Source organism: Triturus cristatus, chromosome 6 (genome assembly GCF_964204655.1).
Source record: "Triturus cristatus chromosome 6, aTriCri1.1, whole genome shotgun sequence".
NCBI classification, from domain to species: domain Eukaryota; kingdom Metazoa; phylum Chordata; class Amphibia; order Caudata; family Salamandridae; genus Triturus; species Triturus cristatus.
The window spans coordinates 1,512,200,871-1,512,489,228 of NC_140589.1; the positions used below are offsets into that span (position 1 = coordinate 1,512,200,871).

At 43.6% G+C, this 288,358-nt stretch overlaps 1 long non-coding RNA gene and 1 pseudogene across 3 annotated transcripts; one reads left to right on the plus strand and one right to left on the minus strand.

Moving 5' to 3' along the window:
* Positions 1 to 14,200: 14,200 nt before the first annotated feature.
* Positions 14,201 to 193,815, minus strand: LOC146821615 (uncharacterized). 3 transcript variants are annotated; one of them, XR_014962743.1, is made up of 6 exons: positions 193,701 to 193,815; positions 192,123 to 192,166; positions 171,061 to 171,112; positions 126,218 to 126,304; positions 125,743 to 126,119; positions 14,201 to 15,172 (listed from the first exon to the last, which is right to left on the minus strand). It is a non-coding gene; the product is annotated as an uncharacterized LOC146821615 (long non-coding RNA). The 3 variants fall into 3 exon arrangements; XR_014962745.1 differs by lacking the exon at positions 171,061 to 171,112; XR_014962744.1 differs by lacking the exon at positions 14,201 to 15,172 and having other exon boundaries at positions 124,926 to 126,119.
* On the plus strand, positions 97,684 to 124,416 carry LOC146821616 (uncharacterized; annotated as a pseudogene).
* Positions 193,816 to 288,358: the final 94,543 nt, after the last annotated feature.

Consider the following 288,358-nt stretch of genomic DNA (forward strand, 5'->3'; position numbering starts at 1 on the left):
GTTGGAGAACTTCTAAAATGTGCAATAAAAATAAAATATTTATAATAATAATTCCAGTGTTTCTAAAGCGCGCAGTTACCTCAGGCGAGGTGTCCCGGCACTGGGGGACGTCTGGAAGATTAAGCGAGCTATTGCCCAGAGGCGCAGGGCGCTGGGCTATCCTGCCTCCAGCGCCGGGGATCGGACCGTGAGCCCCTGTGTTCCAGAGTCAGCCGCCCTGGCCGCTGCACCACACCTCTTCCCAAAAAATGGCAAAATTATGTTCCCATTATAACAAACAAAAAAGGCATCTTGTGCCCAGTTGGTTGCAAAGCCTAGCCCTAGGCCACGCCAGGGGGGCAACTATTGATCCAAAGCAAGGGTGGTAATGAAGTGAATTATTACAAAATCTAGAAGTTTACTAGAATACCGACAGATACAACTAAATTCACTGTTCTAAAAACCCAGAGCTAGAGGTAGACTTCAGGCTCAAACGTGCACTACCGAAATTCAATAGTTATTAGTAATAATGTACAAAGCCATGCCATAACTAATGCCGACCTAGACTAGTTAGCAAAGAAACATGGCAGGTGACTGGATTTATGGTATGAATTGTGTGCATTGCTAAAAATGGCTGGTGAATTTTATTGGTTTGGGCCGTTTTAGCTGCTGTAACACACAACGTTCCTAAAAGAAGGCTTTCAAATCCACCAAAAGACAAATGCAGTCAGAAAATCTCTCGAATCTGGCCTGGATTTAATGCCATCCACAGGCCCCTGAATATCTTCAACAGAGAACCAATGACAACGGAAAAAAATCCATTAAAATAAACTGAGAAACACATCACTGGCAAACAGCAGAATAGGCCAGAGGCAGTAAAACGCCACATTTAATCAAAAGTTGGGACACAAAATGGGAAAGGAGAGCATTTCCCTAGGCTTCCACCAGCCTAAAATGTTAATTTTCCTTATGCTTATTTTCCCTTATTCCCCCTATGGGCCTGCTCAGCATCCCTTAGTCTAGACCTTAAGGTCATCCAAAAAATAAACATATAAATACAAAAAAAGGAAAGAAATGGTTGTGTCTGCTATCTATCAAATATAAGAATATTTTTCAAAGAACTGTATTTATTTGATAGTCCCATAAAGTGCAAAAAAACAAAGGGTGGGCAAAGCAGCAGACAAAAGTTAAGTGATATTTTCACTTTAGTGTCCAAATACAAAAAGGCCAAAGAATAAACAAAGAGCTATAAAAAAGTATGATTGGAGAAAAGGAAGGGGAAGTTGCTACTCTATGTACATTAGCTTCACTCTTTATGGCACTTCCACTGTAAAACAAAAGAGGATTTTGAATTACACAATGTGGTGTAGTGACGTAATGACACAATCTCAGGAATTACACATCATAAGGGCAGTATGAAATACCTGATATTATGCAAGATCCTAGGATCCTTGTAAAATTTATTATGCCCAGAATAACTCATAGCCCCCACTGATACTGCAGGTGGCCGAGATAGCACCACTATCCATAAACATCATTTCCACTATCCTAAATAAGCATTGGCAATGCCAATAGGTCTGGCTTTAAATGAATGTTGCAAAGGAATGTGAACCATTACCAATAAATAGCATGGGAATGGATCTGCATTTGTGTGGAAGCAAAGAACTGTAGAATAATATTGGTGAATGTCAAAAGTTCAGGTGACAGCTGTACTGTCAAACCAGATCGAAACATCCATGTAGGTTAATGAGTGCCCTTCTCTCATCTGTGTTGCTGCCAGAGAAAAACACCATAAGCTAGCCAGGTATCTAAGAAACATTAATAGCATTACAGTGAAATGTCTCTGTCCCTGAATGTTGACGCTCAAGAAGCTGGATAAATAAACAAAATGATCACAGCTGTATGGAGACAAAGTACTTTTTTTGTGGAAGCACACAACTTCTCCTCAATTGAAACATGTACTCCTGCTCTCAACATGTGGGCAGAGCCAGCCAAAGCCCCTCTCTAGTCATGCTCACATAATAGTCTTGTGACAGGTGTGCTGTTAAACCAGACCATAAAAATGAATACTCACAGAGTACCGGAATACATGAGAGTCCCCTAAATGAATTGGAGTGTAGAGTAGGCCAAGGTAATAGAAGCAGGAAGAGTCAAAACAATGGAAGTTTGGACAATCTCATACAACACTTTGAAAATAATTTCCCCGCTAAGACCTTTTATTGTTTTTTTTTTTAAACATTTTAATTTCACTCCACAATCAATTTATGTGAATGTAATTCGAGTGCCAGCCTCAAATATATTTTTATACTTAAGCAATGGTTTTCTGAGGATCAAGCACCATGAATAAGGAAGAAGCAAAATTTCCTTGCACATTAGGACCTAGTGATGACATAAATAGAAAGACAAGTATTGAAACACACCACTATATTACTATATCACTTACGTTCTCTCTTTCTCTATCTCTTGCTTTCTGTTTCTTTCTCTCTCTCGCACTAACAGAGCAAATGTTCCCTAATAAACAGACAGACCTCCTTTGGTAGGGTGACCACAAGGCAAGCAATGTTGAATAAGCCTCAGATAAGGGGGCTGGGGTCATTTGCATCTACAAACTGGGACAAGTACAACCTTTTCAGCACCTGACTCTCAGTGGTATGGTAGTGATGATGAGCACTGACAGGCTTCTCATGGAAGTAATGCAAAGGTGTGAAACGCAGACCACAACAATCACCCAGTAGGACAAAAACTGTATTTCCAACGTATGCTTTATTGTCGGTAAAAGAAAAAGTACTTTAATCTACACATTTAAAACATCATTCTTCACAGCACATGAAACAGTCAACATTCTCCATTTGCACTCTGTCCATTGTGCCTTGTATGAAGCGCCACCCCAACCCTCTCTTGGGTGTTCCTCCCCTTAGTTAGGTTTAGGTAGGTCTCAGCTTGGGATTAAGCATTGCTTGGGAATGTCAGGATTTAGGAGCAGAATACTCCGGAGTTCAGTTGTACCACTAATTTCTCAAGCAAGTCTCTGCTAATGTACAGTCTCATCACAGCACCAGCTTTAGAGTCAGGATCTGGCATCTGCTGGTGACCTGCAGCACATATCCCACTTCACTCCCACATCTGGGAGGAGACGTGTGAACTGGAGGCTTGACCCACAAGGGTGGTACCAAGGCCCCAAACCGATGTCCAAAGATAACAGGGGCCTCTAGCAATGGAGGGCCCTCTACTGGGTCACTGGTAATGAGCAGTAGGTGAGTTGCCAAGCTGCCACTCACTCCCAGTGGCATTAGTGCAGCTGCAGCAAGGTCACAGCTGCAGCCTCTCAGCACACCTTGGACACATGTTTGGACACTGGAGGTACAGTCAGTCTAGGCATAACTTCCGAGTAATGATGCACTCTGCCTTGGGCACAAACTTCTTGCCGACATATCCTGCCTCAGTCACAATCTTCTCGGTGGTCCGCTTCACGTTTTGCTGGTGGCATGCTCCTCCTCAGGCACGAACTTCTCAATGGTATTTGCTATGACTGCTTGCTGCCCACAAGATGCTTGGCATGCAGATAGTACGCACACACACACAGACACACACCATCTTTGCAGTTACTATGTAAACAAACGGACCATTTCACATGCTTGAGCAGTCCAGTGAACTAAAGCTCTGACACCATCTTCATTGTGCACGCAAACCTCACTTATGGCCACAAAGGTGAAGCTGAATCTTGGTTATCTCAGATGATGAAAGAAGATCAAAAAGAAAGGATTGAGCCTCCAAAATAATCACTTACCTTACTGAAATTATAAGGCCACAGAGACTTCATCACTTTCTCCAATCCAAGCAATAATAACTGATAAGCTGTTCTGCCCAACTTAAGCCATACCTGAAGTTTACAAGTCACATGCTAATGCTGACTACACAAGATTTATACTGTTGAAGAAATCTGGGCACAGAGCACTCAAGAATGGCTTTCTTCAAAACAGTGTCAACCAATGTTTAGGCATACTGTGATGTCTTTACAAAAGATGCCCGAGTGTGCCTAGAATTATAAAAAATTAGATCTGCTGACACAGTTGTGGCCTTTATTATGGTCCAAGTACAACAAGAACCTGTAGAAAGGGCTAACCAACTGGGTGAGAAGGCAAACCAACACCAGAAATCCAGAACGCCAAAGCACACATGGTTACTGTGGAGGAACGGCTCAACTTCACAGCCACAACATGACATTGATCCATGTGAGGCAGAAAAAAACAATTTGCGAAAGTTTTTCTGTTGAAAACAACCAGGACAGAGGTGCTGTAATTTGATACATGAAAAAGAAGAACAATATCTCAACTGGTATCAATCTGAAGGACAAATAGACATGTATGTATAAAACATTACGTGCAAAGAAAACGGGAGACTCTGAATTGTTTTTTAGAATGTGCACATTGCATCATATAATTGTTGATGAAGATTCAAAAAACAAGAAGATACAGTTGCAGCAGCACTGTAGGCAAATTAAATGCGAAAACAACCAGAATTGAACTTGGTGCTCGACGCAAGTGACAATTGTGAAGTCAAAGGCCGTTGAACTTCCAGGCTTTAAGATCTCTCCGGTTCCTAGGGGTTCTCTTCAGCAGAATAAGTTGATATTTCACAGTAAATATTGGCATGCCACAAAGATAAAAAAAAAGGCCTTGGCAATCACAGCCTGGAATGGAACAAATGTGATCTTTTGGCCGTGTCGAAAGAAGGATGGCCTACCTCTCTAGTCCAGCCATGCTGTTACCCAGATATCTGTGCACCCTGGACTCCTCTAATGAGCTTCTTTGCACCACACTTTCTCACATCCAGAATGTGCACCTTTATCATTATATATTGAAACCTGTAGTTTGTATCAGAATGCAGAGCTGCGTTTTTAAAAGACTGTGCCCGGAGTCGACTCACTGACAAGTCAGGTAAAGTCATAAAGTGCCCAATCGGGGAGCCTGACCACTACCAGAAGAAGTAGAAGAATAGCAATCAAATTCTTTACTGAGGCATCCTAACCAATGAACATGTAGGAAATGCTACAACAGCCAATCGGAACTTGTAATACTCCACAGCCCTATGAGCCTGAGAACTACTAACCAATTCCACATGTATGCGTTACTATATTGTTTGCTTTTGATTTGCAGTTGTAGAATTCTGTACCCATAGCATTGGTCCTCGTACTGTTTTGGAATACGTTCTAGTTTATAAATGCCCTCAGTACGAGTTCAGTTGAGTGGCCTGCAGCAAACGTTGCCCTTCTGACTCATAGAGTCATGGATGAGTAGACTCAAAGCAGCCGCCAATGATTGGGCCAGTGTAAGCTTTCTTCTTGACTATTTGCACACCGTATAACAGCCCACTGTTGTGGCACTGCATATCAGTCATTGCTCACACTGTCTTTCTTATCTATCGCAAACTGCGCTGCACCTTATAAAGACAAGGCATCTCTACATTTTTAATTTTCATGTTTTCAGGATTTTAAAGTGCCCTAAGTCTTCCCGGACCAGGTCCTCCTGCTGCTCATCATAAAAGAATCACTCATCTTCACGGAACTTCTCATTTACACAGAAGTAGCACTTGTGTTCCTGTAGTGCACTCTGGTGCTGAGCACTACCTGGCGCTTATGTAATCACCCATGACATGCGACCTCCTTGGTCACTGTACTTTAATTGTAAATGCTGGTGAGGAGAGGTGTGAGTGATGGGTGGAAGTCACCTGCTGAGCCTTGGTACTCGTCTTACAAAAGTGTTTGCACCAATTTCATAATAATCAGTGATACCATTGGGCACACGACCTACAATCATAATTTTTAGGGGTGGGCCCCGGTAAACTCCACTATGCGGCGGTTGGTGGAGTTTTTGCTCTGCTTGGAGCACGGAGTGGCAAAACTCTGCGAACTCCGCTGGTGGAGCTAAGTGTGCCACCATTCCTAGATAAAATATTGTGAGACCAGTGGACTCAGCAATCAACATTGGTGTGAGATAGGACTTCTTCCAATTCAGCTCGGAACCATGAGCATGAAGTCATTCACAGATCACTTATATGTACTTTTCTTTGCCTGTGTGAAGGAGCATGGAAAGGCCAACCATACCAGGAGTGGAAACTTGTTAGGTTTTGTTATGCCGAATGACGACAAGTCAAACAGTGACCTTTGTATTATTAAAAGTGATAACTCGAAATCAAAGTTGTACAAATTGTAATATAGCTCCTTCTGAAGTAAACTGAGGAAACCTCTGAAGTATTTCTAATGAATATGAATAAATGTTATTCTCTGAAGTCTTTACATCTTGACTTTTAGGATTTTGTGGATCCTTTGGTCATCCTCTTCGAAGTCAGAACAATAACCAGAATTTAACAAAATCCTTTGCCATCTTCTATATCAGTATCCTGAATCATGGCTCAATTGTACAACAGCTTCTGGGTTTTAAAATACAAATGAGATCCTTTTGGACCTTAACCACAACTACAGCTACATCATTTAAATAGCGCATGCTATCAGGCTGGGCAACTTGGTACTGATCTTGTAAGCCTTGCACACTGAAAAGGCATGATTTCAGCATTTGCTTGATGAGAGAGACTGAGGTTGACAGCCTGATGTTCAAGGGAAGCTTATTCCAAAATCAATGGGCTTGTCTTGTAAAGGCCATACTGCACCAAGAGACACTGTAGATTACCTATCAGAGCTCTGCCTTGGCTCTTCAGATTGTGGCATGGTGAATGTAGTTGTTACTTGGAAATTAGGTAGTGGATGACTTGAAGGTGGGTTCTTTTTAAGGACAGGCAAGCTGTTTAAAGGTGGATCCAATTGAGAGGAGATCCCTTGTAAATTCATGAAGACTAAATGGTCTAGGATCTAACATAGGGAACTTATATAGCACAGCTATCACCAAAGCATCTTGGTTCTAAAGCTTTCCACATTAATGCATCTACTGCCTGTTATCTTGTTAAAAACAAAGGCAAGTTTTTAATAACTTTTTCACCCTTAATAGGTTCATCTCATTGTTTAAATACAGAAAGAGAGAATTTCATAATTTAGCTGCAGCCACTGAGAAAACTCTGCCACCCACCATGACAGTCCTGGCTTTGAGGACACTTACTAAAACAAGCTGCCTAGATGTTAGATTTCAGACTGGGAGTTACTAATATTTATTATTTACAAATTCAGTAAAGGATATATAAAGGGTTTTATGAACAAGAAGCAGAAATTTAAACATGATTCTCTGTTTCATCAGGAGCCGGTACAGTCTGAGTAAAATAGGAGTAATATTAGCCCCTATTCATTCCTTCGTAATCGGGTGTGCTTGAGTATTTTGTACTAATTGTAGTTATTGAATAAATGAGTTAGATGTAGCAAGGTTAGTAGAGTTGTCATAATTGAGTCTTGATTATATTAATGTATTTATTACTGGTATATGAAAATGATCCTCTAAAGAGGGTAACAAAGTTTTTAATTATTTTAGTTGACAAAAACATGATTTAACAGCAGAGGCTACTTGATCTTTCAAAGACAAATTGGAGTCAATGATGATGCGTAGATTGCAAACTAATGTTGGCAGAGATGGTCAGACTTCAATTTTGTGTGACCAGTTCAATAAAGTAGACTATTGTGAACCACTATGGACTAATAAGATCTTCGGTTTAGACAGATTAAATTTCAAGATGTATTTGACATCCATCACCTAGCATAGCAAAGGCTAGTCTTTAGATCACTGCAAGAGGTGTAAGTTAGATGTTCTGCTTACCTCAGACTAAACTCAAATTGTATATCATCAGCGTGCATATAAATAGCAACTACCATGTTATAGACGGCTGATGCCAGAAGGCACAAGTAGATAATAAACAAGAAAGGAGATATAATCATCACTTGGGGAATGTTATACTTTATTGTTTTAGGGTTGGATCGGAATGGTGGGAGAGCTACTAACAGACTTCTATTGCCCAGAAAGGACTGTCTCCGTGTATTAGTTGTGTCACTGATTCCAAATGGTATCAAAAGTGGAAGAGAGGTCAAAAACAATTAAAGTTAAAACATCCCCATTATCTACTGCCAATCTGAGGTTTTCAAGGGTGAAAACCATGGCAAGCTCGGTACTTCTGCCTTGAGGGAACATGGCCTGGTTACTGATGATCTACAATTGAACAACTGAATTTCAACCCATTTTCTCATATTTTCCCAAAATGTTAAGAGGGAAAAGACCTATAGTTACTCATGACATTTTTGTCTAGATTAGGGGTTTTTAGAATAGCTAAAGCCACAGCTTATTTCCAGATTATAGGTACTATGCAATACTTTACACTGCTCTTAAATATGGACAAAATAATTTCGAAGAATTAAGGCATTTGAGCAGTTCAACCTGGACAGGATCATTGAGAGAGCCCTATGGGTGCATAATAGGTAATACCTCATTTACAGAAGAGTGGAATACTGAGCTAAAAAGCTCAGGAAAGTATTTTTCTGATAATAAATGGCTTTGTATATAAGCTTATATTATACTGAGGAAAATCAATGGGGTCTGTGAGTAACTCAATATGAATTTTCATTATTTTCTCTCCAAAAAGTTGCAGGTTCATTACATAGATTCGCTGTGGCAAGCAGGGCAACTGTATATGATTGTGGATGATGACATTAATCAACAATTCTAAACAGTTTTTTGTATGTATGTATATGTGTATGTATGTATGTATGTATGTATGTATGTATATAATACAGGTAGCTAGGTTGTAGACGGTTAATACATTGTGATGCAGTATTCTCTAAAATGGTGAGTCTTCAACTCTTCCCTGAATTGAAATAGCATTGGGGCAGTCTGGATGGATACAGCAATATTGTTCCAGATCCTGGTGCGTGGATGGAAAGTGCCCTCTGCCTTGGTTCATTTTTATTCTTCTTAGCCTACAGTCTGCTAGTTTCCTGACTGCAGGTGTGCTGAGAACCACCAGAGATGGTGAGCTTGTCTGCAAAATAAGCTAGCGGTGCTGGTCATGATGTCTTTGCAATGGGAAACATTGTTTACACCTCACACAACACAACGCATGCCATTACAATGTGGTCATCAGAATGACCACATTGTAATAACGCATGCCATTACAACGCAAGTCAGAACAACGACTTGCTCTAGGGGTCAGAAGGTGTTGGATTTAAAATCCAACACCTTCCCTCCTGTGGCGCAGGCTGGAGTTGGAATAGTAAATTATACTATTCCAACATCCAGCGCCCCCCCTAGAGCAAGTTGTTGTCTGACTTGCTTTGTAATGGCATGCGTTGTTACACCATGATCGTTGTAATGACTGTGTTGTAATGGCATGCGTTAAAAAAGCATGCAATGTAACGTGGCATATTGCTTCGTAATCGATGCTGCTGGTTTGGAAGATTTGTATTTGCATAAGTTAATTGAATTGGCTATTCTATCTAGAAAATCTTTATTTTTTGTCTGTAGATACATGATCGCTCATCTTTGGAACAGAAATAACTCTTTATGCATTATGAGCTCACTAGAGTTTAGTCAACAGGGAGTTGTGCAATCTTGAGTTTAAGGCATTACAACATTCAAGCAGAGAATTAATTGATGCCTCAACTATTGTGGCATGATGTATAATAGACAGAGGTTGTGGGGCCTCCTTACTAACCTATAGGTGGAGACCTCTGTCTCTGCAAGGTTCTCTGTGCGGAGATCTCCTCTACAGTGGTGGAGTCCTCCACACATATAAGACTATGGGCATGATTTAGATCTTGGCAGAATCGGTCCCACCATCATTTTTCTATCGGATTCCCTGCCCTCCTACTAGGAGGTCTGCCCGCTCAATTTAGATGCTGGCGGGCCGATGGACGAAAGACCGTCAGAGTGCCGCTGACTCCACCACATTTGTTCGCCCATGTCGACGGTGCCATGGGCAAAATTGGCTGTCAGAGGGAGCACAGCCAATTTGCCAACAGGGCCAATCACAATGTGCCTTCCCACCAATGTGACTGTGGCGGGAGAATCTCAACACCAGAGTTGGTGGTTTGGAATGGATATAAGGCCGAAACTTACCTTCTTTCTGTTTCACACTTCCTTTACCATCATGGAGCCGATCCTGCCTTGCTGCTGCTACTCGACCATGAAGGAAATCAACACCGTTGTCTCCAGAATCAAAGGTAAGCTTCTATTATAACTTGTCATCTTTTAACTTGTCTGTTTACATTTTATCTGGACTCATACATGTTGAAAGCGCTCTAACAAGCAATAACATAACAATGTGTAATGCATATGTGGGTAATGTTGTCAATTAACACATCTAAACTAACACACCTATATTCATGCCTTCATGTTCATGGACACTTACACAAAAATGGACATCAATCCAAAAATCAAAAACGGACCATACATGTCTGTTATGAAATCATAAACATAGGCATCACACACGTTAGTGGGGTGATAGAAATTTAATATAATGTGGAAATTGAAGTAGACAAGGTGAAACGTTTGTTCTAAAATAACTGTAAATGCAATGTCAGTTCCAAACTTTAATCAATTCATATATTTATATAACAGGTCTACTGCATTTCCTGTATTTAATTAAATAATATTTGTGGCATTATTACTTTAAGGAGCAATGTATATGTGTTTATTTTCATCACCTCATCAAGTACAAACACATCTGTATTAACACTTAAAATAAAAATATGACAAATCCATTTATTGGTGTAAGTGTCCATCATCATGATGAATGCTTGCACCAAATTTTAAATGTCCATCACATACATTTATTACTAGTGTACGGACTCTACAAATTAGAGAATTTAAAAAAATGTTACATTATCTGTCATAATTTAAGTTAAAATATTTAAATCACATTTTAATCATTAACAGTTCTGGGAATCAAAGAATGGTAAATGAAAATCTCAGGGCAAACTTAGTGGGAACAAAATTAATTTAGAAATGAGATACGTCTCTCAAATCAAGAAAATGTTATTTTCAGACATAAATAAGTATCAATCTCACAAAAACATTGGAGTGTTGCCACAAACTTGCCTTCTAAACAGAATGCCAAAGAGGAACCTTCTCAGGAAGGAGCATCTAGCGGGGACAGAGCAGGCATCTCAAGGATCTTTCTTGGGAGGGTTGGGTTTGGGGATGACAGGGGTAATGGCTAGGTAAGACATGAATTCAGGAGGAGATGTTTGGGTAGGAGGGATGGGAGAGAATTGGGTTTGAGAGGTAGAGGGAGCTGCAGTGTGTGATGTGCATGTGTCTATTGGTTTTGCGTTTGCATGTAGGCCAGGGGTATGTTGTGTATATTTGTGTGTTTGTTTTCTGGCAGGTGTATGTTGTTCGGATGATAAAGGAAAACGGGATGCATTCAAACAAGAAAAATAAAACGTTTCAGTTTAATTTTTTTTAGGGCAGGCAGTGGTCCCTGTGACCACTGCCTGCTCCTAAAGAATATTTCCTCACATACTCACAAAGGGGAAGGGGTCTCCTGGGTAAACTGTGAGTGTTTTGCGGCCACAAATGCAGTCGCAAAACAATTTTACATGGCATGGTGACTCGCTATAAGGTAGGGACGCCCCTTCCTAATAGCGGGAGTCGCAAATGCTATTTTGTGAGTCTGTGACTCGCACAATTGCATTAGTACATGCATTTACCCCTTTTTGCTGTCACAAAACGGGAGGATCTCCAGTTTGTGGCCTCAAAAACGGGTCATACATCTGGCTCTAAATATTTACACAAGTAAAAAATGTCATTTAAAAAAATATTTATATATTGATGGTCTGTATAAGTATGTTTTAAAAGTTTATATCTATTGAAAACTTGATGAAATGTGTGTTTCCATTTTAAAATATGTTAGCAAACATTTACAACATGTTTACTGTTTTAAATGCAGATATATGAACCCAGGGAGAGCAAAGAGGTGACAGCCTCAAGTATTCAGACCATTTACAGACCTTGCTACCATGGAAGAACAAGATAGAATCAAAAGATTTATGTCATCAGGTGGAGCCAGATCTTCTGCCTCACAATAGGAATACTGCAGCAATTACACCAATGGTCAAATTAATGGCAGTACTCTATTTTGTGGCCATAGGATTATTCTAATACACTGTGGCAGTATCTGGTAGAATGACAGAACCAACTTTCAGTGGTGTGCTACAAGAAGTTCTTTCTTCATTGATGAGACATATCAACAGCTTCTTTCAGTTTCCTACAAGCCAGGATTTTGTCAGTGTGAAGGGAGATTGTTATGCTTTGTCTCACCTACCACATGTGTGTGGAGCAATTGATGGCACACATATTGCCGTAGTGCCACCACACACCAGAAACAAACGTCTACTGCAATCGAAAGAAGTTCCATTCAATCAATGCGCAAGTTGTCTGCTTACCAGATTTGTACATCACAAGAGAGTGTGTACATTTTCCAGGATCAGCCCATGATTGATTTGTTCTAAGGAACAGCACCATACCCCTGCAAATGTCACAACTTGGACATTAGAGTGCCTGGCTTTTTGGTAAGCACAATCTGTCAATATGTTGTTTGGTTAATTTCAGGTTTAAGGATCCGAAATATAGTAAAACAAAATGTTGTCTTATAGGAGACTCAGCTTATTCTAACTGACCACGGTTGTTGGCAACTCTGAGGAATCGGACAACGCCATGGGTAGTTCGCTTCAATAAGGCATATGGAAGAACATGGAGGCTCGTGGAGCGGGCTTTTGGGCTCCTAAAGTCCAGATTTTGATATCTGGATAAGACTGGTGAGCCCTCTTCTACTCACCCGATGAGGTGCGCCACATTAACATGGCCTGCTGCAGGTTACACAACATAGCTCTGTTATGGAATATCCCACATATTGCAGAGGCTGGAGACCACGAAGAGCCACCAAATGAAGATGCCAAATGAAGATGATAGTGGTGAGGAGGAAGGAATTGGCTTATATAAGATGTTATTGACAACTTCTTCACATGAGTGTGTATTTACAGTTTCTTACATTACGTGTTACACCAACTATTAACCTAATGAGGATGACAACTATTAACCTAATGAGGATGACGGTCTGTGCTGGAAATGTTTGAAAAGGGCAACTTAAGGAAAATACTGTGCAACGATGTTTGTTGATCAAAGATTTAACACACTGAGTACCCTGTTCATCTACATTGTTTATCTTTGATTATTCTTAGAAAAGATGTCCTCACAATTAATCAATTGTTATGTGAAGATTTTGTAATGTAATCAACTAATTGCTTTTGTTTTTAATCTGTTTTAGGTTCCTTGCTCATGGCATCTACTTTGGACTTTTCCAAGTTGTAACATTTGCAGTTGTATGCTGTTGTTGCGAAGTACAAAGGGAACATGGATTTATCCTGTGAAAGACGCACACAGACTTTGAGTGTACATATCTATTACAAAGACAACTTTCGCAGGGATTGAATTGAAGTTTTAGAAGTGTTAGACTTCTTTTGTGTGGAATGGGAGCACCAAGACTATATGTGCTGCTTAAATAGCTCTAATCACATGTAGTAATCGACACAAATCACACTAATCTCCCTTCACATTTGCGAAATCCTCATTTTGTTTTATGTGTCTGAGGCTGTTGATGTGTGTAATCATTGTCGAAATAACTTTTTGTGGCACAACACTTAGAGAGTTTTTTTGTGACATTGCAACAGAAGCTGCAACCCTATATTGGAATGACACTTTGGCCACTAAACAGAGTACTGTCATGATTCAGACTATTGGTGTTATTGATGTGGGATTCCTATTGTGGGTCAGAAGATCAGGTTCCAGCTGATGACATAAATCAATATTAGTTAGCCTATTTAATCTGATATATTTGAATATATTCCTTTTTTCCATAGCGGCAAGGTCTGGAACTGTAAATGCGAAAAATGCATAAAGTATTTGGGTAATGCATGGGTTGTAATGGTTACAAAAATAATGAAAACAATGTATTTTTTACAATTTAATAAATTACTAGTTAATTGGCTGTTGCTTTTGTTCTTTTTCCTAATTGTTATAAGATTTGAGACACATTGCCTACTTGAAAATTAGTTATGACTAAATAATAGTTTTATTGTGTACATTATTCAATGTATGATACAAAAGAAAACATTAACCAATTGAGAAATAAAATACAACAACAGTTCTTGATCTTGTCAGTTTTGTTTTATTCAACATACCCAAAAACCAAAAAACACAGGATAAAATAAAAAAATAAAAAAAACAGTCAATCATGGTGAATGGAACTATTATTGCAGAGCCAAAATTGTTTATAGTGCAATATCCAAATTACAGCTGGCAGCAGAAAGTTATATGTGTCCAGATAATAGTTAACATAGTGAATGGTAGTTACACACAGAGGAATTATGTTCTGCAGCTCTCTCTGGTGTTGGTGGTGGAGGTCTTGCCATATTCTCCTGCTAGTCCACCTGAAAGTCCTCTCCTGAGGGGGGTGGTGGATCCACAGTTGCAGGAACTGAGGTGGGTGCAGTTGGTTCTTTCAAAGGCAGGGCCTTCCTTTCTGTAGTTGAGGTAGATGAAGTTGGAACATATATAGTTGGACCACAGAAAGGGGAAGATGTTGCTGGACAAGCCCTGCACATTTGGGTGGAAATATCATGCAGCACCCCAGTCAGGGAGCCCATATTGGAAGTCAGATTCTCCATCTGTACATTATGCTACCTCTGCAACTGCTTCAACTCCCAGAGCTCTTTCTGCACCTGGCCCATCACATCTTGGGACTGAGGAATGGATCCCAATACTTGGTTGATGGTGACCTGGGTGACAGTGAACCCTTTGGCCTAACTTTGTTGGCACACAAGATTCCCTCCCATGACACCTACCCCCACTACCCTGTGTCCTTGAACCAGTGTGCCCAATCCTACTGGTTCTTGGCTGAACTGGAGGTGGTGGTTTGACATAAGCCAGGACTGTGGGGGAAGGGGGGACAAGATGGGTGTGATGTTGGTTTGGACACAGAAAGTGGAGGTGTTCATTTGCTGAAGTGTGGTAACACCTGGGGTAGGGGGTAGGTGTGAGCTGAATGAGAATCCCTTGAGCTGTCTGCCCAGACAGACCAGATGGACCAGATTGCTCCCCATCAACCAGAATTTCAGGAGTGTTGTCCTCAGTGAAGGCTTGATCCTGGTCTGGAGCGGAGGTCTCCTCAGTGGTAGATGGTTGCCGACGTACTCTGGCTGTTGGACCTATTATGATTTAATGAAAGATACAAATTTTAAAAATCTGTATTATACATCAATTTATTTTAAAATGAAAATCTGAAGCAACCTAAAAGTAAAAAGTTAAATATTATGATTGTACCTTTCAGTGGTACCATAGTGGGTTACACAAAAGGTTTGATTGACACTTCAAAAAGCAGGTGAAAAGATGTCCTGAAATGTAGTAAAATGATTTGAAAGTATACATAGAATTTACCAACCATTTAACACAACACAGTAGAGAGGTTAGATATGAAATTAACCATTCCAAGCCCTAGTAGCAAATATTCTGACCTTTATACAACTTAGAAGGATATATAGCATTAGTCATCATGGGAACATTGAAAAATACATTTTCACAAAAATAACCACTTATATTCAGCATAACAAATGACATGCCTTACAATTCTTTAGTAAATAAACTTTGATTTGTGAAACAAATAACATCAATTTCATCAAATTACAGGGATGGGACTGTGGTAAATAAAATAAATATTACCTGACTGAATTTCGTACGGAGTCTTAAAATAAAGTAAAATAGCTCAAAATAACAAGAGGCAGAATCCGTGGTATAAGAGGTTTTCTAATGGGCTTTATTCCATTCAAAATGGCCGACTCGAGTGGCGGCCTTCAGGTTCCGTCACCACGAGGGTTCAGGAAGTGAAGTACAATAACTTATTAACAGACATACATTTTTATAATAAGTGCATTACAATGAAACGAATGTAGAAGGCGTAACATTTGATAAGAAAAATGACGTGACAGTGACATAATCGAAACTAGGCGTAATAAGGAATAAAAGAAACATAATTGGCTTGCATTATCAGACATAGGTGGATCTATAAGATAATACTTGGCATAGATGCGCGCGCGGCAGCATGACGTGTAATCGACGTGTAACTAGGGGGTGAAGGGGACTTGACATTTAGCTCTACATGTGGAGACGAGAAGTCTGGGGTCGAGTCATCCTAATCCCAAATCATATCTAACATCCTATGTTTAAAGAACTATGTTATCCACAAGGAAGAGACTCTCGGACAGAATCTATTCTATACTGACTATGTGCGTGTACAAGCGTCTAAGTGTCTATATGAGATGCGAGGGGCAGAAAACTTTCCATAGCAACAGGGCTATGAATCACTTGCATGAAGACAGAGAAGCCTGGCCTTTTGCTTGGTAACTGGAGGAATGTTTACTTAAACTACTAGGCAAGAATGCATCGGCTGAAGAGCAAAATAGATAATTCGAAGGTGAAATACAACTTCTTGGCAGACAGGCGAAAACTAGCCGAGGCAGGCACCGTTAGCTGCACAGGGAGTAGGACAAAGTTCATGGATACAGATGCGAGCTCAAGCTGAAGCTGTCAGAGACAGAGAGCAGGGAAAGGCTTTGAGGACAGAATCGGGCCTACTCGCCTGAACTGTAAAAATGGAGTAACTTGGCCATATAAAGTCGGTGGCCTTTTATACTTAGGAATCGAATATCCAGCCCATTGATGGCGGATCTGACAGAGAACATGTTGACGGTAGACACACATATGTTTGCGTCTTAGAAACTGGAACTGGAGGGAACATACATGTACTTGTAACATGCATATAGAACCGTTGGGGTCCAAGATAGGGGACATAACTGACCAGGAAAATCCACATTTCCACATTCCCTCCTTGTCCCCTTCTTGCCCTTCACGAGACATCAATCTTCATCATTCCATCGATTTGCTCATGGAGCATCATTTCTTCTTCCTTCTTCTTCCGGGATCTTGAGCGAAAACCTTGATGTGGAATACACGATGTGGCACACAGACCACAAATCGCTGGTCCACATTGCAAACATATGCAACAACTGAAAAGCATAAGAAGGCCAATACCTAGGAAGGATAGAACTCTCCATCCCCAGGCTGATATCACACTCCAAAACCACCCGGACCACGTCCAAGTGCCTGGATTCTCGTGTATCTGGCTTACAATCTTATGAAGGCGTGTTATAGCTTTATATACAGATGGCGAATTTTCTGGTATGAGAATGCAGCAGCTGGATCCGATGACCCTGCAAGCTCCGCCCCTATCGGCCAGGATGACGTCAAGGACAAGACGATTCTGGAGAACAACAATTCTCATCACTGATTGTTCCTCTGTCAGATTGCCTAGGGCGGCTATAGTCTCGTTTACTACAGCTTCAAGAGTCTTGGTGAGTCTGCGTATCAGCTTACTATTTGATATTGTACCTATATAGGGAAAGATACCTTTATTGAAATCTACATACTTGTCCCATGCCGTCTCAGTATAATCGACAACTGGGAGATCTCTTCGCTCTCTATTGTGTACTAAATGAACATTTCGATAATAATCAGGAGGAGCTAGGAAAACAGGTGGCAAAAGGAATGCTATGTAACAGGTACCATCCCAATCTAGAGGCAGACGCATATATGCCGTCTGACCACATATAAAGTAAGAATGGCGAGAAGCTCTAAATGAAGATTTGCCTTGATCACTATATTCTACTGTAGTAACGCATTGGCTATGGCCCATATGTATGGAACCAACTTTTCTCACACATAATTCACCCTTTACTGGAAATACTGACATAGTGGGCAGAATTAGTTCAACTTCGGATTTGACATTCAAAATCATAAGATTAGGCGTAAAATTACCTAATTTATACACTTCATTTTCTAAATCAGTTCCTGTTCTACTGGGGTGACCCTCCTTATTAGGGTGACAGACTTTGAATAAAACTAGATTTAGATTTCCCCATATCCAATGTTGTTGATAAACTGCTGTGTCTGGGTCTATGGAATTTAATAAACTAAACCATGCTCCACAGGAGCCATTGCGTGTAAACGGATGTGGAAAGAAAGGCAGAACTCCTTTGTTATTCTGATAGGGAGGGAGTCGGCCACACACCCAACAATTTGTCGCATTACTAGTCTGATGGGAATGATGTAACATACTAATGAATGTGTTATTGCGCAGCGCAAGTCTATAGGACAACTCATGTGGCGGTAGGTCACTAAAAGAATGTTCATCAGTTATATTGAAAACACGTTTAGAAACAGGATGATATATGTGCAAAATCATACTCGTAATAATTACTAAAATACTCAATAAAAACAAAATTAATAATGTCACAATACAGTGGTTACGCAGTAATTTACAATAAGCATGTCGTTTCATTATGATTCTGGACTCTGCATCATTCAGACCTAAGGGATACATGTCGGGACAGATTCAACCGCTTCACCTTGGAGAGGACTTAAACAATCAAATCGTCCGACAGTTTAGATCTGGACCTGAGTTTCTGTTTATAGCACTGAGAGTCATTTTGTTCAACAAAAGGAAGTTTTGAATCAGTCTGTGAGGGAGTGCAGGGCACAGTGTCTATATCTGAAGGTAGTCCATGAAATTTTTTTATATGGGTGGAATGCACCCATCCTTTCCGTCCTTCGATCTTCACAGCTGTTCTGGTCGTCAGCAGGACCTGCTTAGGCAACTTCCACCTAGGATCCAATTGGCTTTTCCTATCAAAATTCCGAACCAGGACAAAGTCCCCGGGGACCACGTCATGGGGTTTCACCTCAGTGTTGTCAGGAAAAGCTGCGACCACCTGTGAACGAGAAGATTGTAGTGCAGACATCAAGGAAGCCAGGTAATCTGTCAGCATATTACAGTCAACATCAGTTATTTTACGGGGTATAGGCGTCCCCCACATATTCGGTGGTCTACCAAAGATCACCTCATACGGGGATAGCCCTGTTCGAGAGTGTGCTACCATTCTCATGTAGAATAGCGCAACTGGTAAGGCTACTATCCAGTCCACACCTTTTTCCTGACATATTTTGGACAATCTGATTTTTAAAAGTTGATTATGTCGTTCCACGAGACCTGCTGCCTCGGGGTGTCGGACACAGTGGAATTTCCACTGATATCCCAACAAAAGTGAGACATGTTTCATTAATTCGGATGAGAAAGGCTGGCCGTTATCTGAATATACAACACGTGGTAAACCGTACCGTGGGAAGAATTCTCGAACTAGCTGCTTGGCAGTAGTCGGGGCAGTGTAATCTGATACGGGATACGCCTCTGTCCAACGGGAGAGAGCGCAGACAACTACGAGGACATATTTGAATCCTCGACAACGTTCCATCTGAATATAATCCATCTGGAGGACTTCAAAAGGATGGTCAGGAGGCTGAAATCCACCCTGCTCTACGGGAACACTCTTTCCTGGATTAAACTGACAACATATCATACAGGTACGAACTTTTTGTTTAGCTGCTGCTCGTAAATGTTTATTGAACCAAATGTGCTGAATGCTGTCTAGCATAGCCTTCTCTCCTAAATGTGCTGGACTGTGAACTGTAGCTATAATGGCTTGAACCATGGAATCAGGGAGAAACCATACAGATTTCTCTTTCGTCATCCATCCTTGATCTGTCTGGATCCCTCCTAGTTCAGTCCACTTCTTTATTTCTTCTGCTGTGGCATGTGTCTGTATGTCAATTACATCAAGTGTGGGATCCTTAATTGTCATACACTGTGTTGGTGTCTGAACTATTGGCTTTGTCATGTCGGATGTGCGATTCTGAGCAGTCTGTTTGGCTGTTCTGTCAGCTAAATCATTGCCTTGAGAAATGATATCAGTAACCTTCGTGTGTGCTTTACATTTCATAATTGATATTGCAGTCGGTAAATGAATCGCGTCTAACAGAGCATGAATGAGGGACCCGTGTTGAATATGTGTTCCATGAGAAGTTAAATAACCCCTCTCCCGCCAAAGCACTCCGAAGTCATGTACGACTCCAAATGCATAACGTGAATCAGTATATATGTTGACTTTCTTGTCCGCGGCTTGAATACAGGCTTGTGTTAGAGCAACAAGTTCTGCTGCTTGGGCTGACAAAGTATCTATACAATTTGTCTCAATAACTTCAGTGTCTGTTGTGACTGCATATGCGGCAACTAAATTTCCTGTACTTGTCCTCATACACGAACCATCTACATATAACGTCAGGTCTGGATCTAGCAATGGAACGTCTGTCAAGTCTTGTCTAGGTTTCGTCTTTATTTCAATGATTTCAACACAATCATGAGCTAGTGGGTCTGTTCCAATTACAGGTAATAGTGTAGCAGGATTCAATGTATTACACCGTCGGATCTCTATGTGTGGTTGAAACAATGTCAGTTCATAACCAGTAAGTCTTGCTATGGTCAAGTGTTGTGTTTGTGTTCGGTTCACAAGAACCTCTACTGCATGTGGTACTTGTACTGTCAATGGGTGTCCTAATACTATGGCATCGCTTTGTCTAATTGCTAAAGCTGTCGCTGCCACTGATTTCAGGCATGCAGGCAAAGCCTGAGCTACGGGATCTAATGTACTGGAAAAATAAGCACATGGCTTGCGTGATCCTGCTTGATCCTGAGTGAGTACTGATAAGGCAGTACCTTCGCGTTCTGTAACAAAGAGTGTAAAATGTTTGCTATAACATGGTGTTGCTAAAACAGGTGCTTGACATAAAGCTTCCTTTAGGCTTTCAAAAGCTTGTGTATGTTCCTGAGTCCAAGGGAGAACAGTCGATGTGGCTGCCTCCTGTGTGGTTAACTGAATGAGTGGTTTTGCTAGAAATGCGTACTGAGGGATCCACTGTCTACAATATGAAGTGAGGCCTATAAAAGCCCGCACCTCCTTTTGTGTCTGGGGTATTGACATGTTAGCAATTAACTGGATGCGATCTGGTGTAAGCTGCCTTCCCTCCTTGGACAGCGAGTGACCAAGATAAATAACTCGCTGAACACAGAATTGCAGCTTAGAAGGGGACACCTTGTGCCCCTTGTCGGCTAGGAAATGTAAAACTGTCAGAGAAGCTTTTTCACATTCTGGCTCGCTTCTCGCGGTGATCAGCAGATCATCGACATATTGAAGCAGTGCTGTATTGACTGGCATGTGGATACTGTCAAGTTCTCGTTTCAGTGCTTGGCTGTAGATGCTGGGGCTTTCTGTAAATCCTTGGGGAGCGCGTGAGAATTTAAAGCTGCGCCCATTTAAACTGAATCCGAACAAGTATTGGCTTTCCGGATCTATTGGGACGCTGAAAAAGGCATTCTTGAGATCAATTACAGTAAAGAATGTTGCTTCGGAATCAATTGCTGTCAATAACGATGATATATCAGGGACCACAGGGAATTGTGGTACAATACACTTGTTTAGTTCACGCAAATCAATAACCAATCGGTACACTGGTGGAGCAGTAGGATCAGTTCGTTTAAGAATCGGAATTATCGGTGAATTACATACATTGGAGTCTGTTTCTACAACTACTCCCTGGGCAATTAGCTCATCAATGATTTTCAGCAAAGCCACTACAGCATCATGCGGTAACTTGTATTGTCGCATTCGTGGTAGTACCACTCCTGCTTTCAGTGTGACTCGATAGGGTGTAATGTTCATGCAGCCAACATCCGTAGGGCCTTGTGCCCATAGATGTACTGGTAAAGTCTGTAGTCGGGGATCCATGTCTCTAGACACATAGTGACCTTTAAAATCACGTAAAAACAACCTTACTCCTTCCGGAGAACAACATATTATGGCTCCTAGTGCTTTCAGAGTTTTAATTCCTAACAGATTTTCTGGGCATGATTTAGTAAGCAATAAATCTGTAGTTCGTGTCAAAGGTCCTATCGTAAGTGGTAGAGGCTTTGATACTTCATTAACAATAGGTTTTCCCGAAAAACCAAGGGAAACATTTTGAGAGCCTGAGAGGGGTGCCCCTGGAACTTCACTACGTTTTATAGTTGTTCGACTTGCCCCTGTATCGAGTAAGAATTTTCTATCTTGACCTAATAATTCACTATGTACATAAGGTCCTTCTTGATCTACAGGAATCTCGATAAGTGGTAAGTCAACTTCCCTCTCTAGGCTGGTTCATGCGTATCGCTGGTATTCAGGGTATTCATACTGTGCAGTCTGATACAGTTGTCGTGTTGCGGTTTGTGTGGCAGTAGCAGGCAACGATGGTGCAGCTGGCACAAACTGTATGGGTTGCTGTGAGGCTGGCATGGACTGTTGCTGAACTGGCACGGACTGTCCATGCAGCATAGCTCCTTGTTCATTCTGATCTTGTCTAACTAATCGTGGTCTCTCCTTTGTAATGCCTGTAGCTATATTACGTTTCAGGACTGGACAATCGTGTACATGATGGCCCAGTTGTTTACAGTAATTGCAGGTTCCTTTTACAGGAACTGCAGAATCACCAGAATGTGTCACACTCTTTTTGTGACCATCTGCTGGTACTGTCTGAGAAACTAGCATTTTCATTTTTGTATCCTTCATGCGTCTATGCTCGTGTTCTTGTTCATCCCTAATTCTATTGTGATGATACTGTAACATTTGTAGCATTTGCGACGGAGTGTTACTTTGCCAGGTACTCTCGAATTTCAATATTCTATTCTTTACTGGAGGTAATGCATTTTCCACTAATTTTGTCACAAATAAATGTGGATATGAGTCACTACTTGCTTTTATACCACTATTTATACCAAAACATTTTTCAAATCGAGCATAATAATCGCTTGTGTCTTCATCTTGCTTTTGTTTGCAGGCAGTGATTGCACCCCAATCTTCCTTTTTTGTAGTTAATAAACGTGGCAGTACCTGTACTAGTAAACCTGGTAATAGTTTAACTTTATCCCCGAGCCCCGAACCTGCAGTTCGGCCCCTTTCTTCCTCTGCTAATGCTGTCCAGTCTATCTTTTGGTCTCCCACTTCCCACTCTTTTTCTTTCAGTTTTTCATAAATGCCAGCAGGCAAAAGCACCTTTAATATCGTCATAATATCAGGAAAGGTGTACTCTCCCATCAGTAACATGTCTTTAATTTCTCGGTGGAAACCCGCTGGGTCTTTATCATGGCTAGGTACTACTTTCTTCATTTCTAATAATTCCATTTTTGATATGGGTGTGTAAACAAATACACGGTGAAACTCATTGTCTTCGCCTTTTATTGGGTGCACTTCTCGTAAAGGATTTTGTCTATCCATGTAGTACGGTGCTCTTTCTCTGGGGGGCAGGGAGAGAGAATCTGGATTTACAAAAAGGACGTACTGCTTACGTGACACTAATATCTCTTTAATTAGCTTGTTACTAGAACCTCTCCATCTGTACGTAAGTAGTTCCGTTAATATATCAGGTAAAGGACCAGGGTCAGCATGTTGGCTCTTATATAATATGAGGAGTTGCTGAATCATATAGATTCCAGCTAAACGTTGTTCATCTGTACTGAGATTGAGAAACGTGTGTGCTACGGTCTCATCACCATATTTTTCAGGACTAACGATCCAGTGAACGGCTGATCTGGCTAATTCTTGCTCATCCATGGAATCGAGGAGGTGGTAACCCCTTCGTTCTCGTAGTATTTTATCTGCGGCTTGAAACGAATGTTCAGGAGACTTCAGATTTATTACAGGCGTTGGATACGTTCTGCTATTATTTGGACATACAGAATGTATGGGATCAGAAAAACATCTAGTATTTTCACAGGATCTTCCTCTGCCTACATAGGCTATGGTCTCTGACTGTCTTGCAGAGTCCCCTGATTCGGACACTTCATCTTGCTCAAACTCGTCTGTTCCCAATCTTTCTGCATGAATACGTTCTATTTCTTTACGGATTTTTCGGCACATGGCTATTATACAATTTTGCTTATCGTGTCTCCCTTCTGATATATTCTGACTCCATCTTGTAAGAGTAAGCATTACGTTCATGTCTACCCCCGGACGATCTTGATTTCTGATCACACAGTTTATGAGGAAACGTAACAGTTCCCCCTGTATTTCTACTTTCTGGAATTCCATAGCTCTGTTAATACATCCTGGATCTCGTCCTGTTTGAACAAAATGATATATGTTATCCAGATGCGTAGTCATCCCTGGTAACCTTGCTAAATACTCTGCGGCTCGCCTAATACGTAATGATGCCAGGACCATTTCATCCTCTTTACCAACCACCGGGTCATATCTACAATTTACAAGGAGTTCCTTAAGCGTACGTTCATTTACGAACTTAGGTGTACGTGAATGTGCTGACTCTTGAAAGACAAGTTTATTTATTCTAGGTGGTGTAAAAGTACTGCTAGCACCTCCCGTGGCCCCATCTGGGGCGTCGGGTGTGAAAGGGTTCGTTGAACGTGACACAGCAACTATGGGTGTCGATACCCCTGTAGAGTCGACTGCGGAAACAGATGCGGAAACAGATGTGCTTGCCGAAACTTGCGTCGGGACTTGCTGTTGCACGGGGACAGATACCTGATCCTGACGTTGAACCCCTCCGCCAGACGGTCTATGTGGTGTGGCGTTAGCATACTCGGGGGCTGCATCATCTAGATATGAGGAAAGGAAAACGTCTTCTGCGGTTCTGGGACGCCCTTTTGGATGTACCTTAATTGGAAATAATGGGGGTGGCAAGTCTTTTGGTATCTCTGGAGCAGCCTTAGGTAATCCTTCGGCTAGAAGGGGATACATACCATTCATAAGAGCATTACTTTGTCTATTTACTTGTTCTGATTTCACTCGGATACCTTCCTCAATTAATAGATTTTCTTGAACTTTATTTGAACTTTCTTTACTCCTCTCTTCTTGTCTACGTGCTTTTTCTGTTCGTCTATGAGATTCTTTACGCCATAACTCGATAGCGTCTTTCTGTGACTGTCTGACCTTTCTTTTCCATAACTCTTCCTCCACTTTCATGATGCACTCTGCATCCCAGGTTCCCGCTATGGGCCACCTTTGACTTTCCGGTAATCCCTTGGTATAATCTACCCATAGATCAAGAAACAATATGGCATCTATGCCATGTTTATGGTACATGAAATGTCCTGGAGTGTCTCTAGGAGGAATAGGAACTGCTTCTTCAAGCACCCCTTTTCTGGTGGTAATCTGTCTTAACTTCGAGAAGAGCGGCATATTAACAACTGATCTGATACTTACTCTTGAACTTACTTAATACGAGAAACACAATAATGAACAGTGAACAATGAACAGTCATTCATACCACAATATGCAAGACATTTTCTGAATACTTTAAACATTAAACATTAAACATTTAATAATGGTCGACAATGATGACAGTCTGCTTAACTAATCACCACGCTGAATTCTTGACAATAACTGAATACTTCGGAATACTTGATATACTGCTAAACAGTACATATACACTGCTAAACAGTGCAGACCGGATTTGTGTACCCAAATCCGTCTTGACCGGCACAACCTATGTGCACGTCAACATGCCTCCCCGGCGATGGTACTCACCGAGTAGCTCCTTGAAACGGAAGGCCTCAGAGAAAGGACAGGACTCGATAACTGCGGACATCGGACCCTCTGGACGTCGGAATTTCGGAAAACCTGGTGGGCCTCTGTATACCTCGGATCTTGCTCTCTCAGCTAGGCTCTGGTCGGGATACTTCGCACTTCTCACCGCCTCGTCTGGGTTGATCGCAGCCTCAGTCGCCCCCGCTTGACCGGAGGGAGCTTACAGGAAATCCTGCTGGTACGCGTTTATGGTCCGTCCAGCTGTGGCAGGAGACCGGGCCTGCAACGCACCGCCGGCGCGTGAGATGAGAAAGTGTCCCTGTTCGGGCGCCATTATGTGGTAAATAAAATAAATATTACCTGACTGAATTTCGTACGGAGTCTTAAAATAAAGTAAAATAGCTCAAAATAACAAGAGGCAGAATCCGTGGTATAAGAGGTTTTCTAATGGGCTTTATTCCATTCAAAATGGCCGACTCGAGTGGCGGCCTTCAGGTTCCGTCACCACGAGGGTTCAGGAAGTGAAGTACAATAACTTATTAACAGACATACATTTTTATAATAAGTGCATTACAATGAAACGAATGTAGAAGGCGTAACATTTGATAAGAAAAATGACGTGACAGTGACATAATCGAAACTAGGCGTAATAAGGAATAAAAGAAACATAATTGGCTTGCATTATCAGACATAGGTGGATCTATAAGATAATACTTGGCATAGATGCGCGCGCGGCAGCATGACGTGTAATCGACGTGTAACTAGGGGGTGAAGGGGACTTGACATTTAGCTCTACATGTGGAGACGAGAAGTCTGGGGTCGAGTCATCCTAATCCCAAATCATATCTAACATCCTATGTTTAAAGAACTATGTTATCCACAAGGAAGAGACTCTCGGACAGAATCTATTCTATACTGACTATGTGCGTGTACAAGCGTCTAAGTGTCTATATGAGATGCGAGGGGCAGAAAACTTTCCATAGCAACAGGGCTATGAATCACTTGCATGAAGACAGAGAAGCCTGGCCTTTTGCTTGGTAACTGGAGGAATGTTTACTTAAACTACTAGGCAAGAATGCATCGGCTGAAGAGCAAAATAGATAATTCGAAGGTGAAATACAACTTCTTGGCAGACAGGCGAAAACTAGCCGAGGCAGGCACCGTTAGCTGCACAGGGAGTAGGACAAAGTTCATGGATACAGATGCGAGCTCAAGCTGAAGCTGTCAGAGACAGAGAGCAGGGAAAGGCTTTGAGGACAGAATCGGGCCTACTCGCCTGAACTGTAAAAATGGAGTAACTTGGCCATATAAAGTCGGTGGCCTTTTATACTTAGGAATCGAATATCCAGCCCATTGATGGCGGATCTGACAGAGAACATGTTGACGGTAGACACACATATGTTTGCGTCTTAGAAACTGGAACTGGAGGGAACATACATGTACTTGTAACATGCATATAGAACCGTTGGGGTCCAAGATAGGGGACATAACTGACCAGGAAAATCCACATTTCCACAGGACAACATACTAAATTAAACACAAAAGCATTTTGAAACATAGCATGATCTAGAAATTGATCTGTGGATAGCAAAGAGAGAATGACAAAGATAACATTGCAATCAGATTTTCACAAACTTTAAACAAGACATCATGGTACTGTGGCCAAAACGGTGTGTGATGCTAGCATCCATCCTACAGCCTCAGGAATAGTACAATGTTGACTGTGTCATGTGACAGAATCACTCCGTCGGCAGCCGCCCCTAGAACACCGCCAGCTCAACTGTAGCATCTAAATAGGCTCAGTGCAGTCAGTCAGCAGAGAAGACCGCCGCGTCGACAGCGGTGAAACGTTTATATGACGGAAAACACTCTTTCAACACAGACAGCAATTCAGCCAGCACACATCTAAATAGGCTGGGCAGAATTCCATCAGCTTCGCGGATTACTTGTAAACTCCGCCGCGGAGGGACGACGGGAATCCCGTCAAGATCTAAATGAGGCCCTATGTCTTAATAGTAAATCTGAAAAGGGGTAGTGGCTACAAAATGGGGAATACTAATAACAAAATAGGGAGACTTTAGGGAAAATTAGAGAGGGGTTTTTAGAGAGAGACAGGATGCTAGAAACACCCACCGCAAATAGTAAGCCCATTATTATTCATAAAGCACACTTCCAAAGTACAGCCTTAAGGCAATAAAACAGTAATAAATGTACTCTAGCCCAGAAATGGAATAGGTCAACCACCACACATTGCCACTCCCAGGCACTGCAATACACTCCCAAAGAAAATGGTATTAGGCAGAAAGTAAAAAATAACATCCCATAAAAATAATGATAAACAAATAAGATTATTTTAAAATAAGTAAATAAAAACCTACAATCTTGCTTAATGTTAAAAGTATAACTATTAAATAACTATTTTATTATTTTAAAATGCAATTTAAAAATAAAATTAGATTAAACTTTTAAACTTTTGTTAAATATGTAAAAAAAAATTAAATTATACTACACATGAGTTGTAACAAACTATAATGCACATTAAATAAAAATAAAAATGTTACTATGGGGGCGTGGCTTAGGAGCCGAACATGGCGGACGGGTCTTCCTAGAGCTCCGCTGTGTGCTCCTTCTCAGGGCCAATATCCTGCGGTATCCTTGATCCCAGCGACTGTCACAATGGGTCACCTGCTGCAGAACATGCCGTGATCCTGCTGATGAGTTGCGGTGGTGGTGGAGGGCTGGGAAAACCCTGATACATGCCTGACCGGTGGTGGCCGCGTGTGCAGCCGTGAGCGGAGGAGGCTTGCCACGGCCGCCATTCGCCTTTCTCACTGGCGGGACAGCTATGGAGACATTGGCCCTGTTCAGTGCGGCCCCTGAGGTGCGTGAACTGCGGACCAGCTCCTGAGAGGGGCTGATGTGTGCAGATTGAGCGAGCGGCCTTCATCGTCGCCGTGGCACCATTGTGGTGCCCATGCCCCCGCCTCCCTGTGCATTGGCGCCTGCGGGGGAGCCGCTCCAGACCTGGCAGGGCCCACACGGGGACCGGTGTTCTTAGACCACCGCTCAGCCAGGATTGCCCCGAATGCCACCTGGGACTGATCAGCGTGCCCGGAGCTGCGGAGTCTGCGACTGTGGGGGAGGCTGCGCCGGGGCTCGCTACGAGATCCAGTTTGCCGACGCCTGATATCTGTGCCTGGCCTGAGTCGAGTGTACTGAGGCGGCTGCCTCATTGCAGTAGAGTTGGCGTAACCTGTGGCCCTGTGCCTTGCCAGTGAGTGGCTAGACCGGTGGCCGGTTCCCGCTGTGTGGCGCCCCGTGGCTGCCCTCCGCGCCGGCTTCACGGTAACGAGGAGTGCGACGCGTGGCCTGTGCTCCTGAGGCTGCCTGACTGACGATGTGTGTGTGTGCAGCTGGACTGTTTCACCTGCGGTCACCTCTCTCCCTGAGGTGGGAGCCTCCCTGCGGCGCCTGGGCTGTGCTGGTGGTGGTTCCTTCTCAGCCCCCTGGGACACTGAGAAGCTGGTCCCGGACATCCACCGGTGGCCTTGGGAGTGTGACTGCTGGGGAAGCTGGGGCGGAGCCCTACGATTGGACCCGGGGCGGTAGGACACGTACCGCTGATTGTCGCCCACCTGTCTCCTGCTGCCTTCCCTGCTGTTTCTGTCTGTGGTTGGGGCCGACCTGGCGCGGGCCCCTGCGGTCTGCACCCTCAGCAGCCATGGGCAAAGATAAGCATGGTGGGGCGGCTCCCAAGCAGAACACCATGGATCACTACACCACCACCCCCGCAGGGAAGAAAGCTGCAGAGGGTCTGTCCTCCGACACGGCGATGCTGCTGGCGGCGATTAAACAGTCGCAGACAGCTCTAGAGGCCCAGATCGGGGCCGTGGGCTCAGAGGTGTCGTTTCTCCACCAGGATCTTAGGAAGGCTGTGGACCGGATCACTGAAGTGGAGACAAGGGTCTCAACTGTGGAAGACACTGTATCCACCCTCCAGCAGAAAGTGGACAAACTTGCCATGGTCTCCCGGGAGCTGGCGGCACAGGTAGAAGACACAGAGGGTAGGGCCAGTCGCAACATTATTCGCTTGGTGGGTTTCCAGAAGGCTGCGAGGGGACGTCGATGGACAACTTCCTCTCGGGCTAGCTTAAGGCACTGCTACTGCCTGCGGACATGTCCTCCTGCTTTGTGGGTGGCGTCCCAGGCCAGTTATCACCCGGCTCCTCAATTATGCTGATCGGGAAGCCATCCTTCGATATGCCCGGCTCAATAAGGACAAAATGATTTTTGAATCTCATCACATCATGGTCTTCCCGGACTATACTAGGTTGGTCCAGCAGCAGCGCCAGTCCTTCGTGGCAGCCAAGCGGCGACTACGAGAATTGAACTTATCCTATGCGCTTCTGTTACCCGCCTGGATGAAAGTGATCTACAACGCAAAGACATTCTTCTTTGACTCCCCGGAGGAGGTCTTCATGTGGACTGATGAGAGACGCAACCTCAAGCCTCAATCGCCACCTCATATAGACTCGGACTCCACCCAGGGCTCACACCGGAGCGGTTGGCAAGGCTGGGACACGGCTACGAGGCGCAATAGATCTCTATCCAACTGGCGTGCCCAGAGCCAGACAGGTCTCGGAGACTGAGGTAGCTTGGACATAACGACTTATCGCATCCTGTTCTTCGTCCATAGATGGGCGAAGACGCTGGTGGTAGCCCCACGCTGGGTTGCTCCTGATCCTATGGTTGGGGTCTTTCTTACCTGCCCTGGAAGGTGTCGGACATAGCATGCCCTGATTGTTTTGGGTAATGTTGGGTAATGTTGGGTAATGTTGGGTGGGGGGGGGATCCATTGGAAGAACCGCTTGGGTCATCATGTTTGGGGCCTTGGACGGGATTCCACTGCGACAGATACTCCTTGTTCCTGGAAGTATGGGGGTGGGGGAGGCAGGAGGGTCTGGGGGGGTTGTTTGTTGTTAGTTCTAAGTTTTATGCACCATGCACACAATTCCTTGCTCCGTCACCATCACATCGTCTAACACTACACGCTATAAGAACTAGGAATGGCCCACACCAGGGCTAACTCTCTGCTGGGGGAACTCAACATTTTAGCCTGGAATGTGCAGGGTTCACTGAATAAGGTTAAGCAGGGGGCAGTGATCCATTTGGCAAAGCGCTACTTGGCCAACGTCCTACTCTTAAAGGAGACACATCTTCTAGGCACTAAATCCACTTGCCTCTCCCGTTATGGGTTCGCCACGGTGTATCACTCCGGCTTTACTAGGGAAGTGTGAGGTACGGCAGTTCTCATTCACCGCAGAGTGCCGCTCCAGGTTACACATCACTGGTCAGACCCCGGTGGCCATTTCACGGTCATCTCAGGCATTATAGCTGGAGAACAGCTCACAATTGGGAGTGTCTACGCCCCTCCACCGCTCGGTCAGACATTCATAGATAAACTGACACAACTCTGGGGGTATCTCCCGGGCGGGCTGTCGATACTGGGTGGAGACTGGAATGATGTTATGAATCCCGTAGAGAGGTGTTGAGCTAGGCCGCCAGATGTACCCCCCTCTAGATTCAAATTGCACACACTAGCACATACACTGGGCTGGGCGGACTCATGGCGGGCCTTTCACCCCTCGGAAGCCGGGTTCACATATGCATCATCAGTTCACCCACCCTTTCATGCCTGGACTATATGTTCCTCCCACACAGCCATATACACAGAGTGACACACACATCCATCCTACTTCGGGGTCTCTCCAATCATTTGCCGGTTCAACTCAAGCTGCGCCTGCAGACTCGTCGAGCCCCCTATCGGTGGCGTATGTCTCCATGACTGCTCCGTGGCACCGAGTATCAGGAGATGCTACATAAGGCAGTTGTCGACTATCTTACCTTCAATGCCGTAACTTCCCCGTCCACGAGCACTCTCTGGGAGGCTCTTAAGCCCACGATTAGGGGGGCAGACATTAGCTATCGCACGGGGAGAAGCAGCACTGCATGACACAGATATGGGACCAGGAGGACCGTCGGGTCCACCTGCAATCCCAAGTGGTGGAGGGTTCTGACTCCAGCACCTGATGCAAAATGCTGCATGTTCAGCAGCAGCTCCATCAGCTGCATACAGATAGCGCTAAAGAGGCCTGGTTGGCAACCCAATATAGGATACATCAATGGGGCGATAAGTCCAGCCAGATGCTCCATAGGCTTTGACAGGCCTGAGTGTCCCGACGCAGGTCCTCCTACTGAGGTCCCCGGATGGGGACGTGTGCACCTCCTGAGGCTGTGGTTCAGGCCTTTGCTGATTTTTATGCTGCACTTTATGAGGAACGCGAGGTCATGGCTGAATCCCATATAGATGATTTTTTTACAGATATCCCTCCTCGTCGACTCTCAGACGAGCAGCACAACGGCCTGGACACACCCATATCCCTTGACGAGTTGCAGGCACCATTATCCAATACCCACCCGGGATGCGTGCCAGGCCCAAACCTGTTCCCGTGCGACTTCCTGCACCCTCACATTGGGATTCTTGGACCTTATCTGCTTAAGGCTCTACATGAGGCCTCCGAGCAGTGCATTCTGCCCCCAGACTGGTGACACGCCAAAATTGCAGTCTTCCTCAAGTCGGGTCATCCTCCTGACGACCTGGTTTCGCATTGCCCCATCTCCTTGTTGAATTTTGAGCCTAAACTGCTAGGGAAGGTTCTATCCGACCGCCTCCGCACGTGTATCCAGGATCTGGTACATCCAGATCAGTCTGGTGTCATGCCACAACGCTCCACCAGACAATATCAGACGGGCCCACAACGCTGTGGCGGAAGCTCACCGTCTGGTTCGCCCTGCGGCGGTCCTGCTGGCAGACATAGATAAGACGTTCGACTCGCTGAGCCGGACCTATCTTTTTAAACTCTTGGAGGCTGTCAACCTGGGACCTCGCTTCCGGGCCTATGTGAAATTATTATATACGGACCTAACTGCATCGGTTCGTGCGGCCGGACACTTTGCGTGGCCCCCTTCCCCATTCGCAGGGAACGAGACAGGGGTGCCCCCTTTCCCCTTTTTTATTTGCCCTAACGAGGCTTGGCCATGCAATATCACCCCGCTGTTCCCTGCAGTCTGTGATGAAACAACAGTGTGTCCCCACCTGCCCCTTTCGCTATACGGCAGGTCCGCCATTTACAAAATGGTGTCTTTACCGCATACTGTATCGACTGCAGAATTATCTGTATCCTATCCCCCCCGTCGTGGTTTCTCCAAATGAATGCCTTCCTGAATAGATTTCTCTGGCAGGGTGGTGCAGTCCAGGTGGAGCTTACAACGTGTATCCAGTCTACGTACTGCGGTGGGTTTGCGGCGGCTGATGTACGGGCGTATTACTGGGCTTTGCAGCTCCTGGTAATCAATGAATGGTGGTATGGTTCTCAGGTGGACCCGCCCTATGCCGTGGAAAGGCTCTTCATGGCGGATACCCTGCTGCTCCACCTCTTTTACAGCTGCTTGTCCTTGGAGGCATTTCCCCCAGCCTGCCCGACAGTTATTCAGATATGGAGGCGGGTGGTCGGGTCTATGGGTTGGTGGGGTATGCTGACCGGGGCTACTCCCTTCTGGCAGGGATCTCACCTCTGGCCTGTCTCATCACTAGAGGGGTTTCGTAGGTGGGACGATATTGGGATATCGACTCTTGGAGATATTATGCAGGGGTCCACGCTTAAGTCCTTCCAGAGGTTGCAGGAAGATTTCGACCTTCACAAATTACAGTTCCATAGGTACTTACAGCTCCGCCATGCCCTGTTCCCCCCGATACGGCATCTCACGTCTCTACCCGAGATTCACCCGTTAGAGGGTCGGTTGTTGATGGGGGATCTAGGGGCCCACAAAATCCAGCAAATCTATCAAACGCTCACTACACACTCAAAAACCACTATACATCGGACCCGAGCGGCATGGGAGGCAGTCTTGCCCGCTCTGACAGATGACGATTGGGCCGAGGCGCTGGCTAGCCCTAGGTACTCCGCAGTTTCCACTAGATACAGGCTGATCCAATTTAAATATCTCCACAGGATATATTACACACGCCTCCGCCTCTGGAAGATGGGGGCTATTCAGTCCCCCGCCTGTCTCCGCTGTGACTCGGATGAGGGGTTGTTTCTTCATATGGTGTGAAGTTGTGGGGCGCTGCAACACTTCTGGTCGAGCGTCCATTCTTGCATGGGGCGGGTATTGGTATGGGACATTCCAGCAGACCCTAGATTTACACTCCTTCACAGCACGGAAGACATTGGGGGGAACAGATATAAAATACACCTTCTGTTCTTGAGCCCTACATTGGCAAAGTGAGACATTGCACAGCACTGGAAGGCTACGTCCCCACTATGTGTAGTGAATTGAAAAAAGGCCATGGATAGGTGCATGTCTGCGCAGATTGTGGTGTTTCAGTCGAGGGGCTGTCCACAGAAACACGGGAAGATCTGGGCCAGATGGGCCAAATATCGGGATATCGATTTGTCCTCAATGACGCAGCCTGTGAACCGAGATCCTCTTGAACGTCTAGTGGTAAATGACTTGCCGGTTTAATGTGATAGAATCATACAGATGTGGACGGAAACTCATTCGATGCGTTTGTCCTACATTTTTGATGGTATGTATGGTGCGTGGTTGGGGGAGGGGGGTGAGGTGCTGTTGCAGGTCTGATGTTCTGCAGACCTTCTGGGTTAAACATTTTCAGCACCTAGTGTTTTTACAATATGCCTTTCAACTGTATGTTGCTTGCTGGGCTTGGCCCATCTGGTACCACAGAAAATCAATAAAATCTGTTGTTAAAAAACATTTTTTACTATGGCTGGGATTTTCTTAATGATTCTTTAAGATATATTATCTTACTAAATATATCAAATGATTTTACATCTATATTTCAAATTGATAATTTTTAAAGAAGAATATACTTTATTAATTTCCCCTCTACTTTTACACAGGCACATTTACACCTACTAATAACTTTATCCCATGAGCCATTGTATATGAGGGGGGAAACACATGTATGTCTACACTCAGGATTAAATACACATTTGGAAATGGTGAGTCGGAAAAAGTGTAGATAAAACACGTGAGTGCAGTAGTCGATTTACATGTGAGCAAATCTACATGTGTTTTAAATTTACGTTACGTTAATTGAGTCCTATGCTTATGTTTTTGAAGTGGCAGTAACAGGTGCTGAAACTGCACTGACCTGAGAGAGAGGAATCGGAACTAGAAGGACCTTGACATGCAGGGATGGTAGTCTGGTGCAAGTTTACATTTGGTGTGCGGTTAGGTCACAGCTTTCAAAGATGAGGAAGTGTGTTAAAGGCAAGGAAACCTGTGCTGATGTGGATTGGTGGTTTGGTTGCCCAGCTACTGTGCTGTGTTACACTAAAAATAATAGATCTGCTCATAACGCTGTCCCAGAGATAAATTGTACAATGGGCAGACACATGGGCAGGTACATTATTTTTTAGTGCACCACTGTATATCACACATACCTGCTGTGCTGTGTTGCACATGGGGAGAAAGTAATGCAAAGCCATATTTAATAAAAATTGCCAGCTGTTGTTTCTACCCCTGCATAGGTGCATAAATCGGCTGCTCGGCACCATGAATAACCTTTGCACTATAATGCAGAGGTGTGTGTGTGTTATTTACTATAGAATTTGTACTGGGAGCAATCCCTTCAAGTATTAAACCCTATGCCTAGACTAATACTTACATTTTTGACCCATTGTATGTGTAATGCGCAGTGCATCACACATGCAATCTGTGGAATGCTTGGAGAAATTTCTCCTTTTTAGCGCCTGCTTTAAGGAGGTGTTATTTTTTATGCAAAACTTGAGTTGGCTATTTTAGTAGACTTGGCTTCGCTTAAAAAAATATGGATGTTTGCACTTATCCATCCAACTTACTCCCAAATAATGCGCCCTTGACAAAAAGTGTTGTCAAGCAGTGCAAAGTGCTATTTGCGCTGAAGTGAGAGCAGCTTTCCAGCATAAAATACCTTCTGCACTGAAAAGTAAATACCCTTCCAAGAGATTGTGATGCTTTGTGTGATTATGTATCACATTGTCCCAGTGCAATAAGTCAGAAAATCTGCCCCTAATTATGGCGGATTTTGGGCTGTATCTCAAAGTCTCTTTAGCACTATGTAGATCAACCTTTTGCAAGGTCGGCTTTATGAGCGTGGTTGTTAGTTCCACAATTAAGGTGGGATTAGTCCACAGTTCACAGCACAAGATCAATTTCAATGCGTTTTTCATGTGGCCTAGCCAAAGCCATTTCTTAAAGTTGTCCAGGGCCATTTGCTTCTTTCAGCAATTTCAGGCACACGCTTTGCATGCATTCTTAAGGATCCTAACCCCCCAAAAAACAGGGCATAATAATATCTTGTCTGATAGACAGGTGAGCTACATCTCAAACATAAGCAAATGTAGTGGTGTGCCCAGGGTTAACAGACCTGCCAACTCACATGGTGCCACGGCATGTCACACAATTTCGGGCCCCTTCACATGGTCACCCGGTGAAGAGACAAAATGATATGGTTTCAGGAAAGATAAGCTCAAAACGAATGGATGCAGCCAACGTCCATTAAGGGGTGCAAAAACACCCCAGAACTACAGCACTAACCTAGGCAATCTTTTTTTTCTTGAATGGGGTAGACGGATTATTGAGGGTCAGAGGGCCTCTTAGGTAGCTCTCTCTGCATGAGATCCATTAATATATTTCATTTTGAAAGCCTCTAATTGCGAGTCACAAAACAATTGCAATTAGAGACTCGCAAAATGAAATGGTCGTACATATGGCCTCGTCCTTGCTAAGAGGTGTCTCTATTTATATACTTTTCTATTACAAATGTGGGACTACACGTTGCACCTTTTTTAAGGGCTAAAAAGCCAAGATCAGCTGGTTCTATACCCAAGTCATGGGTGCTCATGATAAAATGGTCAGATAAAAAGGAAACTGACTCAGTAAAGGGTGTTAATGTGCTATGTACAACAAGATAAAACAGTTTGCAAACTTTCCAGCAGATGTGCTTTTGGTAACCATTTCACAAGCAGTACATTTGAATCTTAGGTCTCCTCCTATCGCCTAACTGAACAGTGAGAATTGTGAATGAATCATGAGATAATACGGTGGGGTTGGTGGGTTTAGTCCTCACTGGTAATATCAATGTTTAATTTACAAGGTACAGGTTGGAATCAAAGAATGTACAGCACGTGATTTAGAGCTGTGCATTCACATTTGTTTGACATAAAATTAACTGAATGGAAAGTGCATTCTTTAACGCAATGAGGGTAAGACTGCATGATGTGCATTGATTTCCAATTAGAGTCAATAAAAAACCCATTTTGTGGTGGGGCAGTGTAATGAAACTCCAATAGATGCCAAAGTAATTTTTGTCACGTCTATGAAGATTGTAACAAAAGTAAGGAATTAGCTGATTGTGTAGTGTAGCCTTACATTTTTATGGCCTTACTAAAAATAGCCATTTTTAGAAACCTAGAAAAAGGTCTCAAATGTAACTCCTCCCATGTCATTTTTTGGGCTTCCTCAATATTTTGTTTTTGGATATTTAATGACAAACCACACCATGCTATACAATGACAGGTCATACAATACCATAGCATGCCATACAAAAACATACCATGTTATGCAATGCATGCGATGTCAGGCCATACCATATTATATGACAGGTCATACCATTCTATACCATCCCTTCTCAGGCCATACCATACCATACCATACCATACCATACCATACTATGCATACCATAGAGCATCACTAAGAAAAAGGTTGACAGAGCCAATAGATCTCGCAAAGGTGAGACCTACTGGCTATGTCCATGCTTGTCTGCTTTACATCCTTTATTTCTTCACATCAGCTCCTGCAGCTGAACACTTTGTGGCACTTTCAGCTTCAGCATGCTCTTAAAAAAGGTTTGTGCCAGAGTCACAACAGCAAAGTATCAAATGCTAAATGCAATAACAAAAATATCTACCCTTTCACTCGGCCAATGGCTTATTCAATGATGATGGGCAAACTTCATTACTGCAAGAATTTAGACTCTTTATTGGCCAACCAAATATGCTTTTGACCTGTCTTTCTTTTATCTGTTCCAAACCCCTTTGATTGTCTCCATTTGCCGAAACAGAGAGCTGACTCGGTGGATATGTACAAAAACAGAACGATGTGCGAACTCCAGACCCTCATCTTTAAGTGCATCCATGGAGCTGAACCCTCAGACCCTACAAACATGGTCTTGTGATACACCCTGGCACAAATCTGAAACTGCAATCTACTTCACACCTACAAACCTGCAGGCTCATCCACGAACTTTCTCGTACTCACAGGTGGTTTGAAATTAATCCCATTCCTCCCAACTTTCAAGGTTGTTCTAAACGTCAACTCCCCCGCTCCCTTTCACGTCCCCCACTTCTGATCCCCACGCATTACAAATGTGAGGCCACTGACACCTGACTACATTCTGAAAACAACGTCCAGTATGTAACATGTTCTATGTTTTGTACCTTCCGTCACTCACCTTTCACTCTGCACCATGTGTCTCTGATCATGATCTCATGCACCGATTCTGTGACTTTAGACTTCATTTCTGTGAGAAAGACTACGGTTTTCCTGCTGGAACTTAAACAAATAAATAAATGGTATTTACCAGCACCCCAGAGGCGCAGCTAACATTGGGGTCAATACACAGGGGGAGGAGGACGGGTCAGGCTGCCATACGTGCCAGTGCTGTAATAATATAAACAAGAGCGCAAGAGTTAAAACGAAAGGGCAGCCTTTGAAAATGTGCCGAAAGCTTAGTATTAGACATAAAAGTTTCAGAAATACGAACTTGTCAGGCACTAATTATTTTGAAGTTGAAATGGCACGTAAATTATGCTGCAGCAGTCTAAATGTTGACCTTGCATTTTCTCACAAGGGTTTCAAGGACAAACATACCACCTCCTGCCTCATCCACCAGACCAATGACGGCAAGCTATTTTTGGCACCCACCGAGGCCCAGGTGGCCCATCTGGCCTCATTCACTTGGCCAGCGTTCCTGTGCATCTGAGAATTCTGACCCCACTGCTTCCAACTAATTGTATCACGTTATTTGCTTTTTGTTCGTGATTTCCCTTGCAGCAAAAGGTTGCGCAAATCTCATGCGCTGTGTTAGAAAGTCTCAATTAACCTCTAACCCTCCTTCAGTGCATGCGGCTTGGGTTACTCCTCACACCCAACCGTGGGCCCATTAACACGTTGTCGTAAAACAAAAACTGTTTTGACGGGCTGTAATTGCTGCTAAGTGACAGCGAACAAAGGGCCTCTGTACCACCGCTAAATGGGCAGCGTGGTGAGCGAAGGAGGCTGTCCCCCCTCGCCCCCCCCCACCCCGCGCTTCAGTCACGGGGAGTTTATCCCACATAAATTGGAGCACCCTCTCGTATCTCTTTAAGCACTTAAGCAACCGAGCTTCCTGGGGCTATGAGCTGATGAGGGGAAAGTCACATTTTGAATTACAAGCTGCAAGTCTAACAGTGCTGAACGAAGCATGAGTGACAACTCCCAGGGAGAGCCGCGTACGAATTCCCTTCCTCTCTCGCAAACATAATTAGTTTATGTTCGCTGGAAAAGGTCACTAGTGGCGAAAGGGCAGGGCCTCTTTTTGTTTTCAGGCAAGATAGTGGAAGAATTGCTTGACGCTCAGATGTGCAGGTGCTTTAAGAACCTCATTTAGACTTGGCAGCCTGCAGTGAAAGCTGATTTCCCTTCAAGACTTTGAATTCCATATGACAGGGCCGATTTGCTGTGCCAGGAATGATTTTCCATTCATGCCACTGAGCATTGCAATATCTGTTAGAGTCAACACGTACAGTGGCCATTTGTGTGAACAATTCCCTGCTTGAACACTTTTTCTCTCCTAATTTGTGAAGGGAAAGTTTGTTCCAGGGCCCTGGCATCTTATTAACCATTACTACGTGCATTGAAACCTGCAAAGTAAATAATTTCAAACCATGGTAATTTTAAACGTTTATTTCCCTTTAGTAAATAATATTATGGTTTGACACTGTGGTCCAATCTTCATTGTTCAACTTAATTTGTCAGTAACGTGGTTGTCTTGTTAAACATATTGTCAGATGCCGTATAATTTGCTCATGAGGCTATAATGAAGGAATTTCAATGCAAAAAGAAAAGTAAAACATGGAGGAACGTGTGATGTATGAATCTATAAGTGGTGCATGCTTCACAAAGTACTTTAAATGTACAATAGTTTTGAGATTTTGTGTTGCTACTAACTCATAGTTATGAAAATCTATACTTCTACCTTGATTCGACTATAAAGCCTTTATTTAGTACTTATTTGACTTTTTGTTTAATGTTGGCTGCTCAGTGCATGCTTCATAGCGATTTCAGGAAGAAAGGGGGGTGATCCCATTGTCCATTTGTGGATGAAAGTTCTTCACAGCTTTATAGTATCCATCAGCGACGGCCCGTATAGGGCGTGTTACCGGGACGGTGATGTGGGGCAGAGGAGGGGCAGGGTGGGGGGTTGCAAAATGCGGCATACGGCCGATTGCAGGTAAGTTCCGAAAAAAAAAAAGAACGAATTTCGTTGCACGCGCAGCATCGCCAAATGCGTAGCAGTGCGCGCAACAAAATTTGTTTTCTTTATTTTTTTTGTAACTTACCTGCAATCGTCCGTATGCCGCATTTTGCAACCCCCCACCCTGCCCCACGTCACCGCCCTGGTAACACGCCCTATACGGGCCGTCGCTGGTATCCATGAGTCACAGGCCATGCTTAATAAGGCATTATCCACTGCTTTGTGGAAATTCATAAAGTCTGCTTAAAGTATGATGTGAATATGGGTGGAAAGGTTAATCCTTGTGCACAGAGGAACTCCATGTAGAATTGGATGAATATACCTGGGTGGACAGTTCAAGGAGGTCAGTCTTAGCGGCCGTGTAAACATGTAGGGCCAATTAATTTGATAATGTAATCTGGACCTCTTCCATGCAATGTCTTTTCTTACTAGACACATTACCATGAAGTGAAATCACCTTTGATCAGATTATATATTACATGCTTAATGTATATTAGAACATTGGAATGTTGGAAGCTCCATTGAAAACAATGGAGTGCTCCGGGCTTATAATGGTTGGTATAAGCCCGGAGCTCCAACATTCCAATGTTTCTTTGTTCACACCACTGAGTACACGATCCTCCGAGGAGGCCACTACAGCTGCAAATGTAGCACTCAGGATTCAGGAACATGAGTACCCCTTGCCAACCTGTACGACTGATACTAAGGGAACCAGGCCTAATATGATATCGTGGAACGAGGCAGGTTTAGCTTTCAAAATAGCCAATCCCGAATGGATAAATAAATGGCAATCTATGGAGTTAGCATTTTTTTCAAGAGACCTGGGCTATAGATCCAATTTTCTTCTCTGGTTTTCGCACCTTCTATTCACCAGCTGTTCCGTCAGTCTATGGAGGGGCGATGGGGGGTTGCTCTATTCTCAAATACTATACCCCTTCAAATCAAAGAAGTTGGTCCTAGGCATACTCACTTTCAGATCTTTGAGTTGGGTAGTAGGAAACAGGGCATCTGGGCAATTGTTAATTTTTACAATAATGAGTTTGGGAGGAACTCCAGGTAAGTGGCAGACACACTAGCATTAGAGATTGATAAATTGTACCACGGGAAAATAGGGGTAATCTTGTATGGGTGGGGGATTTTTATGTTTTTATGTTCATCTTTGTAAGTTTAATGGCACTAGGGTATGTGTGGAGTAGAGGATTCCTACAATAACCTCTTTTCACACTTAACACACAATGAGTATGGTGAGGTTTTGAATAGTTTGTTATAGAAGTGGAACTTGTCCTTAATAAATATATCAGAAGAGGGAGGGCAAGGGACCGTTTTTAGATGGGGTACCTATGATCGCGATTACTTCCGCTTGTTTGTTATGCTTTGAACAAATGTAACTACCATGCTACACTTTGCCTTGCTTTCTGTAGTGGGCAAACTTGTTCTAAAGTACATAGCAGGGGTGTACAATATAATGTCTGTGTGTCAGTTAAGCTCCCTCCCCGCTCCCATTTCTTAACCCCTGTAAACTTGTATAATCTTTTTGCTTTTAGCAGTGGCCACTCCTTATACTAAACCTCCCCCCTTCCCACGTGTCCAAGCATGTTTGCTGCTGCTCACAGGCATTGGTTCTCCCCATCTTCTGAGTCCATTCACCAGGACATTCTCCTCCGACCCGGCCAAGTTTATCCGCTTTCTGCAATGTAGTTATCCTCCAGTGGAGATTGTGCATGATCGCTTGCTCTGCAAGCCTCCTTGAAACTAATCATGCACCGAGGCAGTCATCGGGGGAAGATGACTCTGTTCCCTAATCAAAACAGTTGGGAAAAACAGGCCACTAGCATCGTGTTCTTTGGAGCACAGCAAAGAGTGCATTACTGCAATTGTGTCTGAATTGACAATTCACTCTCCTGGGTATTTAAGGCTTGGCTGTGAATGTGGAAAGCAACAGACTACATGGAATCAAGAGAATGGTTTGCTGCCATACTAAAGGGTCAAAGTTTCACTTAGGACAAGGAAACCCATCACACTAAATGGCCCAGGAGTTTACTATTTTGAGTTCTAACTAAATGTTTCCTCAGAACCTGAGCATATTTTCAACTCCATGTTCTGTTTGCAGTGCATTATTCTCCCTGAAAGGAAAATAGTTGACTGGAAAACTACTTACCAACCACTCACGTAACCACACAGTCACTCACACCCACAAAACCACTCACACCCACTCCTAGACCCACAAAACCACTCACACCCACTCCTAGACCCACAAAATCACTCACACCCATTCACACACTCGCGCACACACCCATGCACAGAACCACACACCTTACTCACAGACATACCCACACACACACCAACTTATACACCCACACAACCACTCACAAACCCATACAGCTACTCACACAGCCACTCACAAAACCATGCACACAGCCACTCACACACCGATATAGCCACTCACACACCCACACAGTCACTCACACACCCAGGCACTGATATGCTAATAACAAGCATTGGCATAGCCAATAGATCTCGCCTTTGGGACCTTATAAGTGTTTTGCCATGCAACAGTTGTTGTTGCACCAAGGATATTGTGCTGCATAACTAAATACTTATAAGGTCCCAAAAGCGAGACCTATTGGCTATGCCAATGCTTGTTCTATCTATATGAAGGGGTAGAGTCCTCACTGTCTGCTCTACCAGTGGATGTGCCTAAATTTGATCGTATCCCCTTCCGATTCTGGCGTACACTGACGACGCGGTATTGATGACCAAATCGGCTTAGCCCTAAAAATGCTAATCACAGCCTACTCCGCCTTTATGGCCTCCTTGACCTAAAGGTCAACAAATCGCAATCATTTATAATTGTGTCTGGAGCCGCAAGAGATGAGAAACATCCCCATTTCCAGTTGTTAGGCAAGAACATCGAGACAGTTGACTCCTTTTCATACCTTGGAGTGTTTTTTGATAAAGACCACTCATGGTCTAATTTAGTGGCAGCAAGAGCCCAGGGCATGCAAAGGAGTGTTAACGCTGTTAAAAGCTTTGTTAAGAAGTTGGGAGGCAGTTCACTGGATGCAATTAAGAATATATATTCAGCTAAAACAAAGTCTGCTGCAATATATGGGGCAGGAGTGTGGGGATGGCTAACGTTACACTGCTACAACAAATAGAAGACTCCTTTTTTAAAAACCGTGTGTCCTTACCACAATCAGCCCCAAATTGTATTTTACACTGTGAATTGGGGCTTCCTTATTTGAGCGACAACATAAGACTGGCTCCAGTCTTGTTGTGGCTATCAGTATGGCGGAGGTCTACGGTGGATTTGACTCAAACCAATATCAAGGACTGTTGTAAATTAGATTATTATAAAATAATTGGATTGTTAAATTACGTAGAGGCCCATCTGAAAGCGTTAGGGATGGGACATTATTTCAGGACCCGAGTCCTGCAAATGGGTTTCAAAGGGAAGAAGAACTGATTTATTCATTAAGAGATCAAAGTATGCCCAAAGAGAAAAGAAACGTATTCATCATTCCTCCATTCAAAATCCTAAACTTACTACCATTTTGGTATTCACAGAAGGCACTTACTCATTTTGGTATTCACAGAAGGCACTTACTCATTTTGGTATTCACAGAAGTTAGGAGTCCTAACTTTAGGACTCCTAAATGCCTTCTGTGAATACCGAAAGTCTTAAAATTAAGATTTTTCGCAGTTTAGTAGTAGTATAGTTAGGACTCCTAACTTTAGGACTCCTAAATGCCTTCTGTGAATACCTAAAGTCGTAAAGATAGGATTTTTCTCAGTTCAGGAGTCCTAAAGTTAGGAGTCCTAACTTTACTACTACTAAAATGAGAAAAATCCTAATTTTAAGACTTTCTGTATTCACAGAAGGCATTTAGGAGTCCTAAAGTTAAGAGTCCTAACTTTACTACTCCTAAACTGAGAAAAATCCTAATTTTAAGATTTTCGGTATTCACAGAAGGCATTTAGGAGTCCTAAAGTTAGGACTCCTAACTTCTGTGAATACCGAAATGAGTAAGTGCCTTCTGTGAATACCAAAATGAGTAAGTGCCTTCTGTGAATACCAAAATGGTAGTAAGTTTAGGATTTTGTCTTAAGTTAGTTCTGTGAATCGGGCCCTTTATGATTTGGTACCACCAAGAACGGGGGAAGGTTTTCAGAATTTATAACGCATCAATAATGTGCAGCATAGATTTATCCTTTTGCGTTTCCGCATGAACATGATCCCGCTACTCCTGGGATACCCCCAAAATAAGTACAAATTAGCAGTTACCTCTCACCCTGTCCCTGTAACAAGTATGCAGTACAGTCAGATCTACACATTGTATTATTTTGCAAGACCTATACAGAGGAAAGGAAAACATTCAAACTCCCAATCCTGAGGTACCACAATTTTAGGCAGTTTTGGGTGGCCATGTACTTTTTAAAAAATCTACGGGACCCATTTGTATGCTGTTCTGTTACCTCATTTCTGTGGGCTTGTTTTAGGAAGAGGAAAAAGGTGGGACGACATTTTAGTAGCAACAACTAATTAATTAATTGTAAATTCTGAACTGCTTTTTTCATAAACGTTTTTATATGAATTTACCTGGATCGCCGCAACTGTTTAATTCCTATTTTAAATGTGTATATATGTTTATATATTGTGTTGGAATTTTTAGATAACTTGTGCTTTTAAAAAGATTGAATAAATCTGTGTGACTATGAAAACTTATTTTCATCTCCAATCTAGTATCACCACACCTCAAGGCCATGTGAATGCTGTGGCATTGATAGACATTGAATCTTCAGGTGGCTTCATTGGCAAAGAGTTTGGTGAAGCGCAGTTTCACTCATTCAAAAGACTTTAGCAGAAATGATACTTTCAATAGGCAGAAGTCCTTTTGTCTCCGGAGATGTACAGTGGGACAACAAACCCTTACTGATAAACATGGAGAATTCGCATAAAAGTCCTTAACTTTGGATGTAATATCATCTTCTATGTTCCCATTCAATTCAGAATCTTTTGGTTATCATTGATAAGCATTGCACAAACGGGAGGCCAACTGGCATGAAGAATATACCACCATGAGATCAGAACACAGCAAGCAAATATGCAGTCTTTGACGTGCTTCACTCTGTAGGAACAAACAGAATATACATATCTACCTGGTGAATACCAAGACAGCGATATGTTTAGCAAGAAGGGAGTGAATACTTGTCAGGATTGGATAAGGTGTAATGCTTGCAAAAATGGAATATAGCCAACAGTCCTAAATATCCGTCTAAACCTACCGAAGTGTAATGGAAAAATACTTTCACTAAAAACCTGGGGAAAATAATGCTGTTTAGGGATGGCACCAACAAAAACCAAATCTTCATGGAACCACTGCTCAGCAATCTTGACAAACACACAGAAGAAATAGAAGTTAATATTTTGACAATCTATGTATGAAAAGATGTTACAATCAATTATGGAATACATTTTACCTCTCTCTTATGATTGTTGACGCAGCTAAAAGGGAAATATTTTGGCAAATTGTGCAAAGCAATAAAATGCAAACTTACCCAGATGTTGCTTCATGAAATGGTGGCCTTCAGACATATCTTGGCTAGTTGATTTGATAACATCTAGTGCTGCACATATCTATAAGCATTTCGATTGCCAGATGCCACATTACAAGCTCAATGGCATTTATAGCTCAATCTCACAAGATGTCTACTGATGCTCCAGTCCAGATACCTTTTTTATTGTTGCAAGCTTAAAGTGGCACAGTTTGTTATTGACCTTCATAAAAAAAGGACCTTCTCCACGTAAAACGTACCTGGAGGTGTCCCTATGTGACCTAGAAGCCGAAGAGCTTTGTTATATGTCTCTCTTCAGTAAGCTAACAAGTGAACTGTTGAGCAGGGAAGCTAAACTGCTATCAAACATGCTGGACAGGAAAAACCTCATCAATAAATGTAATCCAAATTGGCACTTGCACTTTATAACGCTACCAATGCAACACCATACTTGAAGCAACCATGGTCGCATGAGCTAAAGAGGCAATTGATGTGCTACAAATTTTGTTTGATATCACTACAGGCCTACTGGAATGACTGAATAAAGAAAGGCCTGGCCCATGAAGATCAGCGCTCCAATCATTAACTCATATTGTTTGCATCAGCCCTAAACGTTTGGTGCTGTATAGACTTTGGGCTAAGACGTTATCCATATGGCTTAATATTCACACCTGTGACCTGGCAGTGGAAACATGTTTGACGGGTGACTCAGGCCAGCTGACAGCACGGTTCCTAAGGTTTATGAAGCAGGCAATTAAAGAACTGAATAGCAGAGAACAGGGAGTTAGGATGATGCACTGCACTGAACGAGGTATATACAGATATTAAATTAATTGCACAGTTTTTGAATGATGGTTTTAATTATTTGTTTTAAATTACATGGTATTGTTGACAGCGCCTTGATTATTTTATTGCCCTATGGATTTATAGGCTGTGGAAAATACGCTAGACGATTGCAATAAATTAGCTTGAAGTACAGTTTTCTTCAAGGTGCACATTAGAGAGTGAGGATGAAGAACTGCACTAATAATGATATATTCAGATATTAGATTAGTTGCAGTTTTTAATGATGATCATAATTAGTTGTTTTTAAATTTATTGTATTTTTTTCCTCCCTTCATTTTTCCCTATTGACCAATGGCTTTAACTGACGTGGAAACACTGAATGGCCAGGGCCCGATGTAAAGCTTAATGGCTCTTGGCTTTGGAAGTGACAACTGCATTTTACATGCTATGCGCATGTGTTAGATTAATTACACAATCCTGCTCACTGTTTTTAGAATATTGTTCTTTTTTAAAAATTATTCTGCACTATTTGATTGCTCTTGGTACTTCTTTATTGATTCATATTTTTGTTTGTGAGTCTGTAATGATTTTAATTAATCATACAATAATTTGAAATTCAAATTCAATTTACCTCACACTCAGAGGAAGTGTGCTTTGACTAACGCTGGTCCTACTATGATCTAGGGCTAGGGCCATATACGAGTTGATAGATAGTGAATCAGCAAGTAGAAGACTTGCTGATGGGTGACAAGATTGGGAGAGAAGCACAAATAATTTTGGTTAGACTGAAAGTGAAAATAACCAAGGAGGGAAGTTATTGGTTGGGAAATAAATGAGGAGGGAAATAGAGAACACAAAATCTATGAGGGAAGAAAATAATAAAATGCAAGGGTGCAATAATAGCTGAAGAACTTGACTATGTAAAGGTTTTTCTTAAATAGTGGCTCTGCCACTGATGCCCTGGAAATCTCTACCCTTAACCTGGAAGTGACGATGTGAGTTTCCAAGCTTGACCCCTTGTGATCTTATATTGTGGGTGAAAACGAAGACAATTACCTGTACATACCCTAACTTCCTTCCTATTCCAGATTATTCCATACCTCCTCATCGTGGCATGACTTTTCTAGAAACCTTTAACCTGGGGCCAAATTCAATATGGGATAATTTATCCATTAACACACAAGGAAGATTTGGTAATGACCGAATGTTTAGAAAAGGATTTAGCAAAAGATTGCATTCATTATTCTGTTTGTCGTACAGGGATTACAATATTGTTCATAATCAAGCCAAATAGTGAATTTAGACCATGTAATGTCTATAGAGAGTTGAACAGGAGTATCATCTGCAATTAATGAAGCCTGTGCATAGTGGGCGGAGTGGGCGGAGTGGGTCTACGCGGAGCACCACGGAGTTGAAAACAAACTCAGTGAAACTCTGCGTAGCTCCGCTACACCGCCCGTCTACCACCCGCCCTATTAACAATTGGTAAAAACTTTAAAAAACGAGTTAAAAGTAAATTTAAACGCCTTACCTTAGCTGCAGCGTCCCTGGGCTGCCCTCTTCCTCTTCATTGTGTTCTTGGTCAAAACTGCGCATACGGCAGGTGGGTGGCGGGGACTGGCCAACTTTGCCCCACTGCGGAGTGTGTGGAGCTTTGCCTACTCCGTGTTCTCCGCGGAACGCAGAGTAGGCTAAACTCCGCACACTCCGCGGGCGGAGCAGAGTTCTCTGGCCACGGTTACAATTAATATCCCCTACCCCTAACCTCTATATATTGGATCAAGTGAAAATAGCTCTGATCTTCTCTAAATTAAGTCTCAGGGGAGCCTGTCTGTTTTCTGTTTCAATAAGCCATTTACTCAATGGGCATTCAGTCAACAGGTCTACTTAACATATTGGAGAGCAGAGAACTCAAGAGGGTCTTTTACCTTCTACTCTTTCACAACCCACTTCTGATGCAAGGTGGCTGCTCCCCTAAGAGTCTACATTATATAAGCATTTGTTATGACTGTGAGTGTGGCAGGAAGTTTTGAAACATTAGAGCAGTGATGGGAGCAGTTAGCTTAGGGCTCCAGAGCATTCATGTAGGTATTTAGAACCTGAACACAGTCCTAATGTGATATGGCCTGGTATTGCCGAGTCCCCTCCCTTGACATGGTCAGTAAAACACTATTATTAATAAACATCCAACACTAGTTCTTTGGATTAGGGGTTGAAAAACCCCGGCCTTGTGTATTACAAATTAATAAAACACATTAATAACTCATAATCAAAACAATTTTTTTTAAATATACGCAGAAAACATCAAAACATATCCAATTATATTTGTCAATACAGAGATTGATACATTGTATGGCTAACCTTAACAAGAGTCTAATAAAAAGCCATACCTAACCTAAAACTGGAATATGTACATTTTTGTTTTCTGCTTATCCTGGATGAGCCTACGTGCAAGGTCATGTCTGTTCCCAACTAGTTACCAGGTCCCCTTCTACTTTAACTGCTTCTGGGGCAAAACCGCCTTCCAGCTAATGGGGCAAGGGTGGGGAAGGAGGGCCCCCGCGCGTCATCAGCACGGGACCCGACTCCCCCACCCCCCGCCGGAACAATACACCGGGGACCGGCACAACCGCCATATTGGCAGCGAAACCGAATTCCCAGTGTCACCTAGGGAATGTTAGCCTTAACAATGCAAAACATTACATTGTGGTACATTACAATATGTTTTCTTTTACCATGCATGCCTTTACAATGTATTGTAATGTACAACTATGTACAAAGAGGGTAGGCTCTATTAGTGAGGCAGACCCTACTTTCTACCATTTAGAGTGAATTCTGAAAAAAGTGCATAGTTTCCAAGAAATGAGTGATAGAAGTATTTTAAAAGCCTTCCAACACCACTCATTACTATTGAAAATCAAAACCTTAGAAACCCCCCAAATCACTCCAAAAAAGCCGAATATAAACTGAATACTTGTTTTAAGTTTAGTTTATGAAGTTTATCAAGAAACCAAACTTTTTTAGACTGTATGAATAAAACACCTACATTCCAACATTACACAATTCCAACAGATACCCTTGATAAACCTGAAAACAGTAGTAGCTACTAAAACTACTTTTAGAAAAAGCAACCAATACAAAATTGGAAAAGGATATTAGAAAGGGAAAACTCTGATTTGTTTCTTGTTTTTAATGAAAAGTCATAGTAAAAACCTGAAAAATAATTACCCTAGAAAAAATAACGTATGGAGAAAAACATACACTCTGTTACTACTCTTATTAAAAAAACAAAAGAAAAGAAAAAAATGCTCCCAAAGCAGAAGTCCCAGTATGCACAATCTTTGGTAACCTGCATGGGGGTGGTAGTGGGGAAGGAGTTATAAAACAACATATAAAGCACACAGTACATCAATAAACTAACCTCACTTAGACTCTTCTAAACACAAAAGATACCGTTACTATGGAGTATAAGTAAAACAAGCATTTACAATGCAATGGTCTCTACATTGTTAAAGTTAGTGCTATTGGCATTGCTCATGACATTATTTTTGTTTATGTTTATAGATTATGGGTAAGAGTTGTTAAGTTAAGGCACTAGGGGCACCAAGGGATTGCAAAAATGAAGGCTTGTCTCAGAGAAAAGGTGTGGTTCCCAGCGATGAACAAATGGGTCGATGAACGGGTCCCCGACTGCCACTCCTGTTCCATCACAAATGGAGACCTGCCAAGTGCAGTAGTGATCACCGAAGAGGCCTGCACAACACTTTGGTCATGTGTTAGCATGGACTATGGTAGTCTCCCCGGCGGCAGGCTGACTACTGTAATGCTAGACAGTTACACCAAATACCCTCTGGTAGAACTGGTATGCTCCACAAGATTCAAGAATGTCAAGCCCATGCTTGAAAAAATATTTGCAAAACTAGGGATCCTAGAAGAAATAAAAACAGAGAATGGGGCCCCCTTTCAAGGGCAAGAGTTTCAAGCCTGCAGAGTTTGGACATACAATCACTGTAAGATAACCCGACAGTGGCTTTAGGCTGTCGTATGGAAGAGTGCTTCATGCGCACCTTGCAAAGAGCACTCTGAATCAGGGTAGAGTGCGGAGAAGACGCTGAGTGCTGCTTAACCCGGTTCATGAGAGCCAAATGCCAAACACAACACAGTGCCACAGGGTGTGCCCCAAGCGACCTGCTCATGAGAAGATGTCCCAGGACTTTATTCCAGCAGGTCCTAGATGGAGCCCAGCAGTAATAGATATACAACCCTTGCAGGAGAAAACCCAAGCCACAAATGACCAGGCCAGCAGAGATCGAAAGGCCATAATCTCAGACCTCTACATCAGCTACAGGGTAATCTTGAAGGATGGAAACTCAGGCTGGGAATACCACACTCCCCTCGAAAGGGGGTGTGGGAAGTCACCAACATACAAGGGTCAATGATAACAGCTCGACATGACCCACCCAATGGTGTCAGAAAATTGTGGGGAATAAAATAATTCAAATGAGAAGGAGATAATATCACGCACTCCTTCTGAAAGAATGAACCCATGTAATAATAAAAATAATCCAAAATGGTCGCAATCTCATAGCTTTATATGAGAACGTTGCACAGTGCAGCAAGAAGGAAATTTTAAATGTGCAGAAAATTATGTTTCAAAAACATTTCCACATCAAGCTGTTCGGCCTCCCCCTGTCCAATATCTTCTATCAAAGCGTGCAAACTTTAAAGGCTCGGAGGATATATTTATTCCCACACATGCTGCTTACTTTTGAAATCAAAGAAAATAATTAGGCTCTCCAACCACCAATCGAGATAAGTGGTCGCAGTTGGCCGGATGGCTCAAGTAAACTCAAGATTACTCGGGGCTTAATCTGTTTAAAAAACCCTGCATACAGCGGAACGCCTGATTTCAGCTATCACAGCTTATGTGCTTAGAAGTCCTGAGTATAGCGTCTTGGCGCCACTAATGAATGTCTCTATGGGAACTGCGGCTCACACACCTATTACCGAGTCAGTTGGCTAGTTGGACTGTCTCTTGAACAATTGTCAGATATCTTTTTACATTAACACCCTAAACTCTCTGTAAAGCTTTCCTTGCTTAAATAGAGACGTTTGCTTTACTCACAATGCGGGCACTATATTCGCGCTTTATGCTGCCGAACTATTTTCACTGCCACTTGCACATTAATACTTAATAAGGAGATATATCTCCGTTTGTATTACTTTTGATTTCTGAAAGTGATTGTCAGTTGGTGGTGCATAGCAACGGAATAACTAATTTGCCGGGGGAAACTGTCCCACGAGCGCCTCTGACGCCTGCCACCTCTGGGAGCTGTGGAATCAATCTCACAGCATGAGCCAATCAGATGCAACTGTTTCAAAAAGGAAAGCGTCGAAAGGTCAGCAAAAGGAAGTTCAACTAATAAAACTAATGAATGCAGAAGCATGAGCGGGAAGACGCGGGTAATGGCCCAAGTAAGAACAACATATCCCTGCCAAGGGGGTTGCCTCCTTGGCTGAACTGTAAGTCTGCATTGTGAAGCAAGGATTTATTTAACTGCCATCTTCCCCCCATCCCCCACCTCTCACCGCCACCGAGCTGTCAGTAATCTGGCTGTGCAGAAGCGGCTCTAGTGGAGAGCAGCAACGAATCCCGAGTTCTGCTGAGTGAGACACAGAGGTAATATAAAGCATGCAGGAGCTCAGGGACTCCATATGGCCATGCCTCGGGCACTGTAAACAGGGGAGACGCCTCGGGTGCTGTAAACACGGTGCCGGTGTGAAGGGGACGACACTTAGGGGTTGGCAGCAGCAGCTCAGGGCGCCACATGGCTCCGCCTCGGGCATTGTAAACAGGGGGAGGTGCCAGTATAGGCGTGGCGCCCTGCGAACAATGTACTTGTCAGTGGTGCTCTGCAGAGCTTCAATGCCTAGAGGGGAGGAGGGGCCATCTCTACCTGAACAGTGAGAGGGGGTGGGTGAGAGGAAAAAAGATGGAGGAGAGCGAGTGAGGATGTAGTGAAAGTTGCGCAGTGAGAAGTAACAACAACAAATGTCTGTTAGAAGCAGAATAGTTACCGATCGGTAAGGAAATCTATCAGGTGAGCGGCAGAGGGAGCAGAGAGCAGGGGGAGAGGACAAGCACACCACTGTCTTTCTCCGAGGTGAAGCAGAAATGCCTCGGAGAAACGCAGTGGCGGTTTCGGATTCGGGGGCGTGTTTTTCTTTATCTCTCCTCTTGCCATTGGCTGGAGGAGAGAAAAACACGAGTAACACAAATCAATGTGGGGGGAGGTCCAAGGGAAAGTCACTTTTATAGACCTGCAGGTTGTGTTTCCCCTAATACTCAATATAATAAACACTGTGACAAGTATACGATGCAGGTTTACAACAAGAGTAGGCTTCTTCTGCCATTGTTAGCTCCTTTACTTTTTCCTCATGTTTAGGGGCTCACATTGATTTTTACAAACTGGCACTTGTAAATGAGATACTCTCCTCATATTAGTGAGTCTTTGCACGTTCTTTCTTTTACATTCACTGACAGCTAGCGATTGCTTTTTAAATTAAGCAAATCGTATCTTTAGACTACCACTGAGCCATGATTAAGTTAATGCTCAGACCATGACCATTTTGCCTTTCATTTGTTCACAGTATATGGGCTAGTTTTCCTTTTAGCTATGCTTAATGAGGAGACAATATTCAGGCATGACAACCAGCGACCTGTATTTTCTCTTCATTTTTAACCAGAGTGGGGCCCCTTTCCCTGAGTCAGGACCAGGTTGAGGTGAGGGCATCACCCAATTCTTATGGGTAAGTGCAATTTGATTTATTAATTAAATGCTTAACAGCATCATTATATGCTTTTCTTAGTGTCATTGAAAAGTGATGACCTATTGCTGAGTCTTTTCTATATACCAGGTTGTTTGTATTTCTCAATCACTTTTTTTGTCCCTAGGTACCCGGTTTCGATATCTCTTGAATTGACCGGTGCGGTAGGATTATTTTATTCACAACTAAAGTTTTTTTCAATTACTTTGTCACATTTTGTCACTGAACCACAGCAGTTTCAAAGGTCCTGAAGAAAGCCCCGATACTTTTGATCAGAATGGGCAGAAACATGTCGACCACATTGCTATGGACATTAGCATAATGACAAATTATTTGTGCTAGATTGCCATATTGCTTTTTAATTATGACAGGGGCACTCTAACGAATAAAGAACATTTGAGTACCTCTAGCCATTTTTACTTACACTCTTATTATTTAGTACTGCTGACCTTAGGATCCCTTTAATTAATCTATGGGTACAACGTCATCCTTAACGGTATCTCTTTGAGATCTGACAATAACCCTCTTTGGTTGCATTTTCTCTGCACGTTACCAGATCGCTATTCCAAGATCTGGTTCGTCATATTGAGATGCACAGACCCAAATGATGACAAACTCACCACCTTAAGTGATTGATGGGTCCTGTCTTAGAAGGGTTCTCTCTCAAAGAGACGTCGGATGAGAGATAGGAATACTTTCACCTGTTAGTTATATTTGACTCAGCTTGAGACCCGGGTTGTCACAGTATTTATTATAGAGAGAAAAACACGCCCAGCGAAAAGTAGCGAAAAATAACGCCCCCGAATCCGAAAAGGACGGGGCCTGTTTTGCGAGACGAACCTCTTCTCCAATGGCTGGCCAGCATTTAAGAGGCCAGCCAATGGAGAAGAGGAGAGAAGAGGGGCGGGTTCAAGCCCCTCTTCTCCAAGTCATTAAATCACGCGAGCGAGACTGCGCAAGCGCAGCCTTCGCTAGCCGAGACCTAAAAATGAGGTTTCTGACTAGTCAGAGCAGACGCATCCCTCTGACTTTGGCAGCAATGCTCCATGGATTGAAAAAAAGAAAAAGGAATGCAAAAACAAGGAATGTGCAGGCAGAAAGGCTTAATAAATGATTTTGTATCTTGGCATTCTTTTAATGTTTTAAAGTGAAAAGGAAATGCATAAAACTATATTTTTCTAGGTTAATTAAATTTTTTTATACATTATATACATTTAAAAAAATGAAAGAAAAAAAACAAATTGGGTTTTTCTTATTTTTTGAAAACTTACAAACATATAAAATGCGACTTGTACTATCTGTTATCCGACATGTCAATTAGTTAAATACAATGTTTTATTAATACTTTAATTATAATCTACATAGTCATAAAAATAGATACATTATTTATAAAGCACCGCCTGAAAAAACTATTACTCACTCTCGAACCCCTACATTTTGTAACCTAAAAACAAAATACTTCCGTTCCAGGGCCTCCAAACTCAGCATCCTGCTACTAAAACTGAAAGTGCAGTTTTAATAAATACCATTAAAAAAATACTCAAAAACCCTGCGCCTCCCAAAATAAATGCTCCCACTTGCTCCCCTAAATTTGATACCACATAAAATAATAATAAATATCCACACTGCAAAATGAATACCTAAAACCAAAATAACTCCCTCCCCAGTCCCCAAACCCCTAGCATCCCACTCCTCACACTGGAAGTAGACAGAATTTTGAAAATAAAACAAACAAATTACACCCCTAAAAACCTGCACAAAATACTCCTTGTTCAACCTCTAAATGTAATTATCTATAAATTAGTGCTAATAAAATAAATAAACCCTTAACAAATAATAAGATAAAGGAACCAGGTTCGTCCGGTGATGAGTTTTACCATAGATATTAGTCTCTGTAATGGAAGTCAAAAATCCTCAGTGCCAATTCTCTGGATATTTATGTTCTCCACTCTGCTAAGTGTACTGATCCCATTAGCATCAAGTGTGGCTAGTTGCTGGAAGGTGATTACTTACAGATCTTTTGTATTGTTGGATTGTGTGCAATATGACTCAGAAGTAGGACTCCCTCTTGTCCCCAAGGATTTGCATATTCTCCCAGGGGACCCATAGAGTCATTGAGACCATGAGAACAAGCATTGGCATAGCCAATAGGTCTCGCCTTTGGGACCTTATAAGTGTATAGCCATGCAAAACTTGATGTTGCTGCACCAAGGATATTGCGCTGGATAACTAAACACTTATAAAGGTCCCAAAGGCCAGACCTATTGGCTTTGCCAATGTTTGTTATCAATTTGCAGTTTATGATGGTTCTGGGTAAAAGTTGTTGCATGCAGGAATCCAAGATAGACAAATGTCTGAGCACTGTCACGACTATACTAGTGTTCAAAGGAATGTAACAACTGAACGCATTGTATGTAAATGTTAAGCCAAGATCTCCTATGTTAGCAAACAGATGGCTCCCCATTTATGTGTATGACACACCATGAGATGTGTTTTTGTGCAACGTTGCTAATAAAAACAAGTTACAAAAAAAAGTTTCATATGTATACTGATATAAAGTTCGGGCTAACATGCATGGGATGACAACAAAGAATGTTCAGTCCAAGAAAGAAGGGATGAAATAGTCTGTGATATGCAACAAGAAACTATACATTCACATATCAAAGAGGGAGACTAGGTAAAGTTTAAAAAACAACACAGTTTGGTAGAAGAAGGTTCCTCAAAGTTTTTGGGTCCACATGTGTAGATAAACAGGCAAGATTATCCGCTATGGTAGATGAAGGGAGGTGGCAGAATTTGCATTTGCCTGTGGATGAGGTATGGGGTGATGTGGAGATGGATTGTGGTACAGTTGGCCATTCATCATGTGTCTCTTGAGTCAAGTTGCTCTCTGAGTGGATTGTTCCTTGACTTGGTGGAAAAACCAGCTGGAAAACACCATGAAGGAGTTAGAGAAAGCAATGGGCTTTTGATAGAGTTAGTCTCAGCTTGAGGTTTCTTTTTGATCATAGTTGTCCGACATGTTTATTCTGCGTTTGTTATTAAGGAAGGAAATCTTATTTTATTATCCTCGCTATCCTCTTTCTCCAGTTTTTGAACATATACCCATCTGTCTCCGTATGTCTCCATCATAGTATTTTTCAGTCTTGTGTGGGTCTGTCTCGCGCTCTTTTGTTCACGTGCGTCTTGGTACGAGACTACTCCCACCTATGTGTTCATGCTCCAAGTTGACTTGTGGTGTCTGTTGCTGAAAATTGTTAGGATGCCGAGTTTTCCTGCAAGGCGGATTCCTGCCGCGGCACAGTGAGGTTTTTATAAAGCATCTAACTTTTTCCTGCTTCGCATGTTCCTTTCCACAAGGTCCCAAAGAGCCAATGGCTGACTCACTGACCCAAGCTGTAGTAAGCAGAAGCAAAACGTGAGGTCAGGTCAACACGCAGACAGCAGACCATCAGCATACATACATATGAATATATTCATGTAATGTAGGTACACCCATACATACTGCATAAGGTTGGCATATGGCTAAAGCTAAAAGCCCTTCGGAGGACGACATAAAAAAACAAGCATTTGCCGCGCGGCCGTAAAAGTAACGGCCGCGCGGCCGTGAAAGCAAAAGTAAACTGCAAAAGCACCAAGGATATTGTGCTGCATAACTGAATACTTAGAAGGTCTCAAAAGCGAGACCTATTGGCTATGCCAATGCTTGTTTATAATTGTGCTGTAGTGCTCGGTGTTCCTGGTTTTCTATCTTAAGTGCCTATGTATTTTCTGTAAAGTTTAGATCCCTTTTGTATCAATATATGTTAAAATTATTAACAGAATGTGCTGCCCAGTTTCCCTTTATTTCATGAAAAGTACCGTTTTCCTTGCTAAACAAAAAAATCACCATAATTCCCTGCCTCTTAATTTGCTTTTCTTTGACGGATCATTTGTCTTTTGTCGGTGTTTAATTCAACTTGCTTATATTTTAAGCACCTCTGCCACATAAGGAGGCCAGCTATTCCTACATAGTTCCAGTACCCCTCATGGGGTAGATGAGATAAAATACCCCCAATGTATGGTAAAATAATATAGCCTAGTCCAGTCACTACTCACTGGCAGCAGTCAGTGTGTTTTATAGGTGCCACAATTTGAAGCTAATTAATACAGACCTTTCAACGTTTGTTCTCTGTTCTCGACTTCAAAGCGAGTATATCATAACAGTCGTTAGATTCTGGCACGGGAGAGGGTGATGGTGATGGGGGGGGCTGCACGAGAGAGGCGGAGGGAGAAGTGCTCGTGGAGAGAGTTGACAGATCTGTTTCGCTGAGAAAAACACTAGCCAGGTCGCCCTCTCAGAGAGCAGCAGGTCAATTTGCACACAAAAAAATAACAGCACAAAAAGGAATCTGCAGATGAAATAAATGGCACGATACGCCCGACGGGAAAGAAAGGGGGAAAAATATCTTGACATTGACGATGTTGTGACTGTTCCTGTGGCTTGCAGAGGCATGTCCTACAGACTGGACTAACCATTAAAAACCATAAAAAAATGTCTCTGATTTCAGGAGCTGAAGGCGGGCAGCTGACTCTGGCCCGGAAAAAGCTGGAAAATGGTAGCCCCCGGCCCGGACAAGCGAGGAAGCTTCTTAAAGGTTCACTAGGGGAGGCGGGGAAGGGTTCAATTCTAGGAGGGAGATTGGAGGACGGCAGGATGGTGCGCAACTTTGTTGTGGTTTGGAAATGTGCATTTTGCAACTTTTATTCAAACTGGCCATCCACTGTAAGGAGCGAAAACACAAATGTTGTGCCCGAAAGTTAAGCTAGCGACCACGTGTTTCAGGACAGCTGCGGCTCATTGCTATTGTGATTGCATTTTTCTTTTTTCCGACATTTCAACACTAGAACCGGAATGTACATGCGGAGTACATCCTGTGGATTCCAAGGCGGCACCAGCCCTCTGTCATATGATGCTACGTGCCTTCGTTTCGCAGGAACAGATGCTTGAACGTGTAAATGCTACATATTGTTTATGATGGTCAACTCAAATACTGAATTTATTATGTAATTATCAGGGTTTTAGAAACGTGTTCAAAAGTGAAGCAGTGAGGCAAGGAGCTGTATTCCCTGAACCTGGCATACTTTACAGTTCAGTTCCTTAAAGTGCTATATCTCTCCTACCCTGATTCATTTAAATGTCGTGCCACTATGTGTCCCGATGAAGAAGTCAGAGTGTCTATCTAGAAATATGCATTTAGCTATACATGAATATTAACACACTTACTAACAGTCTTGCTCTCTGGACACTTCAGTTCATAAAATTAAACCACAAGAAGGCCGAATTTTTACTTCTAAAGACGAAAGTGATCGCGATTGCGATCAAACATCAAAGCGGCCGCGAAAGTGAAAGTGATCGCGTTGGGGAGATGCAAGCAGAGCATCAAAGGGCTGGGTGAGAAGGGAGGGGGGAATGCAATGAGCAGAGGAGCAGCTGTGCACGTGCACACCATCGTGCACTCAAGCCCTAGGCCAGCAAAACATGTGGGTAGCACTTTTTAAAGCCCACTTACAAAATGTCTCAAAGAGACAGCTTTCGCTGTCTCAGCGAGACCTAAAAACTAGTATGGAAGAAAACATCAGATGTTGCATCATAGACAAGAGTCGTCAGTATTGAGGAAGTGATGGTCCTGTGCGCTGTAGAGGAATTCAATTTGAAGCAGCTAGGTTAACAGGCTTGTTTAGAGCTGAGATGAGAGAGAGTATAGTCATGAACTTGAGTTAATGAGTATGTCTATGCAGCTGTTGTTGGGGTACATGCTATTGGTGGTGCAAACTGTCATGGTTACTTGCTCCCACAACCATCCACCTCTAGTCCGGGCTTTACTGTCTGCACTTCCAACCCTTGCTTACGGCATTGCAGCTTTGAATGATTCCTGCAATGCACAATGGGTGTCATGCTGCCCAGGACTCACAGAGACCTGGCTCAAGGACTCCTCAGCCCCGACATATCCACTGCCACTCCAACCGGCAACAAAATGACCAACAGGGACCGGCCAGTCAGACCCGGAGGAAGAGTTGCTATCATTCACAAGGACACCATCAGCCTCACCACCATCGATGACCTGCCTCATCTGACATTGAACACCTCAACTTCCACATCCAATCCAACGTCTACTCAACTGTTTGAGGTACCCTTGCCTACAGACCACCAGGACCTGACTCCCCCTTCTGCAATCCCATCCCTGAAATCATCGCCCGTTGCCTTGGAATCCAGACCTAAGCTCTTCCTAGGCAACCTCAACTTTCACCTCGATGACCCCTCAGACACCAACTAGCCCACCCTGCTAGACTCCAACCTGGGACTCAAACAGATTGTCACCAACCCCACTCACACCGCGGGCCACACCATCAAGCCCATCTTCACGTCATGGGTCAAAATCCGGTTCAGCCACACAACAAGCTCACCTGGATGGATCACAGCATCGTCCATTTCACCATCACTGTTAACCGACATGCCACCGTCACCCCGCCCCCAACAACCTGCCGTAGCTGGAACACCATTACCGAATCCCAATAGACCACCCTCAACACCACAACCCTCCACACATCCGACGATATCAATTAAGCCAGGGCACACCTTTTATAATGTATCAGCACTAGCGCCGACTCCATCGCACCGATCAAAACACTCAGCAACAAAAGAACCAACAAGCATAACAACTGGTTCACCCCCGAACTCAAAGCAGAAAAATGCAAATGCAAACCTCAAGAGAGACACCGGTACACCGCCAAAGATCCAGGAGACTGCACAGCCTTCAAGACAGCCCTCAAGTCCTACCACCACGCTATCAGAGGAGCAAAGAAAGCCACAATTGCCACTCGCCTTCAGTCCACCAACTGCACCAAAGAACTATTCCACATTGTCAGAGAATTCTCCTCCCCAGATACCATCAAAAATACCATCCAGCCGTTCCTGTCCCTCTCCAACTCACTCGCTGACTTCTTCCACACCAAGATTGCAAACATCTACAAGAACTCTGAACCCCAACCACTGCAGCTGGACCTCCTTGCTTTTCCCGCCATCTTCCCGCCCTACTTTCTGACCAACTGGACATCTCTCTGCACCGAAACCACAAATTCCATCATGTCCTCCATCCATTCCAGAGTCCCGACCAACCCCTGCCCCCACCACACCTTTAACCTTGGACAAAAAGATATCGGACCCCCACTCACTAGCATCATCAACTTCTGAAGAAACCCATAGTGGACCCATCTGATCTCAAGGACTCCCACCCCATCTCCGTCTTCCCCTTCCTGGCCAAGGTACTGCAGAAAGCCATCAACCGCCAACTTGCTGAGTACCTGGAAACCAACCACCTGCTCAACCCCTCCCAATTCAGTTTCTGCTCAAACCTTAGCACAGAATCAGCCCTTATAGTTGCCACGGACGACATCAGAGCCATTCTTGACCACAGCGAGTCTGCAGCCTTGATCCTCCTCGACCTGTCAGCGGCCTTTGACACAGTCTCCCACCACCTCCTCATGCAAAGATTTCACCACATCTGTTTTACGGCAACACCCTCAAGCTACTATCCTCTTTCCTCACACGACACACTCAGAGAATCCGCCTATCTCCGTACAGCTCTGACCCCAAGAACATCCTCTGTGGCATACTCCAGGGCTCCTCACTCAGCCACACACTACTCAATCTCTACATGACTTGGCTGGCACCCATCTCTCAGAGTCACGGTCTCAACATCCTTTCCTACGCTGACAACACCCAGCTCTTACTCACAGAAGACACAGACACCACTAGAGCAAACTTCCAGAATGCCATGACCGACGTCCCCAACTGGATGAGAGCCAACTGATCAAACTCAACACAGACAAAACCAAAGTTCTCCTCTTACGAAGACCACCCTCACCATGGCCCAACTCCTGTTGGCCCTCTGCCTTTGGACCAGCACCCCCCCCACCACCCACACCCGCAACCTCGGTATTATCCTCAACAGTGATATCTCCATGAGAAAACAGGTCAACTTGTTTGCCGCTACCTGCTTCAACACCCTCAGAATGCTCCGTAAAGTCTTCAGATGAATCCCAAACAATACCGGAAGAACCATCACACAAGCACTCATCACCATTCGACTTGACTATGGGAACACCCTCTACGCCTGAACAACCACCCTCCTCCTCAAGCACCTCCTGACAATATAGAATGTAGCTGCAAGAATCATCCTGGACCTTTCCAGACGATCCCACATCACACCCCACCCCAGTAGCCTGCACAGGCTCCCTCTCAAGAAGAGATGCCACTTCAAGCTGCTCACTCATGCCCACAAGGTCCTCCACAACACAGGCCAGAATACCTGAACAAATGCCTGACCTTCCACCAGCCCCCCAGACACCTGCAGTCTGCCTCCCTGGCCCTTGCCACTGTCCTCATCATCTACCATACTGAAGCCGGAGGATGCTCCTTCTCCCATCTCGCTGCCAAGGCCTGGAAAAACCACCCATCCACCTCCAAACCTCTACCTCCCTTATTGAATTCAGTAGTGACCTTAAGACCTGGATATTCAAGAAGCTCCAAACCCACGCAGCGCTTGGATACCCCCAGAGTGATTAGCATGCCCTACAGTTGCGAATTGATTGATGGATTGATTGAGTGAACCCATCTGCACCACCAGCAGTTCCGTCCCTAGCTCTAAATGGGAATATGCAGACTTATCTAGATTAATCTTCAGGACTAATACTCTATCAAATTCTTTTAGTTCCAATGTGTCCTGCCCTATATTCTCATGTGCTTTACACATGATACAGCAGAATTGCATCTGCATATAAAGAGAGGAAGCTACACTCTCAGCCTATTACTATACCCCACTGTTCCTTTTCTCTCCTACATCTAGCAGCCAGTGGCTCCATGGCAAGCGACAACAAAAGAGCTGATTGCAGGCATCCCTTCCTGGTTTTGTGCTCAATAGGCGAAGCTTTCGATACAGTCCAGCCCGTCCAAACACTTGCTCTAGGCTGTGCAAATAGCGGTTGTATTCACTGCTGAATGCTGGCTCCAAAACACATTACCAGAAAAAGATATTCCCATCTCGGGTGGTCAAATACCTTTTCCATATCAATGCTGCAGGGCATTGCTGTGTCTCTGTGCAGTCTTTCATAACATGTATGAGCCATCACACATTCACTGCTGTGCTCCTAATGGGAATAAATCCAGACTGGTCTGGATATACTAGGCCAGTCATCAGGATATTCAACCTATTAGAACCTCAGCTAGTATTTTACAAACCATGTTAAGCAGAGATAGGTGGCAGTATCACCCAGTGTTAATGCCTCTCACATTGGTTTTGGCACTGCACAATCACAGCCTCTCTTGTGTTCGGGAGGGCACCCAATTTCTGTGCCAGCTCGTATATTCTGTGAAGCTGAATGCAAGAACTGCTATGTAAGTGGTGAAACTCTGATGGTAGGCCATCTGCCCCATATGCCGTACACATTGTCATCTCCTTTATGGCAGTTTTAATTTCCTTTAACTCTATCGGCACATCTTGCTCACCCTTTTTCGTCTCATTGAATGTTTGGATTCCCACTGCCCTAATATACATCTCCATGCTTTCCTCGTCTGCCCCTTCAGGTGCATGGTATAATGTGCGGTAGCACTCAGACATCACCACATGCATTCTACCATGCCTCTTGTCTCATATCTACCATGCCTCATCACCATTACCCAAGTTGACTTTGTATTGCCATCCTTTGTTTTCCATGGTCCTCTTATTTGAGTATCTAGGCAAGGAGCTGCTCCAGTCTAACTCAATGTGCTGCCTAGCAAGCGCCATGTTGTGTTCAATCTGTCAATTCCTGGTGTTGTACCCTAGCCTGCAGCAGGGTCTCATATTGTGAATTCCCCCAGGCAAAACCCACATCAAGCTCAGCTATTTCCCTTTCTGTTTCAGTTATTTCTCTCAGTAAGGTCTTCTTCACCCTGTGCATTGTAGTGTTACAGATGTCTCGAATATATACCTTAAAGGCATCCTATTCTATTCTAGTGCCTGTTGTTGACCCCTCATTCAGGTCAAAGTACTGTCTAATCTGCACCCCCATCACCTCCCTGAGCACACTGTCCTCAAGGGCCTTAATCCTTAGACACTATGGGCCATCTTTATGAAAAAGTGGTGCAGCGTAGCAAGTCACGTTGTTGCTCTGTACTGTATCACTGGGAAAGGGCAGGGATGTGTTGTATTTAAGGCAATACGGTGCATTCCTTCCTTTCGTCTGCGCTGGTGCACAATGGGCTGCCTAAGGCCAATGTAACCCCCTTGCACCTTTGGTACAAGGGGGCCTGCATTGAATGCAGGATTGTTTTTCTGTGGGAAGGAGCACCTTCCTGCACAAAAACAATCCTGAAAGGCTTTTTCCTCTTTTTGTGTGTGCTGAAGAATCCTTTATCCCTTTGTTCCAAGGAGGTTCTAAGCTTCCTAGGATTTGTACATTTCTACATATTAATTTTTGTAGCTTCTCAAGTTTTGTTGCCCTTAGATCCTCAGCCCTAAGTAAAGGAGCCTCTTTATCTAGAATTCCGAAAGCAGAAACTACCTTCTAAATATTCAAAGAGTGTTTCACCTCAGTGCCTGTCCTCTGACACCCAGACCTTGCACTTCCATATGTAGTAGAGGCTGATGTTCCTCAATTTGCTATTGGTGACAAATTGTCCCAACAAGACCCCAGGAGTAGATACTTCATCCTGTGATGTAATTGCCCAAATATCTGCTCCCCAGACCACAATTATACCATTATGGAAAAGCAATTATCAGCCATTAAACAGCCTTCCAAAAATGATGACATTAAATCCTAGTGGTACACAATTTGGTAACCATTGATTCAGTCCACAAAAACCTGCAGTTTATATGCTAAATATGAGGATTATCCCCAAACAGTTGTGCTGAATATAATTTTGCAGTAAGTTAAAAAAATGTTTATAACATATTAATCAGGAACCAAAGCTACCAAAGCACATGCTTTGTTGTAAGCATGGCACATTACATGATGAATCACAGAATGGCACTCCCTTGACCATCCTGAAGGATCAATGTTCTTCCACACCCAAATCAGGACACCAGGAGGAGCTTAAAACTAATCTATCTAGTTAATGTTGGTTTGGTGGTAATCTCAAACAAAGGACTGCGTGATGTGTGCCCATAACCAAAACACACATTCTCGCCCCGATGGACTGCTACAGCCCTTTCCTTTGCTGCAACCCTATTGCCATACAATCAGTATGATCTTTGTAACTGAATTTCCACCAGTTCATTGCCAGAGCACCATCTTAATCATAGTAGATCTATTAACCACAACAGCACATTTCATTCCCTTATCTAATTTAAATGTTGTATAGGTAACTAGCAGATATTTTCGTTCAACAATTTTTAAGACTATATGTGTGTGTTCTCCCACTATCTCTTACATAGACCTCAGTTTACATGTTAGGTTCAACCTTAGACATTCAGTGCCAGAGTTTCAAAGATTTTGTGCCAGGATTGCGTAACATTGGTTACGCAGACCCGACGTAGAATCCTTTGTGGTATTTACAAAGCAATTCAAATGGTCACTTCCAGTGCTTTGTAAAAAAAAAGTAACACAAGGCAGCACAACCCCAAAACATTCACCTTTATTTTGTGAGCTGCAGCTTCATTTTGCCCAAGATTGCAGTAAACCAAGGACCAGGAAGTGGTAAGAAGGTGGATTTTGTGCTGTCTTTTTCCTGAAATTTAAAATCGATTTTCATCTACCTGTAACTGCATCATTTTCACCTGTTTTGTTTGTGGTTGTTACAGTTTAAAAAGTGAAGTTTTTACCTGTTCATGATTGCCTCATTTTACCTGTTGCATTGCTGGATTTGTAGTCCAAAATCTGTTGTTCTACAATTTCCATTGACAGCCTGATTTTACCTCCTAGTTTCTCACTTAATCGGTACTCAGATCTGTGTATTTAGCAAAATCAAACCCAGCTTCCTTTTTGTCTCAGCAAGTGAGTGAAAACAGGTTAAAACCCCATCAAGAAACAGACATATTATGCCTCAGAGACAGTGCAGAGTGTGCTTTGAGACTGCAGTAATCTGCTGTTAGTTTTTTAAGCTGAGTTTGGAAAGGGATTGTAGCACTACATTTTTGGCTAGGAGAGTGAGTTTTTGAAGTGTTGGAAAAGCAGTATTGCTAGAGGGCAAAGTTTAGGCCCTTACTGGCAGAACTCCAGAGTGTGGATTGAGACGGTCTGTCTCCTAGGAGATTCTGAATTGAGGAGCAGCTTCTAGCCCCATGCCCAGCAACCTGTGCCTGAGGTCACAGGCACTTTATATAAACTGCTATTGGATGCTACATCTGTGCCAGGGGTGGCTGGTGACATTTGAAAGTGGTGAGGTGTAAAATGATTGGCATACTGCACCATTGCGTGCGAGCGTAGCAAGCGAGCCCGAACCCCCATAAGGGGGGTTCATTGCGATTCTCTTCCAGTGAAAATTTTGAAAAAAGAGAAGAAAAATGGTACATTTTCAAGCAAATTTGAGAAAGCAAATTTGCTTTCCCCCAGAATTCACCACCTTCACCTGTAAGTGGCTGCGAGCTGCTCTATCGGCGTCACTCTCTTCCAGTGACACTCTCACTTTCCCATCATCTAAGTATCCCTTCCTACCTTATCTCATTCTCTATCTCAGCATCTCCCCTCCTCTGTCACTGGCTGGGTGCTGCTGACACTGCCCGGTGACTGTCTCTTGCTGCCCCTTCCATTGTCTCGCAACCCCCATGCTCTCCTCTCTCCCTATCTTGCTATCTCTTCCTATCTTGTTGCTGTCACATCCATCTTGCTTGCTATCCCTCCCTACATCTCAGTATCCCTTCCTCCCTCGTCTCTTTCTCTGTCTCCCACCTCCATTCCCCTGTCATAGCAAATGACAAGTAGTTACGACAGAGCACATCTCACACAAGAATCGGATGAACTATCTCTAGACTCTACTATAGCGCCTAATATGTACCGGTGATTGCAGGTGGTGGGCGCTTAGCGCTGCCACTCTTTTAAGGTCCGACGTCCGGTACGGGGCGTATTTCTTATCATCGGCCTTCACCCCCAGAGCAAGAGAGAAAAGTCAGTTAAACGGTGAATAGAAAGAGAAGGAAACAGTGACATTAGGGAACGAGGGTGCAGAAAGGAACGTGTGAGAGTAACGGAGCTGACCTAATGCCCATTGCTTATATCATTACAAAACGAAAGCAGAATGGTTTAAAAAGACCACGTTTGTGAATACAGAGCCGCAGTATGTATTTTGTTTTCCAATGCACGCACCCAACAAGCAGGTATTTCAGTACCTCCAGGAATAGTGTGCTTTCCCACCCAGGGAAAACATGGTTGTTCAAAGAGCGAGGAGGCAACAAAAGTAGGGCTTCACTGGCAAACACTGTAATGTGGCGCTAATGTGTTTAGGTGTGAATAAATCAATATGACCACCTTACTTTAATTAGTTAGTTATTTTTCATATTTTGAATGTTTTATTTCTCTCTACCCTGAGGCTGCACTTAGAAATTGAAAAATGTCAGCAAAAGACTATGTTTCCAGCAAGTGTTTTTCTTTTTTGGATCCATTTCACAAGGAAGCAAATAAACGAAAGGAGGAAAGAGAAGGTAATACCTGTTTCTTGAAGTCTCGGACCGGTTTTTACTACATGAGGAGGAGCGAGACAGAGGGAAGAGGGGGAACAAAGGAACAAAGGAGGGGGGCAGCTGCCAGCAGTGGGAGAACTGGACACTGTCCTTGTCTTCTTTGGGCACAAAGGAAAAGACAGAGTTCTTTTCCTTCTCTGCCCGTTTCGCCCGTCCCCAAAGGCCGAGCCTTAACCATCGGCCTTGACCCTTGGCGAATTCCGCCGTCGGGGAGGCATGTTTAAGAAAGTAGGGGAACGGACTCAAGCAGTGACTTACGACAGAGCACATCTCACACAAGAATCGGTTGAACATCATGAACTATCTATCTATAGCGCCTAGTGAGAGTAACGTAGCTGACCTAATGCCCATTGCTTATATCATTCAAAAGCAGAATGGTTTAAAAAGACCACGTTTGTGAATATACAGAGCCGCGCGCGCAGTATGCATTTTGTTTTCCAATGCACGCAAAAACATTCTTCAAAGAGTGAGGAGGCAGTCGTGAGGGGGGTTGCGAGGAGGGGGTTGCGAGGGGGAGGGTCGCACGGGGGTGGGGGGCCGAGGGAGAATAAAATTAAAATTAAGACAAAAACGTACCTGACCGCCTCTGCTCCGCGTTTGCAATGGCCCCTCTCGAGTAAGCTGTGCCCTCAGCCAATCCTGGCGCAGCTGAAGCGACCGGATTGGCTGAGGGCACAGCTTACTCTTTGCCCGCCCCCTGCCCATTAGGAGACCGAGGGGCTCCTAATGGGCATGCGCAAGTCAGTGAAAACACAAGTGCGCATGACTGGGCACGGGCTAAAAATTAGCTCACCTTGCCCACTCATGCGCACTTGTGCTGCCTGTCCCTGGCTGGTCTGACAATGCATGTCAGTCAACATGACACCGGACCGCCCACGGTCCAACGTCATGCTGACTGACATGCATTGTCAGTTCTCCCTCGGTGTCTCTGAACTTAAGTAAACTAAGTTCAGAGACGCCGAGGGAGCTGCGGGCGCGGGCGGGGGGGCAACGCCTCAATGGACACACCGCGCCTGATCTGTGCACTGATTGGTGGCAGCATCTGTTGTTTCCATTGGATTAGGGTCAATGATTCTATTGGTTGATAATTCAAGGGTTCTGATTGGTTCCTGGGTCCGTGATTCTATTGGATTTAGGGCTTATGTTTAGTGATCTCATTGGTGGATAGGTTTATGGTTTCTAATTGGTTCCTGGGCCTAGGGTTTCTATTGGAGGTATGGCTTAGGGTTTGGTTTCTGATTGGCTGCTGGGACTATGGCTGGAGCTAGGGTTTCTATTTGATGTAGGGCTTAGGGTTTGGTTTGTGATTGGCTGCTGGGACTAGGGCTGGGTTAAGGTTTCTATAGGATGTAGGGCTTAGGGTTTGCTTTCTTATTGGCTGCTGGGACTAGGGCTGTGATTGGATGTAAGATGCCAATTGGTTCTGTGGCTTAGGGCTACTGTTGGCATTGGTTAGGGCTAGGGTTCTCATTGGAAAAAAGGGTCACCTGTTTACTAGGGCTATTTGAGGTCAGGGCCCAGGGTGTCTCAGCACGGGCGCTAAGGTTAAGGGTGGAGAGGACAAGAGCAGTTGCCTGTTTGACCTGATGAAGACTGGCCGGGACTAAGGCAAGAAATGCTGCCCAAATTTATGTACAGCAGTACCCACAATACCCCATCTACAACCAGATTAACACACTCACAACAAATGTACGCTACCCATTTATTACAAACTAACCATAGACAAAGTTCAATGTCTCAGCAACCACTACAAAACCCCAGAAACCAAACCTTTAAACCCTTCTATACCAGCTACCACACATTTGTACCATCATATACAAAAAATACACAATTCTATTCTATCCCACTAACCAATTCACTCATCACTAACTCAAGACGATTCCACACCATACTTAACTATATCCCATCCACACACTCCCTGCTCTAATTACTCCTAACAGGCCCCTTTTTGTCACTAACAAACCTATACTCAACCTTCCATTTTTCAGCCACCAACACACTCTTTTTCGTTCTACCACAATAAGACAACCACACTACACTTACACTCCACTGCACCACACATATTACCTCTTGCAGCAATCAAATCTAACACAAACACTCTTAACTCTAGTTCATCCCCTCTTACACATAACATACACTCCACTCACAAACACTTTACCAACCCCTTTAACTTACAAATTCCACTCACATGAAATACTCTACATACAAATTCTTCTCAGAAAACAAATACATCAGCACCTCCTTTCACTGCTCCTCTAAAACAACACATAAAACACACACCAGCACAACAAAATCTCTCATGCACAACACCTCATAAAACTTTCCATCACAAACTACAAACATACACCCACTCCCACCTTCCAGACTACACAAATGATACACACCATGAACAAACTCCAATGCCAAGCATTCTCTCTTCCCCCACACCTAACACATACACAGCAACACAGCAACACAGCAACTCTGTTTTAATCGACTCCCATCCATTGGACAACTTAGAACCTTACTACATGACCCACATGCTGCACCACCACGCCTAACTCTTACACCTTCTGCCCTAAACAGACGCAAACCTAAACAACATGCCACTCCTCACAACATGCTTCTCCAGGTCTACCGCACAGCAAGGTTACATTACAAGAACAACACAGCTCAACAGCTCACTCTAAACCACTGTCTCCACCACCTACATACACAGACCAATCAAAAGCCTTCTTAGTCTGCTGGATGAGGAACACAATACAGAAAAGCCACACAATTGCTATCCTCATACATCTAATCCCAACACTAAGGACACATCTGCCACAAGCCCACAAAATACTGTTCACTCTTCTACAAAACAAAGTCACACTATCACCAAAGCACATTCTCTAAACTGCCTACTACTAAATGCTTGATCGCTCTCTTCAAACCATGACATTCTCACTGACACAAAACCTGACATACTCTTCATAACCAAATTATGGTTGGGAGAAGATATGGCTCCAGTCCTGCATGAGGCCGTTCCTCTAGGCTATAAAACGATCACGCAAAATCGTATAGGCAAAAGAGGAGGTGGCCTAGCTGTTGTGTTCAGGCAAACATTACATATCACTAAAGCGGACAACATCTCTATACAGGGTTGTGAGGCCCTTTGCACCAAATGCAATCCTACACAATGTTTCTCCAGTAACTTCCTACTCCTTTACAGACCCCCAGCTATCAATTCAACATTCCCAGACCCACTTCTAGACTAAGGGTGGGCAGTGAACTCTGCTCCACTGGCGGAGTTTATTGAGTTTTGGCACTCCGTGCTTCAAGTGGAGAATGCAGTTTGACAAAAAAAAGTCTGCCAGCGGAGCAAAGTTCACTGGCTTGTGTCACCCACCCCAATTTAAATTGCATTACTAGCGCTTATTACCCCGGACGAGGCAGTTATGAAGCACACAGAGATATGCCAGGGGTGCTCTGATACATAACAATGGTGCATGGAGACAGAGAGGCCACCATTGACACTTTTAAAGAAGTGGAGGACGGGAGTCAGACAGCAGGATATTCGGGATACAGGCGGGAGGTATGGAGGTATGTACAGGGATACAAAAATGACATACGGAGGGAGCAGGAATATTCTCAACACGTGCAGACTGCTAGCAGGGATACTGGAGCTATTAGGAAGGCGCAATACAGGATAAAATTGACAGGGAAGGAGAACAAACAGTATGGATGTAGTGAGGTACAGCATGTAGTGATGAGGGTGCACAGGCTGGGCGGGAGGCGCTGTAGGGGGTATGTACTGTATGGAAGGCACATGCACCACAAGGTGTTCTGTTTAGTAATACAAGAGCTTTGTCTATTCATTAAATTGTGGTATGAGTGACAGCAGCAACAGCATTATAGGTGGGCAGGTGTTATAAGTGGGACTGCAGCAATAGGCAGAGACGGGGTGATATTTACCGGAGCTAGGAGAGTAGCGGTTATCAGTGGCAGACACCAGCACTGGTGGTGCAGAAGCCAGGAACTCCTCATGATGAATGCTAGAGAGAGCCGAAGTGGAAAAAAGCAATAGGGGCTGCATCAGAGACAGAAGCAGAGCGAAGGGAGTGAGACTTGAGACTTTGAGAGACGCTGCATCAAAGACGGTGGTTCTGATACCCGACTCGGCTGCCATAATAGGAGAAAGTTGCATTGGGGAGAAGGAGACTGCTTGGAACAGTATCAGCGGCCTGAACGAGACTTTGAATGGGAGTCGGGCATGCTGTAGTCTGTGTGACCTATCAACAAATGGCAGCCATGTTAGAGTCAGGCTCAAGTCACAACTTGCACGGTGTCTGTCTTGGTTTTTTCTTGCAGATATTCACCCCGTTCCCCTCAGAAACATGGCCGCCTCAGTTTTTTTTTCCCTCACAGAGATAGATGCCCCGTTTCTTTCCCCGCACAAACAGAGACAATGATTGATGACCTCGGCTCCTTCACTCGTTGACGTTTACCCCTCACTTATCCCTCACAGACATGGCCGCCTCAGCTTTTTTTTTTTTACCACCCATGATTACTGTGGTATCCCATTCCACACAACTTTTAGCCTCCGGGGCGTGACTTTGCTGGGGCTGTTCAATGAGGGGCGGCCTAGGCCGGCACTGGGTGCTGCCAGCCAGAAGGGAGAGGTGGTGTAGAAGGAGGAAGAAGGATGGGGCAGAGACCATCCGCGATCTCTGAGAGGTGAGTGTACAGCAGGCAGCTGGTCCGGTCCTGCAAAGGGGGCAGCAGGAGAGGAAAGATAGGATTGTTCCCATAATGGCACATAATTCCTAGAACTAGAAATGAGAGCACCCGATGCAGGCCTGGCCTCAATTAGAGTGTTCCATCACACACTGCATGGTTAATTATGTGCACCTTGCCCTTTTCAGCAGTGCTGGGACTGGGCAGCACCGGCATTCTGCTGCAAGCAGAAATCGGCGGAATTTCACACCGTTTTTAGAGCACTCTGCGGAAATCCACAGAGTGGAACTCCACGAGCTCCACTCGCCCCTATTCTAGACATGGTTTTAAGCTTGATAACACTACACTCCAACCTATGCATTCCGGGTGACCACAACATTTGGTTTGAGAAACCCATTATGCCCAATCCACAAACAATCATCACTATCCTAGACACACTGAACCTACATAACATCGTCCACAAATCCACTCACATCACTGGGCACATCATAGATGTCATTTTTGCTTATGCAGAACTAGTTACCTTTCAAACAATGACTCCAGTCACATGGTCAGACCACCATATGTTTGCTTTCCAACATAAAACAACACAAATGAAACGTACCTAATACCACTTTACGTGCATCCACCTATCGACTGTGGAACAAACTCAATTTGGAACACTTAGAAACACAGCTGACATCCAGTACAGATCTAACACAATAAATTCTGTTCAAAAACTATATGAGTGGCTACAGGAAGCTTTTGGATCCTAATAATACTAACAATTGCATAACAGAACAAAAAAAACAGGCACCTTTGAGAAATAGACGGATAAAAAAGATAAAACAATAAATTCGAAAGTTGCAACATGCCTGGCTCAAAACAAACACCAATTAAGACAAACTTCGCCTACATAAACTTAACAGATTATACAAGTCAACTATCAAAAAAGCTAAGAAAATGTGCTATTCAGACAGAATAAAAAAATCTAAATGTGCAAATAAAGAATTCTATAAAATTATCATTGAATTTCTTAAACCAAATTGCCTTGAAGGAGCTCATCCCATTACTCAGGATTTCACAGACAAACTAGCAAATCATTACATGGCCAAAGCAGACAAATTGGCCTTATATTTAAAATGAAGAAAAAGCACCAGCACTGACCCATTTCCAAAACAACGATCCACAAATAACCCAGCCTTTTCATTCCTTCCAACAAATTTCACACAATTAATTTATGGACCTGTTCAAAGCAAGTAGGCCTGCCAGCAGCCCTTCTGACCCATGTCCACCACAAACCTTCAAGAGAATTCTTCTAACAACCTCTACTGCCACACAGTAAGAAGAATCATTAACAATTCCTTAACTACTGGAATATTTCCAGAAGAATTAAAAAAGTTACATGTATACCCTTTACTGAAGAAAACAAACCTGGACCCGCTGCATCCTGAAAACTAAAGATCAATTACAAATGGACCTTTCCTGGGCAAACTGATAGAAAGAGTAGCATTTGCCCAGATGCCACAATTCATTGAAGATAATGCCATACTTTCAGACTTCCAAACAGGAGGCACAGAATCTGCCCTCGTTGCCATCTGGTATGACCTTAAGAACACTGGTGACCACAACGGGGTTGCTGCACTACTTCAGTTCGACCTCGCAGCTGCCTTTGACACGGTTGACCATAAAACTCTGATATGAAGACTCTAGGAAGCTGGCTTAGAGGGGACTGCTCTAGACTGGATCACATCCTACCTTCATAACAGAACTAATGTCATCCATACCCTCCCTTTTTCATCCAAACCGTACTTCACAAAAGCAGGGGTTCCTCAAAGCTCTATCATCTCACCTATGCTTTTCAATATCTACATGAAGTCTTTACCAGCGCTGATCAATCAATAACACCTCACATGCTATAACTATGCAGATGACATGCAAATACTTTGTCAACTGGAATGCCCCACAGACAGGGCCGGACTGGCAACTGGACATTTTGGTGTGCTGCCAAGCTGGGGGCTGATTTCGTTGATGGGGACCTGCGTGTGCTTAAAACCATTAGTTTTGCTTTATTTATTTAGAAGCACACGCAGGTCCCCATCAACAAAATCAGCCCCCACCGCAGTGAAATCCGCCCCCAGCCTGGCAGCACACCAAAACGCCTGGTAGCCAGTCTGGCCCTGCCCACAGACATTTAAAACTCACTAATATTCAGTTGTCTCAGAGTCGTGGATCCATGGATGACATGGAGCCATCTCAAATTGAATGTTTCCAAATCAAAAATACTCACGTGAGCAAATTGGAAATATTATGACCCGTTCGCCACCTGGCCTGATGATCTGGGAGCACCACCTAGGGCATCAGAGGAAGTACGAAACCTCGGAATGACCATGGACTCCAAGCTATCAATTAATGCATAAGTGGACAAACTAGCAAGATCAAGCGTTGTTACTATAAAAACTCTGCAGTGCATCTTCCCCCTTCTGGGATTTCCACACAAGGTTCAGGCTACATCTCTAATGATCTGTCCAAACTCAAGTACACCAATAGCCTCTACCACGAATCACCTTTAACTATGAAAAGACTACAACGGATTCAGAACTCTGCTGTCAGACTACTCTTACATATAAAGCCACAAGCCCACATCTCTCCTTCCAGAAGATTCACTTTCAAGCTGATTTGTAACACCTAAAAAGCGATACATGGAACAGGACTTTTTTTCATCAGGAATAAAGTCACCAAATATATTCAACAAAGGAACCTAAGCTCTAGAGTGGGACCTCACCTCAAAATCCAGACATACAAGAAAAAAACCATAGGTGGCACATCCTTCTCTGTTCAAGCAGCCAAACTATGGAACTCTTTACACCTAAACATAAGATTCAAAGATAACCACCTTTTCTTCAGAAGACTAGTCAAGAATTGGCTCTTCCCCACATAACCACCATATGCAAACATAAATATACAGCATATCCGTCTGTGTACAAGCATTTATCTGGACTATAGCTATGTACCTATATATGTGTATTTCTTTGTGTAAATGTGGAAAATAATTATGTTTTTAAACCTATATATATCCATTAGTTCTGCTTAAAAAAGGTACATATTACTTATAGATAAATTATTCTATGTTTTAAAATGTAAATAAGTGCCTGCATAAATAAGTACATCTTTCATCATAACTATTTATCTACAATTGCTTCACTATTGAATTACAAAAAATTAAAACAAATAAATTAATTTAATGTACAACACTTGAAAGCCAGAGTTTATTAAATACAACTTTAATCTACATAGATTACCTTCCTTATGCATGTATATATATATATATATATATATATATTATCTACTGGCGGTCGCCAGTAGATAGTTATAGTTAGGACCGTGTTTCCATAGGAGATCTCAAAATTCTATTTTGAATAACTTTGGCGCCGGTTGACGAATCTTTGCGAAATTTTCAAAACTAATGGGGCGCTCCGCTCAGCTCCTACCCTGAAAGTCTCGGGGGGATTCGTCAATTATTATCCCTGGTGGGCCTCCGGATGGAGCGCTGGTGTCATTAATCCCATCCACTGTTCTGCTGTTAAAAGAAAAAAATCGCGACCTGCTTAGAACCTACTAAAGGACAACTACAGCTCACAGGACCACAAGTCCCAGACTGCTTGAACAATTACACGTGATGAGCGTGGCCCACTGGGGGTGATATAAAGACATGCAGCCATCTTGAGCCTTCTAAAAGTCGCAACCGAAGCTGCCTATGATTAAGAGGGTAAACCTTGAAACGCGTCAGGCGATAAGAAGTAACGGAACCGAAATGAAGAAGCTGGTTTTCCTTTGATAATTAAACTGCAAAGTTTACATCCACTGCTGAGTGCGCCCTCGTTTCTTTCGGGGCATTGTATTGTAATTTAAAGACACGGCTGCCCAGCCGTGGAGGAGTCGCACCACCCCAAACATGGACAGGAGAGGCTGCAGGGGGTAACCAGTGCGCCCAATTGCAGAACAGTGGATGGGATTAATGACACCAGCGCTCCATCCGGAGGCCCACTAGGGATAATAATTGCTGTTAAAAGAAAAAAATCGCGACCTGCTTAGAACCTACTAAAGGACAACTACAGCTCACAGGACCACAAGTCCCAGACTGCTTGAACAATTACACGTGATGAGCGTGGCCCACTGGGGGTGATATAAAGACATGCAGCCATCTTGAGCCTTCTAAAAGTCGCAACCGAAGCTGCCTATGATTAAGAGGGTAAACCTTGAAACGCGTCAGGCGATAAGAAGTAACGGAACCGAAATGAAGAAGCTGGTTTTCCTTTGATAATAGGGGTGGGCGGAATTTGCGGAATTGCGTTACGCAAATCTTCGCGAAACGGTAAAAAATCTCCGCGAACACGCAAAAATTTCGCGAACACGCGGAATCGCTTGTTCGTGATGCTTTTTTCCTGTTCGCAATTGCTGTTTGCGTGCTCGAGGAGAAATATCTCGCGAACATGCATTTTGAGAACGCGAACAAGCAAAAATTTCGCGAAATCGCGGAAAGCAGACTTCTGAGCAATTTCGCGTTCCCCGCAGAACGCGAAATTCCGCAAATTCCGCAAATTCCACAAATTCCGCGAGCGGAACGGAATTTGCCGCCCAGGCCTATTTGATAATTAAACTGCAAAGTTTACATCCACTGCTGAGTGCGCCCTCGTTGCTTTCGGGCCATTGTATTGTAATATATATATATATATATATATATATACACACACACACACACACGCACACACACACACACACACACACATATATATATACACACATATACATACATATATTATCTACTGGCGGTCGCCAGTAGATAGTTATAGTTAGGACCGTGTTTCCATAGGAAATCCGCAACATTCTATTTGGAATAACTTTGGCGCCGGTTGACGAATCCTCGCGAAATTTTCAAAATAGGTGGGGCGCTCCGCTCCGCTCCTACCCTGAAAGTCTCGGGGGGATTCGTCAAGCAGGGGCTGAGAAAAAAGGGGGGTCCCAAAATGCGTTTTCCCCATGCAATTTTCCATAGGGACCTTTAGTCCAAGGTACAGCCCGAACGGCTGAACAGAATTACTTGAAATTTGGCAGAGAGGTAGTCCTCAGCTCAGGGATGTGCCTTTTGCATATATGGAGTCAATCTGTTCAGTAGTTCCTGAGAAAATCAAAAGTAAAATCATATATATATGTGGGCGGAGCCTAACCACACATCTCATCCTGAGATCTGATTGGCTGTCAGCACTTCATCCAAGAAGTGTTGGCAGCCATCTTGGGACCAATATACATGATAGCACCTCATTAAAAAGCATTGCAGTTAATAGAAGGTTTTAAGACTTTAGTTACATTATAAATCATTTGTTGATGGTACCATACTCATTTTAGGAATTGTGGTATGTTCTAAGGTGATTTCACCATGTGAAAAAGCTTTCTGCTGGGATATCATGATTGAGAGAAAAATATTTTCTCATGCTTTTCCCACAGAGGTTTGGAAGGTGATCTATAAGCTAAACTGAGAGCTTATTTTCTGTAAATTCACATTATCTTTCTCAGTCATGCGAGAATGAAGTCTGACATTCTCAGTAAAACATGTACATCCAACAAGGGCAGAGACTGTCAGTTGATTTCTTTGTGTTCTACTGCAGCTTCCCAGAGTGTTCCAAAGAACAACTAGAGCGCTAACAGTCCTACTTATGATAAACGTATGGCACACCTGAAGGCATCTTGCTTGGATTAAAGTGGTAACTCTTAAAACATTTAATTTAAAAAGGAACAAAATGAGGGGGTTCATTTTTCCATAAAAAGTATGATTAGTGCTGCAGAAAGAAAAATTAGGGCACATTTTGAGTGACTTCTCAAATCCTCTTCTATTTCATTAAAAAATTCTGACATGCAGACTGAAACATGCACTTTCAATACCAGCAGCAGTTTTCCCTGGTGAGCAGTAGCTTTACTACAGTGATCTAATGAGCAAAAAGAGTGCTAACATTCTGAATTTATGGCAAATGTGTGACACATCTGAATGCCTTCTTGATGGAATCAAAGTAAAAAACTGAAAGTATTTCCTACTGAGGAGACTGCAGTAAATGAGGAAATTAGGAAACTTCATAACAAATAAGTCTCCCAAGATGGCCACCAGAGACAAAAGAGCCCAAATGTAGCCCAAATATCACCCAGATGTAGCCCATGTATAGCCCAATGACAGGATGTCCCAGAGTGTTCTTAAAAACAGCTAGAGCGCTTACTGTCTTCATTATGACAAAAGTATGGCACACCTGAAGCCATCTTGATTGGAATAAACTGGTAACACTTAAAACATTTAATTTAAAAAGGAACACAATGAGGGGGTTCATTTTGCCATAGAAATTATGATTAATGCTGAAGAAAGAAAATGAGGGCACATTTTGAGTGACTTCTCAAATCCTCTTCTATTTCGTTAAAAAATTCTGACATGCAGACTGTAACATGCACTTTTAATACCAGAAGCAGACTTCCATGGTGAACAGTAGTTTTACTACAGTGATCTAATGAGCAACTAGAGTGCTAACATTCAGAATTTATGGCAAATGTGTGACATATCTGAATACCTTCATGATGGAATCAAAGTAAAAAACTGAAAGCATTTCCTACTGAGGAGACTGCAGTACATGAGGAAATTAGGAAACTTCATAACAAATAAATCTCCCAAGATGGCCACTGGAGACAAAAGAGCCCAAATGTAGCCCAAAATCACCCAGATGTAGCCCAAATATAGCCCAATGACAGAAGTGTGCAAAACACTTATTATTTTGTGTTTTTGCAGTGTTATATAGTGCAGACTTGTCAGGTATTGGAGTGCTTTACATGAGCATTGGTTACATCACACAAGAACAAATTCATTTTGGTTGTAGACATGGGGAGACGAAGTGATTTGACCAGAATCACAGAATGTCGAGCTGAAGCAGAAACTCCAACCTGGTTCCCCAGTTGCAAAGTCTGCAGTTCTGGAAGTAACACCACATCCTCTCCCCTAAGTGCAACATTTAATCAAGTGGTCAACTGGATAAAAAAACATAAAGATAACAAATAATTTAAAAGTGCTATGTCGCTATTTGAAAACTCAGAAAATATGTCCTTATTTTAGTCTTTTAGAACACTAACCATAATTTTGATGCCAATAAGACCCTCTCATATATGTAATTTCTAAAGGAAATGCTCTAGGTATCACAGTTTTGATTACATCAAGATGACATCAGGCGTTCCACACTTTTGTAATAAATATAGAATGTTAGCAATCTAGTTGTTCATTAGGATACTGTTGAGAGGCAGAGGCCAGGGGCACAGACTCTGAAAATTGAAGGCAGGTAGGAAGGTGCAAAGGCAACAATTTAACCACACTGAGCAGGCAGGAAGGGTCGTGGCAGCACAACAGACTATGGAGGGCAGTGGAAAGGGGGGCAGGGGCAACAAACCAACAATACAGGACTTGTAAGAGAGGCTGTGGCAATGTAATAGACCATTGTGGGCAGAAGGAAGAGGCAATGGTAGTACAACCATACATGCCAACAGACCCGATTTAGCCAGGAAACGTCCAATGTTTTTAAGCTCAAATGGGCTTTATTTGATCTGTCTCCTGTCTACAATCTCCTCTTTTTCAATGTAACTCAAAGGGAAAAATCAATACCCAGTTTTTTTTCAAAATCTTCCTCTTACCAAGTTCAAAATGTTCGCAAGTATGGTACATTGGATCATGGAAGGAAATGGGGTAGGGACATGGACTTGGATAACAGAGGACAGGAGGGACATGGAGAGGTGCAGGGCAGGCATCAGGGTTTGCAGCAGCACAATACACCACACAGGGCATGCAGGACGGGAGTGCAGCACAACAATCCATAGAAAGCAAGAGGGAGGGGACAGGACCATGCACATGGACAACAGAGAACAGAGGGGCAAGAGGCAATGGTAGCTAGCTGACCATAATGGACAGACAGGAGAGAAAGCTGCAGCATAACAGACCATAAAGGGCAGGAGGGACGGATCAGGGGCATTACAATGGAACAGACAAGCCAGGAGGGAGGGAGTAGGGGTCTGCACATGTAAACAGAGGGCTGGGGGCAAGGGGGCAGGGCAGGAGCAGCAAGATAGCCATGGAGGTCAGGCAGGATGGGCAGTAGAAGCAAGACAGACCATGAAGAGCAACAGTGAGACTGTGATGGCATACACACAGACCATGGAGGGAAGGTGGGAGGGGGTCAGGGGCAGCTAACTGACCACACAGGGAAGGTCCGAGGGGCCATGGCAGCACAGAAGACCATGCATGGCAAGTGGGAGGGTTAGTGGCAGCACAATGGCTATGATGGGCAAGAAGGAGGGTGCAGGGGCATGCACAAAGGACGATGGAGGATAGAAGGGAGGGTCAGGACCTGTGCACAGACAAGAAAGTTCAGGGGAAGGGGCCTCACAACAGACCGCACGGGGCAGGCAGGAGGAGCAGTTGCAGCACAACAGACCAGGGAGGGCAGGAGGGTGTGGCAGTACAATGCACCATGTAGGACAGGAGGAAGAGGATAGGGTTATGGCATGTGGACAGGCAAGATGGAGGTGGCAGGGACAGGTTACAGTCATCTGACAATGCTAGGCAGGTGGGAGGGGAGTGGCAGCTCAACAGAACACTCAGAGTAGATAGGAGTGGCAGGTCCATGGAACATGGTGGGCAAAGAGGATGGAGCAGGGGCATGCACAAAGACATCGGAGGGCAGGGGGAAGGAGAATAGGGGCAGCAAGCTAAGCACAGAGTTTAAGCAGGAGGTCAATGATGGGGCATAGAATTGGGCAATGGAGGGCAGGAGGAGTGGACTGGTACATCATACTAAATTGAGGGCAGTGGCAACACATCAGACCATGCATGGCAGGAGGGAGGAGGCTAGTCCATGGATTCACACAACAGAGGATAGGGAGGAGGTGGATGGGGTAGCAAGCTAACTGTTCAGAGAAGGCGGGTATTAGGAACTTTATTGTTTTTAAAAAGTGTGTCTGTGCGAACTACTTAAAATATGAACAAGTATGCAGCATAATCTCACTTTTATTCAGGAAGAAGAGGACGTTTGTGACTGTGACTCCGGGCTCACTTGGCAGAAACACCCCCTGACCCTCCACCCCCTATCGCAAAATGTAATGCCCGTGAAAAGGGTAGGTGAACACAGTGTTATATAGAACATAGTCCTGAGAGCACGATTGAAAATGAAAACTAGATATAGTGTATGGTATAAACTATGCACCAAAAAGTGTGATATAAGATGAACCGGGCGTGAAATATAATACGCAATACATTGTGCGCAATGACAGATTCATTGGAGAGCGCGAGATAGCACAGGCACTAGCGCGTGCTATGCGATATGCGCCTTGGAGTGTAATATGCACAGGGCAGTGTTGTGTAACCTAACCAGTCTCTAAAGTTGTAATATAAAATATGTGCTGGGGAGTGTAACGTTGCATATGCACTGTGACAAAGATATGGATCCCAGATTGTAATATGTATGGCATAGCACTGTGCGTTATAACATAGGCATCGAGGAAGGCACGTTAGATGGGGCAATATAACCTGTGCGAAGACAAGTGTGGCATGACATATTCACGGGGTGGTGTTACAGTGCACATGGGCTAGAGAGTGTCATAGCATATGCACTAGCTAGTGGAATACAACACAGAGGTGTGTGGCACTCAGCAGGCAATAGTGGGTGTAACACAGCATTGGGCTCTGCCAGGAGCGCGCTGTGACTCTCAAGTGATGTTCGTCCCCTTTCCAGAGAGTAAAATAAAAAGTATTACACATCCGGCAGTGGATGTGTGTTTTATTAACCGTGAGGGGGGTTTCTTGCATAGTTTTGGTCGAATTTTTGTCGAATCCCCTTTGAATGGCTTGGTGTGCATGTGTTTTTTAATGTTCCCGTCAATAGCTACCCATGTTTGTATAAATAAACGACAAGGATGTCTACCGGGATTAGGCACGGTAGGGCATCAGACATGTCAGAGCTTCACTAGTGGTGTAAATACATTCCACGTGGATTCATTGTATGCATAGTCGCCTTTTAATGAATATCACGCAAATCGTCATGGTGATAGGTACGTACGGTTTGTCCAGCATGTCCTAGGTGTGTCTATAAATATATATATATTTTTTTAAATTAAAAAACAGTGGCTGGCCCTGGGCATTGGGGTCAAAAATATATAATTAGGAGACAGGCCCTGGGGGATGGGGTCATCAGGGCCAATAAATTAGAATAAGAAGGGGAACCACACAGCCCCCCTTCTTAAAAAATTAAAATAAATAAAAGACTGGCATCGTGCCGGAGGCCACGCCCCCTCCTTGCAGTATTCTGCAAACGCGCCCCCTGGCGAGTTGTAAGTTGGGGAATTAATTCCTCTTCAATACTGAGGGTCCCTGTGGGCCAACTAGCCCAACAGGCATCTCCAGTATGCGCCAGGGAGCTGCGCTGCAGACAGGTGTTCTGAGGCCAAGCCCCTTTTTACACCTCTCTGCAACGCAGCTCTGTGGCGCTTACTGGAGGTACCTAGTGGTCTAGTTTGACCCTAGGGACCCTTAGGATTCAAGGGGACTTAATCTCTCAACTTAGAACAGCCACAAGGTAAGCGCCACTGAGCTGCATTACAGAGAGGTGGTCCAGGCCGTGTCACTTTTTACACCTCTCTGCAACGCAGCTCTGTGGCACTTACTGGAGGTACCTAGTGGGCTAGTTGGACCCTAGGGACCCTCAGGATTCAAATGAACTTAATCTCCCAACTAAAAACGGACACAGAGCGTGTTTACACAGTGGTGAAGGGAGGGGACGGGGCCTGAGTTAACGTGTGCAAAAACACCCTGTGGCCTGTTTTAATAGGTAGTTTTAATCCCCCTGCCCTATTATATACTAGGGGCTTACAGAGGAGGTCATGCTAATCACAGGGGGACCCCAACGCATAATGTTCCCTAGTGTATGTAGGTGTTTTCACTGTATTCTAAGTGTCTTTTAACATAGCACTGGCTCTAGGACTGGTTAGTCAGACTCAGTTACCACCAGTTTCCATCTGAAAAAGTTGAGGGAACAGGATGATTTTGCAACAAGGCTTCTTTCTGCTCTTCTTTTTGTTCTTTCTGCACGTTATCCTTCTTCCTGCACTTTTCTTCGTCTTTGAGTACTTCTGTTGCTTCTTTCTGCACTTCTTTTTTTTCTTTCTGTGCATTTTTTCTTCTTTCTTCACATGTCCTATCTCTGTAGGCATAGTTATAAATTAGCATTTAAAAAACCTTTGAAATTCACAGAAAAAAACCATAGGTTTCAGGCACGTTATAGTTAGGAATTAGCATTTAAAAAACCTCAGAAATTCACTGAAAAAACCATAGGTTTCAGGGGTGTTATAGTTAGCTGGACTTTTCACTTGTACAAAACCATTGAAATTCCCCCGTTATAGTTAGTTCAGCTAACTATAACTCGCGCGCCCGCAATGCACTGCTGATGACGTCACATATTACATCACTCATGACATGGTCAGTGACATCACTCATGACATCACTGATGACATCTCAAATGACATCACTGATGACATCACTGATGACATCATCCTTGTGATAGAGTGGCAGACCTCCTCTCACCCTAATATAACCTTTGATACACACATTCAAAAATAGAGACTAACATTTTCAAAACAATGGACATACCAATACCAGTTACAACAACCTCTTCAGTAATTCTAAGATCCACATACACATACACTCATTCACCAACAGTCCTACACAGTCACTCATACATGTACTCACTCATCATATGTACTCATACACCTATACATCCTGTTACACAATGCCACTCATCCATAGAGTTACTCACACACATAGTCACTCATGCTAATAAAGAATCAAACATACATTTACTTGCATATACAGTTATACACACACCACCACACTTACTTCTACGGAAACTTACACATACTTAGTCTTTTAAACAATCACTTATAGAAACACATACTTATTCATACAGGAACTCTTTCAATCTCTCACTCTCACATATACTCACTTATATACACCAATAGTCACATATACTAGTTTAAAACATATGTAGTTACTCATAAAGACACTATTGAGACAGTCATTCACTCACTAACACACCCATACACACACTCGTCCACCCATACAGTCCTGCACACATGCTGTCTTCAACACATACAAACAGTGAGTCACTCATTCATGCACCTATGCACTACGTAATACCCCCCACCAAACCATGCAGACACTCAGACTGATACTCAAAAAACCAACTAATAACCTATATAGACACCCATGTAGCTACTCTCCAACCCATGCAGCCACTTATACACAAAGTGAGAGACTGATACAGATATTTACATATTTAAACATTACTCACTAAGCCATGTATTCACTATGATACACTTAATCAGTCAGTTACACAATCAATTTTTCAAAAACAAATCATCCATTTAGACACTTATATTCCCATTTATTCTTCCATCGACCTAAGATATACATATATAAAACATATTTAATTTTCAGAAAAACACACATTCACTGGATGATGTCATCAGTGATGTCATTAGTGATGTCATTTGAGATGTCATCAGTGATGTCACTGACCATGTCATGAGTGATGTAATATGTGACGTCATCAGCAGTGCATTGCGGGCGCGCGAGTTATAGTTAGCTGAACTAACTGGTAACTGGGGAATTTCAATGGTTTTGTACAAGTGAAAAGTCCAGCTAACTATAACACCCCTGAAACCAATGGTTTTTTCAGTGAATATATATATATATATATATATATATATATATATATATATATATATATACACACACACCTTCCATGTACTTATGTTTCTATTTATTTATTACGTTGCATCTAATTCAGCATATCTAATGCACTACCCTATTTCTCACCTTATACCTCTATCAATATATCCTCTACCTCCACTGTTTCATTCATCCCAAACCCCATGCCACTACTAAGACCCCCAAAATAACTGTTTCTAGACTCTTTCCTCATCTGCCCTCTTTGCATCATCTCAAACCTCTTTTACTATTCAGATCTCTCCAAACAAGCCTTTATAAACCCTTCCTGATGATCCTTTCCCCTCCACCTCCCCATTTCTCATCCCAAAACCCCCTCCTACTGCTATGAACTCCAGAAAAACCCAATTCCAGACTCTTCCCTCTTCTATCCCTCAACTATTCATTTTCAATCCAAATAACAGACAACGTGTCCACCATTCCAATTAATTTAATATTTCCCTATACTATTTCCCACTAATCCTGTTTGGGTTCCGGAGTAGCGTGCTACTCGATGAAAAAGCACTTTGATGCCTCATCAGGGGTAGCAAATGCTATATAGATGCATTTTCAATATAATATAATACACTGTGCAGCCTTGCATTATTACAGATCAGGTAGGCGTTCCATTGGTGCCACCATTTGCTATGCTTTGTTGTGAGAAGCCTTTGAAATCATGCCCTGACTTATGTTTATCTTTGGCCTACCATCCTCAAAATGAGGGATAAGTGGAATGTGCAAAGCAAGTGACGGAACAGCTCCTACAATGCTTGCTGACAACCATAACACCAACTGAGTAGAAGCCCCGAGTCCTTGCTGAGTAGGCTTACAATGACAGCTCATTCGGCTTTGTTGATTTCACCCATCTCTTGCCTGTTTGTGTACTCAAAATCCTTTCCATTGCAAGTACAGGGAGACAGCCCAGTTGTCCTCTATAATCTCCAACAAGATGCGGGTGCATAGCCTTCCAATAAAAGCAGTCACTGCTATGCTGTTTTACATTGTAATGAAGTTAAGAAACAATATGTGCAACTATTGGAATTCCATGCCTCTTAAATCTCAAACATACGTACAAGAAAAGTCAAGAACATCAATTCTGGTAAATGGGATTCTAAGAAAGAAAGATAACCTATTACTCAAAGCTATCCAATTTGTAATAAGAATGATCCTTAAAACTTCTTCATATAAATGCATGCATGCCAATAAAACGTTCCTTGTTTATTACACTTGAAGTAGGTCAAAGACATCTTTATAGACGGCAGTAACGCATTGAGCCTATTTGAATTGAAATTTCCCAAATCTTCTTATAGTTCACACAACTGTTCTTCCTACTAACAAAATTTTCAATTTTGTGGTGTGACACTCTTATCACTTCCTCTACGATGGAAATTACAGGAAACAGCCATTCGAACGCGGTCATAACCACAAGTGACCGTTACCACGAAGCCATTTTCACGCATATGCCTTTCCCTCGCATGCCTTTAGCATGCATGCTTTTACCACAAATTTCTTTGTAAAGCCACACACGTGTCTTTAGCATGCATGTTTTTGCCACAAATGTCATTGTAAAGTCATGAATGATAAAGGTATATGCATGGTAATGGCTTCATGGCTTAAGTGTTTTCAGTAAAGTTGTGACAGAAGCGCAACAATAGTTAAATGCAATTAAATTAGTTTTTAGGGGTAGTGTTTGAGTTTAGGGGTTATTGTTGTGGGGGCATGGCCAAGCCGGCAATGCAGACGGACACGTACTCCTGGATAACCAGAGACCTCTTGAACATTCAACCAAACTGTTGGCTTCACACCAGAGTGTCTGCTGTGGCTAGGGACCTCCTGACTGACCATCTCTAGGGGGTGTGCGGCTGGTAATTTGGCCCACAAGACTGACAGCAAGAAGCTAATAAAATTGAAGCAGCCTACACTGCTTCAGTGCCCCAGGCAATGCCTTCCATCAGCTGTGCCTGCTACCCTGTACGAGAGCAAACAGTGCAATATATGAGGGTTTCAATGGCTTGCAGCTGTCACCCCTACCCTCGTTGAGGCCCCCAGAGAAAAAAAGACCATGAAAGTGGGACTGCCTTAAGACAGCGCACCAGAGGTGGCTCTGGCAGTGGCTGTCAGCCGGCGTCCCTGCCCTTGTCATGGCCCCAGGAGTAAAAAAGGCTATGGAAGTGGGACTGTCTTAGGGCAGTGCACCGGGATAAGTGGTGGGTGAATTATATTGAGAGGGAAGTACGGGGGCGAGCATGCATGTTTTCTGCCTGAACTGCGATAGCTGCCCCGAAATGGAGCAGCTGAGCTGCCTAATTGTTTCCGGAGTGCAGCTTTCAGTGTTATAAGCAGTATCACACCTATCACAATTTCATTATAAAAGTAATGGCCCTTTCATTATGTCCAGATGCATGTGCATTGTAATCTTGTGCGTGGTAATGGGGTGCGTGGTAGTGGGCCATGCGTGGTAGTGTACGCGTTGTAGAGGCATGTGTGATGAATCTGTGCGTTGTTCCATCATACAGCTGGAAATTACATGTAAGCACCACAGTTATAATCATCCATATCATTTTGAAACCAGCATATGAATTATGTTGAGAGGGTTCGTAGTCAACATCAATTACAAATTACATATAGACATATGGCTACATATTTATATCTGCCAGCAGCATTTTCTCTAGGGTTTTACAAGTCAGTCCAAAGGAATGTATCTTCTAAATAACATACAATGAATAGAGACTCAAAAAGTTTCTTATGTGTATAAATTAATCACAACATGTGTAATGCACGAAATATCACCTAAGATAGATAAGAGTAATTGAGAAAAATACTTAAATTGGAGTGTGACTGGGTAAATGTATTTGTCCTCGTATCAGCATGCCAAGCTTTATGTATACAACAGCATATAAAAAAATTAATAACCAGACTGCAAAAGCAAACATAGTGAGGAAATGCATCTGTGTATACATATTCCACCACACAAGGATTTGCACAGTGAAATCATATTTTGTGCAATGGTATGTAAATGAAATGTTCTAGCACAGTCTACTAGTCAAGGTAGGCCAACAAAAAGATGAGTAAAAAACAGTATATAAAAAAAATTACTAATCTGACAGGAATGGTATCCCCTTAACACCCTTAATTGTTAAATGTAAATGTGAATTGGTGTCTACAGAAGCTGACATTTTAAAGCCCCTTGTGTCATAACATGAAGAAACATGCTACACTCCATGTAACTCCTATATTGTAAATGTGAGGATCATGGTACAATGCATGTAACTGTCATACAGAAAAAGTGAAACTTCACCAGCTATGAGTCAGTATTATACAAAACATGTATAAGCAAAGATAACTTATTTTTTAGAGAGTGTATGTGGGTCAGTCCAATGAATTTGCTATAAAACGGAATTTTAGTAGAAAAGTTAGCAAGCTACCATTTTAAATGTGTGAGACTGAAAAGTAGATCAGTAACATGCAGAACAATAGATGCTGCATGTAAATACTATGTTGGAAAAGTATAAAAACAATGCTAATGTCTAGTCACTATTCACTTAATGCATGTAAATTTAGGTAACTCATCTTTGAGAGAGAGTATATATAGCGGATTATTACCTTTCATTGTTATCAATCGGATGTTAAGTAAAAAGGTAATCATGGTAGTATTATGAATGCATCTTGCTGAAAAGTGCAGCAATCTTGCAAGTATTTGAGGTGTGAATAATATGTAGCAAAGCATGCTCTGCACACTGACATCATATTGGTAAGTTTAAAATACTGCACTACATGATGGCCACGGAGGTCAAGATGGCGAACACGCTTCTGTAGTGCTTTGGGACTCCTCGACCATCAATCAGCATTCTAGAGCTTACCAAGCCTACTCTCTTCTGCTAGTCCTGATGGCAGGGACCCAGGTGTCAGATGACCCCCAAATCAGTTTTGCTGCCTGCCAGGGATCGCAGCTGTTGGGTGGCTGCGCCGGATGTGTGTGATGACTGAGAGTTCAGCCGCCTTTGCCCAGATCGATGTGCCTTGGGCGGAACGACAACGGTCGAGGCCCAACAATTACCAGGTCCCTCGGGATAGAGAAGCACACACCTTGGAAAAAGCGAGGGATGACGGCCTTCAGTGTGGTCTGCCTGTGATCTGTGAGCCAGCTGGACTAGGGGTTTCTGTCCAGGGGGGTTGAATGTGGTACAGCCCACCCATATCGACACAGCATCAGAGCTGCATGGGTCTGCTGGCCCGACCACCAAACCACAGCCAAAAGACTAACTTGTGCTTACCAACTTATACTTTTGGGAGGAGGGGAGGCCCCCGCTGTAGGACCAGCTGCTCATGCTGCCTCCCCCTGCATCTAATCCCCTCCATGCGAGGGGACCGAGGCATGCGGGCTAGGAATCTGACACCTTCTTGACTGTGAAAGGTGCCAAGTAGACCTTCAGAAGGTATCAGGGCCATGGGGGGGACCGGCTACCTACCTGGGAGGACTGGTGAGCACCTGGCCTTCCCCTCTTGCTCTATTGTTGGGGCGTGACCTATGGCCTACACTGAAATGCCAATACACATTGGCTGGACCTCTCCCGCCTTGTGACTCTACTCTATTAGCTACCAAGATGGGGAAAGGGCCCAACATTCACATCCAGGCCAAAATAGACATGTTTACTGTACTGACGCCACAGAGGACAGAAAAGTTGGCAGATGGCTCTAAATCACACAAGCCACCCTCATCTGATGACCGTGGGACTATACTACAAAGTACTAAATCCTCTTGCGGTCGAAACTAAGATTGGGGAGGTACAGATTGATGTCTCTCTCCTATGTTAAGACCTCTGAAATGTTGCCTACCGGATGAGTGAAGCTGACAGTTGGTCCTATCCATGAGGACAAGATGGCCTCTCTTAAATGTACAGTGTCCAAGCTTCTCTCTACCACCATCGTCCTGTACCACCGCACCGAAGATGGGGAAAATAGGTCTTGAAGAAATAACCTGCACTTTATTGGCTTTCCAGAAAACTCTGCCACCTGGAACAATTTTTGGAAAGATGTCTGGAATCCTGGGTACCATAGGAGCAGCTGTCACCTGGCTTTTCCATCAAGAGGGTGCACTGCTCCCTGGCTCAGCACCCCCTATCTACTCCTCCCTGCCCCATGATAGCTTGGGTCCTGAACTACAGGGACGCAATTCAATGTGCAGCCTGTCAGGTAGGAACCCTGACTTTTGAATCCATAAAGATCAGGATCTTCCATGACTACAGCAGGACATTCCAACAGTGGTAGAAGTCTTATGAGGACATCAAGCAGAAACTCTGGGCCATGCAGATACAAAATATCATCATATTCCCAACCAGGCTTACAGTAATCCATTACTCGAAAACATATTTCTATGACAACCCAGAGGCGGCCTGGACATGGGTGACCAAAAGATCAGATCTTTGCAACAAATCAGACCCAAGTGGCTCACCACCCAACCTCCGCAGTCAAAATCCACCCACCAAGCCCCGCAGGAGAACACAATCAAGGAAAGGCAGGAGCCATGTCAGGAGTTTATCAGGATCCTCAGACCCAGAGAGGATCTCATGAAATGAAATGAAAATGTTTTTTATAAAGCGCGTGACTACCCAGAGGCCTCTCAGCGCTATGACGGTGACCAGAGAGGGAGCCAGCCTCTATGGGAAAAGCCAGGTCTTTAGAAGTTTTTGGAACGTGAGGTGGTTGGGTTCTTTACGGAGGCTCAGAGGGAGGGTGTTCCAGAGTTTAGCAGCGTTGAAGGAGAAAAGCCGCCCCCCACTTCTAGCTTTCTTGATTATGGGTGTCACTGCTAGATGAAGCTCATCTAAGCGAAGTCTTCTGTTTGCTCTGTAGGTGCGGATCAAATTTTTAATGATAGGTGGTCCGGTTACTCTCAGAGACTTATGGGCTACACACAAGGACTTGAAGTGGATCCTTTCCTGTACCGGGAGCCAATGGAGGGTATGCAAGGAAGGTCTTGCCGAGCAGCAAATGGACGTCCCCGTAAGAAGCCTTGCGGCCAAGTTCTGCACAATCTGTAGTTTCATGACTGCTGAACTGGGAGCGCCTAAGTAAAGGGCATTGCCGTAGTCTATTCTAGATAGAATCAAGGCTTGGACAAGCAGTTTTTTGGCTTGACTAGGTAAAAGGGGAAGCACCTTGCGTATCATTTTTAATAGCCCAAAGCACGATGCTGCGGTCTTCCTGGCTTGGGTTTTACATGAAAGTTCTTGGTCTAATCAGATGCCGAGACTTTTGATCTCTGTTTTAGGTAGTGGTGCTGGGCCCATACATGATGGCCACATGCTGTTTGATTTAAAATTTAAGTGGTTGCCCAGCAGCAGCAGTTCGGTTTTTCCGCCGTTGAGCTTTAGATGAGAAGAACTCATCCATTTTGCCACTCTTTCGAGGCAGGAGCAGAGATCAGTGGGCATCTTATCGCTCTGGTTGAATGTAACGACAAGCTGAGTGTCGTCGGCGTATGTCACTGTGTGGATCCCAAAAGGGGAAGTGATGTCCGCCAGTGTGGACATATAAACGTTAAAAAGAGTTGGGCTCAGAGAGGAGCCCTGCGGGACTCCACACTGGAGGGGGATGGGTTTGGAGCAGGTGTCGCCTTCAAAGACCTGGAAATGTCTGTCCTCTAGAAAGGACTGGAGCCAGAGTAGAGCGGCCCCTGACACACCGATACTCCTGAAACGGTGATTCAGGATTTGATGATTCACCATGTAAAAGGCTGGGCTTAGGTCGAGGAGAATTATGGCAGCGGAACCTCCTGCGTCTATAATCTTCCTTGATTCCTCCACAACCGTAAGTAGGGCGGGGGCGAAAGCCCATTTGTGAAGGGCGGAGCAGGTTGTGGGTCTCGAGGAAGGTGGAGAGTTGATGGTTAACATGTTTCTCAGCGATTTTGCTGATGCCTGGGAGCAACGAAATTGGGCGAAAATTGCCCAGGTCCGCCAGATCCAGGTGAGGTTTTTTTAGCAGGGCCTTTATCATTGCCTTTTTCCATTCCGGCGGAACTACTCCTGACGCAAGGGAGGCATTAATCAAACCCATAAGGACAGGGGCAATTGTGGGTAATGCCAGTTTTATTATATTAGATGGCGCAGGGTCGAGTGGTGATCCTGATTTGACTGAGGAGAGAATGGACGAGAGTGACTCATTGGTAAGGGGGGCGTAGTCTTTCATGAGATGTTCATTTTGACCCTGGCTCAAGTCTACTGAGGTGAGGTAGTGTTGCTATGGGCTTGTGGGAGTTGCTTGAGGATGTTCTGTACTTTAGCGGAGAAATAATCCACTAACTCATTGCATCGATTTCCCAAGGGGTCGGGTACTTCCTGGGGAATGGGGACTTTAAGTAACTTTTTGGCTATGAGGAAAGTTTCTCACGTGGAATTCCCAGCGGATGTGATCTTTTCCTTGAAGTAGATAGCCTGGGCTTTCTTTATTTCTGATTTATACAAGCAAATGGCCCACCTATATTCCTGTTTTTTGCTTGGTGAGAAATCTTTCCTCCAGATTCTTTCAAGCTTTTTACATTGCTGTTTTTGGATCCATAGTGTAGGGGAGAACCAAGCGGCCTGATTAGGTCCCAGTTTCTTATGGATAATTTTCTTAGGGAGTACGGTGTTCAGGGATCCTTCAATCCAATCGACAACACTTTTATTAGCAGTCACAGGATTGGGGTCAGGACATGGTTTAGTCTTTTCGAGCTCCTGAATCCACCACTCCAAAGGGAGTTGGGTCCATGGATGCATGAGCCTGCGAGTCGAATGGGTAGGTAATGTCGTAGGAAGGGGAAGCCAAGTAAAAGGAATGAGGAAGTGGTCTGACCAGGGTATAGGGAGGGGGGCTTTCCCTTTGAGTGTCTCCAGGTTCGAAAAAATAAGGTCCAGAATGTGCCCTTTGGTATGAGTAGGCTCTGACACTTTCTGGAGCAGTTGGCAGACCCTAAGATCGAGGACTAGCTTGTTTGCCGTCACTGCTAAAGGATCATCGAAGTGAATGTTGAGGTCTCCGAGAAGAATAAAATTAGATGAATTGCTGGCAAGGTTTATGGTTATTTCCAGCAAGGAGTTGCAGAAAAGTCCCAACGTCCCTGGAGGACAGTAGATCAGAATACCAGAAAGGGACAGAGGAGACAGTTCCATAGAAAAGTGGGTATTCTCACAGTCTAATACGGGGCTGCCTAATACACGACACATCATGTCATCTTTATATATAATGGCAATTCCACCTCCAAGTCCAGTGGTTCTGTCTTTCCTCTGGGTAAGATATCCAGGAGGAAGGGATTGTACGATATCTGGCTCAGAATTAGGCGTGAGCCAGGTTTCAGTCAGGAACAGCGCTTCCGGGCCAGTATCTTCTAGCAGTGTTAGAATTTCAATTGTGTGTTTAGGTAGTGACCGGCAGTAGCAATGATTTCTCCCTTGACTGCCATGGGCACACAACTTGGACCTTGACCAGAGATCAGGATGTGGACCCGGGACAGGGAATGATCATGGCGACATACTCCAAAAGAGAAATCAGCTTGGTGATCTCTGGCAGCTGCTAATGCCACACTTGTCCATAGGCATTATTCTGGAACTTATTGGCTTAACAAGATGTGTCCTGAACCAGATGAATAATAATGCTACAGTTTTTGCCCACATTGGATGCAATGCTTTGCATTTCAGGGTGTAACAGGGCAACAGATGCTTCAAGGGAAGAAGTGTGGGGTGGGACGGGAGGATAGGTTGTTTTATTAGGTTTTGTTTGTACTTATGTTCTAGATATATTCCACTGTTTCACACAGGACATGCAACATACACCAACCCACCCTATACTCACCACCACTATATACATTCATGGTCAACTGTGCCCTTGGGGCCCATGCCCGCAATTTACCCACAGAGAAACCCTAACTAACACTGATGAGGCAGTTTAGGTTTATGTCCTGTAATGTCAAAGGTCTTCCTGACTGGATTAAACGTACATCTGTCCTACGCTTTGCCAAAAGGTACCAACATGCAATTTTAATGTTGCAAGAGATGCACTTGCTGGGTACAAAATGCCCTCTTCTAAGGCAGTTTGGATATGACCAGGTGCACCATTCTGGTTACACCTGCGGCTCACAGGGAGTGGCACTCCTCCTCCATAAGTCCTTTCTGCTGTAAGTAACGTCCATAAAAGCAGATATCCAGGGTCACTTTATTGGGGTGTAGGGGCTTCTTGTGGGTCTCCACTAGGACTTCCTGAGTGTAAATATACCACACCAGACACCAGAACCAGCGTTTACAGTGGTGAAGAATGTTGTACTACCATTCCCACAAGGGACCACGGTAATAGGAGGTGACTTTAACATAGCTCCAGACCTCATTTTGACTTCTCTGGCATACCCGGAGCAAGCTGCGTATCTTGTGCTAACCAGCTGCAGACTTGGATGGAATCCATGGGCCTGTGTGATGCCTGGGGGATCTGGCATCCCCATTCTCTGGAATACACAAACCTCTGCAGCACATGGGACATTGTCTTGTATTGACCTAATCCTCCTGTCTGCCATGGACTTCATACACCTGGCAGGGGCTACAATTCACCCACATGGCATCTCTAACAATTCACCTTTTGCTGGCCAGTTTGGGATAGAAAACTTGGCTCTCTGCCCATTCTGGTGGCTTAATGTCTGGCACCTTGTAACACTGACTATACAGATGTTCTGGAGACAGAAACCTGCACATATTTTGAACTCAACAAGAGCACAGTCTCCTCCACTAGGACGCTATGGGCATTCGGAAATTCCAAGGTCCGGGGATTTACACTGGGTCATCTTAAACAGCAAGAGAAGTATAAACTCAGTCAAGTCATTACACTGGAGCACCAAATATTAGAGTTGAGCGACAGGTTATACTCACTCTGACCGCAATTCGTAAATGTCAGCTACAAATCTCAAAGATGTTCTTGCATCGAATTTCCCTTGAAGAGGCTAGGCAATGCTGGAGGGGTTCTACATAGCGTGTTCACGAAGGGGGTATAAAAGTGGGAAGCTTCTGTACTGGTTAGCTACCAAATATGTGGTTTGTAGGATAGTTCCCGAAATTGTGGACCCATCCAGAATCTTTAGTCGGAGAGCCATTGATATTGCTGTATTTAAACAAAATAACAAGAGCAACCCTTGTGTCCATGCGAACAGGGGTATCAAGTAATCCTTTAAATATGTGTTCACATGAAACTCATTCACAAAAAAAGAATTGTAAATATCACAAATATTTCTGTGCGGACTGAATCAGACAAAAACTCAATGCTTTAGAATGAGCAATGACAACTTAGCCAGTATGTAACATGGTTCAGCCAAACCAAGTTTTATTAAAGAGCAAAATTAGTACAAAAATACAAAAAAAGAGTGCAGTGATAGAATAAAGAACCAAAAGGTGTGATCGAACCAGAATCAAGGAAAGGTAGGAGCAGTGACATGGAATTCAACAAAAGGAAGGTGATTGATACTTTTGTCTAATTTTTTAATCAACCAATCATAAACACTCATGGATACAGAAATTCAATGATTGTATGTGCAACGGCGAAAAACCTTGTCTATTTCTATGATCGTGTCAACTGCGTTTCGACCTTTTCAGAATCATAGGATCTCATCAGGACTATAGATGACCGAGGTCTGAGGGAGCAAAGGGCTTACTATTAGAAAGGGCTCAATAAAATAACCAGGTATATAATGGAATTACAAATAGAAAATCACATACTGACTATACTAGAATTGGGATCCCATCTCGTTAATGTAAAAATGCACAGACAAACGATTCCAAATTGCCAAAGGACAACAATCCCTGCAATGAGAATGCATGTGTCAAAGAGTAGGATTTTGAAATAAGTGGCATTTGCGGAACACTAAGATGCCTATGCTTACCACCCTCAGCCTCAACAAGAGTGGGATCACCCTAGTCTCCATGATATTCCCCTCTCAAAGTTCACAACAGCATTCTGCATTTACCTAGAAGAAACCCTATCCCTTGATGACATTAATGGGGCTATTTCTGACATGAAGGCAGGCAAAACACCAGGGCCCAATGGGTTCCCGACAGAATTCTTGATGATGTTCCAGGAATTGCCTGTTCCTTCCCCTTTTGGAGCTATACTCCAAGGAGATAGGTAACAAGTAGTTTCCCGCTGGCCTCGATGTGGCCCTTATAGTGGTCCTGCTGAAGGCAGGCCACTCACCTACCCAATGCTTCTCTTACCACCCGATCACATTGATCAATGCGGTGGATAGCATCTATGGCAAGGTATTGGCAAACTGGCTTCAGCGAGTACTCCCAGCCTTATTCATATCAATGTGGCTTCATGCCTACAAGAAGTACTAGACACTGTATATGTCGAGTACAAGCAGTCTTGGCCTGCTCCCACACCTTAGAAGACCCGAGTGCTCTTTTTTTAATAGACTTTAGGAAGGCCTTTGACTCTATTGAATGGTCCTTCATATTTGGAGTGCTGGAAAAGATGGGATTTGGTCCCAAATTCGCTACCTATGTACGACTGCTGTATAACAGCCCCTTGGCTCAAGTGTGAGTTAATGGGATATTGTTGCACTCCTTCCCAATCAAAAGTGGCACTAGGCAGGGGTGCCCCTTATCCTCACTCCTCTTTGTGCTTGCCATCGAGCCTTTAACACGACTGTTTCACTGCAATGATCCCAGGATCCGCAGATCCTGGGATGGCAATGATCCAAGCAAGTGGAGGACAAAATTGCTTTCTATGCTGACAACATAAACCTATCTAATCCCCACCTCTCAATCCCAGGTGCCCTGTAGAGTGCTGTCTGTGATCTATGTGAAAACTGGTACAAATCTCTTCTGGTCCCTCTCAAAGTGGGCCAAAGCACAAAAGACTTGGAATCATCCATTCCCAGTCAGAGGCTAAGCTTCTTATTCTTGGGTATTCACCTTTCCAGGAACCTGGAGCAGTTCTGGGCACTCAATCTCCCCCCCCTTATTACTAAGATGAAAACAAGACTTCTGGAAATGTGAGTGTCTTCCCCTCAACTTATTGGAAAGAGTCGCCATTTTCAAAATAATGATATTACCCAGGTTCCTCTATGCCCTTCAACAGTTCCCATTCACCATTCCTAACAGCTGGTTTCAGAAGATCAACATGCTGGTCTGGACCTTCCTGTGGGCAGGCTAACCACAGCATACAGCACTCGACAAGTGCTGACAGCCGGTCAATGATGGGTTACTAGGAATAACAGATGTTAAACTTCACTGCTGACCAGTCCACATAATGGTGATTAATGACAGTTATCAAAAGGAGAATGGCTGCACCACAATGCCCTCCTTGGAGGCTTAAAACACGGGGACAATATTGAGATTACCACACTAGGAGAGGAATGGGAAGGAGACCACCTACATTCCTTTCAGGTACTGCAAGATGAGTTCTTGCTATCACAAACACAATTTCACATATTTTTACAATCTCGCCATGCCTCGTCCTACCACATATGAGCCCAGACCACCCTGTCAGATTCTAGCACACTTAAGCCAAAACTTCTGATGAGCCACTTTGGTAAATGGGCTGTGGCATTGATATACAGCATACTGGTTAATAATGCTCTAGATATTCAATCAAAAACTCCTTCACAACCTATATTTCTTTCATCAAAGTAGAACTTAATTCAGCATTGGCTAAACAGCAGTGTAGTCACATCAACAGAAGTAATAGAATAAAATTGATTTTATCATAGTTGTTTATTTAACTTCTTTTTTAACATTGAAGGTATATGTTTCAAAAATTGCATTGCTTATTTCTCCTTTTTTATAAAAAAAAAAAATATATATATATATATATATATATATATATATATATAAAAATGTACAGAAAAGTGAATGTTGTATGAGTCCGTATGAGTTTGGATAGTTTTGTTTGAGTATGAATGAATATCTTTTTTTCTGTATGTGTAATTGTTCTTATCCGGGGGTTATTTGCTCAACATTGTACTGCATTTAATCTTGAGTTTCATGTAGGAATTCTGTTGAGACAAATATATATATAAAACATTTTTTTTATAAAGGTGTAATACCGAAACGCGTCATGCCTGCTTAAATAAATGGTCTTTGCAAGCCCCGCTGTGTCGCCTCATCGACTTCGACGGAAGGAGGTGTTTTTTTGATGTATTGCGTGCTGCCACTGACACGCGAGGATGGCCCTTCCGCAACAGTCCAAAGGGATCAATGGCAATTTTCTCGGACTACCTCGCATTCCAAAAGTGAACAGAGAATATGCTGACAACGTGCAGTCCAAACTTTTATGGAGAGATGTTGCTACTTTAATGGCGTCTCCATATCTGCCACCGATGGAGATTGCGAGGCTGGAAGTGTGGGATACAAAGACTGTTATTGCCCAGCACAGCGCTAGAGATCTTACCTGGTCACGCTTAAGTCGGCTTACTACTTCAGAACGAAAAGAAAAATACCGGCTAAACGGAACCACTCATGAGCACGATGGACAAACTGCATGCTGGGTAATGTAGTCTTACAATCTTGTATTGCTCGAGTGATTCCGCATCAGGTGTGCTCCATACTACTTCAGGCATTGGGGCTATATAAACAGACTTATACAAGAACTGCTAGCACCAGAGGCACTTTTTAAACTAACGGCATTTGATAAAGGTGTAATACCAAAACGCGTCATGCCTGCTTAAATAAATGGTCTTTGCAAGCCCCGCTGTGTCGCCTCATCGACTTTGACGGAAGGAGGTGTTTTTTTGATATATATATATAGATATATATATATATATATATATATATATATATATATATGTCCAACAAAGGCCCTGAAGCATTGAGAGGTCTCTCGACGCTGTTCTGCCAAAGGGCTGTAAAATGCAGTCTGCCTCACTTTGCCACCTGATTCCATGTAGCCAACGCGTTTCAAGGCGAACCTCTTCGTCAGGGCAGCAAACAAACAACCAATTCAGACTCGCAGTACTTATTAAGGCTAATTTATTCTGGTAAGTTCCGCCCCTCAGTGGGCGTGTGCATAGTGCATTAGTTTCAATGCCTGTTGGGACTTGAAGTCCTGAATGCGAGAAAAAAGTGTCCCATTTGCTTGCAATTTTTCATAATTGTTACCTTAGTAGGTGGTGGACCCGTTAGGCAGACTAATTTGCATGTGAACAACGTGCTGATCCATTTGGAAAGTTCGAAATGGCAGCCTCTTCCAGCTGGTGATGCAGTGCTTGCAGCCGGAGATGGAGCTCCTCTCCGCGGCCGGGCAGCCGCGTTTAATATTTGTCCAACAAAGGCCCTGAAGCATTGAGGGGCGGAACTTACCAGAATAAATTAGCCTTAATAAGTACTGCGAGAACAGCGTCGAGAGACCTCTCAATGCTTCAGGGCCTTTGTTGGACATATATATATATATATATATAAAAATGTACATAAAAGTGAATGTTGTATGAGTCCGTATAAGTTTGGATAGTTTTGTTTGAGTATGAATGAATATCTTTTTTTCTGTATGTGTAATTGTTCTTATCCGGGGGTTATTTGCTCAACATTGTACTGCATTTAATCTTGAGTTTCATGTAGGAATTCTGTTGAGACATATATATATATAAAACATTTTTTTTATAAAAAAAGGAGAAAAAACAATGAAATTTTTGATACATATACCTTCAATGTTAAAAAAGAAGTTAAATAAACAACTATGATAAAATCAATTTTATTCTATTAGTTCTGTTGATGTGACTACACTGCTATTTAGCCCATGCTGAATTTAATTCTACTTTGATGAAAGAAATATAGGTCGTGAGGGAGTTCTTGATTGAATGTTTTGGTTTTCCCCTCTTCTCCTGGACTTCAAATTGTCTCTTTTTAGAGTGGGTCCCACTTTTTTGCATAATAATGCTCTAGACACACTGCTATCTCTCAGGCGGCGGTGGTCGGGGTGGCTCGGTCCGCTGGAGGATGACGATTGGTGAGATGCCCAGATGGCTCTCGCATTTAGCTATCTCCTCCAAGATCCAATTGCTCCAACTTCACTATCTCCACATGACGTATTTCATACCACAACTTTTATGGAAGGCAGGGATATTGTTTCAAACAAATTGCTTCTGGTGTCCATAAACCAGCACAGACATTTCTATATGGTATGGACCTGCCCCTTCAGAATGCAAGTCATAACATCGACGAATCCTGGGCTTTTGGCAGGGTATAAGGATGTTGCTGTCCCGGATCTTGGATAGGATAGTGAGTTTAACCTCAAAGATGGTGTTGTTTGGTATCTTCGCGGAATCGGGTGCCTCTGTGGTGAGTGGATAATGGTGGGAATAGCCACAATGGCCGAACATGACATTGCCCATAGGTGGAGATCCTTTCACCTCCCCACCCTAACTGAATGGTGAATGGGAATAAATTGGTTTACTCAAATGGAAGAGCCAGTGTACGATGCCAGGGGCTGCCCTCATTAGTTTGACAGGATATGGGCCAAATGGTGGTCCTATTATGGACTAGACTCAGGGGACTGATAGAGGTGAGTGGGGGGGCTGGTGTTGGGGCTTGCATGCTTTCGCCATGATAGGTCCACTGTGTAGCATGCTTTTTGTTCTCGGGGACCTCGAAACTTATAAAGTTGCTTTATAAAAAAAAAATACTGTTATACGATTAGTCAGATAGCACGTCGTTTTTGGAAAAGTTAAATACTCGTGGTTAGGCTGCGTTTAAAACATAATCATTTCCAGAAATATACATGATCCAGTATACAAGCGGCAGGGAAATCCAGTTGCCATATTGGACCTCTAAGTTCTGCCCAGGTCTACTAATTGACCACTGAGTTTTTCACTTTGGCTCTACAGGAGAACTTTAAACATCCATAACAGTTTTACAGTAATTAAGTAATTTAACTCGGGATAGATATTCATTGGCAATGTTCATTTATGATAGTAAGTCAGCAATAGGACAGTGCTGCTTTAATTAAAAACAAAATATCAGGAATGCATTGTCTTTCAAAGTGGGAGAGGCACTGTCACAAAAAACATAAAAGCATGTCCCGCTGCACTGCAAAAAGTCAATAATGAATTGGTCAAAAGCTTTCCACCGACATACAATGTATCACTTTTGCCTCCCGGCAACACTAATCTTTCATATATCTTCCTCTTCCTGTTTACTTCATATCCTTAATGTGCAGCACATTGCTTTATTTTAAGAATTAGGAACATGCAAGCCATATGTTTTTGGCTTACTTCTTGAGGCTAAAGAGAAAGGGACTTTGGTTTCCTAAGAGGTCTTAATTTGACGATTTTCTGAAACTGAGAGGTTATCTTTTGAAAAGATGCCGAAGAGCCTGGTCTGTTTAAACAAATGTTTTGTGTTCAAGGTCACTACTTTTGCAGTAAAATGGATCCGTCTAGTTAAAAGTTTACTGTCCTGCAGCACGTTGTTCTTTTTTCGTTTTTTTCCGACATCACGAAAGGAGTGACCCCAATCGAATTCTCGAGTTTTTGTTGATGAAGTCAGACAGGGTACGTAGCAATTACCTGGGTAAGGTGAAATGTAAAATGTTTCCCGCTCAGTGATCCTTAATCCCACAATAAAATATCACATTGCTTTACAAATCATAAATGAGCCCAATTGTATGATACTCACTTGTATTGCTGAATACAAGCTGAGAAAGCCTCTTTTCTTCCTTATTTGGCAATGGCACGACACACCAAAGATGGCTTTTATTTCCCAACCTCGTGAAAACACAGATGGTATCGTTATTCCCCATTCCTAGTTGCAGAACTAGGAATGGAAAGGGAAAAAAGCACCCAGTAAACAGAGCATATGGCGATATTGATATTTACTGAGGGGCAGTTTTACAAATGTTTTGCTCAGGGTTAGTGTCACAAAAGTGACTAACCAGCACAAAATGATTTTTCCTAATTTACTTTCCAGTGCATAACATGTTTTGTGCTGGAAAGTACTCTGAAAGTAACGTAGAGCAGCGGGAAGCACTGCCTTGCTTTACTTAGCACCAAGGGACGTTACATGGGTGGTACATGGGCATTCCCATGCTACCACCCATTCCTTTTGACCCAAAACCCTATCTACACACAATTGTAAACAGGGTTTAGTACCAAAAATTAACAACACTTCAAAGGAGGCATTAACAAGAGGAATGTTTTGATTTCTCCTTTCTTTTCTGACTTTAAATATGTGCTGCACTGTGCCGCACACTTGCAGGGTTTAACCCCTTCGCTGCGGCACGAATTCCGCCGCAGCGCTGGGGGGGTGAGGGGTGAGCGCGGCGCCGCCATGCTCATGACGGAACCACGCCGTCATGAGTCACGGGCGAGCTGTGCTCATGACGGTGTGGTTCTGTCACGACTCCGCCCACTCTCTATTTCGCCCGCACAGGCGGGGAATTAGTGTCGCGTGGGAGGAGCGGCCGCAGCATGACGGAACCACGCCGTCATGAGCACACGCCGCCCGTGGCTCATGACGGCGTGGTTCCGTCATGAGCACACAAGGGGTTAAACATGACTAGGGATAGTATGTTGTACAAGGAGGCTATGCTTCCTGTGCAAAACCTATGCTGGACTCAGGCATGAAACCTAATGCTATGGCACTAAGTTGTGTGCCTGGCGCACAGCAGCTGAAATCAGCACCAGCGCTAGGGAAAGGGGAAGAGAGAGCCATATCTCTCCTCCCCTTCCTCCCGGTTACGAAATGCAGGTCAGCCTCTTTGAGTGCTGCACTGTGTTGCGTGCCCTAGGTTATTACTTCCCAAAAAAGGAAGATATATAAAATTGCAGGTGAACAGTATATATTATTAAAGAACAGGTTATGGAAGGCATAGGGGTCAAACAACCTCAAACAGCGTATTTGCCCAGCTTAATGAGAAAAGGTCTACAAAGCACAAAGGGCACTATCCACAAAGATACATTCAGTGTACAAAGACATTCCTGGCAGGCATAAACCCATTTACCTGTATGTAGGGTTCTCCACACCTGTAAATCTCATTCAAGGGGTGGGAAAATGGATGTCCCAAGAAGTGGAAGGGAAGGGCTGGGAAAAAACTATTTTCATGATGAGAAGTGGAATGGGTCACCCACGGATTTGGTGTGGGTGTACGGTAACAGTTTCTAGATATGGAAAATATTTTTCTGTGGTAAAGAAATTGCGTTTGCACAGGGAATTCCTTTGCTTCGTTGTCAGAGATTCTCCTCACAGCAGGAACAAAATCCCAGACTGAAATGTCTCTTGATCTTTACAGAAGTGTTCTTGGAAACCTGCACCTGTACCTAGTGAAGTTTTCCAGAATTACTCCTGGGAAACTTTGTGAATTTAAGAAAGTCATATAGGGCCATATGTAGGAAGCCAAATTGCGATCGCAAATGCTGAAATTCGCCGAATTTCGGCGTTTGCGATCGCAATTTGGGGAGTGTGCTATGTAGCACACAAAAACCCACACGCAAAATAAGGAATCGCAAAATTTGCGATTCCTTATTTTGCTAATGCATTTAAGGAATCCCAAATTACGATTCCTTAAATGCAATGTATGAAGCACCCAAGTTGTGCAATTTTGGCTTAAGGAATCGCATATTACCACCAACCTCAGGTTGGTGGTAATTTGTGATTTCCTTGAAAAATGCACTTTTTGCATTTTTCAAAGTGCCATGTGGCGCACATACATGCCCTTAGCGCATGTATGTGCGCCACATGTGCACACATGTTTATTTCAGGGGTGCAAAAGGGTGTCCTATTGACACCCTTGCAACCTTGAAATTGCATTCTCAATTTGCGATTCTCTAATTGAGAATCGCAAATTGAGAATGTCTGCCTATTCATTCCTATGGGCCTTCTAGCCCATAGGAATGAATGGCAAGGTATTCCTTATTTGCGAATCTCAATTTGGGATTCGCAAATAAGGAATAGGTGGGAATCACAAAATATTTTGCTAATCCTACCTACATTCCGTTTTGCAATTCTCTAATTGCGTTTCCCTAAAAATTGCAATTAGAGAATCGCAAAACACGTTTTACCTACATATGGCCCATAGTTATTTTCAAGACACAGGCACAGATCTGTGTCCGTAATTTTTTTACTCTCTTTGGAAACGGACATAATGTTTTTACAATGGAATATTTAATGTGTTTTTTTTTTCATTTTGGCTTACAACGCAAAAACAATTTTTTGATTGCCATTTTTTGAGAAAGAAGTAATTTAATTTACAAATATATATAACTGTATATTACCATAGTTGTGTATATACATAATAAATAGTTAAAGAAGTAGTGAGATGGAACATCTGACTATCACACTAAGATGAACAGATTTGTTTAGGGTCCAACTTTGAATGTGAAGCCGAACGCAAATAGTACTTGCACCCCATTTACAATAAATGGGTGCATAATGTGCTTGAACCTAGGGTTTTTCCCGCTTAGATCCCATCAAGTATTATCTGGAGGAATTTGCATGGAGAAAACACGTCATTAATGAGAATCACATTCAGTTTAAATGTTCGATAAAGTTGAAATCTAGCAACAGGTTAATAACATCACCACGCAGTGATGTTTTTTATGTAGGTAGGTTTACTTCATGTTCTTCCAAGAGACTCTGATTGAGCCCTTTAAAGTTAAAAAGGTGATATTGCACATTTTCTGTTGCTTGTGAGAATTGATACAACCTTCAAATGACTGCATCTTACAATTGGTGAGGCTCAGGTGAAATTGCTTGGCACTTGCCATAAACACTGGGAATCCAGCTTCAAGCCCCAAAATGAAATGTTACTTTGCACTCACTTTAGACAGTTTACTCTGACAATGGAAGCGGAAAACAAGGCAGTAATGTGATAGAATGTTGAAGGTACTTATACCATATCTTAGGAGGTGGAAAGGTAGAATACATATTGGGTGTGGCTTACACAGAAGAATCTAAGATGTGTCATGATTGCAGAAAGCAGCCGGAATGCCGAGATTGGATCCAACATGGCGGCTCGCTATCGCGCATGCGCGACTGCGTCAGGCAAGTAGAAAAGCCTGCCTTCCGGTGATCTCGAGGCTTCGCGTTCCAGTGTTGCCCCGCAGGCTGTGTCTAGCGACTTCCCGTTTTGAACTCGGACTTTGAATTCCTACGCCTCTCGGAGTTTGCATCTCCGACCTCCGTCTTCCGTTCGGTTTTTGCGATAACTTAGCTGTTTACCTTCCGTACAGCTATTATTCAGAGCTCGGTTTCTTTTTTCCGGGAAATCCTCTGTTCTATTTGCCGTGTAGTGCGCTACGCGCTTGGTACTTTGCAGTTCTTCAGGCTCCCTTCGTTTGGAGCTTCCGTGGGTTGTTGTGTGCTCCGCCCGCCTTACCGGATTTTGTCCCGTGGGCCGGCCGGGCTTATTGACTCCCGCCTCCAGTCCTTAAATCATTTTCTTACGTTGTCGTCCCTGGAGCAAGTCTTCATCACAGCACCGTGTGTTGTATGGGCCTGGTGAGGATCTCCGCCTCTGGACCTGTTGTGATCCTGATTCACCGCTGGACTCTTTCAGTTGCATTAGACGGTAACATTGCACTGGGTATAAGGGGTATATAGTTGAGCTCTATCTCAGCGTTATCTTATTTCTGTCCTTATTTTTAGGAACATTACTCTATTTAGAAGATGGGATACACCTTAAGGCGTCTGTGCTTTCCTCAACTCGGTTAACCCTGTGCCTTTCCTGCATACATCTTCAGAAAACCCTTCAACAGTCGTCCCTGTTCGGGAGCTAGGTATCACTACTAGTAGATATTTCATGGTCTGTCTAGTTGGGTTGGGGAACTTATCTAAGCACCCTGTCTTTTGTACTCACCCTGTATTTGTACTCTCCTAGATAACAAGGTTCCCCTGACACGCAGATGAGGTGAAGACGGCAGCCCCAGTGATTGTTACCCCTCTTTCCTTGTTTTGTTTCCCCTCTTTCCCCTATTACCTGTGCACTCTAGGGTTCGATAGAGGCACTAGGTGGTGGTGGAAGGTTGGGACCTTTGCAACAGCATCCTGAATCTCGGTGGCGCTCCTGCAGAATCTTCTCCTGGTAAGATCTTTACAGATGTCTGCCCAACTTGGGTATGTGGCAGACAGGTGGGAATCGTGGGACATCTAGTTGAATGCTGGGCAATGATGGGACATGGGAGGTACTTGGTGAACAAAGATGGAGTGAAGGAGTCAAGGGGAAGAGAGGAGCGAATGAATTAAAGGGGGGCAAAGAAAAGTAAATGGAGAGTGAGGGGATGCTCACTGGAATGAAGGGAGAGTGGAGAGAAAGTGTTGAAGATTAAGTGGCTGGACAGATTAGGGAAACTGGGTTATTACTGGTATGAAGAAAGAGCAAGAAAGGGCGAGGAAGGGAAGGAGGATTTAAGGTGATTAAGGAAAAGTGTGATGGTGATTATCAGGGATTAGACACAATTATAGAGTGAAAGGGTTGTAAGTTGGTTGACAACAGATATTGAGTGGATAAGGGAAATTAATGTGAATGAGGTGAATGATGGAAAAATGAGGGGTGGTGCAGGGAACTGAATACCAAGTAAATTAAATGCTATCTAGTGTTTTCCATACATGACCAAAAGTTGTCCATAGAAGGCTCTGTTTGGCTTTAGGGCCCTGGGTACAAGTCATTTCTATAACCAATGTCCTGTATGCAAAGCTTGCTGAGAAGGACCTAAGGTTGTCTATTAGACCCGGGATCCCTGGTTGGCTGAGGTAGGTACCTTAGGTCAAATCGGGATCCTTGTTTCCACTTCAGGGAAAGGAAGGACACCTTCTGAGATAGCCCCCACTCACCCCCTTGGTAGCTTGGCATGAGCAACCAGGCTTATCTTCAAGGCAATGTGTAAAGTATTTGCAACCATGCTCACCGCAACCCAATGATGACACCACAAATGGACTCCACACGAGTTTTATAAAAACGAGTACAAATGTTATATAGAAGATATACGATAAGACCACACGATATAAATCCCACATATGAGTATGTGTAATATTCCTTCTGGTTGGTTTTTAGGCCAACCAGGCCTTGTAAGTTCAAGTAATATTAATGAGCATTTCTAAACATTCCACTGTAGTCCTACTACCATTTTATGCAGTTCATAATGCTAGAATCAGGCACTTTGCAATGGAAAAGTAATGCAATGCGTAACGCAACAATCAGGCACTTTGCATTGTAGAAATAATGCAATGCGTAATGCAACAGCCAGGTACTTCATTATACAGAAATAATGCAATGCGTCATACGACAATCAGGTACTCCGGTATGCAGAAATAAAGTAATGCGTAATTCACTCCAGCACTGATCACAGTGCCTTAGGCAGTGTCTCCGCCACTCGTGCTGACTCGCAAGTAGCCTCTGTAAACAGTTGCCCCAACACGGGTATGGTATGACAAAAAGTGCAGCTCCATGGTCCGGCCCCGGTACTGCCACTCTCTTGGCAAGTACGGGCCAGGATACGAACTGAAGCAGAGGCTCGCGCTGCCAGAATGAGAGAGAGGCCGAGAGCGTCTCCCTGCGAGCCCGCACCCCGCCCCAGATCCTATCGCTTACAAATCCAGACAGTCAATCCACAACAGGCAGAGACACACAGAAATGTTAGAGCACAAAAACCCAGCCACTTCTAAAAGAGTGGTATATAAACACATAATGCAAAAACCACCTTCATAGAAAGATGTGTTATTACATTGTGAGTTCAGGCATACTAAACTTCACCTCTCCATCTTCAGCCTTTGGGAAGATAGGCAGGAAAAGATATTACGCAGCCTCCCCATTCTGTCCTATGGGCAAGGTGGCTTTTCAACAGTGAAAAATGAAATGGAGATTATTTCACTGTCAGTACATGGTACACACCTTAGCACATGTCCTACCTTTCACATACACTGCACCCTGCCCAGGGGGTACCTTGGGCCTACCATAGGGGTGTCCGCTGTGCATAAAAAGGGAAGGGTAAGGTCTGGCAAGTGGGTGCACTTGTCAGAACATCATGGCAGTTTAACAAACCGCGCGCAGGCACTGCAATGGCAGGCCTGAGTTCCCTCTTTAAGGCTACTGGTGTGGGTGGCACAAGTAGTGCTGCAGGCCCACTAGTAGCATTTGCATTACCAGCCCTGGCACACATAGTGCACTTAACTAGGGACTTTACTAGTAAGGTAAACATACCAATCATGGACAACCAATTATCGTTATACTTTATACAGGGAGCACTTGCACTTTGACACTGATCAGCAGTGGAAAAGTACCTGAAGCACCTAAGTTGGCAACACCATGTCAGAAAAAAGGTCTAGGGGTAAAGCAAAAAGTTTAGGGAACTTTAGCCAAAAACGGGCCAAGTCCTACATTGTCTGTAGCAGGCTTTGATCATGAGGTCTTGTGGACTGGGCGCATGGCATCCTAAAGACCATGGCCCTTACATAATGCCCACTGAACACAGATGACGGGTTTGGAGACACAGGTACTGGGTTCAATGCATGTCCAAATGACACACTGTGCACCCACTGTATGCAGCACATGATCAAAGGCCGTGTGTTGTGTTTCTGCTGTGCAGAGGGGGGTGGGTGCAAAACACACCATCTGACCAGAAAGGTTGGGTTAAATGTCGGTATACCTTTCAGCTGGATTGTACAACTATTTTATCACGTTTATATTAATTTTATATATCTTTGCTGTTGTCCCTTCTTGTGATCATTACCAGAGGTGTCACATCACATCTGTAATTTCATCAAACAAAGGATACTAAATAGACCCCCTCACTTATCGTTTACATAATTTAACCCCAGATGTAGCCATCCTGATTACAGAAGCGTTTGCTGTGCCTTGTGTTCCAGTAGCTGCGGTTTGCGTTGCTTTACTGGTGCGGCTATTTTATGTTCTTTTCTATTCTGGATTTGAAAGTACCATGTTCGTCAAAAATGTGCTGCATACCAGTCGCCATCACCTCGCAATCTCACTTTAGGATGTCTGTATACATTTTTGAATGTGTTTTCTAAGGGAAAGCGAGTTTTGAATAAAACGTTCTTTTTCACTTTGTATTAGGTTACAGTACGCACTTTCTTACAATTTCCGCATGTTTATACACAATACTTTAAGATTTATTTAGCACATACATAAGTCACGCAAGAGTGCACGTGATGATTTTCAGCGCTCCGCCAAATATAGGTTCATTTTAGTGCAAATCCTTTTTTTAAAAGAACGGCATAATTGCATTTGTTGTAAATCTGCAACGCTTGAACAAGAAGACATTCCATTTCGAAAAACACTCAATGTGTTTAATTGACAGATAGCTGGTCTGCTTACTGGTGTCAAACAACTTCACAAAGACGGGCTTAGCAGTGTGGAAAGGGATTAGGAAAACTTTCATCTCCGGACATGGGGTTAAATCAGACACAAGCAGTGAATGAAAGTCATCTCTAGGTGACAGCTGCTTTCTGTCACATGTGACATGAGTTGATGATCGTAGTCAAGTACGCAGCAGGCAAGTGTCCACATTAGCTACATCATCATCCTAATTGACCCTAATTAGTGCATTTTCTACCACTGTCTGCAGGGGGAACAGGAGAAACTGAAATGTGTTTTTTGATTTTTTACAGAGCTGGTCTCTTCAACTTTAGATCATGCTTGCTGACCAAGGCAGACACTCTTGCATTACTACTAATAGATGGCCATCCAAATTATGATTTGCAATTTATTTGTAAAATATAATATTTTTAGCATCGGATCGTGAAATTGTGATTTTGGTTTTACAAAAAAAGGACACATCTATGATGAGAGAAAAAGTTAAAAAGAAGACGCTTTTGGGTAACAGAGTCCAAGCCCTACGACCCAACCCCATAACACCAGTATCCCCCTGGTTTAGTTAATACTGTAATTACAACCTAAAGGGAGGCATACAGTAATTTTCTTCTTAACGTTCGATTGATTCTCCAAAGTCCATAAAATCACATCCATCAAATATTCTTTTCATTTTCTTGCCTTTATTCTCTATATCCATGACTTTTATCTGAATGAAAAGCTTGTTTTGACCACAGGTTTGCATCTTACATCTTCTTCTATTAGTTAAATAGACAATACAATTGTAATTCGCACATCAACGAATGACACATGTTTTGCTATTGCCTGATTTTCAAGGCAGATAAGCTGACAATGTCTCCACTGTCTGTATACAATAGGGCTTTAATGCCTCGCAAACATAATGCGCCCGTTTTTTTCTCCTTCTCAACACACAGTTCTTTTTTTATATCGTATTTTAGATAAATTTGTAAATTAACTCAAAATCCAATACTTGCGTTATATTTGGTCTCAAATTAGTCTATAAACATCTCAAATTGTCCCCAATTCATAATCTCAGCAATTGCCGACTGGTGAAATATTCCTGGTGCCTACCAGAAGAAGAAGGCATGGCAATGCGAGGCAATGTTGTGCTGTATTGCAGTTAATGTTTTGTGTTAAGTTTTGAATTTTGTTTGTGTTTTGCTCTTGTGTGTATTAATCAATTTGGTCTGGGAAATGAGAAATTCATGACCTTCATACTACCTCACAGGTTTGAAGAATATAAATGTCACTTCCTCACACCAAAGGAAGAAAATCTTTCTGGTGCGCTTCAATCATAGCCCAAGATGATGTTTTTCAATCAGTTTGATGAGCAGCACACCATGCATACTCACATCACATTGATTGAATGCGAAAGCACCCGGAGTCTTTGGGCTCTAGCTGCTTTCACTGTAATTGATGCTGGGGGACCTATCTAAGCCCCCTAGAAACAATCACGACAGGAGAAGTACTGTTGGAAAGTGGAGAATGCCCCCTTTACAATGGTAACTCTTCCTTGTGGACACTCTTTTGGGAAGGCCACAGGAGGGCTGTCACAAATCAAGGATCCACCCACTAGCCAATAGGGACAGCTGTTGGATGGGAGAACCTCCTAGGCATTGCCAAGTGCCCCTCCCCAACAAAAATACATATTCAGTTTTTCTGCACCCTACAGAGGGTTAGAAAGCCAGTAGGGAAGGGTGTGGGCAGTACCCCCTCTCCAAATTCACCAACAGTCTTTCTTCCCCCCATGGCATCAGATTCAGTGACTTACCCCTAATTTATCCACCCAGTGGAAGCACAAAACACACTAAATATCAGGGATTTTAATATATACATACAAGAAATAGGGAGGGGGTGGATGGCCAAGGCATTAGATCATAGTCCCTCTCCTAAAAGACCCTACACTCTGTATGCTCTCCTCTCCCCTGGGCAGACAGAAAGCCCAGTGAACCACAATGATTTTTATCTTTATGGAACAGATATGGATTAAGAGTTGGCCCTCACAGACACCACCCCTGAAGGCCCCAACAGTCTTTAATTTTCGCTATTTTCTTACTTCGCTCCAGGTGAATCTGCAAGCACTGTATACCTTTGGAATCCCCAAAATTGAATCAAATTTGGCATGGATATCTATTTTGGGAAAATGTTGTGAAACTTTAAGCACAAACTGCCACAGACATCAAAAAGGGCTCAGAACTGGGAGAGAAAAGCCTCAGCGCTTACAGGTTTAACTATGTAGTTATGTTGATTTGTATATGTTATTGTGTTAAGTTTTGTTTTTTATTTTAGATATTGCCAGCTAAATGCAGGACATCACTTTATAATTCCCCATGACAATCAATCCTTTATCACTGTTTAAGTAGATAAAATAGCACCACTCCAGCTACTCAACTATTATAGACACCAGTCAGCCCAAAACTGGCAGAGATGGTGCCTTGATTTAGCACTTCCAGTGCTCACTTTACTTGATACTTTCATGTGCCTTAACTTGGCACTCACAGTGCCCATTTTATGTGATACAACCCATATTGTGTACTAATATTTCCATTCTAGACAAAATGTTAAGCCGTGTTACTCAACTGCAGGCTTTATGACGGACTGCAAATGAAAGTTCTCATTCTCTCTATGAGTGAGATTGTGGGAGAGGCATGGCTAACCACCCAAGGTGGTGGATGCATGGTAATCTAGCTCGAGAGTCGGCCAATTAAATTCCACTGAAATTCGTGATACTATCTACACTTTTAAGCCCCTACTGAACAGCAAGATCACCGCGGCCTGCCCTGAAGGAAGAGAATCTAGAGGCCCACATCAAAGCAGAGTCAGGAGATGAGGAGATCCTTGAGACAAAAGATGGCAGGCCGTGCAGAGGCCTGATCAGGGCCCGACTGGGACACAGTGATGAGCCTCGACTTTTGGGTGGGGGTGGCCCACCTCCCCGTCACTAGTTGTTGAGTTTAGGGGGTGTAGGTACCTACCTGTGGCAGCATCCAGTCTTGCAGGCCACCCAGGCGGAAGACAGGAGGTCCAGCAGTAGCCGTGTGGGCTGACCACCAAAGAAGGGAAGTGCTTGAAAAAAGTCACCGAGAGAGGTTGAAGCCCCTCACTCCCCCAAAAAGGCACCCGGGCTGAAAGCACAGGCCTGAGATTCTGAGTCCTGGATTGGCAGGCTTTGGGGAGATTGGAGCTCAAACCAGGAATTATGGTCCCCTGTTCTGCGGCCTTTTAAAAAGCCTCTTCTTGACTGCTCATGTCACCTCGTGCCATGGGGGAGAGGCAGGCCATGCACTGACAATAAAGGGAGCAAGCCACAACCCATACCCAAAAAGGAGACTGCAAATTGGGGGCTGCTCCTGCTGCCCCAGGGTGGGTGCTATCCCCACGCTGGAGTCAGGTGGATCAAGAGTCTCCCCCAACAACATGCTCTGAAGTGTGAGCGGCTATCTATCAGCCATACAGTACAGAAGCACCAACATCTAACTCACCGTGGAGGCTCCTCCCTCCTTCCTTCCTCCCCTGGGGAGCCGTGCCCCATGATGGGGAAGAATCAAGCACAAAACCCCCCGAGCCAACGACCACAATGGTCAAAGCGGACCTAGAGATGTACACGGCAGCATTGATGCTCTCAACTGCGCAAGGAAGCTCCACTGACACATCATAAATGCTAATGGCAATTGGAGAGTTTAGAATTGGTCTAGAGGCCAAGGTGGATACGTGGACTATCGACCTCAACATACTGAGGGATGAGCATGAAAAACTGAGTGACAGGCTAGGTCAAGCAGAAACAACATGGACGGAACTCAAACCCCAGTTGATATCCACTTCTAAGGAGCCACATGCTTTAACAGAGCGAGTGTGGATTCTAAAACACCTTGCTGAAAATGCTAAGGGAAGGGCAAGGTGTACTAATCGCCATATAGTAAGCCTACCTGAAAAATCAAAGGGCCCCCAGGCCACCCTCGTTAATGAACAATGGCTCCAAGAACAAGTGTGTCCTGATGGCCTCTCCTTCATGTTCACAGTAAAGAGGACACATCGTGTTTCCACCCGGCCCCCTCTGACAGGGGCACCCATGAGGCCGATTGCAGAAAAAATCCTGTTTTTCTTCAGGGACGAGCCCTCATTCTCAGTGCCACCTGAAAGAAGGGCCCACAGTTGGTGGATGATTCTAAAGTACTGCTAGGCAGTACAACATCAGAGGGCTTCATTCCGGTCAGTCAAAAGGCGCCTGAGGGAACAGGGCCTAACATACACCTCACTCTTCTGGGAAAAGTTGAAAGCAGTAATGGACCAACAGTCTCACTGTTTTGCATTGCCTAAAGATGCTTGGTCATGGATTGATCAGCTACATATTGGACTAGGGAGCCAGAAGAACTCCCAAACCAGTCCCCAAGTGAGCAAAATCAAACATGGCTCAGATGCACCAGAAGCAGGAGAGTTGGGCACCATGCAGGGACCACCGACCCCACTACAAATCTGGGATGACCAGAATTCGGTGGCGGTGTGGCAGTAGCACCAGGTTCAGATCACCACCAGCATCCGAGAGGTCTAATGGAGACTGTCCTATGCCTATTGTGACTCCACAAATAGCGGATGAACCTGTGTGAGACCCTTATTTAATCCTTAAGCTGTGACATCTAGATCGCCGACCACAAAGGGCTAACCGTCCACCCAAAGGAGCCTGCCACTTTGGCCTCATACCCCTCTCAGTCAGCATTGAACACTTGATTCTTGTTACATACCACAAAGGGCTCTCTGTAGAGCAGACAGTTTTTCAGTCATAGTTAAGATCCGGCACTGTTTTCTTGCCAGACCAGCAGTTGTTGTACACCTTTGAGCCTTCCTCTAAGCATGATGATGAACCCAGGTAAATACACAGCTCTTTCCTGGAATGTGAGGAGGTTAGGCACCCTGTGCAAGTGCTATGGAGTACAGGCACTTCTGAGAAGTTTGGGTACCCACTTGATGAATGAGGAGGGTAGTAAACTGAGGCACACATGGCATGGTCAATTGTACTACAGTATGTACTACACCTTTGAAGGGAAGCAGTAACATGGACAAAACAAACATAGCCATTCCACACAGTGGATAAACGTGGTGATCAGTAGGGCTTCTAAGTGCTGCGGAGGGGCAGCTTGAACAGCTACCCCTTGGTCCTGGGCCATATAAATGACCCCAATGTATATCAATTGGCTATTCTGACAGCAGTATCGCAGAGATTGGTGGACTGGATGGGCCCGCCATGTTCACAGGGAGGGGACTTTAACTCAGTACTGAACATTGTGCAAGTCTGTTCACACCCCCCCTGCCTGGTACCCCAGCTTCCCACAATGCCAAAACTCTAGAGAACTGGCTACAGGCTTGGTCACTGGCAGACTTCTGGGGGACTCAGAACCCAGGAATGAAGCAATACTCATTCTTCTCACCCCCACATGAGTTACAGGATTGTCTAAACTATATATTCGGCCCATCGACGGACCAGGAGACGGTGCTCCATGCCACCTATCTGGGAAAGATGTCCTTAGATCACAATCCTCTTGAAGTACAGTTTTGCTTGGGCCTTGTACCTACTCACATTACCTCCTATAAACTACAACCACTATGACTGGAAGCCATAGATGATTTCTGAAATAATGAGGGCATGGCCTCATTCCCCCCCCCTCGGTGGAATGGGAGGCATTCAAAGTTGCAATCAGGGGGTCTGTCTTCACACCATGAAGGGTGCACAAACCATGCTCTAAACGGATCTAAAAAAACCTAGAGGCATTCCTGCTGTTCCTCAAGTGGATGGCTGTAGGTACCCCCTCAATCAAGCTGAGATTTCAGGAGGCATGTAAAAATTAGGCCACCTTGTTAGGATGGGTTTAAGGCCTGGACTACAATTCATACATTGAGCATTCCGTAGGGATAGAGCTGGGCGCTGACTTGCGCGGCTAATTGGACCACAGCAGACTTTCCCGCCCATATTGTCCAAAGCCATGAGGGAGGACAGAGAATATAACATTCAAGCAGATATATATGAAGCATTCCAGCAGTACTTCAAAGCACTCTCCTCCGATTCTGCCCCTGCAGAAGATGAGAGCACTAAAGCTTTCCTGTTGGAATAAGTGTTCCAAAAGCCCTACCCAGGAGCCTGCAAGAGAGTTTACTGGCCCCAACTGTTGAGCAAGAGATTAGAGAAGCTATCCGGCAACTGTCAACAGGCAAGGTGCCGGGGTCAGACAGCTTGCCGGTAGAATACTACGTGGCCTTTACCTCAGTTGTCATACTGAAGCTAAAACATATATATGAAGCAGCACTAAAGATGGGCAGCCTTCCTAGTATGACCATTGAGGCAATAATAACGTCAATCCTGAAGCGGGGGCAGTCTCCGATTGTACTCTCCTCCTATCAACCCATCTCTATTGTAAATACAGATTCCAAAATACTGAGCAAATTCCTGGCTGGTAGACTTCTCCTGATCCTCCTTCCGATGACTAACAGCAATCAGAATAGATGGATTTCAGGGAGAAATACATCTCGTAACATCAGGAAATTATATCAAATCATGGAGAGGGCCCCCAGGGAATGGCCTAGAGCAGAATGTTTATCTTTAGACCTTGAACAGGCATTCAACATGTTCAGATGGTCCTACTTATTTTGAACCCTATACCGATTCGGACTTACCCACAACTTCTTAGATGGATTAGGTTCCTTTACAGAAAAGCCATGGCAAGGGCAAAAACAGGCCAACAAATATCAGTTGAGTATAAGATAGCGAAGGTTACAAGACAGGGCTGGCCCCTGATGCTGTTACTATTAGCACTGGCCATTGAGCACTTGGCCATGTGATTCAGGTGGAACAGTCTAGTCTGGGGTATTCCCCTAGATAGCACCACACATGCCATCCCACTTTACACTAATGACATGCTTGTGTACATCTGAGATGTGGAGATGACCTCACCCCGATATCATAAGATCTTGAAGCTTTCAGCCTTGCCTCGGGTGTAAGAGTTAATTATGTGAAATCTGGTGTCTTCCCACTCCCGAAGAATGTAGCGGACCAGTCAATTTCACACAGAGCCCACTGCTTACATTGGGCCGCTACTACATTATGATATCTTTGTATCAGTGTATACAGAACCCATACTGACCTATTGAATGGTAACCTGGGCAGAGCCATGAGGGCCATGCGCGTCCAGGTGGCCTTCCGAACCTCTTTACAGCTCCCTGTTCCGGGTCAAATAGCAATCACCAAGATGGTGATGGTTCCAGGGCTACTCTATTATATTGCAAACCTTCCCTTACTGTTACCGAAGATATTATTTCATACAGCTAAACTCCCTCTTGATTACTCTCAGATGGGGAACGGGAAGGCAAAGAATACGATTGGCAATGCTAAAACTCCCACTAGATAAGGGAGGATGGGGGCCTCTAAACTGTTAAGGTTACTTCCTGGCACCCAACTTCAATGGTTGGTGGGACGTCACCTACAAGAAACTGGATACACGATCATCAAGGTCAAGATGGGAGTGCAGAAGAAGCTGTTTTTCCCTGGTGAGAGAAGAGTGCAGGAGGTCCCTCTTCTGATGGCTAATGCCATAACCCTGTGCAAAATGGCCTTCATATACATAGGCTTTAAAGTACTGTTTGCACCTGAACTGCCCCTTTGTGGACTACCAATGGAGTCGGGTCCCTTTGAGTTAATGAGCTGGAGACATGGAAAGAGGCTGGTATCCACAACCTGGGGGACCTATATAAGAAGGGTGAGCTAATGGATTTTCACAAGCTATATAACCAGTTCAATCTACCAGAAGACCAGTCTGAATGGGAAAATTAGGGGATCCCTTAGGAGGCGCTGGGATGAGACCCTGAACATACCCCCACCAATGCTTTACTACAAATGCTACATACAACGGGGAAGGGCCATAGATTGATAACCTGGCTGTGTAGAGAAATCAGAGATCACAGTAATCTCTCCCTGCAGCCCCTCAGAGAGGCATGGGAGGAACTCTTGGGGAGAGCATTACATGACACGGAATGGCAGAGGACCTTGGAATACCTCCGAAAGGTCTCCAGAAATAAGAGATTCTGCTTGCGCCAGATAAATATCCCACACAAAAGCCTATTTGATGCCACAGAAAACTGGCCACCTGTTCCTGGAGGAGTGCGCCAACTGCATTTGTTGCCATCACTCTCTCGCAGACTCCTATGGGATTGCCCTGCTTAATTGGCATATCCCTAAGATCCTCCCTGCACAAAGTTACTACAAGGTTCAGAGATCACCTTCTCCTGCTAGCCAAACAATGCATTACAATGTAGTGGAAGTCCGCTCACCCCCAACCAAGGTGACCTGGCAGGCAGATGCATATTCTGGGCTGAGGTAGAGATGAGAGAGCTCTGCAGGGAGGAACACTGAGGTCTACGATGACATCCAATCCCAGACCGGTGAGACTTCTTAGTGGAAGACCTCAAACAGTATGGGGAAGGAGATGATCGTCCCCCATAATGGGGTAGTGCTTTTCCCCAGAATGTGGCCAAACCCAAGGTGGAGTGCCTCAACTGAAATCAAAAACTTTTTCAGTGGTTAACAGCCCTCCCTTTATAGGCTCCCTGGCTGCCAGAGTGACCGAAACCCGGAGACCCAAGACCGGGGAGAAGACTTACCTCCTGTTTACAAGAGTAAACGATATATCCCCACACTAGGGTGGCAGGAGAGAGGCTCCCAAGACAATCTTGGGCTAGTCATGGCTCCAGGTGGAATGGGGTCGGTGTTGTAGTTAAATAAATAGTTTTCAGCTAGCTAAATAGCTAAACATTATATGCCTTTGGAAAGTGAATGAGTGAATAGCAGTGAATGACCTTAAATTGTGTTAACTACGATAGAACAAACTTCCTTACTAAATTAATATTCCACCTGTATACTTGCCTGTGTCATGTTGTATCTTCGCCATCGGTAGAAACTTCGCAAAACCCATTAATGCTCGTTTAAAAAAGGAGAGAGATTGCAAAATTGAATTTGTGGAATGTAAATCAGTTCCCAAATTCTATTAAAACTTAACTGACTGAACTCAGTAGGATTCCATATATAGTTCACAATTTTTCGGAGCACTCTTGACTAATACAATGCAAAAAACAGTAGTCAAATGATATAGCACAAATTAATAGGCTGGGTTCTTGTTTTCTTCTCTTTAATTTTCACAGATCCTCCAATCCCTTATGCCAACGCATTTCGTCGTAACAGGCAATACACCTACGGCTTCCTCAGGGCTGGAAGTAATACAAAGTACATGGTTGTAACATCATTCATATTGAAGTTCACATAATCCCAAGAAACCTTAGACTGAGAAAATACCTTGTGGTTTCTTTTCAATGAATCTCTGTAAAGTCAAGTTTAAAAGATACTTAGAACACAAGGCAACGATCTCTCATGGCATCTGTTTTGATCTTAAATGGCCACACTCTCTGGTCAATGAATCTTACCTCAATAAAGGTAATCCACTGAATATTTTCATCCATTTGATAAATTAAGGTTCATATTCCTTAAGGTGAGTATACCAAGAGGTAATGTATTACAATTCTACCATAATCACACATAGCCAAAACAAGTTTTTGCACTAATATCAAACAGTTACTAACATTGTTAACTGTATTCCTTACCTCAAAAATAGTTTTACTTGATATCTCATGTTTTATTGAAATAAAATATGGTTAGCCAGTGGTGTTAAATATCATTCTGTAATCTTTGTAGGAGCGACGTATTACATTCTTTCTCCCGGTTGAAATAATAGGAGATTTATCTGGACTTATTTGGTGAATTATTTGGGATACTTTATTATTTGGACGAGTACGTTATTTGAGGTAAGAAATACAGTTAACAATGTTAGTAACTGTTTGATATTAGTGCAAAAACTCGTTTTGGCTATTTGTGATTATGGTAGAATTGTAATACATTACATTACCTCTTAGGATTTCCTACTGAGTTCAGTCAGTTAAGTTTTAATAGAATACAGTTAACAATGTTAGTAACTGTTTGATATTAGTGCAAAAACTCATTTTGGCTATTTGTGATTATGGTAGAATTGTAATACATTACATTACCTCTTAGGATTTTGAATACTCACCTTAAAGAATATGAACCTTAATTTATCAAAAGGATGAAAATATTCAGTGGATTACCTTTATTGAGGTAAGATTCATTGACCAGAGTGTGTGGACGTTTAAGATCAAAACAGATGCCATGAAAGATCGTTGCCTTGTGTTCTAAGTATCTTTTAACCTTAACTCTACAGAGTCTCATTGAAAAGAAACCACAAGGTATTTTCTCAGTCTAAGGTATTCCAGCTCGAGGTCACAAGGATTACGTACATATAAAATTGCACTTTATTGGATGTTATGATTCGAGTGTGATTACCACAAAATCACTGTATCAACAATAACTGAATGTTATTAAGCATGATGTGAGATTTTATATGATATCAATGAAGATTAACCCCTTGTGTGCCCCGCCCTTTCCCCGCCCTGTGCCGGGCGTTGAATTAGCGGGCGGGGTTCATGACGAGATAGTCTCGTCATGGGCACAGCGCAACCGCGGCCCATGACGAGACCATCTCGTCATGGGCACTCAAGGGGTTAATAATGTGAATATTGAGAAATGTAGAAGTTATATTTTGTTTGGATTGTGTGCCAATGATTCTAATTGGCTATATCTGTTAGTTCATGTGCTGATGAATTATTATATCTGGCTCTTACAGCGCTCACAATTTAGGTTTTGAATAGCCCTTTGCACTGGGTGCAATTTCATAGGTTTCTTGGGATTATGTGAACTTCAATATGAATGATGTTACAACCACGTACTTTGTATTACTTCCAGCCCTGAGGAAGTCGTAGGTGTATTGACGAAACGTGTTGGCATAAGGGATTGGAGGATCTGTGAAAATTAAAGAGAAGAAACCAAGAACCCAACCTATTAATTTGTGCTTTATCATTTGACTACTGTTTTTTCCATTGTATTAGTCACGAATGCTCCGAAAAATTGTGAACAGTGTAATCAATCCTAGATTGATTTTTGGAGAGTTAGGGTGTTTTCTCTCAATTTTGGATGCACCGTACACTTTTGAGTCTTAGTAAATATAGTGTGAATACTGTATGAGCGCCTATATACCCTCTACACCCAAATTCAGTGGATTCCATATATATGCCAGTACATAAAGAAGTAAATGAAAACATGAAATAAGTAGTTCATGACAGGATGATGTTTTATGAGTTACTCTAGTAACCAGTTTAAAAGCAACAACCTCCCCATCCAACAGTAATGTGACCACATAAATCATGGTTTGTCCCCATTCATAGTTAAACTATATCACGTTCTGTGATAGACTCAATCTCATACGCTACATTACAGGTGTGATAGCACCTATACAAGGCTGAGATTGCTAACATAATATAATTTGTTTACATTATCACTGTAAACATGCATGAATAGAGTGGTGCTAACGTAGGGCCTGATTACGACTTTGGCCGTCTTACCACTGGACTGCTGCTTCGGCAGTTCCAAGTAGACCGCTGAGCCGGCGGTCTTCTGCCCACCGTATTACGATGCATGCAGCCTGAACCGCTGATTGCTGTCGACAGAGTGTGTTCCACCTGGGCCGCAACGGACTGTAATGTTGATGATGTGTACTCAGAAACCATCAGGGCTGCGGTTTCCCACCAAGCAATTTATGAAAACACAGTTGTACAGGCAGTCTCCTAGCAGCAGTTCCCCGATGGCAGTAGGACACCGTGATACGCTCTCAGTAAGGCACCACAACAGTGGCCATTGGAAAGATACAAAAACAACACAGCTGATATTCACTGTCCAAGTGGATACACCAGCAAATCATACTATATAACTCACCCTAACCCAGACCATGATACTTTGCCTCTCCACTGCAGCACGGCAAGACAGAGCAACAATTTTGGTCACTCAAGTCTTCCCTTTTTCCACTATCCCATTTAACACTTCCACACAAATTTTTTTTACTAATATCTCTTGGTGTTTTTTGTTAGTCATTGTCACACACTTTAATTGAACGTAGGTTACGTAAAAAAATCCATATTTTTCAGAGTCTGAGTTGTCAGTCATGGTGGTTGAAATCATAAGAGTAGCTGGGTGCTCCAAGGCACACGTTCAATTTATTCTAGTGTTTAGTCTTTTTAAAACCATTACACTAAAAACATTCATAAAACCTTTTGTGCACTTATTTTACGAAATTTTAAAAATAAGTATAAATATAAGAGAAAATTCATAATATCTCATTAAAATATGTAATATACCTCACATACCTCTCATGCGACAGAACATTGACAAGATATGTTTCTTTACAGTCAGAACAAGATATAAAACAACTCCTGTTTTCTTTCAAAATTTGTGTATAAGATGGGATTAATTTTTCCCATCAAAGTCATTGTTCGTGATTAATTTCAGTATCGTCCTTGAATCAAAAATTTCTTCTTAATGAGGTGCCAACATTAATCATTTAGTTTAGGATTACTAAACTCTTGGTCGGTTTGTAATCCAACTGATCTTTACATATGTATTCTTTGTATTATTGGTCCTTTGTTTTGTCGATTTCTTTTAAATTAAGTTTAAATTGTTTTACCCCTCTGCAGGCAAGTGAGAGTGGGATTCCTCCCAGCCAAGTTGTTACCGCTTGCCTGCAGGTACGTATTTTCAATACTGTAAAGTTTATTTTCAACAGTTTTTTCGTACCTAGTCCAAACTTTGGGCACATACAGAGAATATGCGCTAAAGACTATAATCATAAGAGTAGAGCCACAATTGTTTGGTGCCCACATCCAACAAACAGTAGGAAAATGGAAAGATGGTCCAGGATAGTCATTAAAGTGAATGCTGTAGGTACCACCCTGCGCACAAAGCAGGAAATTAGGAAGAGGTGCAATGGCCTGAGGGTAAAGATGCATTCCCTGGCCTCCAAGCACCACCTGGAGGCCCAGAAAACTGGTAGTGGTCCTCCCAGCACCCCATTTCAGCAATTTACCTGGGAGGAGAAGGTCTTGGCTATCCTGCATTCTGAAGGCTGGGGAGTCTGGCAAGTTACACCTCACTCACTGTCACTTCAATGTCCTGTATGCTCTCATCTCATCTCAGCTTTTGCTATTGTGTTCTCTATCTACTTTCCCAACATACAGTACTAAAAGTATCGGAGATGTCTGATTGTCAGTTTCAATGTGTATTGTTGCGTATAATATCACATGTATCAATTTTCATTACATGCCACATGTTGGGATTATGTCTGTCATGTATTATTATGAAAATACCATCCCAGGACCTATTATATGTGTCAATATGTAAATGCATGGTCCAGCCCAACTACATTTTGGCAACAGGTATGTAACACTAACCATTGGTCAAGTGCTGGCAAGTAGACATTTGAATGACTACAACAACCATGATGCCCTGTTTCTGTAATTTAAAACAAGATGCAATAGTGGTTTGCCCATTTTCACTTGTGTTACAAGTTACAACTGATTTCCACTTCCCATTGAGTTAAAAATTGCCACGTGTTGGCAAGTAGAGATTAAAATGACTACAACTACAATGAGGCCTGTTTCTGTAACTCCAAACAAGATGCAATAGTGATTTTGCCCATTCTCATTTGTCTGATATGTTACAACTGATTTCCGCCTCTCATGAACTGAGCAATCTACACGCAATGCTCTACTCAGAGACATGTTTTCCTACTCAGCTTGATGTTGTCCTGGTTTCATCAACTGAAACTATTGATGGCATGAGTGACACCATACCAAGTGTGTACCTGAAATATTTGTAAGGCATTAGTCTAAGTCAGCTGATTAGAAGTGTCAGTTGGCCCATTGACTTTGCACTATTCACAGGATGACTAATGCTAAATATACAGCCAAGTTGTGTGTTCGCCTGTATTGTACATAACTAGGCCTTGGAAGGGTCAAATACACATATTACTGTGTTAGCTGAAATGTTTGAGAGATGTCATATTCATTCCTTAATCCAAAATATCAGCACATCTGATGAGCTACTGTATTACAGTGCATACATTGAATTGTCTCCAAACGTCTTGTTAACAGGTTTAATACCACAGAAATATATCAAAATTGTAATCTCTTCCTAGTCTGTTTTTCCTAAGTCTCTACATAGGGGCCGATTCCGGTCTCACTCGGAAGGGCTCCGAACGCGATGCGGCTGTAAAAAGTATGAGCTGTACGCGTGTTTACCAACTAACTCGTACAGCTGTACGAGCGAGCAAGTACGATGCGAGAAACGCAAAATTGCCGACCGACTTGTTTCCTGGTCCGAACCGCTCCGTACGCCTCGTCCGTAAGCAAACCATGCTGTGCAATGGAGGCGAATTCCAACCGCACCAGTACAATGCACGCGTCGGACAGCCGGATCGAGCTTAAGTTTCCGGCTCGCAAAACATCCCGGAAACTGCCTTAGGGGGTCTGCGTCGGACCCCCCGTCACCCGTAGCCTTACGACTTGGACACAGGGGGAGACCCAAGGGTCTCCCCAACACAGGTATGTATGGTACGGATGGCACCAATGCGTACCCACTGTAGGGGGCGCCATTGTGTAAGACATACCCATTCAGTCAATGGGAGCCCATGTACGCGTCTTATGACCGGCTCCCATTGACTTCTATGGGAGTCCGACCGAACTGAGTCCGGCAGCATGCTCGGTCGGACTGCAGGAGTCCGGCTCAGTCGGAAAACACTCTGGATCCTGCTCGGTCGGAGAGCTTTCCGACCCAGATCGGAATCGGCCGCTTACTGTGACTCAAATCATTTGGATGTTGATACCACACTTCCATCAATAACAATGTTCTCTATTACACAACAGGTCGATCTGGCGGAGCACCTGCCCAGAGCTTGGTCACCAAAGAGACTCCTACTCCACCCCTGGATGAAGCCCTCAGTGATGACAACAGTCCTGGACATGTGGATGTGGATGACTTACCTGGCACATTTGGTCAGCCTGGGCAGACCGCAACAGTGAGTCTCACTGTGCCCAAAACAACACCTCCCACCCCAGCTGTAACACCTCAGCCAATCCCAGTCCTCCCAACCTGTGCACCTAGCACAGTATCTATCATCTTGTGCCCCCCAGTCCTGGATTCTGAGGTGAGGATCACCAGCCCAGTCACAGAGGAACCAGGAGCCAGTGGGAGAGGGCAACCTGAGCGACGGGCACAGGCCTGTGGGGGTAGGGGTGGTGAGAGGCATACTGTGGGCCAGCAGAGTGAAGCCACTGGGGCCACTCACACCCAGGCCACCATCGACCAAGTCTTGGGGCCCAACAGGAGCCCCAAGGCATTATGGGCCAGGTATTGACAGAAATCCTGGAGACGAAGTAGCTGCAGTGGGACATACACCAGGAGCTGGCCACCCACAACACCAGTACGGGCCAGCTCATTGGGGTGCTAGAGTACATCAACACAAACCTCTGCAGGGCTTTTCCACTACCATCTACCTCTACCTGTGGTCCAATTACATCCGGCCCATCTACATCAGCGGCAGCCACAGAAAGGGAGGCCCAGTCAGAGGAAGACACGTCTGCAGACACCCCTGTCTCAGCAGCAGTGGATCCCCCTCGTTGTCGCAAGCGGTGATGTCCATGCAAAAATCCAGGAATTGCAGATGGCAAGAAACCCACCACCACCAGCAAGAAACCTCAACCTCAGTTTCCTCCAGTATGTGTCACATATTCACTTTGTGGGCTATTTCTGGATACTTCTCCCTTTCTGAGGGGAGTAGTATTTTGGACTTCAAACAATCTGCCATCTACAACTATGGAATTGTTCACCATAACTGACTACTTCACTTTTTTTGTTAATTTTGTTTTTACATAACGTATCTATTCACCTTTAACACTTTAATAAATACACAAGTCACAAACTCATTGTCTGCTGTAGTAAATCTCACATCTAGCAATGTATATATGTACTCCTATATGAACTTTACAATGCCAAAACAAGCTACTTGTTTAAGCATGGATATGTTGCATGTACACAATGTTTAGCATACATACAAGTGTCTTGTCTTATAACATCTTTATTCCATTGTTCCAATCATAGGCTGGCATAAAATCAGAAACATAGCAAATCATACATGACTCAAATATTCTGTTTCAGCGATCACATTTTCAGGTGCAGTCCTTAAAAACATGGAAGAGGGGATACATCAGACAATTTCTGGTGAAATAGGCAAAATAAAATTGGTCTATGTCATCAGCTGGAGCCATATCGCCTACCTCACAAATGGAATCCCACATAATTTATACCAATAAACAGACACATTGCAGTTAAACAGTTTTTGATCACAGGCTCATTCTAATCCAGTGTTACATCATCTGGTGGAGTGTCACAAACAAATGTCAGTGATGTGCCACAAACACTTCAGCCTACAATGAGGAGACACATCAACAGCCACATACAGTTTATACACAATGAGGATTTAGCCAATGTAAAGGGAGACTAGCATGATTTGGGCCCACAACAACATTTTGTTGGAAAACATGATAGACCACCGAACAACAAGGAACAAGTTCAATGGATTTCTCATTACTTGTATCCTATCGCTGTGCAAGCTGTCTTGGTATAAGATTTGTACACCCAAAGTCTGTAATAGTCATTCCCAGGAACAATCGATATCCACTTGGTATGTCCAAACAGCAAAACAAAGACCTTAGCTATCAAACCATACTTATGGCGCAATTCACTTAGTCAACGTCTGGATTACACAGCCCATGTCAAAAATCTAAGCTAAATAATGCAATACCAATAAAGTGAGCATGTGTCACAACCTTTCTCCACAAACACCTTTCACCAGATTTTGCCATAGCTTTAGCTTTCTAATATTTTCCCTAATCATACTCCTCACATCATCACAAGACTTGCTTTAATAGTTAAAGTGATGTGATCTCACAATATACTTACACTCGTGAGAAGAAGTTGTTGATGAGATCTTGACGCAAGTCAGCTCCTTCCTCTCAACCACTATCATTTGGCATTTCAGCTTCTTCACCCGGTGGCACTTCGTGGTCTCCATGCTCATATATATAACGGATATTCCTTCGCAGGGCGATGTTGTGGAGCATGCAGCAAGCCACGGTGATTTCACACACCTTCCCGGGTGAGTAGAGGAGGGTCCCCAGACTTGTCCAGACATTTGAATCTGGCCTTCAGGAGGCCAAAAGTCCACTCCACTGGCCGCTGTGTTCTTCCATGGGCCTAATTTAAGCTGATTTACCATGGCATTGTTGGATTCCTCAGCGGTGCCAACAACCATGGACGGTTGGGATACGCTGAGTCTCCTAGATGAAAGACAGACATAGGTGCAACAGTAAGTTACATATTTTCTGATTAAGCAACCTGACATCACCCAGACAAGGGTAGGACAGATCATACTTACCAACAGGCCAGGCCCTTTCTGGTAGCAGTTGTGACATCAGCTGGGGTATGGTGCTGTGCTGCAGTATGAAGGAATCATGGGCTGATCCTGGGAACCAGAAACAGACGTTTCAGTTGTACAAATCCACTAAGCAGACAACTTGCACGTTGATAGAATGTAAGTGCTTCCTGTTACCGTAAGCTTGTTCCCTGGCTTGCGGTGGTACTAAGGCAATATGGGTGCCATGAATGGCTCCAACCACCACTTCACATTGGCTAAGTCCTTCTATGGGGAACTGGATGTAGCTGTCAATGTGTTTCATCATTGCTGAGAGCACATTTTGTAGTACACCACTGAACATTGGTTGTGACCTACCACCAGATATAGCCACAGTGTACCTGTGGCCAGAAAATGCAAACTGCCATAAGTCTCACAATAGGTGGAATACATATGGGATTAGTGTTTTGAGTAAGGAGATCAGGTTCCAACTGATCAAATAAATCCTGTATTGTTTGCTTATTTAAACAAAACGTCTTGATGACAAGCTCCTCACCCACACATACAAGGCCCTCCACAATGCCGGACCAGCATACCTGAACCTCCGCCTCTCAATGCATGCACCCAACAGACCCCTCCACTCTGTCCAACTATCACTGGCCACCGTCCCACAGATCCGCAAGATCAAAACCAGAGGAAGATAATTGCCCTACCTCACTGCCAAGACTTTGAGCACCATGCCCCCAACTCAGGCAATTCCCATATCTGTCCCAATACAGCAAGGACCTCAAGACCAGGCTCTTTGAATAAACTCAGCGCTCAGATGGTTCTGCAGCCCCCCCAGCACCTTGAGACCCTCAGGGGTGAGTAGCTATGCTTTACACACCCATGATTGATTGATTGCTGACATGCCTTTCTTCCATGGCCTGAAGGTCTAGATATGGGCGATTCACTGGGTACCTATGTGTGGAGTGACAATTTTGAACACTGGTCACAGTGTCCACAATAACATATGTAGAGTAAGCCAAAAGTAATGTGAGTAAACATAACTGGTTCAAAAAGCATTACACATAATTCACATAATAATTGTCTACTGTCCAACATCCACCTATAATCCCCATTGCATCCTTCACAAGTGTCTGTAACAGAAATGTACACTTTATACAGCCAAAAATGTATGATGAGCACCCTAATATTGTAAAGTTTGACTTCTACTCACAAAATACAGTCACTGTTGGTGTAAGGGCACAGCAGTAATATAGCATTTTTACATAGTAATGCAGTACACTGATGTTTATGTAAAACAAATTATAGAGCAATGGAGTAATACATCATGTAAACATGTTACAACACATTTGTAGTGGTGGTGACGCTCTTAATCACCAGCACTGTAGTTACAACCGCTAAAATGGTAGATGCCTGACCTTTTATATATAACATTCTGAACCTTTTGCCACCAGCAGAACTCTACAACTTGGTGGGCAGTTTAATCCATGGTGGACGCAGCAATGGGCTAATGTTGGTGATTGCGATGGTCGCAGGCCAATGACTGTCAATCTATGCCGATGACCGTGTACATGGCATACATGTGCGCCACGGTTTGAAAAATAACTCCCCTCCTACATTTCAGCTGCTGTTTGCTACCTCCGGGAGCAATCATGCCAGGCCAAGTATGAATGAAGTCCCCTGCCTTCTCTCCAGAGGAGCTGGAGAAACTGGTTGAAGAAGTGCTTCCCCTGTATGGCCACCTCTATGGCTCACCAGAAGAGCAAGTAAATATCTTGCATACATGTTTTACTCTGTTTAACTCCATCATTTCCATTCCCACAGACTGCAATGTGTCAGAGTCCTAGAGTGAATTCACATTACTGTTGTAACATTTTGTGGCCCCTTCATAGGACAATCATGTAATGGAATATGTACCTAGTGTATGTTGTGTGTTTTGTGATAAGCCCTAGATCCTACTCATGTTGCTTGTACATATCTATGCATGTATACTTTACATGGTGCCTATGATATATTTGCTAATCAGCTCATGGTAAATGTGCAAATAAATATATAGGCTTTACAGCAAGAGCTTTGTATGTATACTGCAAGAAGCAGATGAGGATGATGTTAGTTATGTGTACAGTCCCAGATCAGATCAGGGCTCACCAAACTTGTCTGGGAGCTACCTATACCTCACAGACCCCTTCAGAGTACCACACAACCTTAAGGTCACTTACTGGATTGCCACAAGATGTACTGTTATGTATTGAATTTGTGGAAATGCAATGTTCATGCTCAGCCTGCAGAGAGCAAGGTCTGACAATGAGTTTTGCCCAGTCTGGGTCATTGCCTAGCCTGGGACAGAGTTACTGTGGCTATACAACTGATGCAGAGTAATCTCACTGTAGACCTGCAGATCATTGGATGTTCTCAAAATGTGTTTTCTCAACCTATAGTAGCCCTGATTGCTTTTACATGGAATATATTTGGAATGGTGGCTCAGGTAACCCCCTGATCTGTTGCTTCGTTCCATTGACCCACATTGTGACATTACTAATTACAGGGCATATACTCCCATAGGTCTTGTGTCACTTTTCGAGAAGTCATCCTTGCATTGTACAGGCCTATTGTACATGTGACACATTAACAGTGAGATAGTTGGTTACTTCAGAAGATATTTTGAGAGGTTATTCACCAGCTTTGTTATAATAAAACAAACAAACATGACATACAATGGTATGTTGACTGTAATCCCTGTAACAGTGCCACATATGGCAAAAGGTGTGTCCTGTGATGGCACTACATACCCCACAAACTTAATCAGATGTAGTATGATATCTCGCTAAGTAGTACACATGTCCACACATCCCCAGAGAGGAAGCTCTCAGTGCCACACATGCCCGCCCTTTCATAGTTACCTAAGTCTTAGGATTTAGTCTATACTATGATACTAGCCTGTATGAACCGTCTGCATCAAATCAATGGGCCTGCCTGAAAAGGTGTCTGCACAGTCAGGCACAAGTACTTTATACTGCATAAGGTCACAAGGGTGTATTGTGTTTTATAGTAACTCAGAGTACATGTAGGATGGCCTTGGCTACAGAGTGTTAGTGGGCTGGCTTAGTCAATGTAGGTAATGACCAGAGCCGAGGATAGTCAGCAGATTTCTCCAAAAGTGTGTATTCATGTCTTTATAGTGCTTAGCATATGAGAATGGCATATGCAGTGTGTTAACCATTGATTAATGCTTGTGCTAGGTTATACAAAATGTGTGTCAACCAAACAGATATCCTTCAACTTGCAGTTACAATCTGTTTCGTTATCTCTTGTAGCCATACAGGTCAATGCCCATCAGAAGCAATCCATTTGAAAAGCCATCTCGCGGAAGGTGCGCAGCACCCTTAGGGGTCTATTGCCGACGCAGCGTACATTTCTATAAGAGGTAGGAAGACCTGAGATGCTGGACCCTGAAGATCATAGAGGTCCAGCTGGGGCTGTTCTACCAACGTGGACAGGGCGCGTGCCAGATCTAGAGAACCCTAATGGCCTGCATACTGGCAGTTGAGGGCGCAACAGCAGTGATAAGGGATAACTTCTGGTCAGAGTCATATATGTTACGCTGCCACCTTTGCGTGTTACATTGAGACATTCCCAAATCATTGTTTTGGATGGGCCATGTGCGACGCACAAGAAGAGTTCTTGTTTGTGTAGGTCTGGTAGTAGGTGCATGCTGATGAGATTTTGCCTGTTGCCTTTCAGAGCAGGAACACAGCAGAGTCCAGTCCACTACCAATTGACTGTCTTGAGCAGACACATGGCTGAGTAAAGTGATTAATCAGCTCATGTTGTTTGCTGTTGTAGATGACAATTGTACCAAAAAGGGCACTTGTCTTCAGTGTGTAAGGAGTGATGCTCTCTCACTATTGCATCTCATTTGATGGTGACCCTCTTACATGTGATAGCAATAGCATACAGTGCACTTTGGATGCAGTGACTGAGCAATACTTCCCCTTGGTAAGTGGGGAATGTACAGTAACATGGGATAGCAAACCATAACTATTGCCTACATGTTGGCAAGTGTACCGTTCCCTGTTGTAGTATCATCTGCACTCCTGCTTCATACCTAATCAACATGTCTTCATAGTTTGATGTCTGATTCCATCACAATTGAGTGTGTTGGCCAATTTGTATGTGAAAATAGTTACTTGTGATGGATATACAGTTCATATGTTACCACAGACAGGAGTGTGTAGACATCGATGGGTGGGTCACACATACCCTAAGCAATTACTCTTGTCATTAATCAGGACCAATTGATGAAGCAACAAACAACATTACAGGTAGGCATACAGTGATTTCTCAAAATGTGAATGTCCATACCATTGATGTAGGAGTATTCAGTTATGTGAATTGCACATGCTGATGTGTCAAGGCTCATTCACTGACTGGGGACATGCATCAGGAAGGGACATGCAGAAATGTATGAATCTTATGCGAGTGTCTACACTCAGTTAATGCAATGGAATTTGTGTTTGTGAGACAAAAAGGTACTGTGAGACAAAAAGGTACTGTGATAGGCCTTCCCATTAGGACACAGGTTAAACCACCTCTTCATGTAATGGAGATTCCCCGAGCCTCAACAACCTTCAATGGTCTATTGGTTTTTAGGTATGCAATGTAAGATTGGTGTTCTCACCAGTACCAATTTGGACTAGGGATGTCCCAAGGCCTAGCTGATTCTTTATGCTGTTGATATTTGTAGATAAATATTTGGGCTAGATGGTCTCCAGTCTACTTTTTCGTGCTACATGTGATACATAGTGAATCTACTTAAGTACAGCTTACCTAAGACTATTCTGAAAGTGAACATTTGAGGAAGTTTCAATTAGGGAGTGTCAACAGTGTGAAAAGATCATTTCCATGTCACCTTCTTCCTGCTACTTTACATCTCGGTGCAACATAGCTGTATTAGTTGTCCATCATTTCATCGTGGTGTGGCATTAGGTATATGACCTATTGCTGATTGCAGTGCTTTTGTGGAATCTGTAGGAAGGAATTTGTCATTGCCATCCTATTTGATGACATTAGGTTACTAAGGTATACTACAAGGGACAACCTATACACGTTGATCAAGTATCCTACTAGATACATGATCAAATAGTTGATTCAACTTCACTCATGCAATGGGTGGTGTCTATGAATCTGACTTCACTGTGAGCAACTGTTTACAGGCCATGTAGCATGCATGCATACTGTTGAAGTCAATATAGTGGTCCCTGGAGCTGAAGTCAAGTGGAAGACACTGGTCCAACATCGTTGGGGAAGCAGCTGGTCACAGTGGTTCTGGTCGTGAGAGTACAGATAAGGAGAGACCCATTGATGGAGAGGGTGTGGAAAGTACCTTGGAAGACGGAAGTTTGACTTCTTCATCATCAGAGTCATCTTCCAGTGGACACTTCAAAGTGGTGGCAAACCCCACAGAAATTGTTAGACGTTCATCCTGGTCTGCCACCCCAATTCCAACTCAGCCCTACTTGTTGCTCTCCACCTAGGTGGCTGGGCCCACTCCCCTGAGAGGGGAGCCGTCTCCTTCTCTCCAGGTACCTCAGCCCCTGCCCCTATTACCCCTGCTGCCCTGAGTGAGGAGGCTATTGACCTCCTGAGAAACAGCTCTGTTGGTCAGATGGCACCCAGGTGCAAGGGAGCAAACTGCAACAGATAGCGGTCAACCTAGAAGGCATCCAAAGTGTTATGTTTGCCCTACAGAGATCTTTTCAGGATCTGGCCTCCTCCCTTATGGCAGCCTTCCACCCATCCCAAACTTCCATCCTACCTCCTGCCTTTTCCCCATCCAAATTCCCTAGTCTCATGCCTGTCCAAAGCACACACACAAACAGGCACCCACACACTTCAACAGCACACAAAAACAGAAATGCCAAAAGACACAGAAGCACGCATCCACCCACATGATCCTCACCCCCCTCAACACCCTTCCAATAACATAATCCTTGGCGACTCACCCACACCCACAGACTCCCACACCCACAGACTCATCCACAACACCTAGCATTACAACAGACATGACACCCACACTCTCAGTCCCATCCACCAACCCACGCATTACAGCACGGACCACACCCACAGACCAATCCACAATACCCAGCATGTTCACATCAGACACCCTCAAAAACGCAAATGCCCACACTCACCCACACAACAGACACCTATAAAAAACAAACAAGAAACATCAGTCACCCAAACAAACTAACCCACACCTGACACTTCAACTCCCTTTACCTCCCAACCCCTACTCCCTTCAGAACATTCTGCCCATTTTCCCAGTGAAAGTGTGTTATTTGCCCTTGCCCTTAGCCCTGTTAAACCCACTCCTGCAAAGCCAAAAGGAACTCATCCACACCCCAAATCATTCCTTCCACATTCCAATTAATCCCTGAGAAACCTGATCCCCCACCACTAAACCCAGCCATATCTCTAAGAAACCAAACCTCAACCAAAACCAACCCACCCACTCAAGCCCGACCCCACCCCTCCCAAGTAGCATGGCATGCCCACTGAATGCCCTTTTGTGAGGAGGTTCCCTGGCAGTGTCATGAAGTGCAAGTTTAATGGCACAGCAATGTGCTGGACCACAAAATATGAAAATGGACAGGTTGTTGGCCTTTGGTTTAGTACATGTTTTTTTTAATAATTATTTGTATTATGAACAAATCAATGTTTCCTACCAGTATGCGACATGAGCAAGAGACTATACATCCTCCATATCTCCGATATGGGTTACAGTGACTCAAATACAAATAAACAATATACAACAATTAGGGGGTTTCAAGAGTTTTATCGTCATTTAGTGCTGCTGGTGGGATACATATATTTCCTCTATACAAGTTCCAGAGCACCCCCTGTCTACATATACTGATTTTTCCCGGAACATGCACCAGTCCAAATCTTCCTTCCATTTATCAAGCATTGGCGGTTGATGGGCTCCCCAATGTTGTGCTATGTTTCTTTTAGCCACCATTCTAGCCAGGATCACCCATTGCTTAGTATAAAAGGTGAGGTCTGTCGGCTCCAAAATGTTTAGAAGGTTTCTGCGGGTTTGGGCTGTGTGTGTGGGTCAACTGTGAGCACATCCCAGAGAGTTTGATGTAGGACTTGCCAGTATGATTGTATATATGCACATTCCCATATTATGTGGATGAAAGTACCCACCTCCCCACACCCACGTCTGCACTCTCCATTATCCATTCTACCCATCCTTACCATATCTGGCCCAGTGATGTATATTCTGTGTAGAATCTTTAGTTGCACCAACCGCAGCCTTGCTTGGACCGGCACTTCCCTCGGGGAGGAGACCGCTGATTGACAGTCTTCGTCATCCAATTTAATGCCGTCTTTAATCCATTTATCCTTAAGGGACTGGAGGGGGTCATCCATATTATTTATCAGTTTTTTGTAAATCAGTGAGATAGACCTCTCAGGAAGATGGCCGTCCAATATCCTATCCTCGAGAGGGGACGCTTCGGGGGGGGGGGACCCACTAGTAAGATGAGTCTGGAGTGCATGTCAAACCTGCAGATATCTATAATGCTCAATATCAGCCAGTTTATATTGCTGTTGGAGAGAGGCAAATGAGAGGATAGCGCCCTTGACCCAGAGGTCCTTGATTTGGTAAATACCAATAAGATCCCACCTATCAAACCCCTTAGTTTGCCAGAGGCTCCCCAGCTTTTTGGAATTCCAGAGGGGAGTTGCCAGTGTGAGCCTACGGTCCCACCCCAGGTGTTTAGTCACTTCATACCAAACTTGAATTGAGTGTGCGGTCGGACCCGTAAGGGGGTATCTACGGGGTTTGGAATAGAGTGCTCTACTGTAGTCTCCACCCGGGAGGAGCCATCTATCCATGGCGTATCCTGGGTCGTCAGAACGACCATATGTCCCCTGGTTAATCACAGCCAGGTGGGCTGCCCAATATTGTTTCTTAATATTAGGAAGACTGATGCCGCTGTCATACCAGTTAAGGGTGAGTTTCGCTAATGCGATCCGAGGTTTCCCGTCCCATAAAACATTTCTTTGTGGGGTTTCGATTTCTTTAAAATACGATTTGGGGACTGGGTTCATCGAGTTCTAGAGGGCGTAAAGAAAACGTGGTAAAGCCATCATTTTAAAAAGAACAACCTTACCTAATAGGGAAAGAGGCAGAGTCTTCAAGTGACTAATATCACTCTTCAATCTCTGAATACGTGGCAGGAGATTACGAGTGAACCGGAGCGTAGCGTTTAATGTAATGAATATACCTAGGTTCCCGAAAACCTTCTACAGCAATTTGTATCAGGCAGCCTTTCAAGAGAGTTGGTGGTTCACCGTGCAAGACATAAATCACAGATTTAGACCAATTTATGGTGAATCCGGAATACCTGCCAAATATGGCTATGATGTCAAGCAAGCATATCAAAGAGACCCTCAGGGAGGTCAAGTACAGCAGTAAATCATCTGCATATAACAATATTCTATCCTCCCAGTCTGGGGCCCAACGCATACCACGGATCATCGGATCTCTGCGAATCCATACTGCCAATGGCTCCAATGCCAGGGCAAAGAGGAGTTGTAACAGTGGACACCCTTGACGCGTTCCACGGCAGAGCTCAAATACCCCCGATTTACGATTGTTCACTACAACTTGGGCCATGGGTGTAGTGTATAACAGCCGGATCCAGCTCACTAACTGGGATACAAATCCCATCTTATTCAAAACTGCAAAGAGATATGTCCACTCCACCATGTCAAACGCCATGGTGGCATCCAATGACACAAGGACTGCGGGTTCCAAGATAGTTGACACTCTACCCAACACCCCATGGAGCCGACACAAGTTGATGGCGGTGTTACGGCGTGGCATGAAGCCGGATTGGTCAGGGTGTACCAGGGTATCAACTACTTTAACAAGGTGTATAGCCAGCATTTTAGCTAGAATCTTAGGCTCAGCATTAAGCAGTGATATCGGTCTGTAGTATGTGCAAAGAGTTTTAGGTTTGCCTTCTTTATGAATGACCATGATATTAGCAATTCTCTGATCTATTGGAAGTGCCCCTTTGTCGCTACTGTCAATGAGCATTGGGTGTTGGTAGGGAACTATCTTATCCGGTCTCAACTTGTTCAGCTCGATCGGGATACCATTTGGACCCAAAGCTTTACCGCACTTAATCGCTTGTACTGCCTGAGCCACCTCATCAATTGAAAAGGCGGATTCCAGGTACTCACGATGCTCGTCAGCTAGGGTGGGGAGCATAATATCTCGAAGTAGGGCAACATTATCTCGCTCTGTGTACTGCCCCTCTGTTCTGTAAACTCCCTGATAGTAATCTGCAAACCGGTCTGCTATAAGTTGTGGGTCTGTGAGGGGTTCACCATCCTCGCTGGTGAGTTCGGGTACCAGTCGCGAAGCCCATTCCTTCCTATCCAACGATGCAATCAATTTCCCTGCCTTGTCCCCATGCTCATAGAGTCTACTCTGCATTTCTCTCCCCTGTGTCTCAGCCCTATCCATCGCTATGCTTCTGAATTAATCTTGTTTTAAGCTTAATAAGTGTACTTTTTCAGGGGTCACTATGTGTTCTAGCTCCTCCTCCAGTTTAAGCACTGCATCCTCCGCTGCCTCCAGGTCTTTTTGCTTGTCTCTTTTCTTACCCGTAAGGGGGCCCAGGTCATGCAGGACACCAGTCATGACCGCGGTGTGGCAGTCAGCACCAGGGCATCAGCAAAGGCAGTCAATAAGCTTCTTCTCCTTGGAAGCGCCACAATACAGGGGCAGAAGGCGCTACTGCAAGTGAGCTGATGATATTGCAGGCGTGGTTGGTCTATGTCAGCGGGTTTTGTGGGTGTATTAGCCCTCAGAAAAGGCCTTCATAGTCTGAGTCCCAAGGCCATTTGCGAATGCCGCATGTTTTGCAGGTGCGGGCTTACTGTCGAGATGCGAGCAATTCTGCTCCCAGCTGATAGTCGGCAATTCAAGTGCCGTTCACCCCCAATTCAGGCCGTCACTCTGGATCAGGGTCTCTGTTGTCTCTCTGCCGTGCCTCCGCGATGTCCAGCTCACCCGCTCCTGGAGGTCCTCTCAGCCCAGCGTCACTGATGTAGGAGGGGGGAGGTGAGGGGACACCCCAGCCGGAGCCCAGCCCGCTGCTCTCACTGTTCCGCTGGCCCTTCAGTCAGGCCCCGGAATCACTTTGGCCACAGACCAACCACCTCCGTAATCGAGGCCCCGGCGCTCAATCTTCCTCCAGGCCCAGGTGCATTCAAGTCTGTTCCGGGACTCCAGGCAATGCACTATGTCAACCGCAGCATGGGATACGCCTCCGGTGTATACCGGTATCAAATCCCCCATTGGGGGACGTCCAGAACACTCCTCGCTTTCCGCTCTGGCAGCCACGCGAGGCCCCGGTCTCTACGTCCCCACAAGGGCGCACAGTAAACACGCTGACACTGCAACCACTGAACTCTCTGCAAGGATAGTTATCCTGCAAACGTGGATCGGATAGTTTCTCCTTCAAAGACTGAGATTAGATCACGGATAACTGCAGCGGATAGACGAGGGAGAAGAGGGAATCGGCAGAGCTCCGTTAAGCAGCGGCCATCGCGCTTTGCGGCTTAGCCACGCCCCCTGGTTCAGTACATGTTAATGTGCTTGCAAAATTAAACATTGCTTTGTTTATAGCACATTAGTCCTGTCATTACCTTTCTGACTATATGATGCTATTGGATACTTTGTGATGTGTGACTACACTTGTGTTTGTTTCACCCTGATTGCTGATCCATTTGAAGTGGTTAGTATGATCTGACCTTAGAACCAGCGCTGGAGTCACACAAGACAAGGGGAAATTTTCAATGGATGGATATGCAGGATGAAATCCAATTGGGGCTAATATTACATTGGGTGGTATTTCATATGGTAAGTATTTCAACTTGGCTTAGCCGATGTCAACATAATTTAGCTTGCACTTCTCCTTATGATGTAGGTTGAATATATGTTTGATGTGTGCAAGTTAGATATTTGTTTATCCACACATGGAGGGTGTTAACTTGTCATAGCTTTGTATACATTTTTATGGACATGTGACCATTTTTGTGTGCACCTTACACCTACTTTATGTAAATGTGTCATAAATGTGTTATGACTTGCACTTATACATTTCCCACATATGCATGGCACATGGGTATGCTATTGGCTGTCCCCCTGGTAGAGGCAAACGTTTTCTGCAGAGAGCCTTTGCTTTGTGCCCTTTGAATGCTTCATTGATTATTTGCAATCCCATTTACCTGACATTACATTTTAATGTGGCTGATTTGAGAGTCCATTACAGGATTACAGAGATTTAGCAGAGAAGGTGTGTTTTCAGTTTTATGACACATAAATACAGATGTATCTTTGATATCACAACAGGACCTAGCGTATGAACAATGTGAGGGTGTCACAGAGATCAATAGGTGCGATATTGATAAGGAGTTGCTGTTGCGTGATACAATTTAATGCACACATCACTATCCCTGATTATGAGATGTGAACATACGTCAACTTCAGCAGAGTGTGCTTGTGCAGTGTCAGGGACATGTCCAAAGAGGGCATCATAGAGTTCTCACTGGATCATACATTGAGAGCAATTCCAAACAGGGGCCCACAAAATATGTTTGGCCTAGGAACCCCAAACACCTTGCCAGGTCCATGGCGGGGCATTTATTTGTTGAGGACTCGATGGAAATGGGTAAGAGTGTGGCTTATCGTTAGTTGCATCCATGATGGTGTCGGTTTTGGACGTCATCAAGCAGCAACAGCAGTAAGTGTACGATCATCTCCATGGCGGCACAGGAAGCGTGAAGCTGAGTACAATGCTGGTGATTGCTGTTCAGTGGCGGTCTTTGATATTTTCTCTAAATATCCACTTTTACAATAATGAGGGGGAGAGAGAGTAAACTCTAACACCAGCCAGGGGTCCAGGAGCTTTTGGGTATAATTTCGTGAGTTAGGTCTCAATCTCCCAGAAGCCACCAGCTGGGTCCATGACAAAACCAGTTGAAATAAAGTGTTATAATGTAACCCAGTGCTTTTCTATGGGAGATTCAACTATTCCACAGTGAAAAACAACTTTGCATATTTTTCACGCTCAGGATATTTAAAACTTAAATACACATGTCCGAATTTATAAATATCATGTACCCTGCCCTATGAGAACATAGGGCCTACCTTAGGGGTGACTTATAGGTATTAAAAATGAGGGCTTAGAATTTGTAAAGGGTTTATTTGGCCAGAGTGAACTTGCAGTTTTAAAATTGTCATGCTAGGTTGCAGTGGCAGGCCTAGAGTCCAGGGTCGGACTGGCCTATAGTGAAATCAGGCAGTGTCCAATAGGCTGGTCTAACACCAGTGTGTGAGGTGTTTTGTTTAGCACTTTGTGGGCCTGTTTTATGACCACAGGGCCACTTTTACTGTTGATTTCCCTGATATTGCCACATACATTGCCAGCAGTGAATAGAGATGCATGCAGTCTCCCATACCTTGTAAAATACCCATACAGCCTCTCTTTACAAGTTCAAAACTAGTCTGAATAGCAAATGTGTAGTTAACTGGTTCGTTAATGGAGGCCACTTTTAATTTGGTGCCTGGGCCTATTTTTTGTTCCAGATTGACCCTGCTAGAGTCATGTTTTCACTTTGGCACTTTAGCGGTGGCACAATAGGTTTTGCAGTCCACTAGTGACATTTAACTTACAGGCCCTGGGTACACTGGGTACCATGTACTAGAGGCTTATAGGTAAGTTAAATATAACAATCAGGGATTAACCAGCTCAACTTCTTTTTAGGGGTCAGCGCATATACAATGGGTACTGGATGTCAGGGTCCTAGTGTTCAAAGTCAGTAAACCAGCATTAAATCAAGGAAAAAGAGGGGGCAAAAAGTAGGGGTGATCCTGCAAAAAGGGCATTTCCTCAACAATGCCAACTTCATTAATGTCAAACTTGACAAACGTGATTTACAAGCTTGTAAAAATCATAAAAAGTATTCGTAACCCATAAACTTAAAAAAGTTAAATTATCCCTAAACATATTCCCAATCTAAATTAACAATATTTTAAAGTCAACATTAAACAAACACTTTCTACCTCACAAGAAGAGACTTCCAATGTGACGCACATTTCAACTGTATTAAATGTAAATTGAAAAAAGAAACGGCACATTTAAAGGACAGAAAATATGTAAGCATGAAATATAGTAAATACAAATACATTTTACTATGTTAGTAATAAATAGAATAACATATTTAACACAAAGTAATAAATATATACTTCTACCATTTTCAGAAAAAAGGTACAAAGAGCTACTTATGTAACCTTGCAGAAACACAAACAGCTGTCATCTTACATGGGATACACATACAAAATGGAAGGAATGAAAAGCAGCTAAAATATTAACTGGTGATGTGCCAAATGTTGTAATTGTAATTAATGTTAGAGAACACAGTTCTCCCCAAATTTAACCGAGATAGAAGTAATGCACCTTCTCCAAGCACTGGCAATCAGGAAGCCACCAACACTATTAAATAAAAGCATAGTGCTTAAAGTTCCTGAGCACAATACAGGTCACCTACCAGCAAAAAGATAAAAAGGGCGTGCATTAAAATCCACAACACAGAATCCTGTTGCGCATACAAAGACATAAACATTCCACAACACCTAACTAGAACACACAACAAAAAATCATTTCTCCTCCATGACAGAATTATTGAAAGGAGAATGCCATTTACTAATGGATGATGGATGGCACCTTCAAACAGTGCCCTCCATCCTTCACACAATATACACTAGAGATGGAGAATATCAGAACATAACATATCCTACTTTATGCACTATGGCCTAACAAGCTGAGTGCAACCAATTATGTATTACAAAATTAAATTACATTTCAAACTAAGTACTACCCTACAAAGAATTATAATACATTTTGAGCAGCCAATGATAGAAACAATTCTCAAAATTTACCCACACAATGCTGCTATTATCAGATTAATCAAAGCATCTGGAGACAGCTCTAGAAATCTGCACTAAATGTAGAATACAAAACAAACAGCCAAGCGTGCATTTTATATTAAAAAGTCAATAGCCCTTGCCTACATGCCAGTCACAAAAGAAATTAACCACTGCACCATGCTAATACAATCACCATACTACCACTGAAATGAACAAGAAGTCCCCTCCTGGACTACGGTGAAGACATTTGCGTAATAGAATGCACCGTTCTGGTCACACACTCCAGTCCAAAAGCTACATCACAAAGTGGAACATGTTGACAATACAAAGATCCAAAACAAACAACTCTGTGGAAGGATGGAATAACACCTTCCAAGCCACAATAGGCAAAAGCCATCCTACCCCATACAAATTCAAAGAAATTCTCGAAAAAAGGCAAATCTATCAAAAATTAAGAACAACTAAGAAAAGAACAATTAGTATGCCAAATCAAACCTAAAAATTTTAAACAGACCAAAGAGATATACGGAATGTTACAACTTAAAGTTCAACTGTTTGTAAATATACAAAGGACCACAGTACCTTGAAATGATAGAATATTGTTTTGGCTAACTAAACATCTCACAAGTATTAGAACTCTAAACAAAGCACCTACTGCACCCCAAAAAAATGTTTTAATACATTTTAAAAAGAATATTTATATTCACCAGTCTATTAAATCAAATACAACAATATAGAACAAGATTAATAAATATATAATATGTGAAGAACTCTGCCTGTACCATTATAAGCTCGTAGCTATCACAGTGGTCCGAGTGCTTCCTATAATGGGCAAATCTGGAGCTTTGATCTAAACGCAGTTGCCCAGCCGCGAGGAGTGCACCACCCCACGGACTACAGGGGGCCACAACGGTTGACATCATCGTACCGTGAATGCGGGTCCAGAATTTGGGGAGCAGCCATTTGAGGCTTTGATGGCAACTACTAATCTCAGCATGCACAGCACAGAGTCATTTGAACTGCCCAATGGGGCGCGCTATAACGCATGAATAATTCTGGGATATTGCCGCAACTGCTCACCTTGAAACCGTCACGCCTCTGAAGAAGAAATTCATTCGAAACACATCAGGCAGATGGAGGATCTGCTTTTTAATGTGAACAAGGACTCTGCCTGTCCCATTAAAAGCTCGAAGCTATTACAGTGGTCCGAGTGCTTCCTATAATGGGCAAATCTGGAGCTTTGAAAAATATATATTACCTACTGGCGGTCGCCAGTAGGTAGTTATAGTTAGGACCACGTTTCCATAGGAAATCCGCAACATTCTATTTTGAATAACTTTTGCGCCGGTCGACGAATCCTTGCGAATTTTTCAAAATAGGTGGGGCGCTGCGCTCCGCTCCTACCCTGAAAGTCTCGGGGGGATTCGTCAAGCGGGGGCTGAGATAAAAGGGGGGTCCCAAAACGCGTTTTTCCCATGCATTTTTCCATAGGACCTTTAGACACAGCTACAGCCCGAACGGCTGAACAGAATTACTTGAAATTTGGCAGAGAGGTAGTCCTCAGGTCAAGGAAGTGCCTTTTGTAGGTTTGGTGTAAATCTGTTCAGTAGATTCTGAGAAAATAGCCTTTAAATCAATATATATATCTGAGCCAGCTTACGGTGCGCTTACGGTGCGCTTACCGTACGCGTGCGGTGGCGTGCGCGAGCGCGATTCTGATTGGCCCTTAGATCTTAGTAAACATTCAAATCGGTCGAAACCAGGAAGCGGCGGCCGCCATTGTCTCTCTCGCACTCTGAGGGGGGAGCTGATAAACAAATGCCAAAAACATATAAAGGGGCTGTTTAGACAGCGCCCATGCACATAACCATGTTAGTTGAGTCTTCAAAGATCCCCCAAGGCAAAAAACGGTAATTTTTTATTTTTCGAAAATTTCGCCGATTACGCTTACCGTACGCTTACCGTACGCTTACCGTACGCGTACGGTAAATAATTAATAAAAAAAAAAAACCCACTCTCTCCACCCCGTGTGCAAATGGTGGCCGAAGGCCACCATTTGTGCATGGCATATAAGAGCACAGCATTTCCCCCAAAAATTTCAACAGATTACCTATCACAAGGAAGCGCATAATATGTCCTCCATGTGCGCATGGTGCGCGAAGCGCATCGTGCGTACATGGCCCATTTAGTGTAATGTGGGCACGCGGTGCGCGTAGCGCACCGCGTGCCCACCGTGCGTGCATGGCACTAACTGCGTAAAGTGGGCACGCGGTGCGCGAAGCGCACCGCGTGCTCACTGTGCGCGCACGGAACGAACTGCGTTAAGTGGGCGCGCACGCCACGAATGGCGTAAAGTAACTTAGCATTTAAAAAACCGTACAAATTCACTGAAAAAACCATAGGTTTCACACACGTTATAGTTAGGAATTAGCATTTAAAAAACCTTGCAAATTCACTGAAAAAACCATAGGTTTCACACATGTTATAGTTAGCGGAAATTTTACTGATAAAAAACCAATGAAATTCCCCCGTTATAGTTAGTGCAGGAAACTATAACTCACGCGACCGCAATCTTCTGCTGATGACATATGTGTCTTTATGAAAAAAAAATATTTGTAATATATGTATAGCTAAAACTTTATGGAAGAAGACATGGGCAAATAAGTGTCTAAATACAGTATTAGCATCAGCAGAGGATTGCGGTCGCGTGAGTTATAGTTTCCTGCACTAACTATAACGGGGGAATTTCATTGGTTTTTTATCAGTAAAATTTCCGCTAACTATAACATGTGTGAAACCTATGGTTTTTTCAGTGAATATATATATATATATATTTTAAAAACATATCAAGAAACATATTACAACAAAATCTTATTCATCTTTTCATTACAAAGAAAGAAAATAATAAATTGCATTTCATATTACAATTAAATAAATAAATTAGTCCATCCACAAGAATATTACCCATCCAAATATATAAAGAAAATAAATTGAAGGTTATGTAACTGATGTACATGATCCACAAAAGTTTGCAAAAATAAAATTAAAGATCCATAAATAAATCCATACCAATAGTATATAATCCATTGGACACCATGTTTTCGGGGTACTATAATAATGAAAATAATATATTTTTTTTAAAAGCATCTACACATAGGAAAAATATTCTACTAGGGCTCAAAAACCTGTAATAAAATAAACATACTCAATATCAGAAAACATAAACTTTACAACACATTACAAATACTACAGCATTGCAAGGTAAACTTTAGCAACATAACTTCAACTACTATTACAACTACCTAGAACACAAACTACAGTAAGGCCTATTTCATCACAATACTTTACACCAAAATGCTAACACTGAACAAAACAAAAACTGGAAACTAACATGATCCAATACAATAGGAACACCTACCCACACACCACACTCCAAAATCCCTAGAAAATAAGTTATAGTTAAAATAAGTCAGCATAAATCGTACTTTAATACTTGAGCAGCAGCATGGGAACACAATTCAATGGAACAAAAACCACTGAACAAAGCTATAAAAAATATAAAATATATGTAGTGGAATTACAAACTATTTTCAGGTCAACAATCAATGCAAATGTTAAAATAAATGTTAAAATATATGTATGTATGTATGTATGTATGTATGAAAACATGTAGAAAATATACAAAAATGTTAGTACTAATTTATATATAAAATATATGTAAATATTGTTACAGAAATGTTTACATGTACTTCAGAAAAGCAACGTACATGTGAAAAAAAAAATATGTAACATCTAATAAAAAAGAAAAATGTATGTGACATGATAATGTATGGATAAAAAGGACAGTACAAAACATTATTATTTTTTATGAAATGTAAATATATGTATACAAAACAAAAAATGTTATTATGGACTTTATGTTATAAATAATGTTTCTGTATGATGCAAAAAATGAAAAGGCATATTAAAAGATATATAAATAGTATAAAAATATAGAAAAGCAACTTGCAATTTTTTACCTACAAAACAGAAATCACACTACAATCAACACTACGACAATAGTACAACACTTCACTTACTTAACAAAAATACATACATAACTCAAATATAACACTAAACCAAACATGTTTAACCCCTTCGCTTCTACACCTTTTACCCCCCCTGTGTTAAGCCTTTTTTTGGCTATTTGGAGTAGTTTGTGCTTAGGCCCCTGTAACTTTTTGACCACATAAGGGGGGGCCTATTAGGATGGTGGGCAGACTTTAGTCCGCCCTCCACCCTAGTTGTGCAGGGACTGGCCGCCAGTGGTGCAGCAGTCATGCATCGGCAATTGGGATGCCACCGCAACCGTGGCATCCTCTATTCCCAGCATGAGCACCGCCCGCCACAATGCTGGGAATGCACGTTGTGCATTGTCATGCACAAGGTGACAGGGACCGTGCGGTGCCTGCCACCTTGTCCATGACAATGTAGGGGGGTACCATAGGTACCGCCCCATGTGCACCTCCCAATACCCTGGTGGCCCGCAACGGGCCCCCGAATGCAAATTCCGCATGGCGTTCCATGGTGGGGTCTCTGCCATGGAAAGCCCCGCACCGCTGCCCATGCTAATATGGATGGTGGTGTCTAGCAGACACTGCCACCATATCCAGCCCCTTTTCCGCCCGGTCGACCGGTGGAAAACCGGCGGACAGTCTTTCCGTCCGCCGGGGTCCCCCCGCCATACTAATATGGCGAGGGAAATGGGTGGCGGGTGAGGTATGATACAGGGCGGATCGCCACCGCCCCACATCATATTAGACCCCAAGGTCTCTACGCCAAATTTGCATCCTTTTCTTCCAGCATCTTGGGGATTTTAAAGGTACCCAGGGTTTGTGGAACCAGAAATTAGCCAAAATAATGCTAAATTTTGTTTTTTTGGGGGGGGGGGGGGGAAAATGGGAAAAAAGTGTTGCAGATATTAAGAGTCTGTTTTTTCCCTGCAAATGGTATCAACAAAGGTTTGTGGTGCTGAAATCGCCATCTTCCCAACTTTCAGGGACTGACAGACCTTTGTCAGAAAACCAACATGTTTTACACAATTTTGGCATTTTACTGGGACATAGCATATCTTTGTTATTTTTTGTGCTTTCACCCTCCTTTCAGTTAGTGGTAGAAATGGGTATGAAAGCAATAATGGAAAATGGAAAGCTGTACATTTCAGAAAAGTAAACAAAATTCTAAAGTCAGCAAAGGGTCATTTGTTTAGATCCTTCAAGGTTTTTTTTATAGAAACAAATTGTTGAAAATTAGAAAAATTGAAAATTGGTTGAAAAAACAGCTGTAACGTCTTCTAAGTCTGACTGATTTTTTGAAGCAATATACAGTTACATCCACTGGACCTTTCTGGTTGTGGGGATATAAAGGACTTGTAGGTTTACCAAGAAATCGAGGAACCCATAGCCAATAACTAAGCAGCATCTTTCAATGGTTTTCTTATTGTGTACCGGATACATAGCAATTCATTTGGTAAAATGTACAGAGTGAAAAATAGGTATCAAAGACACCTATGTATTCCTGAAATAGGAACAAAATATAGGGACCCATTAGGATCTCGGGCGGATCACCACCGCCCGCATTGGCGGTGGCGATCCGCCCGAGATCCGTCCCCACCCGCCACCCATTTTCCCCCGCCATATTACTATGGCGGGGGACCGCGGCAGACGGAAAGACCGTCTGCTGCTTTTCCGCCCGGTCAACAAGTCATTGTGGGCCCCCAGGGACGCTGGGGGTGCACATGGGGATACTGTTTTTTAGAAATTGAGAAGTGCGTAGTGAAATGTGTGGTGTTATAGGGTAGGAAATAAAAAATATTGATTTTGTGTAATAATTGATATTTTTGATTATGATTAATTTATATTAAATATAGTTATTTGTAAAATCTTTTTTAAATTTTTATAAAATAATGTTTGTAGGTAATTTTTAGATTTATTTAACATTATAATATGTTTCTATCTTTTGCAATTTTTAATATTTTTATATAATTTTTAATGTTGTGTTATTAACAATCTTTGTATTGTAATTGATATTTTGTTTCTTTTTAATTTTGAATTGACTTTGTTTGGGAATATTAATTTTAACCCTTTGCTATCCAACACTTTCCCTACTGTTGCACTCACTGGAGTGGGAATAGTAATTTTACTCATCCGCTATCCAACACTTTCCCTACTGTTGCACTCACTGGAGTGGGAATAGTAATTTTGACCCCACCCCTATCCAACTCTTTCCCTATTGTTGCTCTCTTTGGAGTGGGAATAGTAATTTGAACCCCTCCGCTATCCAACACATTCCCTACTGTTGCACTCACTGGAGTGGGAATAGTCATTTTTACCGCTCCGCTATCCAACATTTTCCCTACTGTTACAGTAGTCGGAGTGTGGATAGTAATGTTTTGCTCTCCGCTATCCAAACCTTTCCCTACTGTTGCACTCACTGAAGTGGAAATAGTATTTTTCCCCTCCGCTATCCAACACATTTCCTACTGTTGCAGTAGTTGGAATGGGAATAGTCATTTTTACCTCTCCGCTATCCATCACTTTCCCTACTGTTGCACTCACTGGATTGGGAATAGTCATTTTTTCCTCTCCACTATCCAACACTTTCCAAACTGTTGTACTTACTGGAGTGGGAATAGTAATTTTTTCCCCTCCGCTATCCAACACTTTCCCTACTGTTGCATTCACTGGAGTGGGAATAGTAATTTTTACCTCTAATGCAAGTTAATTATTAAATATTGCAATAATTTAAAATATAATTTTTTATTAGATTTTGTTTTAGGTGTATGTATATATATATATATATTTTTTTTTGGGTTGTTAATTTTTATATATTTATAATATTTTAAAATTAAGTAAAGTTATTATCATATTAATTGTTTTACTGTAAATATACATTTATATATTACATTTTATATATGTACGTTTATTTTTAAATTAAACTGATTGAAATGTACATTACATCTAAATAATTTTCTTAAAGTTAATTTTATTATTTAATTTAACATTACTTTTATATGTATTAAAAAAAAAAAAAAAATAGATATATTTGTACATCGATATTTTTACCATTTATATTATTTTTTCGATATTTTTGTATTTCACATTTTAACGATTGGATATCGATATTTTGGATATTGATATTTTTCTATCAATATTTGTGTATGGGGATATTTATGGAGTCAATATTATGTGAGTGATCCTATCAACAGGGGATCTCTTTTTCCTTTAGCCTTCAAAAGGTCCGGGGGAACAAAACATGTGGCAGCTGCAGTGTTTTGGATATCTTTGCCGCTGACTTTGATTGTGAAGTAATAGAAGAACACAAACTCCAGTGGATTGGGTTGATTTATTGCCAACAACCGATTTACTCAACACAAGTTAGACTCTAAAAATACCAGGACTTGTGTGTGCTTGTTTGCTTGTTTTTCGCTTTGCAGAGGTGGGCACCTGTTTTTTTGGCCCCGGGCTCGCGGCCATCTAAGGAAACCTACCAAACTGATACATTTCTGAAAACTAGACAGCCTGGGGAGTCCAGGCAGGTATGGCTTGCATGGATCCCCCAACGTTTCCCTACCCAGAATCGCCTGCAAACCTCAAATGTAGCTGAAAAAAAAAAAATTGCTTTTTCTCAAATTTCGGTATGGGAAGGTTATAGGATCATAGGGCTGATCACAGGGCTGACACAGATTTTCAACCACCCAGCATTCCTCCAGGTCTCCCAATGAAAATGGCAACTCGCTTTTGTGGGTGGGTAAAGTTTCCGCGACAAGCAAGGGCCCAAAAGGTATTGTGGAGACTTCAAAATTACCTATAATAAAATGACCTGGTTTTGCACGGGGGCACCTGGATTTTTGGCCCTGGGCTCGCAGCCATCTTGGGAAACCTACCAAACCCACTTGACTGAATGGGTACGTCTCGCGCAAGGGCGCCCCCTACAATGGGTATGCGTCGGTGCCATCTGCACCGTACATGCCTGTGTTGGGGGGTCCCTTGGGTCTCCCCTGTGTCTGAGTCGTAGGGCTGCGGGTGACAGGGGGTCCAACGCGGACCCCCAAAGGCAACCACCCAGACATTTTGCGAGCCAGACACTACAGCTCGCACAGGCTGTCCGATGCATGCATCGTACTGGCTCGGTCGTAATCCGCATCCATTGCACGCCACGGTTAGTTTACGACCGAGACGTACGGAGTGGTTTGGACCCGGAAATGACTCGGTCGGTGAATTTCACGTAGCTCACATTGTACTTGCTCGCTCGTACAGCTGTACGAGTCGGGCGGAAAACACGCGTGCGGCTCGTAGTTTTTCCGGCCGGATTGCATTCGGTGCCCTTCCAACCCGGATCGGAATCGGCCCCTTTGCTGGAAAAAAAAATCCCTTTTTCCTCACTTTTCTGTGTGGGAAGTTGTGGGATCACTGGGCTGACACAAATTTCCTACAACCCAGCATTTACTATGTTTGAAGTTTGCAAGGCATTCTGGGTAACAGAACCCGGTGAGAGCCACACAAGTCACCTTATACTAGATTCCCCTGCATATCTACTTTCAAAACATTTATAGGTTTGCTTGATTTCCTTAGGTGGTGGCTGAGCTGGGGTTCAAAATCCACAGCTAGGCACATTGCCAAGAAAGGGACAGCTCACTGCAAAGATGTGTTGTGTCCACGTTGTGTTTTGGGCTGTTTCCTGTCGCTAGCACTAAACCTACCCACACAAATGAGGTACCATTTTTATCAGGAGATAAAGGGATAGAGGGATTGCTGGAAGTTTGTTGCTCCCCTTAGATTCCAGAACTATCTATCACAGAAATGTGAGGAAAATGTTCTTTTTTTTACAAAGTTTGAAGTTTACAAGGGATTCTGGGTAACAGAACCTGGTGACGGCTGCACTAGGGCCCAAAATCCACAACTAGGCACATTGCAAAAAAAAAGGCCAGTGCCTAATGGGCATTTTGTCACCCGGGGGGGGGGCAAAAAGACTGTGGCTATTTCTTTGGGGGGGTGGAGGCATTAGCTTGCCCATTCTGGGCAGCCCTCACCCCTAAGTATTAAAAAAAGCCAGCGTAATCCCTGGTGCTTAGTGGGATCTATGCCCCTCGGGGGCAGATCAGGGGCTATTGCCCCCATCTGCCTTCTGGTAGGACAGAAAGGCTGTGGCAATTGTTTTGGGGGTTGGGGGAATTGGCATGCCCATTCTGGACAGCCCCACTACTGAAATTTGAAAAAAATGAATCCCTGGTGCCTAGTGGGCTTTTTGCCCCCCGGGGGTCAGATAAGGGGCTGTTGCCGCCATTTGCCTCTGGGGGACAGAAAGACTGTGGCAATATTTTGGGATGGCCAGCCTCCACACCTACATCCATTGGGGAGAGGATGTGGCCTAACGGCTAGCACGGTCGACCTCTAATCTAGGGAATCGGGTTCGAGTCTCAGCAATTCAGGGCAAATCACTTAATCTCTACAAAAATGAATGTGTCCTCATGAAACGCAACTGGTGCTTGTGTAAAGCGCTCTGATACCCGATACCTAAGGGTCAAGTTTGGCCTATATGAAACACTAAAATAAAAAATAAAAATCTGCTTCCTGGAAGGGCAGAAAGACGGTGGCATCGTTTTTTGGGGGAGTGGGGGCATTGGCATACCCATTCTGGACAGGCCCCACCCCTGAATATTATAAAAATTATACCTGGTGCCTAGTGGGCTTTCTGCCCGCGGGGGGCAGATAAGGGACTACTGCCCCCATCTGCCTTCGGGGGGGGCAGAAATACTGTTGCAATTTGTTTGGGATGCAAAGCCCTCACCCCTAAATATAAAGAAATAAGAATAGTCCCTAGTGCCTAGTTGGCTACTGCCCTCATCTGCCTCCTGGGGGGGGGGGGCAGAAAGACTGTGGCATTTTATTGTTGGGGCCATTGGCTTGCCCATTCCGGGCAGCCTTCACCCCGAACTTCAAAAAAATAATGCCTGGTGCCTAGCTGGGGGGGCAGATAAGGGGCTATTTCCTCATCTGCCTCCGAGAGGGCAGAAAGACTTTAGCATTTTTAGGGGAGATGGGGACATTGGCATGCCCATTCTGGCAGCCCCCACCCCTACGTATAAAATAATCCCTGGTGCCTAGTAGGTTTTCTGCATCAGGGGCACCCATCTGCCTCTTGGAGGGGTAGAAACCTTTTTGCCTTTTTGGGGGTGGCAGGTTGTGGGCATTGGGATACACATTCTGGGCAACCCCCACCCCTGGCCTATAAAAGAGAATCCCTGGCATCTTGGGTGCTTTCTGCCCCCCTAGGGTGGTAGATTGGGGGCTACTGCACCCATATAAGATTGGCTGTGGCAAAATGAATTTGGGGGAGCAAAGGCCCTTGCCCAAGGGGTCTCTCCTCCCTCCCTGGTGGCTAGTGGGTGGATCCCTGCTTTGGGATTACCCTCCCAAGCAGGGATCCATTAGGGAAGGGTGCCATTTGAAAGGGGAGATACTCCCCTTTCCAACGATACCTCTCCCAAGTGTTTCACTGCTGTGGGGGCTCCGATATCCCCAAAAGCACCAAAACAATGAAACTGAAAATTAAAAAAATGGCCTCGGGAGGTTGGGGAAGCTCTTCCCCACCTCCCGAGGTCAACAATAAAAGGAAATCCCTCTGCTGTCTGCAGCAGAGGGTTTTTGTGCACCTGTGCTCATGACGAAATGGTTCCATCATGAGCACAGGAGCACTGGTGCTCATGACGATACCATTCCGTCATGAGCACCCAAGGGGTTAATATATGTAAAACCATTCAGTACAATCTATGTACTAAAAATACTTACAAAATCAATATATATATATATATATATATATATATATATATATATATATATATATATATATATATATACTCCACTACTCCACATGCAACATAAACCATCTTCACAAAATTATGGGACAATAAAAAGGGTTACATTTACTATTCCCACTCAAAAGGAAACCAATTAAGCCTGGGCGTAGTTCATGGAGTTATGCTACGCGGAACTCCGTGAAGTTACGAAAAAACTCCCGCAAGTGGCAGAGTGTAGTGAGAACTGCTGTTTGCGCTAGTCTTCCTGATGCTCGGGTAGAAATTCTACCCGAGTGGCAGCTCATGCTCGCGAACTTCCGGTTCGCGAGCGTGGAAAAAACTGCTGCACTACGTGAAGTGGAGTTTTCTGCACTCTGGGGGCTCTGCAAAGTGCAGAGTGCAGAAAACTCCGCAAACTCTGTGAATGGAGCGGAGTTCACCACCTAGGCCTAGAAACCATCTTAAACAACCTAATACACACTAAAGCAGTCACATCACATTCCCACTCCAAACCAAACCATCCAGTGGAAGATGTTGGACACTAAAGGGTCATATATACTATTGCCACTCCAAACTATGCCATCTTGGGAGAGGTATTGGACACTAAAGAAATCCAGTTTACTGTTCCTACTCCATACTAAAACATCTTGGAGAAACTGCTGGACACTATAGGGGCAAATGTATTATTCCCACTCCGACCTAAATCATCTAGTAGGGATGGGCGGAGTCTGCGGAGTCCCACTACGCAGAATTGCACTGAGTCGCAAAAAACTCCGTGGTACGTGGAGTTCTGTGTTCGAGCGGAATTTGCCAGCGTGCCCGCTTGCATTTCATTGAGATCAGTGCGCTCCAAAATCATGCGGGAACGGCACTATGCGGTCCTGAAGTGTGACCATGTTCTAAATCACGTCCGAACAGCACCACGTGATCCACATGGGCACAGCCATCTTGTTTTTCTGCTCTCTGTTATGGTGCTGGGCCTCATTTTTAATCTGTTGTTAACCTTTTTCATCCTCTTCCTTTATTACTTTTCTACCCCTATTTTGTACTTTTTACAATAGTGTGCATCTTTGTGTATTTTACGTTTTTGCTTAAATTTGTGCATGTTGTTTTGACTTTCGACTTAGTTTAATTCCCCCTACTTCTTTCTTCTTTACTCTCCCCTCCTTTCCCGTCTTAGTTTATTTCATTTTCACACCGAGCACCATGGCAGAGGGGTGGCTCCCATGTGGGTAGCGCTGCAGCCCAGGTGTCCAGCCCAGGGTGATCTTTGGAGAGGAGGAGGTGACAGCAATAGTTTTTTTGTGCAGCTCCACCTTCCCTCTATGCTGGCAGCAGGCGGCAGGCCCGGTAGTGGCTACTCCCTGCGGGAGCATCAGCAGCACTGGGGGCTGGTGTGCTGGTGTGTGTGGCTCCACGGCAAGGTTCGGCGCACCACCCAGCAGATGAGGCACCACTGGGCCGACATTCTCGACAGGTAGCAGGACCTGCTGTACCTGCTAGGCGTTGAGATTTCGGGGCTTGTTGAGTATTAATTATTTGTTGTGTTTGTGTTCTACAAAGCGAAAAAACAATCAGAATAGCATGCTGCTCACACTCAAGGGTGGGTAAGATATTTCCCACCCGTTCGCAGTATTTTCTGCGTGGTCGCGGCTCGCCAACTTACCCATGCGGTTGCTCGCGGGCACGGCCATCTTGTTTTCACTTGTCACGCGGTGCATGATCGCGAGAAGAAAGACGTGATCGCGCGACGCAAGACGTTACTGCAGATGCGAACTGTCGCGAGACAGCGCAAATGGCTACCAACAATCCAACATCTCGTGGAGAACGCGACCGGATCGGGAAAACTTGTCGGCGAACGCAGGGATTCAGGTAAGGCGATCGCACGCACGCGAGAATGTATTATTTTACAGCACGAGCAAGAAACAAATTATCGCTAAGCTGCTGAATGTGGAAATTGACATTTTCTCACTTTCCGATGAATGCGAAAATGCCAAATTATCGCAATTTCTGCGAACCGAACAGAATTTTGGCCCAGGCCCAATTCAGATAGCAGGCCCAAGCAAACTAGTATTTTAAATTTAAAAAATCACCATGTATGTTTGTTCAGAAGGCTTTCCTTTTCCTGCTTATGCCTAGCTCTTTAACACATTTCAGTTCACGAGACAGTGGCCATGGTCATCATGGACAACCACACCCCACCCTCAGTGTAGTGTGCTGCAGACCCATTAATTTATTGTTACAGTACACCCCCAGTACACTCCAACAGACAACGCACCACGAAAGTCACCTGGTTCACCACTGACCTCCGAGAATCCAAGCGCACGTGCCGATGACTCGAGAAAGCTTGGAGGAACAGCAAAACCCTGAAGCACACTCCTATGAACTATGACACACCATCAACTGCTCCCTCGAAACAATGACTGCAAACATGCAGATGTCAAGCCCTTCCTCAAAAAGCCCACCACAGACCAGACGGACCTCAAGAACTACCGATCCATCTCTCTTCTCCCCTTCGCAGCCAAAGTCACCGAGAAGATAGTCAACATCCATCTCACTAACTTAATCGAAGCCAACCCAATCCTCGATTCTTCCCAAACAACATTCTGCTGCAACCACAGCCCCAAGACCGCCCTCCTAGCTGCCATGAACGACATCCCCACCCTCCTGGACCAGGGCCACACGGCCGCCCTCATCCTACTAGACCTCTCAGCAGCCTTTGACACCATCTCCCACGGCACACTAACTGCCAGATTCCAAGATGCTGGCATCCAGAGAACCGCTCGCGACTGGATCTGCTCCTTCCTCACTGGCCGAACCCGAAGAATCAGACTCCCGCCCTTCGTCTCCGAACCCACAGAGATAAGCTGCGGAGTCCCCCAAGGATCCTCACCCAGCCCCACGCTCTTCAACATCTACATGGTCCCTCTCGCTACCATCGTCAGAAAACACAGGTTCAGCATAGTATCCTACGCCAACAACACCCAGTTCATCCTCTACCTCACCAACAAACTCGACATCACTAGACACAGCTTCCAGGAAGGTGTGAAAGACATCACCTTCTGAATGAGCAATAGCTGCCTAAAGCTCTACTCAGAGAAAATGGAAGTGCTCATCCTCGGATCTACCCTCTTCGCTTTGGACAACACCTGGTGGCTCACCATCCTTGGCAAATCTCCCACTCCTAAAGACCACGTTCGCAACCTCATCATCATACTCGACTTCTCCCTCACTATGAACCGACAGATCAATGCTGTATCTTCCACATGCTTAAACACACTCTGCATCCTCCACAAGATCTTCAAATGGATCCCCCAAATCCAAAAGGAGTGCCACCCACGCACTCATAACCAGCAGACTGGACTACACCGGAATAAATAAATCTCTAATCCTCAAACTCCAGACAATCCAGAACGCAGCAGCCAGACCTGTCCTTGGCATCCCACGACAATACCACATCACCCAAAACCTACGAGAACTCCACTGGCTCATTGTCAAAAAGAGAGTGACCTCCTCACTCACACCTGTAAATCCCTTCACAACATCAGACCCCAATACCTCCACAAAATAATCTCCTACGCACCCAAGAGACACCGCCGATCCGCCGATCTTGCCCTGGCTGACATCCCACACATTCTCATAGCCAGAGCCGGGAGGGCGATCCTTCTCCTACATCGCAGCCAAGACCTTGAACGAACACCCACTCAGCATCAGAAGGACCCACACACTGCAAGTATTCAGGAAGAGCTTTCAGACCTGGCTATTCAGATAAGGCGATGTTGAGTGAAACCCCCATCTCCCCCCAGCACCTTGAGACCTTCATGGGTGAGTAGTGCGCTTCACAAATCCTTGATTGATTGATTGAAATGAGCAGAAAGAGGCAACGCTGAGCATTGCTGGGGCGCTAGTTATAACTGCTGAATTTCTCTGGTTTTGTACGAGTGGAACATGAGCCGGACTATAACATCTCTGTAACCTTTGTTTTTTTTCAGTGAATGTATATATATATAGGATTGGAAGTAATATATATATAAGAAAAAAGAGTTGCCGCTCCAGATGGTTGCACTCGCCGGAGGTCAGGTCACAAGCAGGGCTGCTCCTACAAGACATCACCCCTTTAACGCGCCGCCTACGCGTTTCGGGATACCTCCCTTCCTCTGGACGGCTTTCACGCTGAATGAAGGATGCCAGCAGTTTAAAAAGGAAACTCCCATCTTTATTTTCAAGGTAACACTGATATAAATCAGGTGAGTAGTAGAACAAAGCATGATGGGATTTAAAGTCCTTTAAATCTGAATATCCATGTGGATGCCGGCATTTGAAAAATATAATTATTCATGGGACAAACAATGTCTGTGGCGCTTCCTTGTATTATTACGGCCCCTCCAGCTGCGCATTGCTTAGGAAATCCATAGCTGCAGACCCACTCGGGTATTGTGGTGGTGCAAACCGTGGCCTGGACTTGGCCACAATATGTGAGAAAAAAAGAGTTGCCGCTCCGGATGGTTGCACTCGCAGGAGGTCAGGTCACAAGCAGGGCTGCTCCTACAAGACATCACCCCATTAACGCGCTGCCTACGCGTTTGCACCACCACAATACCCGAGTGGGTCTGCAGCTATGGATTTCCTAAGCGATGCAGAGCTGGAGGGGCCGTTATATTACAAGGAAGCGCCACAGACATTGTTTGTCCCATGAATAATTTTATTTTTCAAATGCCGGCGTCCACATGGATATTCAGATTTAAAGGACTTTAAATCCCATCATGATTTGTTCTACTACTCACCTGATTTATATCAGTGTTACCTTGAAAATAAAGATGGGAGTTTCCTTTTTAAACTGCTGGCATCCTTCATTCAGCGTGAAAGCCGTCCAGAGGAAGAGAGGTATCCCGAAACGCGTAGGCGGCGCGTTAATGGGGTGATGTCTTGTAGGAGCAGCCCTGCTTGTGACCTGACCTCCGGCGAGTGCAACCATCCGGAGCGCAACTCTTTTTTCATTATATATATATAAATATAAAAAGCCAGATCATATTCATACTCTTCTATTCAGGAAAGTACTTAAGACATTCATGCATGTTATAAATTAAAATAACATGATATATATATATATATATATATATATATATATATATATATTTATATTTATATTTATTTATTATCTACTGGCGGTCGCCAGTAGATAGTTATAGTTAGGACCTATTTTCCATAGGAAATCCGCAACATTCTATTCCCAATAAGTCTGGCGCCGGTTGATGAATCCTCTCGAAATTTACCAAACTTTTGGCCAGCTCCGCTCCGACCCTGAAAGTTTCGTGGTGATTCGTAAAGCAGGGGCCGAGAAATAAGGGGGGTCCCAAAACGCGTTTGCCATGCAATTTCCCATAGGATCTGTTGTCGCAGCTACAGCCCGAACCGCTGAACGGAATGACACCAAATTTGGCAAAGAGGTAGTCCTCAGTTCAGACTCGTGCCTTTTGCATAAATGGTGTGAATCTGTTCATTAGTTCCTGAGAAAATTAGGGTAAAAAAGTTAGTGATAAATGTTATGATCTCTGTAGAAAGACACCTGGAGCCAGGAGGTATTCTTAAGCCATCTTTATTCAGTCTCCAGTTCAGGTTACATCTGTCTCTACTCCAGCCAGCCTAGTGTGGTGCCACCCCCACCAGGAGCAGCCTCCCTAGCTGCTCAGCCCATCTTCAACTGCCAACTCTCATCCACTCAGACACCCAGGCATTCCATGCATCACAGGCACACCAACATTCTATGACCATCTCACGCTCTGGCTGAGCAGCTAGTGGCAGCAGGGCTGGACTACAATGTTATACAATTAAGTAGGATATAACATTATCCCTTTTTCTTCAACGAAAACGAAACTTGCAAATGATAAAACATGAAGGAAGAACTAGCAACAAGAAAAATGAATAATAGTTCAAGTCCCACGGATGCAAACTTAAATCAAACATCGCAGGAGCAAGAACCATTAAAGCAAGAAAGAACGGATAAGATACATACATTTGAACAGCAATATCTCCCATCCCTCCCTAAAAAGAATTAAAAACATTATGAAGCAAGCATAACATTTCCTGAAATACATTTGAAGCATTCTGCATCAACCCCAGTAACGTGATGCACTACAACGAAAAAGGGTAAAAGACCCCACAAAACCAATGCCCAAAAGTATAACTAAAAGTAGCTCTAAAGATAGCATACCCTACAACTACAATCCCAAGAGAAAGGGAAACAAACAAGTATATGGATCGTCACCCATAACAACTCCCGTGAAGGGATGTACATTAGTACTGTGCACAACTATTTATGGACTAAACCATACCCCAATCCAATGTGAGGGTTAACCTAGGTACAAACTATTTATTGACTAAACCATAACCCAACCCAGTGTGAGGGTTAACTAGGTACTCCAAACCCCTTGTAGAGGTTACATACCCCCATGTAGGAGTAACCAAACATTAATACGAATAGAGCTCTTGACCCCCTTGTGAAGGTTACGTACCCCATATGGAAGTAACAAACATAACTAATCACAGGGCTATTACCCACAACCTTCCCTCGTGTATGGGAACAACGTGATGACCACCCACAGGACTTAATGAAGACCCATCTCTTGAAAAACTTGTGGCATCACAATTTCTTTTAATCTTTCAAAGCTAATACTAAAACCGTCCCATTAACTGTAGAACTGTGCCCCACCCCGGTGAGCGATATCTCACCCGAGTTGTGAAAGTTCCGTTCCCCTACATAAGTAACACAAATCATCGCTCCACTGTGGGGACACAAGAACAATGTACGCCACCTGAAACCATGACCAGAACATACGTAAATACACATTACAGATCTAAAACTACGGTTCTTGACAAAAAATTTACCACTGGTCCAGGCAAGATGGATTTACACATCAGTCATTACCTTCAGTGCAACAACTCCGACATACAGGAAACGGAGGATTCCCCTCAGAGGATTTCAAAATCAACGATCCCAGAATCTGTTCACATCGCGAAGATACCGCATTGACACCAGCCCTCCTGTCGTATTTGACAAAACTTTATTAACATCACTGTGGCTGGCAAAAATATTGCGCGGTTGGCAAAAATATTGCGTGGTTGGCAAAGCGCGCCCGTGGATGACTGCAATGCCGCATAAAGCTTGGACATCAGACCCCCCAAACACAAAATGGCCGCACGTAATTCAACGTCGAGCCGGGTGGCTCACGGCACGTCAAGGCTGGGAAGCGTCCAGATACGAAACAACAGCGAGATAGCCAAAACGTCACAGAAGTTCCACTAGACTGCTAGAGCCTCGCGCAATGCCTAACAAAGGTGAGTCGCACGAGCATTACTTTTTAAAAAATGTAAACTTGAGAAGAGCGGTTGAACTGGCCAAAGTCTGGGGGTTGTACGACCAAAACAAATAAATGTAAACTTACCCCCGCACCTAAATATGCAAAGTCGATGGCCGGACACGTCACTTCACCAAACGGCCTCAATACAAGCCTGCACACTTTACGTGCATAATCTCCAAAAATGAACACCGCTGAACTTGAGATAGGCAGCTCCAGAGGAAGACCCGGAGACAAAAAAATTTCTCCCGTGCACATAGCACTCAAGGTACCCTCCTCCAAGTACCCAAGCCAACACAATCCAGGGCAAACGCGACAATTGTGGAACTCCACTCACGATGTAGCAGGAAAACACAAACGTAGCACAACATTGTGAACAAATATCTGTTTTCCATCTGCGCAGCAACTGGATGCAGAACAACTAGATGCAGAGTAATGTGACCGCTTCTCTCAGAAACAGAATGTACCACCATATATGCCTTTTCCCTTGATGTCACTGTAGTCCTAATAATACGAAGTGAGTCACTGTGGTTTTGGAGGCCCCTTAAATCGCTGCAACTGTCACTGTGGTCTTTGAGGCCCTCCAAATCGCTGCGACTGTCAATTAAGGACCCTTTTGAACGAGAATTACACCATGTGTGCTGCCACTGCACACTCTCCGTTTTAACATCTTTTAAATTGACTTTTTCTTCTTTCTGTGGCTGGAACACCATATGCGGTTGTAGTTGAACTACTCCTCCAACTCACTGTAATTCTTTAGATATGACGTGGCTGGAACACCAGATGTGGCTGTAGTTTGACTACTCCTCCAACTCACTGTAATCCTTTTGTGGCTAACGTTGTGGCTGGAACACCAGATGCGGCTGTAGCTTAGCTACTCCTCCAACTCACTGTAGTCCTTTAGATGTTTCTAGTATTCCCAGGCTGCAGTGTCCTTTTGTGATGACACTTCTCTGTGGGCTGTCCAATGGAAAGGACACTGGTGGGGCTGGCGCTGGCTTTCCTGGGAATTCTTACTTTGTAGATGAAGTTACTAGTAGGATCTCTTAGTTTCTCCTTTATTTCCTTTATAGTTCCTTTGTTTCAGTGGTTAACCAAGAGTCTCTACGATCCCATCCTCGTCGCCAAAATAAATGTTATGATCTCTGTAGAAAGACACCTGGAGCCAGGAGGTATTCTTAAGCCATCTTTATTCAGTCTCCAGTTCAGGTTACCTCTGTCTCTACTCCAGCCAGCCTAGTGTGGTACCAGCCCCACCAGGAGCAGCCTCCCTAGCTGCTCAGCCCATCTTCAACTGCCAACTCTCATCCACTCAGACACCCAGGCATTCCATGCATCACAGGCACACCAACATTCTATGACCATCTCACGCTCTGGCTGAGCAGCTAGTGGCAGCAGGGCTGGACTACAATGTTATACAATTAAGTAGGATATAACATTATCTATGGCCGGGGAGGATCCACGGACCCTACCCGCACCGTAAGCGCACCCTCCCCGAATCGAGCGCGCACCCTCCCGATCGCGCGCTGAATGCTAATTGGCTGTCGAGTGTCTGTCTACATTCAAAACCAGGAACTGTTGGCGGCCATTTTCTGCCTCGGTAGAACCGAGGCTGAAGAAGCAAGGGGAATAAGTGTGTAAAACATATGAAGGGGGCAGAGTGGAAATACTCTGACCCTCTAGAGGTGCTTAGGGGGTCTCAGAAGGACCCCCTGGGGCCCACTTTTTTTTTTTTTTTTAAACGGCAAAATGCACGCAGGGTGCGCGCATCCTATCGCGTTTGGTACACGGATCCTCTCTCGTTGGGTGCGCGGATCCAAGGAAAAAAAAATTGAAAAAAGACAAGAAATCATTGGTTGTATGACAACTTTCTACACTGAAAGGTAGGGTGTATATTTCTGTTTTTTAAATGCATGATTCTTATTGGTTATCAAAAACTGATTGTAAGGAACATTATATATGATAAGCTGATATGTTGAAAAGTCAAGCACACTTGCTGTCTTGTTTAGCAACATTGTGTGCTGAACTTGTGACCAGTGTGCTCAGTACAGTATTACATGACCTGTTTCTATGGTAACAGGCAGAAGGCAGATTGGGGAAAGGTTGAAATGTATTTCATTTGGAAAGGGTTGAAATGTTTAACCAATAGAAATGGGTGTTTGCTTTTGAATTTGTGTGTGAAGGATTGTGATTTGATGTTTACATGTATATGTGTGGAAAATGAAAGGGAAACTTTGCCATTCTTTGTTTTTGCTGAGAGGTGCACAGTGCAGAGATTCTGTATAAGAAAATCTGGTGTGTGACTGATATCTGGTGTGTGACTGATATACTTCTTAATTTACAAAACAACTTGAAAGGTGAATTATTTAATTGTGAGGGGATGTATGTAGACTATTTTGATTTTAATCAGACTAATGTATTCCTCCTGCTAAAGTGTAGGGAGTACTTTTTTTTTCTATACTCTTATTGACAGTGTGTGTGCATGTAGAAACCATTCTGTGATAAGCATTTGTGTTTTTCATGTGTTTCTAGACAGATAACTGTGCTGTTTTTATATTTTGGTGGAATTAGAAACCAGTCATTGTTTATGAATTTGTGAAATGAGTTATGTTTCTATACTAAAATGTAGTACTCCTTCTAGATGAAGAAATGTGTTTTGGTATAGTGCAAGGGATAGTGTTGTTTGTCTAGAATCACACAGTGAGTATGTGTGCATTTGGGAACCACTGTGAGAGAAGCATTTGGTAACATCGTGTATTTGCTGACAGATAACTGTTTTAAAACCTGTCATGTTGTCAAGTTTTAGTAGCATTAGAAGCCAGACTTTGCTTATGCATTGATAAAATAAGTCATGCTTTGACACTAAAGTGCAGTACCATGTACTATTCTCTTCACTGTGCCAGAAATGAACATTTAAAAGTTTTACCCATGCGCTGTCCTAGCAGTAGTCTGATGATTTAGTCAGTTTCCAAGTACTCATGTTGTGAACCATACATTACCACATAGACTGCTTCAAATGTCTATGCAGTATGCATGCAGTGTTCTAACATACTATACACTTGTCTTTCACACCTTCAATTCCCTAGTCAGTATCCATACAGTCCAGCAAACATCCGGTCACTCCCTTTGCACTCCTCTAGTCACCCATTCAGTACCAAGTACTAATCCATTCACTGTGTCAAAAGCCAACCACTTATAAATTCACCCGGGCACTCTCCTTGCTGTACTCTAATCATTCCGTCAGTACCCAAGTACTCATGCAGTGAGCCAGGCCTTAGCACATAGACTGCTTCAAATGCCTATTCACTATGGATGCAGTCTTCTAATCACCTATATAGTTGTCTTTCACACCTTCAATTCCCCAATCAGTATTCATACACTTCTAGCAAACACCCTGTCACTCACCCAGTGTGTCTCCTTATAGTACTGTAATCATTCAGTCAGTTAGCATGTAGTCTTTTAGTGAGGTAGGCTTTAGGGCATGAACTGCTTCAAAGTAGTATGCACTTTGCATGTAGTGTTTTAACCATCGTCACACTTGTGGTTCAGGGCTTTCTTAGTCAGTTTTTATATAAAATGTGTTTGTACAGTAATGGAATAGTATAAATTTGAAAGTTATTAATATACATTTATTTGTGATTCTTTTTTACTTGCTGTGCCGTACGAGTATTTCTTGTTAGGATCCCCTCACGACAGAACTTTTTTGCAAATCTTGCACGTGACCAAGGTGGCATTTGTCTTTGTTTTCCCTCGGGAAAAGTAAAACATTTCCACACCACTGAAGAAAAACGTTGTGGGCATGGTGCCTTCTCCAAAAATGTATCCTCAGATTCGGTGAATATTTTAAAGCGGCAACATTTACAGTTTTTGTAAGTTAAACTTATAAAATGTTGTTAGCCGTAAGCATTTTATATATCTGTGATTTGTATCTTGTGGTATTTTACTGAGAATAGCATGTTTTTTTTTTTTAACAATCTTTCGGATTGTTTTTTTTTGCCCGCTGTTAAGTGATGAGTACGATTGAAATCACTATTTTTAGTGAAATTCAATATATTCTGAGAGCAGCAAAAAAGGCAAACAAATTACTTTGTTGAAATTATGCTGTGTTCTAAAAAATGTATTATTACATGTTATAATTTTTTTTCCTTTTCTTTCACAGATCCAAAATTTTAAAATAAGCAATTTATATGATTTTAGATTGCAATGAAAATCTGAAAAAAATGTATACCATTTTTTATTCCTATTACTGTGAAGGTAAGTTTAACTAAATCTCAATATGCAGAATGAGGAGGTCTGCAAGAAGCTACAAAGTTGAAACACGTTTCTAAAAACACTGTTTATACCTATGTAGTTTTGAAATCTGACCATAATCAGATATCATGTGACCTGCAAAAAAAGAGATTTGAGGGTTAATAATATTTCCCATTGTACCTTTTGAAGGACCACAATCATTTCAATCATTCTTCTTTGAACATCTTTGCAGACAAAACTCTGTGCTTACCTTCTATCATTCGCAAGGAATTTTAAAACCGAAAATATGTCACTTTTTGTAACATAGTTATTGTGCAAGACACTCTTTCATATTTACAAAGAGAGGAAAAGGCACTCTGTGCACTTTTTATACTCCATGTAAATACAACCTCATTATGCACACCACTTTGTGTTGAAAGGGTGTTCTATAAGTGTTGTTGTGCATGATTGCACTGAATACTCATAGAACAAGACACATGTCTAGATTTTTCAGAAATCATAAATCTCGATATGTGAGTGAATGCTGCACCTTTCTAAAATTGGTGTAGGAAAGCACAACAAGGAGAATTGTTTTCATTTCTCCACATTTTTATATCTTCAATGCATGCTACAATGCTCAGCATACATTGAAGGAGAAAAATGCCTTTACCGATTGTTTTTGTGCAGGAAGGTGTATCTTCCTGCACAAAAACAAACAGCACATGACACAGATATCCTTGCACTATGGTGCAAGGGTGCCTGTGTCACCACATGGCTGCAGTTTAAGTAGCCGTGCAGAGAGAAGCATAGATTTGCAACATATTAATGTAAATATGTTGCATCCCTGTGCTTTGAAAGTACTACAGCACACTGCAGTTAAAGAGGTTACTGTGTGATGCTGCAGCACTTCCTCATAGTTCCGCACTTATACATTCACCATACGCTACTAATGCATTCACTCAGTAAATTACATACTACACATACATTCATCTAAACTTTCACACACTAACAAAGAAATGTAGCGGGGGGGGGGGTTGTTTCCAACAATTTTGTGATTTTTTTGGATTTTTTGGAGGAAAAAACCCCCAAAAAACAAAAACAGGAGGAACCACACAATGAACTTCAGGGAACAATAATTTATTTATTTTTTTAAACTAGCAAATGTGACTTTCTTGCCGGCGGCAGATCAGATCGATCGACTGCTCACCGTAGCACAAAGTCGCATTGCACCTAGTGCAGAGCACTTTTAAAAATTCAAATTGAGGACGGATGTCCAAGTTTTGGGCTGATGGATGCACTCTTGAAGTGCTCGGCTGCGATGAGGTGGAAGGCGCAGGAGCAGGAGTGTTTCTCATCCATTTGCACTCTTCTCATGCAAGATTGTTCGGATGAAGGGTCCTTAGGTGCTTCATCATATTTGCCGTGCCGCACGAGTATTTCTTGTTAGGATTCCCTCGCGACAGCACTCTTTTGCAAATCTTGCACGTGACCAAGGTGGCATTGGTCTTTCTTTGCCCCTCGGGAAAAGTATAAAATTTCCACACCACAGATGAAAAACGTGGTGTGGGTGGTGCCTCCTCCAAAAATTCATCCTCAGATGAATGAGGAGATGCAGGTGATGCCTGCTGCCCTGAAGCTATTTTTAGTTGAAAAAAGTTAGAGCTAAGTGTAAACTTAGTCTAAAAAAATCTTCTTCTCTGCAAAGAGATGCTCCTCCAAAGAAGGTGAAAGAAGAATGATTGAATTGGGTGGGATCTTTCAATAGTTAGAACAGGAAGTGTAATGAACCAATCAAATCTCTTTTTTTGCAGGTCACATGGAATCCACGCACCCTGCGCATACGCACTCACCCAGCGCGCATCCGCGAAATTGAATTTAAAGAAAATATAGGTTTACATGTAAAAATATATTAGTTTTAAGACTAGTTTAGAGTTTGTCTTCAATTAATATTCACATGAAATACATATATGTTTTTTTAAATGTTAAATATTTCGCTGGATCCGCGCACCTACTGCGTCATAGACGCAGATGACGCATCGTGGAAGCGTGCAAACGTCGCGTTACGTACATCGAACGTGTCGTGTATAGGCTGGGAGTCGGGTACCAGTCGCATTGCGATCACGCACTAAACACGTACCCAATGCATACCATGCGCGGATGCTAACGCGTAGGGATCGAGAACAGTGCGCATAGGGTGCGCGGATCCAAAAACATGGAAAAAATATATATAAAATAAAGTTTTGAACATATAGTTGAAGAAATATTTTTAAAAATATAAAAAAATGTTTGAAAAACCCAATAAAAACAAATAATATTTAAGTTTTTAAAAGAATTATTTAAAAAAATAAATTTAAAAAATGGTGTTAAAAAAGAATTTAAAAAAAAACATAATTAATGAAATTGACACACTGAATTTGAAAAATATAGAAATCCAATGAAAATCATTAAACATGATATTTTAGAGATAAGTTATAGATGGGAATCAGCATTTAAAAAACCTTTGAAATTCACAGAAAAACCAAAGGTTTCAGGGGCGTTATAGTTAGGAATTGGCATTTAAAAAACCTTTGAAATTCACAAAAAAAAAACATAGGTTTCAGGGGCGTTATAGTTAGCTGGATATTTCCTGTGTACAAAACCCTAGAAATTCCCCTGTTTTAGTTAGTTCAGCTAACTACAACTCGCGCCCCTGCAATGCACTGCTGATGGCATCACATATTACATCACTCATGACATGGTCAGTGACATCACTGATGACATCACTGATGACATCTCAAATGACATCACTGATGACATCATCCATGTGATAAATTAGTGCATCTTCTCACACCCTAATATAACCTTTGATACACCGACTCAAAATTTCAGACGGCCATTTTGAAAACCATAGATACTCCAATACCAATAACTACACACCCACTCATTGACTCTTAGGTCTACATACATCTCCACTCACTCACCTGTACAGTCACTCATACTTACAGTCACTCTGTACAGGACTATCATATGCATTTATACACCTATATAGACACTCACACACCGCCAATCATCCATTGAGGTACTGACACATCTAGTCAGTCATGCAAATAATTAATCACAGTCCAATTTACTCACCTATACAGTTAAACACACTCAAGTTCACTTACTCATAAAAATACTAACAAATTCTGACGCTCTTATACAATTACTGATACAAGCACACACTCATCCATACATCCACTCCCAAAATCACACACTCTCACATATAGATAGTTATATACTCTTACACACATATACACTGCGTTTCACATATGTAGTTACTGACACATGTACAACTGAGATATACATTCAATCACTAACACACCCTTACATACAGTCACCCAACCATACAGTCCATCACAGATACACTCTTAAAACCATGCACCCACTGAATCACCCACTCACACATCTATGCACAGAGTCACACACACCCTACCCACACAAACAATCAGGCACCCATACAGATACTCAGACAACCAATCAATAACCCATATAGACACTCATATAGCTATTCACAAAACCATGCAGCCACATATACACCAACACACAGACACATACAGACATTCACACAGTTTAGTCACTAGTCTGCAGTAAGATACATTTAATGACTCACTTATAGAGTCAGTTAGGCACCTAGAAAATCACCCATTCACACACTTATACATCCACTCATTCTTCCATAGGCCTTTCACTATAAATATATAAAACATATTTAAACTTTACAGGAACACACAGTCACTGGATGACGTCATCAGTGATGTCATTTGAGATGTCATCAGTGATGTCATCAGTGATGTCACTGACCATGTCATGAGTAATGTAATATGTGACGTCATCAGCAGTGCATTGCGGGGGCGTGAGTTATAGTTAGATAAACTAACTATAACAGGGGAATTTCTAGAGTTTTGTACGAGGGAAATGTCCAGCTAACTATAACGCCCCTGAAACCTATGTTTTTTTTGTGTGAATATTTATATATATACACACACACACACACACACAGGTATATAAAAAGGGGCATGGCCTCTGAACACCTCTCTGCAACACAGCTCCGTGGCGCATACTGGAGGTACCTGGTGGGCTAGTTGGCCCCAGGTACCCTCAGGATTGAAGAGGAATTGATTCCCCAACTCCAACCGCGCCACAGGGTGCGTTTGCACACGTCACCTCAGGCCGCACCCCCTTCCTTCACCATTGTGCAAACGCGCCCCCTGGTGAGTTGTAAGTTGGGGAATTAATTCCCCTTCAATACTGATTGTCCCAGAGGGCCAGCTAGCCCACCAGGTACCTCCAGTATGCTCCAGGGAGCTGCCTTGCAGAGAGGTGTTCAGAGGCCATGCCCCTTTTTACACCTCTCTGCCACGCAGCCCTGTGGTGCTTACTGGAGGTACCTAGTGGGCTAGTTGGACCCTAGGGATCCTCAGGATTCAAGGGGACTTAATCCCCCAACTTAAAACGGCCACAGGGCATGTTTACACAGTGGTGAAGGGAGGGGACGGGGCCTGTGGTGACGTGTGCAAACATGCCCTGTGGCGTGTTTTAAGTTTGGGAAATAATTCCCCTTCAATCCTGAGGGCCCCTGGGGGCCAACTAGACAACCAGGTGCTTCCAGTAAGCGACACTGCGCTGCAAAGAGGTGGTCTAGGCCGTGTCCCTTTTTACACCTCTCTGCCAAACAGCCCTGTGGCGCTTACTGGAGATACCTGGTGGGCTAGTTGGACCAAAGGGACTTTATCCCCCAAATTAAAAACGCCCACAGGGCGTGTTTACACACGTCACCTCAGGCGCCCCCCTCCCTTCACCAGTGTGCAAAACGCGCCCCGTGGCACGTTTTGAGAGGTAGTTTTAATCCCCCTGCCCTATTATGTACTAGGGTCTTACAGAGGAGGTCATGCTAATCACAGGGGTACCCCAACTCATAGTGTTCCCTAGTGTTTGTAGGTGTTTTCTCTGTATTCCAAGTGTCTTTTAGCATTGCACTGGCTCTAGGCCAGGTTAGTCAGTTACCACCAGTACCTGTCTGAAAACGTTGTGGGCACAGGATGATTTTGAAACAAGGCGTCTTTCTGCTCTTCTGTTGGTTCTTTCTGCACGTCTTGCTTCTTCCTGCAATTTTCTTAGTCTTTCTGGACTTCTGTTGCCTCTTTCTGCATTTCTTTTGCTTATTTCGTTGCGAGTTTTTTCTTCTTTCTTCACATGTCCTACCTCTGTAGGCATAGTTACAAACTAGCATTTAAAAAACCTTTGAAATTCACTGAAAAAAACATAGGTTTCAGGCACATTATAGTTAGAAATTAGCAGTTAAAAACCTTTGAAATTCACTGAAAAAACCATAGGTTTCAGAGATGTTATAGTTAGGAATTAGCATTTAAAAAACCATAGAAATTCACTGAAAAAATCATAGGTTTTAGAGAAGGTTATAGTTAGCTGAACATTTCACTCGTACAAAATCAGTGATGTCACTGACCATGTCAGGAGTGATGTAATATGTGACGTCATCAGCAGTGCATTGCGGGGGCGCGAGTTATTGTTAGCTGAACTAACTATAATGGGGGAATTTCAATGGTTTAGTACGAGTGAAATGTTCAGCTAACTATGAATTTATGAGATATTTTGAGATCATGAATGATAATGAAGTAGTCTTACAATTCACTTGAAATAGCAGGACCACTTCAATACAATTTTTAGATGTTACGGTATACATTGAATTTGCCCCCCAAACTTCCATGCACCATATGGCAGGCACCACATGATGCCTGCCACACAGTGCATGGATGTTTAAAAAGTGCAATTTTCCTATTGTGGAAATATGGACTTTGACCGCCGTGAAGGCGGTTGCATCCTAATTAGGGAAGCAGGATCCCAGACTCCTTGTCAGACAGGCCGATGTGGAAAGGCTGTTGGAAATCGACACTGTAATCTAGACGGCAGAAACGCTGTCCATAGGAGTGTACGATGCTGTTCCATTTGAGAGGAATACTACACAAGTCAGTCAGAACCGAGTTGGAATGACCAGACGTTTTTACGTTCCAACTGCGAACATCGTAATCGGGCGATCGGAATGTAAACCGGCCAGGTCGTTCGGGAAGGCTCTGATCGGTCATAAAGATTCCGACTGTCGGGAGGAGGCTTTCTGCCCGAAATTGTAATGAGCCCCAAAATAGGGTTGTAATGATATTATTGTAAACATATTTGTAAATAATTTATTTTGTGTATGTTAAAAAAGTCATTCTAAATATTTTAAATTGTTATTCAGTTACTTTATGCAATTTAAATATAGTTATATTTTTAACATCTTTGATGCTGGTGGTCTAATGCAAGAAAGACCGCCGAAGTTCCACTGACGCCATCAGCCATTCGCAAGCCACCACGATGGTGGTAAGGGGAAAGCAGCTGTCCGAAGGCGGTACAGACAAATTCACAGCTGTTGGAATTACGAGTTGGCTTTCTGTTGAGCCGACCATGGCAAAAGATCGTCTGCTTCAAGTCAGCTGAATCGAAGGAATTGGGGTGCATATTCATCCATTTCCGTTTCTTCCCTTTAGTCTCCCACATGGATCCCTTACTCCAGGGCTCCCCTTCAGAGCAGCATCTTGACTAGGGGTGGGTGGAATTTGCGAAATTAACTTTCGCAAATTATCGTGAAAATGTTTAAAATTATCGCAAACAAGCGGAAATATCGCGAAGATGCGGAAGTTTGTTTCCGGCATGTTCGCGAGATTTTCTGCATGGTTGCAGGTCGCCAACTTACCCATGTGGTTGCTTGCGGGCGCCGCCATCTTGTTTTGAGTTTTCTCGCGGTGCATGATCGCAAGAAGAAAGACGTGATCGCGCGACGCATGACGTCACTGCGGGCGCGAACTGTCGCGAGACAGCGCAAATGGCTAAAAACAATACAACATCTCATGGAGAACGCGACCGGATCAAGAAAACTTGTCGGCGAACGCAGGGATTCAGGTAAGGCGATCGCGCGCGCGCGAGAATGTATTATTTTATAGCGCGAGCAAGAAACAAATTATCGCCAAGCTGCGGAAACCGGATTTGACATTTTCGCGCTCTCCGCGGAACGCGAAAATGTCAATTTATCGCAATTTCCGCGAACGGAACGAAATTTTCGCCCAGGCCTAATCTTGACCCCAAAGAAAATAACTCTACTGGCATTGAATACCAGGTAAATCCATTTTGCACTATTTACCCATTGACTAGACTGTGCACATATGGTCCGGACTCCAGCAATGGAAAAGTACTCGTGGTAGGTATTTTTTCACGTGTCATACATATGTGCACATTTAACACTTGTGTAGTCAAAATATACACATCTGTACCGACAAATACGAAAAAATATTCCCCGCTGTCAGTGACATAGTGATACGGTGGGTGGGAGACCACCGCCATGGCGGTATGGTGAAAAGACTGTTGAAATCGAAATCAGGTCTTAAATTCCTACCTGTCCCACTTTTAAATACCACACCTTGTTGGCCACCAAGCTTACACAGGGATGAATTACTAATATTTAAAAAGGAGTTTTTTAATTGTTAAAACAGGTTATTTTAACAGGTTACACTGCTGGTTTTAGGCTTCAGCAGTCCGGCTACGAACGTAGGCCTGAAGTCATGCTTACTTTGTCACACTAGTGGGTGGCACAATAAGTGCTGAAGTTCACAGGTGACAGCTAACTCTTCTTCTTCATTGATTGGGAGTATTTCCACACCATACATATAGAAATGTTAAATAAGCCAGTAGGTGATTAGACAATATCTACATGTTTTGTGGGTCAGAGCACATACACTGTTCATGGGGCAGCAGTGCCCCAGTGTGCAGAGACTAAAACCTAGCAATAAAATTCAGCAATAGATTGGGGTGACCGTGCAAAGAGGGGTTTTTCTCACACTGGTAATGCAGCTTTGAGATAACCAAAAGGCTATCATTTATTCCCTTAGGAAATTATGATAATGGCCAATTCAAACTTGTTCCTGCTATTTATTTGGCCATGTGTATTAGAAAAAAATATAAGATAAGAGCAAATAAAGATTTAAGCATAGTCAATTTCAAACTTTATTCCAGCTAGTCAATAAGAACCAAGAATTCCTATAAGAATGAAGGGAAAAAAATAATTTTTGATTTGAGCATTCAATCAGGGTATGATCCAGCTAGTGGCATTGTCTGTTTTTGTGTGACTCGGACTTAAAAAAAAGTGTAAGAGGCATAAGGTAACAGAACAGAGACATGACTATATAACACTACCTTAAATATATCAAACAAGTGTCTGTCTATCTTTCTACAAAAGCAGAGATGGCATAAAAAGTATTAGGTGATAGCATAGAAAGACGGCTAGACAGCAGTGGATGTTAACTATTATTATTGGTAGGAGAGCAGTGTACAGAAATCAAAATAAAATAATTCCTACCTGTGCAAGTAAGTGAAAAAGAAAAGCAGTATGCAACTTCAGCTGTGTCACACTAAAAAGGAGAAAAGTAGTGACAAGATGTAATGAGACATCTTGGTTTATGAATACGTTTTGGTGTTACGTTTCAGAGAACTTTTGTGTTTCATATAAATAAAATAATCTATAGATGCCATGCCATTAAAGACCACATATGGGCAAGCTCTGAGCTGGTGATTTGCTCTGCTCTAGCTGTAATAATACTCAATCAAGTATTTTGCACATTTATACACTGTTGGGTACCACAACATCATCAGATGGAAACATTTTGACATAGATCAATAAATGAAATAACTAACAAAATGAACATAGCACCTTTTTAATTTCATGACATCAGGGACTCCTTTCACTTGACTGACTTTTGATCTCTGCATAGAAAAACATCTTAAGGGTTATGATGTGGTTTCTCAAGAACCATGAAATCTGCATCCACCAATCAGAGTGAAAAACATTTTTTATTGCTTGTTGCTGTTAAAAAGACCCCACCTAAAAGGTTAGACTCGAGGACTGGAATTCTGTATCAATAAATATTTGAATGTATGTATTTGGTTGTAGTTGATATCCTACAGTTTGCCTTTATGAATGGTGCTGATATCAATGTATGGTCCATAGAGTGCGAAATAAGGAGGCAAAAAGAGGCATCTCTTGAATTGGAAACTCACTTGAACTTGGCTTTGCAAATAGCCCTTACAGTTTTCCTGCCATTCTTTGAAGCTATAGACACTGGGCCATATTTATCCTTATTTGGTATGATGCAATTCAGCAAGATAGCTTGCTGCAATTAATCAAATGGAGAGAGCAAGAATGTGCCATGATGACTAACATATGGCACATTTCCTTCTCTCTCTCTGCATTGGCGAACTTGTGGCTGCCAAGTGCCAACACAGGCACCCTTGCACCATGGTGAAAGGGTGCTTGCATTAGAGCCAGGATTGTTTTTGTGCAGGACTCCTTCCTGCACAAAATCAATCCCCAAAGAGTTGCGCGTGCTGTAGACAAAGGAAATAACGAGGAGAAATAAACATATTTGCCCTCGTTACGCCTCACCTGGGAAGACATAGCACTTTGACGCATTCTCAGGTTTACTAATCTTAGTAAACCTAGAAATGTACCAATAACCATGGGTGGATGCTTAGGAAAACCCATGCTCCACCAATGGAGTGCCTCCCCGCTGCAAAATAGCACAAAGCAGTGACTTGCGCTGCCTTGCTTTACTCCAGATTTATTATGAGCCACACAAGGTAGTTCTGCGTGGCATAGTAAATCTGACTTAAGAGCTTGTGTTGCCTTGTGTTAAGGTCAATGAATGACATCAGTAAGTCAGAAGAAAGCGAGTCTTGTTTACTAGAGAAGAGAATTAAAAGAATAAAAATACACTAATCATAGACAACAATATTCAACAATTAGCAGAAAATAATGTTATTATGGAAACCACTTCTAGCGGATCACTGACATAACATCGACACTCATAATATCGACCTACAAAGTTATCTACACACAAATATCGATAACATAAATATCGATATACTAGTTTAAAAAAATAAACAAACATCGATGACAAAAGTATTGCTATAACTAATATCGAAAACATTAAATAAACATACAAAATGACACAAATATCAATACCAAATATATTGACCACAATTATCGCCAATTATCACCAAAAAAAAGCTTGACACCTTAAAAATAACTTTAATAACAATTTATATCTAAAAAAAATTAAACAATATCACAAACACACATAACATATTAAATAAATTACATTAAAGTTAAAACAATTATATAATTCAAAAATATACCTTTAACATGATTAAATTCACCAAATTAGTTACTTCTTAAGGCTGTTTTTGGTGGGCAAGATGGCCGCTGACCGGCCGTAGCGTGTAGTCGCAGATCTCTCTCCCTCCTTTCTGACTCCTGATGGCGATTTAAAAGAATGTTGTTGTTGTTCCCTACTCTGAAGAATTTTCCCCCGGCTCTCTGGCGACAGGATTTTGATCGATGGCAGTGGTTACCGCACCCTGTGTCTTCTCTGGTGGTTCTAGTCCAGCACAGCCTTGAACGAATAGCGTGGCTGTTACAGCGACGGAGCACCGGGCACAGGATGGCGCCGAGGGGACCGAAGCAGCTTAAAGATCAGAAAGATCCAGGAGCCAACAAAGAACCGATGAAGGATACGCTGGCCCTGATCTCAGGGCAGCGTAGTACAGGGATGGTGCGCAGGACACTTACCAGAAAACCGAATGATCAGCAGGGCAATGGCGGCAGCACTGTGTCCGTCGGTAGTAAGGACTTCGCCAATGTGGGTCGGAAAGCTGCTCCTGCGGTAAAACCTGCGAGGGATGTGAACAAAACTAAGGAAAGCTCATTTCGTCAGCCCACCTTGGTCGAGTCCTTCGCCGCAAGGCAAGTGGAGAGCACGGAAGCTGGAGCTGGTGAAGCGGGCCTCGAGGGCGCTGAAAATCTGGTATCCAGGCAATGCGCGGATTCAACGTTGCAGGCACTGCCTGGGGCAGATGCGAATCAAGGGAAGCCGAGTGCGGAACAAACTGGCTCGGATCACGAAGTTCACTCCATCGAGGCAGGGGATTCTGTTATAGGGGTCGCAACTAGAACTGGGGGCGAAGGGGCAGAGGTTGCTGGAACTACAGTTGGAGGCGAGCAGGACCTGCCGGAGGAGGCTGTGAGTAGTCAGGAGCTGAGACCCTTAATAAATCCTTCAGGGCCCACTGATCTTACAAACACAGGGCAGTTTCAAGGGCTAGCACAGGACAGGGGGGCTACTGGCTCACCGGATGGAGACTGCTTTTTCTCTCTTAATGACGACTCGGACTCTCTTCTTTCAAGTGAAGGGAGTTTATCTTGCGACTCTGACTCTGTTGAGAGTTCATCCGTACAGAAGGCACTGGCACCCCATAGGGGTACCCAGCAGAAAAAGAGGATTAAATTAAAGGCGAAATTGCCTGATAGCCCCTCTAACACCGGGACCGCCAGGAAGCACGTCTGGGACTATTCAGCTACATCACAGCTGTATCATGATGATGGTAGTAATGTTAATAATCAGGCGGGGCAGAACACTCCAAATAGTCCTCCTCACACCCCCTCACTGGATCTCCTTTACACTACTCTAAAGCAAATGTAGGGAGAAGCCAGGACAGAGAGTCGGAGGGCCAAGCAGGAAGCTAAGAAGATACAAAGTTCCTGAGAAGAATGAACAAACTGTATGAAGACATGGCAGATAGGGTCACCCACGTAGAGGAAAGAACAGGAAGACTGGAGGATGATGTTAGCAGATGGCAGTTTTTTAAACAGGCACAAGAGAAGGTGGTTGAGGACGTTCAGTGGAAGCTTGAGGATTTTGACAACCGCCAGCGGCGGAATAACATAAGGCTGTTGGGGGTGGCTGAAGGGGCTGAAGGGCAGGATGCCAGGTTGTTTGTTGTCAATCTGTTGAAGGGTGCCTTCCCCGAGATGGCCTCTTGGAATTGGGAGAATGAGGTACAGAGAGCTCACCGGTTTCCTCTGATTCAAAAGAAAGGCTATGGGGCGTCTCAAGTTGAAAGGCCTAGGGCAATCCTGGTCTATGTGGGTAATTATCTGCTCAGACAAGAAGTCATGGATAAGGCAAAGCCCGAATCCAGGCGCACATTTAACGGTATTTCATTCTTTGCCCGACCTGACTTCTGCCACGTTACTGTTGAAAGAAGGTGGAGGTTAAGGCAGCCGATTGCTCCCTTTCAGGATCCTGGGTCTGAGGCTTATTTATTGTATCCTGCAAGGCTCAAGGTGATCACCAAAGGGCAAGTCAGAATGTTTTTCTCCGAGGTCAAGGCCCAACAGTATATGGCCGAACTGAAGGAGCAGAAGGGGGGATGAGGTAGGGGGGTCCAGGGGTAGGCAATATTAGGGGGCTTGTTTGTTGTTGTTTTTTTCATGGGTTCTTGGGGTTCATTCTTTCTTTTTTTATTGGTATCTGAAGACATGGTATAATTTAGAGATATAATCGGCCAGAATAACAGAAAGGGGGGAGGCTGCGATTGGCTGCGAGCTATGCGGTCACACATAGGTCATGAGTGACCTATTTGCCTGTAAGGGGGGTGGGTGGGGTTCGGGGGGAGGGTCTCTTGGTCAGGGGGGTTTGGGGGAGGAGGGGGGCACACACAGCATAGCACAGCACTACATCCGAGATGGTGGGTTGTACGCACGAGGGGTAGTAAATATGGGGAAAGAAGTAGCATAGAATGGGCTAAGTGGAAAGTGTTTTCTGATTCGGCGGTTAATAAGTTGGGACAGGTATTTGATGTATTCTAATGAGTGTGCGGATTTCCTCGATTAATATCTGTGGGCTCAACAATCACCTTAAAATGCAACGAGTTACGGCTGCTCTGAGATTAATGCGATCGGACCTTGTTTGTCTACAGGAGACACATGCAGAGGGGATAAGGGGCTATCTACTGGAACAACTGGGGTTTACCTTGCTTGCCCATACAAAACAGGGGGCCAAGACCAGAGGGGTTGCTATATTAGCTCAAAAACACGAGGTTATAGTCAAAAGAAAGATGGAAGATCAATGGGGTAGATGGGTCCTCCTTGAATGCATAATAGATGGTGAAACTTTGACTATAGGGTCGGTGTATGGATCTACTGAGGATGACCCGAATATCTTTGAGTTTCTGGATTTAGAACTACCCTTATGGCCTGAGCCGGTCATCCTGTGTGGGGATTTTAATATTAATGGGATAGGTGGGCTGGGCACTGAATCTGGGCATGGCTATCTTGGTCGCTAAAAAAAAGACATGTCGTGCAATAGTGAACCTTGCTCTGCATAATTCTCTAACTGATGTGTGGGCACGTTTAAAACCTATAGACACTGGCAGTACTTATTATTCAGCCCCGCACAAGGTCTGTGTTAGATTGGATTATTTTTTTATCTCTAATTCCCTGTTGTCAAGAACCCAGATTGAGAAATTGCCTCGGATTATCTCAGACCACGATCTGTTGGTACTAACATTAAAACTCACAAAAGTAGTCAGGAGGGAATGTATATGGACTTTTGAAAGAGGATTGCTTAAGGATGAAAGTTATATTAAACATATGAATGACTGGATTGCAACTTTTTGGGAGATTAATAGAGGAAGTACCTCTTCTGTGGTTTCTTGGGATGTTTTAAGGTGGGTGTTCGTGGGGAGACGTTGAGCTTTAGCCTATATAAGCAAAAACAGGAAGAATTAAGATCAAAGAAACTCGTTAAAGCCGTGGCTGATGCAGACGAGGAATTGAATATAGCAATTCTCCATAGGAATTCTCCTGATCAAGTTTTCCTCAAAGTCGTATCTACAAAAGCAGAAGCAGTTGAGATATTGCCAGTAAGGCGGCTGCTAACTTCTTAATCAAGAAAGAGCAATGTTACGAACTAAATGAGCGGGTGGGGTACACTCTGGTGATACGCACAAGGCAGAAGGCAGCCTCAGGTGAAGTCAGAGAGATCTCAGACGGTAGAGGAGCTACAGTAACAGATTCTGGTGAGATCTGTGAGGTTTTTAGACAGTTTTATGCTGAATTATATAATGAGGACGAGCCAAGGGACCTTACAGTTATTCAGGAGTATCTCAGGGATATATCAGCTCCTTTGCTCTCGGAGGAGGATAGGGTGGCACTCGAAGTACCTCTGACCCCTGAAGAGATTACTACAGCATTATACAGCCTCCCTCCGGGTAACGCGGCAGGCCCTGACCTGATCACTATTGAGTTCTATAAGGTCTTCCATGAGACTGTCCGTCTGGACTTGGCGGATACGATATTGCAGGCACAAGGTGGAGTCTCCATACCGAATTCTTGGGCAGGAGCAGATATAGTGATAATATTGAAAAAGGGTAAAACGCCTTTAGAACCAGGGTCTTACAGACCTATAATCCTTGTGAACTCAGACGCAAAAAACTGCTCGAAGGCAATGGCTCTAAGACTTTGTAGAGTTATAGGAGATCTGGTTAGTCCTACCCAGCACGGTTTCATTCCAGGGAGGGATACAACGCAACATATACGTAAAGTCATTACCCTCTTCGACACAGTGGAGGTGTGGTAAATAATTTAATTACCGGGACTTAATTTGATACAGAACATAATAAAAATAGCTCAGTAAATAAGAGGCAGAATCCGTGGTATTAGAGGTTCAGAATGGGCTTTATTCTAATGGACGATTTCGAAATCGTGGCCTCCAAGTTCCATCACCACGGAGGTTCAGGAAGTGAAGTACATACATTATTGATAATTATTCACTTTTATACAATAGGCATTACAGTGGAGCAAATGCGAGAGGCGTAACAATTGATAAGGGAGATAACATTATTCATGCGTAAACAAAAATGGGCGTGATTGGGCGTAACAAAGGAACGTCATCAGGCATGATGTCATAATGGGGTGGTTCCATGAAATAATTTCGCAATGTCAGCAGAAATACTTGGCAGAAATGCGCGCGCAGCAGCATGACGTGTGATTGACGTGCAGCTAGGGGGTGAAGGGGACTTGACATTTAGCTCTACATGTGGCGACAGATGTCTGGAGGGTCAAGTCAACCTAATCCCAAATCATATCTAACATCCTATGTTTAAAGAACTATGTTATCCAAAAGAGAGGCCTTCTTGGAGTAGAATCTTATTCTATACTGACTATACTGACTGTTAGTGCGTGTACAAGCGTCTAAGTGTCTACACTAGATGCGAGGGCAGAAGTCTTCCATGGTAATAGGGCTATGAATTACTTGTATAAAGACAGAGAAGCCGGGCCTCTGCTCGGTAGTTGGCAGAATGTTTACTTAAACTACTAGACAGGAATGCATTGGGCAGGGAACGGAGCAGATAATTTCGAAGGTGAAATACAGTTCTTGGCAGGCAGCAAGCTGATGTCAGGCATCGTGAGCCGCGCAGAGGATGAGACAAAGTTCATGGTCACAGATGCAGGCTCGGACTGGAGCTTCAGAGACAGAAAGCAAGAAAAGCTTGATGACAGAATCAGGGCCTACTTGCCTGGACTGTAAAATGGCATAAGTGAACCATATAAAGGCGGTGGCCTTTCGTACTTAGGAATGGAATATCCGGCCCATTCATGGCGGATCAACAGAGGACATGTTAACGGTGGACGCACATGTATTTGCGTCTTCATAACTGGAACTGGAGGGAACATACATGTACTTGTAACATGTACATAGAACCGTTGGGGTCCAAGATAGGGGACATAACTGACCGGAAAAATCCATATTTCCACATTCCCTCCTTGTCCCCTACTTGCCCGTCAAGAGATATCAATCTTCATTAATCCATTGATCTGTTCATATAGCATCATTTGTTCTTCTTTCTTCTTCCGGGATCTTGAATGAAAATTTTGATGTGGAATACACGATGTGGCATACAGACCACAAATCGCTGGTCCACATTGCAGGCATAGACAGCAACTGAATAGTATGAGAAGGCCAATACCTAGGAAGGATAGAACTCTCCATCCCCAGGCTGATAACATGCTCCAAAACCAACCGGACCAAGTCCAGGTGCCTGGATTCTGGTGTATCTGGCTTACAGTCTTATGAAGGCGGGTTATGGCTTTATATACAGATGGCGAATTTTCTAGTATGAATACGCAGCAGCTTGATCCGATGACCCTACAAGCTCCGCCCCTATCGGCCAGGATGACGTCAAGGACAAGACGATTTTGAAGCACAACAATCCGCATAGCAGACTGCTCTTCTGTTAAATTGCCTAAGGCGGAAATAGTTTCGTTCACTACTGCTTCAAGGGTTCGAGTTAATCTACGTATCAGCTTACTATTAGTAACGGTACCTATATAGGGAAAGAGACCTTTATTGAAATCTGTGTATTTTTCCCATGCTGTTTCAGTGTAATCGACTATTGGGAGATCTCTCCTTTCTCTATTGTGTACTAAATGAGTATTTCTGTGATAATCAGGAGGAGCTAGAAAAACAGGTGGCAAAAGGAATCCAATGTAGCAGGTACCATCCCAGTCTAGAGGCAAACGTACATATGCCGTCTGACCACATATAAAATAGGAATGGCGGGAAGCTCTAAATGTCGACTTGCCTTGATCACTGAATTCTATTACAGTGGTGCATCTACTATGGCCCATATGTATGGAACCATTCTTTCTCACACATAATTCACCTTTTACTGGAAATACTGACATGGCGGGCAAACTTGGATTAGCTTCGGATTCGACATTCAAGATCAGGAGATTAAGCGTAAAATTACCTAATCCATATACTTCATTTTCTAGATCAGTTCCTGTTCTTTTGGGAAGTCCCTCCTTGTTGGGGTGGCAGACTTTAAGTAAAACTAAGTTCAGATTTCCCCATACCCAGTTGTCTTGATAAACTGCAGAATTTGAATCTAAGGAATTAATTAAGCTAAACCATGCTCCACAGGAGCCGTTGTGTGTGAACGGGTATGGAAAAAGAGGTAGAATTCCTTTATAGTTCTGATAGGGAGGGAGTCGGCCACATATCCAACAATTTGTAGCATTGCTAACCTGATGGGAATGATGTAACATACTAATAAAAGTGTTATTGCGCAGCGCAAATCTGTAAGACAATTCATGCGGAGGTAATTCACTAAAAGAATGTTCAGCAGTAACATTATAAACATGTCTAGAAATAGGATAATATATGTGCAACAATATACTTGCAATAATTATTAAAAGACTTAAGAAAAACAAGATCAATAACGCCACTGTGCAATGACTACGCAGTGATTTACAGTATGCATGTCGTTTCAACATTTTTCGGGTTTTTTCTCTATTCAGATCTAAGGGATACATGTCAGGGACAAATTCAACCGCTTCACCTTGGAGAGGACTTAAACAATCAAACTGCCCGACTGATTAGACCTGAGTTTTAGTTTATAATGTTCGTGACTGCTTGAGTCACCCAAAGGAAGTTTTGAGTCAATGGGTGAAGACACGCGAGGTGTGGTTTTCACATCTGATGGTAGTCCATAAAATTTCTTGATATGACTTGAATGTACCCAGCCTTTTCTGCCTTCGATCTTCACGGCTGTCCTTGTGGTGAGCAAGACCAATTGCGGCGACCTCCACCTAGGATCCAGCTGAGTCTTTCGATCAAAGTTCCTCACTAAAACGAGATCCCCCGGAATTACGTCATGGGGTTTCACCTCAGTGTTGTCAGGAAAAGCTGCATCTACCTGTGAACGACAAGATTGTAGTGCAGACATCAAGGAAGCCAAATAATCTGTCAGCATATTACAGTCAATATCAGTTATTTTACGTGGTATAGGCGTCCCCCACATATTTGGTGGTCTGCCAAAGATCACCTCATACGGGGATAGCCCTGTTCGAGAGTGTGCTACCATTCTCATGTAAAAGAGTGCAACTGGTAATGCTACTACCCAGTCGACACCTTTCTCCCTGCATATTTTGGACAATCTGATTTTCAAAGTTTGATTATGTCGTTCCACGAGACCTGCTGCCTCGGGGTGTCGGACACAATGAAACTTCCACTGATATCCTAGCAGAAGTGAAACGTGTTTCATTAGTTCGGATGAGAACGGCTGGCCGTTATCTGAGTAGACAGCACGTGGTAAACCGTACCGTGGGAAGAATTCTCGAACTAGCTGCTTGGCAGTGGTCGGGGCAGTGTAATCTGAAACCGGGTATGCCTCTGTCCAACGGGAAAGAGCACAAACAACTACGAGAACATATTTGAATCCTCGACATCGTTCCATCTGGATGTAATCCATCTGGAGGATTTCAAAAGGGTGATCAGGAGGCTGAAATCCACCCTGCTCTACGGGGATGCTTTTTCCTGGGTTAAACTGACAACAGATCATACAGGTACGAACTTTTTGTTTCGCTGCTGCTCGTAAATGCTTGTTGAACCAAATATGTTGAATGCTGTCTAGCATAGCTTTCTCTCCTAGATGCGCTGGACTATGGACAGTGTTAATAATGACTTGGACCATTGAATCAGGAAGGAACCACACAGATTTTTCCTTCGTCATCCATCCTTGATCCGTTTGGATCCCTCCTAATTCAGTCCATTTCCTTATTTCGTCTGGAGTAGCATGTGTCTGTATGTCAATTACATCAAGAGTGGGATCCTTAACCATCATGCAATGTGTTGGTGTCTGGACTATTGCCTTTGTCATATCGGATGTTTGAGTTTGAGCAGTCTGTTTAGCTGTTCTGTCAGCTAGATCATTGCCTTGAGAAATGATATCAGTGATTTTCGTATGAGCTTTGCATTTCATAATCGATATTGCAATGGGTAAGTGTATTGCATCTAATAAGGCATGAATGAGGGGTCCGTGCTGAATGTGGGCACCGTGAGAAGTTAAATAACCTCTCTCTCGCCACAGCACGCCGAAGTCATGTACAACTCCGAATGCATAACGTGAATCAGTGTATATGTTGACTCTTTTATTTGTGGCTTGAATACAGGCTTGTGTCAGAGCGACGAGCTCTGCTGCTTGAGCGGACAAGGTATTTATGCACTTGGTTTCAATAATTTCAGTGTCTGTTGTGACTGCGTAAGCGGCCACTAACTCTCCTGTACCTGTTCTCATACATGAACCATCTACATACAACGTTAGGTCTGGATCTGACAATGGGACATCTGTCAAGTCTTGTCTGGGTTTCGTCGTTATTGTAATAACATCAATACAATCATGAGCTAGTGGGTCTGTTCCATTTACAGGTAAAAGTGTGGCAGGATTCAATGTGTTACAACGTCTGATTTCTATATGTGGCTGAAACAATGTTAATTCGTATGTAACATGGTGTTGCTAGAACAGGTGCTTGACATAGAGCTTTCTTTAAGCTTTCAAAAGCTAGTGTGTGTTCCTGAGTCCAAGGGAGGACAGTCGATGTGGCTGCCTCCTGTGTTGTTAATTGAATGAGTGGTTTTGCTAGAAACGCATACTGAGGGATCCACTGCCTACAATATGAAGTGAGGCCTATGAAAGCCCGCACCTCCTTTTGTGTCTTGGGTATTGGCATGTTAGCTATTAACTGGATACGATCTGGTGTAAGCTGCCTTCCCTCCTTGGACAGCGAGTGACCAAGGTAAATAACTCGCTGGACACAGAATTGCAGCTTAGAAGGGGACACCTTGTGCCCCTTTTTGGCTAGAAATTGTAAAACCGTCAGTGATGCTTTTTCACATTCAGGTTCGCTTCGGGCGGTGATCAGCAGATCATCGACATATTGAAGCAGAGCAGTGTTGACTGGCATGTGGATACTGTCAAGTTCTCGTTTCAGTGCTTGGCTATAGATGCTGGGGCTTTCTGTAAATCCTTGAGGTGCGCGTGTGAATTTAAAGCTACGTCCATTTAAACTAAATCCGAACAAGTATTGGCTTTCCGGATCTATTGGGACGCTGAAAAAGGCATTCTTGAGATCAATTACAGTAAAGAATGTTGCTTCGGAATCAATAGCTGTCAGTAATGAAGAGATGTCTGGAACTACGGGGTATTGTGGTACAATACATTTATTTAATTCGCGCAGATCAATAACCAATCGATATACTGGGGGAGCCTTTGGATCAGTTCGTTTAAGAATCGGAATTATTGGTGAATTACATACATTGGAGTCGGTCTCCACAACCACTCCCTGGCCAATAAGCTCGTCAATGATTTGTAGTAAAGCCATTACAGCATCTGGGGGTAACTTGTATTGTCGCATTCGTGGTAGTACCACTCCTGCCTTTAGTGTGACTCGATATGGTGTAATGTTCATGCAACCAACATCTGTAGGGCCTTGTGCCCATAAATGTATCGGTAAAGTCTGCAGTCGGGAATCCATATCTCGAGACACATAGTGACCTTTGAAATCACGTAAAAACAATCTTACTCCTTCCGGAGAACAACATATTATGGCTCCTAAAGCTTTCAGTGTTTTTATACCGAACAAGTTTTCTGGACATGATTTAGTAAGCAATAAATCTGTAGTTCTGGTCAAGGGTCCTATCGTAAGAGGAAGAGGCTGTGATACTTCATTAACAATAGGTTTTCCTGAAAAACCAAGGGAAATATTCTGTGAGCCTGAGAGGGGTGCCCCTGGAACTTCACTACGTTTTATAGTTGTTCGACTTGCCCCTTTATCAAGTAAAAATTTTCTATCTTGGCCTACTAATTCACTATGTACATAAGGTCCTTCTTGGTCTACAGGGACCTCGATAAGGGGTAAGTCAACTTCCCTCTCTAGGCTGGTTCATGCATATCGTTGATAATCAGGATAGTCATACTGTGCGGTCTGGTACAGCTGTCGTGTCGTGGTTTGTGTGGCAGCAGCAGGCAACGCTGGTGCGGCTGGCACAAACTGTATAGACTGTTGTGGAGCTGGCATGGCCTGTGCATGCTGCGGTGCTCCTTGTTCATTCTGATCCTGTCTAGGTGGCCGTGGTCTTTCTTTTGTAATACCTGTGGCGATATTACGCTTCAGGACTGGGCAGTCGTGTATGTAATGTCCTGGCTGTTTACAGTAGTTGCATGTCCCTTTTACAGGTCCTGCTGAATCACCGGAATGTGTCGTACCCTTTTTATGACCTTCAGCTGGAACTGTCTGGGAGACTAGCATTTTCATTTTCGTGTCTTTCATGCGTCTTTGTTCATGTTCTTGTTCCTCTCTAATTCTATTGTAATGGTACTGTAACATTTGTAACATTTGTGATGGGGTATTACCTTGCCAGGTACTCTCGAATTTTAATACTCTATTCTTCACTTGGGGCAAGGAATTTTCAACTAATTTTGTCACAAACAGATGTGGGTATGACTCGCTACTTGCTTTTATACCACTATTTATACCAAAACATTTTTCGAATCGGGCATAGAAATCACTAGTGTCTTCATCTTGCTTTTGTTTACAGGCTGAGATTGCACCCCAGTCTTCCTTTTTCGTGGTTAATAAACGTGGCAGTACCTGTACTAGTAAACCTGGCAGTGCTTTAGTTTTGTCCCCAAGTCCCGAACCTGGACCTCGGGCCTTTTCTTCATTTTCTAATGCTGTCCAATCTATCTTTTGGTCTCCTACCTCCCACTCTTTTTCCTTGAGTTTTTCATAAATGCCAGCAGGCATTAATACCTTTAATATTGTCATAATGTCGGGATAGGTATACTCTCCCATGAGTAACATATCTTTAATTTCTCGGTGGAAACCCGCTGGGTCTTTGTCATGACTGGGTACCACTTTCTTCATTTCTAACAATTCTATTTTAGATATGGGCGTATATACATATACACGTTTAAACTGATTGTCCTCGCCCTTTATTGGGTGTACTTCTCGTAAGGGATTCTGTCTGTCCATGTAATACATCGGTCTTTCCTTGATGGGCAATGAAACATGTTCTGGACATACAAAAAGAATGTACTGTTTTCTAGATTCTAGTATTTCCTTAATTAACTTAGTACCTGAACCTTTCCATCTATTCGTGAGTAATTCAGTCAATATATCAGGTAAGGGACCAGGATCTGAATGTTGGCCTTTATATAGTATAAGGAGTTGTTGAATCATATAAATCCCAGCTAAACGCTGTTCATCTGGGGTGAGGTTCAAAAATGTGTGTGCTACTGTATCATCATCATACTTTCCGGGACTGTCAATCCAATGAACGGCTGACCTGGCTAATTCTTGTTCATCCATAGAATCAAGAAAATGATAACCCCTTTGTTCTCGCAGTAATTTGTCAGCGGCTTGGAACGAATGCTCGGGGGACCTCATATTTATTATAGGTGCTTGGAAATCCCTGTTATTATCTGGACATATCGGACGTATTGGGTCAGTAAAGTATCTAGTATTATTACAAGATCTTCCTCTACCTACATAGGCTATGGTTTCGGACTGTCCTGTGGACAGTCCTGATCCTTCCTCCTCCTCGTTTTGTTCAAACTGGTCTACCGCTAATCTCTCTTCGTGTAGGCGTTCTATTTCTTTACGGATCTTTCTGCACATGGCTATTATACATTTTTGCCTATCATGTCTCCCTTCTGATATATTCTGGCTCCATCTGGTAAGAGTTTGCATTATTTCCGGATCTACCCCCGGTCGGTCTTGATTTCTGATCACACAATTTATGAGGAAACGTAACAGTTCCCCCTGTATCTCCACTTTCTGGTATTCCATAGCTCTGTTAATACTTTCAGAATCTCGCCCTGTTTGGACATAATGATATATATTATCTAGATGCACAGTCATTCCTGGTAACTTCCCTAAATACACCGCGGCTCGTCTGATACGTAATGATGCCATGATCATTTCGTCCTCTTTGCCGGGCACAGGGTCATATCTACAATCTACTAGAAGTTCCTTAAGCGTGCGGGCATTTATGAGTTTGGGGGTACGTGGATGTGCTGACTCTTGAAAGGTAAGTTTATTTACTCTGGGTGGCGTAGAAAAAATATTGGTAGCACCCCCAGTAGCCCCGTCTGGAGTATCGGGCGTGAAAGGATTCGTAGAACGCGATACAGCAACTATAGGTGTGGACGACACAGCTATAGAAGTAGCTGTAGGAACAGATGTGGAAACGGACGTGCTTGCCGGAACTTGTGTCAGGATTTGATGCTGTAAGGATACAGATACAGGATCTTGGCGTTGAACCTCCCCGGCCGACGGTCTATGTGGGGCGGGGTTAGCATACTCGGGAGCTGCGTCATCTAAATATGAGGAAAGGAAAACATCTTCTGCGGCTCTAGGATGCCCCTTAGGATGTACTTTTATTGGAAATAATGGGGGTGGCAAGTCTTTTGGTATCCCCGGAATAGCCTTAGGTAATCCCTCGGCCAGAAGGGGATACATACCCTTCATAAGGGCATTTCTTTGTCGGTCTACTTGTTCTGATTTTACTCGTGTACCTTCTTCAATTAATAGATTTTCTCGAACTTTATTTGAATTCTCTTTACTCTTCTCTTCCTGTCTACGTGCTTTTTCTGTGCGTCTATACGATTCTTTACGCCATAATTCAATGGCGTCTTTCTGTGACTGTCTGGTTTTCTTTTTCCATAATTCTTCCTCTACTTTCACGATGCAATCTGCATCCCAGGTCCCCGCTGCGGGCCACCTCTGGCTTTCTGGTAATTCCTTAGTGTAGTCTACCCATAGATCAAGAAATAATATAGCGTCTAGGCCGTGTTTATGATACATGAAGTACCCTGGAGTGTCCCTAGGAGGAATGGGAACAGCTTCTTCGAGTACCCCTTTTCTAGTTGTGATCTGTCTTAGTTTCGAAAAGAGCGGCATATTGAGAACTGGTCTGATACTTGATCTTGAACAAACTTAATACAATAAACCACGATAATGAACAGTCATTCATACCACAATATGCAGGACATATCAATACATTTAACATTTAACATTTAAATGAGCAACGATGATGATGACGATGATCTAAGAAAATGTAATCACTAAACATAATACTCGGCATTTAACTGAATTATTCTGAATTTATATACTTGATATACTAGATATACTGCTAAACAGTACAGATACACTGCTAAAACAGTGCGGACCGGATTTGTGTACCCAAACCCGTCTGGACCGGCACAACTTATGTGCACGCCAGAACGCCTCCCCAGTAATGGTACTCACCGGGTAGCTCGGAACGGAAGGCCTCGGAACGGAACTGAACTGAACTGGACCGGACTGGACTGGACTCGACTCGAAAACTTCGGACACGTCGGGACATCGGAAACCTGGTGGGCCTCTGTATACCTCGGATCTTGCTCTCTCAGCTAGGCTCTGGTCAGGATACTTCGCACTTCTCACCGCCTCGTCTGGGTGTTGATCGCAGCCTCAGTCGCCCCCGCTTGACCGGAGGGAGATACAGGAAATACTGCTGGTACGCGTTGTTGTCCGTCCAGCTGTGGCAGGAGACCGGGCCTGCAACGCACCGCCGGCGCGTGAGATGAGAAAGTTTCCCTGTTCGGGCGCCATTTATGTGGTAAATAATTTAATTACCGGGACTTAATTTGATACAGAACATAATAAAAATAGCTCAGTAAATAAGAGGCAGAATCCGTGGTATTAGAGGTTCAGAATGGGCTTTATTCTAATGGACGATTTCGAAATCGTGGCCTCCAAGTTCCATCACCACGGAGTTTCAGGAAGTGAAGTACATACATTATTGATAATTATTCACTTTTATACAATAGGCATTACAGTGGAGCAAATGCGAGAGGCGTAACAATTGATAAGGGAGATAACATTATTCATGCGTAAACAAAAATGGGCGTGATTGGGCGTAACAAAGGAACGTCATCAGGCATGATGTCATAATGGGGTGGTTCCATGAAATAATTTCGCAATGTCAGCAGAAATACTTGGCAGAAATGCGCGCGCAGCAGCATGACGTGTGATTGACGTGCAGCTAGGGGGTGAAGGGGACTTGACATTTAGCTCTACATGTGGCGACAGATGTCTGGAGGGTCAAGTCAACCTAATCCCAAATCATATCTAACATCCTATGTTTAAAGAACTATGTTATCCAAAAGAGAGGCCTTCTTGGAGTAGAATCTTATTCTATACTGACTATACTGACTGTTAGTGCGTGTACAAGCGTCTAAGTGTCTACACTAGATGCGAGGGCAGAAGTCTTCCATGGTAATAGGGCTATGAATTACTTGTATAAAGACAGAGAAGCCGGGCCTCTGCTCGGTAGTTGGCAGAATGTTTACTTAAACTACTAGACAGGAATGCATTGGGCAGGGAACGGAGCAGATAATTTCGAAGGTGAAATACAGTTCTTGGCAGGCAGCAAGCTGATGTCAGGCATCGTGAGCCGCGCAGAGGATGAGACAAAGTTCATGGTCACAGATGCAGGCTCGGACTGGAGCTTCAGAGACAGAAAGCAAGAAAAGCTTGATGACAGAATCAGGGCCTACTTGCCTGGACTGTAAAATGGCATAAGTGAACCATATAAAGGCGGTGGCCTTTCGTACTTAGGAATGGAATATCCGGCCCATTCATGGCGGATCAACAGAGGACATGTTAACGGTGGACGCACATGTATTTGCGTCTTCATAACTGGAACTGGAGGGAACATACATGTACTTGTAACATGTACATAGAACCGTTGGGGTCCAAGATAGGGGACATAACTGACCGGAAAAATCCATATTTCCACAGAGGTCTCAGGAGACCCTATGGCTGTCTTGTTGCTGGATGCAGAGAAAGCATTCAATAGGGTCTCCTGGGACTACCTGTGGATGGTCATGAGGCGGGGAGGTATTGGGGAGGGGTACATCAGAGCAATCCAGGCTCTATATAGAGCTCCCACAGCCCGACTCAGAATCAATAGAGGCTACACTGCGTCTCTTCAGATTAAGCGTGGGACCCGTCAGGGGTGCCCATGTTCGCCACTTCTTTTCACATTATACATTGACCCATTGATTTGTAAGTTAGAATCAAATGATAAGATTCCGCCACTAGAAGTCCAGGGTCGATATTTTAAAACTTTGGCATACGCAGATGACGTAGCTATCGTGACTCCAATGCCCGCTAGCCCTATAGTAGAGGTGGAATTAGAAGCCCAGGCATTCGGGCAGGCTTCAGGCTACGCGCTCAATGGTTCTAAGACCCAGATAATTAAGAACAACAGGACAGTCTGTAATGATGCACGAGTGGTCGACTCTGCTGTATATTTAGGGATTAGTATCTCGGCAGATCTGGATAATACTGTTGATAGGAATATTGGGCCTGTGATTACTAAAGCTAAAAGAGATCTTGTCAGGATGCACAACCTCCAGTTGTCGATTGCTGGGCACACGAACGTGGTAAAAATGATTATTTTACCCAAGTGCCTTTATTTATTCAGGGCAATTCCGCTTATTTTTTAGGCCAAATGGTTTTTGGCGTAGGAGCATCTAATTAATAGATTTATATGGGCACACGGTAAAACTAGGCAGGCGCTCCGCTTTATGACTCTTCCTAGGGAGAGGGGTGGCTGCGCGGTTCCCGATTTTAAAATGTATTATTGGGCAGCAGCCCTCCAGTATATGTGTGGTCTGCTAGGCGGGGTGGCGGTGGACCCACAGGTTAAATCTGGATCTACTGACATATATGCGATACTCATTGGTGAGGAGGCGGAGAACTGCTTCCTTAAGTACACTGATCCCAGCTACTTTAAAAGAACTAGGTTTAAAACACTGCTGGCAGCCTATAAAATATGGGCATCCTTTTGTAAGAAATGTGGGCTTGGTAGGTTTAACGCATATACCTGCATGGTCAGGAATGTATTCCTGCCAGGGGAAATATTCGCGGACTCGGTCATGGCTGAATGGGGAAGGCGGGGAATTCAGAAATTAGGTGACTTGATGGGGACCAATGGGGTTCTCCAGTTTTTGGAGTTACAGGCTGGTTACAGTATTGACGGAAGGAGCTTTTTTAAATACTTACAAGTTCGGAGAATTTTCGCCAATAAACGGGGAGGAACCGTCGGGTTTAGTAAAATTAAGATTTTGGATGTCATAGAGGGCGGGGCTGATTGTAGTATCCGTAGGTTCTATTCAGAGCTCTCATCAATTAAGGGTGATGATCTGGGAAAATACGGCAGTAAATGGGCAGAGAAATTAGGCATAGATCGGGACTGTTTCCAAGACTCACTGGAATTGGGACGGACTATTCTATGTTCTGCAGGGCTACAGGCCCAGCATTATAAGACGGTCTATTCTCTGTATCCAACACCTGCAAGGATAGCTCAGTGGGGGGAAACCGTAGGTATTAGCTGCCCACAGTGCGATAGTTTGGAGGCAGATATAATCCATATTTTCGCCTCCTGTCCTCAGCTACACACATTGCATAGAGCTATTGATACCTTCTTGGATAGATCCTTGGGAATTAAGATCTCCCTCACGCCGACTTGGATTGTACTTGGAATAAGTGGTGAGCCCGAGCACTGCCCCTCATTTCACTTTTTATTTATGGCCATGTCGGTTCTACGAATGTGTATTGCAAAAGCATGGTTAGATAAAGTACCTCCAACCCTGCAACAGTGGCTAGCTCGGCTGCTCTCGGTATATAATCTCGAGAAGGGGATCTACGCAATGAAGGGCAAAAAGGGTAGATCTCTTGGGAATCGAATTTGGGAACCCATCCTGAGGTGGAAGGAGAATGTATAATGTTTTTTTTTTTTGTTTTTTTCCTTTCTCTTGTTTCTGTATTTCTTTTTTAATTTAATGGTCTTATAGATGTAATTCTTATGCTTTGTGTGTACATCCAGAAGTGTGTTGGTATCTTCCCTATGTATGAAAAACTGGATTCTTGCTGTGCTACAACAAATTATAAAAAATAATTTAAAAAAATATATATAAAAGAAATTAGTTACTTCTTACAATCACAATATATAAAAAATAAATAATTTTTATTATACACAATGGAATATAAATTACAGATATTATACTTTTAAATAAAGTAAGAATAAAAATAAATTTAACATATAAGGAAACAACTGCCAAATTAGTTGAAAACATTAGTAACAACCAATGAAAAACACCTACAACTTGAATAACCCAATAAGATTGAAAGCACAATGAAACAAACACTATGGAAACTAAAGAAAATGTAACATTATTTTATGCTCCAACTACAAAACGAAGAATAAGGGGACTCTGCCGGATAAGGAGCGCTTAGGGTTGTGCTGATTAAGATGATAAATGATGATGTGTACATAATTAGACAACCAAGGCTTGAAAGCACTTGATTCATCCACTGATGCCACCCACACCACTTTCACACTCCTCACAGAAAAGCAGTTGCGCATTACTTGGAAATCTATCATACGCCTCAGAGTGGCAGCCACATACTACAGAAAGCACATTAATACCCTCTCAAATGCCAGCAGTCTCACACTACCGACAGCATTACACCCCTCACAGAACAGGGATCTCAAACTACTTATTTTATTAATATAACAAGAATTCCTCGCATGTTTTTCCCATGGAACATATAATGCAAAAAGGCATCTGTCATATGTTGGGTTTCACAGAAACTATTTGCAACAGATACAGACACATTTCTCAGGTGACTACACGTGGTAGTTCAAAATGTAGATGTTGTGAAGAGTAGGCAAATCCTCGCTGGGACAGAAACAGCATTGTACTTGAAACCATTACTGTGGTGTGCGTTTCAGTCTGTGGTGTTCCCACAGATGAGAACGCAATAGGTAAGTGCAAATTGCAGCTTTTCCAGTGCTTCACCTCATCTACAACTAGTATTTCTTCGCCGTTATGTTGTATCATCTCCTCAGCGCCAGGACGCCACTTTGCTGCGGCATCTGTGCGCTATACAAAAATAAATAACATAACATAACATAACATGCAAATGTGCTCTTTAACAAAAATGCTAAGAACTATTGGCTTTACCAATGTTTGTTTTAAGGCTTGCTAGCAAACCCGTAAGTAGAACTCGAAGTTTTACTCAATCAAGGTTCCAGCAAATGCAGGGAAATACCGCAAGAACAGAGCTCGGTTTGGAAATAAGCTGGTGACGTGTTTACCACCACAGTCACAATAATAGGGATTGTAGAGACCGCAGGTATTTTTTGACCTCTGCTGTAAGACACCACACAGGAAGGAGTGTAATTAAAGAGGGAGCAGTTCTGTGAGCTCTGCTTAAAGCAAGACACATATAGAGATGCACACGCACACACACACACACACACACATCTGGTAAAAAAAACATTCACACACAAAAATTTAAAAATATAATACTTTTTGGTATCCCATCTCTGAGGGAGGCAGAACCATGGGTGTTTTGAAGGAAAAAGGTGGAGCTATTGCAACAGGAGAAGGATAGGGAAGAAAGACTAATATTCGAATGGTAGTTTCCCACCCCCCCCCCTTACTGTAAGTTGATTTATCTCGAGGAGAATTGCCACCTCATGTAAGTACCAGAGATGTTTTATGGCATGGGCAATTTGGCCTTTGGGACAGCACACCCACCTTTCTAGGTGCCCCATTATTAAGCTTTCAGGACAATCCCAGACTGACCAGATTTTTAAAATAAGCAGTTTGTTTACTTACTTTTTGTTAGCCGGCCTAGACTGTCTGGCAAGCACGGCCCACATCTGAGGGATAAAAAAAAAGTCAGATTAGATTCTGGTTACACTCAGCATGTGTTTTACCCTTCTAAAATACATAGGCCCAGCCCAACTGAACAGGCCTTTGCCTTTATTCAGCATGTGTCACTTAGGGGGCAGTAAAGATTGGCAATGAGTGCCACCCCTGTGAGTGCATTGTCCTTTTGGAGCTGCAGCCTGACCAGTGCAATAATAGCCTACTGTCACCTGACTCAGCAGTCCCATGCAGCACAGGCAGTACAATGAAGAAAAGCACCCATCAGCACCGTATGCCCGAATAGTTCTGAAAGACTAGCTACACCACACATTGTGGGCAGAAGGCGTGGTTGGACCACAAGTCTTTTTTGCTTTTCTGGCACTGTCCAGTTCAAGACCACTTGCGCCAAGAAAGGGCCTGATGATAGGCCACATGTCAATGTGCAGTGCATAGCGGCATCCTAAGATCCCTCAAAGATTGCACTCTTCATGTGGAGCTGCTGATGAGCCGGCATAATCACCTTCTGCTGCCACCTTATTCAAAATCTCTGTTCCTCAAGGAACACTGACGGGTGTGCAGTAAAGAAAAAACCCCTCCATATGCTCCGGCTCAAAAGGCGAAGCACCAGTCCTACTAGTTTTTTTGCTTCCCAGTGCTGGCCAGTCAGAGAGGGATTGTTTGTTCCAGTGTTGGGCCCAGCAGTAGGATGGCCAACGAAGAGGGTTGTCAATGATACGACAATAGTCGCCAAGAGCATGAATATGCTGAAAATGGAAAATAAATTCAGATTTGTACTGACTAGGGGGCCATAAATTATGTTTGGCCAAGGGCCCCCAAAATACTTACAAAGTCCCTGGTAAGTACTGAGACGATGTAGACCAATTGGGTGGTAAGCAGCAGTTAATGGACAGCATTCACATCGTGTTTGTTAGATATTTACACAAAACCAGATTTAATTTAGAGAGACTTGGGCAATTCTACAATTCCAAACATGTTATATAAATTCTTGGTGTGTGGAGACGAGTATCCAGCACGTGTCTCTAAACACTACCTTAGACCAATGTTGTACATTTAGTTTCTTCCATTTTTCTTTCTGCTCATAATGCCGTTTTACAAACGCTGCTTCTCTCTGTACAATATCGCCATTGCTGATAATGGCAACATCAACACCACTCCCGCCTTCAATCGTCTGTTTCCTTCCTATCCAATGTCATAAACACTGCTGAGGACAAGTTCAAAGGGACTTTCTATCTGTGTGATAGATTACTCCCTTTGAACCCACACTTGAAAGACACACTGTAGCACTTACACGGGCCCTGCGAACTCTCTAAAGCAGGACAGGTTTAAAGCAGTGTTTGTTTTTGCACAACACTCTAAGCTAATTTATTTTGAATAATCACTAACAACAAATTGCTATCACTTTCAAATTCGTTCAGTCTATAACAGCAATTCTAATATTTCCCCACAACACACTAACCCACATTTATTAACGTTTTGCGCGGGAGATCGCACGACACAAAGCAAAACAAGATTCTCTCTACTTACTATTTTTAAGGCCTGTGTGCGCACCAATGAATTGCATTACGGGATTAAAGAAATGTGGGCTATCGTCTAAAACTGTTGTGCTACCACAATGGCGAGCGTCCCCTTTAAATACAATTTACCCTCCACAACACGGATGTCCCAAATGAGTGCCATTGCGCTAAGTTTGTTTTCAAAGGAGCTGAAACATGACACAGTGTGTGCACATTAACAATCGTTGTCCCATTAGGTCAAAGCAAAAATTAATTGCGAGTGCTTGTCAGAGTTCCACTGCCTCACAGCGCTGCAGCAAGGCACTCAATTAGACACCTTTCAGGGCCCTTTCTTGACCAAATTTAGCTAATTGCTCCAGTTCCGGACGTCGTGATTCATCTCACAGCTGTTCCAGAGCTACATTGCACTAATCCCAATTTATAGGGACATGTCTGAGGAAAACAGATATAATGGCATATTCTTTACTTGTGACCTTTTATGTTACTAATCGGCGGCGGAGGAGGTCTTCTGAATCGCGCTCCTGACATGGCGACCCCCTTGGCTCCCTGGCTTCCCACACAGCACCAGCCGCGCATGAATGCGGCCTTTTTCCCCTGCTCCAGGTGCAGCGCCATTCACACTTGAGCCTGACAGCATCAACATAACAGTTTTTATTCTCCGACCTCCTCTGTCGAGCATTCTTTTCGCCTCTTGCGCTCCTCGTTTGTTCCTCCTGTATCTGTGGCAAGGCCAGGCAAATTAAGAAATGAATGAGGTACAGAGAAAGGCTGTAGTTTCCACAGTGGCCCCTCTATGGGAAAATAGTTCACTGTTTGTCTAGTTAGTAAAAGCCTCAAAGGTCGCTGGTGTCCTTTGTGAGTATGGGAATCTGTGGAGAACAGACAGGGAAATCACCAGCCGGATGTACCTTTCTTTAATCGTTTGCCCCATCCGCATTGTACTTTAATACCTCAATTTAAAATAAAAGCGGTGCCATAAGAATATATGAAAAGATAGGTAGGTAAGGGAATAAGTGGAGAAAAGGCACTGGTTTCCAGTGAATGACCTCCCAACATGAAGAAGGGGCAGACTCGAAATGACCTACGCAGCCCCAGACCTGCAAATCCGTATTTCCCGACTAAAAATACGTCACCTCAGTCTTGGAATACACTTTAAAATTGAGTTAAGGCTCGGCCACTGTGAAATTACAGTAAATTGTAAAGTAAATTGAGTTCCGTATAATTAATTAGCTTTAAAGATCAAAAAAGTTCACCTATGTTAGTCATTTTTCCTCTCTGGCTACACCTTCCGTCTAGACTCCTTCCTAAAACGAAAGAGGTCTCAAAGTAAAAATTATTTAACATCTTGTATATGTTCTCTTCTGAAATTGTACCACAATGTGCAAGCCCCCACCCTTCTCTACTATGGAGTCTGTTAAGCATTGCGGTAAGTTTACGTACTACCTGGGTGTTGCAAGTGTTGAGTGTCCTTGTTCAGAGCTACACTATAAGGAGAGCAAAGCTTGTTTTATTAAAAAAAAATAAAAAGGTGGGTCTTTTAAAAAGTAAGCCTTCTTTCAAATGTGAAATATAACTAAAGTATTAATGAAGCCCTACTATTTACATGTTGAATGTTATGTGAATGTTTGTTGTACCTATAGCTTTAAGTGGAATGAAAACTGTGGGAGTGGTCTTGAAAAGGGGCATGGCCTATGTAATAAAGGCCATGGCTTAATCATGTAAACTATATATATATATATACCCATTGCGCTGCCGGCGTATCACTTTTTTAGACGCACCAGCGGCATAGTGTGCCTGCCCATATTTACAAGGCCACGTAAAGTCACCCTGCGTGACTTTTCATGGCCTTGTAAATATGGGTCCCTTTCACGCATTACTCTGCTGTGGATGCAACATCCATAGAACCTGACATATTCCCAAATTTACAAAATGTTGTACACCTGGTATTGCATCAGAATCCTCTGCCTGCCCAGCAGAGGCATAGGAGTGGCGCAACGAGGAGAAATATTTTTTTTTCCTTTTGTTATTGGCTCTTTCTATGTGTGCTGCATTATGCAGCACACATAGAAGGAGCAAAATGCCATTAAGTATTGTTTTTGTGTGCGGGAAGGTGTTCTTTCTTGCACAGCAACAATCATCCCTGCAACGCATGCAGCCTTGCACCATGGCACAAGGTTGTCTGCTTTGGCGCACAGCTGCTCTATGTGCACCGGTGCAGGGAAGTAGGACAGGAATGTGCTGTATCTTGTAAATACAGGGCATTCCTGCCCTTTTATTTTGACTCATGGCAGCACAGCAGGAAGGCTTGCTGCGCTGCGGATTGTCAAAATAAAGTAAATGAGACCCGAATATCTGTGATTCCCATTGTGTGCCACCCAATCAATATTTTGGTGCCTCTCTGAGCTTTTTGTTATTTATCCAGATATATAACACAACAATTATAGCCAGGGCCATTGGCTTTGTCAATGATTATTAGTTGCTTAAGATAAATAAGAAACAACGATTTTGTTGTAAATAATATTGGATGTGTTTCAATACTGAAATTGTGAGATTGTGAATTGAACAGTGAATTAAACATTATTGAGGGCTGTGGAGGGGGTTTTGGTGTTCAGAGTTTTTCGATCACTCCTGTTATTAGCTAGAAAGTCACCCCAGTAGCACCCAGAACAGACAGAATTAACAATTCGAACCTTTGCATTGGCAAGTGAGATTGCAGCTCTCAAGAGCCTCCATAAATGCATTATTCACGGTTGTTGGTTGATTGCTGTGTTTGAGCTATCCTGGACTCACAATAAAGTGTCCTACTGATTCTTTTTGTGTGTCAGTCATTCATGGTGTGTTGCTGGGAGAGACTGGCCACAGAACTCATGGAACTGTGATCCGTTGAACACAGGGTGACAACTGTGTGTGGTACACGGGAAATAGGCATCAGGATTGGCAGATTACTGGCAAGGTTGCTAGTAATGTTCTTTGATCTGGTTTGCAAGTGCGTCTTGCAGTGTGCACTGAATCGACTTAAGGAGGTTAGACAAATGGTGAAGTTGTGGTGAGATCCTTTAATGATGGTTTGGGAAGTGCTTGTGTTATTCACTGCACAATTCACGATAAATAAATGGATCATGCCTATTTATCAATCACAGCCATTCAGCAATTCATCTTCAGTCTATGGTGAACTTCATAGGCCAGAGTCAAATAATAGCCATCTTTGACAGTATCTACTGGACACAAAGGGCCAGGTTGATAAACTTTTCAGATAAATATTTCTGACTTGCTCCTGCCTTAGATTACAATTAATCCTGAATATCAATATCTGATTCATACAACGTTTTCTGTGAGTATATGTATCTTTGTCCAGGCTTAAAGGTTACTTATCCATATACAGGTTTAAGACCCACTTACTAACAGAACAAGCTTTAAAAATGCAATAGGTCTTGTCTTTGTCAAAGTTTGAGCATTTGTTGTATGCCTATGTATAGTGCTTACTTTATACTTTGCATATATAGTGACATGTTTATACACTTATGTGTGTGTATGTATATAAATAAATGCATGTATGTAAATGTTTATATGTGTAATTGCTGATGAATGGCATGTATTAATTATTTGCTTCTGTTATGTGCAAAGATCTTTCCATATATATATATATATATATATATATATATATATTGACATATATGGATGTATTGACATATATGGATATATGTATGGTTACAGATATATCTAGGTGATTATACTAGTATTTGCTATTTATAGCTATGCAGGTTTATTTATATATATTTGTCTATATGTTACTGATTAATGTTTATGAGAGGAGCAAATATATAAATGCATGTTGGGAAATATATATGTTTTGGGTTCTATATACTATTACCATTTGCTGCTAATGGTATTATATGGCAAAGCAAATGGCTTTAACTTAATGAAAGGCGAGACCTATTGCATGTTTAATGCTTGTTTAGTGATCTCTTCCCAGATATGATGGTTGGTGGATCTTTCCTCTGTGTTTTTGAGCTTATGGCAGAAGATGACAACAGCTGTGCGCCTGGTGTGGGATTGCTTTCTTAGTCCAAACTCCAGCCTGATCTGGGTTGGTGAGGTGTCGGGGTGGCAGTAAGATGTGCCTATATATTCAGGCTATTGTAGAGGCCAGGACCAGTGTGTGTCTGCCTTGAAGGGCCTCGCTTCCATAGGCCAGGTTTGGGGCCACTTTTGCTCTGCCGATTTCTAGTATCGGAATGAATGAGTGCCCCCCATTCAAATTCTTAAATATGAGCAAGAGTCCAGGTGCAAGAGCAATATATTAGTCACTCTCAGACGGACCTACCAATTTGCAAAAACAATTTCTGCGCAGGATGGAAGCGCTCTGGTATTGTTTTATGTGCTTTTAGTGGAATGTGATTCCTCCAGGTACTATTGATTGCAAGCATCACTTGCCAAGCTTCGAAAGAGGAGGACCAGCTCACGGCTTGAAGGCCGAGGCAACTGACCTATTTACCACAGCCCTGAGGATAACGGCCTTTCCTCTCTCCTCTCACCTGACAGTGCCTACCTGCCCGGTGTATGTATAGGCGCCAAATATCCGTTTCAACTTTTGATAAATACAAGTCACGCGACTGAGTGCCAGTATCCAATTTAGAACGGAAATATTTGAACGGAAATATTTGTTTGTAGGTATATGCCCACCACAGGCTATTAGTAATCTGCAATACGCTGGGTATTATTCTTAGTATTATAATAATAATTATTATTAGCAAAATAGTAATGCTAATAACCACAGCAATTAATAAGTGCATCTACTATTACAAATGTAATAACATAAGAAGAGGAGCAACAGTAATATAACAATAGCAGCGCTATACTAACAACAGCACTTCTTATTGCTATAGTATTATCCTTTTCAGCATTTATATTAGCACTGCCATTCTTGCCATTACTTGAATATTATACCTCTGAACTGTGCGGGGCAGGGACGGCAAGATAGATAGATAAATAGATAGATAGATGTGTTTGAGTTTAGAAATAAGAAAAGGAAAGAAAAATGGAAACCATAGAGGCATATGTGCTAGAAAAGGAAAGAAAAAAGGAAGAAACTGACAAACGGGAAAACGAAAGAGAAAGAAAGAAAAACAAAGAGAAGGAAGAAAGAGGGATGGAGCAGCCAAAGTTTGTAGGGAGACTAGAGAGATTCCATGAGGGAAAGTAAGCGACAGAGAAAGGGCGAGTAAAGGGACTTACGAGGGAGGAGGGTTGGAGTACAAATGAGAGGAGCTCTGAAGACAAAACTTTTACAAAAGGAGCTAAACTTATGGGCGCAGACTGCTTGAGAGCTTCTGACAGAAATAGATAGAGGGGAAGGCGGGTAGAAAAGAGAGGCTGAGAGGGATTAACGAAAGACAGATGGGAACAAGGAGGAAAAAGAGGAACAGGGTTGAGGAGAAAAAAAGAGGGTCCCCAAAAGTAGGCATGAAAGTGTGGAGCAAAAAACACTCGAGAGGGAGAGAGAAAAAGAGGAACAGGGTTGAGGAGAAAAAAAAGAGAGGGTCCCCGAAAGTAGGCATGAAAGTGTGGAGGAAAAAACACTCGAGAGATGAAGAAGAAAGCTGGGCGAAGACAAAGTGAAAAAATAATTAATAGTGAGGAAGCCAGAGAGGAAGCCACTATACAGCAGAGAAGGGTAGGGAGAAGGGAGAGGAAAGAGTTCAACACAGACCAAATGAAAGAAAATATAAAAAAAGAGAAACGCGAAGAAGAGATGGCAAAGAGAAATATTTGGTGCGGCAAGGAGAAATAGACAGCGCTAAAGAAAACAAGATCACACCGAAATATGCGTCATCGAGGAGCCCAGTGGCTCATCTACATGCAAAGAGCGCAGTTTATAGGCCACAGGTCCTCTTTGGCCGGGAGTGGCATGCTACACCCACTCGCAGCTGCTGCACAGTTCTCCTCCCCCCCCCCCCCCCCTGTCTTCAGCCGCTGGGCGCCATGACCCTGGGATCCACTCCCACGCATGCGTCACAGCAGTAAGGATGATCACAGTATTGCGGCAGCTGTCGGGTGCCTGAAAACGACACAGCTCACAGTGTCGGTCTGCTCTATTGCAGCGCTGTTTCCTATCTTTCACTCCCCGGGGCAACCATATAATGTGGAGAAAAAAGTTTGTTTGGTAAATCTTGTGACGCAGGTCTCCATAGTTTTGTATTTAGAAATAATCTGTTCAGGTAGGAATGTCTAGCCAGCACTTTGTTTTGTAACTCCAGTTCATTTTTCATAGCAAACTTGATCACAATTTCCAGCTAATCGTATCTGCCTTATTGTGTGCACAACAAGCATTCGCAATGCAATAGGTCTTCCATTACTAAAAGTTTGAGCTATTGGCATTGCATTAATATTAGCAACGCCAATAGCTCAAGCTTTCAGTAATGCAAGACCTATTGCATTGCGAATGCTTGTTTTACCTGTGCCGGTAATTCGTGTATTTTCAAGGTTCACGATGAGCGGATGTGGTTATTAACGTCATCTGGGCCCCACAGCAAGTGAACCATTTTAGGAAGACAAAGTCTCGTTCAAGCCCAGTCGGTCATCACATTGTTTGGCACATTACATATTAGATTGCAAATGATATTCATGCAAAGGGATTTTTCGTTCGTAATTTGGATCACAAAATCAGCTTTCCTCATAACCCGGCAGGGAGATCGGGGAGTTAAGCGCTCGCTGCTGAAATCTGGGGTGACTTGCAGGTCACGAGTCCAAATACTTGAACGGAGAGCTCAGCCTTTGTCACTTCCTTTGTCGATACATTGTGCACCCGTAAACAAGTTCAAAATTACAGCTATTTACAGCCGTTCAAAACTACACAGCTGTGGTAGTAAATGCTGTGGAAAACACAAGGTATGAGAAGTTGAATAAATTATTCTCTGCTAGACAGTCGGAATCCACCTTCTCGCCCGAGCCCTGCCTGATGTAGTGGCTGCGTGACCCTTCAGACTTCCTTTCCTGTTTGAACAGCTGCCAAACCGTTGCTGCTTGTGTGGAATAAGAGACCTGACGAATTGCGCCTCGCTGAAGTGTCTGGAACGCAGATCGCTCAGAAAATGACGTCACTTATTGCCCACTGCTCACAATTGTCAGGCTCTTCCTTCCGGAATCCTCGGAATGGTGTCGATGCTCTATGGGGGCCCACCTCTCGATAACACCAAGTCCGGACTGGAATACTCACGGACTGTTGGAGTGATCAAGCGGGCGAAGGAAAGGGTAGGGACAGCAGGGAGGGAGACCTGAAAAGACACGGAACAAGAACACTATCAGTAGGCGTTTTGCAACCACCCAACCCTGCTGTAACCAACTAATAGTGACACACTCCAAACAACGTTTCTCCCCCCGTACCTATAAAGGAAAATAACCCGTGCCTTGACCATCAGACGAGAGCAGAGCGTATGATATTCGTTTGGCTGACACTATGGAAGACAAAGAGGTACTTTTATGTTGAAGAAATACAGTCGGTTCTGTAACCCCCTAACCCCTCAATGTATCACTCTCTGCAGAGACTTTGTACCACACGTACCACAGCAGGTGCAAGTATGACGTTAAACGAATAGGGAGAACCTCTCCTGAAGCTCGCTCTCTCTTCTGGATAAGGGAAAGAAAAAGGTAACAAGCACAGAACAACCACTTTTGCTGCTTATCCTGCCTGTAAGTAATAATGTCACAGTCTTAGGAAATCAAAATGAACAGCCGTGAACATTGATGCTCCTCAATGCCCTAAGGCTCACAACACGCACTTTTGGGTCGATAGTTTAACCCCCGTGCCCTCCAGGGAAATCAGGCCGAGAGTCACTGTAGGGGCAACCAGGCAGGCGTCCGCCTCTCCACTCTTAACAACTAAAGCGAGTAAACAGACGAGCGTTTAATGTCTTGCTCAAATCGCCTGCTTACGGTCGCGCTGCACACGTTGTTGTACATCACAAAGGTTCATCATGGAATCACACAATGTCACTGGTTTTCTTGTCTCACATACACACAACTGTTTGGAAACCCAGTTCCCTCTAAACGAGCCCTGCTCCGGGCTCTCCGTCAGGTGTATGCGCCTTAAGATACGGAAGCGGAGCCCCGCCTCTCGTTTTCTCGCGGGTCTGGATAAACAACTTCGAATCCCTGAAACGTGCCACAACGGCACTCTTACCGCCTCAAATACCGGGATCTCTGGAAACACTGGAATCATTGACGACAGCTAACGACTGCGGTCTCCGTAATCATTGGCAGCGCCCTCTTCCCGGGCCGCTGCCTTTACGCGTCTTCCGACGTCGTCTCGCGGTCACGTGAGGCGTGACTCGCGGAGGACGCCGGGAACTGTAGTTTTGATCTATTTACTTCTGGGTTCGCGTTAGCGTTGCTGCCAGCGCGCAACCGGGAAGAAGTCTTGATAACAATTTTAGCCTTCTTCAGCCAAAAGATTCAACAATTTGTGCGCAGGTTGGCAGCCTTGAATTATCCGGTACCAACTTAATATTGCAACCAGAGGAGCAGGTCAATAACATTCGTCTTTGGCTCTCAGTCTACGGGTGAAAGCTGCAAGTTTCTTTTACTCTGCCAGAGGCAACTCTGTTTCTGGACAAACCAGCTTGCGCTCTCCTCCCCCGCCATTCCCCTCCTCTCTCGCCATTCCCCTCCTCTCTCTCTATCTCTCTCTCTCTCTCTCAATCACTCTCGCCTGTAAAACGAGCTCCATGTCACAGGAATGTGCGGAAGAAAAACAGAGAAAACTATCAGCAGAACCCTCTGGGTCACGGATGCAGCTAATGACAATATTGAACATTAGGTGAATGAAGTGCTGCCACGCCTCGCAGTGTTTCCCCAAAAAGTTACTATTGAGCGGAGTCGTGTCATAGAAAGACGCGAAGCCTGGAGAGAAGGACCCGGTGTAAACCCACATCATGCCGGGTTTATTTATCCTAAACAAAAGCGGCTGCTGTTAAATGTTACTATTGCTTACTTTGCAAGCATTGGAAAGGGCAACATCTGAACGGGCAAGTTCATGTTTTCAGTCCCCTCCCCCCCCCCCCCCCCCCCACACAATCACAGCAATGGTATTTCCTTTTCCTCGCCACTGAACCCATCACGGAAGGACTGAACTCTGCGCCCTGACAGGCATGTCGATACTATGGATTCTGTCAGCCTGGCATGGTGAGCCCCTCCTCCCCCACCGCACAGCCACAAGTCCTCCAGGCAAATAAGTAAATAAACGGAGCGCGGTGTGCCTGAAGCGGGCGCCCTGCTCCGAAATAGAGTAAACAAGCTTTTACGGCAAAAGTATAGCAAACAAGTCTGTCCAAATAGGACGGCTCGAAAAGCAAAGCAAAAACGTCATAGACACCTCCGTTCCAATGGCTGTCCACCATTTAGCATAAATGGTGACGACAGCCAATGGAACAGAGCGGCGTGGCTTAAAGCCCCTTACTGAAAATACCCTGCTAACACTAAATCTCGCCAGCGAGACTGCGCATGTCTGTGCAGCCTATGCCAGCCGAGACCTAAAAACTAGGGCTGGGCGGAATTTGCGAAGCCGTGCTACGCAAAACTCCGCGAAACGGTAAAAAATCTCCGCAAGCATGCAGAAATTCCGCGAACACGCGGAATTGTTTGTTCGCGATGCTTTTTTCGCGAACGCCATTAGCGTGCAGGGGGGGAAATATCTCGCAAACACGCATTTTGAGAACGTGAACAAGCAAAAAATTCCGCAAAGCCGCGGAACGCAGGATTTGAGCAATTCCGCGTTCTCCGCGGAACGCGAAATTACCCAAATTCCGCGAACGGAATTTACTGCCCAGGCCTACTAAAAACATCTTGTGATTGAAAAAACATTTTTTCCAGGTAACCGTAACATACTCCTGGAGCTACATGATTACGCCACTGCTAAGTCTGGACTTAGACATGAGGAACATTGTAAGTTCCTGATTCATAAAACTTTTTTCTAAGCCCGGGCAGCGTACTCCGCTCCGCCAGCAGAGTTTGCAGAGTTTTACCAACTCCGCGCTCCGCTGGGAACACGAAGTTGAGTAAAACTCCGAGTCCGTTGTGGAGCGGAGTACGCCCCTCAGCCCCGGCCCAAAAAAGGGTTAAAAAAAAGACAAAAAAACCTACTTGCCTTCTCTTCTGTTGTCTGCGGGCCACCCTCCTCCTCGCTGCTATGTCTCCTCCTTGCGTTACCGGTCGCATTCCCCCTACGTTTTACGTGAATTGTTCACGAAAGACATAAAACGTAGGGGATTGCAACCGGCAATTCTAGGAGGAGGACGACGGCAAAGAGGAGACACAGCGGCGAGGAGGGCGGCCTACAGACGACAGAGAAAAGGTTTTTTTTTTACCCTTTTTAAAAAATAAATTGTGGGTCTGTGGCAGAGCGGAGTCCTACTGAGTTTTTTTTAAACTCCGTGGAACTCCGCGGAGTACCACTCCGCATACTCTGCCCAGGGCTACTTCTTTCTGTGAGTATGTGCAGGAGTGGCTTCTCCACTTGGGCAGAGGTGCATTGCCCCACTGCTTTCTCGCAGTGCAAGAAAGCCAAAACATAAAACGGTAATCATTTTTGATTATTACAATTTTATGTTTCTTTGGGCATTGCAGGCAGGCAGGTGGGAGGAACTGCACGGGCAGGACAGGAGTGGTTTGCTCAATGCTCAAAGACTGTTTGGTTGGCCGTCCCCTACAGCCCCAGACTGGGCGGCGTCCTGACCAATCACATCGCTCTACTGGAGAATTGTGATTGGCTTAGGGAAGGGGAGGCTGCCTGCTTCCTGTTGCTGTCGAAGACAGGAGAGCAGGAGCAGTGAAGACACGGGACCCGGGCCGGCAGAAAGGTAGGTTTTAATTTTTTTTATTTCGTTATTGACCCCCCTCCCCGCATGACTCTGCGCCTGCCCCCCCTCCCCCCTCCACCCGCGAGCCATGCCGGCTGCTACTGAGCATGTGTTCCTTATTCCAAGCTTAGGTGTGAGTTACTATCGGATTTCCATGAATAGGATACTTATACTCACATTTTCCATTTCCTAATCAGGGAATCTGTTTGTAGATAATCCAATATGAATCAAGCCTGTATATTCAAGTGTAACTTGCATCTAAGATAGTACACAATTATTCCCGAATAAAGCTTTGCAGACTGAGGCTAAAGTGTTAATTTACACCTATTGTGCTAGACCTGCATGCACTTTTACGGTTACAGCCAAAAGGAATTAGAATTCGGGTCGGAGGTGATCAAAATACTTTCAGGAAATTGTGAGTGGCATTATCATTAAACAACTGACAACTGGGCTTGGCAGTAATGTAATTGGTATAAAAGCCAGTCTATGGTATAATTGAAAGTTAAGTAAGCTGTTCATTCACAATGACAGTGCCATGAGGTGAGATGTACCATGGGTCACAAACTGTACCATGGGCGTGAGTTCACTAGGAATGCAGTTCATGGTTAATGGTGATAATGCATATTTTAAAATGTTAATATCCATGCCTTAAATGTTTTGTGAACAATGAGAAATGTACATGTTTGATACATTTGGTTTCAAATGAAGTAATCATAAGGATGTCATCTCTTCTGAATATATAGAGATTTATTTGTAGTTGTTTACTATGACAGATTAATTACTCAATCTCTTGTGACTGGCTTATTTAGAAGTGAGCACTGGCAAACTCAACCGATCTGCCTTTAGGACGAGTTCCGACCAGTCCTTACTTGCATTGGCTCTATTGCTGCATGGCCCTCACCAATGCTGGAAGGGTGAGATTTACAATAGGCACAGGTATATGGCATCATGATACAGATGCATGGCGGGCATTTTTGAATGGTAAAGATGGCAACCTTCTGTGTACATGCATGTGCATGCATCATGATGCAAGTTTGCACATGCATTACAACACATCTGCGTCTTCACACAATGTGCCAACAAACATTTTGGCTTTTATCATTCAGCCTTGGCCAGTGGCCATGTCGGAACAGTGAAGAGAAAAAAAAGCGTGCAGGACTGTATCAACGTGAAGTGATTGATATGATCGCACTCTGCAACAGCGGGCATATTAAAAAAGGAAAGCAAATAAATATAACACAAAAAACGGGACATAGTACAGGGATGGATGGGGAAGCTCTGAGCACAATGGATACGAAAAGAGTAGAGGGTGGTATTAAGAATGTAGACTGAGTATGAAGAGTGAGGGTTTCATCATTAAAAATAAATACGATAAATGAACAGGAGTGTGTCAGAGATGACTTTTTTAAGTGGTTCACATTTACAAATACAATGAGCTAATAACCACACTAAAAAGCAACTCCTTAAGCCAATGCCTAAAGGCAGCTGAACAATAGCCAGTGGCTGAAACATACTGAACAAAGGCCCTTTTTGTATGTCTGTTATGTGTATTTTTTGTTTGTGAATTTATGTTTTTTTTTATTACATTAGCTCCCTCTAGAGGTAGGTGAGATTTAAAATGGCATCAAGGTAGGGGGAGGACATGAAGATGGTTGGTATGGTGCTTTCCGCACTGGACCTGAAGACACATGAAGCAAACCATACTCCCGCTCTGGTTGCAAGTAAGTTGTGGAAATCGCATTCCTGACAACAATATATAGAATTATAAATGGGTAGCAGTGAATTATAGGGATGTTTTTCACTGAGGGGTTCGGAGTCATCAAATAGACAACGGGAGTGAAGCTGAAGTTGGCCAAGATGTCCCTTAAAACCCCGAGGGGAAAAACATGTCTGTAATTTCACTTTTTACCTAGCTATAATTTTATCTTATGTATGTCCCCTAAAATCATCAGTCCCTGCTTCCAACTGCTATGCAGGGGCATTGGAGTAATAGCTGAGCCATATATTACAGGGGTGCTGTTATGTAACCCTGTCCAAAAGGTAACAAAAAAAAAATGTACTTGCCATCCTTTCCCAACCACCTAATCCCACCACCTTCCCTGCCTTCCTTCTGCTGTAGCTGTGCTTTCTGTTTTCCTTCAAAGCAGACAAGCAGAACTGCACTGAAAGGCTGTCAGGGACACCTGCCAGCCGGACCTGGAAGGTCTTTCTGATGTAGCAACAGTGGGTAACGAGTTTTGTTATCAACTGTTGCTTCGTCATAGCAGTGAGTTATGACATTTGGAGACTGAAATAAACGATGGCACCTCTCAATGAGAGCCATGCATAATAGCAGTCGTGGCACCTCTGCTAAGGCGGAGGAGTGTCGCCCCACTGCCAAGAAACAGCAAAAGAAAGGAAGAAATAAAATGAATATAACTTAATGTTATTATCATTTTATTTTGGCCTCCTGCTGCGGCAGCGTGCGCGAGGGTGCGGGGCTGCAGAGCAGGGGAGGAGTGGTAGAACACTCTTGTGCGCAATGTCTCAGGCCGCCCAAACCAGTCATGCGCTATGACTGGTCGGTCCTTGGGCTGCCAAAAGCAGTCATGCGCACTTCCCTGTTCTCCATGCAGGCTACATTACAGCCTGCATGTAGAACATGCCCACCCCTACAGCAGTGTCATGGCGCTCAAATCAATCACAACGCTACAAGTTGTGATTGGCTGGGGGGCAGGGAGCATGGGAGCCCTTGTAATTCCTGCTTCCTATTTCTAGCAAGACGCCAGGTAGAGGACAGGATGGGACACAGGAGAGGTGGCGGCTGCCGGCCAGCCAGCAAGCCAGGAGGTAAGTGATTTTTTATGTTTTACCGATTTTCCCTCCACCCCTTCGCCTCCACCGCCCCTCTGCAGCTTCTAGGCAGCAGCCGCGACTGCATAATAGTAGTTTGTACCACGTCTTTCACTGTGTTAGTATGGAGCAAACCAGCTCTGCATGGATCTGGGGCAATGTATGTAAGTATTTATATTTGTAGAAATAGAACCATTAAAAAGCATAGAGCATTGTGCAAAGAGAGCGAAAGGGATGAAGCTTTAGAGAAAAAAGATTTGAGGGTATTTTCAAGGTATGGGAGGCATATGCAGTGTATTTCTCGGAGCAGGAGGATCTAAGAAGGTCTTATCAAGGTTTGATGAAGTGCCGATTCCTAAATCTTTGCCTTCTCTTCACTGTGACAGCAGCAGGAACAACGATTATGCTGAGGTGCTAAATTACAACGTTTAAATGTTGATTCATAAAGTTTGGGGAATGTGACACTGTCCACAAAATATTCTAGGCCTAGAGATATAACATTTGCCTCCATGACTATTTTTATCCATCTTCTTCATCACCGTCCTTCAAAATGACAGCCAGTCATAATATTGTAAGGTTTCTGATGAGGCAACCTGGTTAGTAAGGGAAGAAATAAACTTCTGAAACAGAAAGTTCTGTTTGTGCATAAAAGTATTTTTGGAAGCAATTAATTGTATAGTTGCTATACTATGAGCAAGGTTAGGCGCACATTAATTTTATCACTGCATTATATGTCAACGTGATATTTTCTCAAGAGCAAAAAAAGAGGCCCTGCCCACTAAATGGGTTTTTAAAAAGAGCCCAATATAAAATAGGTCTGTTTATTGTAAATAAACAATGTTATAAAAAGTGAATCTAAATGATATAAAGTATGCAAATTGTACAGAAACTATTCAGTAGGATTGCTTAGGTAAAGTCTTGATTATGATATTTATTACACTTCCGGTACATATTTTTTCTACCTAAAATTCATTATGTATACAATCTTTCTCTAAAAAAAAAACAAATCTTTATTTGGGTAAAATAATTATAAAAGTGTACACAACAAATACAAGTTAAGTAAAATGAGTTTTAAAAAGTATTAAAAATATAAAAGTTTAAATAATACATCCAGAGTAAAAACAAACGTGTCAAGACAAGATTGATCACAACATGCATGATATAAATCAATTCTCAGTGTGTGAGACAATGTGCAAACATAGTAAGTGGAAGCAGATACAGGAGCATTTTACTCGAATGCAGACAGAGGGTGATATCGCCGTAACAGGGACTACGTGATGCCGAGACATGTGTTACTAGGGCAACAAAACGAGCGCAATAAAGTGATTGTATAGATTTTAACAGAGTCCTGCAAATTTAAATAACATTGTCACACGGTATTACATAACGTTCATTGTTGGGCAGTTCATGACTAAATCGAAGCCCAACACAGAGTACAAGCATAATGTGTAACCAGCCTTTCTATGGTTTACAAACCAAGCGCCAATGACGTGGATCAATAATTCAAATTAGGAGAATCCTTATTTAGGGCTGGCTTGTAAGCCAGCAACGTTTTGTGTGTGGTTACTCGAGGCAGTGGTGGCTGGCTGGCTGGGAAAGGTGGTGGGGCTAAGGGGAGGGGAGCGGAAGGATAGACAAAAAGAAGACATACTTGCTGGTCGCCGGTTGCCAGCAGCTGCCATTCCTCTGTCCTCACTGTTTTCCTGTCTCCCAGCAGCACCCTGGCTCACAGATTCTCCTAGCCAGTCGCAACGCTGCTGTCACCAGCATGACAGCGACATTGTGATTGGTCCCACCGTACTCTTGTTGGAAGCCACGGGGGTTGCCCCAAGGCCCCCAAACCTCCAGTCGGCTCCCTCCACACAGCAGGAGCCAGCAATGCTCCTGCCGGCAGACTGGAGCAATTTTTTGATCTGTTTCCCTGCCTGCAGGCAGGGAAACAGATAAAAAGTTCGCTCCTAGTGGGTGGGAGCATTTTCAAAACTCCTGCCCTATGGGAGTGGATTTGAAGTTTGCTACCTCTTGGCAGGAGCTTTGAAAATGCTCCCACCAAGTGATAGCAAACACAATTTTTCCTGTCCACTCCACTGCGAGCAGGGAAACTGCCCCAGGGGTAGGCCCCCCATGACATAGCTTTCGAGCTGGCCCCTCAGAGACTCATACACCCAGTCAAAGACCCACTCATACACTATTGCACCGATTCACAGACCCACTCAGAGACTTACGCATCCTGTTACAGACCCACTCATGCAGTAATGCACCTATTTACAGACCCACTGAGACATTGACATGCCCACTCACAGACCCACCGAGACACAGACCCACTGAGACACTGATGCACCCACTCAGGCACTTATGCTCCCACTGAGAGACCCACTCAGACACTCATGTGCCCACTCACAGACCCACTCTCAAACTCATGCATCCACTCACAGACCCATTGATACACTCATGTACCTAGTCACATACCCACTCAGAGACTGATGTACTCTCACAGACCTACTGAGACACTAACATACCCGCTCATAGACCCACTCAGACAGTAACACACCCACTAACAGACCCTATTAGACACTCACACAGCTACTTGCAGAGCCAATGCTCTTGTGCATTAAATGTGTGCTTTTGGTTTGCAGATCTGTGATGGATTTACAACTCCTAATGTGTAGATACTTGCCTTTCTCTGAGAAATGTATTCCGTTACTTCTATATATATGCTCCATGTCAAAGCGTATATCATTGTTGTATATGGAGCTCTTGTTATGGTCTTTGAGGAATGCAGAAACCATTTCATTAACATGTTTCCTGGCTTTGTATATCTGTGGATGAAATTCATTTGACCTCTTCCATTTCTGCCTTTGGAAAATGTTAGAGTACACCAAAGCAGTGTGAGGGAAAAGTTTAATTAATTGACCAAAGGTATCCTTCATCAGGATTTCAAGTCCAACCTCAGTAAGTGTGCCTAAGTCATTGCAACCATAGTGCACAATTTAGAGGTCTGGATGTTGGCAATCCACAGTGCTTTCAACCAAAGGCAGCAACTGATGCCACTTTTACCCTCTCTGGCCAATCCACGTAATATCTACATTAGGCAAACCCAAGTCCCTGTCAATACCACTCTTTCTAATATACTTTCTAGCCCAAAACACAAAGATATTACCCATTACACTTGCTGCTCGTTTCTGACCTCTATTTTGCCTCTTTCTGCTCGTTTCTGACCTTTATTCTGCATCTTTCTGCTCGTTTCTCATTATTTTGCCTCTCGCTGCTCATTGCTGACAGGTTTTATTGCATCTTTCTGCTAATTTCTCATCTTTATTTTTGCCTCTTTCTGCGTGTTCCTGATCTTTATATTGGCTCTTTCTGCTTGTTTCTCACCAGTATTTTGCCTCTTTCTGCTTGTTTCTCACCTTTATTCTACCTCTTAGTGCTGGTTTCAGTCCTCTATTTTGCCTCTTTCTGCTTGTTTCTCACCTTTATTTTGTATCTTTCTGCTCGTTGATGACATATATTTTTCCTCTTTCTGCTCGTTTCTCACCCTTATTTTGCCTCGTTTTGCTAATTTCTAACATTTATTCTGCCTCTTTCTGAAAGTTTCTGTCCTTTATTCTGCAGACAGGAAAAGATATAAAACCTCCGTTCCCAGTGGGTGGGAACAATTTGATGGCTGTCGCCTGCTGGAACCGAAATGTTTGCTTTTGCTTCGTGGGGGGTGTCAAAGCTCCCCCAAGCAGAAGCAACCAGCTATGTCCCAGGGGTAGCAGGAGCTGGCCCTGGGGGGTGGTGGTCCCCAGGGTCATGTACGGCTACAGGAGGGGGGATGCACAGCCCCCTTCCCTCTGTTTGCACAGGCCAACCCATGGAGGTGGTGAATGGCTCAGGAGAGGGGGCTGTGTGGCCCCCTTCTATTTAAAAAAAAAAAAAAAAAAAAATCCCAGGAGTATTGGTGGCACCAGGGCGCAAGGGTCTGGGGGCCCCCACTTCATTTTTTGCATAGCCTAGGGAGGTGGTGATCCCCTAGGCACAGCAGGGTCCACACGGCCCCACCAGTCAATTTATTTATTGCCCCGGGAAGGTGATGGTCCCTGGGGCTCAGGGGGGTCAGCGAGGCCCCCCATTTCTTCATATTTAGCCCTGGGTAGGTGGTGGTTCCTGGGTCTTAGGGGTCTTTGTGCTCCCCCATAGTCAGTTCTTTTATAGCCCCGGGGAGGTGGGGGTCTCCAGGGCTCATTGTTCCGAGGGCCACCATCATTAATACAATGAAGCTCCAGGGAGGTGGTGGGCCCTGGGACATAATTCAGCCCAAGGAGGGGAGCCCTGTTGCATCCCTCCTTTATAAGAAAAAGCCAGCACACCCCTGGGACCTGTAACACCCAAGGGCTATAATGCAGTTTTTTTTTATTTGCAGGGGATTCACGTCTCTGTCATGTTCCAGTGGCAAAAATTTGAAAGAGTGCTTTTTGGCCCTGTGGGAATCTCCGGGGACATCAGAAACACAGTTACGTGATCAGGGTATTCCTACCCTTCCGCCATTTCTTTTTTAAATGTTTGTTGTGGAACTTGGCTGAAGCCAGGTCCCAAGATGGCTGCCCACATTTCCTCATTGAAGTGTTGGCAGCCAATCAGATTTCAGCTCAGGGATTGTCGCATCCTCGGTGGATACATACACATTTGTAGTTTAAACTACTGACCAGATTTACACCAAATAACAAAAAGATTTCTTTCTGGACCAAGAGCTACCTTTGGACAAATTTGGTGTAATTCTGTCCAGCGGTTTGTGCTTTCTCTATGGGAAATAACATTGGAAAATCCCTTTTTTTGAACTACCCCCTCTTTCTTGGGTCCCACCTGATGGATCGCCCAAAACATTCCATACCCAACAAGAATGAAGGTTTGGAAAAGTTTGTGGAGATTCGTCAAGTGGCACCAAAGATAAAGGCAAGTAAAAAACCCTTTTCCTATGGAAACATGGTCCTAACTATAACTACCTAGTGGAGACTTATATATACATTATCTATATATTTACTAACTTATGAGTCCATGCATTGGGCCTGCTGATGCGGAGCTTGTTTGTGTAGTTTTAAGCCAAGTAGTTGAGATGGGATTGATAACTTCTTGTGAAGCCTTGAACTCACCTTTTACTATATAAAGTCAACCCTAAGGAATTATGAAAGTAGGCCATAGGGTAAGGTGGTATCTGCTTAAAAGGTAAAATATGTAGTTACAAGTTCCAGGTATTTAAACATACACTTACAGACCCATACACTCAGTTATACATTTGGCATGCCACCTATACTGTGACTCACATACCTATTTGCAAAGGAATAGAACCACACACATAGCTAGTTAGACAGCGACAGTGGCACGTACACATCCACTCATACACCTACACAGTACTTATGTATCTAGCAGTAACTGAAGCACTTCCACACACAGTAACATACTCCAACACCCACAAACACAGTCACTGAGCAATCCATACAGTGACTTGCATACTCATTTACAGAACCATAAAGTTACTAAGAGAGCGTGGCATATACCAACATAGTTACTTACAGATCCAGTGATACATCCACAGAAGGACTGATACACTCACTGACATATGTACTCAAGTACTGACACATCCAAGTCACTGATGCAGACAAGTAGGCCTTTAAACATGTCTCTCTGAACCTCTCATTGTACTAGGTATGTCACTTTTAATGTAGGCGCAACATCCGCCACATAAAGGGTGCTATGTGCTTAAAATGTAAGAGAGGTACTTTTAAGTTTAGTGACTTATATGCGCACTTATAGATCCATACACCCAGTTATATATGATGTCTCTCACCCATACTTCAACTGACATACCCATGTACAACATAATAGAGCTACTAACACACCAGTCAGACAGTGAGAGAGGCACTTACACATCCATTCACTCACCCACACAGCACTTATTTATCCAGCAGTAACTGAGGCAGTTGCACACATAGTTACATACCACAACACTCCGTAATAGAGCCAGTAACTAATATATAAACCACTTACATATACATGTAGAGATCCAAACATATAAGACAGGCAGTTCTATATAAAGGTAGTTGACTTACACATCCAGTGACACACCCAGAGTGAGACTAAAATACTTATTTACACATCTACTGAAACTTTGACACTGCTAGTTCCTTTTCTAGAAAAGCAGAGCTTTCACCAATAAGTAGGATGTACCTCTATTCCAAACATGCCAAAAATGGCCACGCTACCCCTTTCATATCAGAAATTACCACTGAAGCACATTTCAGGGAATTCCGAATGTAAACCTCTGAGAAGGCAGCCTCACAGCAGTAAGAAACCAAGTAGGCTGTTTGTCACAACCAGGACATGCCACACAGCAAAGGGGCATGTCCTACCTTTTACTTTTACCTACACAGAACCCTGCCCACAGGGCTCCCTAGGGACCACCTTAGGGGTGAACTACATGTGGTAAAAGGGGAGTTTCAGATGTGACAAACACTTTAAGTGCCACGTCACTGTGCAGTAAACTGAGCACGTAGGCCCTGCAGTGGCAGAGGCCTGAGACAGCTTTGAAAGGCTGCCTTAGTGGGTGGCACAAGCAGCGCTACAGGCACACTAGTGGCATATAATTTACAGGCCCTGGTATATAAGATACCGCTGTACAACGGACTTACAGGTCAAGTAAATATGCCACAAAGGTGTAAATCATTCTTACCAAGTTTACAAGAGAGAGCATGTGCACTTTAGCACTGATCAGCAGTGGTGAAGTGCCCAGAGTCATAGAATCAACAAAAACAGGTTGCATAAAATACAGGAGGAAGGCAAAAGTTCTGGGATAACCCTGTAAAAAGGGCCAGTTCCAACAAAGTATGATGTATCCAGCAGTAACTGAGGCAGTTGCATACACGGGTAAATACCCCAACACAGTCAGTAAGCAATCCATATAGTGACTTGGAAACACATTTACATATGTGACTGATTCACTCTGTCACATATGTACTCAAGCACTGGCACAACGAAGTCCCCCATCTAGACAAGCAGCTCTTTAAACATGTCTCAGGCTTACTACTGTAGAGGCTGTGTGTGCAGTTTCACTGCCAGGTCGACTTGGCGTTTAAAATCTCTTGACAAGCCTTAAACATACCCTTGTACTACACATAAGTCAACATTAAGGAAAGCTGTAGGTATGACATAGGGAGGGAGCCATATTCTTAAAATGTAACAGTGGTAGTTTTATGTTTATTGACTTATCTGCACACTTCTAGACCCATAATCCAAGTTATATATACGGTCTCTTACCGATACTGCAACTGAAATAGCAATGAACAAAATTATAGAGCTACTAACACAGCCAGTCACACAGCGACAGAGGCACTTACGCATCCATTCACTCACCCACACAGCACTTATGGTTTTAGCAGTAACTGAGGCAGTTGCACACACAGTTAAATACACCAACACTCACTAGCACAGCCAGTAAACAATCCATTAGCGACTTACATACACGGTTAGAGACCCATAGAGTTGCTTAGAGAGTCAGTCATATACCAACATAGTTACTTGCGTATCTAGTGACACACCCATGGAGGGAATGATACACTCACAGAGATATGTACTCAAGTACTGACACAATGAAGTCACTCATCCAGAGAAGAAGCTCTTTAAAAATGTCTTGGGCCTGTCACTGCAGTCTCTGTGTGCCGTTTTGTTGCCAAGTTGACTTGACAAGCCTTAAATTCCCCTTCTACTAGATATATCTCACCTGTAAAGTAGGCCATAAGTGGTGATAGGGAGGTCAGTGTGTGCTTTAAAGTAAAACATGCAGTTGCATGTACACTTCCAGACCCATATGCCCAGTTATACATCCAGATTCCCACTCAGTGCTGCAACTTATAAACCTATTTAGAGAAGCATAGAGGCACTCACTCCCACACTGAGTCAGATAGAGAGCACACTTAGGCATTCACTCACACACTGTCACACACTGTCATACCACTTATGTATTCAGCAGTAACCGAGCCCGTTGCACACAGTTTTTTATATACCCCAATACTCAGTAACACAGCCAGTAAGCTATCTATACCATCACTTGCATATACTTATACAGATTACTAAGAGAATCATTTATATATCGATATAGTTAGTTAGACATCCAGTCACACACCCACAGAGAGACTGATACACTTCCTCACATATGTACCCAAGTACTGACACAATCAAGTTACTTATCCAGAGAAGTAGCCCTTTAAACATGTCTTGGATCTGCTACTGCAGAGCCTGTGTCTGCTGTTTTACTGCCAAGTGATGTTAGTATTTAAAACCCTTTTGCGAAGCCTTGAACTCCCCCTCTACTATATTTAAGTCACCTGTAAAGTATGCCTTAGGTAGGTGATAGGGAGGGTGCCTTGTGCTTAAAAGTTAGGACAGTTTTAGAGAGATGCATGCACACTCACTTACAGACCCATATGTCCTATCTTTAATGAAGAAAGCTACTTTCAAGAGAACATATTAGTGCATGGAGTTGAAACAACTGGTTGATGTTATGAGATGAAGGATAGTACTCCTATTCAAAAAAGGAATTGTATGGGAAGGGATAGCTGATCAGATACATAGAGGACGTAGACAGGCCCCTGTATACAAATTGAACTGTAGCAGTATTTGCAGTGTTCACAGGAATCTATTGATATATTGAGAAGTTACCAACATAACTTTCCATGCAAAAATCTGCAACAGAAAATGGGACTTTGCAAGGATCACTCCCATTTAAAATAAGGAAGTATACACATTTACAGGGACATTCACTAGGATGTCTATCAGAGAAAGCATGCCAAAGCAGCTTTCATCACTTCAGAATATTAGATGTTCATCACTCTAAAATTTGAAATTCAGTTAGGAGGCTCCTGCTCTGTGCTTATGAATAGAGCTCTTTTGCAGGGTACAGTTGCAGAGGTAGAAAAAGATGCTCAGTTTTGGTTCTTTGGTCCTGAACAGAAGTATAAGGAAAATGAGGAGTTGGCATATGGAGGTGTAGAGGAGCAGGACACAGGTATTAGTGTTGATAATTTAACAGAAGAGATTAAGAAGCTTAACACAGTTTCTTCTGAAAAAACAAACTGTGTTTGTATTTGTTGTTGACGCACTCAATACAAAAGTTAAATTCGCAATGTGGTTGTGTTCTCAAAAACTGAACAGCAGAACAGAAATGTGTGGCAAAAATTTGCTGTTTATTTATTTGTAGAGGAATGGTTTGAGTTGTACACACTGCAAATTATGTGTAAGTACTGCTTTGATTAGTTAGAGGAAAACAAAAACAAAATGCTAGCAAATGCTAGCATGGTACTATATAACAAGTTAGAATTAGTATCTATTCCATCAAAACTATGGGTTTTCAATGTTTATGAATCAATTCTCATACAATGTGTACACCTATTTTAGGCTATAATTCGCATTGAGACAAATACAGTGAAATTGCTACTAGTTGACCTTCCGAAAGGCCTTAAAGAAAGAGTTGTCTACTTACCTTTAGATTTTAAACAGAATATTGAAAATGTTGGTGTACTCCGAGATGTTCATGAACCACTTATCATTCTAGTAAATGGTGTGAGTATGAAGAATAAAAAGAGTTAGTGGATGTTAGTAAAGTAAAAAAAAGCGACAATATACCTGGTACAAAAGAATATTTATTATAAAAAGTTTGATGTTGCTCGAGATGTGACAACATAGAGGATGAAACATTACCATCAAGTGGACAGATTTAAAAACTTGGATCAATCCAGATCAGAAGAGATTGACAAACAGTACAGTGTCCGGCCTCTGCATTCTAAACAAGTCATCGATGATGCTATTGATCTCTTTCAAATGAAGGACACAAAAGGAGCTCCCATGAGTGTGTGGGAGATAAGTTTAAAAGCTTATTGTTTTCCACAACTGTTTCCCAGTGGAGGAGATGGCCAATTTGATGACTGCCCTGTATAGATACCAGCAGCTGAATAGTGGTAGGCCATATTATACTCGTACGATTCAAGATTTTGCTAAATATTCTCAAAATAGTCCATCATCTGTTTGAGAGTCATTTGTCTGGACTTTCATATGCTGTTAACCACATACTGAAGACAGGAGTTAGTCTTCAAAATCTCTCTGCAAAGGAAGTCATTGACAAAATTCATGGGAAGGATGAAAACTTAGAATACAGCTTAATTATTTGATGGTGTGCCAACCTGTCACCGTTGAGTATTGATATTGCAGTCATGGAGAACTGACATGTATGTTGAGAAATCTATGTGCACTTACTTGGTTCTTGACACTCAGTTGTGCTGAGTATGCCTGGTATGACCTGCTTGAATTATTTGAGAGAAGCAAACTCTAACATTGAAGATATAAAAGTGAAGACAACCGGAAAACGTTGCTCTTTGGATCCCACCAATGTTTGCAGATATTTTACCCACAGGTTTCAAGATATGATGTCTTTAATCTGCAACACAAGAAATCCTCCTTTTGATGAAGTAATTGATTTATTTTGCCAAACAGAGTACCAAGCAAGAGGTGCGCCTCATACTCACATGCTGGTATGGCTAATTGATGCACTGAAATTTGGAAGAGACAGAGATGAGTCTGTCTTGTCTTTCATAGAGTAGTATGTGACATATGCCATCCCAAAAGGTGGTGATAAAAGACAACAAGTTATACACTTTCAAACTCATAGATTTGGGAAGTACTGTCATTGAAAATACAGATGCAAAGGAATATTTTACACAAGATGTCAATTTGGATTCCCACGACCTTTCTTTTTCAAAGGAAGAGTGAACAGCTTTTTGTCTGCAGTCAGAAATACACTGACACAGAAATCACTGAAAAACACATACAACCTGAGAAGAACAGAGGCTTCCAAGTATATTAATGACTACAACCATGCGAATCTCAAAGTGTGGAATGCAAATATGGATCTATAATTTGTGTCAACCTGTTGCTCGGTGCATCACTTCATACATTACAAAATCAGAGAAGACAGAGATAAAGAAGATGTGGCAGGGGATTCCTGCAGAAAAAACTTTATCTAAGGAATTGTACAAATTGAGATTGAAAATGCTTTCCCATTGAGAGATTGGATCTTATGAGTTTTGTGACTGGTTGAGCTTGGCCAGTTTGTTCTCAAAGTCAAGGGAATTGTTTGGGTAAGTGTAGGCCCAGAAAGTACATGAACTCGAGTGTTAAAGTCTTTCCCAGAAATTCAGTACCTAGCAGAGTTTGACATGGAAAGTACAGACATTGTGAAATGAAATATGTTAGACACGTACTACCCAAGAAGGAGTCCACATCTAGAAGACGTGCCTTTTTGAAGTACTTTAACACTACAGATACCAAAGGAATATAAGAGAAAAGATAGTAGAAGGCAAATGTGCCATAGTTGGAAGTGACGGTTGTTTGGTGAGACATGCAAAAGGAAATCTAAACCACAGAAAACATAGTTGCCAAACTCCAGACAGAATATAGTTTTTCTATTTGTCACTTCTACAACACGTCAAGCCTTTGCGTGCTGAATCGGAAAGACAGCATTCAGTGTTCAGTCTTTGCAAACTATTTGAAAATGTTAAATGATGAGATTGAAGAAACATTTAGGGGTGGTAAGATGCACACCAATGTAATTCATGTTTTCCATGGTTGTGTACTCAATGTTTGACCCTTTTAGATTTGTACAGGCGTGATAAGATTGATCAGGAGGAAATGATTGCTGATGAGATAGCTAAGCAGAGCACACGAAGCAGCCAAAGTTCTGGACCACTGAGTCAAGATCCTCTTGGACAACCCATTATTGGAAACAAAGCTGCAATAGCCAAGAATGAGGTGGAAACTGCAATGGAGCAAACAAGACAGAAAAGTGTTGATTTCCAACAGTTGTTTTTACAACGGAAAGATGAGCAGAAAGAAAAAGGTAAAAGATAAAAGAGTAAATAGGATAAAGAGAATTTTCCGCAAGATGGTGAGACATATACTAAAACTTCCAATGTCTAATGATCGCAATCTGAGGCGGCAAAACTTAAGGAGAGAATATAGGAACAGAAATTTACAAATAAAGTGGGATAGTAAGAACAGTGCCTACGCAAAACTGTATCATGCTAAATTAACTTGGAATGAACAAGCGTTTTGCTCTCTGGTGGCATACGATACCATTTCATATAGGCAGTCAGATGAGCTGTTTATCCCAAGTGATAAGTGGGAAACTTATATTAAGTTCTGTATAAGTCAACTATTATCTGTAACCGCCAAAAGTTGATGGAATATTTTCAGCTATAACAAACGAAGAAATAGCAGAACTAATAAAAAGTTAATGCTCCTCAAAAGCAGCAGGACCAAATGGTATCCCTATAGACTAAGTAAAACATAACCTTCTGGAGTAATTTGTTAGTACAGCTGTTTTCACAGGTAACCAAGCTAGGAAAAATACCATCTTCTTGGAAAGAAGCAATTGCGCATCCGATATACAAACGAGGTCTAAAAGCAGACCCATCCATCTATAGATTAATAGCATTATTAGACTTGGCAGGGAAATTGTGTGCAAAACACCTTCAAAATAACTTAGGGCTCTGGGCACAGGAAAAATTAATACCAACAACACAACCTGGATTTAGTTCCGGGTGTTTAACAATTGAGAAGATCATTTCATTGGCTCTACTTGGGGAAAAAAGCACGCATGCAGAAAACAACATTATATACCTGTTTCGTGAATTACTCCACAGCGTTCAATAAGGTAAATCGGCAAAGGCTGTGGAATAAGCTTATAACATGGGAAATCGACCCAAATCTCCTGAATTTTATTATCGAACTGCATTCCAAAACATGGCTACAGGTAAAGTTAACACTTGACAATTTGCCATCACCTACATTGGTACTGAAAATGACCTTAGGCAAGGTAATTTCCTCACGCCCTTATTACTTATTATTCTCCCTCTACATTGCTGATATAAACATGTCATAAAGTCTGACATGGGAATCTTACAAAAATACCACACCTAGCGTATGCTGATGACCCAGTGATCCTGTCACTAACTTCAAAAGGAATCCAGCACCAATTAAAACAATTATATATCTATAATACAGTGAATGGATTGATAGCCAATATGTCCAAAATAAAAATTGTGTCCTTTGGACAGCCCATAAAACCTAAAAGGTGGACACTAGGAGAACAATCAATCAAAGTAGTGGAGTGATTTTTGATAATAAGTCACTCTGGTCAAGGCACCTGTCCAGTAGAAACGCCAAATCAACTGTTATCACTAAGTCGATTTCAAGATTCACGAAGATGTTTGGAAGAAAAGCGATCAATCAATCGCTTAAAGCACCACATATGAAATTAGTAATTTATTATATGCATCCCCAGTAATGAGTAAGAAGGTCATCTTCAACTTGAGAAATGTTTTATGAAATGTGTATGGACTTTATTGTATCTATGAAAGGCCACCCCTCATTGAATTATAAGATTGGAACTCGGTCTAAAATCCTTGGTATCATTGCACAACAGGAGTTGTGTGAATTATATTTTTGATTGTGCCAAGGCTGTTTTATCTTCATTGAAACATCTAATATTTAAATAGTTAGGGAGATCTAAATATAGAGATACAGAATTGTATATTACATTGATAGGACTTGAATCTTATGACTTGCCTGACATACAAGAGTTTGGGCAAATGACTGGATCTGCTCGTAAAGACTTAATACGCAATACGCTTATTACCAAGCAGTGGGCCTTAGACCTGCTACAAGCTGGAAAATACAATCATACGGATTTAGTCAAGAATATTTAGAATTAAACCTACCTGGTCATAAAAAAAGGAAAGTTTAATGATTCTGACTACTTTATATACCGATTTGGAAGTTGAAGCGGAATGGAACCCAAGATTTAAAGGCAGTCCAACTTGCCGGCTTTGTGGAACTACTGTTGAATCTCTTGTACACTTAATATGTACCTGCCTTAAACGGTTGCCTCTATAGAGGATATATTTATGCTCCTTGTTTAAAAATGCTAAAATAAGAACAACCGCAGGACATTAAATAATGTATTAGGCTCAGAAAAGACAGAGCAAGTCACAAGGAATATAGAGGCCTCCGCAGCCAATTTTAACAGCTGCATGCAGGCTGTGGCCTCCTGGATGGTAAACAACTTTCTTTGACTCAATGGGGAAAAAACTGAGGTTCTGGTCTTTGGCACCCAACAAACTATATGGACCCACTCATGGTGGCCAGAAATTCTTGGACTATGCACAAAATCTTCTCATTTCTCTCTCTCTCATCACGAAAACAAGCAGCCGTAGCCATGATTCTGTCCAGATTGGATCACTGTAGTGCTCTTTACCTGGACTTTAACAGGGGATCTATTTATAAGCTGCAACTTGTCCAGAATGCTGCAGCAAGACTGATTTTGGACCTTCCCAAATTTTACTCGATTTCTGCTGCCATTCGGAAATTGCATTGGCTTCCAACTGAGAAAGGAATTCTGTTTAAGGCCCTATGTATTGTTCGTAGGGCACTTCATAACTCAGGTCCAGATGGAATCAAACACCTCTATCAACACTACGTCCCTGCTAGACAACTGTGTTATACCAACAAAAATTGACTAGTTGTGCCCGGTTTAGAATGACCAGATGGGGAGGAAGAACCTTTGCTGTTGTTGCATCTAAACTCTGGAACACCTCCCTACATTGATCTCCTGTCTCGAGTCACACCTTCTCTTCTGTAAATCTTTAAAGACCTGGCTCTTTGCCCTCTAATTTTCTTTATAGGGTTGATACTTCCTTCCCTCTGACCAGGGTTCTGCTTGCTGCACATTGACGCCCATGGGAATTGGTTTGCGCTTTACAAGTTGATCCTTCATTCATTCATTCATTCAATAACAATGATGCTAAAGGTTTTTAGATCATGTGTATAAAGCATTAACAGTGTAAATGTCCATATATAATGGAAAGCAACACAGATTTTTTCAACAGAGAATCGAACTCTAAGTTGTATAACTTTACTAAAATTATATATCTCACACTTCTGGCACATTAGCACTTTAGTATATTACGTAAAGTAATAAACTGAGCCAAAAAGAACATAATACAGAGGTAAATGGGTGAGTGGATTTTTTTAATGAAAGATAAAGAAACAATCTGCACAAATACAATGAACTGTATATGTTTTACACATCTGGCACATTAGCACTTTAGTACATCTATGAAGTTACAGATTGGGCCAAAAACGAATATAATACACTGGTAAATGGCTAAATAATATATGTAAATTACTGGAGAAGAAGGAATATAAACTGAATTTACAACTGAAAGGTGTACGTATTGAATCTCTTACGGTAAACCAGATGCATATATGTTGCATAATTAGCACATTAGCACTTTAGCATTGTAAAAGGAATAGACTGAAGTAAAGAAAATAGTGCTACAGTGGTAGATGGATGAATAATGTACGGAAATCATTGCTTAAGTCGAGAACATACAGAATTTTATACTGTGAAGTGTTTGTACTGAACCTGATTGTTACAAGTTGGATTGTAAGTTTTAATTATTGAAATTTAAACTACTGACAACTTTTTTCTTTTAAATGCTCACACTTTTATTATAATCAATTGATAATACAATACTAATGCTACTACTACAAAAAAAATAGGGCACAGATTCCTCCACGACAAAAAAGAATGCAAATGTTCATCATTTAAGCCAATACTATTATACATCAGCGGAGAAGCTGGCACTGGGAAAAGCTTTTTGATTAAAGTTCTGACCGCTTGCCTACAGAGGACTGCAGAATCAAATTTATTTTGGGTATTAACAGCAGCCACTAGATTGGCTACACAAAACATTAAAGGAATTACTCTACATCATCTACTAATCCTACCTGTTGAGCATGACAATAAAGTGCAATACCAAAAGTTATCCAGTGAAGCTTGTCTTGAGGTGTCAAGAGCGTTATAGAAACTGAAGCTTTTTTTATCATCGATGAGGTGAGCATGGGCTGAAACTTAATGCTTGCCTTCATACACTTGAGAATGCAACAGATTTTAAAAATGGAGTATGATGTGCTGTTTGGAGGAAAGCCTTTAATTGTCTTCTGTGTTCCACTGCAACTAACCCCTGTAAAAGGACAGCCTGTTTTCAGTGCACATTTACATGATGAAATTCAGAAATCTTTGTGAAATATTGGCACTGTGAACATTTGGGTAAACTTTGAATACAAAGAACTACTGAGGAATATGATGCCAGTATCCGACATGGAATACAGAAATTTTCTGAAGAACGTTAGAGTAGGAGTTCTGACAAAGGAGGGGAAACGTACCTTAGAAAGTCGACTTATCAAAAAACATTTCTCCTCTAAGAACATAGCAGCACAGTTAAAGTTGAATTTCATTGAAGATGACAAATCTATAGTCTGTTCGATGCCTTCACTTCAAGAGTGCTCCAATTTGTTTTATTAATAAAGAGAAAAAAAATAATTTTGGAAGTTACAGCTGTTGACAAATGGAGCACCAGGGACTAGCACTACTGCTAAGTGGAAAGCTACAAGCCAAAGTAGATTTATTGGAGAGGTCTGTATCCAAGACTACAGGATTAGAAAAGTGTTTATGCGCATGCAAAATCTGTAAAGTAATTTTGCGTAGGAAAGTGTTGCGGAAGGATTAGGAAATGGTGCTATGGGTAGAGTCATTCAGTTCAGCTCAGTTCAAAATCTTTATTCAATCTTTAGAAAAAGATCATAAAGGCACAAGATAAAACACAACAGTACATTATAGCTTCAAAAACAATTGTCATAAATTTCAAATATTCCATGAAATAATTTTTTTATTATACACATACTAAAAACCAATTAAGGTCAATAAAAAAGTCCAACTATTCATACATGGCAGACTAGAGATAAAATAATTTAACGCAGCAAACATCAGGCCTGCCCACCTAACTCACCTCCATAGACTTTCCACAACGGATGGCCATTTTCAGAAAACAGCACACGCTATAACAAATATCTGGGCTGTTTAGCATTTGAAGATAGATTAAAGCCACTCTACATTTTTGAAAGACTAACCTTTTTAGTGTGAGTTTAGGACAGAGCGGAAAACATTTGCAATAGAAACTGCATAAAAATATAAAATGCAAAAGGAATTGCTCTGCCACACCTTCACAACAGCAAGGGGTCAACGAGCTATTCCACACCTTTGCCTCATCAGAAAAGCACATTAAATGCCAGACCGTTCCAGATCTAAATCTAAAAAGAAGGGACCTCTCCAGGCGCATAAGCTCCAGAGTAAAGTACAGTGAAGTGTCTCCTGTCACAAGAGTAAAGAAAATAGTAATTACAAATAGTTTGTTTAATAGTAGCTTTTGGATTCTCTGTGAGGAAGTACATTTGGCGTACCTGGACTTAACAGCCCTCTTATTGGATTAAATAATTGAACCAGGGGTACTAAACAATCCAGGGAGACCAATGTCAGCAACAGAGCTGTGTTCACTTGTGGCTACCAGAAGTTGCATAAGTAAAAAACCGAGCCCAAATAGTAAAAGTTCTGTACTGCGCTAAGCTGTTCCTCATTCCCATTTAAGGCTGTCAGGGTTTTTCTACCAGGCCCATAAGCCATTATTTGTGATTTCCCAATTTTATTTTTCATGTCAAGGGTACTCAAGAATGACGCACAAGATTCTACTAAGATACACAGTGCATGGGGTGTTCCAGCCAACAAAACTGCGTTGTCGGCATATAATAATGCTGGTACAGCAGAGTTGGCAATTTTTGGCACATCCCCAGTAGAACTCAATAGATGGGTGTTCAGATCGTTAATATACAAGATAAAAACCAGGCGCACCAACACGCACCCCTGGCGTACCCCACTGACTAGTGGAAAGGCATTCGTGAGTTCCCCTGACTATCTGTATCATACCCTAGCACCTAGATACTCTTGGAGTCTGTGTAAAAAGTTGACAAAAGGGACTTCTACCCCTAGTTTGATTAACATTCACTACAATTTACTCCTATTTACACAATAAAAAGCAGTTGATAGGTCCATAAAGTCAGGGTACAGTGGGCAGCGCTTAGCGATAGTGTATTTACTCAAAATCAGATGTAAATTCAAGCACTGCTCCACTGTACCTAGCCCTGGGTGAAATCCATACTGTCAAGGGGATAGAATATTATTGTCAGAGGACCGTGACAGCAATTGAATGATGATAACTGTCCCCAAAATGTTTACAGAGCTGTCAACCAGGGGGATCGGCATATAAAATTTAGGCGATGCCCCATCACCTTTCTTCAAGATGGGCACAATCGTAGAATGGGCCCAAGACTCACGGATCTTGCTACGGAAGACTTATTGAATAAATTACATTTAAAAAGATCCATGGGGATCCCGGGGCCTTACCACATGCAGTAAATCAGATTGCATCCTCTACTTCCTGTATGGTGACTTGATGGGGTGGAATGGGCAAGATGCTGTTGCAGTATACCTTCACAAGTTCTATCTTTCTCCAGTTGGTATGTATGGGTAAAATGCTTAACCCATTCCTGGCCTGAAATATTGCAGCTTAGGAGTTGGTTAGGTGGAGCGTCACGCTGCTGAAGCCTATTTACTGTTTCCCAAAATACCTTGCGGCAATTTTTGTCAGTGGCTAATTGAAGGGTTTCCCAATCTTTTTGATACAAAGAACACTTCCTCTCCTTGGTGGCCAGACCTGTCTGGCCTCCCTGATCGGTTTGACATCCCTGGGAATCTCAGCCAATGCTTTTCTCAGATGAAGATTAGCAGCTAAACAATTCACAATAAACCATTGCTGGTGCTCTACACTAGGTTTGGTTTCAGCCAAAGATTCTTAATGGCGTTGATATCGAAAAAATAATTCAGCCCCTGAATCCCCGCCTAAGCACCCCCAGAAAAACTTGCAAGTTATTTTTGAGAAGGCAGTTCATGTCTGCAGCAGGATATTTTGGGTACCTTACTACCCATAGGCTATCTTTGGAATGCTTGTTAATACCATCGCTAATTAGCGGTGGTTTGTCCCCGTAACAAACGGGTAGGCTCCCTCAACTAATAAGGCATTATGGGCCAGATGTACAAAATCGCATATTCGCGATTTCATATTAGCTAATTTTAGCGATTTGCTAATAGGAAATGGCAAACTGCGATGTACAACAGTGTGTTTGACACTGTTAGCGATTTGCAGTGGGTCACAAATGGACCGACCACACCAATATTCACGAGGCAGGTCACAATTTGCAACCCATTGTGAATGGCTACAATCAGAAGGAAGGAGGCCTGCTGGGGTCAGCAGACCACCATGTTTGTGATTGCTTTTTAAATAAAGCAATGTCTTTTTTTGTAATGCACCCCGTTTTCCTTAAAGGAAAATGCAATGCATTTAAAAAAAAAAAAATGAAAATGAAAAAGAAAATCTACCTTTTCATTTTTTAAGAGTTGGCAGCAGGCAGGGTGACTACTGCCTACTCTTGAAAAATGTTGGTGAACCGGTTGTTGGATATAATATTAGCATTGCCAGATATATCATGAGCTGATGAGACCCGAGACAGGGTTAGGTGTCATTCAAGATGGAGGGGCCTACAGAAAAAGACAAGTGAGAGAATTCTAACATTGCCATTCCTGACATAAGGCTGATATTTCTGGGACAGATTATTCCTTGCAAACTCTGGATACCTGAAGTTGACAATTATACAGTCCTTCTTGAATAGATTTAGTGGAGGGGTCAGTCCAAGCCACACGACGTGCCAGCAAAATATTCTTATAGTCCCGTACATTGAAGATAGCGTGGTTAACCAGCCTATGACACCTTGTTCTTCAGCTGATTAGTTGACTCTTGATTAGGGTTTAACAATGAGGGGACACAGGCCAGAACAACAGCATATGGACAACAGGCAGCGGGAAGATTACTCACAGGTAACTGGGAGGACTGAATTACAGAATCGGTCTCTCCCACTGTAGAGCAAGGTATGGCTGGGGTCGCAGGAGAACTAGTTGGGTCTGTTGCATGTGCTGGAGCATCTGAAGAAGCATTCAACCTGGAAGCGCCCCTGGACAGCTGAGGGGCAAAGTTAATGGTCTCATTAATTTTCCAAATAGAGATGAGGTAGAATACTTAGCCATAAAAAAATGATCAGATTGATGGCGTGAAGCAGATTGGCCTATGTGTAGTATGTTTTTCACTTGTAAAAGACTTATATGTTCCGAGAGAGCCATTCCCAGTATCTCTAGTGTACAATGCAACTATCCATAAAGCTCAAGGATTAAGTGTAGATGTATCTTTTGTTAATATTGGTAGTACTGTGTTTAGAGAAGGTATGACATATGTTGCATTGTCTTGATTAAGTACATTGTCCAGTTTGTTTTTGGTTAATTTTGATGACAGAAAAGTTAGTGCGATCAAGTTGTGTCAGAGAATACAATCGGATAAGAAGTGTGTACGCTCCTCATTTAGGACAGTATCCCATTTATGCAAGATTGATAATTTGTCCAAAGTAGAAGCTCACAAAATAATCTACAGATGTTGCTGAAGAGAAGAAAAAGAAGGAGAGCAAGGAAGATGTTAAGAAGAGAAAACTGGAGAATGAGGTAGAGATTGTAGGTAACCAGTTGTTAAACACTTCTGGTGTACTGTCAACTGCTATGGAAATGTTGTTCTTAATGTACTGTTTCATTTAGACCCCCAAATAGCCTTTCATACATCCCCTCCAACTTCAACACTACTCAACTCAAACCCATTCACACACCCATACCAGTACTTACATACTCACTCACTGATTCATAGATCAACACACACATCCACTCACTCACTAATACTGCCACTGACATATCTACTCATAAATCCATACTGCCACTCACACACTGATTCAGTCACCCATAGAGCTACTCAATAAATAAATCAATCAGGGGTTTGTAAAGCACGACTACTCACCAGTGCATGCAGTGGTGGTAGGTCCAGAGGAGTTCGGTGGTGTGGCTGTAGGTGATGTTCCCGCTGGTGGAGAAAATGGGGTCAAGCTTGTGTCCAGCTGTATGGGTCAGTGTGGTGACTAACTGCTTGAGTCCAATGTTGGAAAGGTTCTCCAATAGGGAGGCAGTGTTCTGGTCACTGGGGTTGTCCAGGTGGAAGTTGAGGTCACTGAGTAGGATGTAATCAGTTTATGCGAGAGCCTGGGTGTGCGATGAAGCCCACAATGGCGTTGGTTAAGGGCAGCGGGCCAGACGGCCTGTAGACGAGGGTGCTGTGGAGGGTGTTGTTGGAGATGATCTGTACCTGGAAGTTGAGGTGTTCCATTGCTGTTGTTGGGTCATTTGATTGCGTGGTCAGTTGGAGGGTCTTCTTGTGAATGATGGTGATACCTCCTCCTGGTTGGTAGGTGCGGTCCTTACGGGTGATTTTGTAGCCGTTGGGGGTGGCGATGTCCAGTCCAAAGCAGGGGTTGGTCCAGGTTTCTGTGAAGAAGATGATGTCCAGATAGGCGGCACCAAGGAGGTCCCAGATTTCTGTGGTGTGTTTGTGGAGGGATCGCACATTGAGGAGGATGCAGTAGAGCTGGTTGGGAGCACTGTTGGTTGGCTGGGCAGCAAGGGGCTCTGGAATGTTGGAATGGGTGCAGGTGTGGCTGCAGTTTCGGCAGGCAAAGGGTCCATGGGTCTCCTTCAGTGATATGAGGTGCGAGGCGGCGTGACATCCTGAGTTGACGGCGAGGAGGGTGCTGGTGACATAGCGGTGGAAGGTCCGAGAACCAGCTCCCTGGTGCTGGGCGCGGTCCAGGTGCGGACGAGCGCAGATGGGCTTGCCTTTGGTGCACCTGCTGCGTGGCTGCACAGTGGCCATCATTAAGTAGTTCTGCGTGGGACTGGACAGCTGAGAGCAAGGAAACGCGGGAGCAGGAAGGGTCACTGAAGGGGGTAGGGCCATGGGGAATTGCAGCTGTAGGGGCTAAAAAGGAAAACACTGAGGGGAAAAAAACAGCATAAAGGCAGAAACAGAATAAAGGAAGAAAAAAGAGCAGAAATAAAGGAACACCAGAAAAAGCAGAATAGAGAGACAGAGGGGCAACCCTAGCAGTGGAGCAGTGATGCTCTGCCACTAGACCACCAGGGACGAGGCACAGGCAGGAGCCTGCAGGTGGAGGATGGCCTCGAACTCCTGAGCCAGAGGTTCAGCAGCAGCAATGGGGTAGCAACAGCTACCAGGTAGAGCTGCACCATGAAGGGAACAAGTCCACTAAAGGTTAGTGGATTGCACTTTCACCATGCAGCAGCAGCCTTAGGAAATGCTGTGGGTGGGGCTGGACAGCTGGGAAGCGGGAAACACAGGAGCGGGAAGGATCACTGGAGGGGGTGGGGCCACAGGGATCACAGAGGTAGGGGCGAAAAAGGAAAAAAACTGAAAACAGAGTAACGGCAGAAAAAAGAGCAGAAATAAAGGCACAACAGAAAAAGCAGAAAAGAGAGTCAGGGGGACAGCCCTAGCAGCAGAGCAGTGACGCTCTGCCACTAGACCACCACGTATGACATGCATGTAGGAGCCTGTGGGTGTAGGAGGGCCTCAAACTCCTGTCAAGCAGGTCAGCAGCAGCAATGGGGGCAGCAGCAGCTACAAGGCAGAGCTGCACTATGAAGGGAGCCATGGCACTAAAGGTTAGCTACTCACACACCTGCTCACTCACCAATATAGTCAATCACACTGCCACCTGTTCACTCATACAGTTACACACACACTCACTTACTTACTCATACAGATACTAGCATGTACACACTCACCTATACAGTCACTGACACAAGCACACACTCACCCATACAGCTGCTCTCACATTCACTCACTCACCCGTACAGTCACTCACATACCCCATCACTCACCTATACTGCCTTTCACATACCCAGTTTCTCACCCATATACCACTGACACATGCATTCGTTCACCTACACAGCCAATCACACTCTCACTCACTCATGCAGTCATTCACACATGTACTCACTAACCCATACAACCTCTGAGTCACCCAGTCACTCATCCAAACAGGCAGTCACACACTCCCTCACCCAACCACAGAGACACTCAGAAACCCTTAGAGGTACTCAGATAACCAATCACTCACCATACAGAATCTCACATACCCACTCACACACCCATGCAGCCACTTATACACCAACTGACAGACAGATACAGACATTCACACAACCAATCACTCACACATACATTTACTGAGACATCTAATCACTTACTTATACAGTTAGTCACACAACCACTGAATCATCCAATCAGGCACTCATACACTCACTAATTCACCAATATACATTGGTATATATATTTAACACTCATATACTTTTGAAAACACTCACAGTCACTGGATGATGTCATCAGTGATGTCATTTGAGATGTCATCAGGGATGTCACTGACCATGCCATGGGTGTTTGATGTAATATGTGAGGTCATAAGCAGTAAATTGCAGGGTCGTGAGTTATAGTTAGCTCACAAACTATGACAGCTGAATACCTCTGGTTTTGTACAAGTGAAATCTGAGCCTCACTATAATGTCTCTGTAACCTTTGTTTTGTTCAGTGAATTTTTTCTCAATTTTGTTTCCTAACTATAACCTCCCTGTAACTTTTGTTTTTGTCACTGAATATATGTATATACATGTTGTCTTCCTGAACAACCACTGATTTGAAAGTTCATTAAACTTTTTTTCATACTGTCTTCTTGGGCAACGTTTTCAGCTCATGTTTTCTTCTCTTTCTATATCAAAGCACTTTTATATAATTTCTGGCTAAACAATAAAACTGCTGCATACTGTTATAAAGTTTCAGAGACCTACATCTATGCTCAAGGCAAGGATCTAGGCAGATGTGCTAAGTTAATATAAGAGGTCCCTCGATAGTTTGGAAATAATGCTAGCGGTGAATCCACCCTTTCACGGAATGTGACGTTATAAACGAGTTACTGAAACTGTTGGCTTTAGTCATATGGCAAAAGGTCTTGTCTTCGATGGAAACTATTGTCTTAAATCTGTCAATTTAGAAACCCAAGCCAAACATCTCGTTAGATTCACCTTTTCACGAAACTTAAAATCACTCTATAAAAAAATTCTATTCAGTCTTGGAGCTTTTTCAGCATATTGTGAGCAGCTGTGAGTGGCACGGCACGCATGTGATTCTTAAGTAAAATGTAAGGAGAAGAATGAGCTACGGCCACACCTGACATGTTAAGATGTTAAATTGTGTTCTGTGTCTCTCATCATTAAACACAATAAATTATAAACATCTTCAGACAATGCAACTAAACTGGAGTCAATTTTCAAATGTATATATTTGCTAGAGCATTTTTATTTTCTATGAAATAAAATAAAGTCCCAGCTAGACCAAAGTACACCCAGATTTGAGGACATTTTGCTCGCACAATAATGCACACATTTACATTGTAAAATCATGACAAATGATCAACCAGCTTGAAAAATCACATACATTGCACCAATTCAGGGCAACTTGACACAGGTGCTGAGCAATTTTGGAACAGATTAATCAATGTTTACTCCAACTGACTAGTAGAAAATTAAAATCTATTGTACTGTAGTGGTATTTATATAACACTGTCTTACCCCCTTCTGAAGCCCAAACACCTTTTGCATTCTCACTTAAGTGGCTACTCAGTATGTATCATTTACATAATTCATTATATCCCTGAGGAGGTCATTTTGCGCTTCAATTTGCATTGAGTTCCATTTCAACTTTTGGGTGCCTAGCTGAACAGTTGTTGGTTTTAGTTTGGTCTAATGGGACAATTTGGGTGCAGAGCATAGGGTTTGAGGCGTAGTAGGGAGCTTAAGCACTGGGTAATGCAGTGTTTATGAGTAGTTGCAGTGACTCATGCAATTGCTACTCATCTTTGCATGTAAAATGTTACAGAGTTGCCCTTGAGGGTGTCTGTGAGTTCAGTAGGGTAGACACTATATGGGCTGCTCCTAGTGGTAATACCATGCAGCACTATGGGTCCTAACCCATAGGGCATAGAAGGTCATCAATTAGCCGTTTAATGTGTCAATCAAGGAATGACAGTATCCAGACTGGCTGAAGGTTAAGCTGTCCAGAAGTGCCTTCAGGAGTCTCCTGAAAACAAAGAATCTCCGATGTGGGAAGTACGATTTTTGTATGCAAAGTACCTAGCTGAGAACCTAGAGACTTGGGTAGGTGAACTCATATTTAAGGGAACAAGCAAGTTTTACTTTTTTCTAAATACTGAGTGTTGATTATCCATTACTTCTTGTCTACAGTGCTCCATGGTTTGCAAGGTGGAATTTCCAGTTCATGAGTCCTTTGAAAAGGGGGAAGGCTTAGTGGCAGTTTCATTCTTGTTATAAGGATCCACCTTTGGGTGTAGTGAATAATTTGCAATGTCATAAACAGGGTGTGGTACTATGGATTACTCACAGGACAGTCCTTTGAAAGACATTCTTCTTGTGAAAGGCAGCAAGTGCAAGGCATTGGGATTCAAGCTGCGGCTAAGATCGTCTGGCCTTAGCATTCTGGATTATTTGAAGTTTAACTGCTTCTTAAGCTAAAATATTATTACATTGGCAAAGCCAAGGTGTAAGAGCACTAGGTCATTGAGGCTTGGATCTTATGGGGTATAACCCAAGTAAGGTAAAGATATTTTTATGCTCTTATAGTCTCTAAAGTGGTTTTAACCTCATTGTTTACCTGAGTTTGAAGTGAGACTTTGGAGTTCAGAATCATTCCAAGGAGCATATGTTGAAGGAAATGGTACAGGGAGGTGCTGCAGCAAATTTTGCAGCACCGCGCTTAGCCATTTACAAAACACAGGGATGCACCCTATTTAGAAGAATACTGTGCACCCCTGTGCTTTCCCTAGCGCTAGCACTAAAAATAGCTACCTTTCGTCTACACAGACACCCTTGCACCATAGTGAAAGGGGGCCTGCGTTGCAGAGATGATTGCTTATGTGCAGAAAGGTGTCCCTTCCAGCACATGAACAATCAATAATGGCGATTTGCTACTTCTATGTGTGCTGCATTCTGCAGAACTCATAGAAGTAGCAAATCTCCATTATTTAATGATAGTTTTCGTGCATGAAGAGACAACTTTATGCACAAAAACAATACTTAATTGTGTTTTGCTCTTTCTATGTGTGCTGCAGAATGCAGCACACATAGAAAAAGCAAACACGAGGATACATAAAAGTATTTCAAGAGGCATAAAGTTCATAATCCTAATGGATGACTAATTAAAAAATAAACAAGTGGAAGTGTATATTCTTTCCTAAATGTTAGGAAAGATATCTTTCAAGAGACATCAAGGACTCCAACAACAAAACCAGGCTTCAGCATATATATCACGACTGCCTTTCTTGGGCACTATAGCCAACACGGAACTTTTATTATAGGTATTTAAGTTGGCTGCCACCATAGGCAAGTCTTGTTTGCATTTTTATGCCCTATGGGGCATATAGTCCTTCCTGTCTTTAGTCAGGTGTTTAATGGACTGTGCTCTTCTGAGATATGAAAAAGACACACAAATGATGAACAGAATGCAGAACAAATCAAACATTAACCCCCAGTCATGGGATCTGGGTTAAATCCATTCTTCTTTTGCTCACCATGTTATCCCAGTTTAGACCCAGCCATATGCAATTAGACCCTGCTCCTCATGGGACCAGTCAAGCCCAAACTGCCAAGACAGGTCCTCCCTAGACTAGAAACAAGCATACTGGGACCGGATTTGGGGTATCACCTCTCATCAGCCAGGCTATCTTGATCCAGTAGCACAGGGAGCCCGGGACCCCAGTCTGGCCATAACAGTTGCACTTAGGGCTAGAAAGCAAAAGACACAAAAATCAGGGACGGAATGCAGAACAAATCAAATATACCCCCCCCCCCCCCGGGTCAAGGAATCTGAGTTAAATCCATTGTTCTTTTATTCACAATGCCCCCAGTTTAGACGCAGCTATAAGCAAGTCAGTCTTAACCCTGCTCTTCATGGGAACAGTCCAGCCTGAACTGCCAAGCAAGGTCCTCCTTGGACCAGGAACAAGCATCCTGGGACCGGATTCGGGGTATCACCTCTCATCAGCCAGGCTAGCTTGAAACCAGTAGCACAGTGAGGCCGGGACCCCCGTCTGGCCATAACAGTCGCACTTAGGGCTAGAAAGCATACACTACTCCTTTTAAAAATAAATCCTAGAGAAAATTGAAGGAATCTAATTTATTGCTCAAGACTGCCAGAAAATGTAAACTACCAAAATCAAACACTCCTCAAAAATGGGCAAAATCCAATAAACGTCTTAAAGGAAACTGCAAGAAGCCATGTTCCAAGATGTTGAAAACGCATGCAACATCAATTAAAAGCACATTCAAAACATTCCAGAGGTTTGATTGGTAGACAATTTGCAGGCCAGGTCAACTGAAGCCATTGCCTGTGCTCTCCTGGAGGATGACTGCCTGTCAAATTTAGAGAACCCTACAAGTCATGTGGGGAGACCTGTGCCTTCAGAAGAGCCTCTGCTTCGAGGCTCCACTGGTGGTACTGAACATTTCCATTTGTGCACCATGTTTGTTGTACCGACTTGGCATTTATGTTGTGTTTTCATGAAACAAACTGAAAACAAAAAAACAACATACTTGACATGCAAAAAGTTTTTTCCCTGTGCATTGGGCCACTGCTTGGTTTCCCTACCCGCCCAGAGCAACCATGTCTTACACCCAGGCACAGGCAAGGAAATCTAGTGATGGTCATCACGCCATAGATGAAGTTGGGCAAATGCCACACCATTAGGAAAGAGCCTACGCAATTGGAAAGTCTACGAATATGAACCTCTAAATGGGGTGGCGGTCCTATGACTTTGGAAGGGCACTATCTTTGCCAATTAGTAGCATTACTCCTGCTCCATTAACCTCTAAATGAGGTACACAGTCTTTACACTCACTTAATATAAAATGTACTATTCTTTCATAAAAATATTCTTAATTCACTGTAGTATATTTCATTTAAACCTTTATGTAAAAAAAGAAATAAAAGCAATTTTAATCTATATTCTTAGAGAGGCTTTTTTACAAACTGCACTTTGTAGTACCTTTAGATCTCATCACACATATTTATATATATTTGTAGTAAATGTGGGAAGGGCGGGGAAGTGGCTGAAAAATTCAGAATGTGTACATGTAAACGGGAAGCATTTAGAGAAAGATATGCACACATACAGAAAACAGTAAGCCTGACCCTATTCAAAAACTGCACTTTCAAACCTATTACAGAAAAAGTGACCCAAAACAGCACGTGGCCGACCACTGGTACAACGTCACACTCCCACAGAAAATAATGGAGGCAGGCTCTTAAAATAAGGTCCTGCATAGTAAATAGTGTTTATTAAAAATAAATGTATTTTGAGTTTCAAACAATATGTACGTTTATTTTAATGTTACAAAACATATAATAAAACATCATTTTTATTTTATTATACATTATTTTATAACTATTTTAACTTAAAAATGAATGTAACTTTATACTTTAAACAATAATTCAATTACTTGTATATATAACATAGTTTTTAATAAATAATAGTTATTATACACATTTTGTGGATTGCTTAAAAAATCTTTAATACCATTTTTTATTTACTTTAATATCTTTACTTAAATATGTAATTCAAAAATAATTTACTGGCTCCGTAGATTTTACACTGTTCCATATTTAAAATAAATGTATAAAAAAAATTTACATTCATATTTGACATGCACACATTTTTAATATGTTACATTTTTTTAAAAGTTTAAATAAACTTTTTCAAATATACCTATATTTTACCATGGCCATGTGGTCCCCTTCCTCCCGTGCCAGGCCTTTTTGTAATGGTGGAGGGGGGGCACCCAACCCCCTCTACCAGGCCGATTTCAGCCCCCGGAGACCCCATCCCGCAGGGCCTGGCCTTTTTTATAATTATTTTTGTTATATAGGGAAGGGGGACCCGGGGACAATTTCGACCCAGTAGACCCAAGGCCTACGGGCCCGGTCTATTAACTGGTGAGATTTGGTGGGGTTTTTTGTTGTTCAAAATGTTAATGTTTGTATTGACAAATTCACCTAATCATAACTTTACTATAACCTTTGGGTTTTTTCACTTAATATATATAATTATTATATATACATTATCTAAACATACATAATACATATATAATATAATATATATATATATATATTCACTGAAAAAACCATAGGTTTCAGGGGCGTTATAGTTAGCTGGACTTTTCACTCGTACAAAACCATTGAAATTCCCCCGTTATAGTTAGTTCAGCTAACTATAACTCGCGCGCCCGCAATGCACTGCTGATGACGTCACATATTACATCACTCATGACATGGTCAGTGACATCACTCATGACATCACTGTGTAAACACGCCCTGTGGCCGTTTTAAATTGGGAGATTAAGTCCCCTTGAATCCTGAGGGTCCCTAGGGTCCAACTAGACCACTAGGTACCTCCAGTAAGTGCCACAGAGCTGCGTTGCAGAGGGATGTAAAAAGGGGCACGGCCTAGACCACCTCTCTGTAACTCAGCGCAGTGGCGCTTACTGGAAGCACCTGGTGGGCTAGTTGGCCCCCAGGGTCCCTCAGGATTGAAGGGGAATTATTTCCCCAACTTAAAACGTGCCACAGGGCTTGTGTGCACACGTTAACTCAGGCCCCGTCCCCTCCCTTCACCACTGTGTAAACACGCCCTGTGGCCGTTTTTAGTTGGGAGATTAAGTTCATTTGAATCCTGCCTGTCCCTAGGGTCCTACTAGCCCACTAGGTACCTCCAGTAAGCGCCACAGAGCTGCATTGCAGAGAGGTGTAAAAAGAGGCACGGCCTGGACCACCTCTCTGCAACGCAGCTCAGTGGCGCTTACTGGAAGCACCTGGTGGGCTAGTTAGCCCCCAGGGGCCCTCAGGATTGAAGGGGAATTATTTCCCCAACTTAAAACGCGCCATAGGGCGTGTTTGCACACGTCACCTCAGGCCCCGTCCCCTCCCTTCCCCACTGTGTAAACACGCCCTGTGGCCGTTTTTTAAGTTGGGAGATTAAGTCCCCTTGAATCCTGAGGATCCCTAGGGGCAAAGTAGCCCACTAGGTACGTCCAGTAAGCGCCATTGCAGAGAGGTGTAAAAAGGGGCACGGCCTGCACCACCTCTCTGCAACGCCGAGCAGTGGCGCTTACTGGAAGCCCCTGGTGGGCTAGTTGGCCCCCAGGGTCCCTCAGGATTGAAAGGGAATTATTTCCCCAACTTAAAACGTGCCACAGGGCGTGTTTGCACATGTCACCTCAGGCCCCGTCCCCTCCCTTCACCACTGTGTAAACGCACCCTGTGGCCGTTCTAAGTTGAGAGATTAAGTCCCCTTGAATCCTAAGGGTCCCTAGGGTCAAACTAGCCCACTAGGTACCTCCAGTAAGCACCACAGAGCTGCGTTGCATAGAGGTGTAAAAAGGGGCGTGGCCTCAGAACACCTGTCTGCAACGCAGCTCCCTGGCACATACTGGAGATACCTGTTGGGCTAGTTGGCCCTCAGGGACCCTCAGTATTGAAGGGGAATTAATTCCCCAACTTACAACTGGCCAGGGGGTGCATTTGCAGAGTGCTGCTTGGAGGGGGCGTGGCCTCCGGTGCGATGCCGGTCTTTTATTTATTTTATTTTTTTAAGAAGGAGGGCTGTGTGGCCCCTCTTCTTTTTCTAATTTACTGGCCCTGGGGACCCCATCCCCCAGGGCCTGCACCCTCATTTTTTTCTTTAAAAAAAAAAATTTGTCCCTCCCAAGGCCTTAATCGGCCCCGGGGACCCCAACCCCCGGGTCATGGCCTTTTTTTAAAAAAAAAATATTTAGGAGGGGGCTGCGTTGCCCCCCTCCTCAGGCCACTTATGGCCCCGGGGACCCCATCCCCCGGGGCCAGCCTTTGTTTTTTATTATTTAAAAAATATATATATTTATAGAAACACTTAGGACATGCTGGACAAACCGTATGTACCTATCACCATGACGATTTGCGTGATAATCATTAAAAGGCAACTATGCATAGAATGAATCCACATGGAATGTATTTACACCGCTAGTGAAGCTCTGACGTGTCTGACGCCCTACCGTGCCTAATCCCAGCGCCCCCGCCGGTGGGTACTCTCCAAGTAGACACCCTTGTCGTTTATTTATACAAACATGGGTAGCTATTGACGGGCACATTTAATATACACGCACACCAAGCCATTCAAAGGGGATTCAACAAAAATTTGACCAAACTATGCAAGAAACCCCCCTCACGGTTAATAAAACACACATCCACCGCCGGATGTGTAATACTTTTTATTTTACTCTCTGGAAAGGAGACAAACCTCACTTGAGAGTCACAGCGTGCTCCTGGCTGAGCCCAATGCTGTGTTACACCCACCAGTGCCCGCCGAGTGCCTCACACCTCTGTGTTGTATTCCACCAGCTAGTGCGTATGCTATGACACTCTCTAGCCCATGTGCACTGTAACACCACCCCGTGAATATGTCGTGCCACACTTGCCTTCGCACGGGTTATATTGCCCCATCTAACGTGCCTTCCTCGATGCCTATGTTATAACGCACAGCACTATGCCATACATATTACAATCTGGGATCCATATCTTTGTCATAGTGCATATGCAACGTTACACTCCCCAGCACTCCCTGATGCCTGCCCTGTAGGGTCAGTTTGGTGCAGCTCTCCATGTCCCTCCTGTGCTCTGTTATCCGAGTCCATGTCCCTACCCCAATTCCTCCTGCCTACCATGATCCAATGTACCATACTTGCAAACATTTTGAACTTGGTAAGAGGGAGATTTTGAAAAACAACTGGGGTATTGATTTTCCCTTTTGAGTTACATTAAAAAAGAGGAGATTGTAGACAGGAGACAGATCAAGTAAAGCCCATTTGAGCTTAAAAACATTGGACGTTTCCTGGCTGAAACGAGTCTGTTGGCATGTATGGTTGTACTACCACTGCCTCTTCCTTCTGCCCACAATGGTCTATTATATTGCCACAGCCTCTCTTGCCAGTCCTGTATTGTTGGTTTGTTGCCCCTGCCCCCCTTTCCACTGCCCTCCATAGTCTGTTGTGCTGCCACTGCCCTTCCTGCCTGCCCAGTGTGGTCAAATTGTTGCCTCTGCACTCTCCTACCTGCCTTCAATTTTCAGAGTCTGTGCCCCTGGCCTCTGCCTCTCAACAGTATCCCAATAAACAACTAGATTGCTAACATATAATCAAAACTGTAATACCTAGAACATTTCCTTTAGAAATTACATATATGAGAGGGTCTTATTTGCATGAAAATTATGGTTAGTGCTCTAAAAATACTAAAATGAGGACATATTTTCTGAGTTTTCAAATAGCGACAAAGAACTTTTAAATTATTTGTAATCTTTATGTTTTTTTATCCAGTTGACCACTTGATTAAATGTTGCGCTTAGGGGAGAGGATGTGGTGTTACTTCCAGAGCTGCAGATTTTGCAACTGGGGAACCAGGTTGGAGTTTCTGCTTCAGCTCAACATTCTGTGATTCTGGTCAAATCACTTAATCTCCCCATGTCTACAACCAAAATAAATTTGATCTTGTGTGATGTAACCAATGCTCATGTAAAGCACTCCAATACCTGACAAGTCTGCACTATATAAAACTGCAAATACACAAAAAATATATGTTTTGCACACTTCTGTCAATGGGCTACATGTGGGCTACATCTGGGTGATATTTGTGCTGCATTTGGGCTCTATTGTCTCTGGTGGCCATCTTGGGAGATTTATTTGTTATGAAGTTTCCTAATTTCCTCATTTACTGCAGTCTCCTCAGTAGGAAATGCTTTCAGTTTTTTACTTTGATTCCATCAAGAAGGTATTCAGATATGTCACACATTTGCCATAAATTCTGAATGTTAGCACTCTAGTTGCTCATTAGATCACTGTAGTAAAGCTACTGCTCACCACGGAAGTCTGCTGCTGGTATTAAAAGTGCATATTTCAGTCTGCATATCAGAATTTGTTAATGAAATAGAAGAGGATTTGAGAAGTCACTCAAAATGTGCCCTAATTTTTCTTTCTTCAGCACTAATCATAATTTATATGGCAAAATGAACCCCCTCATTGTGTTCCTTTTTAAAATAAATGTTTTAAGTGTTACAGTTTATTCCAATCAAGATGGCTTCAGGTGTGCCATACTTTTGTCATAAGTAAGACAGTAAGCTCTCTAGTTGTTTGTTAGAACACTCTGGGACATTCTGTCATTGGGCTATACTTGGGCTAAATCTGGGTGATATTTGGGCTGCATTTGGGCTCTTTTGTTTCTGGTGGCCATCTTGGGAGATTTATTTGTTATGAAGTTTCCTAATTTCCTCATTTACTGCAGTCTCCTCAGTAGGAAATACTTTCAGTTTTTTACTTTGGTTCCATCAAGAAGGCATTCAGATGTGTCACACATTTTCCATAAATTCTGAATGTTAGCACTCTTGTTGCTCATTAGATCACTGTAGTAAAGCTACTGCTCACCAGGGAAATCTGCTGCTGGTATTCAAAGTGCATGTTTCAGTCTGCATGTCAGAATTTTTTTATGAAAGAGAAGAGGATTTGAGAAGACAAAATGTGCCCTAATTTTTCTTTCTGCAGCACTAATCATAATTGCTATGGCAAAATGAACCCCCTCAGTTTCTTCCTTTTTAAATTAAATGTTTTAAGAGTTACCACTTCATTCCAATCAAGATGGCTTCAGGTGTGCAATACGTTTGTCATAAGTAGGACTGTTAGAGCTCTAGTTGTTCTTTAGAACACTCTGGGAAGCTGCAGTAGAGCACAAAGGAATCAACTGACAGTCTCTGCCCTTGTTGGATGTACATGTTTTACTGAGAATGTCAGACTTCATTCTCACATGAGAAAGATAATGTGAATTTACAGAAAATATGCTCCCAGTTTAGCTTATAGATCACCTTCCAAACCTCTGTGGGAAAAGCATAAGAAAATAGTTTTCTCTCAAACATGATTCATGATATCACAGCAGAAAGCTTTTTCACATGGCAAAATCACCTTAGAACACACCACAATTCCTAAAATGAGTATGGTACCATCAACAAATGATTTATAATGTAACTAAAGTCTTAAAACCTTCTATTAACTGCAATGCTTTTTAATGAGGTGCTATCATGTATATTGGTCCCAAGATGGCTACCAGCACTTCTTGGATGAAGTACTGACAGCCAATCAGATCTCACGATGAGATGTATGGTTAGGCTCCGCCCAGATATATCTATCTGTTTAACTCTAAGTTTCTCAGGAACTACTGAACGGATTTACACCATTTAACAAAAGGCATGAGTCTGAACTGAGGACTACCTCTTCGCCAAATTTGGTGTAATTCCGTTCAGCAGTTCGGGTTGTAGATCCGTCAACAGGTCCTATGGGAAAATGCATGGGGAAAACACGTTTTGGGACCCCCCTTTTTTCTCGGCCCCCGCTTGACGAATCACCGTGAAATTTTCAGGATAGGAGTGGACCGGAGCTGGCCAAAAGTTTGGAAAATTTTGCGAAGATTCGTCAATTGGCACCAACGTTATTCCAAATAGAATGTATGGAAAATAGGTCCTAACTATAACTACCTAATGGCGACTGCCAGTAGGTAATATATATATATATATATATATATATATATATATATATATATATATATATATATATATATATATATATATATATATATATATATATATATATATATATATATACATATAGATATATAAAAATGGAGTCATAAAGACTTCCCCTTCTACTCCCCACACACTTGAAAAGTGTGCTTAAAAAGCAATCGCTAGACCCCCTCTGCCCAGGGAACTATCGGCCTATTTCTCTCCTCCCTGCATTAGCAAAAGTTTGTGAAAAGGTTGTAAATAAACAGCTGACCGACTTTGTGGAGAAGGAGGCCATCTTACATCCAGCACAGTCTGGGTTCCGGCCTTCACATAGACTGAGACAGTGCTGGTTGGGATGGCAGAGGCCATACGGGACTGCTTGGATACGGGCAGGAGGGCGGCGCTTATTTTGCTTGACCTCTTGGCCGCATTTGATACGGTTCCTCATCCATTGCTTCTGTCTCGTCTGGCCAGGATTGGGATATCAGGTGCTGTGTGCGAATGGCTCTGTTCCTTTTTGGAAGCTTGGACTGAGCAGATCTGGATGCCACCCTTCTCCTCTTCCCCTCAGGGGGTTTCAACGGGTGTCCCGCAGGGATCTGCCCTTAGCCCCCTTCTATTTAACATCTATATGACTCCGCTGATTTATTTAGCGGAAGAGTTGGGGGCTGAGGTGATGGTGTATGCGGATGACACCCAGTTGCTCTTCACCTGGAAGAAAGGGGTGAGCTCTGTATCTCAGGCCCGACATTGCCTAGCCTCAGTCTTTAACTGAATGGCGGATGCACAGCTCAAATGCAATGAAGGGAAATCGGAGATTCTGCTATTTGGCACGTTTCCTCCGAATTTCCGAGAGCAGCTCTGGCCTCCTGACTACCCATGTCCGACCTCCTCTGGGAAACCGGCAAAAAAACGTGGGGTCTGGTTCGATGAACGTCTTTCTTTTGAGGTACAAATTAAGATGCTGGTTGCTTCGGCCTGTTCAAATCTTTTAGAAGCTTCTTTCCCCTCCTGCCAGCAGCAGCGAGACAAACAATCACATGTGCACTGATTATGTCTCGGCTGAATTATGCTAATGCCCTCTTTTCTGGCATTCCGGGCTATCTACTGAAGAAGCTACAGGTGGTCCAGAACACCGCTTCCAGACTGCTGTCGGGACTGTCAGCCAGGGACAGTGTACAGAACCAGCTTCGTTAATACCACTGGTTACCGGTAGCACCCAGAGTGAGATTAAAGTTACTGATTCTGGCTCATCGGGCTCTTCATGGAAGCGGGCCTCTTTAGCTACAAAGGCGGGTGTCCTTCTATATACCCCTGCCCTGCCCTGCCTTGCCCAAGTTCCACGCTTTAAGCGGCAGAGGATTGGGGGTGGCTCCTTCTCAGTGTAGGCAACTACTGCTTGGAACGCTCTTCTTTAGACTCGCGCAGGGATACTCCCGAGTAGCTGTGCGCGCAATAAATGTATTTAACATAACATAACACACACCCAGTAAACTACCAATTAAAACTAAGTTAAAATCATAAATCTTTTCATGCAAAACAATACACATATTAGAAACAATAAATCAATTAACCAATTCACGACTTATCCTGAACAAAATCTAAATATATTTAAAAACACTTCCCACCCTAATCCCCTTCAAATCCAACAACACATCCAAACACACCCAAAGAAAATAGGTGCCTGTTCAATGGAATTGTATGTTTGCTTGTGTGTGTGTATGTGTTTATCATTCAATGGTCTCTTCAAGTGCCATTCACAAAATGCTTCTCCTCACCAAAGCATGCAGAATGGGGCAATAGGTCAACCTTCTTCCTCCATGACAGTTAGTGAATTATTCATTGGGGTAGTTGGTAGTCCACCACAAGTAATTCAGTCACTTTCTTCTTAGGTCAAGTTAAGCGTTTCAATAATTTAAACTTGCACTCAGCCAATGGTAGCTATAGCTCAGAGCAGACATGCTTAACTTAAGAAAATGTGTTAGAAGTACCAACATGGTTAAAAAGTCAAGAACGCAACACATAAAAACACTTCTGTTTATACCAATAAAGGAAAAAAATTTGAACAAATTGCACCCAAAAACACAAATCCAAAAAGGGGAACTGGTCCGCGATGGAGCGAAGGTCGGAAACACCAACCAGGTTCGACCTGTTCATGGGTTTTACCTTGGTACATAGGGGCTGATTTAGTTTTGACAGTTAGAGGTAAGTTCAACAGTTTAGTGGAGTACTTTACTACTGCCACACAGAGGGTCCTCCAGTTGCCAAATTTAGAGTGTTCTGCCAGGTCTACAGACCGGTCTAAACATTGTCAGGAACCACTGTCACACAAGTTCCTGTTAATGTTGCAAGAGTTGACGGATGGCCCTGTCAAACCTGACAATGCCCGTCAAACGTTTAAAAAAGTCCCAAAGCCGGAGATTGTTTTGGGAAAAAGTCAAACTTACGTCTCTCAAGGTGTGGGGAGGTCATTTGTTTTTTTTACTGTCCCTCACCACCAGATTTTAAATGTGGGTGATGATTAACATAACACAAGAAACAAAGAACACTAATAATTCTAAAGTGGGCGGACGGTGTTTGAAATTGGGGTTCTGGTTGGTGGATGTATGCACCATGCCCATGCAGGAACAACAATTCAAGTCACGGTAAGTCAGTCCAGAAACAATGGGAGTGACCAAGCAAAAAGAGGCATTTTCTCACAATCCATTAGCGGCATTGCACTGTGAGTGAAGTTATTTTGCCTGATCCCATTTGCACAACCCAAAGAAAAGTAGTGCACTTTAGTGCCAGAAATGGTGCGCCTTGGCTGCTGGGACACGCTTTATTTTGTTATATATATATAATTGCCGTTTTTTGCATATTGCATGCTTGCAAATAAAATTAATAATAAACCAATGCAAACATTCCATGCTTGTCAAGGTAATATCTACTGGCTTTGTCAATGTTTGTTTAATGCTGTAATCGTCCTTGCTCTAGACAAAGCACTCAGCTGTTTTTCGAAGTTCAGAACTCCACAAGTAAATAAAAAAGAAAATTATACATATATTCCTTTTGAGTCAATACATTGAATTGTATTATTTAATGGGTTGTGGTATTTGTTTGTAACCTCGAGCCAAATTGGACATATTAAATATAGGTTAATGTGGAGTTGGATTACCGCGTTTGATTTTCTTGTGGTTTTGCAAAACTTAGCATTATAAAATGCATTTTTAATTAATGTAATTACATTTTCAGAAACGTCATGTCTGATGTGTTAGTGCGCCAGAGAAATATGAAAATATGACATGCTTTGATGTCAAGCCAGTGGCAGCGTAAATTAAATTTCTAAGGACACCCAAGGTCTAGATCATCCTATTTCCAGTCAAAACGACTCAGTAATGAAATATAAACATGTCAAGGTAAACAGACACACATTTCTCTGATGCTAGTTCAGAAAGACTGCTGGGGACCAACACTTATATTTTCCCATCAGACATTTGCCGACAGCAACAGAAGGAAAAGCCCAGAAAGGAGAAATAGAGAGGAGGAGAAAGAAATTGACTCGTATTTGCATCAATATTTCTTCCCAGCATTGCTTGGAATTCATAGGTGGAGAACTAGTATGTTAGAAAGGTGAAAATGCCATTGGTGTGTTGTAACCACTATGAATATTCAGGCTTCCTACAGAAATTGATAACCCTAATAAGAATTTTGAGACATACTTTAATTAGGTATTCATGGACTGTATAATGCTCCATGGAACGTTTCGTTCAAATATTCGGGCCAGTTTCGTTTCTATGACATAAAATCACCAGCCACATTATCGTGATCTTAAAATCACCCAAAAATATTGAGGAGACACATTTTTAACTTTACATGCTTTCTATGTAAAGTACAAAAAATGTTTGTGCAAAAATATAGGACGTCATTAAGTAGCTGGATATATTCCATGTTAAATAGTTAACATTATGTTAATGTTAAAAACTATGTTAATTTTAAAATATTGCATTTAAAAATGATTTAGTTCTGATATGGAATTATATCAAACCATTTCAGAACAAAATATCAAATAACAATATGCACTGTAAAATAGAAGCAAAATAATAATACACATAATATATATAATTATGAATTAAATATGAATAATAAATAAAACATACAAATTATAATTAAGAATAATTTAAAAAAACTATCTATAAAATCTACTAAAAATAAACATGTTCAAACGATATTCAAAGAATGTAATTTGACAAAATATTTTCCAAAATGTTATACAATACAAAATTACAATTTAACCTACAATGATGTTTAAAATTAAATCATTGAAATTTGTCAAAAAAGTAAACAAATAAAAAAAACGTACTTTCAAAAATAAGACTTTGGGGGGTAAAATTCACTATTCTCAATTCAAACAGAGGGGTCCATTACGATGGCAACCGTACCGGTACACTGGACCGACCGCCAGAGATGCGGCAGTCCCGCCATAGCAATTAGGATGCCACCACCATGGTGGCAGTGGCAACTGCATATATTGCATTGTGGCGGGCGGTGCTGTAAGCAGCACCCTCGACAATGCAATATATGCATGTTGTGCATTGGCATGCACATTGTGACAGGCACCGCGCGGTGCCTGCCACCTTGTGTATGCCAATGTTGGGGGTACCATGGGTACCCCCAAGTGCTGCCCCCCACCCCCTTGGGGGCCCCCAACGGACCTCCAAATTGAACTTTGCATGCCTTTCCATGGTGGAGTCTCTGCCATGGAGAGGCCCTGAAAATGGCACAATCTAATATGGATGGCGGTGCCTGCAAGGCACCGCCACCATATTGAAGGCCTTTTCTGCCCAGCCGGGAATCCGACCGGCAGTAAGCGGCAACTGTCTTTCCATCCGCTGCGGTGCCCCACGCCATGTTAATATGGCAGTGGGTGAAGATGGGTCATTTGGCGGGCGGATCGCCACCGCTGGCCCGGCGGTGTCCACTGCAGGCCCAGCGGTGGCGATCTGCCCACTATGCAAATAGGCCCCTAAGTAACGAGTAACATAGGGGTTCATTACGATGGTTGCGAGACCGCCATCGGGAGCACCTTCACCACTCGCCACATTAGGATGGCGGACGGTGTGATGGCAGTTGGAATTGGAAATACACTTTTCTTCACTGTTGGTGTATTACTGTTTCAGTGTACTCGATTAATGATAGTTCAAAATCATTAATAAATTGAGTTGGCTATTGTAATAAATTGTTTTCTTTGTTGTGCAGGATGTTAGGCCTGCGCAAGTAATTGGTCCATAAATTCCCCTTACTGGGAACCAAGCACCCAATCGTAGCACTTTACTCTCTCAGGGTAGCGTAGCAGAGCAGTCCAAGGCCTAGTTAGAGGAGGTAGCGTGGGTTAGTAATAGCCATTTAGTGGAATGCAATAATAACTCTAAAAATGATTGTCCAGTCAGTGTTTTTTCTTTAGAAAAGTAAAGGTACATTTATCAAACACACTACTAAATACTACACATTAATTTACAAGTATATACATAAGGCAGATGGAAAATACCTGAGGTGACATTCTGAAATCCAATTTGACTCCTAAAAAGGTCATGTCCAGAATCACAGTACCCCCTATCTATACCAATTAGAACATCACAAAATAGGGGGATAACACTTTAATTAAAGCATGCCAATTGGCTTTTGCAATGGTCATCACAACATAAACTGGGAAGCCTATTGCATTGTCAGAGGTTCACCATATTAAAAGTCAAATAATCCACATGCTACAACCACCATCATTTCACTGTAATCCAATTAGTAATTGTCAAGAACTAATTTAAAAATAGTTCAAAAGTATAACTATCAGCATTAGAGCATCAATAAAATATTTCAAATTAACATAACATGTGATTGTGTCTTTTTGATATACTTTTAGGCCACATAATATGTAGCCATAGAACCAGCCCTAGTGAGCACTGCACTTCCAACTATAGAACAAAAGCTCTAGCCTTGAAAGAATTTAAAATAATGAAGAAAGAGTCCGGGGGTCATAAATTTCTGGCCCCCACAAACATAGGTTCACTTTTTAATAAGCTAAACAAGGCCGGACGCTGCCCTTCTGCTGCCCTCAAGAACCTTTGTATTTATGTTTGTGATGACATTGCTTGCTTTGGGATGCCCACAAGGCAAGGATTTGGCGTCTCAGTTCCCTTTTGGCCTACATCGCCTCTGGGTTAGGATCTCCAGGCCTCAAGAATTCTGAGGAGGGGAGCCAATGCAAGCCCCCTCCAAAGCTCATAAATAATTCATGTAGCTTGCGTCTATCCCCAGCACGGGCCCACCCCATGTGCTTTTGACGAACGTGCAATGGAGCTCCATGTGCTTCCTTTTCTCAACGGGGTAAAATATCAAAGCTTTAAAAGGTCATGACTTAGACCCAGTTGGGACGATTCAGATCATCTTGGGCTCATGTTACTCCTGGTGGCAAGCCCTAGTTACCAGGAGAATTTTCAGCAGACCTCCTGTCCTAGAAAGGGCACACTTTGAAGAGAGGTGATTCTATCAGTCCTAGTCTTCCCCCAGCTCAGAGGATGTAAGGGGGCCAGCCTCACTGCCCCTAACTGGACAGCAATGTCCTTAGTCTATTAGGGCATCAGGGGTCTTGTCTTTCCAGTTGTCCATGGCTGCTACCACTGTCACAATCCATGTACTGCATCCAACTCCAACAGAAAGCACTCTCCCTTGTGCAAGAGTTTATACATGGGGTGAAAGGTTCTAGAAGCCAGGCACCCATGGCTAATCCTAGGTTGCCACATCACCTCTCCCCTCCACCCCTGTCCCCATCCATCTTCGCTGCTGCTGGGGCAGTTTAAGATGGTGCCTTAGACGGTACTGGTCATATTTCCTCTGGAAGCCTCAGAGCCGCATTTGACTGAAATCATTGTGAGGGCCTTTACCACCAACACTTCAAAGAGGAGATCCTTCTGTGTTGGCTCCAGAGGTCTCGCCTTCCTCCTTTGTTCAGTGGGCCTGCGCTGTCTCAGTCCTGGAACAGTGTGGCAGCTAATTAACAGAAGCAGATTTTTTTCCCCTTCCCTTCCTTCGCAGGAGCTGAAGGAAGCACTGTTAATTACTCCTTTTGTGTGCAGAGGCCAGTTCTCCCTCTGCTGAAGAGCAAAGTAATTAACTTGGCCCAGCAGTGTGGTGAACCTTCTGGACTCTGATCCTGAGCTCAGCAAGAGAAACATGAAAATTCTGGATGATCTATAAAGAGTACTTGTAGTATCTTGAGACTTGCATAATTAATCATTGTACACATGTTTCACCCCGGTTTAATACCTTGCTGGACTTTGTAAGCTATAGGGAAGTGAAATTGCACTCTAAAACTGATTTCCCCCATGTATATAATAATATGTTACTGTAACCAAACAGTAAACCATACTGACTTTACCTATGAGGGGCCCTTAATATTATAAGGCCTACAACAGGTCAATATATACCCTTTCAGAGTCCCCGTGCACCAGGCTACCGGTGCTCTGTTACTGGGCTGTGCAAAATGGTAGTAATCTCACACAATTAACAGCGTTTGAGAGGAACCCTTTCACATGTAGGGGACAGGGTGCATTGCAGTATAATCAAAAGAATATCCCCCACATACCAATTTCTAACCTTATTTGTATATTCACACATCAATCAAAAACTCACATACTCTCTAATCAAATAACACTGAACCCAAATATATGCAAAACTGTCTGATATTTATTATATACAAGACAGTTAAAATATTTAAAAAGTCATTCTATTGGTTTTCACTATACACATTATCTCCTGTATCCCTTTTGTATCAATGCATTCATACAGTGTCATAGGAAAAACAAATTTTTTTAATAAAAAGTCAGTTTTGTTTAACATTAACCTTGTTGACAGATACATGCTGCATAGCATTTTTAAATTTATGTGATATTTGTAAAAAATGTCTTTCTTTTCTAGTCTGCTTATTTGCACACTGTGTATAAGCTAAAAACGTCTTGAAATGTGTGAGGAAAATGTGAGATTGTATTCCTACTCCACACCCAAACCAATGATAAAATACTTTATTTTCCAGTTTCAAAGAGTTGTCCTAAATCACTTTCGAGAAATTACTAACACTGAGCTCATTAAAGACATTTTAACCATTAGACAATTTTCTTGCTTCAATAATCTGATAACTACCACCAAACTAAAAAAGATCATACCATATCTTGCTGCATAGTTCTAATCAACAGGTCTCTGATGCAGTGAGCGGTCCTGTACTGTTTTAAAATGCTTGCCCAGTGACATCATTAATTTTTAAGGGCAGTGCCAGATTATTGATTAACATTCCTTTTTAACCAATTCATTGTGTATTGTGAACTTTTTGATTAACTTGATTTTGAATTTCAGCATGTAAAACAGAAATAGCCACCCTTCAAATTTGCGGTGATGCACCATGAATATTGGATAACAGGGCTAATATTTGCTCATTTCTGCTGGTACTAGTGTCTTTGCGAGGAGTTTGTGACACCTGAAATGCCATATAATAAGCTTGGTCGTGTTGGGAGTGAGCATTGTTTCTATAGGACATTGATTTATGTTAAATCAATTTCTATATTTTCATTATAGAATTATAGTCACATGATTTTCAGAGTTTTCTTTTTTAAATATTTCCATTCAATCATGATATAGACATAATTCTTATTTAAGATTTATCATTTCATATATTAAAAATATTTAAGGGATATTTGTGTGTATTTTGAATATTTTAAAGCATTATAATTTATTAAAAAGACAAAATACATATTTAAAAAAACAATATGACAATAGACGACATGGCAGTTTTGATGAGCTGGCAAAGTACATTGAAGTTGGGAACTTAATGTAGTGGTTGACGAGGTAGGGATGTCAGTATGAGGTTCAGCTATGCACTTGTCATCGATGTAGTAACATACAGTCTTTATTAATCCCAACATGACTTCTCACATGCTATTTCCACTTTACACATTCCTCAGGATAAATAATTACACCATTTATGATTACACCTAGACGGAATCACTTTTCAGTGACACAAATGTAAGGCCACCATCTGGGATTTAAAGCACCTTATACACTGACCTCTATGAAGAATGTAATTACATAGGATATTGTATGATAACACTTCATGACCATAACAACAAGCTTGTAATTATGTACTCAGTCTTAAAAAAATAATCTTATATATATGTATATGAATGCACACAAACCCACCAATATGTAGATGTATATGATAGACATAATTAATTTGTATTATTGTATGGTGGTCCAAGAAGTGAGACATGGTCGTGTTGGGCAGAAGGACATGTGACTGCTGCATCCACAAGCTGTTCACAATGTTGTCTCAGGGCAGCTACGTGCGCTCTATAAATCTGAGTTCATTCATTCATTCATTCTTCCCCTATCAGATGCTCCCCTAGGCCTATACCTTTACTTTGCTCGCTCCCCAGGATCCCCTATCTCATGCCACTCTATCGTTTGTCCTTTTGTATAAGGCCAGTGACCTAATGAACCATGACGGGACCACGACCACGTGCAAAATGTGGTGAATCAACTTTTGTACACAAATCTTCAACTTGAGAAAACACATTCATACTTCTATTGGCATTAAATATATATCATATAGTTAAAAAGATTCCCTTTGAACTCTATTAACATACTTTTCTCAAGTAGCCAATGTCACAACACTCAATCAGATCTATCACACGCCAGGAACAACTCCAATCAAGATATGAGAGACCTTACATTCAATCAGATTTATGAATGCATCAGTAATACGATTCACAGCAATGAGTAATCACATAAAAAATACATTAAATAAACATGGTACCATACACAGGCTTAAAAACATATTCAGATATTCATTAAAAAAAGTTTCATCCAGTCTTCTTTAGTGTTTAGACCTCTGTTTATGGTATTAAGAATACAGATGTACCATTGTTCCCTATTCTTTCTTTTAATTTACAAACTAGGGAACAAAGAGGAGCTAGATTATATGAACCAAGGCCGATTTATTCTAGAGGTGGTAAGAAGGGAGTCACCTTTTCAGATACCTCGGGCTCAAGTAGTGAAGAGGAAGGGCCCTCAAATGCAGACCAAGGAGGCTCCACATAACAATTATGGTGATTTTTTAGATCACCACCAAAGGAGAGGGACAAGGACCAATCCGGGACAAGGGAGGGGTCAAAATCAGCAGAATCCCACCCAGGAATATCTCAGAACCCGCAACCAAAGATACTGGTGTTAAACAATGAGGTAAAAAATAAAATTCTGATTATTAATTTATCTGATAGGGTACTAATTAGTGAAGAAATAGATGTCTTAGGTAGAGGGTTTACCTTTGCCCCAACGTCCAAAGTAAATAATTTATCCTTGAAAAAGACTTGAGGGCATTTTTTAGAAAAATTAGGTTGACCAGATTTTTGGAAAATAGGGAGTATGTGGCCCCAGAAAATATTTCTAGTTTAAAAGGTAAATCCACCTTTACACCACCTGTTAGTTCAGTATTTAAGAATGTAGAAATATTCAAACATATTGTAGATGTAAAAAAGGCATACTCAAGGATGCCTTCCCTGATGACAATAATATGTCTAAGGTTTTGAGAACAGCCCTCAAAGGTCTGAAAGAAGATTTAGATCTTACAATCAAGCCAGCAGACAAGGGTGGGGGGGGTGGTGATCTTCAATACGAATGATTACGACCACAGAATGCTGACTCTACTAAGAGTAGCAGATCATTACACAAAAGTCCCCCATTCCAAAATGGAGGCCTTGAATAAATATGTGAAAGATACACTTCAGGAAGCGGAGCTCAATAATTGGGTCTGTGATGCAGAGTTAAAATCCCTTAAAAATGATAACGCCTTGACCCCTGCGATTTACGGATTACCAAAAATCCATAAAAATGAAACATACCCCCCTATGCGACCCATAGTTAGTGGCATTGGCTCACTTTTAGAACCTTTTAGTCAATATGCAGATTCATTTTTAAAACCTTTAGTGATTAAACAGAAATCATATGTTAGAGACTCAGCTCATATAATTTCTATGCTCGAGGGCACCAGCTTTGATGAAAATAAACAATGGTTGGTGACCCTCGACATAGAAGCTTTATACACCACGTCCCTCAAGATGACACTATCAGAGTTATTAGTGAACTCCTAACGCCTGAGGCACTTCGAGGAGCCAACTAGGATTTTATCATTAAGTGTATCACCTTAGTGCTCAAGAACAATATGTTTTTATTGAAAGAGGATCTATATCTCCAGCGCAAGGGTACTAGCATGGGTGCTACCTGTGCGCCGAGCTTGGCATGCCTCTATGTAAGTAGTTTTGAGGACAGACATATCTACAATGAGGCGGCGCCCTTTTATGAAAACATCTTTATGTGGCGCCGCTTCATTGATGATATTTTTTTCATCTGGGAAGGTGAAGAGACCTCTTTACTTGAGTTCTTAGAATGGTTAAATCTGGGAGACGCTAATCTTAAGTTTACAGCCCAAAATGTAATGCTGCAGTTAATTTCTTAGGCATTACCATCAAAAATACTACAGGTACCCTTACAGTTGAATTGTTCACAAAACCCACGGACAAAAACACATTGCTACATTATAAAAGTTATCATCCTCGCACCCAGAGAGACAATATACCATTTGGTCAGTTTCTCCATTTGCGGAGAAACTGCACCTCTCTGGACGATTTTTATAAACACTCTGAAATCCTCAAAAGTAAACTTTTAGATCGAGGTTATCCTAAGAAACTTATAAAACAAGCATTCAAACGTGCCAGGTTTTATAACCGTGAGAGTATGTTAGAACAGAACCATCTGGAAAAAAAGAAAAAGGATGAGGCGTCTGATAAATGTTTGGTATTTGTGACACAATTCTCTAACATCAGTAATAAATTGAAAAATGTGGTTAACTCTAATTGGAATATTCTAAATGAAGGAATGGAAATTAAACTTCCTAAACCACTTTTTGTGTTTAAGCGCAACGACAACATTCGGAAAAGTCTGGTTACCACCTATAGAGCCAGCAAACCCCAAATACAAGCCTCATTACAGATGCATAAAGTCCTAGGTAACTTTCAATGTGGAACTTGCAGCATTTGTGAACATTGCCTGGTTATGAAATCTGTTACTCATAATGGATTCACGATGTCTGCCAAGAGCATGAGCAACTGCAGAAGTTGCAATGTTGTCTATTTTCTGCGCTGCCCCTGCGGACTAGCGTACGTAGGTGAAACAGGCAGGGAACGTAGACTACGCTTATTGGAACAGAGACAGTGATAGAGAAAATAACAGGTAATATTAGAGGTGGCAATATGGAAATTAAAAGAAAGAATAGGGAACAATGGTACATCTGTGTTCTTAATACCATAAACAGAGGTCTAAACACTAAAGAGGACTGGATGAAACTTATTGCATAAAAGTCCTTCTTTGCTGTATTCTGCTACCTGTTTAGAAAAGTGACATCACATCTGCTATAGTATTAGACTCCCCTAACATGTTAATTAATTCAGGGTAATAATTCTAGTATCGTGCTCTTTTAATACATTAGTGGGTGCTGAATTAATGATTAAGAATATATAGGGAAAGTTAGAAAATGATTTTTTTAATTTAAATATACATAGGTTGGTTCTTGTCATAGGAGTTAGTTTAGTGGCAGTAAACTTTTCGGGAAGGATATACATCTAGATAGGTAATAGCACTTTCCTTTCCTTCCAACTAGTATCATCTATACATGCACCCTCTATTTACAATGCATAAACATGTTGTCTTATTAGATAAATCATTCGAGACAGTGTCTTGTGTATATTACCATTCCAAATATCACGTAAGCCATGTCTTAATTAAACGTATATGACACAGCAGGTAACACAAAACATGTTATCTTAACACTAGTTTACATATTTCTATCTTATTATCACGGGGACAGTTGTGTATGAAGGATACAAGTATTTAGTAGTTTGCGCTATAATATGACCATTCTAATATGGCGGTGTTCATAAGAGAACAAGGCAGCCCAACACTATAACACTAGGGGCTCACAAGTTTTATAACAAGGAGCTATAAAGGAAAGGGTCACACACAGAGGTTTTCCCCTGATCTCTGCTCTATGTTTGAGTAGGAAACTCGAGACGAGTGTCCGTTCACCTAGCTCATTTGGGGTTAGCGACCTTTTGTAATGAATAAATAGAGTGGAGATAAGTCGAGGCCACGTACCATGCAAGTTTATTATAATATTGTTTAAATAGTCACTTTACATTTCAACATAGTAAATTGACAGGTGGTGGTATTTTGAGTTTGTTGCGAAACTTCAGAAATCTTATTAGGTTATCTTCTTTTTTTCATAGCCTACTCAAATCGATTTTGGAAATAGAAAATAATCCAAGAAAATATCTTCATATACAACAAAGGGTGTACCTTCCTGTCTATTCAAACTTAAGACAGTGTTTTAAACTATTGGTAAGTTGCAGTGATTTTAATATACATTAGATCCATTTAAAATAAGCATAGTAATAAGCACCTATATATGGCGATTAGGAATAATTGACTTATTTTTATTGATAGATCGTAACAAAAAAGGGTCCATTCCTGTATAAAGTTAGCTGTGTGAATCGAGGCTATCACTCGACTATACTGAGGTGAGAACCTATCACCAGTCCAGTCTCTAGAACAGATTTACATAGAGAGATTATACATTGTTTTAAAAATAACAATCAGCCATATTTTTATTTACCAATTGAATAGGCATATGCCACTACTTTGATACCCATCCCTAGAAGACTAGATGTTTGCCGCCATCCATAATACCACATCATGAGCGAAGGTATTGGTACATCTTACAATAGCTTTTTTATATGTAACCCACTTTCTGGTTGGTCTATGTTTGTTTTCTGACCGTGGATTGATGAAGGAACATGAAGGGCTATACTGGTCTCCACATATAAATGGGAGCTTGACAATATCCTACACAGATTGCAGAGTATGGTCATTTAATATGTTTAGATTGGGACCCGAATGTTGTGTGTGTTGAAGACACGGAAGATATAAGTTGTGCGTTATGGAACACTCCGAATGGGATTTGTAGGAACTTATATTCTCCTATAGTGGGTGCTCAGTACAAAATTCACATATTATTAACATATTGATCATGTGTGATTTCTGTGAAGAACATTTGTTTTGAACTTATTTTATGATAATTAAACTTTTAGACCTATCTTGTTATGGCAATAAAGTGCCAGAGTAGATTAATTTATCAAACAAAAGACTCTTGATGCCTTTGGTGAAAAAGAATGTTTTTAATTTATTTGTATTATGTTTTGTGTTAGGTACACTTATTGATATTGATTAAAGGAAGGAATATCATTGTCAGTCCTGAAGAAGGTGGTTTCATCCTTTTATTCCACCAAAACGCGTAAACGCAGAGTGGTTGGTTTAATTTGATATGGGACAAGAATTATAGAAATCAGGAAGAACAGTTCTCTGCTATATCTGGTCCACATAAAATGCAAATTAACACTGTCAAGGCACAATTTGAGTGCCTCTGTATATTTTCCTTCTGTATGGTGTTCGTTTGTTGTTCTTTTATGAGATATCAAATTGTTTTAATCATGTATTTTTGAATGAATATCTGAATATGTTTTTAAGCTGTGTATGGTAACATGTTTATTTAATGTATTTTTTATGTGATTACTCATTGCTGTGAATCGTATTACTGATGCATTAATAAATCTGATTGAATGTAAGGTCTCTCATATCTTGATTGGAGTTGTTCCTGGCGTGTGATAGATCTGATTGAGTGTTGTGACATTGGCTACTTGAGAAAAGTGTGTTAATAGAGTTCAAAGGGAATCTTTTTAACTATACAGTTGATTTTGACGCTCTGTCCCTTTGGACTTCATGAGCCCCTCTCCTTGTTTTCAAGGCATCAAATATATATGACATTGAACAAGAAAGAGGGTCCATTGCAAATGTTGTCTCTCAAAAAAAGGGCACCCATGTCATCCTCCCTCACTGTGGCCCCTACTAGGATGGCGGGCGGACCCCAGTCCGCCCGCCACCCTAGTGGTGCTGGGTCCAGCCGCCAGTGATCCAAAGGGACCCGCACTGTCAATTAGGATGTGACCGCCACCCTGGTCACATCCTAATTGTGGCAGGTGCTGCTGTAAGCAGCACCTGCCACAATGTTGAGAATGCATGTTGTGCATTGGCATGCACAATGTGACAGGCACTGTGTGGTGCCTGCCACCTTGTGAATGTCAATGTAGCAGCCCTGCACTCCCCCGGGGGCCTGCAATGGGCCCCCAAAGTAAACACCACATGCCTTTCCATGGCGGAGTCTCCGCCATGGAAAGACATTCCACCACCATCATCATAATATGGATGGCGGAAGACACCACCACCATATTATGGGCCTTTTCCGCCCGGCAGGCAATCGTGACGATTGCCTACCGGCAGTAAAGTCGGCAGACGTTTTTTCCATCCGCTACGATAACCCCTGCCATGCTAATGTGTAAATAGGCCCTTTTTGTCTCTAAAGTCTTCACTACTGCATCCTTTATTGACATCTGTGTTCCTCGGCGTATAATCTCTTTATAGGCCATAAGCTGCCCTGGACCTCATCAAGATTAAGATATTTAAGCAATATTGTCTCAAAAAATTTAATTATTTTCCAAGCTATCTAAGGACCAGTCCTTCCCTCCTAACTTACAACTGCACTTGAATCCCAACTCCTCCATACTAGGAGCTCATTTAGTTGACAATTACCCCAACATCTGCATAGTGCAGACAACCCTTGTGGAATCCAAAGGGCCTCCCTCCAGTGGTGGAGTGAAGAGTGACCTTTCCCTCCTCCAGCACCATCATCATTTCCACAGGAGCACCCAGCCTTGTATTTAGAACAGTGCCAGGGAACCCCCGTGCACCCACATACATGGCTGTCTCAAATGGCTGCTGTAGATTTTCTTAGCCTCCTCTAAAAGGCACTTTGCGTGGAACACTGAATGCCTTACATTCAGGTAGTTCATGCTCAGTGTCTCCACAGCGCCTTTAATTTGCATTGTATTGTATACTGAAAAGTTGTATTGCAATTATAAAACACTTTGCTACTCATTTTAGAGGCCTGCAGTGCTTTGCAGATGGACAAGTAGATGTCTACTCCATTTGTGCGTGTTTTTAACATACTTTAATGATATGGAGACTACCCATATGCAAAAGTATATCTCATGCAAATGATGCACCCATTTGCGCTGGTGCTGCATTTACATAATACAGAAGGGGCAGCCACAGCCCATTCTAGACTATAGTAGCTCATGAGTGCACAAACATGGTGCCAAACTCCTGCTTCACATCCATGGAAACTTAATTAAATCAACATATGGTTATGCAAATAATTTTGTAAGTGTACGATTTCTGTGACCTGGCACCATTAGCACGGAATCGTGTGGCAATTGCAAATTGTAATTTTCTAAGTGAGCGTTTTCACATGGTCTAGACAATATATAGCTCTGCCAAAATAAGAACAACTACAGAGGCTATACCTTATTGTTTTAGGCTCACAGGGGAAAGAGCAATCAATAGGATGGTACAGTTTTTAGAACAGGCTTATAAAACATTAATTGACTAGAAGTTTTTTTTATCGGAACTGTATATAGATGTAAAGATAGGTATTACGACCTATGTATATCTTCTTTTATGATACTACGTATGGTAAATATGTGATTGTATTATTTAATTTTTTATGCCAGCTTAGTTTCTATTTATTGTAATCAAATGATTAATGCAATAAAGTATTTTATTACTACTACTACTATAGCTCTGCGTTCAACACATGCACTTTTTATTTAGTTAGTCCTCCTTATCTCTTCAATGACATGCATTTCATTTTAGCTCGTTATAAGGGGCTTATCGTACGTAAAATGGTTAAATATTACACTATATGAATATCTGATTTAAATCAGTCCAGTGTGTTTTCAGCTTATATGAATTAATGTATAAACTAACTTTGAAAGGTATCATAAATCAGTCAGGATACAATGTGTTCAGGAAACTCCACTTGTTACTGCGTAAGTAAAGTTAAGAATACAGTGCTGTTGTATCACGCATTTGAAAGTCACATTCCCATTTGTAATGTGATAAACGGCATGTTTGGGAAAGATGTGCCCAGTTAAATCTGCTCTAGTTTGTGAGGTTTGGTCAACACGAATTGATAATGTATCTTTTTGCAAGTTACTGACCTATGCAGTGGTTCGTCCAAATCAAAGATCACATTCCTTTCTTGGCCTTACCAGCAGGAGACTGACATTTCCATTTTTTATGATACCTGGTAGAAAATAGAACAAAGAGCTGCTGTAGTTGACAGACGCTGGAGTTAAAGGAATTGTTACATTTTTAAACCAGCCCCTTTGACATTTGGATAATAAAAAGTCATTCAGTTTCAATTAGGCATCTGTGTAAGTCAGTAGAAAGATAAAACATAAGCACTGCCTACATTGAACTTGGCGAAAACAGAAGTGCACCTGCAATTAGTGGCGGCTAGTGACATCTGAAAGTGGTAGGCGAAGGGCTCATGGCTAACGTCCTGGTTCCTGTGGAGACTGGCAACTCACTTTGTGCCCCATGTATCAATACTGGAAATAGTGATTGCTCTATTACTTACCGGTAATCTTCATTACTCCAGGTCCTGTTGTCCTCGTCCAATTCATTTACAAAGTGGAGATAACCATCTCCCGACAGAAAAAAAGACAAGAGGAATGCTGGGACCCTAATACTGCCCCTCCCACCGGGAGTACATAAGCAGTACTTACCCAGCATTCCGCCTGTACAACCAACCCCCAGAGGAAGGCCGGCCGCCCGGGAGGGAGGGGCGTATGAATGGGACGAGGACAACGGGGCCCGGAGTAATGAAGATTACTGGTAAGTTATAGAGCATTACCCCCAGGTCCCTTATGTCCTCTTCCCATTCATTTACAAAGTGGAGAATACCAAAGCAGAAAACCGGCCTTCCGAACCCACAAGTGCACCCAGGAAACCATACCAAATGCAGCAACCCAGGGGAGCACTGAAAGGAGGGTGGAACTGCAGGAAGCAACCGGCCACCAACCCAGAACAGGACCGCAGGGACATAAACAAGGACTGGAATACCACCAAGAAAAAGACAGAAGGCCAGAACCACAACAAGGAGGCCCCCAACCAGAAAAAACAGGAGACAAAGCAACCAGGCCAAAACCCAAAGGACATGGCCAAGGGAAACCACCGGACAAGGAGGACCATCCAGGAACCACCAGGAAGGCACCCAGGACCCAGCAGCCACACAGACACCCAGCAACCCAGCCCAACCCGGAGAAGGCCAAACAAAGAAGCCAAGGTCGGACAACAGGGCCCAGACACAAGGAGAGACCCAAAAGGAAGGAAGGAAGCACAGACCAGACACAGGGCCACCACACCAACTGAACGAACCGACCCCCAGAGAGACAAGAGGATGAACCCAACCCGCAGAGGAGGCCCATGCCCCAGGAAGAAGGACGTTACAACAAACAATTGATGAACGGAATGCTGACAATGCAGACATTCTCCCCCAGTCAAGAGATCTGGGTTAAATCCATCGTTCTTTTGCCCACTACACCACCCCAGTTTAGACATGGCCATATGCAAATCAGTCTTGACCCTGTGCCTCATGGGAACAGTCCAGCCCGAACTGCCAAGCCATGTCTTCCCTGGACCGGAATCAAGCATCCTAGGACCGGTTTCTGGCTATCAGCCGTCATCAGCCAGGATAGCTTGACTCCAGTGGCGTAGTGAGCACGGGTCCCACGTCTGGGAATACCCATCCCACTTAGGGCGAAAAGCGTTACAACAAACAATTGATGAACGGAATGCTGACAATGCAGACATTCTCCCCCAGTCAAGAGATCTGGGTTAAATCCATCGTTCTTTTGCCCACTACACCACCCCAGTTTAGACATGGCCATATGCAAATCAGTCTTGACCCTGTGCCTCATGGGAACAGTCCAGCCCGAACTGCCAAGCCATGTCTTCCCTGGACCGGAATCAAGCATCCTAGGACCGGTTTCTGGCTATCAGCCGTCATCAGCCAGGATAGCTTGACTCCAGTGGCGTAGTGAGCACGGGTCCCACGTCTGGGAATACCCATCCCACTTAGGGCGAAAAGCGTTACAACAAACAATTGATGAACGGAATGCTGACAATGCAGACATTCTCCCCCAGTCAAGAGATCTGGGTTAAATCCATCGTTCTTTTGCCCACTACACCACCCCAGTTTAGACATGGCCATATGCAAATCAGTCTTGACCCTGTGCCTCATGGGAACAGTCCAGCCCGAACTGCCAAGCCATGTCTTCCCTGGACCGGAATCAAGCATCCTAGGACCGGTTTCTGGCTATCAGCCGTCATCAGCCAGGATAGCTTGACTCCAGTGGCGTAGTGAGCACGGGTCCCACGTCTGGGAATACCCATCCCACTTAGGGCGAAAAGCGTTACAACAAACAATTGATGAACGGAATGCTGACAATGCAGACATTCTCCCCCAGTCAAGAGATCTGGGTTAAATCCATCGTTCTTTTGCCCACTACACCACCCCAGTTTAGACATGGCCATATGCAAATCAGTCTTGACCCTGTGCCTCATGGGAACAGTCCAGCCCGAACTGCCAAGCCATGTCTTCCCTGGACCGGAATCAAGCATCCTAGGACCGGTTTCTGGCTATCAGCCGTCATCAGCCAGGATAGCTTGACTCCAGTGGCGTAGTGAGCACGGGTCCCACGTCTGGGAATACCCATCCCACTTAGGGCGAAAAGCGTTACAACAAACAATTGATGAACGGAATGCTGACAATGCAGACATTCTCCCCCAGTCAAGAGATCTGGGTTAAATCCATCGTTCTTTTGCCCACTACACCACCCCAGTTTAGACATGGCCATATGCAAATCAGTCTTGACCCTGTGCCTCATGGGAACAGTCCAGCCCGAACTGCCAAGCCATGTCTTCCCTGGACCGGAATCAAGCATCCTAGGACCGGTTTCTGGCTATCAGCCGTCATCAGCCAGGATAGCTTGACTCCAGTGGCGTAGTGAGCACGGGTCCCACGTCTGGGAATACCCATCCCACTTAGGGCGAAAAGCGTTACAACAAACAATTGATGAACGGAATGCTGACAATGCAGACATTCTCCCCCAGTCAAGAGATCTGGGTTAAATCCATCGTTCTTTTGCCCACTACACCACCCCAGTTTAGACATGGCCATATGCAAATCAGTCTTGACCCTGTGCCTCATGGGAACAGTCCAGCCCGAACTGCCAAGCCATGTCTTCCCTGGACCGGAATCAAGCATCCTAGGACCGGTTTCTGGCTATCAGCCGTCATCAGCCAGGATAGCTTGACTCCAGTGGCGTAGTGAGCACGGGTCCCACGTCTGGGAATACCCATCCCACTTAGGGCGAAAAGCGTTACAACAAACAATTGATGAACGGAATGCTGACAATGCAGACATTCTCCCCCAGTCAAGAGATCTGGGTTAAATCCATCGTTCTTTTGCCCACTACACCACCCCAGTTTAGACATGGCCATATGCAAATCAGTCTTGACCCTGTGCCTCATGGGAACAGTCCAGCCCGAACTGCCAAGCCATGTCTTCCCTGGACCGGAATCAAGCATCCTAGGACCGGTTTCTGGCTATCAGCCGTCATCAGCCAGGATAGCTTGACTCCAGTGGCGTAGTGAGCACGGGTCCCACGTCTGGGAATACCCATCCCACTTAGGGCGAAAAGCGTTACAACAAACAATTGATGAACGGAATGCTGACAATGCAGACATTCTCCCCCAGTCAAGAGATCTGGGTTAAATCCATCGTTCTTTTGCCCACTACACCACCCCAGTTTAGACATGGCCATATGCAAATCAGTCTTGACCCTGTGCCTCATGGGAACAGTCCAGCCCGAACTGCCAAGCCATGTCTTCCCTGGACCGGAATCAAGCATCCTAGGACCGGTTTCTGGCTATCAGCCGTCATCAGCCAGGATAGCTTGACTCCAGTGGCGTAGTGAGCACGGGTCCCACGTCTGGGAATACCCATCCCACTTAGGGCGAAAAGCGTTACAACAAACAATTGATGAACGGAATGCTGACAATGCAGACATTCTCCCCCAGTCAAGAGATCTGGGTTAAATCCATCGTTCTTTTGCCCACTACACCACCCCAGTTTAGACATGGCCATATGCAAATCAGTCTTGACCCTGTGCCTCATGGGAACAGTCCAGCCCGAACTGCCAAGCCATGTCTTCCCTGGACCGGAATCAAGCATCCTAGGACCGGTTTCTGGCTATCAGCCGTCATCAGCCAGGATAGCTTGACTCCAGTGGCGTAGTGAGCACGGGTCCCACGTCTGGGAATACCCATCCCACTTAGGGCGAAAAGCGTTACAACAAACAATTGATGAACGGAATGCTGACAATGCAGACATTCTCCCCCAGTCAAGAGATCTGGGTTAAATCCATCGTTCTTTTGCCCACTACACCACCCCAGTTTAGACATGGCCATATGCAAATCAGTCTTGACCCTGTGCCTCATGGGAACAGTCCAGCCCGAACTGCCAAGCCATGTCTTCCCTGGACCGGAATCAAGCATCCTAGGACCGGTTTCTGGCTATCAGCCGTCATCAGCCAGGATAGCTTGACTCCAGTGGCGTAGTGAGCACGGGTCCCACGTCTGGGAATACCCATCCCACTTAGGGCGAAAAGCGTTACAACAAACAATTGATGAACGGAATGCTGACAATGCAGACATTCTCCCCCAGTCAAGAGATCTGGGTTAAATCCATCGTTCTTTTGCCCACTACACCACCCCAGTTTAGACATGGCCATATGCAAATCAGTCTTGACCCTGTGCCTCATGGGAACAGTCCAGCCCGAACTGCCAAGCCATGTCTTCCCTGGACCGGAATCAAGCATCCTAGGACCGGTTTCTGGCTATCAGCCGTCATCAGCCAGGATAGCTTGACTCCAGTGGCGTAGTGAGCACGGGTCCCACGTCTGGGAATACCCATCCCACTTAGGGCGAAAAGCGTTACAACAAACAATTGATGAACGGAATGCTGACAATGCAGACATTCTCCCCCAGTCAAGAGATCTGGGTTAAATCCATCGTTCTTTTGCCCACTACACCACCCCAGTTTAGACATGGCCATATGCAAATCAGTCTTGACCCTGTGCCTCATGGGAACAGTCCAGCCCGAACTGCCAAGCCATGTCTTCCCTGGACCGGAATCAAGCATCCTAGGACCGGTTTCTGGCTATCAGCCGTCATCAGCCAGGATAGCTTGACTCCAGTGGCGTAGTGAGCACGGGTCCCACGTCTGGGAATACCCATCCCACTTAGGGCGAAAAGCGTTACAACAAACAATTGATGAACGGAATGCTGACAATGCAGACATTCTCCCCCAGTCAAGAGATCTGGGTTAAATCCATCGTTCTTTTGCCCACTACACCACCCCAGTTTAGACATGGCCATATGCAAATCAGTCTTGACCCTGTGCCTCATGGGAACAGTCCAGCCCGAACTGCCAAGCCATGTCTTCCCTGGACCGGAATCAAGCATCCTAGGACCGGTTTCTGGCTATCAGCCGTCATCAGCCAGGATAGCTTGACTCCAGTGGCGTAGTGAGCACGGGTCCCACGTCTGGGAATACCCATCCCACTTAGGGCGAAAAGCGTTACAACAAACAATTGATGAACGGAATGCTGACAATGCAGACATTCTCCCCCAGTCAAGAGATCTGGGTTAAATCCATCGTTCTTTTGCCCACTACACCACCCCAGTTTAGACATGGCCATATGCAAATCAGTCTTGACCCTGTGCCTCATGGGAACAGTCCAGCCCGAACTGCCAAGCCATGTCTTCCCTGGACCGGAATCAAGCATCCTAGGACCGGTTTCTGGCTATCAGCCGTCATCAGCCAGGATAGCTTGACTCCAGTGGCGTAGTGAGCACGGGTCCCACGTCTGGGAATACCCATCCCACTTAGGGCGAAAAGCGTTACAACAAACAATTGATGAACGGAATGCTGACAATGCAGACATTCTCCCCCAGTCAAGAGATCTGGGTTAAATCCATCGTTCTTTTGCCCACTACACCACCCCAGTTTAGACATGGCCATATGCAAATCAGTCTTGACCCTGTGCCTCATGGGAACAGTCCAGCCCGAACTGCCAAGCCATGTCTTCCCTGGACCGGAATCAAGCATCCTAGGACCGGTTTCTGGCTATCAGCCGTCATCAGCCAGGATAGCTTGACTCCAGTGGCGTAGTGAGCACGGGTCCCACGTCTGGGAATACCCATCCCACTTAGGGCGAAAAGCGTTACAACAAACAATTGATGAACGGAATGCTGACAATGCAGACATTCTCCCCCAGTCAAGAGATCTGGGTTAAATCCATCGTTCTTTTGCCCACTACACCACCCCAGTTTAGACATGGCCATATGCAAATCAGTCTTGACCCTGTGCCTCATGGGAACAGTCCAGCCCGAACTGCCAAGCCATGTCTTCCCTGGACCGGAATCAAGCATCCTAGGACCGGTTTCTGGCTATCAGCCGTCATCAGCCAGGATAGCTTGACTCCAGTGGCGTAGTGAGCACGGGTCCCACGTCTGGGAATACCCATCCCACTTAGGGCGAAAAGCGTTACAACAAACAATTGATGAACGGAATGCTGACAATGCAGACATTCTCCCCCAGTCAAGAGATCTGGGTTAAATCCATCGTTCTTTTGCCCACTACACCACCCCAGTTTAGACATGGCCATATGCAAATCAGTCTTGACCCTGTGCCTCATGGGAACAGTCCAGCCCGAACTGCCAAGCCATGTCTTCCCTGGACCGGAATCAAGCATCCTAGGACCGGTTTCTGGCTATCAGCCGTCATCAGCCAGGATAGCTTGACTCCAGTGGCGTAGTGAGCACGGGTCCCACGTCTGGGAATACCCATCCCACTTAGGGCGAAAAGCGTTACAACAAACAATTGATGAACGGAATGCTGACAATGCAGACATTCTCCCCCAGTCAAGAGATCTGGGTTAAATCCATCGTTCTTTTGCCCACTACACCACCCCAGTTTAGACATGGCCATATGCAAATCAGTCTTGACCCTGTGCCTCATGGGAACAGTCCAGCCCGAACTGCCAAGCCATGTCTTCCCTGGACCGGAATCAAGCATCCTAGGACCGGTTTCTGGCTATCAGCCGTCATCAGCCAGGATAGCTTGACTCCAGTGGCGTAGTGAGCACGGGTCCCACGTCTGGGAATACCCATCCCACTTAGGGCGAAAAGCGTTACAACAAACAATTGATGAACGGAATGCTGACAATGCAGACATTCTCCCCCAGTCAAGAGATCTGGGTTAAATCCATCGTTCTTTTGCCCACTACACCACCCCAGTTTAGACATGGCCATATGCAAATCAGTCTTGACCCTGTGCCTCATGGGAACAGTCCAGCCCGAACTGCCAAGCCATGTCTTCCCTGGACCGGAATCAAGCATCCTAGGACCGGTTTCTGGCTATCAGCCGTCATCAGCCAGGATAGCTTGACTCCAGTGGCGTAGTGAGCACGGGTCCCACGTCTGGGAATACCCATCCCACTTAGGGCGAAAAGCGTTACAACAAACAATTGATGAACGGAATGCTGACAATGCAGACATTCTCCCCCAGTCAAGAGATCTGGGTTAAATCCATCGTTCTTTTGCCCACTACACCACCCCAGTTTAGACATGGCCATATGCAAATCAGTCTTGACCCTGTGCCTCATGGGAACAGTCCAGCCCGAACTGCCAAGCCATGTCTTCCCTGGACCGGAATCAAGCATCCTAGGACCGGTTTCTGGCTATCAGCCGTCATCAGCCAGGATAGCTTGACTCCAGTGGCGTAGTGAGCACGGGTCCCACGTCTGGGAATACCCATCCCACTTAGGGCGAAAAGCGTTACAACAAACAATTGATGAACGGAATGCTGACAATGCAGACATTCTCCCCCAGTCAAGAGATCTGGGTTAAATCCATCGTTCTTTTGCCCACTACACCACCCCAGTTTAGACATGGCCATATGCAAATCAGTCTTGACCCTGTGCCTCATGGGAACAGTCCAGCCCGAACTGCCAAGCCATGTCTTCCCTGGACCGGAATCAAGCATCCTAGGACCGGTTTCTGGCTATCAGCCGTCATCAGCCAGGATAGCTTGACTCCAGTGGCGTAGTGAGCACGGGTCCCACGTCTGGGAATACCCATCCCACTTAGGGCGAAAAGCGTTACAACAAACAATTGATGAACGGAATGCTGACAATGCAGACATTCTCCCCCAGTCAAGAGATCTGGGTTAAATCCATCGTTCTTTTGCCCACTACACCACCCCAGTTTAGACATGGCCATATGCAAATCAGTCTTGACCCTGTGCCTCATGGGAACAGTCCAGCCCGAACTGCCAAGCCATGTCTTCCCTGGACCGGAATCAAGCATCCTAGGACCGGTTTCTGGCTATCAGCCGTCATCAGCCAGGATAGCTTGACTCCAGTGGCGTAGTGAGCACGGGTCCCACGTCTGGGAATACCCATCCCACTTAGGGCGAAAAGCGTTACAACAAACAATTGATGAACGGAATGCTGACAATGCAGACATTCTCCCCCAGTCAAGAGATCTGGGTTAAATCCATCGTTCTTTTGCCCACTACACCACCCCAGTTTAGACATGGCCATATGCAAATCAGTCTTGACCCTGTGCCTCATGGGAACAGTCCAGCCCGAACTGCCAAGCCATGTCTTCCCTGGACCGGAATCAAGCATCCTAGGACCGGTTTCTGGCTATCAGCCGTCATCAGCCAGGATAGCTTGACTCCAGTGGCGTAGTGAGCACGGGTCCCACGTCTGGGAATACCCATCCCACTTAGGGCGAAAAGCGTTACAACAAACAATTGATGAACGGAATGCTGACAATGCAGACATTCTCCCCCAGTCAAGAGATCTGGGTTAAATCCATCGTTCTTTTGCCCACTACACCACCCCAGTTTAGACATGGCCATATGCAAATCAGTCTTGACCCTGTGCCTCATGGGAACAGTCCAGCCCGAACTGCCAAGCCATGTCTTCCCTGGACCGGAATCAAGCATCCTAGGACCGGTTTCTGGCTATCAGCCGTCATCAGCCAGGATAGCTTGACTCCAGTGGCGTAGTGAGCACGGGTCCCACGTCTGGGAATACCCATCCCACTTAGGGCGAAAAGCGTTACAACAAACAATTGATGAACGGAATGCTGACAATGCAGACATTCTCCCCCAGTCAAGAGATCTGGGTTAAATCCATCGTTCTTTTGCCCACTACACCACCCCAGTTTAGACATGGCCATATGCAAATCAGTCTTGACCCTGTGCCTCATGGGAACAGTCCAGCCCGAACTGCCAAGCCATGTCTTCCCTGGACCGGAATCAAGCATCCTAGGACCGGTTTCTGGCTATCAGCCGTCATCAGCCAGGATAGCTTGACTCCAGTGGCGTAGTGAGCACGGGTCCCACGTCTGGGAATACCCATCCCACTTAGGGCGAAAAGCGTTACAACAAACAATTGATGAACGGAATGCTGACAATGCAGACATTCTCCCCCAGTCAAGAGATCTGGGTTAAATCCATCGTTCTTTTGCCCACTACACCACCCCAGTTTAGACATGGCCATATGCAAATCAGTCTTGACCCTGTGCCTCATGGGAACAGTCCAGCCCGAACTGCCAAGCCATGTCTTCCCTGGACCGGAATCAAGCATCCTAGGACCGGTTTCTGGCTATCAGCCGTCATCAGCCAGGATAGCTTGACTCCAGTGGCGTAGTGAGCACGGGTCCCACGTCTGGGAATACCCATCCCACTTAGGGCGAAAAGCGTTACAACAAACAATTGATGAACGGAATGCTGACAATGCAGACATTCTCCCCCAGTCAAGAGATCTGGGTTAAATCCATCGTTCTTTTGCCCACTACACCACCCCAGTTTAGACATGGCCATATGCAAATCAGTCTTGACCCTGTGCCTCATGGGAACAGTCCAGCCCGAACTGCCAAGCCATGTCTTCCCTGGACCGGAATCAAGCATCCTAGGACCGGTTTCTGGCTATCAGCCGTCATCAGCCAGGATAGCTTGACTCCAGTGGCGTAGTGAGCACGGGTCCCACGTCTGGGAATACCCATCCCACTTAGGGCGAAAAGCGTTACAACAAACAATTGATGAACGGAATGCTGACAATGCAGACATTCTCCCCCAGTCAAGAGATCTGGGTTAAATCCATCGTTCTTTTGCCCACTACACCACCCCAGTTTAGACATGGCCATATGCAAATCAGTCTTGACCCTGTGCCTCATGGGAACAGTCCAGCCCGAACTGCCAAGCCATGTCTTCCCTGGACCGGAATCAAGCATCCTAGGACCGGTTTCTGGCTATCAGCCGTCATCAGCCAGGATAGCTTGACTCCAGTGGCGTAGTGAGCACGGGTCCCACGTCTGGGAATACCCATCCCACTTAGGGCGAAAAGCGTTACAACAAACAATTGATGAACGGAATGCTGACAATGCAGACATTCTCCCCCAGTCAAGAGATCTGGGTTAAATCCATCGTTCTTTTGCCCACTACACCACCCCAGTTTAGACATGGCCATATGCAAATCAGTCTTGACCCTGTGCCTCATGGGAACAGTCCAGCCCGAACTGCCAAGCCATGTCTTCCCTGGACCGGAATCAAGCATCCTAGGACCGGTTTCTGGCTATCAGCCGTCATCAGCCAGGATAGCTTGACTCCAGTGGCGTAGTGAGCACGGGTCCCACGTCTGGGAATACCCATCCCACTTAGGGCGAAAAGCGTTACAACAAACAATTGATGAACGGAATGCTGACAATGCAGACATTCTCCCCCAGTCAAGAGATCTGGGTTAAATCCATCGTTCTTTTGCCCACTACACCACCCCAGTTTAGACATGGCCATATGCAAATCAGTCTTGACCCTGTGCCTCATGGGAACAGTCCAGCCCGAACTGCCAAGCCATGTCTTCCCTGGACCGGAATCAAGCATCCTAGGACCGGTTTCTGGCTATCAGCCGTCATCAGCCAGGATAGCTTGACTCCAGTGGCGTAGTGAGCACGGGTCCCACGTCTGGGAATACCCATCCCACTTAGGGCGAAAAGCGTTACAACAAACAATTGATGAACGGAATGCTGACAATGCAGACATTCTCCCCCAGTCAAGAGATCTGGGTTAAATCCATCGTTCTTTTGCCCACTACACCACCCCAGTTTAGACATGGCCATATGCAAATCAGTCTTGACCCTGTGCCTCATGGGAACAGTCCAGCCCGAACTGCCAAGCCATGTCTTCCCTGGACCGGAATCAAGCATCCTAGGACCGGTTTCTGGCTATCAGCCGTCATCAGCCAGGATAGCTTGACTCCAGTGGCGTAGTGAGCACGGGTCCCACGTCTGGGAATACCCATCCCACTTAGGGCGAAAAGCGTTACAACAAACAATTGATGAACGGAATGCTGACAATGCAGACATTCTCCCCCAGTCAAGAGATCTGGGTTAAATCCATCGTTCTTTTGCCCACTACACCACCCCAGTTTAGACATGGCCATATGCAAATCAGTCTTGACCCTGTGCCTCATGGGAACAGTCCAGCCCGAACTGCCAAGCCATGTCTTCCCTGGACCGGAATCAAGCATCCTAGGACCGGTTTCTGGCTATCAGCCGTCATCAGCCAGGATAGCTTGACTCCAGTGGCGTAGTGAGCACGGGTCCCACGTCTGGGAATACCCATCCCACTTAGGGCGAAAAGCGTTACAACAAACAATTGATGAACGGAATGCTGACAATGCAGACATTCTCCCCCAGTCAAGAGATCTGGGTTAAATCCATCGTTCTTTTGCCCACTACACCACCCCAGTTTAGACATGGCCATATGCAAATCAGTCTTGACCCTGTGCCTCATGGGAACAGTCCAGCCCGAACTGCCAAGCCATGTCTTCCCTGGACCGGAATCAAGCATCAGGAAGAAGGACAGCACTACCAGGACTGTCAAAGACCACCACAGGCCAGAGGGAAGAGCCGCAGCGAGAGGCCAGGAACCGACCAGGAGCCAGACCTCAACCAACAGAAAAGGACCAGAAAGGAGCGAAAAACCAGCAACCCCAGGAGGCCAAGCACCCACAGGGAGGGAGGCCGAAAAAAGAACCAGGGCACAGCAACAGGGGCAGAGGAGGCCAACCCAAAGACCCAAGGCCAAAGTTGCCCCCAGAAAAGTCCCCACAAACAGCCGACCAAACAACCGAGGCCAGAAAACGCTGGGACACAACCGGGAACCAAACTGGCACAGCCAGGACGGGGGACAGGGCCAACGGCCACAATCCCAAACCCCAAGCCCAAAGGGAAGGAAAGAAAAACAAGGCAGGGCCCATGCCAACCGGGAACCCCCGGCAGACCCCAAACCAGGAATCAACCAGGCATGAACCAGCTGCACCCCAGAGTGCAGACAAGAACAGGAGCCAACAGGGCGGAGGACCAGAGAGGACCAAAGCCGGGGCAGGAGCCAAAGCACAGACACCCAACACACAGGTCCAGCACGCAGCTAGGACAGGAGCAGAGGAAAGGCCCCAGGTCGCACAGCACCCCGACCAGAACCCAGCCAATGCCGGAAAGGTGACCACAGAAAACGGCCAGAACCAGGGCAACAAAGCAAAAGGCAACCAGGAAGCCCAACCGAGGGGGGCACCCCAAACAGACACCCACCGGAAGCAGAGCCCAGGGAGCAAAAGAAGGCAAGAGCGAACCATCAAAGAACCGTGAAGGCCCTGCCAAACACACCTAAAGAGCTGGCAGAGAAGCCACAGCATAGCCAGCAAAACCAAGGAGGCACAGCCAGAAGCCACAGCAAACCCCCAGGAAACTGGCAGACCAGGACCAACAGGCTGGGCACGGCAACCCAGAATCACCCAACTCCCGCACCCTGCACGGACCTGAAGTAGGCAGCCGCAGCCCAGGGGAAAACATGGAAGAGGGCCAACGAAGAAGGAGCCCCGGGGCCACAGGGAAACCCAAAGCCCAACAGCACCCAACGGAAACCCCAGGACCAGGCAGAAACACGGACACCCAATCAGGTCCAGGAAGAGAAACGCCGGCCAAAGCAGGCCGAGAAGGACACAGCCAGACACAGCCCGAGACCTACTGAGCCCCAAGCCAGGACACCCAAGAAGAGCACAGGCAAGCACACAGGCCCGAAGAAGGCAAGCAACAGGTGCCGAAAACCGCCCAACAGACCCCCAGCCAGGCACCCACCACAAGAAACAAACGAGACCAGGACCCCTCAGGGAGCAAAAGCACCCAGAGCCCAGATAGACCCCCGACAGAGAGAACCGCAGGCCAGAAGAGAGAAAAAACAGGCGTCAATGCCAAGGCCACGGCAGCAGCGGCAAGAACCCCAGAGCCAAACAGGTGAACCGCCACAGGGAACACAACCCCGGGAGGGAATGCAAGGAAAAGGAAGAGCAGAAGCCCAACCACACCAGCTAAACTCCAGGGAGGGGAAGGCCACCGGCCAGAAAAACAAAGCAAGCCACAGCATCCCATGGGCCCGCCAGACACCCAACCAGACTGAGCAGAACCAGAGGCAGAACCAGGACGGGCGGCAAGGACCCATCAAAGCATGCCCGGAGGCGAGCAACGGAAAGACAGCAGGGACCCAGCAGAAGCAGTGGAACACAAGGACGACCCCAAGGCAACCCCAGAAGTCAGGAACAGCTCAAAGAGAGCACCAGAGCCAGGAGCAACCAGAGACAACAGCAACCAGCACAAAAGAGGCCAGAAGCCGGAGACTGCAACAACCCGCCAGACCCCAGGAAGCAAAGCAAGCACACAGGAGCAACCGGGACAACACTGGCAGCCCCAGACCAGAAGAAGGAGAACAGGAGAGCCGCAAAGGAGGCAGGACCAGGGAAAGACATAGCGCCAACCCCAGAAACACAGGGAGGCCAGCCCCCAGAACGGGACGACGGCAGCCCAGAGCCTCAAACCGGACGGATGGCACAGCGGCCAGAGCGCTGCACAGAGCCCCAGGCCCGACCCCTGGAAACCCTGAGAGTAACCAGGTGTGGCACACAGGAACCAGGAGAGGGACCGCACCCCACCGCAGACCCAGTGCACCCAATACCAGACCCCAGCAACAGCACCAGCAACAAGGGGAGAGGAGTTGGCCTAACAGCTAGGGCGCTCGACCTCGGACCTGAGGGACTGGGTTCGAGTCTCGGTAATGACGCTGAACATCCTGTGATTCTGGGCAGATCACTTACTCTCCCCAGGCATAACAAAAAATGAATGTGTGTCCTCATGTAATGCAACTGGTGCTATGTAAAGCGCTCTGATACCTGATTGGATTCGGGTCAAGTTCGCACTATATAAAACTCTGCAAACAAACAAACAACCCAAGGAGCAGGACTGCGCCGGACCAGCCAAAAAGAGAGGGGCAGACCCCTGGAGAACCAGAGGCCCCGGAGAGGGCAAGCACCAGAGCAGCAGAGAGGAGGGACAAGAGGACCACGGACCCAGACCCAGGGGGGCTACACCCCAGAAAAAAACAGTGCCCAACCCGGGAACCGAACCCAGGAGGACGGGGAGGGAGGCAAGAAGCAACCCGGAGGAACACACAGGCAGCCCACCTGAGCCGTGGCCCCAGCACCAAAACAGAGGCACAACACAGCACCCCTAACACTGCAGGCGTGCACAACGAGCAGGCATGAGAGAACCCCCGCAGCAGGGAGGCCAGCGAACCTGGGACAGGGGCGGGCAGACCGGGGCCACGCCAGAAGCAGCCAACCCCATAGGCCAACGTGAAGGAAGCGAGACGGACACGGACAAATAGCAATGCGTCTGCACCAGCCCTGCCGAAACACCCCCGTGCCACCAAGAAGATGCCACCACCCCTGGCACACCCACGACCCATCCCAGCCCAACATGCCATAGGGAGGATGCGAGCGAATACGGAGACGCCAGCATGGAGCACAGGAACAGCAAGGGATGCAAGGACAAAAACGTGCCCGGGGAGAAAACAGCACCCTCACCAACCATTCGTGAAGTGAGCACAGGCCTCCCGAACCCGCAGCAATGCAAAAGAAGCAGCCCCACTTCCGCCAAGCGCACAGTCCAGGAGCCGAATCCAGGATGCCAGGCCTGATTTGACACCTCGAGACACCGGGGACCGAACCCGTGGCCGCATACATGCGAAGAAAACTCACCACCACTGAGCCACATCCCGGCCACTACACCAAAGGAAAGCAGCGGCAGACACCAGCCTGCAAGCCACGGCCCACGGAAGAAACAGCCAGGCAACCGCAGTTAAGAACAGCAACGGAGGCACTGAAAGGGAAACCACAGACACGGCACCCTGACGTCGTCTGCCAGCAGCAACAGTAAATATGGGCAAAGAAAAAAACCGTCAAGCGGTACTCACCCGAAGTAGGGGCCAACCCCAGGAACAAGGCCCCCACCCCAATCGCCCACACTCCAGGAGACCGGCCAGGACACTCCAAGCACCGCACGCCTCACCCGGCCAGGCTCGGGAAGACGAGCCCATGACCTGGAAGAAACCGGGAGACCAAGCCCCAGCTGCAAAGGGCCGGGAGGGCAGGCAGGAAACTGGCTCCAACTGTGGCAGACTCCCAGCAAGCCCAGCAGGCCAGGAGACAACCCAGGAAACCCCACACCCGCACAGCCAGGCAGCCGGGTGGGACGAGGAAAGAAACTCTGCCACTCCAGCCCAGCAGGAGCAGCTTCAGCACATCCACATCCATTCTGTCGACAGACAGTAAAAAAAGAACAGGTAGGATGCTGGGTAAGTACTGCTTATTTACTCCCAGTGGGAGGGGCAGTATTAGAGTCCCAGCATTCCTCTTGTCTATTTTTTTGTCGGGAGATGGTCATCTCCACTTTGTAAATGAATGGGCAAGGACATAAGGGACCTGGGGGTAATACCTAATTGCGAGTTTCTGTGAATTGAAATTAGGTAATCGCGATTCCTAATGTATGAAACTCCTTGAGTTTTATTTAGTGATTCCTAGTGTGTTGCTGTTGTAATACAAAGAATGTCCAGTACTGAGGTGTAGATTAAGATAAAATGGTTTAAGTAGCTTCAGTGAAGAACCCCATCAGGAGCAGTCTCCCTGCTGCTCAACCCATACTCCAACTGACACTCACAGGTACCCAACATTCCAAGGCATCACCATGAACCAAAATTCCACAGAGTACACTCATACTGGTTGAGCAGCAGGTATAACACATCTCCCTTTTTTACATAACAAAGCAGTAAGTCAAAAAACTTTTATTTCGGTATAATACCATAAAAAGACATAAAAACATAGTACAATAAAATAAATAAAAGATGAACATTTACATGTAATTCAATCCATCAAGAATTAAAAACATGTTTTAGAGGTTAAATGAGCATTTTAAGACACAATTAAATACATTATTAAAAAGGACAAGTAATATCAATGAGGATGTAAACACATAAAACAGCATCCCATCCTTGGACAAATCTCATAACTAAAAACGCTTTCGCTACAACGCTAAATTCACCTCAGTAAGAGCAAATTATGGCCTGTCAATTTTTAGTTTTGTACACCTTGAATACCACATGGAAAGGAGAAATCTAGCCATCGTAAACACTATCATGGGGGTAGTATCGTATTTGAGGATTCTAAATACCTCCTGATAATCCCTGGGACCCCTAGACTTACAGAGTTGGATAATCCATTTTGCTCTTGCCTTGATGTAAAGAGTGCAAAAGAGCACAACATGCAACTCTGTCTCACAAGTATCAGCACACTCTGGACAAAAACTCGTTGGACAGAGCGTGCTAGACCACCTATGAGTTAAAGCCCTCAGAGGAAGAGAACCTTGTCTGAACTGGATATATAATTTCTTGGCCAGTGGAGGTTGGATAACATCCAAAAAGTTTTCAAAGTGGGGACTGATCTTAATGTCCAAAAAGGTGTTAGTAAGCCTACCCAAGGAAGAATTTAATAATATTTCCATTCGATAATGCTGAAGAGCTGCGCTCAATGATTTCTTGGTCTGTAAACCACAGGACTCATCTGGTGTCGTCCACAGGTCCCCCTTACTTAAGGCATAGCAAAGGTTCCTAATGTGCATTAGCCATGGGATTTTCCCCGTATTCCCTCTTGACAAGAGATCACTAAGGTCCTGCCTATAGCTCACAAGCTCAGGTGTTGACCAGAGACGTCTCCAATACAGGAGTGGCCGATTTGGGGGCAATCTCTTCAATAGGAACCAGACCTAAATCCCATCTCAGGGGGATTAAGGGGGTACTCATGGGTAGTTTCAAAAGCCGCCTAATAAAGCTGTTCTCGGTTAAAATTAGAGAGGCAATGCTACAATGGCACCAAAGCTCTGCACCATATAGCGCACCCCCTCTTGCTTGGGATTTGTAGATTTCCATAGGGGGGCCCAAGGGTTTAGATGAAGTGTTATTAAAAACCTTCAAAATACCCCCCACGGATTGTGTCAACTTCAAATTGGCCTTCGCCAAATGAGACTCCCATTTCATTTTGTCATTAAGAGTTACCCCCAAATAATCAAATGTAGAAACTCGGTCTAGCACTACACCTTCCACCTGGGGATGAGGACAGTTGGCTGAACTAGAGCTGAAGACCATGAATTTAGTTTTGGGTAGGTTCAATTCCAGGTTCCTTAGTTTACAAAAGGAGCAGAATGCCTCTAGTGTACGCTGGATGCCCATAAAAGATTTTGACAATAGAAACCGTGTCATCCGCGAACATTAGGGCAGGTATCTTTCGCCCCGCTAACCTTGGGGAATCCAGATTACTAGCACACAATAAATGATCTATCAGCCCATTGATGAAAAGAGAAAATAATGTTGGAGCCAAAACACACCCCTGCCTCACACCCTTTTCAACCGGGAATGGACCCGAAATTTCCCCACTTCTCCCGTATCTCACCCTTGCATATGTTCCATCATGCATTCGCTTAAATAGATGACACAAATAAGGGGGGGCGCCCATCTCTAATAGTAACGCCCAGAGCTTCTCCCTTTGGACCATGTCAAACGCGGACCGAAGGTCCACGAAAATCAGGTATAAATTGCCGGCTCCAATAGAAACCGTCTTCCAGTAGACCAACTGTAATCTGAACAGTTGGTCAGTAGTGGAAACTTTTGCTCGAAAGCCCGCTTGAAGAGAAGTTAGGATGTGATATTCCTCCATCCAACTCTGTAATCTTGTTAAAAGCATGCGGGCAAACAGTTTCTGTAAAACATCTATCAAGCTTATAGGGCGATAGTTAGCCGGGTCCAAGGGGGAAGATTTTTTGTGGATAGGTATAATTTCAGCTCCTAACCAAGTTTGGGGAATCTCGAGGCCCTGCAAAATAGCATTAAAATAGACCCAGATTTAAGGAGCCCAGATTTTTTGTTCACTTCGATATAAATCACCTGGGATCCTATCAAGGCCCGGAGCTTTCCCTAATGATAAGCTACTGAGAGCCAGCTCGATTTCCAAAAGGGTGCAGGTTCGGCTCTCCAAGTCCACATATTCCGAGTAAGCCATAGCAATAGCGTTTGTTTGGATTACTAAGTCTATTCCACAATCGGAATTACTAAGCGAATAGAGGGGCTTAAAGTGCTCTAGCCACACCTCTTCACTAAGATTGGGAATGATTGCGGATGGACTTTCTGCCGAACCAGCTCGAACAAGATTCCAGAATACCCTGAAATCTCGGGCTTCTAGGGCTAGCTTAATACATGACCACCTCGAGTCCTCCCACTCGGATTTTGCCTCCTTCATCAAGTTTTTATAATTATCCCTCGCAGATCTGATACTTGACTGGGTGCCCAACTTTACTTCCATAATCAAAGCACTCTTAGCCAACCTTCAGCTTTTGTTATACCAGTGATCGTTCTTAGTTGTCCTTGGCCTCTGTGTGGTGGTACTGTAAAAATAACCGGCCATGGAACTAAGGAGTTTATTGTGAATAAACTGCAGGCCCAGGAGATAATGCTGGGAGGAATCTCCATTAAGACTCAAGAGGTGGGAGACCTCTGCTAGAGAACAGGCAACATGGTGGTATAATTCCGCTAGCTTAGCCTCTTCTGTCGCAATTTTTGCCCACCTAATGCGTCTGCCACCTGCCGCTAGAACCAAATTCACACTGCTAGTAGTTACTAAACCCCTAAAAACACTACGACCCCCGATATTATTTGCTAGTTCTAGTGTCAGTAAATTATGATCACTGTCAACCCTAGGGATGACAGAGAAGACTCCCAGATAGCCCCAGAATTCCACATTTACCAGAATATAATCAATTGTTGAACAATTCCCAGGTCTATTAAAAGTATGTGAACCCGGGACATCAGGAAGAAGTCTGCCATTACAGGCCCTAAGAGAATGTAAAATAGTTAACTTATTAATCTCAAGGGCCAAAGGCAATAAACATTTTTCCGGGTACATAATACAAAGCAATAATGTGAATTACAGTTGGAAAAAAGGCAATCTGATGAAGAACAAAAAAGATGAGCAGCATGTATAACAGTCGCTGGTCTGTGGTCTTCGCAACACCTTCTTGGGACACGCAGGCTGCGCTTTGAAGCATTCCACAACAGCAGCGGCAGCCATGTCACAACCGATGGACACCCGGCTAAGAACCTGCGCTGGCGCTATATCAAAGTAGCCATTAGTGCACATGAATGGTTAGGGTCCATGTGATCTTTTGTTCTTCCTTCTTGGCTCATATAATATTCATAAATTATTTCTCTACGTGAAGAAAGAATATCAAATTCCCATGGAACCTTTCTGCGCTATAATGTCATCTCTTCGTTTCTGTTATTTTTCATCCATAATGAATGCATGCAGGACGATTCCTGGATGAACAAACTTTTAGTCCGGGCTTCAGCATGATGCTTCAGACTATGTCTGTCTCGTTATTGACAACACCAATCCACATTTGCTCATATAATTTAGTCTGAGTTTAGCTCTTACCTTTTGCTTGTGTGTTTGAAATGGCTGTATGGTGCTTTTAATTTCAGCCCCTGTTTCATCTTTTGCAGTGCCGCTCAATGGAACTTGAATGCTTAGGACAGATTTCATTATAATTTGAAGACAGGAAGAGCCACCTAACCGTTCATGGCACAACTCTCAAGAATTTTTCAGCAGGGGAGTTGCACCATGATTGCTTGGAGCAGACTAAGTCAGCACTGCTTTTCAGGCTAGGAGCCCATGTCTGCAGTCTCCCAGCTAGTATTCAGCTCACTGTTGCAGCAGCTGGTGTAAGAAACTGGCTCTATATATACTGCACCAAACTGAGGTACAATGTGTATAGAGTCCAAGAGTCCCCAAAGGTAGGCAGACGTTAAAGTCAGATATAACCTTACTCTCTAAAGTGGTAGCTTGGTCAAACAGTATGACAGTATCAGAGGACAGTGTTAAGCATTTGATGTACACCCTCAGTCAGCAAATTAATTCACACACTCAAGAATTGAACTCTAGGCCAATTGTGTTTGTATAAAATATACTGTTGTTTATTTTTAGAAGCAAGCAGGCCTGGTACAGGTAAGCATTAAATACTTTTCAGTAATAAGTTACTGGATATAGGACAGTTTGAAAATGCAATAGAAATTGTACTTTGTTTGATTTGCAGGGAAGCAGCAGTATGCAACACTTAGCAAATACAGTACTTTGGAATGAATAGGCTTTTTCAGTAAATTACAGGTAAGTTACTTTTACGTTAATTTTTCTAACTTAGTGCTAGGTGCCTAGATTCAGCATTAGGACATTTCCTAGAAACAGCTGAGTAAATGCGTTTTGGTTATTCGTGCGATTTTTAAAGAATATTATCAGATTTCAAAACTCCACACTTAAAAACTTTTTGGAGCTGAACTTTGAAATGAATAGGCTTTTTCAACAAATTACAGGTAAGTTACTTCTACTTTAACTTTTCTAACTCAGTGCTGGATGCCTAGATTCAGCACTGGGACATGTCCTGCAAACAGGTGAGAAAACACGTTTTGGTTATTTGTACGATTTTTAAAGAATATTTTTAGTTTTCAAAACTCCGTTTTTTTGGAGGGAAAATTGTCAATGTTATCTTATGGAGGAAAAACAGGTTATCGGTTTGCAGGTAAGTAAACGTCTGTGGGAGTTAAGGTTCTGGTGATAGACTCAGGGGTCCCCCAGGGTCAGTGATGCACTGTTGTTGCACCCTCAGTGGCACTAGGGCGGCCGGGTGCTGAGTGTTGAGGCCCAATGTTATCCAATGGGGATAGGGGGCCTCCGGTTGGTGGCTGCTGTCAAGCAGGCCACTGGGTTGTGGGAGCACAGTTCCTAGGGTTAAGCTCAGGGCAAATTGGGGACCAAAGTAGCACCAAAGGTGCACCCTCAGCGGCACTAAGGAGGCTGGGTCCAGGGTGCTGTTTTGAGGTTAGGTGCTCTGATGTTTCCAATGGAGAACCTCAGGGACAAAGAAACACTGCAGGCTCGGGGACGAGGATCTTCGGGGTGCGACCACCACTTTGAGAGGTAAGTTGGGATGTCGGGGGTTGGTTAGGCACCATTGGTTTGGACACACAAGGCTGTGGGGCATCGGTGCAGGGGTGCCTTGTGAGGTTGGATTTTCTTACCCGATCTGGTAGGGGGGGTTCCTCTGGATTGAGGCTTCAGGCATCGTCTGAAGGTTTGAGCCAGGTCAGGATTCGCCGGATCTCGGGTCAGTATCACCAGGGGGACCTCCTTGTGGTGTTTCTCCACTCGAGCTCGGCGAGTGAAGAGTGGGCTGGATTTGCGGTCTCTGGCTGGCACCAGAAGCTGCAGTTTAAACATGTCCGGTGTTCACGGGCGAAACAGTCTGGGAAGTGAACGCAGGCAGGGCCTCCGGGGTTTGAGAGGTTGCTGGCTGCTGGACACACCGGGATTTCGCAGGAGCAGGTTCGAGGGGAGACAGGCCTATAGGGCTGGTGCCCAGTCAGTGAGCATCGTCCTTTTGTTAGCTCTGCATAGCTCATCGTCCTTCTTCTTCTTTTCTTCTTGTAGGTAGGCTGGATCTGCCTTCTTGGTTCAGGGCTGCCCCCTAAATACTGTATTTAAGGGGCGTTTTAGGGGTATTGAGGTCAGTAGCCAATGGGCTACTGACCTTAGGGTGACTACATCCTTGGTGTGCTCACCTCACGTCGTGGGGGAGTGAGCACAATACCTAGTCCTGATTGGGAAGTGCCTGCCATCTGCAAGATGGCGAGCACTGGAGAGTGGGCTTCCCCTCACCTCCCCCACCTGAGATGTGGAGTTGGCAGAGGTGGCCACACCTCCTGGGCTGGCTAGTTTTTCCCGCCAGTATTCCCGCAAAAAGGGAGGGGAGACAGGAAGGGGGCCTGCTCCTGATAGCAGGAGAGGCTGAGAGTCAAATTACAAAGGCTGGCAGGCCTTTGAAGCTCCCCTGCCACAGATGGCTCTTCCTGGCCTGTGGGAGGTATGAAGACCTCCACCCAGGAAAGGCTTTGTTTCTGGGCTCAGGGAGTGTAGGCTCCCACCCTAGGGGTCCAGAAAAATGTCTTGTGGTGGCAGGCTGGTGTGTACCAGTCAGGGAACCCATCAGAGGCTGGTCGTTTTTCAGGGGGCATCTCTGAGATGCCCTCTGTGTGCATTTTCCATTAAATCCCACACTGGCATCAGTGTGGGTTTAATTGGCTGAGAAGTTTGATACCAAACTTCTCAGTTTTCAGTGTAGCCATTATGGTGCTGTGGAGTTCATAATGACAAGTTCCCAGCACCATATACTCCTAATGGAAGCACTGCACTTACACAATGCCTAAGAACGGACTGAGACACTGTAGGGGTACAGGGCTCATGCACCTGTACACTCACCACTGGCATAGGGCACCCAGCTAGAGGGGTGACTGATCTATGTCAGGGCAGTGGGTTGTAGGCATGGCACACAGGGATGTGTGCCATGTTGACTCTTTACTTAGTTCTGCACCAAAACACACAGCCTGCAAAGGCAGTGTGTGTGTGTGTAAAGGTGCAGGGCCTCTAAGGGTGGCACAATAAGTCACTGGTCACAGTGCCCTGGGTACCTTTTACCAGGGGCTGACCTGTGACTAGAGATGCCAATTTGGTTAGTTTTTAGGAAAGAACAAAGGCCCTGGGAAGCTGATTGACAGGGACCCACGGCAAACCAAGAAAAAGTGCATCAGTAGTCTGGCAAAAAGTGGGGGGGTTACTGAGACAGGAACTCACTTTCCTACAGCTGGACATTGCATACAGCCGGCCAATCCGACACGCGCACTTAAGGCAACTGTGACCTCTCTACTGGCTGGAAGAGCCCGCCCTCATACTCAAAGAAGTGCACTTTTACCATTTATTTTAAATTGTTATTTGCTGCAGTTGCTGCGCTCGCAGTAGGTGGGGCAATGCTCCTCTGCCATAGAGGAAAAACCGTAGCTGCCTGCAACATTTAAAACAATAGATTTCATTACTTCAAAGCAGTTGAATTCTTATTTTTAGGTTAAGCTGTAAAAAAATGTTGCCAAAGAAAAAAGCTTGTTGAATTACACACACATTAGAAATGCAAAAGTTATAGTTATAACTTTGGTATATTCTGCACCCCACTCAAAACGTAATATAATTCATGCACATCTGTACATAGTGTTGTGAACTCTCTAGCCACTATAAATGAACTATAGCTCTCCCCTCTTTCCTGAACAGTATTCTCATAAATGATGTAATTTCAGAATGCATGAGTCTTGTTATGAATGCCATTATTTATCATGCTATAAGTGATGTAATATGAAAAGGCATAAGCAGCGCATGGGGAAGGCGCACATTTTAGTTCATTTAGTGTGGCTAGCAAGTTGACAACACTCTGTATGGAGGTGCCGAAGTTATGTTAAGTTACGGGTGGGGTAAAACATCTAACTTAAAGTTATAACTATAACTTTAGAATTTCTAATGTTTGTGTAATTTAAGTTGGTTTGGTGTAGAAAAAATAAAATACCTTTTCTCAACTATAACTCATCTTAAACCCTTGTTTTTTTCATTGGATTTCGATGTTTTTTTAAATTCGTAAAAAATTTGTTTTAACTCATATAATGTTGCTCATTAGAGTGGAGTGGAATGTGGTGTTGTAGAGTGGAATATAGTGTTGTAGAGGGGCTTAAAGTGGAGGGGCATAGAGTGCAGCACAATATTGTAGAGTGGAGTGGTATAGAATGGGCTGGTGTGGTGTGTCATAGAATGGCACGTCTGTTAATACATGCAACTGATTTTTTTAAGTGAGTTTCTTATGCAAAGCTAAACATAACTTCAATTTAAATGTGTTTTCTCAACTGAATACCTGTTTTTATATTTTAAAATAATACAACCAACTTCTATATTATCTACACCTTCTGTGGAAAGCCAATCCCTTTGGCCAAATGCAGCAGAGATTGCCACAATCCGATGGCCAGGCCTTGTGTCCAATGTTTCACCGGCAGCCTATCCTGTTTATATGTAGTCATTGATTGTGCACATCTGAGGCTGATTTGCAGATCCAGCTCTGGCACCTCTAAGTAAAGTTCTAGTAAACTTCTAGTTTTTTTCTTTTCAATTGATACTCAGAGATAGCCAGAGTCCCTTATGTCTCTTACAGGAAGTGATAGTGTTCCCATTATATATCATGCGTGTGCTATTCCAGTTTTCTTAAGAGAGTGCGTGTTTGCATGTGTTGGTGTGTTTGCATGTGTTGGTGTGTGTGTGTGTGTGTGCGTGTGCATGTGTGTGTGTGTGTGAGAGAAATGGGATTACTAATTTGGGAGGGGTACCCCTTCCAACTCAATAAACACATTCTTGTTAGGTTAAAAATAGCAGTTCTGACAAAATATCTGCTCAAATCATGGCTTCTGTGGCACAAGCTGCACTAAAAACCCCAGAGAATTGCATGCTACTTACAAGCAGAACCAATAATTGTAAAGTAAATAACACAACGCAATAAAATCCCCAAAACAATTTTGGAAAATATAATGAGTAAAAAGACACAAAAATCATCAAAATATGTCAAGGAGAATTGACAATTATTACAAAAAGAACTAAGGAAAAGTAAAGCACCAATCAAAAGTTACTAAATGTGGATGATGCAGACCTAGGTGCGATTTCAGGCCTAGATGGAGTGGATGTTAGCTACACCAAGTGGGTTGTCCTGGTAAGGCCTGCACCCAACTGACCATGGACAGCTACCCCCATCATGCATGGCCTTTGGCCAAGCACAGCATGCAGATGGCCACAGGGCCTGGCCTGCAGCCAAGGCTTGCATCCAGCGCCCGGGGGCAACAGCCTTCTGACACACATGGTCTTTGGCCGTGCACGTCTGTAGTTGGACACAGGGCATTTCCTGCAGCCAAGCACTACACCCAGAATCTTGTTAGCAGCTAACTTTCCACCGCACACACCTTCGGCCGTGAGTGGTGTAGGATTGGGCACCGGGTCTGGACTGCTGTCAGCCCCTATACCCAACCCCTTGCAGGCAGCCACAACCCAGGCCCCATGTTCTGTAATAGCAGGCTCAACATTTCTTTTCATGTTGCTGCCAGCCAATCAGAGTGAGAGCTCCTGTTGGACTTCATGGAGGCTCTTGCTTCTGAAAGATTGAGGTGGCCAATTGGAAAAATACTCTCAGCCAATCAGATCACACTGTTATTTTAAACTGCAAGACTCCCATGTACCCAACTTTCCAGATGTGTATAAAATGTGAACCTTAATTTCTCAGACATTTTTGGAAGGATTTACACCAAATTGCCAAAGCCCGCTTTCTGAGTAAAGATCTAGCTTTCTTCCAAATTTGGTGTAATTCTGCTCAGCAGTTTTGGCTGTAGCACTGCTCAAAATTCCAGTGGATATTGTATGGGGAAATTTGTGTTTTGGGTCCCCCTCCTTGTTTTTGGCACCTGCTTGATGGATCACCACAAAACTTTCCAGCAAGGAGATGAGGTGAGTGGAATTTTTTGTTGGAAAGTTTGATCAAATGGTGCCAAACCAAATATTCATTTCCTGTGCTAAGTAGGTCCCAATATACACACACGCACACACACACACACACACACACACACGCATACGCACACACACACACACACACACTCTCTCTCTCTCTTACACAAGGTAACTGTATGCATTTTTATATTCCATTTTTGTTTTGGGTTTTTAGCTTGAAAACGTGTTTATTTCCGAAGTGCAGCTAGCAAAGACCACGAGTTGAAGTAAAAATATTTAGGTTTTGTTTACCTTTATTTGTTTAATTTTTGATAATCATTGAACAATAGTTAGCTCAGTGGATTCTGTGGCAGCAGTGTTTACTGTATAGTGATGGATTACCAATTTTTCTAGCCCTATTTCTAGCTCTGGATATAAATAGTTGTGTGTGGCATAATTTGTTGTTGCCACATAATTTGGTTTAGATAACTAGCATCCTCACATATTACATCGCTTATGACGCTAAATGGCATCATTAATGACATCACTGATGAAATCTACAATGACCTCACTGATGACTTTATCCAGTCATTTGATAGCATCCTGTAGGGTTTGGGGTCTTGAAGTTATTCAACAGGCTACAACTGTGGCCTATTTTCTATCATCAGTCATGTGATAATAGACTTAATGTTTGACTACAAACTGGGCATAAAGCATAACTGTCAAGTCACTCACTTTTAGCAGATTCTACCATATTTTTACTGGCATTTACCCACCTAACAAAATGCCTACATAGACGTTAAGGGGTCATCCCCTTTTTAAAACTTGAACAGCCTTCAAAAAAATGTTTGTACACTTAACACATTAATGTGATCATCCTTTAAAAGAATTGACGTGACCTACAGTTTTAAGTTAATTAAATTCAGCATGTTTTTGATTTATAAATATTATATTTGACCATGCACATTGGGGGGTTGGCCATATGGCCGGATTTCCATTTTTGACCTGTGCCCAGCCCTCCAGTAGCTATGCAACCCCCTGCTCAGCACAGCCTTTGGCGCAGCCAGCCTCCTTTCAGACCCTGCAGTCACCCAAACCTCCTCAGTTATTAAATCCCCACTGCATGTAGCCTTCAGCAGTGTGCAGTTCTAGGCTGCCACTGCACCTAACCCACAGCAGGCAGCTAGTCCCTACATCATGGCATCTAGCCAGACCCTTGTATATTTTTTCAATTTATTTTGATACCACAGGGATGCTACTCTGTATATCTGTGGAACGCAAAATTACCCAAATTCTTCAAATTCCACGAGCGGAACGGAATTTCCAACCCAGGCCTACTTTAATTGTTATTCTCTTAAAAATGACCGAATGGATTTACACCAAATCAAAAAAGCACACTTTCTGAATAAAGTTTCAAATTTTTGTAATTTGTAATTTCATTCAGCCATTTTATTCTGTATCAGACTGCAAAGTTTCCTAGGGGAACTAACATAAGAAATCAGACTTGGCTATGCATGTGTCAGAGTTTTCTTAGTGTGTTTTTGCTCTACTTATAACTTTGGCATCGATTGCTAAATCTTCATTACATTTTTCAAAACAAAAGTTCTTTGACCACAGCTCTTTCCTGCAGCATGGGTTGGCCACAGAGTAATCAATCAGGGGTTTGTTAAAGCGTGACTACTCACCCGTAAGGGTCCCCAGGTGCTAGGGGTGGGGGGGGGGGGGTGCAGGTTACATTCCATCAAGGAGGGGGTCTGTCAAAGAGCCTGGTTTTGAGGTGTCTTGCGAAGATGGGGAATGATGTTGTCTATCTGAGATGGAGCGGAAGGGCATTCCATGCTTTGGCCACGAAGAAGGAGAAGGTGCGGCCTCCCAATCTGGTCTTTCTGGTGCGGGATACCACGGCGTAGGAGAGCTGGGCTGATCGTAGGGTCTTTTGGGGTGCATGGAATTTGAGTCAGCTGTTCAGGTATGTTGGTCCGGTGCCGTGGAGGGCCTTGTGTGCGTGGGTGAGTATCTTGAAGGTGATTCTCACCTCGACGGGGAGCCAGTGGAGTGTGCGCAGGTGCTGGGAGATGTGGCAGTGTTTTGGCAGGTTGAGGACCAGTCTTGTGGCGGCATTCTGGATGTTCTGTAGCTTGTGGGTGAGGTTTTTGTTTATTCCGGGGTAGAGTTAGTTGCCGTAGTCCAGTCTGCTGGTGACCAGGGCGTGAGTGATGGTCCTTCGGTGTTCGAGGGGGATCCATTTGAAGGTCTTACGAAGGAGGCGGAGGGTGTGGAAGCAGGAAGACGAGACAGAGTTGATTTGGTGGTCTATTTTGAGCTCGGAGTCCAGGATGATTCCCAGGTTGTGTGCGTGGTCCTTGGGGGTTACCGAGGGCGGGGGGCCACCAGGTGTCGCTCCAGGTGTCGGGGTTTGTGCCCATGATGAGTACTTCTGTTTTGTTGGTGTTTAGTTCTAGGAAGCTGTTTGTCATCCACTTGGCGACGGCTTCCATGCCTTTTCAAAAGTTGTGTCTGGTGTTGTTGGGTTCGTTGGATAGGGAGAGGATGAGTAGGTTCGGACGATGGGGCGAGGGGAGCCATGTAGATGTTAAAGAGCGTCAGGCTGAGGGAGGAGCCCTGGGGGACTCCGCCGGTGGTAGGTGTAGGGTCCGATACGAAAGGGGGGAGTCTGACCCTCTGCATTCTGCCGGAGAAGAAGGAGCGGATCCAGTCGAGGGCCTTGTCCTGGATTCCTGCGTTGTAGAGTCTGCGTATTAGGGTGCGGGGAGAGACTGTGTCAAACGCTGCTGAGAGGTCGAGGAGGATGAGGGCTACTGTTTTTCCTTTGTCCAGTTGGGTGCAGATGTCATCTGTTGCGGCGAAGAGGGTGGTTTCCGTACTGTGGTTTTTTCTGAAGCCAGATTGGGAGGAGTCGAGGATTTTGTGTTATTCGATGAACGTGGCGATTTGGCTGTTGATAGCTTTCTCGATGACTTTCGATGGGAACGTGAGCAGGGAGATGAGTCTGTAGTTTTTGAGGTTGGTGTGGTCAGCTGAGGGTTTCTTTAGGAGGGGGTTGACCTCCGCATGTTTCCAGTCGTCGGGGAATGAGGCGGTCGCCAGGGAGTGGTTGATGGTGTGGCGGAGCATTTGTGCCATGGTGTTGGCCGCTCTGTTGAAGATGTGGTGAGGCAGGGGTCTGTGGGGGCCCCTGAGTGGATTGACTTCATTGTATTCAGTGTGTCTTTCGTGGTGAGGGCTGTCTAGTTGTCAAT